This window comes from Hemitrygon akajei, chromosome 17, assembly GCF_048418815.1.
Source record: "Hemitrygon akajei chromosome 17, sHemAka1.3, whole genome shotgun sequence".
In the NCBI taxonomy this organism is placed as follows: domain Eukaryota; kingdom Metazoa; phylum Chordata; class Chondrichthyes; order Myliobatiformes; family Dasyatidae; genus Hemitrygon; species Hemitrygon akajei.
Window position 1 is genome coordinate 45,365,174 of NC_133140.1, and position 288,358 is coordinate 45,653,531.

A 288,358-nucleotide genomic window follows, 5' to 3' on the forward strand; every position below is an offset into this window, starting at 1 on the left:
TTGCCCATATACCTCTACAATCACTGTCACTTTGCCTGCCTCTGCTACTTTCTCTAGCAGCATGTTCCATATTCCCACTGCACACAATATACCAACAGCCCATACAGGTCACATGAAACAATTCTTAAAGTGGTGTCAACCAATATTTTTGTGCCATAAATATTGCAAGTCTTCTCCATTCTTGGAATTCGGTTCCACCACAAGATCATGGCTCAGATTTCTGTTGCATCCACTCTTAAGAGTAAGATAGTAGTGGATTAGAGCCGTAGTTTATTTCTAAACTTTCAATTAGATTTAAAATCCCTGTTAATACTTAAGATACTAAAATACCTCCAAACAGCAGTGAATTTGAGTATTTGGAGATCTTCATTTTGTGATCTTCATTGTCATTACAATGTCACCGCATTACGTAAATAATTAAGCCATGTGTTTCAGCCTTCTCTGAAGTTCAGTGGAATAATTGTAGATTTTGGTATTACAGCCAGTAAATCAACGTCTCCCTCTGTATCACAGCTGACTCTCCTTCATTCCCTCAAAGCCTCGGGGTATTTTGTTCAATCAATAAATGTTTGCTGATGTAGTAATTTGGGCTAAAAGCACCATTAAAATTTATATACAGGAGTGACTCTTTTGCTTTTGAAGGTGAAAGTGGAGACTGAAAAGAATCAAGGACATTTCTTGAAGATGACTTGTTGCTAGTTTAGACTTGAAATTGGCTTTCATTATTTTGAGGCAGCTCCAATTTATGACAGAAACCTGATAAATAAACAAAAGCAGTAGCTGTGGGAGAATGAGCAGGTAGAGGAAGCCTGCCTCACGGGCTCAGTACTCCCAGCTCTGCCCAGCCCATCTGTTGCAGGTAAGGGCGGGGACAGAAGGCTCATGGAGATGCCTCCCGTCAGTCTGCCAAATGCTCATTTGCGTTTACGGGCTGCCCTTTTGTATTCTGTGGACAGCCTGTATAATGCAGACTATATATTTAACAGGACCACGTGCATATTTGGAGATGGGTTAGAGATATTAAAAGTTCTGCAGTCAGCACTAGCTGCACGCCATTCATAAATGACCAATGTAAGGGAAAGCTGTCAAATTTAGACATACAAATTACAAATATATACAACAGTACATCTCCTAACCTTATAGAGGTCATTTTAAGGCAGTACAAAAGTATTAATGTTATAGAAGCAAAACAAATATGTTGGTAAGAGGAAGATGAGAAAAAGTCTGCAACCCTGAAATATGTCTGAATAATTAAAGGATCTAGATTATCATTGTAATTAACCGGCGACCATCTTTAAATTGTTGTATTTCAATCAGTTTAGGCACTAAATACTGACTTAAATTGCTTCACGACAGAGCTCCTGGTCTTTGAAGGCAATGCTTCCCATTAGCACTAAACACATTGGATTGAATCACACCCTGAAGTCGTGATAAACCATCCCTTTATCTCAACTGAATTCGGGACTCATTTGGGTGACAATAAAAGTTTACCTGTCACAATATTACCCAACTTCATACCAATTAAAGTGTCAGTTAGCTGCCCCCATGAATTATGCAGCTAGTAATTCAAATTACCGGTGTTGTCACTCAGATCTACTGAAAGGCAGCTGTTTAGAAGATATGTGGGATTTCTGAGGTAGAGGCCACTCTTTTATCTTTTCTGATATTTAACTTGCTTTCCATGGACGTGAATAATTCTCATTATGTGACAGCAGAACTTAATCACTGCCTTAAATTGAAGGACATAGTTAGAAGGCACTAGTAGTGATGAAGGCAGTTAGTCACAAATAACATTGAAAAAAACATGACTCCAGGAAAGATAAGAATTAGGTGTGATATTACAAGGAATAGGCTCTGCATAAATATATTTACAATATTGACCTGCCTAATATGCAATAGAAATCTCCTAAAGTGATATGCAGCTTTCAACATCGCTGTGTTCATACACAGCAGGAGCTGTACCAATAAATATTGTCATACCTACACATTGAAGATATTCTGAGGGACATCAAAAGCAATGCAGGATTGGGTAGAAGTTAATAATCTTTTTCTCTATGGTGCTGGCACATATGATGAAACATTTCCAAGAGTCCATTGAAGTGTCAATTATTTTTTTTCAAGCTGCGTGACAATGTTAAAAGCATTCTGTACTCTATGGGATTTCTCATACTTCATGAATTGAATCCCTGAGATTTGAGCATCCAAATGACATTTGCACTTGAATTTAAACAGGGGAGGAGGATTTTGTCTTGAATGCTCCTTGTTACTTTGCATAAGAATAATCTCTAACACATCTTTTCAGTTTATTTCCCTGAACATCAGTGAAGCCACAGGATCTCAGCCTGAATAAATAATGAATAATTCCTTCTTTAGTATTCTGTGACATCATTTGAGCTGTGTACTTTAACACAAGGATATTAGAGTTCCTATCCATGAACGGTAATAAGGTTTGGCTCTGAAGTACTATTAGATTAGAATGAAATACGAACCCTATTATACTATGTTGCTGCAATTATTATCAGTAACTTGCAATATAAATATGCAAATTATTTTGCTTGAACTTTAACACCTTCTGTAGAGGCTATTCATCTCCTTAAAGTATTACTTAAATCAGTAAGGAGGATTCATACATCATTGCCTGCCATTTTGAGAACAAATATTAATCAATTTTCACATTGCGTTGAACCTGAGGAGCTGTAATCTGCTCTGTGCCGCAGCAATCCGGCTGTAACTGGGCCAGTTGCAGAAATCATGTGGTGATGCAGGTGGAACATGGGATTTAATAGAGTTCCCAACATATCAGTTGAAGTTCCAGATAACCATCACGCAGGCAGCATTATTATTCAACATTTCGTATCGGAATAAAACGATCACAAAAAGTAATGTCCAAAAGTAAAAGTGGTAAGTAATCATAATAAATGAAGGTTGCTTCAATGGGTATAATGTAATATTTTACATGTTCATCAACTGTAAAGGCTAACATCTATGTTTTTATTTAATCCAGCATTAATGGTTACGTTCTGAAAGGGAAAGCCACAGCATTAACTGTATGCAAGCTCAGTGGCTTCACAAAAGAGGGAGTGCAGGTCAAATGATAAAAAGTGTTTTCTGATGAGCAATCAAAAGAATAAAATAAATAGATCTTTAGTAAACTGTACCTTGTATTCAAATAAAATAGATATCTGATAAGCATTCATTTTATTGGAAAATCAAAAGGGAGCTTTTGATTCACCACAATAGAAAGTCATAACATTTATGATGTTCCTTAGTTCTAAAATGCTAAGACTACGTCACTTTCTGTAGATTTGTGGATATTCAAATTAAGTATACCAATTCTCATCTCCAGCATTTTACTCAATGAAAGGTAGAACCGTTATGTCTATCACAAGTTTTTAAGTGGGCCCAAATTACTGTCATTTTTTTTCAATGCATGACTATTAAAGAAAATAAAACCAAATTGTATCTACCTATCGAGCTTTCAAAGTTGTATTCCAAGGTGATTTAGCTGGGCTTTATCTCCTTTTGCCAAACATATCTTCTTTTTAGGCTATTCCATGGGACCAAGGATGATCTGTTTGCACTTCAGCTTTTGGGGTGCCGAGGTGGCGAATAAAACTGATGTGGGAACCATGGACATATCCACCGATGGGGCAGGAAATGGTGAACGTAGTTTGTGGGGTAATATGCTCCTTCTACTGCTTAAGAAAAGTTTCTGTGTGCTCTCAATGCCTGGACCTGAGTTTCTTAACATCTTCCCAAACGCACTTGGGATGTTGCACTTCTTTGGGAAACCTAGGGGCATATACTTGAACTGCTTTCTTCCAGGTTACAAGTAAATACGAGTAACACGGGATAAAATCAGTAGATAGAATCTGCCTTGAATTTTTCTTGCTGCTGTTCAAAATTCATCTAAATTTAATGGGTGAAAAATGCATCTCTACAAAACAGGATCAGATTTAGGTAAAATGGCATTCATTTTGTATAGCTTATTTATAGAATTTTTTAGGCAAACTATTCAACAAAAATAACATGACACAATTCAATATAGATTTATATCATAGAAGAGGTGAAATGCTTCAGACTATCCAAATAATGTTGGATGGAGCTGTGCAGGTTCCTGGACAGCTGAATACATAATCCTATTTATTATGGGTAGTCTGGCAATAATTATTACATTCGGCATGTCCCAGCCATTCCTGCTTTTGAGGGGAAACCCAGCCATGTTTAGACAGATGCAGCTTATGGAGTTTTGATTATCTGAGCCACATCATCCAGGAGCAGCAATTCATCATTTTACAACAGCAATACTGCCCACTCTGTCAAAAAGAGAATATTCTCACATTCATGATGTTTTTATTTCACAAGTCATTAACATTTTGTTGAAAGAAAGTCAAAGCCAGCTCAGGAATGACTAGGTTTTGAATGAACTCATTTAAAACATGGATAACTTTTAGTGTTTTAATTACTGAGCAATAACCTATCTAGCCACAAGGAAATTACATTCCAAATAGTCAATTCCAACCATATTGTACACAAGGCAAAGATATTTCACAACTTAACTTCTGCGATAGACGGGTTCCAAAGCTAAATTTATGAGAGTTAAACAATTCCTCTTTAAGGACTTGTAAAAATAGAGGGTATTTTTTAACTTTACAGTGTAAAAATGGGTGATAACGAAGCAGCAGCTGGTTTATAATAACTCACCATTTTTTTTTATTAAAGTCATTGAACATTGCAGTGAGATCTCACAGGCATCAGTGGCCAAATAAAGTGTTTCTGAAAGTGTTGATTAAGGGCTAAAGGTTGGCCAGGAGAACTTTATGCTTTCCTTCAAATCGTATCAAAGGACTTTCTAGATCCAGTTGAATACACGGATAAGGCATTAACTAACTGCCCCACCCAAAAGATGACAACAAGAAAACAAAATATTACAGCAGTGTAGTAACAGACTAAATCACACACTTAAATCTTAGAGTGGGTTTTCAACTGAAAGACTTCAGACTTATATTCAAGAAAACTACTATTTGTCCTCGATTAAAATAAACCAAAGGTCTGGTTGAATTATGAATCAGAATCAGAACTCAAAAAATACTATGAAATAACCTGGAAGAATTTTAAAATACGCCTCTTCTAGCCTTTAAGTTCCAAAGGGCTAATGCTTTGAGCAAACACTTAAACTTGATTTAGCATCAAAAGGTTGTACACATATTTACCAGCAGTGGCGAATGCACAGGGAGAACATGTCTTTGCTTTTTGCTTGCCTAGTCATGAGTCAACAAATTTGAAATGGAATCACAGAGTCATAAAACACTACAGCACAGAATCAGTTCATTTGGCCCATCTAGTCTGTGCCAAACCATTAATCTACCTAGTTCCATTGACGAGCCCCCAGCCCATAACCCTCCATACACATGTTCCTATCCAAATTTATCTTAAATGTTGAAATTGACCCCACATACACCACTTGCACTAGCAGGTTGTTCCACAACCTTACCGCCCTCTGACTGAAGTAGTTTCTCCTCATGTTGCCCTTAAGCATTCCACCTTTCATCCATGACCTCTAGTCCTAGTCTCACCCAACCTCAATGGAAAAAGCGTGCTTGCATATACCCTATCTATACCTTTCATAATTTTGTATATCTCCATCAAATCTCCCCTCAGTCTTCTACATTCCAGGGAAGAAAGTCCCAACCTATTAAACCTTTTTTGGTAACTGAAGTCCCGGAACATCCTTGCAAATTTTCTCTGCACTCTATCAATTTTATTTACATCTTTCCTGTACATAGGTGACCAAAACGAGACACAATACCCCAAATTAAGCTTCAACAGTGTCTTATATAATTTCAACATAATATCCCAACACCAGTACTCAATACATTGATTTATAAAGGCCAATGTGCCAAAAGCTTTCTTTATGACCTTAACTACCTGTAACGCCACTTTCAAGGAATTACAGATCTGTATTCCCAGGTCGCTCGATTCTACCACATGTCTCGGTGCCCTACTGCTCACCATGTGAAATCTACCCTGATCAGTCCTCCCAAACCTCACACTTATCTTTATTAATTTCTAACTGCCATTCAGCTAGTCCAGATCCTGCTGCAAGCTGTGATAGCTTTCCTTGCTGCCCACTGCACTCAAAATCTTGGTATCATCTACAAATTTGCTGATCTAGTTTACCACATTATCATCCAGATCATTGATATAAATGACAAACAACAGACCCAGCACAGATCTCTGTGGCACACAGGCCTCCAGTCAGAAAGGCAACTATCTACAACCACTCTTTGGCTTTTTCTGTGAATGTCTAATCCAGGTTACTACCCCATCTTGGATGCCAAGCAACTGAACCTTCTTGGCTGACCTCCCATCCGGGACCTTGTTAAAGTCCATGGAGACAACATCTACTGCCTTGCCTTCATCAATTTTCCTGGTAACGTCCTCAAAAAACTCTATAAGATTGGTTAGACACAACTTATCATGCACAAAGCCATGTTGACCATTCCTATTCTGTCTCTGTTTATCTAAATATTTTTATACCCAGTTCTTTCAATAATTCTCCCATTACTGATGTCAGGTTCGCTGGCATATCATTTCCTGGGAGTGTGGTAGAAGGAAGATTAAGTACTTTGTATATGGTGATAATAAGTGGATACAGACAATTCTCATAATTTATGTGTCAAGATTTGATACTGAGCTTACACAAAGATGAACTGGAATGAAGAAAAATGGGAAGATTTTATTGTGCCTACTTACCATGTTATGGACTCTTCTCCACCATTGGTATCAATGGAAGCTTATGGAACTAAGACATTCTTTGTTCTTGCACACTGTCTCTGGCTGTGTGCCAGGTATTCCCATAGAGAAGTGTAACAAACATGTCCTGTGAAGGACCTTCAGGATAGATGAAGCAAATGGAAGCTAGGGCTAGCGTGGCCAAGATAGGGAATGATTGGAAGGGCAGAAACAGATTTTGCAAACTAAAGGAGATGCAAACAGAAATGTGCAGTAGCTGGAGGTGATGGTTAGCAAGCAGTGGAAGGGGAGAGATCAAATTGTTGGGCAAAAGTAGCATGTTGCAGCATATTGCCGAAGAGTGACATGTAGAAACTGGATTTCAGTCTTTGTTTGGTGTGGACAACATTCACTGCATACGCTGTTAACATGCCTGCAAGAATTTGTGAAACTGGCCAAAAATATATTATAAATATTGTTTGCACCCAAACAATAAAAATTTCTAGTGGGAGATGCAAGAGAGGTTCCCAGCTACCACATCTTCACTCCACTGACCTCAAACATCAAAAGGACCATTCCCCACAGTAGCTACAGTACAGCTGCATAAAAGGTTATCATGGAGGCAAAGAAAATGGGTGGGAAGAGGAAATATGGTGATCCTCTGATCCTCTGTGAGTTGTGTATGTATATATATATATATATATATATATATATATATTTATACACACATGATGCACCATCAATAACTCACGCTGAGACTTAGGAAGCGAGATATCGGCTTTTATTGACTGGAAGAATAAACAACACTACATCCTGGGGAAAATGAGGGAGAGCAGCAGCCCACAGTCGCCTTTATACAGGGGTCTGTGGGAGGAGCCACAGGAGCAGTCAGCAGGGTCTGTGGGAGGAGCCACAGGAGCAGTCAGACAGATATATCTAGTTCACCACAACACACACAACACATGGAAGTGAATTGAACAAAAGTGGTAGGTTTCCATTATCCTGAGAGTTGGAAACTGAAACTGACCTATGAATGTGTAAATCATTAAATCATTGATATCAGAGCGCAGACACTTTGAATGACATCTCACTTGAGCATGAACAATTGTCTTGGACATTGTTATTATGATCACAAGATCCTGATGGACATTGGTAACATAGAAGATTGCAAGTCTGCGCATGACTTGTGACATTAATAGGTAGTCAGATAAGGATATAAAAGGTCTGCGTGCTGAGGTGAATTGTGACCAGAAGTACCTGAGCCAGTTCCTAAAGGATACAAACTCATCTGGAAATGATTGCATACACAATCTAACCTGAGTAAAATTGTTTTTGTGTAAATTGCAGGTAATGGATGGTAAAGAATGCAGTTTAACATCCAGAAACTGCAGGAGTTGTGAACACAGCACAGCACATTGCAGAAACCAGCCTTCCCTCCATGGACTCTTTCTATACTCTCCCTGCATCAGTAAGACAGCCAGCATAATCAAAGACACCACCCACCCTGGACATTCTCTCTTCTCATCTCACCCACTGACAGAAGATACAAAAGCTTGGAAACACTTACCAACAGGCTCAAGGACAGCTTCTGCTCGCTGTTATGAAACTTTTGAATAGTTTCCTAGTATAATAAGATGGACTCTTTAACACACATCTACCTCATTATGATTTATCCTCTTATTGTCTACCTTCACTGTACTCTCTCTGCAGCTGTTGTACTTTATTCTGCATTCTATTAATGTGCACTACTTCAATGCGCTATATAATGTTTTGATCTGTATGAACAGTATGTAAAACCATGGTAACTTGGTACAGGTGACAATAATAACCCAAATCCAATAAGAAACAAATTCCCGTTCTAGACTTTGTAGTGGAATCTTACCTTAGTAGTCTTGAAGGGATCACTAATGCAAAGAATTGTTATTAATACTAATGTTGCTATTAAACTTCTCCAGCTTATAAATGAGCATAATCCTGGTAGCTTTGCTGATGTGGTTCAATCACTAAACTATTTTCTGATATATGAAACACTCTAGTTTCCTCGGCTGCGTAAGCCTAGGGAAGACAATCTCTGGCTCCGCCAAGCGTGTGAGACTGAGGCGCGAGCCCACCCCAAAACTCCTGTTTGTGTGGATGCTGTGTAATTTGTTACCCTGCTACAAATGAGTGCCATGAAATAACAGACAGTACACCACATACATTTAAAACCTTTACCTTTATAATTCTTAATTTGACTAAAGGGTTAATAATAAAAAGAACAAAAAAAGAAAAGGGCCCCGTTTAATGCAACAATCTAACGTGCACAAGTTGGAGCTCACAGTTCCCCCAGGTCACTGATCCTCAATCGATCTCACCCTGAGCTTTGTTGAATCACGGTCCCACTCTGGGGCAAATCCTACAATCTCTTCTCTCTTCATCTCCCTTGAACCACACAAAAACCCCCAAGCCCAACCTTAGTGTCCCTCACCAGAGAAACATCCCCTTCAATTCGACCATCCTGAATGGATGGCAAACAGGTCTCCTCATCCCTTATCTTCAACAATAACCCAAACATAAGCTGAAAACAAGCATAACACAAAATGAAATACATACAGCATAACAGTTAAAAATATGAACCAGGGCATTACATATAATTCTTCTGTAAATAAACTAATATCCTGGCAGGATTGTTTAATATAGCTGTTAGGGAGGGTTTAAACTAAGTTGGCAGGGGGAAGGAAACCAGGATGTTAGGGTCGAGGAAGAGGAAGATAGAAATAAGTCAAAGATACTGTGCAGCAAAGATGGCAAGAAGGACAGGCAGGTGAATAGAGAGGGTAATCTGCTGTGCTATAGAAATATAGCAAAATCGGTAACAGATACCAATCTAAATGTACTGTACGCGGCACTAGAAATAAAGTGGATGACCTTGTTGTACAGCTGCAGGTTAAAAGATATAACATTGTGGCCATCACCAAGTCATGGCTAAATGATGGATGTGATTGGGAGCTGAATGTCCAAGGATACACAGTGTATAGGAAAGATAGGAAGGTAGATAAAGGGGGTGGCGTGGCCCTGATGGTAAGCAATGATATCAAATCACTAGAAAGAAGGGACATAGGATCAGAAGAGGTAGAATCCTTATGGGTCGAGTTAAGAAATGGCAAGGGTAAAAAGACACTAATAGCAGTTATATACAGGCCTCCAAACAGCAGCCGGGATGTGGACTACAAGTTACAGCTGGAAATAGAAAAATCGTGTCAGAAGGAAAATGTCAAGATAATTAAGGGGGATTTTAATATGAATGTGGATCGGGAAAGTCAGGAAGGTACTGGATCTCAGGAGAGGGAGTTTGTAAATGCCTATGGGATGGTTTTTTCGAGCAGCTTGTCCATAAGCCCACCAGGAGATCAGCTGTTTTGGATTGGGTGCTGTGAAATGAACCTGAGGCGATTAGGGAGCAAGAGGTGATGGAACCCCTTGGAAGTAGTGATCATAATATGATTGAGTTCAATTTCAAATTTGAAAAGGAGAAGCTGGTATCAGGTGTATGGATATTTCAGTGGAACAAAGGAAGTTACAGTGGTATGAGAGAGGAGCTGATTGGAAAAGTAAGCTAGATGGAGGGATGGTAGAGCAGAATTGGGTAAAATTCCTACAAGAAATAAGGAAGGTGCAGAAAAAATATATTCCAAGAAAAAAAAATCATGAATGGAAAAATGGCACGAATGTGGCTAACGAGAGAGGTTAAGGCTAAAATAAAAGCAAAAGAGACAGCATACAAGGTAGCAAAAATTAGAGGGAAAACTGAGGTCTGGATGACTTTTAAAAACTTACAGAAGGAAACTAAGAAAGTCATTAGAAAAGAAAAGATGAATTATGAAAGGAAGTTGGCAATTAACATAAAAAAGGATGCTAAGAGTTTTTAAAAAAACATATGAAGAGTAAAAGAGTGACACGGGTAGATGTAGGACCGATTGAAAATGATGATGGAGAAATTATAATGGTAACAAAGAGATGGCAGAGGAACTAAATGAGTATTTAGCATCAGTCTTCACAGAGGAAGACATTAGCAGCATACCTGATAGCCAGAGGTCTCGGGGAATAGAATTAGGTACAGTCAAGATTACTAGAGAGAAAGTGCTTGGGAAGCTAAATGGACTAAGGATAGATAAGTCTCCCGGACTGGATGAGGTGCACACATGGGTTCTGAAGGAGGTGGCTTTGGTGATTATGGAGGCATTGGAAATGACCTTCCAGGAATCAATAGACTCTGGCATGGTTCGCAAAAGTAGTTCCACTGTTTAAGAAAGGAGGGAGGCAGCAAAAAGAAAATTACAGACCTATTAGTCTGACATCGGTAGTTGGAAAGTTATTGGAGTCGAACCTCAAGGACGAGGTTATAAAATACCTCGAGTTGCATGACAAGATAGGCCCAAGCCAGCATGGTTTCATGAAGGGAAGATCCTGCCTCACTAACCTATTGGAATTTTTTGAGGTAAACTCAAATAAGATTGACAAGGGAGAGGCTGTGGATGTTGTGTATTTGGATTTTCAAAAGGCCTTCGATAAGGTGCCGCATAAGAGGCTGCTTAATAAGATGAGAGCCCATGGAATTACAGGAAAGATATTGGAATGGGTGGAGCATTGGCTGATAGGCAGAAAGTAAAGGTTGGGAATAAAGGGATCCTATTCTGGTTGGTTGCCGGTTACTAGTGGTGTTCTGCCGGGGTCGGTGTTGGGGTCGCTTCTTTTTACACTGTATATCAATGATTTAGATTATGGGTTAAATGGTTTTGTGGCTAAGTTTGTGGATGACACCAAGATAGGTGGAGGAGCAGGAAGTGTTGAAGAAATGGAAAGGTTGCAGAGAGACTTGGTCAGTTTAGGAGAGTGGACAAAGAAATGGTAGATGAGATACAATGTTGATAAATGTACGCTTGTACATTTTGGAAGAAGAAATAATTGGGCAGATTATTATTTAGATGGGGAAAAAATTCAAAAATCGGAAGTGCAAAGGGACTTGGGGGTCCTTGAGCAGGATACCCTAAATGTTAACCACCAGGTTGGATGGGCAGTAAGGAAAGCGAATGCTATGTTGGCATTCATTTCAAGAGGAATTGTGTTGAAGAGTAAGGAGGTGTGGATGAGGCTCTATCAGGCATTGGTGAGACCCCATTTGGAATACTGTGTGCAGTTTTGGGCCCCCTATCTTAGAAGGGATGTATTGATGTTGGAGAGAGTTCAGATAAGATTTACGAGGATGATTCCTGGAATGCAGGGGTTAACATATGAGGAGTGTTTGTTGGCTCTTGCACTGTATTCATTAGAGTATAGAAGAATGAGAGGGAATCTCATAGAAACATTTTGAATGTTGAAAGGGTTGGACAGAGTAGATGTGGAAAGGCTGTTTCCCTTGGTGGGTGAGTCCAGGACAAGGGGCCACAGTCTTAGAATTAGAGGGTACCCATTTAAAACAGAGATGAGAAGAAATTTTTCTAGCCAGAGAGTTGTGGATTTATGGAATTCGTTGCCACATACAGCTGTGGAGGCCAGATCATTGAGGGTGTTTAAGGAGGAGATTGATAGGTATCTAATTAGTCAGGGTATCAAAGGATATGGGGAAAAAGCCAGAAATTGGAACTAGATGGGAGAATAATTTAGCTCATGGTGGAGTGGCGGAGCAGACTCGATGGGCCAAATGGCCTACTTCTGCTCCTTTGTCTTGTGATCTTGTAAATGGAAGTGTTTCCTTATTGCAGGTTATGTCACTTTCAGAATCTTCCCAAAGTATTACACATGTGCATTTGCTTACATAGGTATCACTTCTGTTAGATAGAATTAGGTCAAAATGAGTCATAAACTATGGCGAAGCTCTGAACACGAACGAACACACACACACACACACACACACACACACACACACACACACACACACACACACACACACACACACACACACACACACACACACACACACACACACACACACACACACACACTCCACTCCCTTTACAACTTTTTGCTCATTTCTTTCTCAATTCCTGCTAAAACATTGTTTACATTTACATCATTTATTATTATATTGTAATTTGCCCTTTACTGTGCCTATTGTCTTGCATATTAATTATTGTACTGTCTTGCACTGTTTTGTACACTTTATGTAGTCCCGTGTAGGTCTGAAGTCTAATGTAGTTTTGTGTTGTTTCACGTGATCTAGTGTAGTTTTGTGTTGTTTCATGTAGTACCACGGTCCTGGAGGAACGTTGTTTTGTTTTTACTGTGTACTGTACCAGCAGTTATGGTTGAAATGACAATAAAAAGCAACTTGACTTGACTTGAAAGCTACAGGTGTTTTGATGGTGCATATTTGGCTTTAAATATATGACTGAATATAAATTGATCATGAACTCAAATTATTAAATAGTAAAAGCTTCCAATAAATCTCATATGTGTTGGCTTGTAAAGAATTAATAATAATGTCTGTGCCATATATAGAGAATATTTGAAATATCTGAGTTCATCCAAAATTATTGAACATTTGTCTTTAAATCACCATAATTTCCTTCAAGACATGATCCAGGACAAGATAAGCAACAAGCTATTAGTTACACCAATATAACTAAAGATGCAGATGGGAAAATACTGTATATTAATCACTGGACTCTGCAGAGAGTGACGTGGACAGCCCAGCACCACTGTAGTTGTAAACTACCCATGATCCAGGACATTTACAAGGACAGGTTTGTAAAAAGGGCCTGTAAGATCATTGGGAACCCAAGTCATCCCAACCACAATCTATTCCAACTGCTACCATCCAGGAAGGGGTACCGCAGTATAAAAGCCAAGACCAACAGGCTCTGGGACAGCTTCTTCCACTAGGCCATCAGTTGACTGTTCTATTTATTATAAATTATGATTGCACATTGCACATTTAGACAGAGACGTAATGTAACAATTTTTACTCCTCATGTATGTGAAGGATGTAAGAAATAAAGTCAATTCAATTCAATTTTTATATTACTGTCATATCCATAGCTGTATTTAGAATTCTCCAGCTACAATGAGTTTTATGTTGTGTGTATTCAAATATGAAATGGAATATTTTCTTTTATACAGATGCTTGAAAGGACAGAAATATAAAGTTTATGCAGACATTTAAATACATGAGGTCAATATGCCTGATTTGTTTTGCTTGGTTTTTGTGCAGGAAGAGGGATTTGGGGGTTGATGTACCTGGTCTGTTTTTTGTTGTTTTTTTTGGCAGGGAGGTGGGATTTGGGGGCTGGTTTCATGGCTACCCAGAGAAATGAAGAATTTCAGAGTTGTATACTTTGATAACAAATGAACTTCTGAGCATCAGCAATACCGATTTTATGGTGAAATCAAGGAAAAGTATGAGCTATTCTCTGCAAGCTGGTTGTAGTTTAGTTGCCTCTCATGATACCTGACTTTATTGGCTGTGACCCAAGTACAAGTAGACCAATAAGGTACAAACTTCAAGTGGTTGATGTGCCCTGCATTTCTGGTCTCTCCATAGATGGTGCACTCCACATTAAGAATTAAAGCAACATCCATCATGCACAATATCCCAACTGAAACTAACACAACTTGCTAATCCAGGCTCCATAGGAAAGGATAATGGCCCAGAATCCCCAGCAATATTAGTGATGAAACTGACAGCACTTATTACTGTTATCATAATTATTGTTGTTTAAAATTAATAGCAACATTTGGCATCAAAAATTTAGATAAATTCTTAATTTCAGAATTACTATCATAACATCAGTCCTCTAGAGTATACTGTAACAAATTTTACAGATAAGAACAGACATTTTTTGAATTACCAGCTATTTACAAATTAATCCTCCACCAAAAAAGTCAATGAAAATTTAAGCCCTGTTTGATCATGAATAACTTAGTTTTAATCAAAATTGTACCCAGGTCTGGATGCCCAGCAACATGAGAGAGAGAGTGGGAGTGAGAGTGAGAGTGAGAGTGGGAGTGGGAGTGGGAGTGTGAGAGAGTGAGAGAGAGAGAGAGTGCGACTGCTGGAGGAACTCAGCAGAAAAGGCAGCATCTATGGAAAAGAGTAAAGTGTCGACGTTTCAGGTGAGACCCTTCTTCAGGACTAAGAAGGAAGGGGGAAGATGCCAGGATAAAAAGGCAGAAGGGAGGGGAAAGAGATTAGCTGGAAGGTGATAGGTCAAGTCAGGTGGGAAAGCTCAAGGGCTAGAGAAGAAGGAATCTGATAGGAGAGGAGAGTGGATAATAGGAGAAAGGGAAGGAGAAGGGGACCTGGAAGTAATACGCAGGTAAGAAGAAGTGAAAGGTCAGATTGGGGAATGGGGGTGGGGGGGGGGGAAGGATTTGTTCACCAAAAGGAGAAATCGATATTCATACCACCAGGTTGGAGAGTACTCAGGCAGAATATAAGGTGTTGCTCCTCCACCCTGTCTAGGTTTTGTGACGGGCAGGAATAGATCATTTCATTTGCTGAGAAGTTGCTAATGTAATTAAAAAATGTGCAATCATGAGCAGTCATTAGGAAACCTGCCCACTTCTGATGGATAGCACAGCAAATTATCCTGTCTATTCACAAAAATACAACTGCTGATGCTGTGGATCAAGAATACGTACACAACACTGGAAGAACTCAGCAGGTCAGGCAGCATCCGTGAGAAAAGAGTAGCCAATGTTTCGGGCCGAGACCCTTCATCAGGAATGGGGGGGAAAGGGGGTACCCCCTCCCCGATCTCTATCACTGGGCTTCGGCCCTCTCTTCCACCCCGCCCCCCATTCCTGATGAAGAGTCTCGGCCCGAAACGTTGGCTACTCTTTTCTCACGGATGCTGCCTGACCTGCTGAGTTCTTCCAGCGTTGTGTATGTATCCTGTCTATTCTCCTGCCTGTCCCTCTTGCCATCTTTGCTGCACAGTATCCTTGACTTATTTCTATCTTCCTCTTCCTCGACCCTAACACCCTGGTTTCCTTCCCCCTGCCAACTTAGTTTAAACCCTTCCATCAGAGCCCTTCCTTCTGATGGAAGGGTGTTCTGGGACTATAATGGTGATCTCTAACAAGTATTACTATTATTCCTGTGGAGAATTCTATTGCTTTATTAGTAGCCCTTTCCCTTTGTTCTAACATTGTAAACTATACTTTCAGCTGCCCAGAAAGATAAGGAATTAGTTTCCTTAGTCCTCCCACCTCCCTCACCACTTGACATTAGTCCCGCACATGATTATAAAATCTCCATTAATTTATTTTGCTATGTTGCAGTCTCCATTTGAGATGTTGAAGATAATGATATCCACTCTACGCACCTACAGTATTCGTCATCAACACATTTACATACACTACTGATTTGGGACCTATTGGTTCCCATTTGTATCCTGCTCAGTTTGTCCAAAGCTGCAAAGGGCCATTTCTCCACATGCATACTGCAATTTCAACTCAGTTATTTGAACATGAAAATGCTCTATTTCTGTCTCACCCCTCAGGAAAGAATGTCATTAAAGGTCCATTAGATTAATCACATTTATCATGCACCTTCTGCCAAAGAGGGTTATTTAACTGTTTTTGACCAGCAACCTTTGCTTTGTGTGACTTTCTATTATTTCCCACTGATATTCTGGTTAGAAAAATATAGAAATTTGAAATAAATATTTAAATAAATTAACTTAAAATCCCAGAAGTTACTATATACCTAACCAATTTCTGGAGCAGCAATCAAGCTTTTAATTCACACTATGAAAGCAGATTAGGACATGAACCTAATGCCGGCAAATGTGATCATGGAGCTGGGCAAAAAGGTTGGCAAGGCATTGGTAACTGCCTGATTCTGTGCCATGTCAGCTATGATTTCTCACCCACTGAAAACCAGGAGAGCTTTAATCAGATTGGTGCATTTCCAAAACACTAGCTTAGATCTGCCTTGGGTCAAGCACTGCGCAGCTAAACCATGTATTCATTATAAAACAAATGAGTCTTTGAGGGTATTACATATTTATTTTTATTTTGAGATACAGCATGGCAACAGGCCCTCCTAACCTAACCAGCCCAGGCCCCACCCCATTTACACCATGTGACCAATTAATCTACTGATGTGGGAGGAAACTGAAGGACCTGGCGTAAACCCAGACAGTAATGGGGGGAATGTACAAACTCCATGGGAAATGAATGCGGGTTGCTGGCGCGGTAATAATGTTACAGCTACCATGCCATCCCATGTATTTCTTATAACAGAGTGACACCCATGTGACCAATTAACATACTGACCTGTACGTCTCTGGAATGTGGTAGGAAACTGGAGAAAGCATACAAACTCCTTACAGACAGCAGTGGAATTGAACCCGGGTCGCTGTCGCTGTAAAGTGTTATGCTGACTGCTACACTACCATGTCACACAGCAAAAAAAGAGATTCCAGAATTTTCTACCTGGTTTCCTACGTGAGGTAAATGTGATAGCCACTACACCATAGAAACACTACCCAAAGTCCTGACTGCACTTCCATAACTAGAGTACCCATAGTGTCAGTCACCATTGACATGACTTAACAGTGTGAATACACTGCAGTATGCCGCAGCTCTAAGATGCACCTGTCACTTTCAAAGTGCAAAGTGCCACAAAGGCTGATTGGATCATTAAATAAAGCTGACTCTCCACAGTCATGAATAAGACTTTTTGACCGTTTTGAAAAGCAGCACGGCACAGACAAATCACAGCTTTAACTCATTCTTCTTTTACAAACACTGATAGAAAGGAACAATCTCAATTAACTGTGGCACATCCTCTCTATATGATGACACATGTTGCTAATAATACTGATCTCTAATTTCTCGCATAATGCACTATGCTTGTGTTGATACCATGCAAAAAGCTCTATAACAAATTTCAGTGCTATTAGGCTGAATGAGTTATGACAGCTGTAACCCAAGAGGGATCAGAGACAGAATAAAAACAGTCTGCACCACAGACAAATGATGATAAAGTGATCCGTTTAATCAACCGTCAAAAGAAAATTGACAAAGGACAAAACCTTTTGTAATGAACAGTGTGGTCTAACCTGCCAATGAGATAGATTGAAAAGTCACATCTCAATGAAAATCAAAATTATTTTTGAAAACAAAAGGTGTGTGTTTCACTAAGGAGACACCCAGGGGAAAGCCCAAGATACACCATTTGTCATTTGATCATCCCAAGTGGACTAAATCAATTTAATCTGATACAAAGTCTTATTTTTGCCTTGAAATTGAGATTCAATGGCACCTGGCTGTTCTTTGGGCACAGTGCACAAACTATTGACAAAAGGAGCACTCCAGAGAACTAAATTACAGCCACATTATTTTCTACTGGAAGATCTAGTATGCTGGCAGTCTAACTGATAAATTGGCTCAAATTTACAAGTCACTACAAACACTAATTTGGCTCAAGGACTCTTGAAAAACATTTGATAGTTTGTAATGATTCACCAAAAGTACCTTTGTTTTAGAGATGTTCCTGCAAATCCCAGGTCTCTCTTGCCCTTTTGTCACTGTTTTTTATTCCTGGCGGCTGTCACATTGCCTGTTTTAAGTTTTAACAGGCAGTAATTTAGCTGCTACTCAGCCAGGACCTTGAACATGCAATAAGCAGTAAGGAGGGAGGCTTGAAATGTTTTGACCTTATGGGTTTGGCATTCTTATTCTCTAAATACACTGGACAGCAAATATTTTTGGAAGTGTTGCTTCCTCAGAAATATTTTATGGTTATGATAGACCACTTGAAGCGGAACAGAAATATGATTTCATACTACTTGTATCACGTAAGAATTTGGAGAAACAAAAATTTAACTTTTATTGAATATATTGCATTTAATTACATGATGGTGCTGATGCTTTGCAATAGTTCAACTAAGCTATGAAAAGTTTTGTTGATGATTTTCATTTGTACTCAGTGTCTGAGGCTTCTTACTTAAGTGTCCAACAATATTCAACCAGCATTGATGGATTCCAGTTGCCCTGATACCATTTCTCTATGACCACAACATCCTGGTGAAACCTTTCCCCATGCTCATCACTGACAGCACCAAGATCTGCAGGGGAAGAAATCTAAACGGGAATACAGAAAATCAATCTTTAGTGACATGCTGTACTTCATGGTCTTGTATGCTTGAAACACGCTGTCAAACTGTTGCACATAGTTTGGTGCTCTGTAGTTGCCAAGAAAATTTTCAACAACTTCCTTGAATGCCTTCCTTGTGATTTTCTCCGGTCCCACTAGAAGTTCTTCTAATTGCCTATCATTGATGACCTGTTTGATTTGTGAACCAACAAAATTACTTTCCTTAATCTTGGCAGCAGTTATTTTAGGAAGTATCCGTCATAAATCCTGAAATCTTTCACGGAAATGTTTGTGGCTGGTGACAGCAGATTCCATCCTTGCAGTCTTGAACCCAATAATTCTGCTTTTGTCTTTGACCAGGTCATTTAGCTCAGATTGAGTTATCAGACTCAACATAAAGGGTTAAAAATCTTTATCGGTATCAGTATTGGCTCTTTTCTTGTTAAACAGCCTCAGGTGTGGCTCCTTGTTAAAGGCATTTTAAAAATCCATGTAAGCAACACCCACTGGCTTTCCTTTCTCTACCCCACCACTTACTTCCTCAAAGAATTCCAAGAGAGTTGTCCAGCAAGATTTCCTCTAAAGGAAACTATGCTGACTTTGGCCTACATTATAATGCACCTCCAAGTATCCTGAAACCTTATCCTTAAAAGTGGATTCCAACATCTTCACAAACACTAAAGTCAGGCTAACTGTAATTTTCTTTCTCCTGCCTCCCTCTCTTCTTAAAGAGCATAGTGACATTTGTAAATTTCCAGTCCTCTGGAACCATTCCAAGATCTAGTGATTCTTGAAAGATCATTACTAATGCCTCTACAATCTCTTCAGGTAATTCCGAACCATAGGGTGTAGTCCATCTGATCCAGGTGACTTATTTACTTTCAAACTTTACAGCTTCCCAAGTACCTTCTTAGTAATAGCAACCACATTCACTTCTTCCCCTGACACTTTCAAATTTCTGTAAAAACTTCTAGTGTCTTCCACAGTGAAAACTGATGCAAAATACTTACAAACGTATTAAGTTTGTCTGTTATTTCTTGGTCCCCTATTATTACCTCTCCAGAGTCATTTTCCAGCTGTTCACTATCCACTCTTGCCTCTCATATACCAGTTATATATCTGAAAAAATCTTCTTTTGTAATTTTTCTAGCTTACCTTCATATTTCAACTTTTCCCTTCCGTTTTTTTTTATTTGCCTTCTGTTGGTTTTTAAAAGCTTCCCCATTCTCCAAATCCCATTATTTTTTGTTAAATTATACACCCTCTCTTTTGCTTTTATGCTATATTTGACTTCCCTTGTTGGTCATGGTTGCATCATCTTCCCTTTAGAATACTACTTCATCTTTTGGGATTATCTATACTGCGCCTTTTGAATCGCCCCGAGATAATAATAATGGAGATAATCTCAATGCTTCTAATAGCCATTGTTGATCTGCTATTATCCCTGCTAGCATCCCCTTCCAATCAACTTTGGCCAGCTCCTCTCTCATGCATCTGTAATTCCCTTTACTCCACTGTCACACTGATGCATCTGACTTTATTGTCTCCTCCTCAAACTGCAGGGTGAATTCTATCATATAATGTTCTTTCCTCCTAATGGTTCCTTTAGCTTAAGCTCCCTAATCAGATCTAGACCATTGCACATCACCCAATCCAGAATTGCTTTTCCCCTAGTGGGCTCAACCACAAGCTGTCATACAATTTGCACTGCTAGCTGAGCAACAACACTTTATGATCAAATTAAACAGATTTATTATCTTCTGGATCATTATACAGAAAGTTGAAGATAGACCTTGAAAGAAAATACTTTAAAGAGAGTAAAAAACACCAGCAAGTGCTGTAAATCTGAAATGAAGACACAAGATATCTGAAATAAACAATCAGAATGGCTGCATCTGAAAGCAGAAGTCAAAGTAAAGATTCAGTTCATGACCTTCTGGCAGTGCTGAATTCAATATATGGATTAAATAAACATTAGGTTAAGGTTGCTGAATGAAATCATTCTGTTCATCAATGCTGATTCTGCCCATACAGTCATGAAATCCTTTCTGTTCACAGCGCTAGATTGTCTAAAGACATTTCCTGCACACAAGTTTGAGGAGAATGAAATAATTGTTACTCCAGATCTGATGCAGCACAAGAAAACCCAAAAGATAAAGAACACCATAACAAGAATTTTTAAAAATACACGATAAATATAAATACAGAAGATAGTTTATATACATAAATTGATTGTATGTCCATAAACTGATGCTGGGCTGTATGTAAGGTGACCAATGGGAAATAATAAAGTAGTGGTGGAGTTAATGGGTGGAGGTGTTGATTAGCCTTACTGCTTGAGGAAAGTAACTGTTTTTGAGTCTGGTGGTTCTGTCGAGGATGCTACAACAGGAGAAAGGTACAGGAGACTGAGGACTCACACCACCAGGTTTAAGAACTTATTACCCCTCAACTCAGTCTCTTGAACCAGAGTGGAAAACTTTACTTAACCTCACTTGTCCATCACTGAACTGTTCCCACATACTACGGTACTCACTTTCCAAAGACTCATTATCGCATATTCTTGATATTTATTGCTTATTTATTATTATTATCATTATTATTTCTTTTTTGCTTTTTCTTGTTGTATTTGCAGTTTGTTGTCTTTTGCACATCGACACTGTTTGTGTGGTCTTTCATTGAGTCTGTTATGGTTATTGGAATTATTGAACATGCCCTAACTTTAAACTTTGAATGCAGCCTCCTCTTTAATGGGAGTGGGATAATCAGTCCATGAGCAGCTTGCATGGGATCCTTCATGATGTCACTGGCTTTTTTCTGACACCTTTCTGTACATATGTCCTTGATGATGGGTAGGCTTGTGTCAGTGTTGCATTGGGCAGTTATGACTACCCATTGCAGAGCTTTCCTGTCTGCTGCAGTGCAGTTTCTGTACCAAGCAGTGATGCAGCTTGTCAGAATGTTCTCTAGTACACAGATGTAGAATGACGTGAGTCCAGTGTACTTATAATTTTCAATTCTATAATTGCTAATATGGTAAGATGACAGAACACACTAGTATTCTTCAGATCAGAAGTGGAAAGGGTGAATAAGTTCAAGTTCCTGGATGTCAACATCTCTAAGGATCTATCCTGGGCCCAACATACTGCTGCAGTAATGAAGAAGGCATGACAACAGTTATATTTCGTTCAGAGTCTGAGGAAATCTGGCATGTCATCAAAGGCACTCACAAATTTCTACGGATGTACCATGGAGAGCATTTTAATTGGTTGCATCACTGACTGGTATAGCGGGGCACTGCACAGGATCAAAATAAGCTGCAGAAATTTGAAAACTCAGTCAGCTCCATCATGGGCACTAGCCTACCTAGCATACAGGACACCTTCAAGGAGCAATACCTCAAAAAGGCGGCATCCATCATTAAGGACCTACATCACCCAGGACATGCTCTCTTCTCATTAGCACCATCAGGAAGAGGGCACAGGAGCCTGAAGACACACGCTCTCTGATTCAACGATAGCTTCTTCTCCTCTGCTATCAAATTTCAGAAAGGACATTGAAGCCATGAACACTACCTCACCATTTTTTCTTCTCTTTTTGCACTACATATTTAATTCAACCTTTTTAATAAGTACTTACTTACTGTAATTTACAGTTTTTTAATTATGTATTGCAATGCACTGTTGCTGAATAACAACACTTTTGGTGATAGTAAATCAGATTCTGATTAACTGCTGTCTGAAATTGAAATTTATTGCAAAATACAAGTCGAGAAATGTCCATTAATGGGTATTCGGTGTTAATATCTATTTTCAGATTTCCTACTCCAGACAGGTTTGTTAAGGGAACTAATGGGAGAGATTCCATTAGAAGCATTGAGATCCAGCTTCAGTGTGGGGAAGGGCACTTTGACTGCTTGGGACTGAATCTCACACAAAGAACTAGTTGATCAAGTAAAGACTGAAGTTAGGTATTGCCGCCTGTGGGAGGCACAGACCGAGGCTCAGCATCTTGGACCTCTCCAAAGAACAGTATTCGCAAAACCAAAGGTTGCCATGGTGAATGGTGGCAGCTTACAAGAAAAAAAATCTGGATTTCCTTGCTAGGGAGAAGCAGGAGGTTATAGTGTAGAATTTATTAGTACAAATGAGAAACAGTCTTCAGACTGTTATAAGACGTAATCTAGAAGCGTTTTCTTTTAATCACAAGGACAGCTGCATGAACAATGTACCTCTGAAGAGAGCAGGTGATCAGTTTATAGCAAGAGACCACTTAAGAAAGATTTTTTGGAAAGAACCATCCATATCCATGAAACGTTCCTGTATGCACAAGACTATATTAATTAGGCAACAACAACCTACCCCAAATGAGATCGAGATGCAGAATATTTTGCCGTTTAGTACATCAAACATGCTTGTGGCCATATTTGTTCTGTCAAGTAATACTTGAGGTATTTGTGTATCCACCTCTCATGATACTGCGGTTAGTAAAAGAATGTTTTGGAAATCTGGATTTTGTCTCAGAGGCTTTTAGAATATCATTTGGAACTACCTTCTCTAATAAATGGTGGAGAAGATGGAAGAATACTTGGATGTGGCCTTGTCAGTTAAGACGTGCTCCCATTGTCACACATTGGGGCCAAAGCCACAGACAATGAAGTGGCCCTAAATTGTGTAAAGCAATATAGGAGAATTCTACAGTTTTTCACACCTATCCTTGATTCAGTTCTTCAATCTCATCCTTGTTTCAGTTTTTTCAATCAGTCAGGCTGGCATGTCATTTGTAGAGTTAAGTGCACAGGCTGCCTTCTTACTTGCTAACCATCTGGTATATACCTGAAGAACTGGAAGGAGAGAAGAGAGGCAGGAAAACAATATTAAAGGAGAATATTTCCTACAAAATTAAAGGACATGTGAGTTAACACTGAATCTTTAAAAGACTAAAGTCATAGAAGTTGTAATTAAGGCACATCTACATGAAACACTGTCGTAGGAAAGCAGCATCCATCATCAAAGATCCTCACCACCCAGGCCGTGCTCTTTTCTCACTGCTGCCGTCAGGTAGAGGGCACAAGTGCCTCCAGACTTGCGTCACCAAGTTCTTTATCTTGTTCTTTCATGCTGTTTGTTATGTATTGAGTATTTTGTGTGAGTAAACTTTGTAATAGCATTGGCTGAAGAAATCAGCAGTCCATCTTGTCAGATCTTAAATTCAGAATCAGAATCAGGTTTATTATCACTGATGTATGATGTGAAATATGCTGTTTTGCAGCAGCAGTGCAATGCAAGACATAAAAATTTCTATAAGTTACAAAACAGGTATACAGTGCAAAAGACGAATAAAGAGGCTCAAAGGTTTATGGACCATTCAGAAATCTTCGACAATACCACTCCTGTAGTGATACTCCCAACACCACTATGCTGAGGGAGCCTCACAAGAGAAATCTGGTCATTTCTTTGTAAATCAATATAACATTTCTTTTTGGTAATTATGTTTATATTGTAAGTTGATGTAAAGTGTTTTTTTTAAAGCAGGCCTTTATTCCTTTTTGACTTCAACCGATATGCTGTCAGAAGACCTTTAATTTGCTGGCTTCATATTGTGTTGATCAAAGTGACCTTTTGCTTAAGAGCAAACACAAATCAATTTACTCTTGCAAAACATTTGACAGGTAGCAGTGCAACGTATAATAAATGACAAAACTGAACTAGCATTGTGAGAATATAACTGCCAGCTGCTTTTCATGCCAGCAGTTTTCAGACAAAGCAATGATTTTGTCACCAGCATTTATCTGTTCGTCTAATAATACAGATAATAAATACATATAACTTCTTATGTGCAAAAAAACCCATTTCATTTCTCTAGTCAATAATGGGTGAAGTTTTGATCCTTCTCCCAAATGATGGAAGAAAATGATTATTTTCTTTGAGCGAGGGAGATTTGGTCAATGGAACCAAAAAGTTTAAAATAGGAAGCTTTTGGTGTACACATACTGAGAGAGTGGATTAGGCAGAGATTAACGATACTGTATAATTAGTGAAATGGAAGTATTGATTTCTGGAAATAGTTAGCAGGTCATGCAACATCCATGGAAAGAGAAAAACAGTGGACTTAACTGATGACCTTTCATCAGAATTGTCAAATTCTGAAACAAACGGAAATTGCAGATTACCAGAAATTGTGGAATTCTACTCAGCTCCACTTTCAGAATTCTAGTGTGACCTTCCCCGCACCAGACCCCAAAATGATGCTCTAATTCACGCTTCCAGCTAGACCAATATCCCAATATACACTTCCCTTTGCACTACATTTTCCCATGCAGCCATAACAAGCAGAACATCTACAGCTTTACCTATTCCATTCCAGCCCAGAATCCTGAACACTCCAAGGAAAAGCAGCGATTCATTTGTGCCTCGTCCAATTCAGCGTATTGCATTCATAGTCTTCACAATATGGAGTCCTCTACAATGGAGAAACCAAATGTTTACTGGGTTATTATTTGTGTTCAGCCTGCTAGGGTGACCTAAAATTCCAGGTTTCCATCCCTCTCCGACCTCTTATCCATTTGCAGCCAAATCCAAGATCAACCCATGTAATAGCTTTTCATTTTCTGACACAACACATTGCAGTTCTCAGGTTTCAAAACTGAATTCAACAACCAAGATTATTGGCATTAGCAATCAAGGACACGACCCAACCAGCCAACACACTTTTTGTCCCTCTTCCCTCCGGGAGAAGGTTCAGGAGTTTGAAGACTCATACGGCCAGATTTGGGAACAGCTTCTTTGCAACCGTGATAAGACTGCTGAACGGATCCTGACCCGGATCTGGGCTGTACCTTCCAAATATCCGGACCTGTCTCTCGATTTATTACTCTCCCTTTTCTATTTTCTATTTATGATTTATAATTTAAATTTTTATTATATTTACTATTGATTTGTACTCCAGGGAGCACAAAGTGCAGAATCAAATATCGCTGTGATGATCGTACGGTCTAGTATCAATTGTTTGGTGACAATAAAGTAATAATAATAATAATAATTCTGTGTCACCATTGGCAATTCAGATAGGAAAATATCTGCTTCCCTCTCCACACTTGCTGCCTGCCTAGCTAAGTATTTTCAGCAGTTTCATTATTCATTTCAGATTTCCAGCATCTATTGTCTGCTGTCCGTTATGGTGTCAGCATTGTTTCTCTCTTTCTCTACTTTTGATTTTATTTCCCGTTTGCAGTTCCACCAGAGATTAATAAACCTTCAGCACATTCTTTCATACAAGACCACCACCGTCTTTGATGTCACTTAATCTGCCTTGGTCTCCAACACATCACAGACGTTCTTTTCGTTCTCTCAATTCAACTGTCCTTCAGCATCCACCCCTTCCACAACTTAAAACTTATGAAACAACTATATATGCTGTTACGATGAAAACATTAATTTTTTTCTCTTTCCTTATGTATTTCTTGCTCTGTCACGCATATCCAGATTTTTATTTCAAGTTTCCTGTACCTGCAACTTTTCCTCTTCAGTAATTGTAATTAGTGAAATTAAATTAAGTTTTCTATTAATTGGTCCCCAGTGTGTAAGATCTGATCAGAAACTTGTGATATTTCAATCTAGGATTTTCTTTTAAACATTGCAGTTTACGGCAGGAATTTAAACATATTTAGTTCATGGTTTTCATGCTTTAGAAGGCAAGCAGGCTTTACTCAAGGCCTCAGCAAATATTGATCTTGATATGACATAGCAATCCATTGGACTGGGTTGTGAGCTGTTCAAATGGTCCTTTTAGGTGAGAAGTCCACAATGACCAAACTCGGATGCTATGATACAGAGGTGCTAAATGTCAGTTCACTGAATTGCCATAATATTGGGTTGCTCAGAGGGCAGAGTCAGTTTTAGAATAAATGGCTTTTGGTTTAATTAATGTTGAAACAAAATATCAATATTGTTGTTAATTATTTGTTCACAGGATCTAGATATTATCTATGGGCCAGCATTTATTGCCATTATTATGTGCTCTTGAGAGAATGATGGTACCTTGAACAATTGCCATTCTTTTGGTGAAGATACTCCCAGAGAGTTTTAGGATTCAGAATTGGGGTCACTGAAGGACCAGACATTATAAGATCATAAGATGATAAGACATAGGAAAAGAATTAGGCCATCTGGCCCATCGAGTCTGCTCCATCATTCAATCATGGCTGATCCTTTTTTTCTCTCCTCCTCAATCCCAGTTCCTGGCCTTCTCCCCGTAACCATTGATGGCATGCTCAATCAAACCTATCAATTTCTGCCTTAAATACACCCAACAACCTAGCCTCCAGAGCTGCACATGGCAACAAATTCCACAAATTCACCACCCTTTGGCTGAAGAAATTTCTCTACATCTCTGTTTTGAAAGGGCACTCCTCTATCCTGAGGCTGTGCCCTCTTGCGCTGGACTTCCCACCAGTGGAAACATCCTTTTCACATCTACTCTATCTAGGTCTTTCAACATTCAAAAGGTTTCAATGAGATCCCCCCTCATCCTTTTGAATTCCAGCGAGTACAAACCCAGAGCTATCAAATGTTCCTCGTATAATAACCCTTTCATTCCCAAAATCATCTTTGTGAACCTCCTCTGAAACCTCTCTAATGCCAGCACATCGTTTCTAAGAAGAGGGGCCCAAAACTGTTCACAATACTCAAGGAGAGGCCTCACCAGTGCCTTATAAAGCCTCAGCATCACATCCTTGCTGTTATGCTCTGGACCTCTTGAAATGAATGCTAACATGGCATTTGCCTTCCTCACTGATTTGCCCTGCAAGTTAACCTTCAGGGTGCTCTGCAACAATTCCTTGTGATGCTGTGTGACTTGGAGGGGAGACTGGAGGTGGTGTTGTTCCCATGCACAAGCTACCGTTGACTTTCTTGGCAATAGGTGAGTAATTACAGTGTGGTTTGTAAATGGAATACACTGTGGCTGTTGTGACTGTGATCAGAGTCATCAGAGAGACACTGAAACTTGATACAGAAGTACTTATTCAACACAACAACAGGCATTCTCATGGAGACACTCTCAGTAGAGGCTCACAAACCCAAAGGTACATCACATTTTTATACCCATTTTTTATAAGAGTAAAGGTGCAGTAGCTGATACAATACAATTTCAATAACTACAATGCCATAGTTTTTTCCAATATTATGGATTGATGGTGCTTCCTTTGATACACATCTACAGTGATAGATACCGCTGAATGAACTATTGATTGCCTATACTTGTGACCATGTTTGATATGCTAAGTGACAATATCTGTTGTACCAGCTTGCACTCAAGCTACAATGGCGCAAATAACTTAGCCATGTTGCCTGGTTTGATGCAAGCCAATTAATAGAACCCCATTGTCTTAACGCTTGGCTCCTGCAAACGCAATCTGTGGAACGTCCTCTGCTTGAAATTTACAAAAACACTGAAGGCTAATTGCAAGCTTCCTGAACTTAATTACACTCACAGAACTGAAGCCCGTTTCTTGTTTGAATTAATACCTACTATCTTCACACAACTCCAGAATACTCCCAAACAGCGGCCACAAATCTTTGTCCTGAACGGTGTCAGAGTTTGAGTGTTTTTGGAGCTGTACTCATCCTGGCAAATGGGTAGTGCTCCATCACAATCCTGATTTGTGTCATATAGGGATCAGTAAGAGGGATCATTTGTACCACTCGCCCAGCCTTGGACCTGCTTCTGTTCTGTTTCTGGTCAATGAAAATGGCTTCATTATTGTAAAAAGTCCCAAGGAGTTACAAAGAACATTAAGAACCAAATATGATATCAAGCAGCATAAGAATATACTTGAGAAATATCCCAGCTCAACTCACCCCATCTCATCTGAGATCTCACATTCCAGCTGGGAGATGGGATGATACATATTGTTCACCAGGTACAAGATTGATTTTAGATTATAAGGATAAGAGAAACAAAGGGAGTTAGGGAGGGAACTTTGGAGTGCAAGGTTCAGGTAGCTGAAGGCACAGTTAGTGATGGTGAAGTGATGAAAACTGGGGGAACAGAAACTTAACTTTGTCTACTGGTACAACAGCAAGATCGTGGGGAGGTTCAAAGGCGTGAGCATATGATCATTAGAAAAGAGTCTATGGGAGACAGCTTCAGCAAGAACGATAGTGGGGAAAGTATGTGACTTGGTGAGATGTGATATGCAATTCATTTTCATGGAATTTGTGAAAATATAACTTAATAAGCACATGTACGGGGATATTTGCAGATGCTGGAAATTCAAGCAACACACACAAAATGCTGGTGGTTTGGCCTGCTGCGTTCCACCAGCATTTTGTGTGTGTTGCTTAAATAAACACATGATCTTTTTCAATGTGTGTTTCTTGACTCTTGCAGATGATGCAGTGTCACATTACAGAAGACCACAACCTGGGAGTTGCCTGTATAGGCAATGATATGGATTCTCTTCATTACTATTCATGAATAACCTTAAGGGATCTTAATTTCTGCTTATTTTATTTGCTGATTTACCTCTCAACGTGTACAAATTTATGAGTTTATGAAAAAATTATTCATATTTTTCTACTCCATACCCACATACACAACCTCTTTCTTTACATTGAAGGAGAAAGTTATTTATTAGTATATATTTTTAAAAATCAGCATACCCAAGAAATGCAGAGATCAGGAGCTGAGCTGGGTGAATCTGATGTGAATATGAGAAGGGCTACAGCGGGAAAGAACTTAGATCACTGATTTAACCACAACCAGAAGCCCCAAAATCATGGAGCAGACCACTCATTTCTCCTTTTCTGTTTGCAGAAACCTGGCACTGATTGACATGATTTAAACCATGCCTCCCTCATAACCTTGTTCAACTTATCCCTCCATCTTGGCCAATGAGTTGCAATCTCTTCCAGTATTGGGCAGCTTGGGTCACAGATTACTGAAGCACATTAAATAATTTAATAAGTTTATTTTGTTAAAGCTAAGGTCAACTCCATTCAAAAGAAAATCTAAAATCATTCTTGTATCTGGTGAAATTAATATATACCATCCCACCTGTAATTATAGAAAATAAATACCCAAATAATTGTGATGAGAGTAGTAATGCAATTATCATTGCACACTGTGTTAGTGGATGATATTCGACCAGCTTTTGATGTTCACACAAATAACTCAAAACTCAAATCTAGAAGTTGCTGTCAGAGATTATCAAGCCTCTAGAGGGTACAATGTTACCATGATCAATGGTACCATCAATGAATTGCCAAGAACCTCAAATATTTATGTTATTTTCTGCTTTTAACATAAAAGGCTGAAATTGATATACTTTGCTCTGTGATATTTAAGTGGCAATCCAAATCTAAACCTCTTCAGACTTAAAGCATGAAGATAATCATTCTCAACTATTTCAACATAGTGTTCAAAACGAGAACTATATAACCTAATATTTTATTTTTAAATACAGATGACATTTCAGCATCTAATTTTAATCTCAGAATGTACTGTAACTGCTTAAAAACTCGTGTTTTGAGTCAAGATGAAGGGTGTTAGCTCCAAGATTCATCTGGCAATTCCCCTCCATAGATGTTGCATGACCTGCTGAGTTCCTCCAGCATTTTGTGTGTGATTCTCTGGATTTTCAGCATCTGCAGGATCTCTTGTGTTAATGTCTTTTACCTTCCTGGTTTGCTGTTTGATGGAGTTCTTCGATGTGATTGGCTGCTCAGCCTGCAAAGACTAGTGGATGCCCGAGGACAACTGTGTGCAAGGTAAAGGGAATCACTATTTCAACGATAACTGAATCTTTATGGGAGCTTCCTCATAAAGATCCAGTTATGCTTGTTCCATTTTTATAGCAGTTTCTTCCTAATAAAGAACAGCATATTCCCAACTGGCTATGATACAAAGTTTCAGCTTCAAAAAATAATTCTGTTGAATAATTGCTCAGCACAAGATTTAAATACATTGTAGGCCAGAATTTGTTTGGTCCCACCATATGAAGATAGAAATATAACTTGCTTAAAATTCCTTATTCAGTAAAACTATTTTATCATATGGCAAAGAGGCATACAGAGAGAAATAATTACTCAATAGTGATATTTGATATTCTGCAGACAGTGATGAATTGCTTGTACAGCCACTCTTCTTCTCATTCACTATAATCGGTTGATAAATATGTTTATTCAGTGTTGCTCCAGCCTCATCCATTAGAAATATTGTTTTTCTAAACATTACATTGATTTAATTTAACACTAATCAATTTAAAATGGTTCTGACAATTAACAAAGCTTCAAATATGACCTTAAAGCAATAAGATTCATTAACTATGATTAGGATTAAACTTTTCCTAATGGGACCATTTTTCTTCTGAGTGTATTTTTTGCAGGGGTACTGTTGGTCAGTCAAAACGTAATCAATTATTATAAATTATACATGCTCAATCTGATTCCCCAGTACACACTAATTTGTGTAATTAATAGCCTTTTACAAGAGCAACAATTTATTCATAACTCTCCAACTCCTGCCTGCATACATATCTCTGTCTTTCTGTTGCAGGAGCAGGGTCATCTGTTTGGTATGTAATATCATAATCAGTGGTGCCAAACAAGTATGCTAATGAATCCTCAAATTAAATGAACCAGTTATAATTAAAATCAACATTCTGTCAACCCCCTCATCCTATTAATCATGACAATCTACAGGTTCAAAAGGCAGCTCTAATTAACAATTCATATGCTAGCTTATGGTTGATATTCTAACCAAGTGGCTGTTAACAGCTGGCATCCAGGCCCAACCTGGTACATGAAGGAACTCCACTTTCAACCTCTTTGGCTTAATTAAGCTTTGTCATTCTCTTTATGGCTTGAATAGGATAACCTATTAAAAGGGGATTTTATTTCACTATGTCATTTCCCTCTTGAATACTGTTAAAAGTATGTTTTTGGCTTGCATTATCAGCTACTGTTTTGTTAACAAGCTCCTCCTAGAATTTCTACAAAATATTCATTAACTGTTACATTATAAGAATTATTATTACAACTATTGATGGAAGAATGCAATTCTTCTAATCATAATTTTGACACAACAATTTAGAAATTTTACTTTAAATGAATAAATTTATTTATGTGAAGGTGGGAATTTCATATTGATATGGAAAGTGTTAGTTTGCAATACTAACAGTTATTTCTTGGTTAAGAATGTTTTGCCCTCATCCAAATGATTAGCCACAAAAAAGCAATAAACGTTGATTTAGCCAATAGCTAATGTTAATGCTAATTCCAATTTCCATCTGCATTAAGTTAATTAGGACATAAAACTGTTGGTAATTTATTTGAAATCAATGTTACTTTTAAAAATAGTTTTAACTTGATGCCATAGTAATATGGTACATAAAATGAACAGCATAGTCGAAGCTTTAAATTCAAATCCCTTAATGGAGAAAAAGATAGTGAGATCAATCAAATTAAATAATCTAATCATTATCTGATAACACAAGGTTCATTTCCCACACACTCCATGCAGCTGCTTTTTAATAGCAGAGTATTTTTTTAAAATGGAAAAATATACATTTAGAAGAAGGGATGGTGAGGGAATGTCTACACTGCCTTCTTATTGCAGGAGGGAATAATCATTTTTGTGTGGACAATGAAGCTAATCCCATCACATTCTCAGACAAAACATCAACTTGGACAACTTTGAGTTGGATTGATTTACAAAATAAAGCTAAACACTGCCTTTAATCCCAAAATGCTTTCAGGGCAGAGCTTACAGCCCCTGGTGATCCACCAATGCTTGCTGCTTATCTGCACGCTGAACGGGTGCTTATCTTTATTAGACACCTCTTGCCCACACTACCTTCCTTTGGTCAAGTTATTGATAGGTGCCATCCCGTTCCTGAGTGGCGAGGCCAGTGTTGGAAGAGAAGGCAGGGGATGACGTTATGCTGTCATGTGGGCTGAAACTTTGGGGAAATGGAAGGGACAATGGCAGGACAAGTCTGTTCAAGAATCAGCTGATAAACTATTTGATTCCCAGAAATGCAATGTCGTCTGGTTTGGCCAGCTCTCTAAAACATCCAAACTAATAAAATAAATGAATAAACATAAAAACCCTTAAAGCACTTAATTAAACACAATTAAAATGTAAACTGCTTGTTCCTTACTACCACCACTCCCATAACAGTGAATGGACTCTGTGCCTATGTCAGGTATAAACTGCAGGAGCTTCACAAGAAGATTCTTCACTTAATTACTGGAGAATTTCAGCATTTTCACACTCTAACACTGATCTCCATGAATAAGTGAACACTGGACCATAGTTGTTAAACCATTGGCAAAACATAGGCTGACAAATCCAAGACTTCTATCTTTGTGGAAGAATCCCAAAATTGGAAGCATTTCTGCTGAGAAATGTTTCCAGTTCGCATGGACTGCTCAGATTTCTTAAACAATTCTGCCTTCTGTTACCCAAACTTGATGATACATTAACAATGAAATGTCATCCTTGATGCTTTTTTTTAACTAGTCATTAAATATCTTCATCGGACATTACAAGAGAAGATGTGTGAAGTTGAATCTATAATACCTTCCTCAAGATAAAGTGTCACATGTTAAATGAGGTAAAAGCGCAAGAGAATAGGAGCAGGAGTTTACCACCAAGCCCCTCAAGCCTGCGCCGCCATTCGGTATGTTTATGACTAACCTAAATTAGCTTCCATGTCTCTTCTGTGCCAATTCCCTATAACCCTAAATTCCTCAATCTTTCAATTAGATCTTTATTCAACTCAGGTATATCTAATACTCTAGCCTCCACATCTCATGGGCAGATAATTCCAGAAATCCACCACCTCTGAAAGACTTCTAACTACCTCAGTTTTAAATTTATTTTGCAGCCATGTCCTCTTGTTTGTAACACTCACTAGTGAGAATATCTGATCCTCTAACCTGTCAAGCCTTCTGAGATCTTATGTGGTGAAATAAGGCCACCCCTCAATATTCCAACCTTACAAACTCAAACTGCTCTTAAACTCCAGTCACTTTGCAATCAAAAGATAAAATACTGTTTGCCTTTTTAACAGCTGGTCCTGCCTACTTTCTGTGACTCATGCACAAGAACTCTGAGATCCCTATGAACTTCACATGTTTGCAGTCTCTTTCCATTTAGAGAATAAATGTGTTTTTTAAACCAAGTTATGGCGTTGAAATTGCAAATTAAACAAGGAAGTGAACAGAGACGGCATCAGGTTGAGGAGTGTCTTCATTAATTGATCCATTATGCTGCCTATAATACAGTAGAAAATGTAATATCCTTTTCTAAACATTTGCATGTTATTTTGATTTGTTTTTGATATCAATTCGGAATTTTAAAAAAAGTAATGCTTCTTCCTAGAATAATGGAGATTAAATTTTATTTTGGGAAAATTTTAAAACTGCACTTTAACAAAATCTAATATTGCTAATATAATTTAAAATAACACGTCTATTAAAGCTAAACAACAATGCATAATTATATAGATCATAATTATTTAGTAGGACTCTGATGTTGTTAAAACTTATAATCCCTTTCCACGTATGACTTGAAGGATTAACTTTTAGCAGTTAAACTGCTGTACTGGAATATAATAATAAAAGACATCAGACTGGTAGTGAAAGCAAGGCAGTGTAGCATGTCTGTAAGAAAATGCTGGTAACTTCTAAATGTATTAGCAATATGACTGTCCAGGTAAGAAATTTAAGTTATTTTCATTCATGTACTTTATACAATCTGACAATATTATATTTTAAAATTCTATGCCTAAGAAAAGAATAGAGAATTGATCACTTATTTATTTATTGAGATACAGTGCGGAATAGGCCCTCCCGGCCCTTTGAGCCTCACCCAGCAACCCTCAATTTAACCCGAGCCTAATCACAGGATGATTTACAATGACTGATCAACCTATCAACCAGAATGTCTTTGGACTGTTGGAGGAAACCAGAGCACCCAGAGGAAACCTATGCGGTCACTGGGAGAATGTACAAACTCCTTACTGAAAGTGGCGGGAAACGAACCCAGGCCACTGGTACTGTAAAGTGATGTGCTAACCATGATGCTACCATGCTGAAATCTCGTATTAACCCAACTGTGAGGATTTTTCTTCAACAGGTACTTTCAACTAATCAATTAATTACACATTTATTTAACTAGCAACCAATGGTCAATTGTGTTATTCACAAATTAACAGGCTTTTACTTCAACTAAAAAACAGATTAAAAAAAAAACACAATATTCTTCCTGCACAAAATGATGTAAAGTGCCTGGGATTTAAAAGTTTAATAAATAGTACTTGTGGATGAAACTTGTTTGTCTGAGAAACATACCATTTCGCACAACGCTGCATTTTGCACCTGTAATATCAGCAGACTGCATGTCCCATGTGAAAAAAAACTTTAAAATATTTGACATACATTTTGCTCATGTAGTTTGTAAATATTTAGTTTAAGAGGGATCTATACAGACACTGATTTCCAATATAGTATTACAGATGTTCTGTAGCTCTGCTTGTAACAATTACTTAGAAGAATTATTTTATTAACAATACATGCTGCTTCATAATTGGCTATTGATGTCTGTTTCCAACTTGAATGATGGAGCTGAGTTAACATTCATGATGCTTATTGGCAGTTTATTCTATGAGCTTGTAGCATTTCATATGACAAAATCCCCCGTTATGTCCAAAATAATTTATGACCTAAACAAGTTAATAATCATAAGTTCTTTACAGAAATTTTCATTTCCTCAGATTAAAACTTCTAAATCCTTTCTCCTTCATTGATCCCAATCATATCCTATCCATTCCCCAGATCAGCCCCATCTAAGTTATGCTCCCACTTCACCAATGCTCTCAAAATTACCATGACCCTGGTCTTCTGTTGAATTCTCCTTTATTGCCAGTTTTCAGTAAGTATACAGAGCAATATCAACACAATAACCTTTACTGCTTTAAGGAAATTCTGCTGTGTCTTTTCCATTCAAGATGAATCTATGCGCCAACAGATATGCAACAATCCCAAGTCTAATGCTTACTCCTTCCCACCACAGATACTATTATCCTTATTCAAAAAGAATTGAGTGTACTCACCACCAGTTCAAGAGTTTTTCCTTTCTCAGCTAGAATGCAGTTTACACCCATATGATCTAGTACTAGTATCATGAACTGAAGGCAGTATTCCAGGAGAATTTCCAAAAATATTTTCCAATCCATCAATAAAACTTTCTGGGAAGTGATTTAATACAACATAAAATTCAACTCTGGTTTTATATTATCTTGGCAACTCAACTCAATATTTTATTCCCTTTTTTCAGAAATATTTTATTTTCTATGTTACAGATTGAAAATATGGAATCCTTTATTAGGTGAGTAGCAGGCTTTTCAGCAAAAAAATTCATTGGGCTTAATTGCATTATGACAGGGAAATTGTTTAACAAACTTATGATTTGAGTAATGCATTTTCATAAGACTTTCTATAAGGTGTCACATGAAAAGTCTATGGCACAAAATAAGAGGGGAATTTATCAACAGATAGAACACTAACCAGTTGTCTGGAAAAAGAGTGATTTTCAGGTCGACTAGTTGCAGCTAATGGATTGATAAAGACTTAAAAGCAGGTTACAAAAAGAACCGACTACAAAGGAATACAGATAGCTGGGGGAAAACTAGCAGATAAAGTATAATATTGGAAAATATAAGGTAGATAGTATAGAATAGCAGAATGTTAAAGTGAGATTATGCATTATATAGGGATCTGGATGTTATCATACACAAAACACCAAGTTAGCATGTAGGTACAACAAGTAATTAGGAAGATAAGTAGACTGTTGGCCTTCATTGCAAAAGATAGACTAGTGAATTCTTCTTACAACTGTACAGTGTTTTTCTTGAGACCACACCTGGAACACTGCACTGAAATTTGATCCCTTATTTATGAAAGGATACAATTACATTGGCAGCATTTCCAAGAATGATCCCTGGGAATAAATGGGGTGTTTTATGAGGAATAGTTGAGCAAGATTGGTCCATAATTATTGGAGATTAAAATAAGAGAAGATTTTATTGAAAAAAAATCCTGCAAGGTATTGAATGTGTTAATGCTGAGAAAATATTGCCCCTCACCATGGGAAAACCCAGCGTAAAGTACATAGTTTCAAAATGAGTCAAAGCAGAGATGAGGAACAATTAATTCTCTTTATCTAATAGAGCTATGTGGGCCTAGTTAGTGAATATATCCAAAGATGAGATGGACACATGTTTGAGTCACAAGGGAAGTGAGGTCTACGGGGATTGAGCAGAAAAATAATTGAGGCCAAGAATTTACTGAATTTTCGAGCAGGATCAAAGAGCTGTGCTGTCTTCCCCTTCTCCCATTTCTTAAGAAACAGATATTAACAAACATGTAAAAATGTGGTGGTTTATTGAAAAAGGGTTTGTTGTTCTGTTACACCAGTAGCTTTGGGAAAATCAAGAGTTTTGTGGACAAAAACATGAGGAAGTTAGGTAAGGGACCTGGCTGTAGGCCACATAATTCCTGGTCATCTTCTCACACCTCTAATGTTTCAGAACATCTGGCAACTCTTCATACCTTGTTTTTTCAATGTCAACAACGATCCATTATACAAGTTAACATTCATCAGCTTTGAACTGTGATTCAAGTTTCTAGCACAGTTCTATACATAGCTAGATCAGGATTACTCCCAGGTAGAGTGCAAGAATTCTAATTGTTATTTGAGATTGTAAGTTCCAGTGTGTTACTTCATAGATAATGTTGAAGTTGTTCTCTTTTACAGAATGAGCAAGAGGCCAAAATTGTCCTGGTCTTCAAAGCATTTACTTACCAACGTACATTTTAAATGTTGTGCGTCTTGTACATTGGAAGCAGACTAAAATCCAATCAAAAAGTCATACAAGATGTTTTTATTTTTTCTGAATTCACTAAATGTATTCTAAATTATGTTATATTCTGGTTTATTATACTAGACCTTGCCATTTAGCCTCTCAGCTCCATCAGCCTTGTGGCTCCTGTTTCAGTAATTTCACATTCATTGTAGTGTCTTTCCAAATTAAGGCATCTCAGAATCACTCATTGCAATGGAATTTGTTTTGGAATCCTGTAACTTGTTATATAGGAAATCCTGTGAATCATTTGCAAGCAATTTAAATATTAGCTTGGACTAATAAATCAAGACTGAAAAAAGTCACCATGACTATTTTCTCTTTGTTGACTGCTCCTGCAACCCTGTTATACAACAGAATCCAGGCAAGTACAACACGTCGTCCCAGTATTCGAAATAACCTTTAGATGATGACTTTGTTTATCTGGTGTTACCTTCTTTGATTTTTTTACCCGCCAGTCCATGCGCAAAGCACTTCAGTTCTTAGCCTATTGAAATGGAAGGGAATTGGAAACGTTGCAGTCAGATTAGAAAGTGCTGCGATGTGTTCTCAGGCTTGCCACAGCCCGATAATGACATTGGAACATAATGCTGAAACAGTTCCAACGCGTGCATGTGAAGACATTCCCTGAAGGAGAACAGAGCTGAGAACAGAACACAACTGAAGACATTTCCTGTGAAAATTTTCAAGAATCGTCTCATGTGAGAGGGAGACCAGACACTGGATAGTACCAAGGGTTCATCTAACCCTACACTCTCCTTCCCCACGTGCACCCACCCCCAGCACCTCATCTCAAGCTCACTCCATCATAGGGGAAAATCATTTTAGATAAAGTATTTCCTGATCAGTGTGAGAAAGTTAATGACTAGCTGAAAAGTATTTGTTGACACAGCAGCTGGCTGATAGCACTTTTTTTAACATCTTTATGCCGCAACATATGCCAGCTACTCAGAGCATGTGAGAATTTAAGCAGGGCTGATAATGCACCAGCAGATGGGCTGACGCATTGTTATTTCACTCGAGCTTTAAACCCTTGAGGGATCGTCCAATAAAAATCAAAGCATATGGACTATTACAAGCTCATTTATGTTTGTGGCAAGCACCTTTCTCTACAATTTTAATAAACTGCAACACCTTTCTATCAAATAAAATGGATGGTAACATGACCCCTTGAAAACATTGTGTCCAGTATCAGGCAATCTGGCAAGCCATAGCAATATTTCACTTACAGGAGACATTTCTTCTGGCTCCTAAAAGTGATACTGTTGATTTTTTAATCACAATTAACAAAACAAACTAGTTGTAGATTTCACAGGCATCGTCAGCTCTCCGAGCCTGTGTTGGATTTTACATTCAAGTCTGATATTAGGCTCATTTCCATTCAGTGCCGAGAACGATTTTTAAAGTGGCAGACACACTGGATGTGTGGAAATCGAGTGTATTTCCAATCAAGTCTAACAAAATTTGTTTGCATCGACTTTGTTATTAATAGCCAAGAAATGAGGGAATTTTTATTTTGCTGCATTTCACACAGTACTTCTGATTTCACAAATGATTAAACTGAGAGTGCGCAAATATATGGAAACAAATGCTGCGGTTGGTTTGGAGCTCAAAATCAATTCAAGCATGTAGGGGTAACAGTTTTCACTTTGCAAGCATTACTAATTCTTGTGGAAAATAATACCATTTTGCAAGTGTATCACAGTGTTGTACGTTGTATTCACAGAATGAAGTTTGTAACTAAAACAATACATGTCTCCATTTTCCAGGGTTTCTTGATTGAGAACGCAGCAGGTTAAAGACAATAAAATCTGCAGATGCTGGAAATGCAAGCAATACACACAAAATGCTGGAGGAACTCAGCAGGCCAGGCAGCATCTGTGGAGAAGAGTATACAGTCAACATATCGGGTCGAGACCCTTCATCAGGACTGGAGAAAAAAAAGAGAGAAGTTAGAGCAGGAAGTGTGGGGAGGGGAGGAAGAATTACAAGGTGACAGGTGAGAGGTGAAATCAGGAGTGGGGGAGTGGTGAAGTAAAGAGCTGGGAAGCTGATAGGTGAAAGTGATAAAGGGCTGGAGAAGGGGGAATCTGATAGGAGAGGGAAGAAAGGGAAGGGGGAGCAGCACCAGAAGATGATGGGGCAGGTAAGGAAACTCAAGCTTCTACCCCGCCCTTCATCATTCCCATTTCCCTCTGTCATTTTATCTCCCTATTCCCACTTGATAGGTTTCAAAGAGGTCACCCTTCATTACTCTGAAGTTCGGCGAGTACAGGCCCAGAGCTATCAAATGCTCTTCATATGACAAGCTGTTCAATACTGGAATAATTTTTGTGAACCTCCTCCCCAATGTCAGCATATCCTTTCCTAGATAAAGTGCCCAAAGCAGCTCACAATGCTCCAAGTGAGGCCTCACCAATGCTTTATAAAGCCTCACCATTACATCCTTGTTTAATATACCAGTCCTCTTGAAATGAATACAAATGTTGCATTGACCTTCCTCACCACAGACTCACTCTGCAAATTAGCCTTTTGGGAACCCTGCACAAGGACTCCCAAGTCTCTTTCCACCTCAGATTTCTGTATTTTCTCTCCATTTAGAAAACAGTCTATCCTTTTATTTCTTCTATCAAGGTGCATGACCGTACACTTTACACTTCCCAACACAGTATTCCATCTGCCACTTCTTTGACCATTCTCCGAATCTGTTGAAGTCCTTCTGTAGCCTCTCTATTTCCTCAACATTACCTTCCCCTCCTCCTATCTTCATATCATCTGCAAACTTTGTCACAAAGCCATCAATTCCATCATCCAAATCATTGACATATAATGTAAAAAGAATACAGACCCCTGAGGAACACCATTAGTCACTGGCAGTCAGCCAGAAAAGGCTCCTTTTATTCCCACTCTTTGTCTCCTGCCAATCAGCCATTGCTTTGTCCATGCTAGAATCTTTCCTGTAATACCATGAGCTCTTAATTTGTTAAGCAGTCTCATGCGTGGCACCTTGTTAAAGGCCTTCTGAAAATCCAAATCCACAATATCAACCAATTCTCCTTTGTCTATCTTGTTTGTTAATTCTTCAACAAATTCTAACAGATTTGTTAGGCAAAATTTTCCCTAGAGGAAACCATGCTGACTATGGCCTATTTTATCATGTGCCTCCAAGTACCCCAAGACCTCATCCTCAATAATGAACTCCAACATCATCCCAACCACTGAGGTCAGATTAACTGGCCTATAGTTTCCTTTATTCTGCCTCTCTCCCTTCTTGAAGAGTAGGATTTTCCAGTCTTCCAGAACTATTCCAGAACCTAGTGATTCTTGAAAGATCATTACTAATACTGTACCTCGATGATCTCTTCAGCCACCTCTTTCAGAACACTGGGGTGTACACCATCTGGTCCAGGTGACTTATCTACCTTCAGACCTTTCAGTTCCTCAAGAACCTTTTCTTTAATTACGGTAACCTCACACACTTCATGACCCCTGACACTTGGAATTTCCACCATACTGATAGTGTCTGCCACCGTGATGCAAAATATTTATTCAGTTCATTCAGTATTTCGCTGTTTCCCATTACAACCTCTCCAGCATAATTATCCGGTGGTCTGATATCCACTCTTTTCTCTCTTTTACACTTTATCTGTCTGAAGAAACTCTTTAATATTATTGGCCAGCTTTCTTTTGCTTTCCATCTTTACCTTCTTAATGACTTACTTAGTTGCCTTCTGTTGGCTTTTAAAAGCTTCCCAATCCTCTAACTTCCCACTAATTTTTGCTCTATTCTATGCCCTCTCTGTGGCTTTTACGTTGGCTTTGTCAAAAACTGGTGGATGACGCTAGCAGTTTAGAAATCCTAATTAGGTATTTGTTGTTGTTTTTCCTTTTCATGCCTTGTGGTGCATCACGTGGCATTTATGCTGTTTCCATAGCATTTGTCTGTTTTCTCACAAGGCTGAGTTGTTAGGTCGACGTTCAACCCCGCACAGATGGAAAGCACGCATGGAGCTCAAGACCATTCAATACAAAGTCCAGTGCTGATGCCACTAAACCACCAGGTGGAGTGAAAAGATCAATTGTCTCCTAGAGCCGCTCTGGAAAATCTTCCAAAATGATGTAACAGATTAATGTTTGTTTTTGGAAATTTTGATTCATCCAAGTCTGAATGAGACATAGACAGAGGATGGGTTTATGGTGAGAGTGTTGAAGTGAAATTCAGCATCATCAGCAAGCATTTGCAAACTGCCACTACAGGTGACGCCAAGGGGTAGCCCAAGAGAAATTGAACCAAAGAATGAATCCTTAAGGAACCCCAGAAATAATAGCGTATGCACAGGAAGGAAAGCTCTCTTGTAGGCAGGAGTGAGAGAGTTGTTCGGGATGGAGGAGGTGCATTCAGAGAATGTCAGCAGCAATATTGATTCGGAAGAAATCTAATTGAAGTGTTTCAAAAATCTGGAGGTTTTGCATTTGGAGGAAACTGCAGAATGAGACAGTTGGAAATGTCTGACAGATTACAAAGATAGGACAAGCATGGATTTAGAAGAGGAATATAATGATTGGTTTTCCAACTATGGGAACCATAGTTGCTAAGACAACTATGACAAGTTGTTTTTTTTGCTAAGACAAAAAAATGGTAATCACCAATAATTCATATAAAACACTGAAGACTTATAAAGTACAAAGTCATTAGCAGCAGGTAATAGTTGGCAGCCCTTGATTTTTGGAGCCTCTCAAAAATGGGTGACATCTTCAGTCTACTTTGCTTTTGTCTTCCATGTGGTCCTTAACAAGTACTTAGTTTTCTCTCTCAATTGTTAGACAAATAACATTTTATCTCTACCCATGTCAGCATGACATAGTTTATCAGCATTACCTCGCTCACATACAAGTACTTTACCTTCTTGACTATAAAGTGAGCAATGTGTTGATTACATAAAAGCAACCGATTAAAGAAACCCTAATGAAGAAGTACTTGTATATCATCTCGGTTCTGCAGCATCTCTTCAGGTAACTGATAAATAAGCATCCTTATTACACATAGGCTGGCATGGTATGTAGCGGTTAGTGTAATGCTAATCTTGCCATAGCAACCTGGGTTCAATTTTGCTGCTGTCCATAAGGAGTTTACACATTCTCCATCTCCTCTGGGTGCTCCAGCTTCCTGTTGTAGGGGTTAGAAGGTTAATTTGTCACATTGGTATATTTGGACGGATTGGTATATTTGGACTCCTTGGGCCAGAAGAGCCTGTTACTGCACTGTATATCTAAATAAAAGTAAAAAATAACTTCAATGTATTAGCTATACAGTTCTTTTCTCATCCTTTACTTAGCAAAGGTTCTCATCATGGTTATAATATACAGATCTTCACCAATAAAAGCTAAAAGATACCACAGCTAGTTATGAAATCATCTTGTGAGGTTTTGGAAAGAAACTTCAAAGTGAATTTATTATTATACAGTGTTACTCTATACTACCTTGAGATTCATTTTCTTGGAGCCATTTGCAAGTAAACAGGACATACAACAGAGTTAATGAAAATCTATGCAAAAACAGAATAAGATTGACAAGCAACCAATGTGCAAAAGAAGAAAATGTGTGCAAATAAAAAAAACTGAGAATGTGAATTGTAAAGAGTCCTTGAAAGAGAGTCTGCGAAGTCGTAGAATCAATTCAGAATTGTAGTGATTGAAGTTACCCATGCTGGTTCAGGAGCTTGGTGGTTGTAGGGTAATAACTGTCCCGAACTTGGTGGCCTAGGACCCAAGTTTTCTGTGCCACCTGCCTGCTGGTAGTAATGGGAAGACCACATGGCCTGGGTGGTGGAGTGTCTTTGATGATGGATGCTGCTTTTTTCTGGCAGTGCTCCATGTAAGTGTATTCAGTGGTGGTTAGGGCTTTGCCTGTGAATGGACTGGGCAGTGTCCATCATTTCTTGTAGCCGTTTCCATTTCTGGGCATTGGTGCAACTAGTTAGGATACTCTCAATTGTTAATCTATATAAGTTTGTTAAAAATTTAGATAATAATTAAGTGATTTAATGGGAATTTCAGTTAAAGGAGCTGAGGACAAGAGGGGAGAATGTATAGAAGTAGGCAGCTGTCGATCCCAGTGGATCATGGGTTTGTGCCTCTGGTGGACTGTGTCCTCTCCAGGGCGCAAGCCTGGGTGGGAAGATTCCAAGAACTGGCTGTTGTCCATGTAGCGGGTTCCCCCTCTCCACGTCACTGATGTAGTCCAAGGGAAGGGCAAGCACTGATACAGCTTGGCACCAGTGTCGTGGCAGAGGTTGCCAGAGTGAAGTTGTAAACAACATCAAACTGCCCTAGGGACCCCGGCTCCAGATTTCTGCCTCGGGGTTTACTCCCAAAGCCTCTCCCATGGGTGGGTATGGCCTCAGGGTTTAAAATCAGAGTTTTCCTTCTCCTAGGTGGGCTGGCGTCCAAGGCTGACGAGCCCTACCTGCCCGAAGCAACTGGTTTTGAGGCACCAGTGGTCTGCTTTTGCCCCTTCTCTTGTCAGAAGGAGCAGTTCCGCCGGGCCTAGGAGGTAAGCCACACATGAAGGCAAAGAGTTGGACTTAGATGTCAGAGGCTGTTAAGAGTCGTGTGCCATTTGGAGCACTTTATAGGTACTGGGAGCTTATCCCCACTATCATCCTGGCTCTGACAGCCTTAGGGGAGAATGTAAAGATGAGGAATCACAGCTAGATTACCATGGGAGTAGATTTGTGGAAGAGGTATGGTAGAAGGAGGATTTATCCAGAATGGATGGGCTTGGCATCAAAGACAAATGTAAATTCCTTGAGCAAACACAAGGAAAGCTGCAGATGCTGGAAATTCAAACAACAACACACACAAAATGCTGGTAGAACACAGCAGGCTAGGCAGCATCTATAGGGAGAAGCGATGTCGACTTTTCGGGCCAAGAGACCGGTCATTGCTTCTCCCTATAGATGCTGCCTAGCCTGCTGTGTTCTACCAGCATTTTGTGTGTGTTGTTGTGTAAATTCCTTGCACTTATTGTAGGTGGTGACGGTGGAGGCAGAAGATGAATGAGATTTGAAGTGACATTTGTCACTGATGAAGAAAAGTATCAATTACTTGTTTTCCAGGATGAACTTAGTGGTTTATTTACACATGAGTAAATGTGAAAATAAGGTCTGATAATTTCTACAATGTACAGTCAGATATTTTGATTAATAAGTACATTTGCTATGATATAGTGTGGTCATCACGCTTACTGCGCCCTAAATTATTTCAGCAATTGAGAAGTCAACACATGAACGCTGCAAAATCTTGTTAATAAATACAAAACTACAAGTCGATGAGCAATTAGTATAAAATAACAACATAATTTTTATTTCTGATAGTAACTTAAAACCAAGTTGCTCAACTTCTGAAGCTGCTACAGTGAATTTTACATCTGATTTCCTGTCACCAAGAAGCAAGCCTTTCAAGGACGACTAAGAGTTCTTAAAGTAATTTTGATCAACTCGTGCTTGAATTGCAAATCAGTATTAATGAATTAAGTGGGAAATTAATCCTAATAAAATCAATCTTTGGGTAACAATTGAATATTGATACAGATTCAACAAGTGTCATTTGTATAACAAATGATGCTCATTAAGTGACACAGAGGCACAGCCAGAAGAGCCATTGCCTCACTGCTCCAGTGACCCGGTAAATTCCGGACCTCCACTGTTATCTGTGTGAAGTTGGGACATTCTCTCTGTGATTGTGTTGGTTTTCTCTGATCCAGTTCCCTCCCACATCCCAAAGATGTGAGTTGAAGGGTTTCTAATTCTAATAGTCACAGAATCTGGATGTTGTTTTTGGGAATGTGCGGACAATAAAAAGGGGATTAGTGAACTGGATTGTCAGCATGAATTTGGTGGGCCAAAGAGCCTGTTTCTATGCCTTACGACTCAATAAACAAAGGCCTATTTATGTTGTACTTTAAAGTGAGTCTCCAGTAATTCCCATGCTGTTTGTTTATCTTTAATCCCTTCACCAATTACCATATCTTCAATTATGGAGGCCTTAGTTATTCAAATGCCTTATCTAGACCTCCCTCTTACCTATCCTTGTCTAAGATGCTCCTCCACACTTACCTCTACGTATGAAACTCTGTTTACATTCATTCAAATTTTCCTGTAAAGAGTCTTTGAATATTTCACATTAATGAAATCCAAGTTGTTTTTGTTGTTCTCTGACTCTTCATTTTTCATCTTTTAATCAGTGATAGTGCAGAGATAATATTGTGGAAAATAGTAGTCCCACAACTCTACAGCTAACGTTTAAAAACAAACATATGAGAACTCTAATAAATCACATTGTCATTGTAACAACAAACTTGCAAACATGTGACAAGAACTATGAATGTCTTTTTCATATTTGCTATTGGCATTTTGTAGGGACCATGCAAATAACAGTAATATGAACAATGGGTTCTGGTCTGTCAGACTGAAGATTTCGGTGAATTTCATTGATACCTGATTTGCTGAGAAGTGGATTCCAAGATATGGAAAGTGGGTCACGTTTTTCATGGTCTCATTACAGAATGGTAAGTGTAGGCTTCTCTCCCTCGTGTTTCAGTAAATAAGTCAGCAGTGATTTGGAGCTCAAGGTCTGAATCTACACGTGTAAATGTTGCTTTCCTCTGACAGGAAAGTGAGATGCAGCACTAGGACAGGAAAAACAAACGTGTTGGCATGATGACAAAGCTGTTAGGCCCCAGTGCAAATTAACAGTGTCTGTGGTGAATCTATCAATTAGAATTTTGGCTCATGGTACTTGTAGGAATGAGATGAATTTCTGAGGGCAGCTAAATTTGAGAAATACTCTTCCTCTCAATGGGTGGATAAAGATAAAAGTAAAAAGTACAAAGTGGTTGGTGATGACCCCACACTTGGAGCTGTCACATGCTGAAGTTCATGTCGAGTATGTCTCGATTGATAGAATTTAGGGTTCGTCTCTTCACCACGGAGGTGATGGATGAAGAGGAACCATTTGTAAACTTTCCCTTCAACAGATATTGTGGGCCCATTATGCAGTTCCACAGTCAGGTTTCCTCCTTTCTTGAAGAAGGTCATGATTGCAATGATTCTGAGATACCCTGACATGGTGTCTTCCCAAATCTGTGAGCTGAGGTTGTGAATTTGTAACTAAAACTCCTTCTGTGCCAGGTTTTAGCTCTTCGTGATGGTATTCTATCTGTACTTCAGGTTTTTTATTATTATTGAATATTGTCTTTCAGTAGCTTTTTGATATATAGTATTGAGGAGACTGGACCAGATAGATTCCTCTGGGATAAAGGACACCGGTGTCAAGAATAGAACTCATGGCTGAGGTGTTCTTTTTCCAGAGGGTGGTGATTGCCCCTTTGATTTGTTAAGTTCTCCCCTGTTTCTGCTTATAGTGGGGTAGGCACTTGTGGTTATGGGCCACAAATGACTTTGCACTAGTAAGGAATGTGCATGTCATTATTGTCGAAAAATGGCTAGGTCCCTTGTGCTCTGTCCATTTATTCTGTGTTATCAGTCTTTTTTTGTTGGACCTTGTCCTTCAGGTTCCTGTGAAACCACTTCTTCTCACTTGAATTCTGATAGAGTTTCTGATCCAAGTACACTTTACACTAGAGTAAAGGGAGTTGAGGTGATTTGAGCATCTTTCCCTGTCCACAAATACTATCCATTGGATAGAAAGGTGTGCCCCTTCATCCTTTGGGGGTTGGAACATTTCTTAGAATGTATGAAATTGCAGACTGTATTCTATCCTGAGTACTTAAATGAAAGGCTGAATATAGGGTTCCCTTCCACATGATGAACCACACCCCATGAAATTTCTTCTCAACCAAGCTGGCAGGTCAAATTCAGAATAACGATAAAGACTTGGTGTGAACCCAAGGGGGACCAATATCCTTGCGGGCCAGTTTGCTCGAGTTGTTTCGGAGGGTTTAAACTAATTTGGCAGGAGGATGGGAACTGGCGTGATTGTACTGAGGATGAGGTAGTTGACTTACAGAGGCAGTGTGTCGTGACACTGCTACCAAGGAGAGGCTGATGATAGGGCAAAATTCCAGTCAACAGGATCAGTTGCAATGTAAAAGGCGGCCAAAATGGAAAAGGGTGAACACAGGAAGGTGTTATATTTGAATGTGTAAATTATATGGAATAAGATAAATGAACTTGTAGCACAGTTACACATTGGCACGCATGATGTTGCGGGCATCACTGAATCGTGGCTGAAAGAAGATTATAGCTGGGAGCTTGACTCCCAAGGATACACATTGTATTGAAAATGCAGGCAGTGTGGCTCCAATGTGAAAATTAAACCAAATCATTAGAAAGAGGTGACATAAGGTCAAAAGGTGTTGAATCATTTTGGATAGAACTAAAGAACTGCAAGGATAAAAAAAAATACACTGATGGGAGTTATATACAAACCCCCCCCCCCCAAATAGTAGTAAGGATGTGGTCTACAAGTTACAACGGGGGGATAGAAAACGCATGCCAAAAGGGCAATGTTACAATAGTCATGAGGGATTTCAATGTGCAGGTAGTTTGGGAAAATCAGGATCCCAAGAGGGAACATTTCTAGAATGACTACGAGATGTCTTTTTAGCGACCTTAGTGGTTGAGCCTATTAGAGGATCAGCTATTCTGGATTGGGTGTTGTGCAATTAACCAGCATTGATTAGAGAGCTTAAGGTAAAGGAACCCTAAGGGGAGGTGATCATAATATGCTAGATTCACTCTGCAATTTGAGAAGGAAAAGCTAAAGTCGGATGTATCAGTATTACAGTGATGTAAAGGAAATTACAGAGGCATGAGATAGGAGCTGGCCAAAATTGATTATAAAAGAACATTGACAGAGATGATGCCAGAGCAGCAATGGCTAGAATTTCTGGAAGCAATTTGAAAGGTTCAAGAAATATGCATCACAAAGAGGAAGAAGTATTCTAAAGGCGATGTGACACAACTATGGCTGACAAGAGAAGTCAAAGCCAACATAAGAGACAAAGTGAGGGCATATGATAGAGCAAAAATGGATGGAAAGCTTTAAAACACAGAAGGCAACTAAAAAAGTCATTCAGAAGGAAATGATGGAATGCAAAGATAAGGTAGCCAATAATATTAAAGAGGATACCAAAATTTTCTTCAGACACAAAATGTAAAATGGAGGTGAGAGTGGATTTGGACCACTGGAAAATGATACTGGGGAGGTAGTAATGGGGGATAAGGATGTGGTAGATGAACTGAATAAGTATTTTGCTTAATTCTTTAATGTGGAAGACACTAGCAGTATACCAGAAGTTTGAGAATGTCAGGGGGCAGAAGGGTGCGAAGTTGTCATAACTAGAGAGAAAGTTCTTAAGAAATTGAAAGATCTGAAGATAAATAAGTCACCTGAAACAGATGGCGTACACCTCAGTGTTCTGAAAGAGATGGCTGAACAAATTGTGGAGGCATTAGTAATGATCTTTCAAGAATCAATTGATTCTGGAATGTTTCCAGAAGACTGGAAAATTGCAAAAGTCACTCCACTCTTCAAGAAGGGAGAGAGGCAGAAGAAAGGAAATTATAGGCCAGCTAGTCTGACTTCTGTGTTTGGCAAGATGTTGGAGTCAATTGTTAAGGATATGGTTTTGAGGTTCCCACTTACCAAGCATCACTTTGCCAGAAAACAACCTGTCCCAACGTACACCTGCCAGATCCTTTCTGGTGCCATCACATCTGGCTTTTCTCCAATTTGGAATCTCAGCCCAAGGACCAGTCTTACTTTGTCCTTAATTATCTTGAAACTAATGGCATTATGACCATGAGATTTAAAGTGTTTACCTACACACACTTCTGTCACTGGCCCTGTGTCATACCCTAAAAAGATATCCAGTATTGTACCCTCTCTAGGTGGGACTTAAATATATTGATTAAGGAAACTTTCTGAACTGGAGGACTTTAAAAAAAAAGAATTAAGGTTAACATGTAGATATGAACTTCAGAATGTTTGCCAGACTAGCATGTTACGGAAAACTGCATAACAGTATCACACATTTAACTTTTTTTTTGTCTTTCAACTTTTTTTAAAAATTGAGATATTAGACAGCAAAATATAAACATTTCCAAGGAACATGAAACTTTAAAGGGAGGGCAGGAAACCAGGCTTGGGTGTGTGGAAAGGAGCACAGAAACCAGATGCAGTTGAGCATTGGGATTTCCAAATAGTTGGGACAGCAGATAGTCGGAGTTTAACTGTAAAGAAGTTCAGCACACCCTTTGCGGAAAAGCAGCACCAATACTCCTTTTACAAACTGAAGAACGTTTAGGGGCATTAGGGAAAACCTTTGCTTTAGATATGATGCTAAAAGCAAATCAGTCTCATTTTCTGAACTTATACCATTATTAGAGAATTTCTGAATATTAATATTTGAAGTAGTCAGTCACTGATTTACATCAGAGTACCCAAGCAGAGTGAACATGTGGTTTGAAGCTTTATGGAAGAGCAATTAAACAACAACTACAATTTCTTCTGAATGATGATTAAAAATATAATCAAAGTAAATTAGAAAATAGGCAATGTTATTATAGTTAACATGATAAAAGGCTATAGAAGATGAAAGGATGTAATGATGTATTTATCCCAATTAAGGCAAGAGGAAAGTATTAAGTGCTCCTAGATTATAAAACTGATGTTTCAAACTCATCTCTGATTCAATTCCCCTCATAGATATATTTCTCTCACATTTCTTAACCATTGAGATAAGCTACTTTAAAAGTAATGTTGTCTTTGATTAAAGAGAGATAGATTTATGTTTACAATGATCTTAAACCAGCTGTAACAGCCCAAGAGAGCAATATTTATATCAAATAGGTTCTAGTGCCAGTGGAAACAGGGAACCCTTATTACCCACTGCATCCAACATACAGGTCAACAGGCTTTGAGAAGAACATTTGGCTCACAACCAAAGCAATAATCCTTTCCTTTCAGTTGTTGATGAATAAATTTTGTCACGTCACATTTGTAAAGGGCTGCTCAAAATTACAAAATACTTGATGGTGCCTCAACAAAGTAGAGTTCACTATTAAAGACCCTCACCATCTAGGACATGCCTTATTTGTGGGAGGAAGTATGGGAACATGAAGACCCACACTCAGCATTTTAAGAACAGCTTCTCCCCCTCAACTATCAGATTTTTGAATGGTCTATGAACCCAAGAACACTACCATTTATTCAACTTTCAAACTTTTTTTTGCAAACTCCAATAATTTGAATGTCTTCTACTGTCGCAAAACAACCAGTGACACATGTCAGTGATAATAAACCTGATTCTGAAATTTATGCCATGGGAACACATTCAGTCCAATCTTTCTATCCCAGCAAAATGTTGATTGAAGATTAATTTCACTTTTCAGCTCTTAGTTTCTAGTCCTGCAGATCATACCTTCAAGAGCTCTTCCAGATACATTAAGTTTATGGTGAAGGTTTCTGCCTTCAATTCCTGCACAGGCAGGGAGTTGTATTTACTCACCACTTAAATTAAATCATTTCTCTTCTGCTTCCAGCCTCACAAATTAACTTCAAAATATTTTTCCTGGTTATTCACCTTCTACAAAGGGAACTAGAGCCATTAAAGCTGCCTTAGGCATCTCAGTTAAGTATCTCTTTAGACTCTTTTGTCGCAAAGAAAGCAAGGTCATCCTGGAGAGTCTCACCTCATAACTATCGTGTCCAGCACCAACAGCTTTGTAGTTCGCCTATGCCACATCCTTCCTGCGGTAACCAGGACAAGCTGTACCCCAAGTAATATTATGCATAATTCCACCATTGAGCCTCTGCTCTTGAATTTTTTGCTTTGTCCAATCAAGGTATGTTCCAAAAAGCATTCTTAACTACCTTATCCAACTCGTGCTGTCACATTCATGAATTTGCAAGCATGGTCTCTCAAGGTACCTCTATTCCTCTAAGTTTGTCGGCACTATAAGCATTCATTACCTTGCCTGGCTTGTCCTCTGCAAGTGCATTACATCACCTTTTTCCAAACCAAATTCTATTCTGTGATTGATCCCTAATTCCAACAGCATTGGATTTCTTCACTATCAACCACAATCTAATTTTGATGTTAATGACAAACTTCTTCATCATAACCCCTTCACAAATATACAATTAAATCAGGATATTAATTTAAATGACAAAAGGTCAAAGGGCCTCACTTTTCTTCCTGTTCACTCAGACATCTACTACGCCAAATCCTTCATTGCCTCATTATTGACATTTACTCACACAATATTTGAGTAAACAATATCTGTCATCAGCATTAAACAAAATAAGCCTACAGCAAAATTAAAATAACATTGTCATTTTCCATTGCTTCCTACATGCACAGAAAGTGGTAGATTGGATTATTCTCAATTTATTAAGAAAGAAAAATTAGATACGTTAGGAAATACAACATTTAACTGGCAAGCCCAAAGATTAATCTTCCCACTGCATCCATCCAAAAAATTTCATTTAAAAGTAATTTGCTGAGTGGAGACTTGCGTAGGATTTCTACAGGAATTAGAAGTGAATTAATATTTAAATTAAGCTAACTTTATGTGAACAAGGGTGTAAAATTATCACCTAATTTATTGGTGCATGCCACCTTTAGCAAATGCAACATACCACAAAGAACCAAGACAAAAATTCTTCACTTAGTGGGAAATTAGGGTGTACCAGGAATAAAAGGAGTTTTGCCTACCTTAAGTGCATCTAGCAGTGGTCAGGGATCCCAGAGTCTGTATCCTAGATTCCATTAATCAAAATTCTGGGATGCCCAGGTTACAGTAGATCGACATGTTTTCAAGAGCAAGGAAGATCTGCTAGTCCAATGCACTGAGAACTGGGGTGGTACAGCAGTTTATTTGGGAATGAAGGATCGAAGAGGAAAAGCTAGCACAGATGTACCAAATCAAACAACAAGGTACAAGATGACAATGGAGCTAACCATGCTCCTTGACAAATAGGTTGTCAGTTTTGTAAATAATACAAAATATATTGTACTTTAATCATTTCATTAAACTGACTGCCAAATGCTGCTGTTTAGTCATTTAGTCAAGGAATTTAATGTGTTGGATTCAATACAAAGCATTTAAAGGCAAAACTAAACCAGCCATTGTTCCTAAATGCAATAACACTGGAAATTTCAATGCCATATTCAAGTTTGCTGACAACGCCACTGTTGTAAGCCAAATCAAAGGTGGCGATGTATCGTCATTTAGAAGGGAGACTGAAAATTTGGCTGAATGGTGCCACAGCAACAACCTTTCACTCAATATCAGCAAGACTAAGAAGCTGATTATTGACTTCAGGAGGAGGAATCCAGAGGTCCATGAGCCAGCCCTCATCAGGGGATTAAAGGTGGAGAGGGTCAGCAACTTTAAATTCCTCAATGTTATCATTTTGGAGGACCTGTCCTGGGTCCAGCATGTAATTGCAATTATGAAGAAAGAACAGCAGTAACTCTATTTTCTTAGAAGTTTCTGAAGATTTGGTATCAAATGTAAAACTTTGACAAACTTCTATAGATATGTGGTGGAGAGTATATTGACTGGCTGCATCACAGCCTGGTATGGAAACACCAGAGCCTATGAAGAGAAAATCTTACAGAAAGTAATGCATATGGCCCAGTCAATCATGGGGTAAAGCCCTCCCCACCATTGAGCACATCTACATAAAGCATTGTCACAGGAAAGATGCACCCACCATTCATAAACCCCTTCCCCCCATCATCCAGTCCATGTCCTCATCTCACCACTGCCATCAGGAAGGTGGTATAGGAGCCTCAGGACTCACACTACCAGGCTCTGGAACAGTTATTACCCCTCAACCATTAGGCTCTTGAAGCAAAGGACTTCACAGTGCAAGTCAAGAACATGTTGGGACGTCAGGCTTCTCTCCTGTACCGAACAGTGGATTCATCTTTGCCCCCAGTACAAACCAACCAGTAAACATTGTCAAACAGTTTGCTTGATAAGTGTTATATTTTACAATGTCTTTTTCATTTATAGCACTTAATGCTTAATTCTTAAAATACAGTAATACTTTTAGTTCATTAACAGCTGTTTGAAGGTTTGTAACAGCTATCAAAAGGTCACCTGGTGGTCCAGTGCCTCGGGATCAGATATGCAAGTCCTAGTTGTCTCTTATGCATCACTGTATCTCATGGGACTACAACAGTGGCAAGATCTCCAGGACAACTGGATTTCTGTACTGCAGAAGATTCACGTGCAAAATGTAGGAGTGGTCAGTGTGACATGGCCCAGCACCACGTCAGTGACATAACTGAAACACATCTGACCTTCTCTTAACCATACCCAAATATGGAACTGTTAGGATGCTAAAAAGTATTTGCTTATCTCTAATTTTACCAAAAATATTTATTTGTCTACACAGTATCTTCTATGGATAGTGAGGAGGCTTTGTACAGAAATTTATACTGCCCATTATGCTGCTGGCGTTTAGGGCAGCAATGAAGGTCCTTCATCTCTGGTGGTGTGCAGAGCTTCCTTCATCATGTCAGTAGCTTCCTCTTAGTTTACAGGAATATATATAGTACAATTAAAATCAAAGGCAAATTTAGAGGTAATTTACACATGATTTGATGGTATGCTCAATGTCCGAGTAATCACAGTCAAATTCACCTATGACATGACAGTGGTCTGAATCATCACCTACAACGATGAGACATATACAGAAAGGAAGTGGAAGGAGGCCTGGTGTCAGCATAGCGTCTTCCTCAATGTCAACAATACAAAGGAGGGGATTATCGACTTCAGGAGGACTCGTATCACTCATACCACCAACATCAGTGGCACAGAGTGTAAACTGTCAGCAGTTTCAAACTCCTAGTTTACATCCCGCACAACCTCTTGTGATCCCATATCACATTTTCACAATCAGGAAAGCTCACCCAATGCCTCTATGCTTGAGGAGGCTGAGGAAAGCTGGACTATGCACATCCATAATCATGTCATTCTACAGTTGAGCAGTAGAGAGCATCCTAACAAGCTGCATCAGAGCTCGGTACACAAACTGCACTGTAGGATACAGGAAGGCTCTACGATTAGTCTGAACTGCCCAACTCATCTCCAGCACTAGCCCACCCACCATCAAGTACGTAAAAACAGAAAGGTACCGGAAAAGGGCCAGTTACATCATGAATTATCCCACCCACCCTGCTAATGGACTGTTTATCCCATTCCCATCAGAGAGGAAGCTATGCGACATCCACACCAGAACCACCACACACAACTACTTTCCCCAAGTAGTAAGGCTGATCAACACCTCCACACTCCAAACCACTTCATTTCCTGTCAGTCACTTTATGTAGACACTCCTGTGCCTCACTTAATACAGTAGTCTAGCTATACAAATTGTTTTAATATTTATTGTGTTTTTTTTCATTATCGTTATTGTGTTCTTTATCTTGCGTTTTTTTTGGTGATGCATCAGATCCGGAGTGACAATTGTTTCATTCTCCTTTACACCTCTGTACAAGGAACGACATTAAACTGAAGTATCTTGACATGGTCATTAGGGAGACACCTAATATCAAACAGTGAAAGGTTAAGATTTGCATTTGATGAAGATTTTCACCAGCATGTTGTTTTTCAATATATTACAAGTAACATCTTGCCATATGCAATTTGACAATTATATATTTATGAACAAATAATTTATTGAGCCCAAATGAAAAGTCATATTTCTAGCAATAAAAAACCCAGAAAATGCTGGAAACTTAAGCCAGGTAGCATCTGTGGGAAGCGAAACTGTTATCACAGTCTCATCCACCTTTCCCACAACTTTAACTAAATTGTTACTCTCTCCCAATCCTGATAAAGTGAGGGGGGGGGGGGGAGAGAGGGATCTCATAGTGTTAAAAGGCCTGCATAGATTAGAGATGGTAAAGTTATTTCCCATGGCAGGGAAGTCTAGGACAAGAGGGCATAACTTCAGGATTGAAGGACGTCCATTTAGAACAGAGATGCTGAGAAATTAGTCAGTGGGTGGTACATCTGTGTAATTTGTTGCCATGAGCAGCTGTGGAGGTTAGGTCATTGGGTGCACTTAAGGCAGAGATAGATAGGTTCTTGATTAGCCAGGGCATAAAAGGGTATGGGGAGAAGGCAGGGGAGTGGGGGTGACTGGAAGAATTGGATCAGCCCATGATCGATAGGCCGAATGGCCTACTTTTGCTCCTATATGTTATGGTTTTATGGTCTTAAATGCTTTTGGCCTAAAACATGACCAGTGTTTTGCTTTTCACAGATGCTGCCTACTCTGACATGCATTTCCAGAATTTCTGTTTTTATCTTACTGATCAGTAGTAAATATCTGATTCTGATAAAATGTTTTAAATTGTGGCAAAATCCAATTCTCAAAATAAAAACAGTGCAATTCAGCTAAAAACCCTGAAGATGGAGCTATAGGCCAAACAACTGCAATTAAATGATTACAAAATCTGATAGATCCATTCCTTCAGGATGCCGTTTCCTAAGGGCATCTATTCTCTCTAAGACCTACTTCTATAGTTCCATTATAATGACAAACAATGTTTTAGAAGCAGCTGTAGAATTTGCAAACTTCACTCCTTTGATTTGAAATATATTGAATTTGCACATTTGCGCAACATTATTACAGCTCAGGGCGTCGGAGATTGACGTTCATTTCCGACATCATCTGTAAGGAGTCTGTACATCCTCCCTGTGGAATGTGTGGGTTTTCTCCGGTTTCCTCCCCCAGTCCAAAGGTGTATTAGTTAGTAGGCTAATTGGTCAATGTAAATTGTCCCATGATTAGGCTAGGGTTAAATCAGGGGTTGCTGGGCGGAGTGGCTTGAAGGGCCTATTCCTTGCTGTATCTCCAAATTTAAAAGAAATAATAAAATTATAGATTCAAGGTAGGTGACTGCAAATCAAATGCATCATATTCAATGCAAGTAAAAAAAAGGACACTTCCGAAAACACACACTCCATTTCTCTGCAATTCAGTATTTTAATTTTTAATCTGAGCACAGTACAGAAGCATCTAAGTAAATAAAACCCTCATTTGCTCTAAACGGACTCCACAATCAATCTGACAATAATGTACAAAACAAACGAGGACTTCTTAAAGTTTGTCTGTTAAACTTTGGTTGCAAAATGCTAAGCATCAAAATTCAGATTGCCCACTATAAAATCTGCTCCCATTCCAGACTTCTGCACACTCTGATGTTTATTCTGTTCTATGTCCATAAATATTTACCAATAGCCAGTTTGCCCAGCAAAATTATCTTATTGAAACTCATGTGTCCAAAACAATTCAAAACAAATCAAGTCAAATTCAGTAGCTCAGTTTAAATAGAAGTCATCTTGCTACCCTAATACCTGGCTTCTTGGTGGAAGGGATAGAAAATTCCAAGTAGACCTCAATTTGTTAATGGTACACAGTGCTGAAAGTTCAGTACAGGTAATGCTCATTGGACTAGTTTACAGCATATGTCAGCAAGGACACAAGGGTCGAAGTGCCTTTTTCTATCTTTTAGGACTCCACCTCAAGCTAAATTTAATGTTTATTAACTTAAGGCATAGAGACGGTGGAAAACTCCAGATGATTCAAAAACAAAAAGGCATGCTGAAATACTAATCTTCAAATAAACCTAAACCAGGCCAGCAGTCATAACGTTTGGGCAGTGCACCAATTGAAAACAAAGGGTGGACTTCAGAAAAGAGAATAACTGATAGATCAATATTGAAAAATAACACCATGCTCTGTATTTGTGCATTTGATACATATCCTACATGTGCACTCAAATTGACAATGCATGCCACCTGCATCAACATAATTTTATCATAGTTTATGCAAAATTAAACAATTTACAACACAAATGTAAATTTTAGAATGTGTATAAATACAGCCAAATGGTTAGAAGAAATGATGAAGCAAAATACAATTTCATCTCACAAAAGGTACGTGACATTTTTCAATAGTCTAGCAGTCCTGCTTTGTCAGCAACCTGAACCTTGTGTGTTAAACAGAATTACAAGACGAGTGGAGTCTGAGGCCAACAATGCTGTGTTACCAATTTGAGTTTGGAAGTTACAAAATCAATTCCAAGTCAGCAACACCTCATTTAATACTGACTAACTGGAAAAGGTTTCATGCACTGTACACGGAAACCCTATCAATTTATACAGTGCCCATGAGATCATATTTTATTGGCACCACACTGCAACTACATGTCACAAGGTGTCACGGCCAAGTGATACAAGGAAGCCCCTCCAAGGGTTCTTGCAGATCTTCGGCTGAGTATGACTGATACCAAGTGTGAATTTTACTGTCAGTTCTATGCCATTGGAAAAATAAATTACACCACCGCCAAGAAAACAGCATTTTCATTACTTTTGCAGTTTGTATTCTATTGTGCATATAAAATTGCATCTTACATGAAGGAACCTATTAAAGGAATTGATCATTTTAACTGTTCATCATCCATTCTCACTAACGGGCATCAATCTATGCAAGGATCTGTTAAATTTGTCTCAATTGCCCCGCAAACTACCCCTTACAACGTCGAGAGAGCTCTGTTTTCTGTCCATCTGCTTACAGCTGCCTTTGAAATAGCAGCTGTGTGTTATGAGCACACATCCAGACTGAAGTAGTCTATCTTACATAACTAGCAAAGGACACTCCAGGGCAAACATCACCGAATAAGATACTTACTGTACAGGTAATGAATTAATGTTCCACTGTGTAAGCTTGAATCTCACTACACCATCAGGAAAATTGAAATTCTATTAATTAATTAAATCTGGAAAAACATCTCAGTGGAGTCTTCCATGAAATCAGCAAACTGCCTTAAAACTAGAGTTGCTAATACACTCCATCCCCATGGAATCAGTTGCCTTTATACAGGCCAGCCTATGTGCATCTTCAGCCCCACTGAAAAATTTCCAGTAAGCATTCAATTGCATCAGACCGCTATTGCAAAGCACACCAAGTCTGAAACCTAAATCCAGATTTGGACATGTAGAGGATTTCATTTGAACTAAAACCTGAGGGTATGCCCAAACTGGTCATGAAACACCCAGATCCAGCAACTCACAGACCCCCTTCATTATGATTCAGGGATACACTGGCAGGAGTGTTCCAATAGATGTAGTGGTGGCATTCTCAGTACTGTAACCAAACTGCCGTTTACATCGTCTAATCATCTCAGTGTATTGGAATTGGTTTGTACCTCGCAGGATGCATGGGAAATAGGAGCACAGAATGGACTCCTCTCTACAATTTCTTAACATAGAACACATGATGTAACCCTATCACTGCATCATATGGGATAAATTCACAGCAGGTCCACCAGCTCCAACAGGTCAATCTTGGCCTCAGCACCTCCTCAGGGCAGTGTCTTAGCCCATAATCTCCTGCTCCATCAAAGACCTTTGCTCTATCCTAAAGCCAAGAATGTTAATGGTGTCTGAACAAAGTTCAAATTCATTCACAACTCTGAAGATGCTTTATATAGTTAGTGCGTACATGTAGCAAAACCTACAACATATTCAGGGTTAGATTTTTAAAGTGGTCAGCAACACTAAACTGAAGTGGATTCAATGAGCACAATCAATAATTGAACTAAATGCATCCTCTTTGCAATCAACAACCTTGCCATCACTGGAAACATCCATCGCTAACACTCACTAAGGACTAAAATGAGAGTCAACATTGACTAACTCATCTGTACCAGCCTATTAAATATTTGTGTACAAAGGCAGATGAGAAGTTGTATATCCTATAACAAGGAACTTCCTCAAAGCCTTTCTTCCACCAAGGCAATAAATAAATGCAGCTTCAGCAACTATGAGTATTTTAGACATCTGATTGACATCTCCACTGCCATTGCTCAATATTCCCAACTTACAATGTCAGCAATATCGATCATCTACAGATTGCATTCCTGCAAATTGACCTCCAACCACTCATAAGGTCAAGGCAGCAACTGCATGGGACTATCGTCATCTAGCTGTGCCTACGAGTCTATGGGCATTTGCACGTTTCTCTTTAGACATTATTCAGCCTCGGAAATATAACTGAAACTGCTTTAGCGCACATCGAGGGAGAATTTTTATCACTTATACTTAGCTCTTCATAAGGGCTGATTGTTACTGTCGCCTTGACAAGGTGCAACTAGGGAAGCAGAACTAATGCTGAGCTTCACAGAGACACACACGTCATGTAAACTAATTTAAAAGGACAATACATTAAATTACCACACAACCAAATTTTCAAGAACTTCAAAAAATAACGTTATTAGTGCAATAATAAGGGACTTTTATTCAAACTGGGATCAACTTTAAAGGAGTTGATATAAATTAATAGTGCAGGTAGGGACTGCTGGAGTATCAAATGACAGGTGCAAAAGTGTCAGATTCAAGGAAGGACCCTAGATACATGATGTCTTTGCACTTCCTGCAGTGTGAGTATTTTTTTAAAAAAGCTCCTGTTAATTTGTCACAAGTTGTCAGAATGCTGATTGTGCATCCAGTTTGATCAAAATCTCTGAGTATCGCTTATTTTTACATGTCCTGAATTGAGAAAAGGTATATTTACTTTTGAGAGCTTTGCCCGAACATGACATGAAAGTAACAAGTCTTCTTCAGTATACCATGCAGCACACAGTGACAGAGACATTAACAGGAAACTACTCGAAGTTCCAGAAATAAACTTCACTCTGGCCACAGAAGAGCATGCAGATGTGTCAGAGATTCAACAACAAAAAATCTGTACACCAGAAGGATGTGCTGTGTTAAGCAGTTAGAACTCAGACACGAGTAGGCCTGAATGAACTAGTCTCACCTACGTGTGACGAGACACCCACCGATTTGGTTGACTCTCAAATGGCCTATGAAGCCACTCGGCTCAAGAGAAAATGAGTTTTGACAATAAATGGTGACCTTATCAATGATGAACACACCATCAAATGTTTTTAGAAGTCCATTGAAAAGATTGTAATTTTAAACATGATCAATAGCTCTTGCCACAATAGCTCAAACTTGGTGTTCTCCATGGATCCCCGCATCATGTTCTAAAATGCTTAACACACAATATGCAGATCTGGATCAGCAAAACAATCAAAGAGTGCAAAATCATGGTTAGGAAAACACAGAATCCCCAAAGAAATTTCCAGCGCCCATTCTCTTTGGACAAGAAACAATGTCTTTTTTTTTCTTTCCTGATGTTCCTGCAGTACCTTTGGTAGATAAACCAAACATGACTAAACACCAATTATGGGCTGGTTCTTGTATTCCATCTTAAAAAAATTATTACACTAATCCAAGATTGTACTTTGTCAATTCCAGTTACTTCTTTTCAAGTACTATATCAATACAAAAGTATGCTGATAAAAATACTAATTAAACATAATTCAGTCAAGCTGAAAGCCTTTTAGAATAATGATTCCATACATATAACTTCCAGTTACAGTTATGACTGAATGCAAATTGATTTTCAAAGTTAATGCATCACAGCACAATGATGATTCTAATATACATATTTAAATAATGATGCCTCATTTACTTTGCTTTTCTAAATTCACATATCAGCAATTATCCTGTGGACAAGTCCTTATGCAAATGTAAATCTTTAATTAGGTGCAAAAGAGATTATTCAGGCCTAGTCAATCTTACTTTTCCTTAGCATTTGTTCTATCAATTTCTCCTTCAGATGATACTGACATAAGGTAATTGTACATAAAATTGTACATAAAAACAAAAGTGCTTTTTGTACAATAAAGATTAATATGATTATATTTTAAAAATCCAAATTAGCCTTATCACAGAAATTTACTGTATTATCCAATTTATGGATCTGACTGATTAAACCTTAAATACAAATATCCAGACAAAAATATAAAATTATACCAAAAATATACACTTGGGTCAGTGCTGATGTGGGCCCTGATTTTCACACAACTTCTTTTCTTTCAAGGCTCCAAATTACAAAAATATGAGCAACTTTCAAGCAAAACAAAGCACAATTCCTGCTTTATCAAATTTTCTAGACATTACTAGAAAGTTACAATAATGCTGTTCATTGCAAAACAAAAATTCATAATACAACAGGAAACACCAAGAAATAAATTAGAAGGATCCAGTGAAAAGAATCAAGCTCCTCAAAGGTTGTGTCAGCATATTGGGACTGGCAGTAAAAAACTTAAATTGCTGAAATACAAGACTGACACTGAGCAATTCATGCCAAAGGAGACAACAGGCAAATTCAGCATTTACATAACACAATTTGTTAACACTAATCCAAATGATGTGTGGGTGATGAAAGAGTTTCCAGTGGTAGATCTTACAGAGCAATAAAGGTGTGGGATTCATTAACAGTTTAGTACTTATACACATTTTCGAAATTAATTGAAATAAAATTACTTACACACTGACTGTAAAATGAATCCTACTTTTATATTCAATCAGTGGACATTTAAGAAACAGCAGACACAGTCTACAGTGAGAAGTTATTGCCATGCTCCCACTTCATTTTATGCAATACGGATATTCTTTAAGTGAGATAAAATAGTTGGTTGCCTCCAAACCTTAAGATGTTTGCAGACTATTTGTACAAACTCATTGTTGGACTCTGGTACATGCACATATAGGCATCACATAGTAGCCTTCTTGCAAAGCCTTGAATGTTTTTAGGATCCAATCCATGTAATTTTTCTGGTGACATTTTCAAGTATTCTCCTATCTCAGGGCACTGAATCACCTGAGGGATGTTGTAGCCATTCTGTCCACCTAGAAGAAGGAAAACATACAAAGTAAACATACAAACAAGAGCTTAGTAGCTATAGTTTCTGTTTTGTAAAATTCATTTCATGTAAACTATTGTACAGATGAGGTTTAATGCTTTAAAAATGTTTAGTACTCAAATATGAAAATATGCCCCAATTTCACTTTATACTCATGATACTTCCTTGCCAATAAATCATATTTTGTAAAGTAATATTTTTTTTTACAAGAAGCGACTGAAGTATGAAAGCGCATGCATGAGTTATTTTTGTAATGAATCTTAAGTTCAAAGAACATTTATTATCAAAGAATGTACAGTATAAATCATACAACCTTGAGCTTTGTGGTTTGAAAGATCCCAAGAAACTCTAAATAACCCAATTTAAAATAAATAAATAAAGACCAACAGCTGATGCACAGAGAAAGAAGGGAATAAAACATAAATCATGCAAACAATTAAAGTGAGCAATAACAATCCCAACCAAAATGACTCGCTTGATCTGAACCTTGGAGCAGCCTGGAGTAGGCCCAAACCTTGGTATCAGTCCACCATATTAATGGGCACAGAGCACAGCATCCAGAGACAGTGCTCATTGCCTCAGCACCATGGAGAGAGGAGTGAACACTGCAGGAGAGCAAGCAAAATCAGCTCTTGCCTCTGATCCTGATGCCCTGTCTTGCTAGTGCATCATTTAAACTGTACAAACAGCAGAGTGTATGCCGCACTAGGACCCAGGCAATGCTGCAGCGGAAGGTTCCGGGCCTAGAAACCGCCACCCAGCAACTCGCTGGGGGCCCAGATTTCACCATCCAGACTGACACTGACTGCTCTTAACGTCTCCAAATCGGCTCAGCGCCCAGATTGATCCAACCACACCTGGGCCAGTTGTATGGCGTCAGACATCCTCTACCTTGACTTCTGAGTGGCTCACTTCACCTGCGTCAATTCTACATGGTTCATCCCTGAAATGTGCTCTGCCTCTGCTTGCCTCTTCATTGTTTGCAGTGATAATTTATTACAATTTACTTCAGAAAAGGCTGTTATTAATAACGTCTTTAGTTGAATTTCTTGCCTTTTGAACTACCAGTGAGCTGTCGCATGCGTTCAGTAGCGCTGTATTAAAGAAGACATCTTAAACCCCAAATGTGACCATTTAAAGTTGTTGCACCATTTAAGGTTGCCTTGCAGTTCAGTTCTATGCAGAATCAATGAAATTCTGAAAAAAGAATTGCTTAAATTTTTTTTTTTTAAAAAAGTAGGTGTACTGTTTGCACTTCAGGTTATCGCAATTCTACAAGTTTGAAAGACCACTGTGTAGTACGTGAAGCTATAAATAAAAAAAAATCCTGCTTAATAATATCTTTAATGTTTGTTGGTAAATTAATGAAATTACAAATCAATTAGAGGACTAGTGTCTGAATCCAAATTGACTGACACTGTAAAGTACCCTTTTCATATTGCACCGGAAGCACTATCATTCGGATGATCTGTTAAACCTGGACTCCCGACTATACGCGTATGCTTCCAACATAAAATATCACAAGGAATTTTCAGATGACGTGTTCCCTAAGACCAATGAACAGCTAGCCTTCATCCAGCGCAATGGAAAAGATTAAGGAGTGATTTAAAGGGGATTTAAAGTGATTTAAGGGCACACTTAGGACCTCTAAGTACAGACTGAATGTCATGTTTTTCCCCATAACAGACTTGAAGCATCTTGAGGATCCGGAGGTGCCACACACAAACACACTTTCTCCATCACTCTTTCAGAATAGCAGAAAAAGGATTATACTTGAGTATTCTTAAGTTTTCCATTCAAACAAATACACATGGTTATAAGCATTTTAAAATGTATTAAAGATATAGAATGTGACCTTGTAGTCGTAAACTGTAAAATTATCAAAATGTTCTACTGTTTAATAATGAAAAGAAACTTTCTGAGTAGAGATGCATAGCTAAATAAAAATCTACACACAAGCTGCTATCAGTGAATCTACATTCCTCCATGGGATGTAATATTTTACAAACTTCTCCAGCATAATCGTCAAAAAAAGACTAACAACAACTTAGCTATTAAGCCTTTAATGGAATTTAAAACAATAATTAATGCTTTAAAAAGTTGTGAGATATCATGTCCACAATCTGCTCAAAATTCTGTGCTAAAATTAGTAGTTTATATTTGAAATGATTAGCATATTACAACTTCTACCCTAAGTGTGTTTGTACATTCCTACCTTTACTTTGAAACTATATTAGCTGTCAATTTTAAACTATATATAAAATAAATTTCTTGTTTGCTCTGAGAGAATTCTTCACTGGAGCTGCTCAACCTGATCTGATGACATTCCAGATGCTGGACCCCAGAGACTTCATGGAGTCAGAATTTAACAGCAATTGATATTGGAAAAGACAAAATATGTAGCAAGAAAGAACCACATAACCGTAACTCAAGTGATGCTTAAGGTTGTTTTTGTAAATCTTAGGATTTATACATTAAAAAACCTATTCAGGACACTTTATACCAACAACATCCTGGATTCAGCTGCTGTGATTAAGCACTTAGTGTGCAAGATTTCAAGTGCATACAGTCTGTCTGAACTTTGTGACAATTACTAGTGAGGCCAGGCCCTTGCCTACAGTTATATAATGCATTTTTTCCAATTCATTTCTGCACTATCAAGTCACTCAGATACAAGGAACTTTATATTGGGATGGTTAATAATTTTAGTGATTCCCTCACCTCTGCACTCTAGCTATTTGCTAACTAAATTTAAAAGAGCACAACCAAACAGATGATGTATTAATAGAAGGAAATTAATTTGCAGATTGCCCTTAACTCATCTCATTTCCTGATATATTGCCCATTTATGTAGCTTATGATATATACAGCTTTGAGCATAGCAAAAGCAAACAGAGTGAAAGACTAAATGGGATAAAAGAGGTGGAAATCATGAAAGCTTCACTGTACCGTCTCGGTCCGCCATGCTGTCAAAAAATAACCAGGCCGAGTCATCTGGACCATATTTGACAAAAGCCACGTAGTGGCTAGTTTCGATGCATAGCACAGCAAATAATTTCATCTTCTGCCTGGGTACACAGCACTGCCTCCAGGCAAAGTCAGCCATCTGTTCTGGTAAAGTCATTTTCCTTTGCTCATGTCCATGTCTCTTCAGATGGAGATGTACCTAGCACAAAACAAACTGCATTATTGTTTGCACACAGGATACTACTGCACTGAGAGTCAGGAAGTTCAAATGCTCATTCATTTTTCCATACTTTAATTTGAACATCACTGGCAGGAAAGTTAATGCCCAACTTTCATCTCAGTACAAACTTATCAGTCCTCTACGGAGCACCATTTGGGCTAAACCATAAAAAATTAGTTTTCTAAAAATATATATATATATATCCACACACAATATACATATATAAAATCAATTATATTACTGAAAAGAAAAACAGAAAATATTGCAAACACTCAGAAGGTCAAGAAGCATCTTTGGAGAGAGAAACTACCCTTCTAAGTATTTCCATCTTTTTCAGTTTATTTCCAGATTTTCATTCTTCGTAGTTGATCACTTTGAGTGAAATTACTCGAATTCTATGACTATTTTTGTTTAGTATTTAGCAATTATTTTATGAGAATGTGCTACAGGCAGTCCTCTATATAAGAGTTCTGTGGCTGAGTCACATTTCTGCAAGGCAGTCATCCATAACTGAAAAGCTCCTATATTTATTTCCAAATTGTTAATACTACTTCAAAGATTTACAAGCTTCTGTGCTGTAACACTAGTCCAACTACAAGACATGACCATTCTATAGTAGCTTTATAAATCAAGTTGAACATATTAGTCACCATCTCTCTAAGTTCTTTCTCCTAAAGCTTTTAGATTACATTGAATCAGCTTGCAACCTGAAATAGCCTGCTTTTCTTGTTTCATGTCATAGGAGGAGCCCATTCAGACCGTTAGGCCAGCTCTCAGAACATTTCCATCATTTCTTGCCTTTCAGTTATTTACCTATAACCTATTCTCTCAACATGCCTATCAACAGCCCCTTCCCAGAGAGGATGGGGAGGCGTATTTGACTGAGATAGAACATCTAGTTAAGTGGTGTGCAACAACAACCTTGCACTGAATGTCAGTAAGACCCAAGGAATTGATTGTGGACATCAGGAAGGGGAAGCTGGGAGAACACACACCAGTTCTTATTGAGGGTCAACAACAGAAAGGGTGAGCAGCTTGAAACTCCAAGGCATCAACATCTCAGAAGATCTATCCTTGGCTCAACATACTGATACAATCACAAAGAATGCAGGCCAGCAACTAAGCTTCACTGGAGTTTGAGGAGATTTGGTTTGTCACCAAAGTAAATTTCAACAGATGTTCCATGGAGAGTATTCTGACTGGTTGCATCAGCACCTGGCATGAAGGCTCCAATGTACAGGATCGCAAGAGGCTGCAGAGGACTGTAGACTCAGCCAGCTCCATCACGGGTACAAGGACATCTTCAAAAGGACATGTCTCAAGATGGCACCATCCATTATTAAGTATCCTCAGTGTCAAAGATATGCCCTCTTCTCAGTACACTGGACAACAAAGATTTTGCTTCCTGAATACTTTTAAGTGTATTTTACAGATTTTGGACTGCTGATCATGAAATTTCTTATCGCACATTATTTTGTTGAAATTGCCTACATTTGTTATTTTAATGCATCATTCAAGTCAATTACAATGTTGCCCACAATATAAGCTTAAAAGTTTTCTATCTTGTCCAGGCGTGCCTGGGCAGGATTAGGCAGGGTAGAAGCTATATGGCAGGACAGGTTTTAGAAAGGTTATAAAATTCCATGAATGATTTTGACACTTGAGATAGATGTTTCTTGGAATAACTGATGCCAAGATTAAGGAAGGCATTTTTGTTGGTCCTCAAATCAAACAGGTCATCAATAACAGTCAATTCGAAGAACTTTGAGTAGGACTGGAAAAATTGCATGGAAGGCATTCAAGGATGTTGCTGAAACTTTTCTTGGCAACTACAGAGCACCAAGCTACGTGCAGTTAGTTAACAACATGCTTCAAGCATATAAAACCATTAAATGCAACATTTCAGAATCAGAATCAGGTTTATTATCACCAGCATGGGACGCGAAATTTGTTAACTTAGTATCAGCAGTTTAATGCAATAAAGATTAATTTTCTGCATCCCCATTTAGACTTCTTCCCTGCAAATCTTGGTGCTGTCAGTGACAAGCATGGTGAAAAGATTTACTAGGATATTGGGGTAATGGAGGACCGGCATCGGGGCAACTGGAATCCATCAATGCTGGTTGATTAATGTTCAATGCTGTTGAACATTTAAGCAAGAAGCCTCAGAACTGAGTACAGAAGAAAATCATCAACAAAACATTTTCAGCTTAGTTGAACTATTGTAAAGCATCAGCACCACTAGTTTCTTTTTCTCCAAATTCCTATGTGATACAAGTAAAATTATATTTCAGTTCAGCTTCAAGCACTCTATCAAAAACAAAAGAAAAATTCTGAGGAAGCAACACTTTAAAAAAAAAATGGTGACAAGTTTTATTATCATCATCAGCGAAGAAGTACACATTTTAAGAACAGCTTTCTCCTCTCCACTATCAGTTTTCTAAAGGGTCCATGAATATCATTAGACAATAGACAATAGGTGCAGGAGTAGGCCATTCAGCCCTTCTAGCCAGCACCGCCATTCACTGTGATCATGGCTGATCATACACAATCAGTACCCCGTTCCTACCCTCTCCCCATATCCCTTGACCCCGCTATCTATAAGAGCTCTATCTAACTCTCTCACTATTCTCACTATCATCTCACTATTCCTCTTTTGTACTATTTATTTATTAAGATTTTTTAAAAAATGTCTTGCACTGAGTATTGTAGGCCCCCATTAGTCTCGTGAGACCATGGATTTGCACCTTGGAAAGTTTCCAGGGTGCAAGCCTGGGCAAGGTTTTTTTTAATATATGGAAGACCGGCAGTTGCCCAAGCTGCAAGTCTCCCCTCTCCACGCCACCGATGTCGTCCAAGGGAAGGGCATTAGGACCCATACAGCTTGGCACCGGTGTCGTCGCAGAGCAATGTGTTGTTAAGTGCCTTGCTCAAGGACACACACGCAGTCTCAGCCAAGGCTCAAACTAGTGACCTTCAGCTCACTATACGAACGCCTTAACCACTTGGCCACACGCCAACACGCACTGTACTGCTGCCACAAAACATTAAATTTCATGACATATTGTATGCCAGTGACAATAAACCTAGTTCTGAGTCAGTCATCTAGACTGAATTTAATTTACAGTAGCCAATTTAATTACAAACTAGCTCATCTTGGGACTGCTATAGAAGGAACCAGAGAAACCATGGGAAGCTTTTATATTCACAGAGAAATTGCAAACCGTACAGGATCAGAATCAAAACTGGTCTCTGGAACAGGAGGATTAACTTCCGCACCTCAGTGCTGCCCACGTCTCTGACCATCCTGTCCAGTGCCTTCAGCATTGCACAGCTTTGTGCCAATCACAAACTTCAAAATCTAACTCTTTATCCCTACATCTGCTTCAGTTATGAAGAGGAAAAGAAACAGGAACAAATTCAACCCTATGAAAACATTGATCAAAATTGCTGTGTTCAGATTTCTTTCAACTAGAGTACTTATAGTTTCCCCAGTATCATCAACCTCTACTTGAAAAAAAGCATTGTTTCAACTTTTGTAGTTTCTCATTAATTTTGTTGTCCCTTCAAGTCTGTAGGAGCTAATATATATTAAACCAAGGTCACCTAGTCCAGCTTCAGTAGTAAGCTAGACAATGTCACTAATATTGACCTGCTCCACCTCCTACAATACCACACTGTTGCAACATGCCTTTGGCCCCAAAACCGGTCAACAACTTTCATGTAAATGCCAGTAACTGGCTCCCAGCAATTACCATTGTGAGGCATCTTGATTGTCAATCTCTAGAATTCATTTTATTAACTGCTTTACCATATGTGCTTTCAAACAGCTGTTTAAAGGTGCCTCAAAGGCAGGAGGGTTGAAAGGGGATACAGCACTGGTCCATTGCTTGGATAAATGTTGGTGTGTTTGGCAGAGAGTATACTAGTGCCACAAGAAGGCAAGTTGGAAGATTATCAGGGCCCTCTGTCTAGTTTAAAGCACTGTCAAGCAAAAACGAGGAAATCTGCAGATGCTGGAAATTCAAACAGCAGAACAAGTGCTACACCTGCCCTTACACTTCCTCCCTCACCACCATTCAGGGCCCCAGACAGTCCTTCCAGGTGAGGCGACACTTCACCTGTGAGTCGGCTGCTGTGGTATACTGCGTCCAGTGCTCTCGGTGTGGCCTTTTATATATTCTTGAGACGCAACGCAGACTGGGAGACCGTTTCGCTGAACACCTATGCTCGGTCCGCCAGAAAAAGCAGGATCTCCCAGTGGCCACACATTTTAATTCCACGTCCCAATCCCATTCTGATATGTCTATCCATGGCCTCCTCTACTGTCAAAATGAATCCAAACTCAGGTTGGAGGAACAACACCTTATATACCGGCTGGGTAGCCTCCAACCTGATGGCATGAACATTAACTTCTCTAACTTCCGTTAATGCCCCTCCTCCCCTTCTTACCCCATCCCTGACATATTTAGTTGTTTGCCTGTTCTCCATCTCCTTCTGGTGGTTCCCCCCCCCCTCCTTTCTTTCTCCCGAGGCCTCTCGTCTCATGATCCTTTCCCTTCTCCAGCTCGGTATCACTTTCACCAATCACCTTTCCAGCTCTTAGCTTCATCCCACCCCCTCCGGTCTTCTCCTATCATTTTGCATTTCCCCCTCCCCCCATTACTTTCAAATCTCTTACTATCTTTCTTTTCTGTTAGTGCTGACAAAGGGTCTTGGCCCGAAACGTCAACAGTGCTTCTCCTACACATGCTGCCTGGCCTGCTGTGTTGTCAAGCAAAAACATTGTTTTAAGCAAAAGATCTTAAGATGGCTGTGGATCAAAGGAGGGAAGCCATGGAGCTATAAGTAGTTAGCCATCTGAACACAAGCTGGAGTCTGATCAGCCCTGGCTGGGTTACCTGGAGGAGGGTGTATAATGTTGAAAGACCCAAAATACCCGATGATTCCAGGAACATCACTGAGGATGTGTCCTGAGGCATCAGTATATGTATGCACACAGTCAAGGTTGTTTTTGTCTCAGAAATGGCACTGCTGGGCAAAGCAGCTGCAAAGGGTTATGACTGTTGCCCAAGTCACACTATTTGCCTTCCAGATTATAGGCATGAGGTCTACGGAAAACCCCTTCATTATTTATTGACTTATTGCAATAAATGCTAATATTGGGAGACAAACTGAAACTGATATTAGTGTAGGAGCTATGTACCTATTTTCTGTTTTTTCTGTATGGTATTTTGTGTTGTGGGTTTAATTTGGGCAATTTGTCACATGGGTTGCGGCAAGGTAGAAGCAAATGAGTATAGTTAGGTATCCACACTTTGAAACAACACACACAAAATGCTGGTGGAACACAGCAGGCCAGGCAGCATCTATAAGGAGAAGCACTGTCGACGTTTCGGGCCGAGACCCTTTGTCAGGACTTTGTCTTAGTCCACACTTTGTCTTAGTTCAGTATAATCTAGTTGAGAGCAGGTGAGCCACAGGCTGTTTTTTTTTGTTGTCCACAAACTTCATTAATTATGCTAGTTATTCTTACTTCACTACATCACTAATTTAGTCTTGTTAGGATCAAACATACATTTTTCAACTTGGAACTTAATTATTCTGGAAGTGTGTCATACAATGTCAACTCCCATACTCAATCTCTCAGCGGTTTTGTTTGTTTTCAAGTAAATGCAACATTGTGTCAACAAAAGTAGTTACACCAAGTTCACTCCAGTCTACGGCAAAGGATTGCTTAGACCCATAGATGAAACGGGAACAGCTTCTGGCAAGTAAACGGCCTCTTGTTGATTCATGCTATGTATCTGTGGGCTAGATACAGTTCTGAATGGTCAGCACTTCTTGCGTATTGGGGGCCGTTGCTCGATCATGTGACATTTGCCTGAGAGTTCGTCACTTTGTTTTATTGAAGTACTGAAATTTTGTCACAGTTGCCAACATTTGAATTGAACACTGTTTGTTTGGTTTGGTTTAAATGCTGCGGATGCACGAACAACTTGTTGCCTACGTTTATTGAACGGAATATCACCAGAGCAATTTTCAAATGTGTTGTGGGTGAACAAAGAGTTAACTGCAAGTTGCACAATAAGGAGAAAGTAACATGAGTAAATCAAAACATGAAACAGTCATCAGTGACCTTGAAGTTGGGACAAGAGAAATTAAACTTACTTCAAAATTTTTTTGGCAGGTAGTATCAGGAGTCTTCAAAATAAGTATAAAACAAATATGAACAAAATTAAAGGTTTAACACCACCAATTAAGGATCTTGTGGAAATAAGGAAAATGCCTTACAAGTGCAATCTCGTCTTGAGGACTTGACTAATCTCTGTGCAGCTGTTGCTAAGCAACATCACATTAATCTCATACTTCCCAAGGTCGAACAGCAAAAACACAAGGAATGTTTTTCAAGTATTGCTAGCATTAGTAGTGTGTTCCTAGAGGATATGAAACAATCACTGATCCAAACATGTTACACTGAAGGTCATGTTACTGCAACAAGTGAATACATGTCTCACCTTCAACCAGACAATGTTTTTCAAATTCCAAGGCATGTTTTGACTAGGCCTATAGCAGAAGACCCACAAGACAGTGTGTCAATTGTCAGAGCTCAAAGTTCCGCTGCAGGAAGAACAACTTTTGAATCTTATATCTCCTCTGCGCGCATTAAAATAAGAGGCTGATTTACCTGCATTAAATTGCATGGCAATGATTATTGAAAGATAAACTCAAGCTGGAAGAACAAGAAGGACAGCTACAGAAAAGGAAGGAGCAGCTTAAGTTGCAGGAGCAAATTGTCACACAGGTGGCCAAAGTTAACGTGTTAAGGGTTCCAAGTCTGGCTATTTCAAAAAGTGCTCCAACAGGACAGTCCTATGGTACAAGTTCCTATATTGAAAAGGCACAGCGAAAAGCAAAAAATGTTCAATGACAATGTTGATTCATTTGTTCCTCAAGTGTATGGAATGAATGAACAAGTCCCCCAGGGTGTTTACTCACAGTCTGTACTAATAAGGCACTCTGAGCCTACGTGATATCCCACAGCTCTAAAGTGCTCATGGGGATATTCACTTACAACATGGAAACACTCTGGTTTCAGATGATAGATGTCAAAATAGTATTATTGATATGATGAGAAAGCAAAATGAAGTATCAACCTTATTGGTACAACAGCAACACATTTCATCTTTGCCTAAAAGAGATTCAGATCTTTGATGGATTATCATGCATTTATGAGGACTTTTGAAAACAGTATCGAAGGCAAGACTGACAGCTACAGTGACTGCTCTATTCTCTTGAACATTACACTATGAGTCGCCCTAGAGAACCTGTCAAAAGTTGCTATATGTTGAAGGGCTCACAGTGAGAAGATTGCCTTCCAAAAGTAAAATGGTGCCTGCTTTGCCTGTTTGTGTACAGACACATCAGCAAGGATTGCAGCAAGTATCTTTCATGCAAGGTACGCAGTGGCAAACATCCCAGCATACCTCATATTCACTCTGACAAAACAGCTACAGAATCAAAAGAAGGCATGAAAGAATCCGATACAGCAGTGAGTAGTGCCCTGATATCTAATGGTCTTACAGGGACTAGCCATCATGATTGTAATCTTCCCATAATTCCAGTACAAGTGAAGTCTCAGAAGGATAACAAGACAATAGTTACTTATGCTTTCCCAGATCAAGGTAATACAGTGGTTTTCTGCACAGAGGACCTCATGAACAAGCTCAACCTCACAGGTAAGAGGACACATATTCTCTTATGCACCGGGGCTGAAGAGAAGGTCGTGAGTAGCTACATTGTTTCAGGATTGGAAGTGACTGGTTGAGATGGTGAGAACTATTGTGAATTACTCAACATCTATACAAAGGAAAGTATGCCTGCCCACGAAGATACATTCCATGTCAGAGAGATCTCCAGGCATGGTCTTAAATCTAAATCTAAAACTTGAAATATCCATTTCCCAGAGATCGGCTCTGAAATTGAGCTGCTGATAGGGACAAATGTGCCTAAGCATTGGAGTCGTTGAAGTGATTCGCAGTGGCAATGATGGACACTATGCAATTAGAATAACGTTGGGTTGGACTGTACACATGCCACTGAAAGGAGACAATGGTGATAGAAAAGACTGTGCACAGCCTAAGCTGACAGTTAACAGGATCTCAGCTTCGAACTTGGAAAAGCCTTGGCAGCAGCAGTTCAAGACAGACTTGCCTGAATACAGTCAGGATGAACAATCTGTTTTATTTAAAGAGAAGATCACGAGTGCACAGAACTGGTTATGAATTCTGCAAAACTGGTGAATAACCACTAGAAGATTAGTTTAACTTTGAGAAAGGAGGAGGTTGGCCGAAGTTTGAAGAACAGCATGCTCTAAATCTAAGGAAGAGGTTCAAGAAAAATTTGTCATTTCACACTGACTACATAGCATTCATAAAGGACGTCATCTCCAAAGGTTATGCTGGAAGAGTGCCAGCAGAGGATCTAGAACATATATGTCAAACTCAAGGCCCGCGGGCCAAATCCGGCCCGCGGTGGAATTATCTTTGGCCCGCGAGATAATATCTAATTACTATTTAAGCTGGCCCCAGTAATCGAAGCGCCTATGGCGTATGATATGGCTAATGCTGAGTTTATTCGGGTACCAGGTTTTCCGGGTTTTTAGTGTTTATTCGGCAGTCTTGCTCGGCAGTCTTCTTCATAAGAAACGGAATTTGTAAAGTGAAACACTTTGTAGTTATAGCAGAGACTGAGACACGAGAGCAGGCTGAAAAAACGGAGGCAACGAAAGCTGCGTTCGCACGCGTCCGACTGCCCGCATGAAGCTGCATTTTGCTCAATCTGGCCCGTGACCTAAAATGAGTTTGACACCCCTGATCTAGAACATAGTGATGGGAAAGTCTGGTATATTCCATGTCACAGTGTTTACCACCCCAGAAAAGGAAACTTTGTTTTGTGTTTGACTGTGGAGCAATTTTTCAGGGAATATAACTTAATGTTCAGCTTTCACTGCTCACTGACTGGAGTCATAACCAGATCAAGGTAAGAACCAGTAGTGATCATGTCAGATATTGAATCAATGTTTCATCATGTTAAGGTACTGGCAGAAGATGCAAATATGCTGAAATTTCTCTGATAGACTGATAGTGAACTCAGTCAAGATGTGGCGAGTTTTAGAATGGTGGCGCATCTCTTTGGAGCAACTTCATCACCGAGCCGTGCCAACTTCACCCTTGGGAAATGTGCAGAAGATAATGAAGAACAATTCAGCTGTGAGATGGTGCATAAGGTTTTGCATTGCTTCTTTGTTGATAACTGCCTTGTGTCAGTGTCCTCTGAGGAAAAAGAGGTGTCTTCCTATCATGACCTTGTATCCATCGGTCCTAGACGCAACCTTCAACTCTCAAAGTGGATAAGCAACAGACATAGTGTGTCTGCAAAGACAAGAAGAGTTTGGATTTGGATCAAGATACACCTTCAGTGGAGAGAATATGTACGGGGTATGCAATGGTGCATTCAGTCTGATACATACAAGTTTAAGATCACAATCCAAGATAAACCATTCACCAGAAGGGGGATCCTCTCCACAGTTAATTCCATCTATGATTCTTTAGGAATCTGAGTTCAGTGGTGCTACCTGCTAAGAAGATCCTACGAGAACTATGTAAGAAAGAGCATGGCTGGGATAACACCATACCAACATCAGTTGCTCTAGATGCTTGAAACCCCGATATTTTGGAGAAGATACTGCTGCATAGCTACACCATTTTGCAGATGCAAGTGAAGATTGTTATGGATCAGTGACCAAGCTATTGTTGCACAACATGCATGCTTAGGTGCAGAATGCTTTTATCATGGGAAAATCTAGAGTAGCTCCATTGAAGTCAGTTTCCACCCTCGTATGAAGCTCATGCTGATATGATGGGAAGCCAGATAGACACATTGTGGTGGAAAAGGTTGCATATGCAGCTTCATGACAAGTTTCTTGGAACTGATAGTACTTCTGTGCTGAAGTATACCAAGAATGAAACTTCCAGGTTCCAAACTTTGTTGTAAACAGAGCTTCAGAAATTCTTAAGGTCTCATAGGCAATTCAATGGAGGTATGTAAACACCTCAAGCAACCCAACAGATGTAGCCTCTGGAGGGTTGAAGGTGAAAGCATTCCTGAAGGTTGTGACATGGGTGTCAGGGCCCCAGTAGCTTCTTCAGCCTGACAGGGAATGGCCTGTGAATCCCAATTGTTCTGGAGAACTCTTGCTAGATGATCTGGAAGACAACAGGAGTGTTACAATTGAGTGCCATGCAGATTGAAGAAGAAGTGGATATGGTAACACATATAATCATAAGGTTGTCACACCGAGGAATGGTAGTAGGGACAAGCTCCCAGTACCTAAAAGTGCTCCTCACAGCATGCACCTCAAATAGCCTCTGACAACCAAGTCCAACTCCTGGCCTTCTCGTGTGGCTTAGCCTCTAAGCCCAGCGGAACTGTTTCTGCTGACAGGATAAGGGGCGAAGGTGGATCCTTAAAACCAATGCTTTGGGTAGATGGAGCTCGTCAGCCTGGGAAGGCAGTCCATCTCAAAGAGGGAAAACTCTGATTTCAAACCTTTGCTGCCTTGCAGCCATACCCACTCATGGGAAAGGCTTCAGGAGTAAACCCTGAGGACAAATCCGGAGCTGGAGTCCCTAAGACAGTCCGACGTTGCCTTCAACCTCGCTCTGGCAACTCCTGCGATGACACTGGTGCCAAGCTGTATCGGCCCTTGCCCTTCCCTTGGACAACATCGGTGGCAAGGGGCGTGAAGAGGGGAGACTTGCTGCATGGGCAACTGCCGGTCTTCCATACAATCTTCCTCAGGCCTACGCCCTGGAGAGGGTACTGCAAGCAAGACTTCCCAGGCACAGACCAATGGTCTCGTGAGACTAACAGATGCCACACACACACAATCCATCGCTTCTCATCTTGGACCCATTTGATAAACAGTGGCCTGGATTCTTAGATTTAAGAACCTGTTCTTGTTTCTTAGTTGGAAGCAGCAGCAAATGAATATCGTTTTTGCTCAGTCTCCTTAGATGAACAAGGATATTCTTTGGAGAGACTGAAAAGACCAAAGGTGAGATTGGCTGAGGTTGTCTCTCAGTGGAGGAGGTCAGAGAGGGTGAAATAGAGATCATTGCGTTTTGCCAAAGGAAGAGATTTCCAAATGAATTCTCAAATTTGCAAAGGAGAGAAAGTGTGAAAAGGAATAGTCATATTTTAAAACTCAATGCAGTACTTAAAAATGGTGTCTTAAGACCTGGTAGTTGGCTTAGTAGGGCAACTGTGCTTGAAGAGACTAAACATCCTGTTATACTAGCAAAGGACCTTCATATCTCAGACCCCATTCAGAGGTATGTATGTCAAGAGGTGGGACATGGTGGCTGTAATCACATTATCCAGGTTGCACCAAAATACTGGATTCCCAGTGCTAGTACAGCTATAAGAAGAATCCTGTACAAGTGTGCTGTTTGTCAACAGTGACACACAGCTATGGCCACTGTGAATGCAGTGATCTGCTTCTGCCAATTTCTCCAATGGACAATGGATTAATACCATCCACAAATCTGTAAGGAAGCTCAAGTCACAGCTTATGCATGCCAAAAATGATCTGGGACTTGGGTCAGTTGGCGTTTACAGGATTCCTTGTAAATGTGGAGCAGCATATATCAGCCAGCATGGTGGGATCCCACATCAAGGAGCACAGGAGGTGTATCTGTTCCGGTAACCCAAATGATCGGTGGTATCAGAACACAGCATCCGCAACGGCTATTGGATTTACTTTGACAGAATTCGATTCAAAGTAAGAATTGGAATTGACTACTGGAGTATAAATACCACTGGACTAGACTTACCCAGGTGTTATCCCTGAAGAAGATCGCAGAGTTTGTCATCAAAACGTCAGATACAAACAATACTTGTACCCGGCTTGAAGCCTCAGAAGAGTTTATTCCTCATATATGCTGGGAAAGCAGTAGATCCTTATTTAATATATTATTAATGACATTTTAGTGTTTTTTAATTAATTTCCTTCCTCCCAGGAAGTAGCAGAGTAAAGAATCAGCACTCTTAGGGGCAGCTGAATGTAGGGTACCAGGCTATGATGAGCTGCAGAGCAAAACAGAGGGCTCTTTAATAGCTTGGGAGATCGTACAAGAGTGATATGAGTTATCACATGTTTTCAAAGCTTAGACTAACTGTAACAGCTTTATTACCAATTTATTAGGATCTACAGGATGGCACATCATTGGCACTAGAATACTACAGCGCAGTACCGTCCCTTCGGCCCTCGGTGTTGTGCCGACCCATATATTCCTTAAAAAAAAAGTACTAAACCTACACTACCCCGTAACCCTTTATTTTTCTTTCATCCATGTGCCTGTCCAAGAGGCTCTTAAATACCCCTAATGTTTTAGCCTCCACAACCATCCCTGGCACGTCATTCCAGGCACAACCCTCTGTGTCAAAAGCTTACCCCTGATGTCTCCCCTAAACTTCCCTCCCTTAACTTTGTACATATGCCCCCTGGTGTTTGCTATTTGTGCCCTGGGAAACAGGTATTGGCTATCCACCCTATCTATGCCTCTCATAATCTTGTAGACCTCTATCAAGTCCGCACTCATCCTTCTACAATCCAAAGAGAAAAGTCTCAGCTCTGCTAACCTTGCCTTATAAGTCTTGTTTTCCAATCCAGGCAACACCCTTGTAAATCTCCTCTCCATAGCTTCTACATCCTTCCTATAATGAGGTGACCAGAACTGAACACGATACTCTAAGTGTGGTCTCACCAGAGATTTGTAGAGTTGCAACATGACCTCTCTATTCTTAAACTCAATCCTCCTAGCATCCCATAGGCCTTCTTAACTATCCTATCATCCTGTGCAACGACCTTGAGGGATGTATGGATTTGAACCCCAAGGTCCCTCTGTTCATCCACACTCTTAAGTAACTGATCATTAACCCTGTACTCAGCCTTCTGGTTTGTCCTTCCAAAATGCATCACCTCATACTTATCCGGATTGAACTCCATCTGCCACTTTTCAGCACAACTCTGCATTCTGTCTATATCCTCTTGTAACCTTCATCAACCTACAGCTTCATCCACAACTCCTCCAATCTTCACGTCATCCACAAACTTACTCACCCATCCTTCCGCCTCTTCATCCAGGTCATTTATAAAAATCACAAAGAGCAGGGGTCCCAGGACAGATCCTTGTGGCACTCCACTAGTCACCGACCTCCAGGCAGAATACTTTCCTTCCACTACTACCCTCTACTTTCTTCCTGCAAGTCAATTTTTTATCCAAACAGCCAAGGTTCCACTGAGCGCATGCCTCATGACTTTCTGGATGAGTCTCTCGTGGGGGACCTTGTCAAATGCCTTGCTAAAATCCATGTAGACCACATCTACCGCTCTACCCTCATCAATTTCTTTTGTTACCTCTTCAAAAAAACTCTATTAGGCTCGTGAGGCACAATCTTCCCTTCACAAAGCCATGTTGACTATCCTTGAGGTAGACTGTACTTCTCCAAATGCTCGTAGATCCTATCCTCAAGAATCCCTTCCAGTAGTTTGCATACCACCGACGTAAGACTCACCGGTCTATAGTTCCCAGGATTCTCCCTATTACCTTTTTTAAACAAGGGAACTACATTTGCCATTCTCCAATCCTCCGGCACCTCCCCTGAAGCCAAAGAGGATTCAAAGATCATAGCTACTGCTCCAGCAACCTCTTCTCTCACTTCTCACAGCAACCTGGGGTATATCACATCCAGCCTTGGGGACTTATTAATTTTGATGTTTTTAGAAGATCCAACACTACTTCTTCCTTAATCTCCACATTGTCCAGCACACAGGCTTGTTCTATTCGACCTCACCCTGATGAAGATCCTTTTCACTTGTGAATACTGAAGCAAAGTATTCATTTAGGACCTCCCCAACCTCCTCCACCTCCAGGCACATGTTGCCTTCTTTATCCTTTAGCGGCCCTACCTTCATTCTTGTCATCCTTCTGTTCTTTACATACGCATAGAACGCCTTGGGGTTCTCCTTAAGCCTACATGCCAAGGCTTTCTCATGCCCCCTTCAAGCTCTCCTAAGTCCTTTCTTAAGCTCCTTCCTGACTACCCTATATTTCTCATAAGCCCCTCCTACTTCCTGCTTCTTCTATCTAACATATGCTTCCTTCTTCCTCTTGACGAGTTGTCTCACGTGTTCCCTCAGCCACGGTTCCCTTTTCCTTCCATTTTTTTTCCTTGTCTCAGTGGGACAAACCTATCCTGAACCCAGCACAAGTGGTCCCTAAACTTCCTCCACATTACTTCTGTGCTTTCACCCTTGAACATCTGTTTCCAATTTACTCTCGCTAGTTCCTGCCTCATCCCTTCATAGTTAGCCCTTCCCCAGTTAAGCACTTTCCCATTTTGTCTGTTTTTATCCTTTTCCATAGCTATGCTGAAGCTAAGGGAGTTGTGGTCACTCTCACCTAAACTGAAGATTTCTAAAAATAACAAGACAAAACTCCTGATCTCATGAATTATCATTTACCAAAATTATGATTTTGTTAAGTGTATTACCAAAAAAGTAACCAATGCTTCAAAGAGAAGTGTGCATCTTAACATCAACTTAAAGTTAACATTATTTATATTTTAGTCAATAGTTACCAATTCCACAAAATCTAAATAAACACCTACCTGGGTATTGCAAATTTTGCAGAATTGTTTGATTTTTCCAGCAGTTATATCATTGTCATTATAACATTCTTTACATTCATAAAGTGCAAGACCTCCACAGATTCGACAGTCTCTTGGTGCTAAAATATAAATAGCAAGATTATCAACACTGTTCTATATTTTAAATCATTTTTATTATAAATCAGTAACAAATGTGGCTACTCAGATTAAATTAACTAAGTAGTGCATAAAAATACTAGGTCGTGTTCATGGGTTTATATTTCATTCAGAAATGTGACGGTAGAGGGGAAGAAGCTGTTCCTGAAATGGTGAGTATGTGTCTTTAGGTTCCTGTATCTCTTCCTTGATGATAGCAATGAGAAGAGGGCATGCCCTGGGTGATTGGGGTCCTCAATGATGGATGTCACAATTCTGAGGTATCACCTTTTGAAGGTGTCCTTGATGCTGGGAGGCTCGTGCCCATGATAGATTTGGCTGAGTTTACATCTTTTTGCAGCTTTTCTTGATCCTGTGCAGTGGCCTCTTCATACCAGACTGTGATGCAACCAGTTACAATAAAGAAAAGCTGCGCATCTGTAGAAATTTGCAAGTGTCACACGTGACATGCCAATTCTCCTCAAACTCTTAAATGAAATATAGCCACTGTTGTGCCTTCTTTGCAATTGTATAAAAATGTTGGGCCCAGGATAGATCCTCAGAGATGTTGATACCCAGGAAGTTGAAACTGCTCAACCTTTGCACTTCTGATCCCTCGATGAAGGACTGGTGTGTGCTCCATTGACTTCCCCTTCCTGAAGTCCACAAACAATTGTTTGGACTTAGTGAAGCTGAGTGCAAGGTTGTTGCTTGCACTCAACACCAGTAAGACCATGAAATAAGACCTTTATTGCAAGAGGATTTCAGCACAAGAGCAATAATACCCTACTCCATTTACACAAGAATTTGATGGAACTGTATCTAGAATTTAGTGCACAGGTCAAATTTCTCTTTCGAAGGAAAGCACTTAGAACTGAGCATGTGCAGCAAACCTTCACCAGACTAATTCCTTGCTTAGTGGGTTTGTATAGATTTAAGTATTAAGATATTTTAAACTGCAGAGAGCACAAGAGGTGAATTTATTAAAAAGTACAAAATTCTTACAGGACTTGACAATGTAAATAATGGGATGGTGTCTCTCCTGATAAGGACATCCAGAACCCGGCATCAATTGTGATTAAAAAGAGAAAATTCTCACTAGAATGGTGAATCTTGAAAATTGTCCATTCAAGAGAACTATGGAGTCTCAGGGGCCCAGTATATTCAAAACAGATGAATAGCTTACAGGTCATTAAGGGAATTGAAGGATGGGGTTAGCTAGAAAATATCAATGAGGGAAAAGGTCAGCCAAAACCTTGTTGAACAGCGAATCTGAACATTTTTTTTTCCTAATTCTAATTTTCTGATCTACTATTTCCTTAATATCTTAAAAGTGCAAATAAAGTACCTGTTCAATTTCTACATTCCAAGAATTACAGATGCTAAAACCTCTTTGTAACTCAAGCCTTCAAATCCTGATATCACTTCAATAAATCTTTGCCAGATTCCATCCACGGTCAGTATATCACAACCAAGAAGTGGTGTTCTGAATTTATCATAGTATTCCAGGCATATAAGCTACATAACCTATATTTAGTTCCTGCCCCTTGTACAAAGGCTTGCATTTCATTAATCTTGATTGTTTTTATTCTGTAACCTGCCATCTGTGTGGTGTGCTGAGTGAACTGGCCTGACAGTGAAAACATTACAAGTTTCTTACTGTACACAAGTTTAATGTTCAACTACAATAAACTGTGTCAAGAAAATCATCTACTGCTTTGTGCAAGTAATTGCTCTTCACTGGTTCCAACAGCATCAACAACTCAGGCCAAATCTGTTGCAAAACCTTCGTTATACTGAATTAGAATGGTTGTCTTCAAATATGCACCCCTTTCATTCTTGTCTCTCTAGATTACTTGTACAATGCATTTTGTTTTACCAACAGAGATGGATCCTTTAGTTCTTTCAGGATTTTCTTTCTTTTCAATATTCCCAAAACCCTCTAAACCAGGGGTTCCCAACCTTTTTTATGCCATGGACCCCTACCGTTAACCGAGGGGTCCGTGGACCCCAGGTTGGGAACCTCCGCTAAAGCTAGAATTTAGTGTGCATGTTTAAATGCTCTTGAGAAGGTGGTGTTGAACTGCCTTTTTTGGGCACTGCAGCTGTTAGTGGTGAAAAATTTCTTAAATTTGGAGCTTCCATGACCCAGTGCACATGAAGGTAAACCTCTATTCCATATCAAGATAGTGAGAGACTAGGAGAGGAACAGAGAACGTGTTAGTGTTGCCATGCAATTGCTCACTGGAGCGGCTGATAATACAGAATCTGAGGCCACAAACCAGGCACGCCCAGGATCCTCTTCAGTTTGCATATAAGGAGAAGGTGGGAGTGGAGGATGCTATCACGTATTTGCTGCACAAATCACTCTCTCACCTAGAGGGGGTCAGTTGTGCTGTGAGGATTACATTCCTTGACTTCTCTAGTGCCTTTAACACCATCCAGCCCAAGATCTTAAGGCACAAACTAACGGAGATGGGAGTAGACTCTCACATGGTGGATTGGATAGTGGACTACTTGACAGATAGACCTCAGTATGTGCGGTTGGGAGACTGTAGGTCTGACACGGTGGTCAGCAGCACAGGGGCGCCGCAGGGAACCGTACTCTCTCCGGTCCTGTTCACCCTGTACACATCAGACTTCCAATATAACTCAGAGTCCTGCCATGTGCAGAAGTTCACTGATGACACGGCCATAGTGGGGTGTGTCAGGAATGGACAGGAGGAGGAGTATAGGAAACTGATACAGGACTTTGTGATACGGTGCAACTCAAACTACCTGCGTCTCAATATCACCAAGACCAAGGAGATGGTGGTGGACTTTAGGAGATCTAGGCCTCATATGGAGCCAGTGATCATTAATGGAGAATGTGTGGAGCAGGTTAAGACCTACAAGTACCTGGGAGTACAGTTAGACGAGAAGCTTGACTGGACTGCCAACACAGATGCCTTGTGCAGAAAGGCACAGAGTCGAATGTACTTCCTAAGAAGGTTGGCGTCATTCAATGTCTGTAGTGAGATGCTGAAGATGTTCTATAGGTCAGTTGTGGAGAGCGCCCTCTTCTTTGTGGTGGCGTGTTGGGGAGGAAGCATTAAGAAGAGGGACGCCTCACATCTTAATAAGCTGGTAAGGAAGGCGGGCTCTGTCGTGGGCAAAGTACTGGAGAGTTTAACATCGGTAGCTGAGCGAAGGGCGCTGAGTAGGCTACGGTCAATTATGGATAACTCTGAACATCCTCTACATAGCACTATCCAGAGACAGAGAAGCAGTTTCAGTGACAGGTTACTATCGATGCAATGCTCCTCAGACAGGATGAAGAGGTCAATACTCCCCAATGCCATTAGGCTTTACAATTCTACCGTCAGGACTTAAGAACTTTTTAAAAGCTATTATTAATGCTTTTTGAGATGGTGATTTAGATGCATATCATATTTTTTTACTGAGTTAAGTATTGTATGTAATTAGTTTTGCTACAACAAGTGTATGGGACATTGGAAAAAAAGTTGAATTTCCCCATGGGGATGAATAAAGTATCTATCTATCTATCTGTCTTTCCTGATGGCAGTGGTTTGAGGCAAATAGCACGTTATCACCTTGTACAGTATATGGTATCCAGTGTAGCCGTAGTGCATTGTGAATGCCTAAAGTGGTGGATAGGTGCCAGCTATGGATACACTTTATCCTGGGTGTCGCTGAGCTACGCTCATCCAAATAAGCAGACTGTATTCCATCACGCTCATGATGTGTGTCTTGCAGGTAGTAGGAAAACTTCACAAAGCGAATTGATGTGCCATTTCCTACAGAAACCAGCATGTGCACCTGATCTTGCAGCCGTATTAGCTGTGTGACTCATGTAATTGAGTTTCTCTTCACTGATAAAACCTCTTCCCCGAGCCCAGCACTTACTGGAAGCAAATCAGTCATCTCTTCCAGCCATGTCTTTCTCATGCCCAAAATGCAACTCAAAAGCAGATGTTCTATTCTGAACTCAGTCATAGCAATAGTTTAGAAGATAAAAGGATGTGTTCAAAGACTCCTTGAAGAATTGTCATTTAAAAAAAATTGGATAGGTATATGGACAGGAAAGGAATGGAGGGTTATGGGCTGAGTGCGGGCCGGTGGGACTAGGTGAGAGTAAGCATTCTGCACGGACTAGAAGGGCCGAGATGGCCTGTTTCTGTGCTGTATTTGTTATATGTTATAAGAAATGTAACATCCACATCAATGCTTAGAAACTTACAGCCCTTGACCACTGAATGGAGAAAGAGCATTTGGGACAGTTTTTAATATACGTATGGGGAGTATACAGAGGTCCTGCATTAGGGATGGGAAGAGAGCATCAAGTATCAAACTATCTTTTTATCTACCACACCCAACAGGTACTCAAAGTTCAAAGTAAAATTCATCAGAGTACATAGATGTCACCACATAGAACCCTGAGATTCTTTTTCCTGCAGACGCACTCAGCAAATCTATAGAACGGTAACTGTAAACGGGATCAATGAAAGAGCAGGAGCATTGAAGACAACAAATCGTGACAAATGCAAATATAAATAAATAACAAGAGAATGAAATAAGCTAAAGAGTCCTTAAAGTGAGATCACTGGTTGTGGGAATATCTCAATAGATGAGTGTTGTTATCCCCTTTTGTTCAAGTGCCTGATGATTGAGGGGTAGAAACTGTTCTTAAATCTGGTGGTGTGAGTCCTGCGGTATGTGTACCTTCTACCTGGTGACAGCAGGGAGAAAAGAGCATTCCCTAGGTGGCGAGGATCTCTGATGATGGATGCTGCTTTTCTTTGACAGCGTTTTATATAAATGTGCTCAACAGTTGGGAGGGCTTTACCCATGATGTACTTTCTGACAAGGTAAACTGGTCCTCCCACAGATGCTAAATCAATGCAGTTCTTTTTTTTTTACATATTACTATTTAATAAGGATGGATTCAAATTATTATGGATCATAGGATTGTTGCTTTAAGAGATGGCAGCAGAGTGTGATGGTCAGATGTTCAGCAGAAGCTTACCAGTAAAACAATCTAAAAAAAAATAACTGAGGAAATAATATTCTAAATCAAGATGTTTGTAACCACAGAGCAGTCATAGAAATGACTGAAAAAGGTCACACACTGATAGAGTAGTTAGTGCTCTTGCCACACAGCTGCAGAATCTGGGGACTTGATTCTGACCTTAGATGCTCACATGCTGAGGGCACATTCTTTCTGTGACTGCCTTTCGTCTGGGTGCTCTGATTTGCTCCCACACCCCAAAGGTGTGCTGGCAGATGAGCTCACTGTTGCAAATTGTCCCTCGTACAGGTGGATGGCAGGAGAATTGCGGGGGGGGGGGGGGGAGTGTTGATGGGCATATGAGAAAGAATAGATTACAGTGAAATATGTGGGGCATTGGGACAAATGGGATCGCTACATGAGCAGACGTCAATGTGACGAGTTGATTGGTCTCCCCCTGGGAAACTATAAGAATTTTCACAGATCATTCTATGATAAAGGAATGTCTAATTGGGCTTCGTGTAAAGCTTTACTCCCTCAAGTGGCTTTTAATAATACTGCAGCTGCAACCAGTAACGAGGAGACAAAAATTCTCATCTTTGTCTCCAAGGGGTCTCTAAAGTTTTTGTGAACTTGATCTCAAACCTGTTAGACAACAGGTAAGCAGGCATCAATGCATCTTGATCATACTGGAAATGCCAGTCACAAAATCAACTTTAAAATATAGTAATTGGCTCAAGAAGGAATAAATTGAAAGTTTGGGGGACATTCTCAGCATTTTAGTGAAAACGTAACTTTCTGACGTACACTCAGTAGCCAATTTATTAGGTACACATGCTTGTGAATACAAATATCTAATCAGTCGATTATGTGGCAGCAACTCAATGCATAAAAGCATGCAGATGTGGTTAAGATATTGTTGTTCAGACCAAATATCAGAATGGGGAAGAAATGTGATCTAAGTGACATTCAAAATTATATTCAAAGAGTCCCAACTGACAAATAGACAGCAAAGAGGGCAGGCAGTCCCAAGTTTAAACATGAACAAGAATAGCTAAAACAGCTCTTCATAGTTCTTATTAACAGAAGAAAATACGAGTTCTAAAAGCAAACAGAAATATGATGTTACTTACTATCTTCTAATAAATCAGTGATATCCAATTCCAAAGTTGGAAAAATCTTCTTAAACATTTTGAAATCTTTTCCAAACCGTGGCATCTGAACTATGAGACATGAAGGCGCCTTAAAGAAAATACAACCTTGTCAAGGATTTTAATTATTCATAGTGAATTAAAATCTGTCAAATGTTCAAAATAAACTTTAATTTTATTAAATTGTAATCATGACATTCAAATAAAATTTCACACCCTCTAGTAAGATAAGGTAGTGTGGTATAGCACTCCCCCAAGATATTCAATTTCTTCATTTTGGTTACTGTACAGTCTTTTCACTCACTGAAAAATTTCATAATTCAAATTTCACCCAAGTGTAGACCATTGCTCTAATTTTGCTTACAATTCACAAAGAAAATAAAACAAGATTTTCCACATAATACATTCTATTTCAAACAGGTACTACATAACAAGTTTCATAAAGAAGTTAAGTCTTGACCACATTAGAACACAGAACAGTACAGGCTCTTTGGTCCTTGATGTAGCACCATAACCAGCTGGGGAACTATAGGCCGGTCAGTCTGACATCAACAGTAAGGAGATTACTGGAGGGAATTCTGAGGGAAAGGATATACCAGCATTTGAATAGACAGTCTAATAAAGAGGTATCTGCATGACTTTGGAAGTCATATGCTTGGTGAGCCTCTTACAGTTTGTTTTTGAAAAGGTAACCAAAGAGTAGGGCAGTAGTTGTTGTCTAATTGAACTTCAGCTAAGCCTTTGACAAGTTCCTGCATGTTAGGCTGGTCGGCAAGGTTAGGTCCCATGGAATCCAGGTGAATTAGTTAAATGGATTCAAAATTAGCTCAAAGGTAGGAAGCAGTGGGTGGTGGTTGAAGATTGTTCTCAGAAATGGAAGCCAGGGAGCAGTGATGTGTCAGAAAGGCCAATATTGGGATCCTTATTATTCATTATTTAAATTATTTGGATTTGAAAGTACAAAGCTTGATCACTAAGTTTGAAGATGACACAAAATTAGAAGGCGCAGTTGATAATGAGGAAGGTTATCCTAAGTTACAGGAAGACCTTCATCAGTAAGGGAAGCGGGACAAGGAGTGGCAAATGGATTTCAATACTGATATGTACGAGTAATGCATAGGAATGCCAAACCAGTGTAGGAGTTACACTGTGAATGGCAGAGCACCAGGGAGTGGAGTGGAACTGGAGGACTAAAGAGCACAAGCATATAGTTCACTGAAAGTAGTGTCACAGGTGCACAGGGTGGTGAAAGGCTTTCAACATTCAGGGCATTGAGTACAGGAGTTGGGCATTATGTTGCAGTTGTACAAGTCATTGGCAAGGCTGCACTGGAATATGTACAGTTTGGTCACTTTGTAATAGGAAAGATGGGATTAAACTAGAAGAGTGCAAAAAAGATTTACAGGACTTGAGGGCCTGAGTTATGGGGAGATGTTGGCCAGACTAAGTCTTTATTCAATGGAATGTAGGAAAATGAGGGGCGACTTAAAGAAATGTTTGAAATTAAGAGAGCCATAGGTAAGGTGGATGGTGACAGTCTTTGATTCCCAAACGTAGGGGAGACCAAAACTAAAGGGCCTGGATTTAGGGTGAGAAGGGAAAAATTTAAAAAGGGACTGAGGGGCAACTTTTTCCACACAGAAGGTGGTGAGTATATGGAACAAGCTGCCAGAGGAAGTGGTTGAGGCAGATCCAAGAATGGCACTTAAGAAGCACTCGGATAGGTACATGGAGGTGCAGGGCTTTAAGAGGGATATTGGTTGAATGTAACTAGCTGCACATGCCCTGTGGTCAGCACAGACGTGTTGCGCCTAAGTGCCTGTATCCATGCTGTACTGCTCTGTGACTCTCTTAACTGTAAGGCAATCAATTTAGAGAGCTGCAACAAAGCAGAAGTGCAAAGATATTGTTGGAATAGAGGAACAAAGGATATTGGAATCCGCAGATCCTTAAAAGATAGCAGGACAGTTTAATAATGAGGGCAAAAACATGCACACTTGTCTTGGCTAAGCACATGAGGATAACATGTGGATAGGGATAGATTAGGATAGAACTGTAGATAGTACTAGTTAAAATTGAGTACTGCACAAAGTTCTGGTCACGTTACGACTGCATTGTAGAAGATGAAGACAAGGTTATCGGGACAGTGTGCTTTAATAATGATGGAAGTCTGAATAAGCTTTGCCTTCCAAATATAAACACAGGAAATGAAGACAATGAATGAAAAGTACATATTTCTCAGGAAAATGGTCAAAAACAGAAGGGTCTTATAAGTTGGGTTATGTGGTAGGATAACCAGCTGAGATGAAGAACCATTTTCATCCAGAAGCTGGAAGGAATTTGAAACTCAAAGCCTGAAAGTACAGTTGAGGCAGACTGTACGTATCTGTAGGGTTACAGACCTAAAACTGAAAGATGGAAATGGCTGATGTCATGATAGACCCCATGATGAAATTCCTCTGATGAATATTTTGACTTCCATGTGTGGAAGCTGCAGTAAGGCAAGTGTTAAAGTCAGCATCCAGGCAAGGATAGCGTGGGGCAGTTGTGGTCAAATGAGATTACTGGAGACACCTCAAAGCAGGAGTGACTGCAGTAGTCTGTATTCAAGTCAGATAAGTGAGGCTTCTGTTGTGAGACTTTTATAGAAAGGTGTTGCTAAAACATAGCGTTCTTTTATACAAAAGGGGTGTGGAGACAGTCAAGGTAGGAATAACAGGATATGAAACACACCCAACAACTAAGGGACAAAAGCTTTACTAACCAGTGTCATCGATTGTCATCTTGCAGTTCCTATTGATTTTTAATTTATTGTGAATGGCGATTGATTTTACTAGTAAACAATTCAAACATAGGCAACTTACCAAGTGGTCAATTTCCATAACAAATAAGCCAATTCTGCATAAGAATAGCAGCTTTCTGTCCTGGCTACAGAACAGTGTGGGTGACAAGGGCCACACTGTTCTCCTTGTGCACAAGTAAAATAAAAATTTGTTTGAGTCGTAAGGGTGTGTGTGTGCGTGCGTGCGTGCGTGCGTGCGTGCGTTCCGAGCCCAGTTATTTTATTTTACTACCAGCAATGCCATATGCATCTTAAATTACAACTGAACTTTTACATTCAGGCAGTTTAGTCTAATATTTTTTACCTCAGCAAACTTAAGATCACTGTTAATAAATGACCATTCAAGCAACTGCTGAATTGTTGGAACACCAACATCTTCATTTTTATCCATGAATATTTGGTAGAAGAAACAATCTTGTACTTTTTGCCCTGCTGACCTATTAGGAAACAAATAGAGAAAGAAAGTGATCACTACAAAAAAAGAAATGCTTTTTTGCATACCCTACCATTTAAATCATAAAATAAACTATGATGACTGCTGCTCTAAATAGCAATTGCTGCTGAGTTAAACTAATCTGAATGCCACAGGAGCATAACTGTTAGTTTGTACTATATCTGCAGGTTTAGTGGTCTGGTCACAGTAACTGTGAGTCTCAAGTGAAGATACAATTCAACTGCATTATGTATGAAGTTAGACAGAGCAACAGTTACTCAACTGACTTCTACAATGCCTGTACAATGTCATCAGCAGAAGAGGGATGCAAGATAGCTATAAAACCATTAACTGGTTATGCTCAGCCCAGGGAGGAGTTATCAATTTTAACCGACGTTTCAATGACAAACTCCGCCATCTTCATCAGAGATGATGCCTAGGCACATATGCTCCCGTCATCCACCCCTCTTGATTGGCTAGCCCTCAACCAATCAGCTTTCTGCTGTCCCACCTTGTTTACAATCAAATTCCAGTTCTTACTTAGAGCAAGTCTTTCATCTAGACTGGACTAGACATGCTAGGCATCATCCCTGATGAAGATGATGGAGTTGGTCATCGAAACATCGGTTAAAATCGACACCTGTACCCAGCTGGAAGCACAAGAAGAGTTTATTTGTAATCTAACCAGTGTTTTGTACAACTACAACATGACATCTTATACTCAACGACTCAGCCTATGAAGGCAAGCATTTCAAATGCCATTTTCACTATCTTATTAACCTGTATCTCCATTTTTAGGAAGCTATTGACTTACACCCCCAGGTTTCTCTTATTTCAATTGCTAGACCAAGTCTTGAGGTTAGCACATGTAGCAAGTAACTTCAACTGTCTTCATCATCCACTGGCCTTCAGATTCAAATATGCATTTTAGTTTAAATTTAAAATGCAGCTCAGAACAGTAGAATGCAGACCAGACAGACCAGGAGACAGGCACTTAACTAATTGTCTACATTTGCATGAACCCAATTAATATCTCATTGCATTAATACAACAGTAGTTATCACTTATTTTGGTTGTACTGGTGGGAAGATCCATGAAATTTGAAACTGTTACATGTTGTTCAAAGGAAGCATTGTAAATATGTAAATATGGATTTGTTTGAATTGTCCTGACTTTTTCTTTGATTGTCAGCAAATAGTAGTGTAGTATTGGGTGAAGCAGACCCCCTGGGTGTTCTCTCTCTCCCTCCCTCTTCCTCTCATATTTTGTCAAATAGAGACTGCTGCATGTCTACCAGTACTTCTCTCCAGTGAATTCATGCAACTGTAGCGATGTGCTACACACAGCGCTGAAACAATGACACGCAGTCGGTAAGTCGTTTGGGGACTAGTTTATTCAAACTTCGCGGCGCTGGCATTTAATCCTTAGCGCCCACCCTCTCCAGGCGGAAATGACGTCAGAGGTGCATTACCAAAGTCTCCCCCCGCGTGCTGGCTATTTGTGAGCCGGTTCGCCTGCGCAGAAAGTGGGTCGCCACACAACAACAATAAAATCAAAGTCCCTAATAAGTTGTTACAAAATTTGACCTGCATTTTCTCATACTTGTCTGCATTAAATTCCATCTTCCATTACTCCATCCCACTTGGCATCTGTCCTAACGTATTTTCAGAAATAATATGTGATCATAGTTGGAATAAAAAAAACGCTGACAGAGAAGTTGCATGAATTTCCAGATTACTGTTACACTACTGATTGATCCTACTGCAATCAGGTGGGAAAATTCTAGCTTAATTGTCATTTTGAATTTCAAGTATCAGTGGTTCCTGAATAAAAGGACTGAACACAGGTATAAGGCGCCATATTGTCCCTGGATATCAATAATAACACTTAATGAAATAACCAGAATGTGTGGTCCTTTTCTGGTGAAATTTTTGACTTTCAGATTTATTGCTACATTTGCCTATTGATTAATGGTGTTTACTTCATCAGATTCCTTTAGAAATTTTAAAATACTACAAACAAGATCATATTTACTTGTCATAAAATGTATCTGTATATAAGAACTGGATGAGAAAAATTCAGTCAATATGATGATATCTTTAAGTGAGCATAACCAAGATTTTCCACTACACTTACTTTCACAAAGCACAGAAAATTTCTGCCCTTAGCAAATTGACATTATTCTCTTTAGGCCTGAACAGTACTGCTCAAACTTTTGTATCAAATGCAGCTTAAACCTTAAACAGAGTGAATGAGTGTCAAAGCAGACAACTCTAATGTGATAAAAATTTGCATACCTGATTTTTAACAAAGGTTCCACCTTTAATATATGATGAAACAAAATGTTGAGAAACTCTTCTGGATCTACAAGATACATGTTGCAACATAGGTTAGGTAGTCAAACATATGAAGACATAGAAATTGGAATTTAACTAAGTTAGATTCAGATGTTCAGTAGGTATGTATCAGCATTTACCCAAACAGCCATCACTCAAATGTTCTAAACACTCCGAAAACACTTGCACATGTAAACTTCCATATTTCCTTTCTACAGAGGAGAGAACCATTAATGATGGGTCACAGAGTAATCCCATTTCCTCACTAATTTTCCCTCTGACCTATTCTTCATGTGTTCCTATTCCACTTACACTAGGACCAATTTACAATGGACAATTAACCTAGCAAGCCACACATCTCTGGCACAGGGGAAGAAGTCAGAGCATCTGAAAACAAATCCACACCATCACAGGAAGGCTCCACACAGGCAGCACCAGAGATCATGATTCAATGCAGTTTACTGCAGCAATCAGGCAGCAGTTCAATTAGCTGCACTATGATCTTTCACAGCTGGCTAAATGTAGGAGTCTGCATATTTCTATGGCAACTGAAAATAAGACCATCCAAGTCAAGATTAGACTTAAGTTTCGAGTGTCTCAACGTAGTTCCTGGTAAATAAATTCAAAGCACAAAGCTGTAAAATTACATTCACATTACAAGGAACTCAGAGTGAGGCTAAGCAGTTAGTTTGCAGATAAATCATGAGAACTTTGCTGTAGGTCTGACTACCGTGACTGGAACATGGCAGATGTAAAATTATTTTTGGTTCAGAAAGGAATCTGAAATAAGTACAATTGCCTGTGAATGATGAACAGATAAAGAAATATTTTCAGTGATAATTGAAGATACAAGGAAATATTTTCAAAGCTATAGTAGAATCATAATGTATTGTATTAAATATTACACAGTAGTTTTAAAACCCTAAATATTATGAAACTTTAATGGATTCCACTGAAATCCCTCTTCCTCAATTTTAAACTGAAACCATACACACACCAAAACACAAAGGCGGCACACCTTTCTCTTCTGAGGTAAATCCTGAAGCTGCCTCAACCTTTTCAAGAATTCTTCTAAGTTTCATTATTTTAGTAGCAGATACGTAGCCATGACTAGAAGAAAGAAGGACAGTTTTCTAGTATCAATGAATGACAGCAGCATACCAGACATCACAGTCACAAGTTTTCAAGTAATCCAAATGCTGCTTCTATATGGTTTTCAACAATGAAGTTTAATTTACTTTTAAGTTTCCCTGATAAAAACTTACACTCCACTGAATATTTTGTATTTTTTGAAAACACAAAAACAGATTTCCATGTTAACATTCCTCAGAAATTTCCATTTTCTTTTGACTGTATGTCAATTCAAGACTTTGATTTTTCCAAGACATCTGTTTTAAACTTCAATTATTTCTGAAATTCAAAATCATTCGACTATGCTTCTATAAATATTGAAATTATACAAAACCTCATTGTACTTACTTTCTCAAAGGATTGACTATTTCTGTCCTTAATAAATCTTGTGTTTCAGTATAAAATTCAACATCATCCTTTTCTTTAGGCCTAAGTAATACAGTATCCAACACAGAGCTAAAAGCGAACATACTGTGAAGAAAATGTTAAATCGTAAGGAAATACTTAATTACAGCATCATTAAATATAAATTTGGTTAACTACTTCAGCTATAAATGTGTCAACATGTGTACTAAGATTTATCTTTTCCCACATCAAACCTGTAACATACAATAATCAGCATCTATGTCTCTGTCTCCTCCCTCCCAGTGTTCTTTGGTTAATGCCCTTCCAATCCTAGGATCATGACAGATCCTAGGAGAATGAGTCACATTTTATTTATTGATACAACGTGCAGTAGGCCCCTCTGGCCCTTTGAGACACGATGCCCCAGCAACCTCCAGCAAACCCAATTAACCCTAACCTAATCACGGGACAACTTACATGACCAATTAACCTACCCAGTAGGTGTTTAGACTGTGGGAGGAAATCACACATTCCACAAGGAGGGCGTAGACTCCTTACAGAACGGCACTGGAATTGAACTCCAAACTCCAGAAAGCCCAAATTGCTACACTAATGTGTTAGACTATACAGACTCAGAATGAGAAACGGGGCAAGGAGAAAGTCATTGCTCAAGTTCAGAGCCACACATAGCAAGGCAATTATACACGCTTACCAGAATAATGTGGAGTCCAAATAACAGGAATTGTAATGCCCTTGAATGCCTTTTTTCTTTCCAACCATTATGGCTAGGCCTTCCTTCTCCATCTTGGGAGGGGTGTTTTCTTTAACTATTTCACTTCGGTATCCTCCAAATGCTAAAATAAAAACAAACTAAGCTATGTTTTTGCATTACTGTTTATGAAGAAATGCACAGTACGGAGCCTAGTGTTTTTGAATATCAATTCAGTATGTAGTTACATCAAATGATCATAAAGTTGCACCTAATTACAAACATCATTCACACAAAAAGAAAGTTAAACTATTTCTATACAAACACATTAAGTGCTAGGGATGAAAATATTACTTGATGTAATGTTAATTAAGTTGAGCAGGCTTTTCTCAGTGCTACAGGATGAATGAAGACTCAGATAAAACAGCAAAAATTTTTTAAATTGACTATTTGCTGCAATGTAGCTGTACTATCATGATTACAAATCATAGGAAGGAGAAATCAGACAGGCAAAACAATATCTACATTTTAATGTAAGAAAACATCTGAATACTGAGGTATAGGGGAAAAACAGGAAAGAGGACAGTGATTTTGTTTTGATAGTCACCCGAGATGGTACTGTATTTTGGAAAATACAAATGAGACATGAGTAGTTTTCTAAAGTTCAAACTGCTAAGGAGATCAGCAAACCCAAAGATTATGAGCTCCAAGTGTTCAGGAGTCCAATCCAATTGAACTGCATTTTGACAGGGTAAAATACAAGCAAGACACCTATTTGTCTATCCACTCTGCAGAGCAGAGATAAAAAGTCATTAATATGAAATGGTAACTGTTTCTATCACCATGATGCTCCCTGACCAGCTGCGTACAGTACTCCAGCATTTCTGCTTGTTATTTCATTCCAGACACGGTAGCAAGTGGCCTCGAATTTTCTGCAAGTGATTACATCGTGCAGACTGGCCGCCTTCCAACACAAGATTCAAAATTGCTTAGTGTTATTTTCAGTACACAAGTTTAAATGAGAACAAAATATTTGTTACTCCAGATCCAATGCAGCACATAAAAACAATCAAAAGAAACACAATAAATATAAATACATAAGATAGCTTTGAGAATGTAACAAGCACAGCAGTGGATAGATGGACGTTATTTACTTGGATTTCCAGAAGGCGTTTGATAAGGTGCCACATAAAAGATTTATCCATAAGATAAGGATGCATAGAGTTGGGGATTATGTATTAGCATGGATAGAGAATTGGTTAACCAAATAGAACACAGTGTTGGGATGCATGGCTGGCAATCAGTGGTGAGCAGTGTGCCGCAAAGGTTGGAAGAGGGGACTGAGTGCAGTGTATCCAAGTTTGTTGATGACACTAAATTGAGTGGAAAAGCAAACTGTACAGAGGATATGGAGAGTCTGCAGGGAGATATAGATAGGTTAAGAAAGTGGGCAAGGGTCTGGCAGATGGGAGTACAGTGTTGGTAAATGCAAGGTCATCCACTTTGGAAGGGAAAATGGAAGATCAGATTATTATTTAACTGGCAAAAGACTGCAGCATGCTGTTGTGCAGATGGATTTGGGAGTGCTTGTGCATGAATTGCAAAAGATTGGTTTGCAAGTGCAGCAGACTTTCAAAAAGGCAAAAGGAATGTTGGCCTTCAGTGCTACAGGGATTGAATTTAACAGCAGGGAGGTTGAGCTGCAACAGTATTGGGTACTGGTGAGGCCGCACCTGGAGTACTGTGTGCAGTTCTAGTCTCCTTACTTGAGGAAGGATATACTGGGTTTAGAAGCAATGCAGAGGAGGTTCATCAGGTTGATTCCAGAGATGAAGCGGTTAGACTGAGGAGAGATTGAGTCACCTGTGACTGTACTCGCTGGAATTCAGCAGAACAAGAGATCTTATAGAAACATAAGATTATGAAAGGGACAGATAAGATAGAGGCAATAAAGTAGTTCCCACTGGTAGGTGAGACTAGAACTAGGGGACATAGCCTCCAGATTTGGGGGAGTAAATTTAGGATGGAGTTAAGGAGAAACTGCTTTTCCCCAAAGAGTGGTAAATCTGTGGAATTTACTGCCCAATGAAACAGTGGAGGCTACCTCAGAAAATAGACTTAAGACAAGGTTGCTTAGGTTTTTGCATAGTAGGGGAATTAAAGTTTATAGGGAAAAGGCAGGTAGGCAGAGATGAGTCCATGGTCAGAGAGCCATGATCATATTGAATGGTGGAGCAGGCTCGACGGGCTGGATGGCCTTTTCCTGCTCCTATTTCTCATGTCCGCCACAGTGCTGTTTCCATACCATGAAGTGATGGTGCATGTTCACATGCTTTCCACTGTGCATCTGTGGAAGGACGTGAGTATAGATGTGCAAAGTCCAGCTGTCTTCAGCCTCCTCAGAAAGCAGAAGCATTGGTGAGCTTTCCTGATTGTGAAGGACGCATTCTGAGACTATGAGAGGTTGTACGAGATGTGGACTCCCAGGAGCTTGAGACTGCTCAGTTTTCATTGCTGTAGTGCTGATGTAAAGAGGGGTGTGAGTGGTGCAAATTCTTCTGATGTCCATAACTATCACCTTTGTCTTGTTGACAATGAAGAAGAGGTTATCTGCCTGGCACCAGGCCTTGGGCTCTTTCATCTCCTCTCTGTAGGCTGTCTCATTGTTGTTGGCAATGAGCCCCACCACTGTCATGTCATTGGTGAACTTGACAATGTGATTTCTTGGGTGCTTGGCCGTGCAGTCATATGTGAAGAGAGCATACAGCAATGGGCTCATTGCACAGCCCTGGGGTGTGGGGAGGCACCTGTGTTGAGGCCAATGGAGAGGAAGGAGCAGTTGTACATCCTGTCTGAGGTCTGTTGGTTGGGAAGTCCAACACAGTGGCACATTGAGACCAAGGAGTAGGAGTACGTTCACTGAGATCTGTGGGACAGTAGTGTCCAGGACCAAGACAAAGTCTGGAGCATATCCAGCAACAACATTGCCCAGAAGAGGGCACTTAGCTGCTCAGTAAACCTTGTAATGACAAGCACCCCTGCAAGAATAATTTGACAGCCAACCAACCAACTCCCTCTCCTCACTGCTCTTCTAGTTTACTATCAAAAATATCAAGCACCTTGAATGTATGAAGCACACAGAAACATGTAGAGTTAAAACGGAAAAAAAAACAACTTTAATACTTCAGGAACATTTAAAAGCTGAATTTAGTTAATGGAGACATTGAGTACATTAACTTGATGTGGGTTCATTGTGTAGACTTATGATATGCTGTTTACATATCATCAGCAGCTGACTACAATCAAGTGCTCGTGATCCTGCATAATGCCATCTCCACACAAGAAACAGTCCATCCCAACACATTTCAAATCAGTCAGAGACTTCGACCAACTTGTTGAGAAAAACCCTGTCCAATTACCATCAGCATATAATCAGGAGCACCAGAGGTCTCGATATACTGGACCACTGTTATACTAAGTTAAGGAATGCCTACCATTCCTTGCCCAGACTGCATTTTGGTAAATCGGATTGCTTGGCTGTCCTTCTCTGACCTGCAGAGAGGTATAGGCTAAAGAGCAAAACTCCAGAGATTAAGACAACAAAGAGGTGGCCATGGAAAACAGAGGAGCTGCTACAGGATTGCTTCGAGTCAGTGGACTGGGCCATGTTCAAGCACTCAAAGGGTCTGAGTGAATACAGTATGGTTGTAACAGATTTAGTTAAAACAGCTGTAGATTCAAAGTACATTTATTATCAAAGAATGTATAAATTGTACAACCTTGAAATATATTTGCTTACACACAGCCGCAAAGCAAGATAGTGCCCCCACTAAATCATTCAGAGTCTTCCACAGTCAAAATCTCTGGATGAACCACGAATCCAAAATATACTAAGAGCCAGATCAGAGGCATTCAAGTGTGGTGACCAAGAGTGTTACAAGAGGTCCATGTACGATCTCTGGAAAGCTATCTCACAGGTAAATTAGAAATTCCACACCAAACGTGAACCAATGATGGATGCTCGACAGTTATGGCAGGGCTGGAATACTATCGCCTCTTAAAAAGAGAAATCAAGCAACAGAGGCGACAGTAGGGCTTCACTTCCAGATGAGTTCAATGCTTGCTTCGACAGTCAAAACATGGAGGAATCATCATGAACTCCTGCATCCCTCAATGATCCTATGATTTTAGTCTCTGAGGCCAACATGCAAGTTGCCTTCAGAAGGGTGAACCCACAAAACACATCCAGCCCAGACAGAAGCTGGCCAAGTACTGATCAACTGGCTGGAGAGTTCACTGATATCTTTAACCACTTGCTTTGACAGCGTGTGGTACCCACCTGCTTCAAGCAGGCTTCAATTACACCGGTGACGAAGAAGAGCGTGGTGACCTGACTATCACCCAGTTGCACTTACATTCACAGTGACAAAGTGTCTAGAAAGGCTGGTGATGGAACATATCAAGTCCTGCCTGAGAAGCCACTCCAATATGCCTACAGGTGCCACAGGCCCACAGCAGATGTCATCTCATTGGCTCTTCACTCAACCCTATAACATCTGAACAGCAAAGATGCTTACAGCAGCAGGCTGCTCTTCATCAACTACAGCTCAACACTCACCATCCCCTCAAAGCTAGTCAATAAGCACCAAGACCTTGGCCTCAAAATCTCGCTGTGCAATTGGATCCTGTATTACCTCACCTGCAGACCAGTCAGTTCGAATTGGCAATGACAGCTCCTCCAAAATCTCCATCAGCATAGGTGCATCACAAGGCTGTGTGCTTAGCCTCCTGCTCTACTTGCTTTACGCTTATGACTGTGTGGCTAAGCACAGATCCAATGTCATATTTAAGTTTGCTGATAACACCACTGTCATTGCCCAATTGAAGGTAGACAAATCAGCATGCAAGAGGGAGACTGAAAATCTGGCTGAGTGGTGTCATAACAGCCACCTCTCACTCAATGTCAGCAAGACCAAGGAACTGATTAGAGACTTCAGGAGAGGGAAACCAGCGGTCAATGCGCCAGTCCTTTTTGGGGGAATCTGAAGTGGAGAGGGTTAGCGACTTTAGGTTCCAAGGTATTATTTCAAAGGACATGCTCCGGGCCCAGCACATACGAAGTGCAACTTCGAAGACAGTGCAGCAGTGCCTCTATTTCCTTAGATTCGGCGTAACATCTAAAACTTTGACAAACCTCTATAGATGTGTAGTGGAGAGTTTATTGACTGGTTGCATCACAGTCTGGTATGGAAGCCCCAATGCCCTTGAACAGAAAATTCTACAAAAAGTCATGCATATGGCCCAGTCCATCACGGGTAAAGCACTCCCTGCCATTGAGCACATCTACATAAAACACTGTCGCAGGAAAGTAGCATCCATCATCAGGGACCCAACCATCCAGTACATACTCTCTTCTCACCACTCCCATCAGAAAGAAGGTACAAGAGCCTTAGAACTCGCACCACCAGATTTAGCAACGGTTACTATCCCTCAGGTATCAGAGTCTTGAACCAAGGGGGATAACTTCACTCGGCTTCATTTGCCCCATCATTGAAATGTTCCCACAACCAATAGACTTCCTTTCAAGGACTCTTTTCTCATGTTCTCTGTATTTATTGCTTATTTATTTATATCATTGTTTCTTCTTTTTGCATTTGAGCAGTTTGTTGTCTTCTGCACTCTGGTTGAACGCCCTAGTGGGCAGTCTTTCATTGATTCTGTTATAGTTATTATTCTAAAGGTTTGTACAGTACGCCCACAAGAAAATTAATCTCAGGGTTGCATATGATGACATATGTACTTTGATAATAAAATTTACTTTGAACTTTGATTTCCATATGGAACTGCTGAGAAATAGCTGGAAGCTGGCACTCTGCTGAATTCCATAGCAAGTCAAAAAGAACAATACAGAGAATGATAGCAGTGAGAACTTCTCAGGAGGTTCTGCCACACATCCTGTAGTGTTCAATTTCCTTACAGTTATTAATATCCAACTCTATTGACATAATATATTATCTTAATTAAATGCAAAGTGGTAGTCTTAGTTCAGGGTGTGTCAAAGGACTACTACCACCTGGCAAGTGATACAGAAACGTCAGGTCCCACATCACTAGTTCAGAAACAGTTATGAGTGGTGTGGATAACTTCAATCGCTACTACTCTGAACTGATTCTATGACATACAGACACACTTTCAAGAACTCTTTGCAACTCATTCTCAGTATTGTTTTTTTATTTGCACAATATGTCTTTTGCACAATGGTTGCTTGCCACTCTGTCTAAGCATAGCTTTTCATTAATTCTATTGTATTTCCTTTTTTCCCCCAATAAATGCCTACAAAAACAAATCTCAAGATAGCAAATGGTAACATATACATTATTTTGAACTTGAACTTTGTTAACAGATTTCTTAGCCAGCTGCTTTTGTGAATAATATATTCAAACTTAACTTTAGACAAGCTACTCTGCCATTCATCCACCATCAACAAGCATGTAGTGGAGGTACAGTCAACAACTGTCAAACAGAAGGTTACATCAGTCAAGCTGCATAAGATACGCACCCGCAAGCAATGCGGCACTGTCAAATTACCATATAGGCCCTTTTCTGTAAGTAGTATTGCACAATGGGACACAACTTGCAAAGCGTCTGGCCCAGACGGTGTACCTGATGAGGCAACTAACTGGTATGACTGTTCATGGACATCTTCAAATCCCTCACTGCTGCATTCGACAGTTCCCACCTGTTTCAAAAGACTGGCAATCATACCAGTATCCAAGAAGAGCAGCTACGTTGCCTCAATGACCATCGATCGCCCAGTTGCACTTACTTCTACTGTAATAAATTGCTTTGAGAGATTGGTCATGGCTGGAATCAACTCCTGCTTAAGCAAGGACTTGGACCTGCTGCAATTTGCCTCACGGCCACAATGGGTCTACAGCAGATGCAATACCACTGGCCCTCCACTCAGCCTTGGGTTACCTGGAAAATAGTAATACCTACATCAGGCTACTGTTCAACACAATCATACCCTCAGTACTAATTAACAAGCTCCAAATCCTGGGCCTTTGTACTTCCCTCTACAACTGGAACACTGACTTCCTCAAAGGAGGTCATAGTTAGTGCGGAACAGAAATAACATTTCCTCCTCGCTGACTGTCAACAATAGTACACCTCAAGAATGTGCGCTTAGCCCACTGCTCCACTCTCTCTACACCCATGACTGGGTGGCTAGGCACAGATCAAATGACATCTATAAAATATGCCGATGACACAACTGTAGTTGGCAGAATTTTCAGACGGTGATGAGGAGGCATACAATTGTGAGATAGATCGGCTGGTTGAGTGGTGTCATAACTATAACCTTGCACTCAATGTCAGTAAGACCAAGTAATTGAAAGTAGACTTCAATAAAAGAACGTCAAGGGATGAGCAGTGGAAAGGGTGAGCAGTTTCAAGTGCCCTCATGTCAATATTTCTGAAGATCTATCCTGGGCCCAACATACTGAAGCAATTACAAAGAAGGCATGACAATGGCTATATTTCATCAGGGGTCTGAGGAGACTTGTTATGACACCAAAGACTCTTGCAGATTTCTACAGATGTACCGTGGAGAACACTGACTGGTTGTGTCAACATCTGGCATGATGGAGCAACAGCACAGGATGGGAAAAAGCTGCAGGAAGTTGTAAACTCAGCCACGAGCACTAACCTCCACAGCATCGAGAACATTTTCAAAGGACGATGCCTCAAAAAGGCAGCATCTGTCATCAAGGACCCCCAAACCAAGGACGTGCCTTCTTTTATTGCTACCATCAAGGATGAGGTACAGAAGCCTGAAGACACACTCAACAGCTTCTTCCCCTCCACCATCAGATTTCCGAATGGGCAATGAACACATGTACGCTACTTTAACAATTTTTTGCACTCTTTTGTTAATTATTTAATTTAGTTTTAAAAATATATTCCTTATTGCAATTTAGTTTTTTAATTATGTATTGCAATGCACTGCTGCTGCAAAACAACAAATTTCACAACATGTGCTAGTAATATTAAACCTGATTTTCATTCTGACAATCCAAAAGGAACAAAAGCCCAGGGGTGATACAGAGAGCTACTTTCCTCTGCGTATAAAGTTCTTCCAGTGGGTTATGTCAATTTAGCTTTGCAGAACAAATACTTTCATTCCTTCTAGCCTCCCATAGTACATGGTTCAGTAATGCCCACACAAGTTACCAACTCCTGGTATGAATTTGATCAATAATTTTTCCTTGAAGCTTTCATCTACAAATAGCAACTTTAAAAATGTAGGCACTTTTGTCATTCTTTAAAACACAATATTTGCAGCAATTTTAGCCACCATTTTAAGTCACTCCCTACCCCCCAGCACTTAAAAAATATATGAACACAAAACACAGTGGACGCTTGATATCTGAAATAAAAATAAAGCACTAATAATACCCAAAAAGGTCATGGAGCATCAATGGTAACAAAGGCAGGGTTAACATTTCAGGTTATTGATTTCTAAACAGAATTTATAACATCCATCTTATTTTCAGTGAAGATCATTTTAATTTCTTGTATCTTCTCAATTTTGCTACACCAATTAAAATTTCTGTTTCTGACAGGTAACTGATTTAATTCTAAATATTTATCACATCTTAATCTGTTGTAAATTTCATCAATACACAAAAGCAGGAATGAGGAAGAGGAAAAAAAAACATTAACATCCTGCTGTGAAAATTTTAATTCAAACTGACACTTGTGACAAACAGCTGCATGAAAAATAATGGAGTAGCCAGAAAAACTGACTTGAATCAGTAAGAGAACAAACAGCATTGTCAAAAAACACATGGTAAAGAAACCTTGACCAGAAATGACTAAAGAAATATGAAAGACTCATACAATGGAAAGGCAAAACTATATAAAAAAAATACCAATTGAATTGCATCTTTCAATTTGATTGGAGTGATGAGGCAATGATGCAAATCTTGAGTCAGGCCGGCAGCTTTTAAGCTTTACAAATAATGCCTTCTTTGATGCACATACAAAGTAACGCACTCCCTTGAAAGTACCATCCGTACAGCCTGCACTTTCTTCTTCCTGAATGAAAATAAGAATCTAGAACTATCATTCTAAAACTAAAAAAGTCAACATCTCTATGCTTACAAGTGTGAGAAATGTACTTAATAACTGCCCGCAATCCATATTTAGTGTCCAATAGAATTCTCATCGATAAGGTTTAAGGTCTCACCTCTCAGCCGAGTGGTTGTGGATTTATGTTCCTTTAAAGAGGCTGAAGGGAAAACATTTGATTTTACAGTATTTTGGAGTATTATGCTGATAAAGAAGCTATTTTCTAGGTGCAAAATGAAGCCAGAAGTTCTCGATGCAAATTCCATGTAGACATAAAAGACCACATGGTAGCCCTCCTCCATCTCAGCGATATGTTTAATCCATTGGACAGTTCAGAAATAACAAACTGACTATTACACTTCCCTACAATGCAACAGTTACTATACTTTTTTTTAAAAAGGGACTTAATTAGCTGTATAGTAGATGGTGACATCTTGAGATAGTTGATGCACAAATTAAACTCACTCTCTTTAAAAGGGTGATAGTTAAACAAAATACCCCTTTATCCACTACAATTGTGCACAAAATAAATTTCAATGGTCAATTCAATATCCAACTGAAAATCAATTTTGTTGTAATGGGTAGCATCACTGGCAGACCCCAGTATGACTATTGCAAGGTTAAAGGAAAATACCATCTCATTTGGAGATGTCAGGCAGATGAGATACAACAACATAATCAACCAAGATTTATAATACATCCACGCTTGTTATACAGTATTGAACAGTAGATTATTAGAAGGCACTGAAGCTCATAACAAAACTGAAACTGTATTTTATAAATATTGGGTTACGATATCCAACGTACTAAACATGGCTTAGAAGCAGGAATTTAATAAGGAAAATGAATTATATGCACAGATGCTCTTTTTGTATAAAATCACCACTCCTCACTCAAGCTTGAAACAAATTTCATCTGCCAACAAATCAATTTTCTAAAGCAAGCCAAGCAAAGTTTTCCAAAATATGCTTGAAGGAAAAAAATACAACTGGACCAATTTGAATTGGCTTGACAACCAGTGAGCACCTGTATTTCGTGGTTTTCCGAATGTGCTCAAACAAATGAGCAGATCTGAGACAAGATAGAAAATGTATACCATTGGATTAGTGCTCCCATTTCACCCCTGAACTCATTGGGTTCAACAAGAGTGTATGTTCATGCTAAGGAGAGGGGCAAGATGTATTTTGCATTCATCATGAGCTTTAAGCCAAGGATCAACAGAGTCACTGACACTCTGGAAAAAGCAAGCACTAGTCATTTTATACTTTTAATTATATTCTAATACTTCCAAAAAAAATACAATGGATTCCAGTTATCAGGGCAGCAGCTTATTTGGGACAACTCTTAAAAAACAAAAACTAATTGAGAATATAGCCAGGATTCTCTTTGTTTATTTGGGATACTATGCTATTTAATTGGGGCAGGATACTGTTGCTGAACAGTTTCTTAATAGTGTCAGTCATGGACACTTGTGTCATTGTTAGACCCTACACCACGCTTAGAGCAAACAGTTTAAAGAGCGTCCGTTGCATGCGTTGGGTGTTCAAAAAGCAGTGGTTCTTGTCACTGATAGTTGGCAAGAAATAAGTAGTAAGACAAATCAGAACTGGTTTGCTCACAGTGGTTTCAATAATTCAGGCTTCAAGATGCCAGAAGAGGCCAGAAGTGAAAATGAAACAATTTCATTACTTCAATAAGTTAGGAACTACAAATTAAGGTATTGACAATCATCTTGAACATTACAATAATAATTTAAAAAAGATTTGGAGGAGACGAGCATTGAAAGGATTGCATTAAGGCAGTCCATTATCTGCATGAGGTGCCTGCAGTGATTTTGTTCATTTACAGTCAATCAAAAGAACAGTGTATACTGGATTAATTCCTCCATTGATAACTATTATGAACAAAAACACATTTTATAGTATTGTAGCAGTATTGATAGTGTTACAATTTGTTTTGTTGCTCATTTAAATGCACAATTTGTTCCTCAGTTAAATAATAGTTTTTTAAAATTACTTTTAATTATTTCCACGAAACATCAGCTAATTGGGACAGCTACTTAATTGGGCCAAAATGTACAGGTCCTGATGTGTATCAGAATCCACTGCATCTTATTTTTGAAGGGGTTTAAATGTCCACGATCATTGGAAAAACTGAAAAAAATATAGCTCAAAGCAATTTGACAATGCTGAGCTGTCAAGAGCCATCACATCAAAATGCAATGCCTGAAATTTTCACTACTGAGAACCCATTTTGGCTTGCAGGGTGCCTCTTGGATGCAGAGGGTCACTTGGTTCAATCATTGCAAGGTAGCACGTCCAGACAGTGCGCTAGCTGCCTTACAGATTTTACTTTGAGCATCATTTCCACACTACTTACAAGTTCAAGTCCAGCGATCTGCTCGTTAACTCCAAGAGGCTGGCCAATCCACCGAATTACTCCATAGAGAGGAGGATTTTCCTTCACTTGTACCAATGAGCCCTCTTCCAGACTGGGTTTCTCTTTGGGTGGCACTCTAACCACTTCAGTGTCTTCATTTGTACTGGTATTCACATCCATCATTACTGATTGAACAGACAAAGAAAGGGGATGGCCAATGCTTCCATTTACACTTGACTTTTTGGTGAGGCTAAAGGGTAATGAATGGAATTTGTTTTCATTTGAAAGTGTGGCTTGAAGTGATGAGGGTGGTGACTGACTCAAGTCTGACTGTGTATCTACTAGTGATTTTGCTGCATCTTCGCTTCCTAAAAAGATAAAAAGTACATTATAACTGTCTAATTTTGTTTTCAATTGTGAAATATGATTTTAATATTAAATCAATATTAAACTCACCTGTTGTAGTGAAGGATATATCAATAATTAAATTATATACAACTATATAAATTATATGTACAGCAGTGCCTCCAATTGCCCAAATACAACCCAGAGATACAGAGAGGTCAGTAATTTAAGGTGACAGTACAAAAGAACAAGAGGGAGCACCAAAAATATAATTAATCATTATGACCTAGAATGCACAGCTCAACAGATGACAAAAGTAGATTTATTAACAGCCTTTATAAAAGTGAATATGAAAGTACTCAGAAAAAGGGAACTGAAAGTTGTGATTCAGTTAGAATGACTGTCAAGTTTAGAAGAAAATCCTGCCAAATTTTGGCAGTTGCCCTGATTGTAAATAGCTATGCAAGGGGTGACTAGACCTTGTGTATTTCTGTCAGGTAATACCTGATTATTCACCTGTATTTTTAATCAACATTGTTCTTTATAGCATCTGGACTCCAGTAGCTTGCTTGGACAGATCAGACTCAATTGCTAAGGTGTGAATGTAGAAACAGATAAACTATATCACAGCTGCTACTAACAGACTTCGTCCCTAGAGGACATTAGGGAAACAGCTGAGTTTTTCAAACAGGCCTATATGATCCTTACTGAAAAGGCACTCTATTTCAGTTTTATTTACTAAATAACTTTAAACCTCCCAGTTGGTTCAACGGGATTAGATTAATCTCCAGAACACTGGATTAGACCTTTAGGCTCCTAGTCTAGTAACATGAAAATGCTGGAAACACTCAAGAGTTGAGTAATATCTGTGAAAAGAGACACAGTTAATAGTTCATTCTCATGAAGAATCATATACTTGAAATGTTAGATGTTATGCTTCCACAGATGCTGCCTGACCTGCTGAGAGTTTGCAACATTTTTTTTCCACTTCAAATTTCTAGCTTCTGCAGTCATTTTGAGTTACAATATAAAATTAATGCTATAGTGTTACATTGCAAGACCAACAAATTTTACACATGTGAATGACATGTTGTTACCAGCACCAACAGTTGTGCTACTGTAAAGATAAAATCTGGTGATTCCTTTGTTTATTACCTTCATTAATATACCATGTACTTTTGGATTTTGTTTGTGGATCAACCAATGTGCCATTTAATGTACAACGCAATTCTGATCGGCTCCGGTTATGACCTGGAGATTTTCCAGACTGTGAAACAAGCCCTGTAGATGACAAAGTCAAATTCTGCATTAAAGAACAGAATATTTACGATCCTGGGCCATATGTAGAACAATAAATAAAATCAATAAAGATTTGTTTAAAATGCCACCTTGCTTTAGAAAACAAAGTAGAAAACTGACAATGTGGATAAAGTTTTTAAAATATACTGAAGCAATTCATTATAACTCCAGTGAACAAAACTAAGATAATTTTGCATCCTTAATATATAAAAGGTGAAAATTATTATATGCTAAGCAAATGTTATGTTAATACAACTGATCTGATATGCTAATTTTATATGGCTGCTGAGCATAGATCTATTAATTCTCTTTTATTAAAATAACAGAGGCATTGATTAACTTACTATTCATTCTTGCACCAGTAATCTTTTTCTGCTCCTGAATCCTGTTTTATTGGCTTGCCTGTAATGTCTGGAAAACTACCTGTCAAGGTTCATGTATGGCACATAGATTAAAAAAGGACCAGAGGATTCTTATCAGCATTGGATTGCCCTCTAGCAAGGGACCAATACCATCAAAGCTAATATAAACTTGGTATGGAAAAAAAAAGATAAAACTCCATTCCTCGCAAATTCCCCATTCAATATACAAGCATGAATTTGCAGTAGGTCAACTCTTAAGCCTACTCTGCCAGTCTTGGTCAATCCGACTGTCATTTTAGCTCTACGCCCCATCTACCTGTATTACCTTTCATACTTGCTTATCTAGACCATCTACCTTAGCCTTAAAAATATTCGAAGAATGCTTTCATCACCCTTTGAGGAAAATAGTTCATAATCTCTACAACCCACTGAAAAATAAAAATTTCACCTTGTGTGACTTAAATTATTATTTTTAAGTGACTCCCTATTCTAGACCTTCTCACACATGGAAACATCCTCACCATATCCACCCTGTCAAAAAACCCTTAGGATCTTAAGCATTCCTTATCAAGTCTCCTCTCACTTTTCTAAATTTCAGTGGAAACAAACTTAAGCTAACCAACCAGTCCTCCAGAGACAATCCACCCATTCCACTTATTAGTCTAGCAGAACTTCTCTGAACTGCTTCCAATGTATTTATATCTTTCCTTCAGCAAGGAGACCAGTAGTGTACACAATAAAGGAAACTGGATCTCATCAATACTCTATACAATCAAAACCGAACCACTTTACATTTTAGCTTTAGCTGAATTGCCTTCCGGAGAAATAGTAACAATCAGTTAGTTACATTTTCACAGTAATACAATGTAACTTCAATAATCCAGCACACACAGGACTTTATGATACTGTAACAGCAGATTTTCCAGTCAATGTGATGTTATTCCCTATTAATACCAAATATTTTTAATTAGTTTTGTTCTGGATATTACACACTTATTTTGGAGTGAACCCACTAATTTTGAAGGGTGCATGCCCAGCAAATCAAATGCAACATAAATTATTGCTGAAGCATCAAGACTTCCAGATGATTGGACAGTGGATTATTACAGTTCTAAAGTAATATTAATTTTTGCTTGAGAGCCCTAACTATCGTAAAATCAAGACCCAGAAAGGTAGAGTCATTGATATTCAGACATAAGAGCTTTTTCATCCATCATGTGCAGGCCAGATAAAAAGCAGCTGATTAAAATCAGCCAAACCTGCAGCACTGCATGTTTGAGTACATGCCATCCAATGTATGTGATAGTGGGTTTTAAGGAAGAGTTTCAAATCTCTACTACTGTACATGGAAAAAAATATCTTCCCTCTACATTTACTAACTATCTACAACATATGCCATTTATTGAGTTTAAAGGAAAATAAGTCCTTCCTATCTGCTACTTCATTTCAACAAAATCCTTTTTTTAAAAAAAAGGAGAATCATGGTGTGAAATAGAACAGAAAACTATTCCTACCTTTATTCTTCGATCTGTTAGTTATACTTGAAGAGATTTTTTCATTACATGCACATGATTCAAAGCTTTGTTTCAGTGGTCTTGAGTCTGAAGTATCTGCAAATTTGCAGAGAACAGCAAGCACTTTCAATGCAGGCTTTTTTTAATTTCAAAATACTTGCAGTTGCACATTTACTTTCCCTGCTGCAAGCTTAGATCATAGCAGAAACTCAGCTCTCTCCTCTAACAGCAATAACGTGCTTGCATAATGTGGACCTCCAACTTAAATCACCAAATTCTGCATAGAAATAATGCATACACATTTAAAAATTCCTGCTACAAGTACACAATTGTCAGGAACGGGGGCCAGATGGACCCAATCGCAGGACGCAGACACTGAAGTACTAGGGGAAGGACAGGATGGGGATGCTATGGCATGTAAGGGTTAATGCAGGCGGGGCTGGACCCAAGAGTTCAGACGAGGCAGGCAGGCAGGAGGATCCCAGAGTTCAGACGAGGCAGGCAGGCAGATCTCACGGTTCGGGGCAGGCAGGCAGATCCCACCGTTCGGGGCGGGCAGGCAGATCCCACCGTTCGGGGAGGGCAGGCAGATCCCACCGTTCGGGGAGGGCAGGCAGATCCCACCGTTCGGGGAGGGCAGGCAGATCCCACCGTTCGGGGAGGGCAGGCAGGCAGGCAGATCCCACCGTTCGGGGAGGGCAGGCAGGCAGATCCCACCGTTCGGGGAGGGCAGGCAGGCAGGCAGGCAGATCCCACCGTTCGGGGAGGGCGGGCAGGCAGATCCCACCGTTCGGGGAGGGCGGGCAGGCAGATCCCACCGTTCGGGGAGGGCAGGCAGGCAGATCCCACCGTTCGGGGAGGGCAGGCAGATCCCACCATTCGGGGAGGGCAGGCAGATCCCACCGTTCGGGGAGGGCAGGCAGATCCCACCGTTCGGGGAGGGCAGGCAGATCCCACCGTTCGGGGAGGGCAGGCAGATCCCACCTTTCGGGGCGGGCAGGCAGATCCCACCTTTCGGGGCGGGCAGGCAGGCAGGCAGATCCCACCGTTCGGGGAGGGCAGGCAGGCAGGCAGGCAGATCCCACCGTTCGGGGAGGGCAGGCAGGCAGGCAGATCCCACCGTTCGGGGAGGGCAGGCAGGCAGATCCCACCGTTCGGGGAGGGCAGGCAGGCAGATCCCACCGTTCGGGGCGGGCGGGCAGGCAGGCAGATCCCACCGTTCGGGGAGGGCGGGCAGGCAGGCAGATCCCACCGTTCGGGGAGGGCAGGCAGGCAGATCCCACCGTTCGGGGAGGGCAGGCAGGCAGATCCCACCGTTCGGGGAGGGCAGGCAGGCAGATCCCACCGTTCGGGGCGGGCAGGCAGGCAGATTCCTCATGGCGGGCCGCAGGGATCCCAAGCAGGGCCGCCTCCCAGGCGGGAACACAGAAGCCTGGGCCAGTCGCGGACACCTGAGCAGGTGTGGGGCACAATCCATGGGAAACGAGGGGAGGAAAGGGTAGGAGTCCCTAGGGCGGGCCGCATGGATCCCGGGCAGGGTCGCCTCCCAGGCGGGAACAAAGAAGCCTGGGCCAGTCGCAGACACCTGGACAGGTGCGGGGCACAACCCTTAGGGAGCAATAGGTGGACGGGGCAGAACCCCCACCGGGTAGCGGCAGTCCAGCCAGACCTGCCCGACGGAGGCAACGTGTAAGAAGGGGCAGAACCCCCGCCGGGCAGCGGCAGTCCAGCTGGACCCGCCCAACTGAAGCAACGGGTAGGAATCTGGGTCCAGGGTAAGCAGCAAAACTACAGTGATCCGCCGGGTACATTAGTAAATTGGGAAAGGCAACCGACAGCGTGGCAGCGCAAGCAAGGAGAATAAGGCGGAACAGCAGGACCAGCGCACAGGAGAGAAGCAGGGGAACAAGACCAACCGGACAGAGCATATACAGAACAGTCCAGCAACCAGGGCAGAGTAGGATTCTGAGCAGGGCAGTAACCAGGGTAGGACAGGATTCCAAGCAGGTCGGCAACCAGGGCAGAACAGGATACAGAACAAAACGACCACCCGCCCGGTCTCCGTCCCACGGCCCCTTATAAACACCTGCAGCCAAATTGGCCACAGGTGTGCCTCCTTGATCCAGGCAGATCTTAACAGGCTCAAAGGGGCCACGAGGGACAGCTGCAAGACCCGGAGTCCGGAGCACTCGGACCGGATCGAGACCCGGAATGCGGATTACGGACCGGACCGGACCCTGACAACAATACAATGTTGTAAAAGTATATTTCTGACCTTGCTTTGTACAATTTGTATTCCAATCCTATCCAAGGTTTAAAATAATATAATGTATTTTAAATATTGTCTTACAACAACTCAGGAAGTAAATTTCCAGAATTTAGCCATAGGACCCAGGTCTAAAGTAATTTCCCAACTCAAATTACAATCAGGACTGGCTGGTGGAAGATAGAGAAAATAAACAGTAAGATATTCTGTGGCCATTTATGAAATTAAGTATTTTTATAAAACATTTCATTTCCAGGCCAAAAAGAAAAATGGTTGATCCTGGCACACATCCGTCTCAACATCATATATATTCCCTGACCAAACTGCAATGATAACTATTGGAACAAAACAAGAGTGTAATGGTTCCTAAGAGTCTACTGTGGTGATATTCTTTCCTATTTTTGCTACATCAGCCGGCACTGAAATAGATTGCAAATCATCTAGAAACTTGATAACTTGCTATTAAAACAATTTCTCTGGTTAAGTGTCAGAATCATTTTTTCCCAAAATGGTGTAATTTCATTAAACTTCATGCAATGCACTGTTTTCAACAATGTGCAATTATTTTGATGAAGTTAAATTGCAAAAGAAAATTTTCAGAGAATTTCAGCAATTCAGTTGGCTAATTACATGTGACAGTTGCAGCCTTGAAAGTGAAACCTGAATAATTTGATAGGACAGTCTGAGGCTTCTTCATAGACCAGTGGCAGCTGTCATGAATTGACCAGTTTTCTTTTAGCACCTTCCAAATGTAATCAAGAGGTACCACAAGCAGACAATTATTAATTTAATACATTATAGCTTTCACCAAAATCACGAAATTTGCTTCCAATGGATAAATGCATCAGAAGTGAAATACTTAATAATAAACTTTACAGTGGGCTTTAGGATGAAAGCTATCATATTGGCAGACTTTTAGTAATAATCTAGAAATCATATTTCATCTATATATTGTATGTTCTCCATAATATATCATGACCTTTCTGTTTATATTGTTTGGCTTAAATGGCATTATCAACAGAAACTCTTTCACTGTCAATCAAATTACATTTTGAGCAATGTTACAATCCTAACAACATGACTAGGTTAGTCTTTTCAAGATTCTTCCACCAGTCACTTTGGTCAATTTTTGTCATTAGGTCTATCTACTTCTCTATATCCCATATCCCTCAACATCCAGGTCTATGAATCTCCATTCCTATTAACCACATGGACAATTACAGATTTACCACAACTGCATGCTGATAACACCTCCAAAATACTTATCTTTGTATAGATTTGCCCCCTTATAAAACACTTCTATTAGAGAAAGCAGTTTCTCTTTACCTTCCAAATAATTTTATCATTTACAATCTTTCTCAGTCCTTCTCAATTATTAGGGTCAAAAGGGAAATCACCATTATTTTTTAAACTTTCTTTTCTGTATTTAGTTTTTTCTTTGGAGAAGGTACATACATGAAAGACTCTTTAGCTTCAGATATCAATCACATCATCCACTAAACACATTGTTTACAAATATTGCACTGACATAAACACAGAGTTAAAGGGTTGGAGGTCTATGACATCACAAAGAACATTACTATGCATACTAATACTTCAGCAACAGCAATGTTAAACAATTGCATTCTGCTCTAAACCCATATATATATACTACATGGTAACACTATATTAATGGTTTCAAAAATAAACATGTCAATCAAATAAAAGTAAAATATCAAGAACAAAAGAAAAGCTGAAAGAACAAAGGAGGTTGAGCATCAGGAATAATGCAGGGTTTTAACCCAAAATATCAACTATTACTTTGCCTCCACAGACATCACTCAACAGGCTGAGTTCCTCCAGCAGTTTGTTTTTTGCTCCAAACTACGCATCTGCAGTCACTTCCCTCTACAAAATATTAAGAGCAACACACAAAATGTTGGAGGAACAAACTCAGCAGATCAGGCAGAGTCTATAGAAAGGAACAAAGAGTCGATGTTTTGGGCCGAGATCCTTCATCAGGCCTCGTGTTTGCAAATTAGGAGTTGGTTTTAACATGCTAGCGTGAATAGCCTGTACGTTTATTTGTCTATTTCTAGCATATAGACATGATTAGCATTTATTGCTAATCTTCAATTATACTTGCAAAGATGGTGGTGAGGTAACTTCCTGAATCACTGCTGCCCTTCTGGTGGAAGTATTCCCACAATGTTGGTGGGTAGGAACTTTCAGAATTTATAACCAATCATGAAGTAGGAATAGTTCCAAGTCAGAGTGCCATTCAACCTGTATCTGCTACCCTTACCAACCTTAGTGGCAATTAGGTGGTGTCATTGGAGAAGTGAAGACGAGTACCTGCGTTGCATTCTACAGCCACTGCCTGCATGACATGCTCTGTATTCTATCGATCGAGGGATTGTTAGATTTGGATACAGAATTGTTAATTTTCTGGCAGTTTAACTTTCCTATGTTTGTTTGCAATTTTAGAATAATCACCAAAAAGGTTCATGTAATAATTCAGTGGATTTTCCAGTAAGTACTGTATAGTTGCTTCTGTATTTTTCTGGATGCTTCTTAGTTTTCAGTAGCAGGTGTCACATTGCTTGAATTTGGCTATTTTAGAGGTGAATTGTTATCACTGAAATTCTTGTTATCTGAGACTATCAGACTACAGTTTTCTTTGTTTTTTCTTTGCTCTCTCTGATCTTGAAACACTTAACAAGACTGATAACAAATTTTATGCCTCATTCTTAACTTCCAAAGAACCTTTGCATCGCAAAAGCAAAAGAATCCAACAGGATTGAATGTTTAAGTTGGTGGATGCGATGCTATTCCAGTAAATGACACTCTATCCTCCAACATTTTTGTTGTATCTAGCGCCAACTCAGCACAGCAACTTTCCAATAGCTGTAAACATATGTGGCAAATAAAGCTGATCCTTGATCTTTGAAATGCTTTGCCTTGGATAACACTGAGCCTCTAGTGCTTTGCTGGGGCTCAACACTCCTGGCAAGTGGAACATATTCCATCAATGGCTTTTGCCTTGTACCCATCTCATTTAGATCCAAACTCATGGAATGTTAAAAAAATGTTAAAGTTTTAGATTCGGTCTTCAGTTGATATTAATAACTGCTATTGAGTCCATGAAGAGTAGTGTTCCAACCTGAGAAATGATTTTATGGGGAAAAAACGTTTTGAACCCTCTTGAGGGAAAAAAAACATAGATATTGTATAAAGTTATAAATTTATGTCATGTTATTCTTTAAACACTTTAGGACAGCAAAATACAGAAGAATACTCCATTCCAGTCAAAGTTACACAGCACAGAAACCAGCCCTTCATCCCAACTCATCCATATTGTCCAAACTGCCTTCCTGAGCTAATCACATTTGCCTGCATTTGCCCAAATTCTGCTGAACACTTCCTATCCATACAAGTTTGAAAAATTCATTTTAAATCTGAGGATGTATACCTGGTGTGACATCTTCAATCCAAAGAAGAGCTATGCTTTGTGGATGTCTGCATAGCACTGTTCCATTCCATGTGCCATCCCAATCACTGAAGCCATTGTCCTGGAAACACAAGTTTTAAATTTTAAAAAGTTATTATCATTAGTATCCTTGTTCTGATCATTTAATAAACAATGCATCCTGGCTTTTAATGAGTAATACCTGAGGAAATTACATATATTAAATGTCTTTACTCAATCCACCACTAAACTTCTGTTTCCATCGTTCCCCCAGCTCTTCACAGTAGTTCTTCCTTTAAGGCTGGGCATTTGAAAGTGATGATGGTTATGCTCTGAATGAGTACCTTAGGTTCAGTATTAGATGCAGTATACACTCAGTGGCCACTTTTAGGTACACCTGTACATCTGCTTGTTAATGTAAATATCTATACAGCCAATCATATAGCAGCAACTCAATGTATATAAGCAAGCAGACATAAGGGTCAAGAGGTGCAAGTGACTTTGACAGTGGAATGATTGTTGGTGCCAGGTGGGGTGGTTTGAGGATCAGAAACTGCTGATCTCCTAAGACTTTCATGCACAACAATCTCTCGAGTTTACAGAGAATGGTTCGAAAAAACAAAAAAAAAGTGTGCAGCAGTTCTGTGGGTGAAAACACCTTGTTAATAAGAGAGGTCAGAGAAAGGCTGGACTGGTTCAAGTTGACAAGAAAGCAGCAGTAACTCAAATAACCATATGTTACAACAGTGGTGTGCAAAAGAGCAGTACTGAATACACAACATGTTGAACCTTGATGTGGTTGGGTTACAGCAGCAGAAGACTATGAACACACAGTCAGTGGCCACTTTATTAGGTACAGGAAGTCGCTAATAAAGTGGCCACTGAGTGTAATTTCTAGCTTACATAAATATCTATATACAGCTTTCAAATTTTATGATGACATCAGACTACAAGGGCACAGAATTCAGAACATAAAAATCAGAGAATAATTTGGGCTAAGTACTTTAGAAAGAATAATGGAAGGTAGAATTTAAGCTTATTTGGTTTTATAAAGTGTAAAGAGAGTAAAGAAAAGATAGGAATATACACAATAAAAATTGCTCTGAAATAGAAAATATTCAAGAAATGTCTAGGATTCACGCTGCACTCAATAAAGTTATGAAGAAAATGCAGAGTAACAAGGTCAAAGGAACATTTAGTTACACCGGTATAACCATACAGTACAAGTCAGATGAGGTAATTTTCAAACAAGAGAAAACCTGCAGATGCTGGAAATCATGGAGATGCATGAGATAATATTCAAACTGTTGTGCATGAGTTTGCTGCATCCTACCAACAATAACGAGGTTGATCAGTCAAGGTAGACAACTTTAAGCAAAAGCCCATCAATAGCATCACAGACTAAATGCTTAATCTAATAACTTCTTAATGTAATAGGCTTTGCTGAGATCTTTTTTGGATAAATTAAGATAGGTCAAATATTATTCGCATTAAAATACAGCTTGGAAACAAAATATTCAACTGCATACCCTCTCAATATATGTGATAAATGAAATTAAAACTAAACTCCAGTTTTGTAATCCAAGTTATAATTAATATTTAAGATATGTGTTTTGAAACTTCCTTTAGATCTAAATTGAATCACTGAGATGAATATAAAATCAACTGACATCTTTCAGAATATAACTGGTTGTGTTTGTACACACAAAAAAAAGGAACCATGGGAAAAATCTACTGCAGAGACTAAATGGTTCCCCAGCAGCATTGGAAAGCAGATAGTATGAATATTGGCTAATACTCCGGGTCAACAGTATATCTCTGGGAGAAGCTGCTGCCATAATCCACAACTTGGAGTTAGTGCTTAACATGAAAACAATTCTTATTTGGGGGAAAAGAAACTGATTCAAGCCTTTCCATTACTATTTTTTCCCCAATCAAGGAGCATTACATGCAACCTTCTTTAATATAAACAACTTCTCAGTAAAAGTTTAAATACACAGTGGTGAGACGGGCTAGAAAATACAGATTTTCAGCCAACCATTCCGAGTGGAATTATTAATAGAGCGTGGGTCAGTTCAATCCTGACCTCCACACCCACAAGTTACAATGTGAACAACAAGAACAGACTGGAATCCAGATAGGAATCCAGATACTGCCTCACCTGACCTATTACTCCAGCACTAGACTCAGCACCAAGGCCAGCATCAACAGAATACACTGAGTGGATTGGCTGGATGCAGTCCAGGGATGACAGGTATATAGAATGCAAGGCATGTTTCCAATCTTGGTCAAAAAGAACAGGTAAAAGGTTTGTTTTCTTCCCCTTTTTATTCCACTTAAGATTAATATTTTTAATGACATTTCAACAGGTTTTGTTTTAGAAAAGGTACCTTTTAAGTTCAGTTCTAAAGAAAAATGCTTATTTAAAAACAAGTCCTTTAGAACTGTTAATAAATGTCTCTGATCAAAAGACATTTAAAACAATATCTGGAGCAGCAGTGAGCTGGTCTCCAGTGTTGTCTTGTCCTTGGGGCTACTAAAACATACCTGCACTAATAGAGTAACTGACAGACCAAAATTAAGCACAATGTAACCTGTTCTCTCTTCTTCCTAAGATTAATTTGCAAATTCCTTGGAGGCAATCAATCTAGAGTATCTAAGTACACAAATAGGAGCCAGCATAAGCAATAGCGGCAAGTAGTTGTTTTAAACAAGCATCACATAAAAACTGTCTCACCATTGGGTGATGAGCGGAGACATTTAAACAAGAATAAGACCATGAGACATAGGAGTATGATTAGGCCATTTAGCCCATCAAGTTCACTCTGCCATGCAATCATGACTGATTTATTTTCCCTCTCAACCCCATTCTCCTGCTTTCATGTAATCTCTGACTTCCTTACTAATCAAGAACCTATCAACTTCTGCCTTAAATATCCCAAATGACATGGCTTTCACAGACACATGTGCAATGAATTCCGAAGATTCACACCCTCTGCCTAAAGAAATTCCTCCTTATCTTTGTTCGAAAGGAAGGCCCTTGTATTCTGAAGCTGTGCTCTCTGGTCCTACATTCTCCCACTACAGGAGACATCCTCACCACATCAGAGGAAGGCTAATAATGGTTGATAATCAAAGGAGGCTCCACCTGGAGACAAAATTCAGAATGCATTTATAAGAAATCTCACCATTTGGACACCTAAAAAATAGCCATATCGCTCTTTTCCAGGCAGTAGACCACAGAATACGACTGTACCAAACATTACTTCATTTTCAATTGTTGCAGACACCCTTGAGTTAATTGGCAAAGCTGATTTCTCACTGTAGCAAAACCTTTCCATGATTGCAGCTTCGTGTTCCATACCACCTTCCTCTTCAACAAGCTCCAGTTTGTCGAAAGGGACAAATACTCCACAATCTTCATCACACTTAAACAATTGTACATCTTTGTATGAACCATCTGTATAGCCATGACCCCTGCCTTCTTCCTGTTAAATCAGAGACAAACACATTGTTATTCACTGATTGAAGCATATATTGACAATTTCATACAAATGAAACAACTGCTTACATATTTAAACCACAGTGATATTAACACTGGATAGTTGCACTGAACACATGAATTACAAATTAAAAGAATGTCACAGTTGCATAAAAACACAAGATGCTGGCAGAACTCAGCAGGCCAGACAGCATCTATGGGAGGAAGTAGTGACGACATTTCGGGCTGAAACCCTTCATCCAAGCCTCACAGTTGCATAGATGGATTAATGTAATATTAGTGCAAATGGGTGGTTGATGATTAGCATAGATTTGATGGGCCAAAGGGCCTATTTCTGTGCTGCTTCTCCCTCTCATTCCATTTTAATTGGTTGTACACAGCCTACAATATATATATAAAAAAAAACAATTGCTTGTTCATCATGGTCACACTCTGAAGAGCATTATTTTTATATTTGCCTTACAGATAAATTTGAGATTAGGTGCTGCATTTTAAATGAAAGTAAATGTCCAGAGGATAAAAACCAACTAACCAGCACCTGGCGATACATAGTAAAGCAAAATGAATGAGCTATGTCACAAAGCAGTGTGTCCCTTATCATTTTATGTGCTTTTGCGTTTCGCTTGTGGAATGCTCCCTTACTCTATATTTTCAGGTAATCATGTTTTTGTTTGAACCTAGAGGACCTCTCGTAATGCATGATGCTTCAAGGTGTGATTCCACATCTACTTGCAATAGCATTTGAACCTATGGGCATCAATGGCTCTCAAAATGTAAAAAAAAAATTCAACCAGATTCAGAAGAGTTTTTTGGAGGAAATTATTTTAACATTATGTAACATAACTTAGGGAAATTACAAGATTCTTACTTTGATAGTATGAACTGAACAGAACAAATAAAACTACTATTCATCAAGAGGAGGATCCAAGTTCTGTTGAAAATTGTTGAAATTATTAAACCCATATTAATCTCGCACTGCATCCCTAAATTAAATATAGAACTTCAATGAAAACAAATAGAAACAGAAACAAAAGTGGTGAAAGCATATTAAACACCAAAGAGCCTCTATTTTACAAAGGCATAACATAGCAAGGGTAACACTCATGATAGTTAACTGTGTTTAAAACTTGATATAGAAAAAATCCCAGGTTTCCAGAGGATCAGTGAAGTCCACATTCATTTACTACTAGTACCATTTCACATTCCTGGTCGAGATCTGCATTGATGAAACATTTTGCATTATGCAAGCAAGATGGCAGAATACCCTAAAATGTTGGGCCCTCAGAAACTGATACTAAAAACTTTACCTAAAATAGTGCAACAGTGCTTCATTTAGAAGGGAATCTTTCCTTTGCCATCAAACAAGTGCAGAAGGAAAACAGAACCCATGCATTCCAATGAAGCCATGTATCAAAACTTCAGAGAAGCAAAAAAAAACACAAGGAAACAGGCAACAGCGAATTAGCAAATAAATGGCTGGCCATCTAGGACTGAGGCAAAGATTTGTAGAAGTAGGCAATTACAGCAGATTCTGATGTAACGGGGATTGGGCATACACAAGGCAAACACAATTTAAAACAAATAATAAGTAACAGAATTTTAAGGCTATTAAGCATAAGAACTCAAAGATTTATGAATTTTAAACTTAGCAAGGCTGGAGAGCTTTCACAAAAGTAGACTAGTATACTCTAAAAAATAATCTTCATGCAAGACCTTATGCACAATACTTATACCCAATTTCATCCTCCCACACACTATTTTAGGTAAAGTTTTAGTATCAGTCTTGGAAGAAATTTGAAGCTTGACAACTAAATTATATACTGTAAAAGGGCCAAATGCTATGGAAAAGTGTAATTCCACATGGCTGTTAAAAAAAAGTAACAAGAGGATTAGAGTTTATCAGAATGTTCCAGGACATCTACCTATAATATTGATTCAAGGTGTACTCTCTCAATAAGCATATTGTTTCTTGCTCTATAATAACCCCAATTTCAGAAGCGTAATGAACAAGGGGCTGTTTTCTGCTTCCTTGACTGACCGTATTAATTGACTGACTGGATATGCTGGCCTCACCCTAGAGAGAGCTGTTTCTGTGATGAATGCTTCTGGTGTTACATGGGGATCACTTGTTGGGACCCTTGCCATTTTTAATACTGTGGGTTCCGGTTAATTTAACTATCAGTTAATTATAGAAGCCATTTATTTGGCACAATTCAAAGAACAAAAATTAAATCAAGAAAATAGTCGTGATTCCTGTTAGGGTTAATGTTAGGGTTAATTCGAGACTGCCATTACAGGTCAGGAGTGGCTCACGTAATATTAGGAGACCGGAATTCGAGGGAGGGGGGAAGCGAAACTGGGGATTCCGCTACACTGAAACTACTAGTGTCACGCGATTCAGTAAACAAAAGAAACAGGTAACTCGTGAGTGTATGGCATCGGGCCAATAAGATGGACACAAGTGCCCGATATTACCTAATATGTAGCGGGGGGTTGTGCTGGGGGAAAAGGGGTATAAATAAGAGCAGATTGTAAGGGGAAGACGGAACGCGCCTTCTCCAGCGACTCCGGGGATTCGCTGTGCCAGTTACGAATTCTGCAATAAACCCAAGTTTTGTAATAATCAGGTGTCGGTTGTCTCTCTTCCTAAACGAACACAGGGCAGAATTTCAAGCCCAACATTTGGTGACCCCGACGTGGGGAGGGAGAGACAACACAGGCTGGCGGGTCCGACAGCAGACAACTTGCGGCCGCAAGCTCGACTAAGGTCAGGAAGTGCCTGTTATATCGAAGACTTCCACTAGATAGTTAAATCACTGAGTTAGATCTTGTCTGCTGACGGATCCTCACCAACCCCAAATTACCCTCGGAGAGATCATTCCCGGTGCAGAATCGTGACTGGTAAGTACTAACTCTTAACTGTTTTTAGAAGGATCCTCCGCCGGTGCAAAGTCTTCTGAGTGAGGGTACCCGCCGCCCACGAAGGGCATAAAAGTCTCAGGAGTGAGGAGGAGAAAAGTGTCGCGGTACACCGTAGTACACAGGGATACTGACGGCGCCTACCTTAGACTGGTTGTTAAGAGGAGAAATCTCCCACGCGAAGGTCAGGTTTTGAAAGGCGACCGTCCCACATTTGATCCTCTCCGTGTACTAGGGAGCCATGGAGCAGTTCAATTTCGAGTTACCAAAACTCAGACATTTGTGTGTTGAGTAACAGAGTATATGAGAGTTTTTAGAAATATGGTAAAATTGATAACTGTGCGAGTTCAATAATCTAACAGTGAGCAGCCGCAGGGGTCGGACACCATCAAGGTAGGAGTGGAAGTGTTCCTCCGAGACCCGGGGAAGCTCACCTGGAACGAAAAACGGTGGCATGGTCTATACCCTGTCACCAAGGTCTCCAACAGGGCATTAAAAGGTAAGAAGGGAGGGGGACAATAACTGGCATCATTTTCTCACTGCTCCAGATCCGCAAAAGGAAGCCAAATTAATCTAATTGAAACGATTGACGAAGAGGGCACGGGGAAGGAAACGGGCAAGGATGAGTGGCTGGATGTTGGGGTGGGCAAGTATCACCGCTCTCCTGGGACATCTCGTTCAGGGAGCGCCGGACCCCTGTGGGGCCAGAGTGATATTAGACGCCGACCCAAAGAGGGATAAAGTTTTTCAATTTGACCTTTGTGATGTGATTGACTGCTGGGGAGGTTCAGAGGCCGGATGGAAAGGATACGAAGTCTACATGTGTCCCTTTGCGGCACTCGGACTAGGGTATCCACCCATCTTTCCCAATAAACGAACGGCGGGAGGGCAGTGGTGTGCCTCCTGGGATGATGTTTGGTGGGGAACGGGGCGGACCAGACGGAAAGCTGACTAAGAGCCTGATAGAACTCCGGGCGTTGGCCAACGAGCTGAAAGAGCAATCTGGGGTAAACAACCCAGTGGTAGATTGGCTGAATAAGACCTTTGGTAAGTGGGGAGCGTTTCTGGGACAGTCGGCTCTAGGACTGTCTATTTCAATTGCTATCTTTATCACGTGTGGTTGTTGTTGCATACCCTGTATCAGGACCCTAGTCATCCGGACTATAGATCGAGCCTTGACTGGAAAGAATGGACCTCCACCGGCGTACCAGGCACCCTTGTTCCCGGTGGAAGGGGAGGACATGGCCCTCCCGGAAAGCGGACGCGCTATGGGAGGACACGGACTGAAATGGACCATGGCAAGGGGGGGATTGTGAATTTGTTCTTGAATAAGTTTTCTGAAATGTTGCATGCTACTTGTAAAAATTGCGGATGCTTAGGGAACCCCTACCCATATTTTGTGACCCTAGGTCGGACAAATCAGGATAAGCAAATAGGGAGGACACGCCAAAGAGTGCCGGGGGGCGCTCACCTCCCTGCCTGATCCCGGCAGCCGCGGAAAAGATTGTAAGGGATGTGGCCTCTGGGAGGCCAAGGGAGGGAGTGTTAGGGTTAATGTTAGGGTTAATTCGAGACTGCCATTACAGGTCAGGAGTGGCTCACGTAATATTAGGAGACCGGAATTCGAGGGAGGGGGGAAGCGAAACTGGGGATTCCGCTACACCGAAACTACTAGTGTCACGCGATTCAGTAAACAAAAGAAACAGGTAACTCGTGAGTGTATGGCATCGGGCCAATAAGATGGACACAAGTGCCCGATATTACCTAATATGTAGCGGGGGGTTGTGCTGGGGGAAAAGGGGTATAAATAAGAGCAGATTGTAAGGGGAAGACGGAACGCGCCTTCTCCAGCGACTCCGGGGATTCGCTGTGCCAGTTACGAATTCTGCAATAAACCCAAGTTTTGTAATAATCAGGTGTCGGTTGTCTCTCTTCCTAAACGAACACAGGGCAGAATTTCAAGCTCAACATTCCCTAGGTTTACTTGAGACAATATGGCACTTAATTGGGGTAGGCAACTGTTGCCAAATAGTTTCTAACTAGCGTCAGCCATGTGCACTTCTTTGGCCTTTTGACGCTACACCATGTTTAGAGCAATCAGTTTTTAAAATAGCATCAGTCTTGTGTTCGTCTTCAAAAACAGTGACTTTTGTCACTGATAAGCAGTCAAGAAATAAGCAGTAAAACAATTCAAAACTGTTTTGTCCATTACAGTTTCAAGCATTCAGGCTTGGAGATGCCACAAATAACTGGAAGTGAAAATGAAACGATTTTACTACTTCAACAAGTTAGGAGTTGCAAAGAATTTGAAAGTATTGACAATGATCTGGAATGTTACAATGAAAATGAAGATTTGGAGGATGCAATCATCTAAGGAGGTCCATTATCTGCACCAGGTGTCTGTGCTGATCTTGTTCACTCACAGTCAAATAAAAGAACACAGCAGATAAGTTCATCTGTCATTAACTATTAGGAACTAATACACAATTGTTTAGTACTGTAGAGATATTGATAGTATTCTAAATGTTCTGTATTACATTTAAATACATAAATTGTTACTCAATTAAACAATAGTTTGAGTTTTTTTTAATACCTTTTAACAATTTCATTGAAACTTCAGCTAATAGGGGCAGATACTTAATTGGGCCAAAATGCACCAATCCTGAAATGTCTCAATTAACCGAATCTGCTTTACAATATATGCAAATATTTCAGGAGTGGATGGAGGAGGCATTATCAGCAAGCTTGCAAAAAACTGGTGGAGCTGTTTCCAGTGTGGAGATTAGTCTTGACTTATGGGGAAATATAGATGAGAATGTGAAGGAGTTTGGGAAATAGACAAAATTTAATCCTGATAAATTTGAGGTAATTCATTTTGCGAGTACAAATGGTAATGCTGTAGGAGGTAGTCTAGAAAAGTGTGCAAATCCAAAAATCTTGGAAGAGACAGGTAGAAAATGTGGACAAGGCAGCATATGGGATACTAGCCCTCATTAGTAGGGTAATTGAATACTCAAGCAGGGAGGTTATAGCACCAGAGAGAGGTGATCTTTTGTGTGCAGCTCTTAAGGGGATCATCAAATTGTGAAGCCACAGAGACTGTCGTAATATTGTTTAAAGCCGTTTAAATGAGCAAGCGATCTTTAGAACTAACAGACTCAGGGCTCCAGAACATGTAGCGAGCAAGTAGGCTGCAAAGGAGGACTCCAGATAAAACTGAGGCACAGGGACCAAAGGCTTCCCACCCCACCATCTGCCTGGCTAATGTAATGTCTCCGGAAAATACCACAGGCGGGCTTACAACAAGACTGCAGTCCAAGAGGGACATCAGGAGCTGTTGTGTACCCTGCTTCACAGAGACATGGCTCAGCCCCAGCCCTCCAAACACAATGCTGTAGCCCGAAGGCTTCACCATCCAACTTACGGACCAGACAGCAGCATCAGGTAAAGACAGAGAGGCAGTGATAGCTTCATGAGTAATACATATTGTGCACAGACATGGTGGTTCTGTCTTAGTTCTGCTGCCCTGACCTGGAACATCTGGCAGTCAAGCATCGTCCATTCTATTTGACGAGGAAGTTCTCCGCCATCATCCCGGAGGCAGTGTACATTCCTCCCTTGTCAAGTGTCAGGCTGACATGAAGGAGCTGAGCACCGTGAGACAGTGCAGCCTGACCCCTTCCAGATCGGTGTGGGGGACTTCAATCAGGTCAGCTCGAGGAAGTCTCTGACACACTGCCAAGGTGTAACCTGCAGAACTGAAGGAGCCAACACACTCCAACACTGTTACACCACCGACTGTGCCATCCCCAGCTGCACTTCAACAAGTCCGATCACTTGGCTGTACTTCTCCAAGCATACAGGCAGTATCAGTGGTGAGGACCACGAAAATATGGTCAAGGGAGGCAAAGTCATTTATAGCTCTGTTTTGTATTGGTACACTAGACCATATTCGGGGATTCATTTTCAGCTCTGAATAAAATACCATGGCTGTCAACTACTTCATCTAGGCCTGCATGGGTGAGTATGTACCTTTGAAAACATGATGATCCCCAAACCAGAAGCCCTAGATGAACTAGGAAATTTGCAGTCTGCTGAGGGCTAGATTTAAGAGTGTTAATCAGTGTCCTACTAGAGATCAAGGTACAACCTACAGAAGGCCTTGTGAGACCTGGACATATGGCAATTCATCTTCAACCGCAACAGGTCTACGGCAGAAGTAATATCACTGGGTTTCCACTATGCTTTGGAGCACCGAGACAACTTTAGTATCACCAGGGAGGCACTAAAGGAGCCTGAAGACCCACACTCAACAATTTAGAAACAGCTTCTTTCCCTCCATCATCTACCCATGTTTGCTGCATTTGCTATTTTAATTTCTAGCACCTTTAATAATAGATTAGATTTTGTCTTGTAGATGGGCATGAGACTAGGAAGAATACCATAGCTAAAGAATGGATGGGTTGTTTTAAACATCTTAATCTCTTTTCAGAAACCTGTTAACATAGAACATAACAGCAGAGTGCAGGCCTTTCAGCCCACAATGCCATGCCAAACTTTCAACCTACTCCAATATTAATTTAACCTTTCCCTCCCACATAACTCTCCATTTTTCTTTCATCCCTGTATCTATCCAAGAGCCACTTAAATGTCCCCAATGTATCTGACTCTACCACCACACCCAGCATTTACCACTCTCTGTAAAACAATTCTACCTCTGACATCCTCACTATACTTTCCTCCAAACACCTTAAAAATAAGCCCTTGGATTAGCCATTTCTGCCAAGAAAAAGTCTCTTACTGTCCACTCTTTCTATGCCTCATTATCTTATATATCTCTATCAAATCACGTCTCACCAACTTAGATCCAAACAGAAAAGCCCAAGCTCGCTCATCCTGTTCTCATTAAAGACACTCTCTAATCCAGGTAAATCTCCTCCGCACCCTCTTGAAAGCTTCCACATCCTTCCAACTAGGACTGAATACAATATTCCCCAGGACTGAACACAATATTCCATGTGTGGTCTGGCCAGAGTTAGAGTGGCAACATTATTTCACAGCTCAATCCTCCAAATAATGAAGGCCAATGAATCATGTGCCTTCTTAATGTGTGTGGCAATTTTGAGAGATCCATGGATATGGACCCCAAGATCACACTGTTCCTCTTCCCTAACCTACAGAGAAGTACCAAGAAGCTTCCAATTAACTACAATGGTTGAGGGAAATCTGAAATATAAAGAGAAAATACTGGAAATATTCATGACTGAAAATTGTTGAACTCATTGAATACTTCCAACTATTTATTAAGATACAGTGCCGAATAGGCCCTTCCATGAAAAGCTATAAAACAGTGACCAGTTAGTATTTTATAGTTACTACTTTTTTAAAAACTTGTATTGAGATTCCCACATCAGCAGAGGAAGCAGGGGAAAGAGACCCATAGTGAAGAGGAGTAACCTGGCTGTCCTATTCATGTACATGAAGAACTAATTAGGCAAATATAAAATTAACATGAATGAAAAGCTTGAAAGCTACTACCTTCAATCAGTGTTTCAAAAATTATGAAATATTTGTTTGTGAATTCAGCATCCTAAGATGGACTACCAAAGAATCCACAATGTCATTGTCTACAACAGGCATAAAGTGTACTGCATGCAAAACAACTGAAATCCTGTGCATTTTGTTGTTCTCCATTTGATTATCCATAATTTTATTACTGACAATGATAATGACCACTATCAGCGTGAGTCAGAAAGGCAACATTGAAAAACAGAACAAAATGCTGTTTGGTGACGGTCTGAGATTGGTGCAACTCATTACAGTATCAAGAGTTACCATTTAGGGCTACAGCATGGGGCATCATCAATGCAACACATTTAGATTATAATTCATTACAAGCAACATTATTTTATAAACTATGACAATCCATTCAAGGTTCAAATCCCAGCAGGTAGAATTTGGGGACGAAGACAAAATATTTTTTATTAATCATTGAGAAACATCCAACACCTGATTGTATAAGAAAAACTAATTTATAAATGATTAAACAGTATACAGGAATTAAAAGAATAAAAATCTTGCTAACTTGTCCATTTCATTAATAATCACAGAAAAAAAAGTGCAAAGGTGGCCCAATGTAGACGTGGGGGATTACCCTTCACAAAAGTTAATTTAGTCTTTTTGTTTCCATCATAGCTTCTAAGACTGTAGCAGCACATTATAACACTTTGTAGCTTTTGCCTATGACCATTATTTCCTGACACAGGCACTGGATCCCGTAAAGTCTACAATCTTAGAAGTCTTTTCACCAATTAATTTGCTATGTTAAAAGAAAAAGCAGGCAAAATGAAAAGGAACAAACACTTACAATGAACACTTCAAAGAATAGACTGTTCCTATTAATACAAATTACACAATCACTAAGTTGTCACGTGCACAAGCAGAAGTTTCTTAGTAAATGTCATGACCCAAAAAACCTGAGTGATATTCGGTAGAAGTCTGAAGTCAAAAAATAGTTTGAACATGTACAATTCAGTTGTAATTAAAAATTCCTCCAGATCAAAAAAGGTCAGAAAATAATAGTTAATAAAGTAGTAATTATCAAATACTCAAAAATACAACTGCAGATACTGTGGATCAAAGGATACATACACAATGCTGGAAGAACTCAGCAGGTCAGGCAGCATCCGTGAGAAAAGAGTAGCCAACGTTTCGGGCCGAGACCCTTCATCAGGAATCGGCCTGAAACATTGGCTACTCTTTTCTCATGGATGCTGCCTGACCTGCTGAGTTCTTCCAGCGTTGTGTACATATTCTCTAATTATCAAATACTAACAGGCTATTTTATAGCCTTTCACAAAGAAATTGTTGGAAATATTCAATGAGTTCAACAATTTACAGTCATGAAAATGTCTAGTATTTTCTCTTTATATTTTAGATTTCCTGCAACCACTGTGGTTTACTGGAAGCTTCCTAGTATTTCTCTGTATGTTAGTGTGAGAAACAGAGGGATCTCAGGGCCACATCCAAAGATTTGATTATGGACCAGGAATGGGAAGGGAAGATAACGCACCAGCCCTCATCGAAAGATCTGCAGTAGAAAGGTTTTGAAGTAGTTTCAAATTCCTCGGTGTGACCCTTTCTATCCTGGACCCAACATATTGATGCAATTACAAAGAAGGCACGACAGCATCTATATTTGATTAGGAGTTTGAGGAGATTCTGTCACCAAAGTTTCTATCAAATTTTTATAATTTTACTGTGGAGAGGATTCCAACTGGTATGGAATTGGAAAAAGCTACTGAAAGTTGCAAACTCAGCAGCTCCATCATTGGCATCAGCCTCCCCAGCATCAAAGACATCTTCAAAAGGCAATGCCATGAAAAGGCAGCACCCATTATTAAGGGCCCCATCACCCACTACACGGGTTTTTCACATTGCTACCATTAAAAAGGAGGCGCAGGAACCTTCTAAAGGCACACACTCAACACTTTAGGAACAGCTTCTTCCCCTCCATCTTCAGATTTCTGAACGGACAATGAACTCATGTACACTACCTCAATTTTTTTTTGCTCTCCTTTTGCTATATATTTCTTATTGCAATTTATAGTTTTTTTTATGTATTGCAGTATATTGCTACCACAAAACAACACATTTTATGATATATGCCTGTGATGTTAAACCTGATTCTGGTGTTCCCTTAAAACTTAACGTGTCCTTGTTTCCTGTATTCCTTTTAAAATGTCAAGGTCCACAGTGTGTCAGATTAAGGAAATTCTACTGGATACTTTAAAATATTTTTTTTCCCCCTTTGGAGGCATTTCATTCTTTTCTATTCAATTCCAAGTATTGTTTATTCTGAAAACAACAATTCGGATTTATAACGACACACAAAAAGCTGGAGGAACTCAGTACGTCAGGCAGCACATGTGGATGGAAATGTATAGTCAACGTTTCACATCGTGACCCTTCATTAAGATCAGAACGAAATGGGACAGATAGCCAGCATAAAAAGTTTGGGAAAGTTGGGGCTCTTTGAAGGGTGGAGGATGGATACAGGTGAGGGGATAATTGACAGGTAAGGGAAGAGTAGGAGTGATGTAAGAAGCTGGAAGGTGATAGGTGGAAATGACAAAAGGCTAAAGAAGATGGAATCTGATAGGAAAGGATGGTGAACCATACAGCAGAGGGAAGGGGGTGATGAGGGGAACTGGTCAGCAGATCAGTCCTTCCAATGTGTGTGCATTGGGCAGATCACAAGGAAGGGGGGAAATGAGGTAAAGAGTGAGGTGTTGGGGGTGCTAGTGGAAAAGACAAAACAAAGACAGACGGGGTGGTTACCAGGATTTACACACAGGATAACAAAACACAAAACACTTTAGAAAACTTGGGCAAACTGTTGCACTTTGTGCTACTAAATAAATAATTCCTATGTTATTATAACAATAATGTGGTCACTTGACTTTGCACAAATACTGGAGTTAAATAAAGCAAATGTAAATCATCAATTGGCTGTTCTAATTTTGAACTTCCCAAACCTTTGTTAAATTTTGCCATATTAATAATCTGTAAAAGGTAGCCAAGATAGCAAGATAAATGAACTGAAAGTCAGAGAGATCAATAACTATCAACAGCTAAAATACTTCACAACCCAGCAAAAGAATAGCTTTTAGTAGAGAAGACTTGCATAATAACTGGAGGCGGGGTCATCAATGGACAGAAGAATTGCTGTTTTCCATTATTCAATGCCCAAGTTAGAAAGCAAAGAGACATTTAATAGCTGCACTCCGCCAATATCCCCTTAACAATTTTACACTATGTAAAAGGAGACTTACCAGTAATTCCACTCCAAAACACATTTCACACAGCACTGTACTCTGCAGCAGTGGCCCCTTAAATTTTACTATACCAGGTAGCTTTTCTCCACCAAGTCTCAGCTGAACATTAACCTTTGATCCACAATCAATTTGGAGTGCTTTCTGCAGTCTTTGTTTGTTTTTGGATAATGTGTACCTCTCATCACAGGCTGAAACTGCCAAAAGCAGTTCAGCTACTTGAGGTTCGACTTCTTGTAAATCCTTTTCATCAACCAACATGATGGCGTACGGGCTTTCTAAGCACTGCACGGTAATAAGTCCTCTTTTGCTCTTGGTACTGTGAACATTTGGCAGTTGAGAGACTCTATCAATTAGCATCAACATGGTCCCCTTTATAAGTCTTATTAACGCTTTGCTGTGTTTTTCACCTGCAGTACAGTCTTGTGAAACTAGGTAATATCTGGGCTCTTCATGACATTCATCATAACCCACAGTGGATTTGTCCTTATTCCATGTCGCTGTACTCATCATGACGCAAACTTTTGTTGTTAGTCAAGACTGTATCTTAAAGTCAATCTGTTGCTATGATTGAAAGGGTCTTGAGAAGTGTCCCATACTTCATTTTTGACGTATTAAATAGATTTCATAGAAAAAAAAGCCAAACTCTTGAAGAAACAAAATCAGGGATTCACCTGTTTGAGGAAACAGAAACAATAATGTCAATAGCATTCAAACCATTTAATTGCTAGTGCATGTGTACATTAGTTTGTCGTTAATACAAGGAAAGCATGTGTTATAAATTATTCAAAGATAAAATCATCAGTGAACCAAGCAGGAATTAAGTTTCCAAAATACAATTCAAGTCACATTTGTTATTAAATTATACAGTCATAAAGAATTTACAAATGTCAGCGCAAGGTTTTGAGATGGAATCCACTAGTATTAGGAACAGAAAATGTTTGGTTTTGTCCTAATGTAACTGAATAGAACCAGTTCAGCAGAGCAGCACACACACAAAAAACCCTGGACGAACTCAGCATGCCAGGCAGCATCTGTGGAAATGAATAAACAGTCAATATTTCAGCCTGAAACCCTTCATCGAGTGGAAAGGAATGAGAAAGAGACCAGAATAAGGAGAGGGAGGGAAAGGAGTACAAACTAGAAAGTGACAGATGAAGCCTTCATCTATCAGGTGGGGTGGGGGGAGAAGGGGAATGAAGTAAGAATCTGGGAGGTGATAGGTGTAAAAGATAAAGGGATGGAGAAGAAAGAATGTGATAGGAGAGGAGAGTGGACCAAGGGAGAAAGAGAAGGAGGCAAGGCATCATGGGAAGGTGATATGCAAGTGAGCAGAAGAGGCAAGAGTGGGGAATTGAAGAAGAGGGAAGAGAAAGGGAGAAAAATTACCAGAAGTTGGAGAAATTGATGTTTATACTATCAGTCTGGCAGCTACCCAGACCAAATATGAAGTGTTGCTCCTCCAAGCTGAGAGTGCTCACCATGAGGATAGAGGTGGTCAGGGATCAACATGTCAGAATGGGAGCGAGAACTGTAATTAAAATAGTTGACACTGGGAAATCCTGCTTTTTGCAGATGGAGCGAGAGTGCTCGACAAAGCGGCCTTTTACTCTAATCATGTCTCATCAAGACTGCAACAGGAGCACCGGATACAGTCGGTGGCCCCCACAGATTCACAGGTGAATTGCTGCCTCACCTGCAAGCACTTATTGGGATCCTGAATGGAACTGAAGGAGGATGTGAATGGGCAGGGAGTGTAACACTTCTTCCACTTGTAGGGATAAGCACCAGGAAAGAGGTTAGTGGGCAGGGGCGAATGGACAAGGAAATCAAAGTAATTCCCGTGTAGAGCAAAGGTGGGGAGGGGAAAGGTAAAGATGTGGGTTGTTGGGATGTGGGGAAAGGTTGGTGGTAGGGTCCCATTGAAGATGGCAGAGGCTGCGGAGAGTGATATGCTGGATGAGAGGACTCGTGGGGTGGTAGGTGAGAAGAGGAACTCTATCCCTGTTAAGAAATTGGGAAGATGGGATAAGGGCAAATGTTCAGGAAATGGAAGAGATTCAGTTGAGGGCAGCATCTATGGTGGAGGAAGGGTAACACTGTTCTTTGAAGGAGGAGGACCTCTCTGCTATGAATCCAACTCAGCAGAGCTCTCCTTTAAATTCTACTCATAAAGAGGACCTGGAAGTAATCTGCACCCAGTGATCAAGTGTGAATTGTTTTAATTTCAATTTTCAGGGACACATTTTACTTTCTGCTGGCCTAACACATTCAGTTTATCACATCTTTCTTGCTAAAGGGTTAAAAATTATGAACTGAAACAAAAATTGGTTGGAACTATTTTTGTGCTGAGGAAAGTTGGTGCCTCTGCTAGCTAGGTCAATGAAATTTTTAATCAACATCTGATGGAAGTGTGTTAACCATTAAATTTTGGATAATGCCAGGTAATGATCCATCTAAGATGTTGAGTATTATAGTTTTGACCTTGCAACAAGTTTCCTAAGGCTTGAGAAACGGATATATTAAAAATGCTCCACCAAATTTGCTGTCACATTGCATGTTTTTCCATCTTAGCCCCATTTCTATCAACATGTCAACCTACTTGGGTAAAATCTCCACTACAGGAAATATCAACAATAGCCCAAACTTAATAACAGAATTTAAACCGCCCACCCAGCCAAACCCAGAACACTGCTGAAATCCATTATGTACAACCGAGTCCAAAACCAAAATTCAAGAAATAAAATTTGCTCAGAACTAACCGAACGACGTTTGTTCAAAAGGAAACGTACTTTCCATACAAGCGATAGAATGGCTCACTCTCCACTCCTATCAGATTCCTTCTTCTTCAGCCCTCTGCCTTCTCCAATGATCACCTCAGAGCTTCTTACTTTATTCCCCTCCCCCACCTACCTGGCTTCACCTGTCACCTTCTAGAAGCTCGTTCTCCTTCCCCTCCCTTCTTATTCTCGCATCTTCCCTCTTCCTTTCCAGTCCTGAAGAAGGGTCTCGGCCCAAAAGGCCCACTGTTGATTAACTTCCATAGATTTTGCCTGACCTGCTGAGTTCCCCCCAGCGGTTTGCGTGTGTTGCTCTGAATTTCCAGCATCTGCAGAATCTCTAATATTTATACTTCCCTTATCCATCAGACAGTTACACATACATTCTTGAAACAGGTCTATCATCACATAAAATGGAACGCGGATTTAAAAGGTTAGAAAATGCCAATGCGTCGCTTTAAATTTAATACACAACCAAATTTAACCCTGTGTGATAGACTGCCAAGTTATCCTCTACAAACATAAGCTGAAGTATTGACCAGAGAAGGAACTTTTGAAGGGCAGTACGAATACAATACTGCCCATCCAAGTCAGCCAGCACCCGGGCGCAAATGTAGTTCAGCCAAGGCTGCACGTAATGTTGCAAACGTGAGCAGCTTCCACCACAACGCCTACTGCCAGCAGACAGGGAGCAGCATCTTCATCTCAGGAAGAGCAGATGCAGAAACAGGGAAAATAAAAGTAAAGCGCAGTCGCTGCCGACCAGGATCAGCTCGGCCCTGGCGAGGCTGCAATCGACACCGCTGGTTCTGCGTTCCAGACACCGGGAACACCCTCACACGCACAGGCACACAAGACTCTCACTTACTCCGGCTCCGCCCGCTACCTCCGAAATTTATGGAGCAAAGCTGACAGAGGTCGGTAAGATCAAACAGCCAGCGAGCAACTGTAAATAGAAGAACGTCCCCACCGGAAGGAAACCCACCACCGGCACCGAGCCGTATCGTCGACAAGCCCCGCCTCCCCAGCCCTTCGCTTCTGCCCCTTTTCGAATGGTGCATCCCGCTGTCAATCTTAGCGTCACGCTGCATCCGCTGTCAAATTGAGGGACCAGCGACCAACGGACATGCGCATATCGCTCTGCGGCTTCGGGGCGGAGCCTGCGTGACAGGTGTCACGCCTCCAGACCATGTGGCTGGAATTTCCCCAGCAATGTTATTACCGCAGCTTCGCAACTTCTTGTTCGCACAATGGAAATAACAATTGTTTAATTACAAACTTACGTGAATTTATACATGCGGACAGAAATTAAATTAGACCCTCATATGAGAAAGGTTATATTTTATTGACTCCTGTATTTAAATATAGCTGCATAGCTGTACTTTAAAGGTTATTGCCAAAATAATTTCACTCCGCCCTTTTTGATGTTAAACTTTCCATTGGATTATTGTTTCCAAGCAAAATATGCCGAAGGCCTATTGTCATTGACACCAAGGTGACACATCAAATTGGACAGAATATGAAAGATTTACCCTGGGTAATCTTCGATATGTTACTGCAAGTCAGGAAATTTATACGTACTACTGAAGGAAAAGTTTAAAATGAGAAAGTGAACCAAGAGGTTCTTTCAGACTAAAGTAATTTTGTGAACTGGTGAAAGGTCAACAACTTGAAAAGCAACACCCCTTTCTCTGTCAGACCTTCTAGATACTGTATTACGGACATTTTGAAAGCTTTATTTCAGTAATACAGTTTTGTTTATTCATGATTCAGTAAACAAAATATGAAAACAAATACCTGTGTTACCTCATATCTTGAGTATTCCATCCTCTATCCTCTATAAATTAATGGCCATTCAGATATCTGCTGCCTAGATCTAATCTTACATGGTTCCATTCCCCTTTTCTCAGATATCTCAACAATATCAACAAGGTTTAAAAACTCAACATTTGTTCAGATCCCTCAACCCGCACCCCATCTCATTCCATATCTCTTTAATAAGATGTAACTCTGCACCCACTGAGACTGCTGTGTTCTTCTTATCCTAGTATATCGAGTCATCAAACCTGATTCTTCTACAGTACTGGGCAAAAGTCCTAGGGTTTATGTATTGCATTGTACTACTGTCACAAAAGAATTCATGACATATCTGAGTGATGATAAAGCTGATTTTGATATGGGCCTCTATTGTGGACTGAGAGTGGGAAGGAGCAGAGAGATGGTTGGGGAAAGGGGAAAGGAGAAGGGAGGGAGTGGGAAGCACCCGAGAGACATTCTGTAATGATCAATAAACCAATTGTTTGGAGCCAAATGACCTTGCTTGGTGTCTCAGGCTGGGTGTGTCTGCACCCACACCAAGCCCACACCTGGCACTCGTTCTCTGCCAGTTGTGCCAATCCATCCTAACCAATGCCAGCGTCCTCTTCTCCTGCCAGATTTACAAGCTCCTTTTCCACTCCATGTTGAAAAATACAGTGCCATGCAAAGTCTAAGTTGCTTTTCTGTTGTTTAATTTTTTTTAAAAATTGCTGTTCCATTTCTGATGAAGGCTCTCTGATCTGAATGTTAACAGTTGAAAGATTCAAAGTACATTTATTTCCAAAAAATGTACAGGTCATAGAACCTTGAGATTTATCTGCTTACAGGCAGCCACAAAACAAGAAACTGGAAGGAGCCCAATTAAAAAAAAAGACCAACCCCCAATGTGCAGAGAAAGAGAAAAAAACACAAATCTTGCAAACAATAGAAGTGAGCAACAGCATTCCAAAACAAATTGAGTCCTGAGATCCATATTCCCAGAGCAGCCTGGAGTAGGCCCAAAGCCTCAGCATCAGTTCAACATATTAGCGGGGCAAATCACCATGAAACTCGCTGTCGCACAGCAACAGGGGGCAGTCTCACAGTGTCAGCTCCACAGAGATAGAAGTGAACATTGCGGGAGAGCAAGCGAAATTGGTATGGAATGTGTCTCTTTCCACAAATTGGCTGACTATTTCCACCATTTTCCCATCCAAGTGCAGCTTTCTACTGTCCCTTGTAATTTATTAAAATGTGAGACTCATTGCCCTATAATTACCTGGCTTATTCTTGTAGCTCTTCTTGACATGGTTGCTAAAAGTACCACATTTGCTGTCCTCTAACCGTCTGGCACTGCTTCTGGGGCCAGAAAAGATGTAGAAACCAAGCAATCAACTCCTATTGCAGCCTGGGATAAATTCACCTTTAAGCTGACTAAGACATCTTATGCATGCTCCTTATAGTTGGCAGTTAGTTCCACTGTCAAATAACTTAATTTTCCAGTGTGTCGGGAATAATGGAGCAACAGATGAAGTGTGCTTTTGAGTCAAGCTGCAGTGATGCAATCATTGCTAATATATGTACTTCGGTATGAGTGGGTGGAAGCTCACTTGTGTTGGGGGTGAGAGGGAGAAATAGCCGATTAAAAGCACAGAAAGGAAGAGCGAGAGAGAGAGAGGTGGAGAGAGAGAGGGAGAGGAAGAGATTAAGAGAGTTTCTTGAAGGACATTTTGAAATCAACGCTGTCATAAAGTCTCAACGTTTGAAATTTACCCTCTGAAACTATGCCTTGATCCTTTTGCAACCCTGTCTGACTGACTGAAACTCTGTTTCTTGAGTTAACCCCAAGTTCAGTGCAGTGAAACCAAGAAAACTGCATCATCCACTCTCTATCCACTTTTAGGTTTCTGATCATACATATGGAGGGGACAGTTCCTGAAACTTCTGTGGCAAGTCAAATTAAAATAAAATATATAGCTCTACCTCTTCCCACCCTGTCCCCTGTGGAAATGCCATTTCCTTTTCTCACTTCCTTCATCTCCACCACATCTGTTCCCAGGATGAGAACTTCCTCTCCTTTCCAAGACATAAGAGATATCTCTCTTCTTCAACGTATGGGATTTCCCATCCTCTGTCTGCCCTCACCTCATCTTCCTCTTATCGTCACCTACCACCCCTGAGCCTCCAAATCCAGCGCATCATTCTCTGCAACTTCTGCCGTATTCAATGGATCCTACCACCAAACACATCTTTACCCCACCCTAACTCTCCGTCTTCCACAGGGATCCCTTGCCCATTCATCTCTTCCCACTAATCTCCCACCTGGCACATCCTTGCAAGAAGAAGTGCTACACTAGCCATTCACTTCCTCCATTCAGGGCCCCAATCAATCCTTTCAGGTGAGGCAACGCTTCACCTGCAAATTTGTTGGAGTTGTTTGTTGTATCCGGTGCTCCCAATGCACCTCTTCTACATTGATGAGACCCAACGTAGATCGGTCAAGAACCTTCACTCCATCCACAAAAAGCAAGATCTCCCAGTAGCCAACCATTTCACTTCCAATCTCCATTCCCATTCTGACGTGTCGGTCCATGACCATGATGAGGAGCAACACTTCGTATTCTGTCTAAGTAGCCTCCAAACTGATGGCATGAACATCGATTTTTCAAACTTCCGTATTTTCCCCCATCCCCTTCTCTCTTCTGCCATTCCTCACTCAGGCTCCCCTCTTCTCATCTGCCGATCACCTCCCATCGGTCCTCCTCCTCCTTCCCTCTCTCCCACGGACCACCCACCTCTCCTATCAGATTCCGTCTTCTCCAACACTTTACCTTGTCCACCTATCATTTCTCTGCTTCTTATTTCCTCCCCAAACTACCCGTTTCACCTATCATCTTCCAGCTTGTACTCCTTCCCCTTCTTATTTTTGCCTCTTCCCCTTCCTTTCCAGTCCTGATAAAGGGTCTCATCCTGTAAAGTCAACTGTTTATTCATTTCTATAGATGCTGCCTGATCTGCTGAGCTCCCCCAGCATTTTGTGTGTTTACCTCTAAGCAGGTGGGGGGAAAGACACAGGAAGACCAAGACAGGAAGATTGATGGATACTGAGTGGTATATAAGGAGAGAGGGGTAGAGGAAAGGAGGGAGCTGCAGAACAACAGGGACAGAGAAAGGAATAAATGTGCTTGTTATGGTAGCTTCTGACAGAAGAAGAAAGGGAGGACAATGCTCATCAGGTAAAAAGAGTGAGAGGCAGGCAGAGGGAGAAACAAGGGATCAGCAGGAATACAGAGCAATGCAAGAAGGAACACAAGGAGTTGCAGGGATGGGAAATTAGTATGGAGAAAGATGAGTTAAGGAAGATAGAAGAAAGAGTGTGGTAGAAAGGTGTTAGGAAAGTATGAATGGTTTAGAGCTATACAGTAGATACAATGGAAAAAGTTTTAAGTTCTGAGAAATTTTGTGAAACCTTACAAGATCATGATATTTCTCAACTGGTGAGAACTCTGGAAATTGTTATTCTATTAGAGATCTCCCTATTAATCTCCCACCAGCAATGCCCACAGGTGGTCCTGTTTCCAAATGGGGCAACTCACAAATATCCTCTTTGTGGGCATTGTTATCTATTGGCCTTTCCATGTCCTTCTCAGTAAAGTTAAAAACATGTTTCCTATCCTCTGGAAAACTTGTGCAGCTATGTGGACATAATTAACTCTCCCAGTACCTGGAAGAAAACTGTTAATGTCTATATCACCACCAATAGTATCTTGTTTCAAGGTCCAATGATATAAACTGCCCCTATTCTGACCAACAAATCAGCTGTCCAAATTCTCATCTCCATAATTGTTAGCAACATACTTGGCCGACCATTATGTTCCACTCTGCATTAAGCCAAGAACATCCAAAATAGTGTTGTCTAGTTCCTAATTAAACTTGGTTTACATCATCATCCCATGTAATGCAACATTTGAACCTTCTGGTTAATCAATACCTTGATTTAAAGTTCTTATCCTTGTTTTCAAACCTTGAGTAGCTTCGTCCTTCTATTTCACTCCTCCATCCTAATAACTCTGAGGTTTAGCACGTCTCCAGTTCTCTCTTCTGACACATGTTCATTCTCTCTTCATTGTTCCATTATTGCTATTTTTGGCTTCATTGGAATGATCTCACTAAATCTGTTTCTTGTCCTTCCTTTACTTTGCTTAAACCCTACCTTTTCCTGGATATTTTGGTTATTTGATCTAGGAGTCCTCTTAAAGCTAAACCTCCTGTGGAGCTCATTACATTATAAGGGCATGAGGTGAACCTGATTCACCTTATGCACTTGTATAGGCCCTAAGTACAGCAACAGCTAGCTATCACCAGGATAGTAAAGAAATGGTCTCCAGAGGCCATTGAGGGCTTGAAGGGCTGCTTTGAGGTTACTGACTGGAATGTGCTTTGTGAACCATATGGGGAAGACATTAATGGACTTACTGATTGCATCACTGGCTACATCAACTTCTGTGTAGGTACTGTAATACCATCAAGGACTGTTCACTGCTTCCCTAACAGCAATCCATGGGTCTCCAGTGTTCTAAAGGCTTTTCTCAACCACAAAAGAGAGTCTTTAGATCAGGAGACAGGGAGGAATTGAAACATGTGCAGAGGGAACTAAAGGAGAAGATCAAGGTGGCTAAAGAGGAATACAGGAGAGAGCTGGAGAACAAGCTTGGGCAGAGTAGCACACGGGAGGTGTGGCGAGGCTAGAAGAAAATTACTAGCTTCAATCAACCTAGCTGTAGAGCCCGGGAATGCAGCCATGAATGGGATAATGAGTTAAACCAATTCTTCAATAGGTTTGACAATTGCCCTCCTGTTCACACCTTCTCAGCACACCAGTCCAGGTGCTGAGGCACCCAATGCTCCCTCAGCACCAATGCCTTCCCTCCTCCTGCTCAGCACATGGATGAACAACACAGGCTACAACAGTCTACCATCCACACCTCCACATGATAACTCCTATCGTCCTGATCTTCACCTCTCCCAGCCCCCACCAACTCCCCAGTCGTCATGGACTCACCTTCACTACTGAACAAGTGAGAAGGGCTCTGGGGAAACTCAGACACCCCCAAGGATTGGGACTGGATGCTGTGAACCCCACGGTCCTGAAGGAGTGTGCTGAGCAGGTGTGTGGAGTTCTCCAGTGCATTTTCAATCTGAGTCTCAGCCTGGAAAGGGTCCCAACCATGTAGAAAACATCACGTGTGGTCCCAGTACACAAGTAGTGCCGAACGGAAGTCCTGAATGACTATTGTCCAGTGACCTGACCTCACACATCATGAAGACCCGAGAGAGGCTGGTCCTGGCTCACCTCCAACCCAACCCTCGACCCTCTGGAGTTTGCCTACCAGGAGCACAATGGATGCTGTCATCTACCTGCTGAACAGAGCCTACTCCCATATGCATAAGCAGGGCAGCACTGTGAGGATCATGTTGTTTTGATTTCTCAAGTGTCTTCAGTACTATACAGTCCTCATTGCTGGGATAAAAAGCTCCATTGAATGCATATTGGCACTTCCATTGTATCCTGGATAATGGACTTCCTGAATGGCAGACTACAGTTTGTGTGGCTACAGAGCTGTCTGTCAGACACGGCTATAAGCAGCACTGGGGCCCCACAGGGGAATGTACTGGCTTCTTTCCTTCCTACTTACCCTGTACACTTCAGACTTTAGATACCACACTGAGTCATGTCATCTGCAGGAATACTCTGATGACTCAATAGTTGGGTGTATAAAGGGAGGATGGGAGGATGAATACACAGCCCTGGTGGAGGACTTTGTCAAATGGTGCAAGCTGAATCGTCTGCAACTCAATGTCAGTAAGACAAAAGAGATGGTGATGGACTTTAGGAAGACTAAGTCTGCACTACTCCCTGTTACTATTGGTGGAGAGGACGTGGATATGGTGAGGGCCTACAAGTACCTGGGGTTGAAATGGATGAGAGATTTGAGTGGAGCACCAACACAGAGTCACCTCTACCTTTAGTCCTTTGGAGTACGGAGGCCTCTCCTTCGCTTGTTCTACTAGTCTGTTGTCGCCAGTACAATCTTCTATGCAGTGGTGTGCTGGGGCAACGGCATTAACATGGGTGATGCCAACAGGCTCAATAAACTGATTAGAAAGGCTGGCTCTGTTATAGGAGTCAAACTGGACCCACTGGAGGCTGTAATAGAACAAAGGTCCCTACGGAAAATCCTGGCATTTCTGGACAATGTTTCTCACCCTCTGCATGCTAACTTGGCTGAACAGAGGAGCACTTTTAATAATAGACTAAGACAACTGTGCTTCTCCAAAGAGTGCCATATGAGGTTATTCTTACCCTTGGCCAGTAGGCTCTATAATGAGTCAACCTATTAATGGGGAAGTGATGATCCCCTCCTGTTAGACTCTTGGTGGTAACTTATTTTTTATTCTTTCTTACTTCTCTTCTAATATTTGTATATCTGTGCACTTGTGATGATACTGTGACACTGTAACTTCCTTTGGGATCAATAAAGTATCTATGTATGTATCTAATAATATTGTATAAATCCAGGTTGTTGTTGTTGGTTCCCTGCTTATTAATGTTCATTTTAAAGTTCATAGATGCCAGTTTGATACACTACAGAGGCAGGCATTTCTGGATCTGAATCAGAATCAGAATCGGGTTTATTATCACCAGCTTGTGTCATGAAGTTTATTAACTCAACAGCAGCAGTACAATGCAATACATGATAATATAGAAGAAAATAATAAATATATAAATAAATAACAGCAACTATATATGCATATTAAATAGTTAGATTAAATATAGTGCAAAAATTTTTTTAAAAATGAGGTGGTGTTCATGGGTTCAATGTCTATTTAGGAATTGGATGGCAGAGGGGAAGAAGCTGTTCCTGAATTGCTGAGTGTGTGTCTTCAGGCTTCTGTACCTCCTTCCTGATGGTAACAGTGAGACGAGGGCATGTTCCTGGGTGATGGTGGCCCTTAATATTGGATGCCACCTTTCTGAGGCACCACTCTTTGAAGATGTCTTGGATACTTCGCAGGCTAGTAACCAAGATGTAGATGACTAATTTTACAACTTCCTGTAACTTCTGTCAGTCCTGTGCAGTAGGCCCCAATGCCAGACAGCGATGCAGTCTGTCAGAATGCCGTCCAGAGTTTTTTGAGTCTTTTGGGTGAGAGTCAAATTTCTTCAAACTCCTAATGAAATATAGCCGCTGTCTTGTCTTATTTATAGCTGCATCGATATGTTGGGACCAGGTGAGATTCTCAGAGATCTTGACACCCAGGAACTTGAAACTGCTCACTTTCTCCATTTCTGATCCCTCTATGAGGATTGGTTCATGTTCCCTCATCTTACCCTTCTGAAGTCCACAATTGGCTCTTGCATCTTACTGACTTTGAGTGCAAGGTTGCTGCTGCGACACCGCTCAACTTGCTGGTATATCTCACTCCTGTACGCCCTCGCTTCTCCATCTGAGATTCTACCAACAATGGTTGTATCATCAGCAAATTTATAGATGATATTTGACCTATACCTAGTCAGACAGCCATGGGTATAGGGGAACTAGAACGGTGGACTAAGCACACACCCCTGAGATGCACCAGTGTCAATCATGGGCGAGGAGAAAATATTGCTGTCAATCTGCACAAATTGTGGTCTTCCAGTTAGGAAGTTGAGGATCCAATTGTAGAAGGAGGTACAGAAGCCCAGATTCTGTAGATTATTGATCAAGACTGTGGAAATGATGGTATTAAACTCTGAGCTATAGTCAACGAACAGTGTCTTGACATAGGTGTTTTTTCCATTGTCCAGGTGACCTAAGGCCGTGTGGAGAGCCATTGAGATTGTGTTTCCTGTAGACCTATTGTGGTGATAGGCAAATTGCAGTGGGTCCAGGTCCTTGCTGAGGCAGGAATGGACTCTAGCTGTGACCAACCTCTCAAAGCTTCTCATCACCGTAGATGCGAGTGCTACGAGACAATAGCCATTAAGGCAGCTCACACTATTCTTCTTAGACACTGGTGGGAACTCTGACCATAGCAGTGAAAGGTTGAGAATGTGAGCGAGGCATTTGGCACCTTTGTGCATTTACCAGCTCTTCTTTCAATTAAGCTCTTCCAACTAAATTTCTGAGGCAGTGATACATACACAGTGAACAACAGTGTGTATTCCTAGTATTGGTGGTGTTTTTGCTTCAAATGAAACAGAAGTTTGAGAAAAAAGATATCAGATTCATTAGAATTTGAGTTCCTTTTTCTCTTTAATGTGGAAATTCTATAATAATTCAAGAATTGAAAGATCTCAGGACAAGATTGTTTTAGTCCTACCAGGGGCTCAGTCCTCTATCACTGGAACATAGAGCCACCAGTGATCCACAAATCATGTACATCCAAGCAAACGAGGAGATGGAAAATAATTTGGACGATGGACCACATAATTACAGTGCAAGACGTAGAAAGCTGGATGTACTTATAACAGAGGAAAGAAAGGCAAATCAGATTTAAAGATTTTAGCTAGGAAAGATCAATGGAAAGCTAATTTGACAAAACCACAAACTCCAAATGGAAGTTCATTCAAGTTCAGATGAAGGTTTAATGAAAAGTCAAGTTCAAGGCAATATGAAGTAATACACTTAATAGCAACGATCTAAGCCAGGCAAAGAGGGAGAAACGTGAATTCAGGAAGATCAATATTAACCTTTACACATCAGTGGAAGCTATGGACAACAATAGGGTATTGCATGACCAAAATCTATTTAACTATCCTGACCAATATTAAGTAAACTATTGGTAACCTGAAACCATGCTTTATGCATCTGGACACACAGTTACATTTTGTAACATCAAAACGTAATTCAAAACTAATTCAAAAGAAGGCTCGAGTCCAAAATGTGAGTCTATCTTCATGTTTAGTTTAAGAGAGGCATGCACATATTATGTGGTAGTATATGTATGTAATTAGCATATTAAACATATAACCTGTAATGAATTATTTAAATGAGCAAGAATATGTAATCAAACAATACATACACAGGCTAACTCAAATATTATTGTAATATTAAACACTCCTTCTTGCTTAGCTATAAACTCCAACTCAATACAGAACTCATCTCACTATACTCCCAATATACCATATACTACAACTACTGCATGCAGACACCCACAGCAGAGTAAATTTTTAAATTGTCCCATTCAGGCCTAAAGATTTAATCATTGTGGAGGATTTTTTACTCTTATGTGACAACATCTTTCCTGATAAGGGGTATCATTCTGCGAGGCAGGTGGGACTTGTGAAAACAATCTGAGGATCTGGGGCCTCTTCAGTGGTGGTTGTAAAACACAGACACTGCAAGAAGTTCTGACGACAGATTTGAACACATTTCTTCTCCTTCCTTTTTCTTCTAGGCTGTGCATCTTGATCTTGGGAATGTGCATTTAGTTCACTAGAGCATTCTCTAATTAATCCTTCTATTGGTCCTCTTATGATCTGATCAGCTTTCTCAGATTTATTGCCTACTGTTGCATGTTGTAGTTGGACCACTGCTTTTGTCACCTTCATGCTTCCTCTGAGAAGCATGCTCTTTCCTTGGTCCAATATGCTTTCCAACCAGAGGCAAAGATGTCGGCATCAATATCTGTTTATCCTCTGTTGGGCAACAGTTCATGTTGTAAAGCATGGAGACAGCTGTGGCATCATCCAATACCTTTTTAATTCATTTTCAGTTGGCTTTATTGGAGGGTATATGGCATGCAATGGTGGATGGATCTCCAATCAAGTTGTAATTGTTTCAGCTAATCATGTCTCCATAAAGCTGATCCTCATGGTTTTACAATGTGGATTGTTGGTTGTTATATTTCACTGTAATTCCCACAGTGGTTAATTTTCCCAGAGTGTAAGTTCTTTGTTGGATATCTGCAGGCTTCATATCTTTGAAATGCCTCTCACACTTATTTTGTGGAAACACTTAAAGACCAAACCAGTGTCTAATTCTATTTTAATTAACTTGCCATTCTATTCTGGTGCAAGCCATATTACTTGTCTATTGTTAACTTTCATGTTATACCCAGTCCTACACCAGTCATCGTTATCAGATTTTTCATGCACGTTAGTGCTCTTTTTTGAAACTGCAGCTAGATCTATCTTTTTCTCTTCCCGTACAGTCCATCTATTTTCATCTGTCTGACTCCTCTTTGTATGTGTCCTACTTTGTTACATTTGCTGCAAGTTTCACCTTTAAACTGCACTTACTTGGTGTATGTGAGCTCCTGCCACAATGGAAACACAATTTGTTTGTCCAGGCTGGTTTCTGTTTAGACTTTGTTATTTTGTTCACAGTCACTTTCATCCCTGACTGCAGCTCAATTGTGTCTCGGTCTGATGTTTCCATTGAAACAGCAACTTCAACTGCTCTTTTAAATATAAGCTGTGCTTCAGTTAGGAGCTGTTTTTGAATGTTTTCCTGGAAGCTTCCACAAACTAAGTGATCTCTCAGTGCATCATTAAGTTTATTACCAAACTGACAATGCTCATACAATCTCCTTAATTCAGCCACATCCACTGAAATGGACACCCCTTCTTTTTGATTCCACTGCATTCAACAATATCTTCAGTTCTAACTGTTCCTGCATTACTTTCACAATATCAGCAAAACACACTTCTGTTTATTTGGTTGGAGCAGTTAAACTTTGAAGCAAACTGTATGCCTTTAATCCCAATGTGCTCAGCAAAATTGGTACCAGTTCTTATTGGCTATTTCATTTATTTAATATACTGTTGAACTTTCTCAGTTATCTGTTGTGTAATCAAACTTGTGCTTCTTTCCAATATAACCAGCCACTTCCACACTTGTTTAATGATAATCATCACCCAGTACTCACTCTTTATGAACCCGTGAATGCTTCTGTTTTCTAACATTTTGTTTTAACACTCATTTGTGTCTTCCCAACAGATCACGTGCAGCACTACCTTTTTTAAAACTTGACCATCTCTGTACACGTTGGAGTGCATTTCTTTTACTCTCTGTTCCTCTTGCTGCATTTTTTTTAAGTTTAAGTGTGTCTTTGCACTTCAACAGGTTGATAGCTGTCTTGGGTTCATTTTAAAAATCCCATCCCCATCGCTAATGTTATGTTATGTAACTCCAAAACATTAAACTAATTCAAAGGAAGATACAGAAGTCTGAAATCGGAGTCTACATCAGTGTTTACTTTAAGTGAAGCACACATGTATCACATGGTAGCAATGCACATATTTATATATACAACCTGTAATGAATTATTTAAACAAGGAAACATAATAAAAAAATATATAAATAACATACACAAACATAAAATTCCTCAAATATTACTGAAACAACACAACGCGCACTTCTTAGAATAGAGCACCTCTTTTAATCCTTACATCTCCCACATTACGTCTGTGGAAATAGTGCCAAAAGGAAGGCTGATATTACTGTACCAGAACAGCCAGGAATTGTAGGTCATAATTTACCTCCATTCAATTAAGTGTTTTAGCAACATCCTGCTTTCAATTACCAACCATTCTGCACCTCCATTTTTCTCATCAGAAGCAATCAAAAGTCTCTTCAGAAGAAATTACAAGTATTGCCAACAGCGTACTTCCTTTCTTCCGGAAGCCACGGCTACAAATCATTTTTAAAATTTTCCAAGTTAGTTCGGATGAAAGTTATGTGAATGCTTGAAAAAAAGACATTCAGATATGGTAAAATATCAGTACAAATTTGAAGGACTAGCTAACTTATTTTTGTTCAGTGATATTGGCTTTCAAAGCTGTTCCAAAGTGCTCCACAGCAGTTGGTGTCCAAGTCATGGCAGAGTTCAGTTCCTTGGTATTCATCTTGAACAGCTGTGTGACACAATGGTCTGTGTTCCCTGCCTTGTTCTCAGAAACACAAACTGAGACAATTATATAGTGCAGTGGGAAGATCATAAACCCTGTGAAGACATGTTTTGTTTTCCCAGTATTCCAGTGCTGAAGACTACCTGAAGAGGGACACACATAATTTAGAGCATCTATTACAAATACTCTACGGAGGAATTCTATTGAGGATTCGATAGGAAACTAAGGGATTGAGCCCTGTGTAACCTTCCAAACTTATTGTTGATGGAATGTTTGGGAATGAAATATTAATGTTGATATTGATGCACTAATACGTTTGGCTAAATGGACATTAGCATCAGAATAGAAGCTTTCAACCTTAAAAAACAAAACGTTATCAGGTCCCTAACATGTACTGTATTCTAATCAGTGCACTGGCTGGAGGTGGTTGCAAGCTGTGTCTTTCGTGTTCACATGAATATTCACAGAACCACTCTCAACATGTGGCAAGGTAATGCCTCACCAACATTTATAATTAGATACGGCTGAACTTTTAAGTTTTAAGCTGGTATACTTAATCCATAAAATTTACATTTATAGAATACACTTCTTTTGTCATTATTCACTGTACCCACTCCATCATTACAACCTGACAGTGAAGTGGACAAATAATGGTCTGATCAGTTTCCAAAGGATCTAGCCTCACTTTTACTTTAATTTTCTCTGAGCCCCAAGGCTATCTCAACATTAACACAGGAACACATAAATCTATGTGGGTCTGGGCAGAAGACAGGAACATTGCCATTGAAATGTACATTGAATTAAGTCCTTCCAGTGCCTGGAATCATCATTCCTCTTATACTCTTGACACACTTGATGAATTTAGCACAATATATACTCAATACCAACACAATATAGAAGACAGCAACTTTGCCTGACTTTGGATTAGATTAGGAAGCTTTTTCTGGTAAAATAGTTCTGAGGATGGTTAGCTCTAAGCCACACTATTTAGCATGTATTCACCTAGCTGATAGTACATTGTTGGTGCATTTGTTGCTGTCCTTGATGGGGTCTCCTGCATTTATCATAAAACTAGTTTGTTCCACAGATGATGAAATTAGAGAAAAGGATAGAGCAGTCCAGAAGATTATACATTGCATTGAAATAAAATAAAATTCTACTGTTGCAGGCAATCCTTTAAACGTTTACAATGCAAACAGCTATGTTTGAAATGAATGTACCAAGAATATGATTTTTGTAGAAACCTTCCTGGAACAATGGACAATGAAAAGATAGACATAAAAAAGGTTTTCTTACTAATATAGTGGATGACAATGGCCGTCAGAAATCAGTAATGCTGAAAATGGAAACCACTCTTAATCATATACACATCACAATAAGTGAGGTATTCAGCTGATGGATAAAGTAAAACATGTTCAGTAAAGTAATTCATCATCATTGTGTGCTGTGTCAAATGACCTGGGCAATCATGCATGGTCTTATCCATGACCATGATTATTCTTGGTAAATTTTTCTACACAAGTGGTTTGCCATTGCCTTCTTTGAGCCAGTGTCTTTACAAGACAGATTATCCCAGCCATTATGAATACTTTTCAGATATTGTCTGCCTGACGACAGTGGTCACATAACCAGGACTTTTGATATATACCAGCTGCTCATGTGACCATCCACCTGCTGCTCTCATGGCTTCACATGACCCTGATCGGGATGGGGGTGGGCTAAGCAGATGCTACACCTTGCCCAAGGATGATCTGTAGGCTGGCAGAAGGAAATAGTGCCTCACATACGCCTCTTTTAGTAGAGACGCATCTCCTTTCCACCCAGCTGAGTAAAGTAATTAGATCCATAAATAAGACACCCTCACATCTATAATTGGTTCCTTAAGGTTGTTATAGCCAAGGCTGGTAATGGGGATAAGCTCACACTACCTATTAGATGCTCCCAATGCTCCTCAAATAGCCTCTGACAACCAAGCCCTTAACAACAGAAAATTCGCCAATGCTGGAAATCCAAGCAACACACAAAGTACTAGAGGAACTCAGCATCTATGGAAAAAAGTACAGTCGACGTTTCAGGCTGAAACCCTTTGGCAGGACTGGAGAAAAAAGCTGAGGAGTAGATTTGAAAGGTGTGGGGAGGGGAGCGAGAAACAGCAGGTGATAGGTGAAATTTGGAGGGGGAGGAATGAAGCAAAGAGCTAGGAAGTTGATTGGTGAAAGAGAGAGGAGGGGGGAGCACCAGAGGGAGGCGATGGGCGGGTAAGGGGATAACAGGAGAGAGGAAAGGGGATTGGTAACTATGAAGGGGCGAAGGGAGGCATTACTGGAAGTTTGAGAAATCAATGTTCATGCCATCAGGTTGGAGCTGCCCAAACAGAATACAAGGTCTTGTTCCTCTAACCCAACTGTGGCCTTATCCTGATGGAGTTGGTCATGGATGGACATATCAGAATGGGAATGGGTGGCCACTGGGAGATCCTGCTTGTTTTGGCGGATGGAACATAGATGCTCAGCAAAGCGGTCTCCCAATCTATGTCGGGTCTCCCTGATATACAAGAGGCCACACCAGGAGCACCGAACACAGTATATGACCCCAACAGATTCACAGGTGAAGTGTCGCCTCACCTGGAAGGACTGTTTGGGACCCTGAATGGTAGTGAGGGAGGAGGTGTAAGGTCAGATGAAGCACTTGTTCTGCTTGCAAAGATAAGTGCCAGGAGGGAGATCAGTGGGGAGGGACGAATGGACAAGTTTCAGAGAATTATGTGCTGAACGCAGAGGCTGGTGGGGTGGTAGGTGAGGGCAAGAGGAACCCTATCTCTGGTAGGATGGCGGGAGAATAGAATAAGAGCAGACGTGTGAAATGGAAGAGATGCGGTTGAGGGCAGCATTGATGGTGGAGGAAGGGAAGCCCCTTTCTTTGAAAAAGGAGGACATCTGGCCTCATCCTGAGAGCAGATGCAGCGGAGACAGAGGAATTGAGAGGCGGGGATAGTGTTTTTACAAGTAGCAGGGTGGGACGAGGTATAGTCCAGGTAGCTGTGAGAGTCCGTTGGTTTATAATACACATCAGTGGATAAGCTGTCTCTGGAGATGGAGACAGTGAGACTGAGAAAGGGAAGGGAAGTGTCCAAAATGGACCAGGTGAATTTGTGGGCCAGGTGGAAGTTGGAGGCAAAGTGGATGAAATCGACAAGTTCAGCATGGCTGTAGGAAGCAGCACCAGTGCAGTTGTCGATGTAGTGTAGGAAAAGTGCAGGATGGTCACCAGTGAAGGCTTAGAACATAGACTGTTCCACGTAGCCAACAAACAGGCAGGGATAGTTGGGACCCATGTGAGTGCCCATGGCTACCCACTTTGTTTGAAGGAAGTGGGAGGAACCAAAGGAGATATTATTTAGAGTGAGGACAAGTTCCACTAGATGGAGGAGAGTGATGGTGGAGGGGAACTGGTTGGGTCTGGTGTTCAGAAAGAAACGGGGAGCTTTGAGGCCCTCCTGGTGAGGGATGGAGGTGTATAGGGACTGGACATCCATAGGAAAAATAAGATGATGGGGTCCAGGGAACCTGAAATCCTGAAAAGTTCAAGAGCATGTGAAGTGTTGCAGATGTAGGTGGGAAGGGACTGAACCAGTGTGGCTAAAACAAAGTCAAGGTGTGCAGATATGAGTTCAGTGGGGCAGGAGCAAGCTGAAACAATGGGTCTAACTGGACAGGCAGGTTTGTGGATTTTGGGTAGGAGGTAGCAACAGGAGGTGCAGGGTGTGGGAACTATGAGGTTGGTGGCAGTAGATGGGAGATCCTCAGAGCCAATAAGGTTGGTGATGGTGTGGGAGACAATGGCCTGGTGTTTCTTAGTGAAGTCCTGTTCGAGGGGCAAGTAAGAGGAGCTGTCTGAGAGTTGTCACTGGGCCTCAGCAATATAGAGGTCAGTTCGCCAGACTACTACAGCACCTCCGTCTGCAGGTTTGATGGTGAAGTTAGGATTAGTGTTGAGGGAGTGGAGAGCCGAGCATTCGGAAGGAGTGAGGTTGGAATAGGAGAGAGGAGTGTTAAAGTCTAGGCGGTTAATGTCCTGTCAGGAATTGTCAATGAAAAGGCCCAGATCAGGCAGAAGACCAGAGCGGGGTATCCAGGAGGAGGAGGAGGGTTGAAGATGCCACACTTATGACTTGGCTACCAAGCCAGGCAGAACCATTTCTGCTGACAGGAGAAGTGGCAAGGGTGGGCTACTGGCACCTTAAAACCAATCACTTCATGCAGATGGGGCTCGTCAGCCATGGTTGGCAGCTCATCTAGGAGAAGAAAACTCTGATCTCAAACCTCTGCTGCCTTACAGCTATACTTACTGACGGGGAAGGCTTTGGGAGTAAATCCTGAGGGAAAAAAATCCAAAGCAGAGTCCCTAAGGCAGTCCTACATTGAGTTCAATGCTAACTGGCAACTCCTGCAATGCTGCAGGTGCCAAACTGTATCAGTCTCTGCCATTCCTTTAGATTCACCAGATGCCTGGGAAGGGAGGAGCTTGCTACATGGGCAACAACTTGCTCTCCATATTGTACTGCCCTGGCTCGCGTATCTAGACAGCTGGAACGTAGCATCCATGGTTGATCCTGACTGACAGAGACCTCAGAGATTTCTATTTAAGTGGGACAATACAGTTGTTTGTGAGATCAGTGATATATAGACAACATTTTCGATCAAAATGTCAGTCTCCTTTCTGCACTGGTCATCTCCTCAATCTCCTCATCAGTCATTTGACTTCTTCCTAACCTGAAAACCAAAAATAAAATGATTCAATACATTTCATGCTAATAATTTCTGTATAATAACTAGCTTGGAATATACAAAAATTGTGCTGTGATTAGAATGTGGCACAGTAAAGTGTACAACAGCTGTTTCAGAGAGTGCTCCTTTACCCTGCTTTTTTGAAAGCTTAATTCGTATTTCAACATCTTTCCGTGGACATTTGTAATCCTAGAGTATGTGACAAGAGAGTATTGAAAGTTCATTTTACCAGTGTGTTCATTGCAAAGAAAGCCAATCTTTAAAAAAGGGGAAATCAAACATAATCAGCCAAGGTTTTCCCAGAAGTAATGGCCAATGTATTCCATTCCTGGGTGTGGGAAAAGTTGACTAAAGCACCAAATATGCAGTGTGGAATTTGCAGCACGGGTTAAAATGTGTGCCATCTGAACAGAGTGCAGGCACTTTGTAAAGCCTCGCTCCGCAGACAACAAATCAATAGGATAAGCTGACAGAGACACTGTGCAGACCTGGTGCAGTCACTTAGGCCAAACATGGACCTTGAAAGCCTAGCCCTTTTACCGCCTTTCTGTTCAAAGCCTGGGAAACCAAGGTCAACAAGCACACCAAAACAAGATAAAAATGCAAACAAAGGATTCTAAGGCAACGCTTACTATTGGACAGTTATTTTACTAATTCTTTAGCACATAGAATTAGTTAGGTATTAATACCTGAAATAGTATTATGATTGGCACTTATATATGCAAATGATGTGTTTCAGAAGTGCACAGAATTTCTTTTGGATCATTATTTATATATGTAACGGGGTTACTTATTGGTGTAAGGGGATTTCTTCTTTTTCTTTGTTACTGCGTATGTTAATCAAAATGGCTTCTTTGTTTTGTTAAAAGTAGGAATGCTTCTTTGTTATGTTAAGTGCTTTCTCTCGCAGTTTATTTGGGTTTAGAGTTGCTGATAACGGAGATTGTATTCATTTGTTAATCAATTGGGATTAATGTTATTCTCTCGTCTGGGTCTGTAAACTATTGTTGATGGGGAGTTGGAGAGTCGGCGCTAGGGGTTGAGAGACAGAGGACGCGATGCTGTAAACTGGGCGACGGAACGGACCCCGAGCGGGGGGTCCGAGGCCACGATTTTCAGCGTGGAGAGGAGACGAAGACAGACGTGCCGGGGGTGCGTGGTTGATCACTTCGGGTGGTCCTGAGCTACGAGTCGAGGAGGTCTGAGGGGATCGAATGGTGGCCAGAAGACTTTGTTAATTGAGCTCCAATGGTTGTGCACAAAGTGGTTTGGACTTTGATAAGTTTTGGCACCTTTTCTTTATTTTCTTTTCCTTCATATATACTGTATCGTTATTAATCACTTAGTTCTAGTAAGATCTATAAAGTGTAATCATTTAATCGCATACGGTGTACTGTCTGTTATTTGGCGAGGTGGGGACATCACACAGCATCCACACAAGCTGATTATCCAGTTTGGCGGGGCCGAAGGCTGCTCCCCCTAGTCAGAAGTGAACTGAGCGAGCCTGAGGCTAGCCAGGGGGCTACATGTACAATGGGTCGATTTCTGTATAAAAATGGTATTTCTTTGTTCAAACTTCAGAGCAGTGTGGTGAGAGGAGACAGCTGTTTGCTTTGTGCACTAGTAAATAAAGTGTGATTGAGGAAGGAGATCTATATGTTTTGTAGTAATCAATGAATCACATTTAAAACATGCTGATTTGAATAATGGGTATCTTAATTTCTCACCAGTCATTTGTAATTTGATTGCCTGCTTTAATAAACAGAATAATATAACTAAGTTTATTTGATAGCCAACATGTGCAAGATCATATTTATTTGAGTCACCATCATGCCTCCCAACATTGAATGGTTCTTTCCACTTTGATTAAACGTGCAAATACTATTTTGGACCTGGAGAATCTCCATGAGGAAATAAGACAATTACGCATAACATTCCTACAGAATGGTCACAATGAGAAGGAAATCAACCAGGCCCTTAAAAGGACTGACAGGGAAAAAAAAACAGGAAACCTAAGAATGAGGATGAATCCATCAGTACTCCCTGTCTTCCCTATATTTCCATGGTTTCCAGAAGGATTGCCGAGATCCTGAAGAAATACTGGATTAATACAAACCCGTAAGGAAGCTCAAATCAGTTTATGCAGGTCAAAGATGCCCTGGGACTCCAGGCGGCTGGTGTTTACAGGATTCCCTGTGAATGCAGACATTGGCCAGAGGGGATGCATGGTGGAAACCCACAACAAGGAGCACAGGAGGTGTATCTGACTGGGCTGCCTGGATTTTAATATTACGATACACAGGGAAACTATGAACCAAGATGATCAGCCCAAGGACAGCTTTATAAGTGACAAGAAGAGACTGCATATTAAAGACTTACCAAATTGATGTAATGGTAGTATTGTGCTTTAGAGCAGTAATAATAAATTCTATTCCCTTTTTTGTTATCTTATTATTAGACAACCTGTAGAGAGGATGAAATAAGAAGTCATAGCAATAGGCATTCTCTTCATATGCAATGAAGTTAACCTTGCAACTCAAGTACCTCCCGACATTATTCACCCAAATAATTCATACAAAGTTTACTGTTTAACGCAGAATAATATCAGAGTGAATGGAATTGTACCTGAAGTTGAATAATTACCATTGCTGCGATTGGATATAGATTTCACAACTCCTTTAAACACTAGTAGCAAATTACCTTGGTCAGTTAATATAACAAACCGCACACTCTGGGATGTAGGGGGAAAAGGAAACACCCAGAGGAAACCTACACCATCATGGGAAGGAAATGCAAACTCCACACAGAGAGCAGTGGAAGTCAGGACTGAACTGGAGCTTTGAGACAACATCTTTATAGCTATACACCGTGCCATCCTTTTACCTTTTTCACATTTTTATATTATATTAAAAGATTTATCTGCTGTAATAAAATTCTTTCTTAATTGGAGTGTTTGCTGGTTCACTCTTGATTTGCTGGTCCTCTGGTCCCAACATGTTGTTCAGCTTGGATACAGTCTGTCCCAGCTGTACAACTCTTTCTCGTCACCCCACAAATCAAAACACATTTTGTATCAACAGTCTTTGAAACATGCATTCATCTCCCTGACGCCAACAATATTTGTTCTTGGCTAAAGTACTGTTGCAGAAATTACCATTAAGAGTTCTGCTCCAACTCTGTCAGCAGAAACCTTTCCTTAACCCTTCCTGTGTCATTAAGAACAGGACAACTGTATCCTGCTCCTTCAACTTTAAATTCCTCTACAGTCTAGATGAGATATCCTTGGCTATGACAATGGGTAAATAATTTAGCCTTGAGGTCTAAACTTTGTGATTTTAAATGACAATATCAATTCCTACCAGCTATTCAACCCTTAATTATAATCTCTTTCCATTCCCCCCTCCCATCTTGTACCACAGAGCCACAGCCAGTTTGATTGCTCTCCCCCAGATCTACTGAACAAATGTAGGGATATTTTGCGATTCTACTGCATCTCCTAAATTCCCATTCCCACCTTACTTACTGCATAGGCAGTTCTTAAGTACTAAGGGGTGACACTGCTACCTTAAGCTAAGGTTCCTAGTAACTTTCTCCCTTACTTTTTTTTATAAAAAGATTTTTTATTGTGTTTTCAAGAAATTACAGAATAAAAGTGTATGAAAAAAATGTATATTACCCATCCCCCCTCCCCTTAACCCCTCCCCCCTAACATCCCTATAGAAAAAAAAGAAGAAAGAAAGAAAAAGAAAGAATGCCTGGATATTGGAAGATCCCCACATGCTCCATGGAGTTCATAATAACTTTAGTATATATACTTATTTCTTTCCCCAAATAACCAATTATTTCATCTTCGGAGCACCTATATATTTAATCCTATCTTTTGTAAATAAGGGCGCCAAATTTTCAAAAATGTTTCATATTTATCTCTTAAATTATAAGTAATTTTTTCAAGTGGAATACAGCCATAAATTTCTTTCTTCCAATGATCTATACTTAAATATGTATCTGATTTCCAAGTAACTGCAATAGCCTTTTTGGCTACTGCCAATGCAATTTTTATAAATTCTTTCTGATATTTATTCAATTTGGGTATCGGTTTTATCCCTTCAATATCACCTAGTAAAAGTAATATTGGATTATGTGGAAGTTGTATTCCAATAATTTGTTCCAATAAAACTCTTAAATTTGTCCAAAAAGGTTGAATTTTAGAACAAGACCAAGTAGAATGTAAAAAAGTACCAATTTCTTGGTTACATCGGAAACATTGATCAGATAAATTTGGGTTTAATTTATTTATTTTTTGTGGTGTAATATATAACTGATGTAAAAAATTATATTGCACTAATCTTAATCGGACATTTATTGTATTTGTCATACTCTCAAGACATAGTCTTGACCAATTTTTTTCTTCAGTTTTAATATTCAAGTCACTTTCCCATTTTTGTCTTGACTTATGGACTCCTTGTTTAATTGCCTGTTTTTGAATCAAATTATACATGCAAGAGATAAATTTTTTAATCTTTCCTTTTTGAATTAAAGTTTCTATTTCATTAGATATCAGCAATAACATTGTTTGACCTAATTTTTCTCTTAAATAAGCCCTTAGTTGAAAGTAACAAAAAAGAGTGGTTTGATACTTTATATTTATTCTTTAATTGATCAAATGACATTAATATACCTCCTTCAAAACAATCTCCTATATATCTAATCCCAAATTTGCCAAAAAAAGATAGAGATCTTTTAAAACCAACATCATATAGACCTATTTCTTTATTAAACACTGATTATAAAATAATAGCAAAAATTTTATCTAACAGATTATCTAAATGCTTACCAAAATTGGTACATATGGATCAAACAGGATTTATTAAAAATAGACAATCGGCAGATAATGTAACACGGTTATTTAGTATAATTTATTTAGCGCAAAAGAGGGAGGAAATGAGCGTGGCAGTTGCTTTAGATGCAGAAAAAGCATTTGATAGATTGGAATGGGATTTTTTATTTAAGGTATTGGAAAAATATGGATTAGGAGTATCTTTTATAAAATGGATTAAAACCTTAAATACTAATCCCGAAGCCAAAGTAGTGACAAATGGTCAAATTTCAACACCATTTCAGTTAACAAGGTCAACTAGGCAAGGTTTCTTTCTCCCTTGCTGATGTCTCACAACCTATTTCAGTTCAGAGTTCAACTCCTTAGCCGAATTCCTCAACATGCAGACATTTTGCACAGATGTAGGTACCCCAAACAAAGATATCCACAAGCCCCCCTGTTTTACAACAGCATCTCATCTCCTGCCCTAATTAATTAATTAGCTTAATACTAATCAAATAAGCACTTAATTTTAATTAAATCACTACTAAAATGAATGTTCAAATTACTTTAAATGTTGTACATTAAGTTAAACTTAGCCCATAGGAATACAACCATATTCTTACTCATTCACTGCTGTAGATTTCTCTTGATGTAGCTTTCAAACCATGCCATTGTAAACTATGAAATGCCAGTGTGGAGTTGCTCCTATTGACAATCACTTTACAGCCACCTTCCTCATAAAACCCTGCATTCTGTGGACCACCTCTTCCAAATCAGACCGTACTTACAGGGATTCACTTTTTAAACACCAGGAGGCATAAGATGATGGTCAAGGGTTGATTCAGTTTGCGAACAGCAAAGACCCGCAGGGACTGGTGCTGGCACTCTTGTGATTTGTTTGATATGTGAAATTAAGGGGCAAGATTAAGAACTTTGAAGATAACATAAAAATTGGCAGTCGTGATGACATTGAAAAGGGAAAGAATGATATTGATCGTCTACGGAGATGGGCAGAAAAACGGCACATGGAAACAGAGGATATAGACAATAGACAATAGGTGCAGAAGTAGACCATTCGGCCCTTCGAGCCAGCACCGCCATTTTGAGATCATGGCTGATCATCTACTATCAATACCCGGTTCCTGCCTTGTCCCTATATCCCTTGATTCCCCTATCCATAAGATACCTATCTAGCTCCTTCTTGAAAGCATCCAGAGAATTGGCCTCCACTACCTTCCGAGGCAGTGCATTCCAGACACCCACAACTCTCTGGGAGAAGTAGTTTTTCCTTAACTCTGTCCTAAATGACCTACCCCTTATTCTCAAACCATGCCCTCTGGTACTGGACTCTCCCAGCATCTGGAACATATTTCCTGCCTCTATCTTGTCCAATCCCTTAATAATCTTATATGTTTCAAACAGATCCCCTCTCAATCTCCTTAATTCCAGCGTGTACAAGCCCAGTCTCTCTAACCTCTCTGCGTAAGACAGTCCAGACATCCCAGGAATTAACCTCGTGAATCTACACTGCACTTCCTCTACAACCAGGATGTCCTTCCTTAACCCTGGAGACCAAAACTGTACACAATACTCCAGGTGTGATCTCACCAGGGCTCTGTACAAATGCAAGAGGATTTCCTTTCTCTTATACTCAATTCCCTTTGTAATAAAGGCCAACATTCCATTAGCCTTCTTCACTGCCTGCTGCACTTGCTCATTCACCTTCAGTGACTGATGAACAAGGACTCCTAGATCTCTTTGTATTTCTCCCTTACCTAACTCTGCACCGTTCAGATAATAATCTGCCTTCCTGTTCTTACTCCCAAAGTGGATAACCTCACACTTATTCACATTAAACGTCATCTGCCAAGTATCTGCCCACTCACCCAGCCAAGTCATCTGCCAAGTCACCCTGAATTCTCTTAACATCTTCATCACATGTCACACTGCCACCCAGCTTAGTATCATCAGCAAATTTGCTGATGTTATTCTCAATGCCTTTATCTAAATTGTTGACGTAAATTGTAAACAGCTGTGGTCCCAATACCGAGCCCTGTGGCACCCCACTAGTCACCACCTGCCATTCCGAGAAACACCCATTCACTGCTACCCTTTGCTTTCTATCTGCCAACCAGTTTTCTATCCATGTCAATGTCTTCCCCCCGATGCCCTGAGCTTTGATTTTACCCACCAATCTCCTATGTGGGACCTTATCAAATGAACAATAAAAAGTGTTACACATTACAGGGACTGGTAGGGATAGGGTATACTCAGTGAATGGTTTGACTCCTTCCATTTATCATCATTCACATGAAATGATGATAAATAGAGGGAGCATGGTGTACATGTCCAAAGTTTCCTGAAGCAGCAACACAGAACAGGAGGTTAAGAAGAGATAGAGCTGCAAAATGGAGGCTGAGGTTAAGGGTCATTAGGTTTAGCATGCGACCTTCCTATTGGGTCACTACTACTTGGGCTTTGGGCGAGAGGGGTGGAGCTATTAGAATAGTTTTTTTTTCCTCGACTGGGCAATTCTGAGAGGTTACATTTTCTATCAATTATGTCGTCACTTTTGGTCAAGTCAGTGCTGTTTTTTTCCCTTTGGATCGAGTTTGCACTTGCGCAATAGCTTTCTTTATAAAACTTTAAATTAAATTTTAAACATGGATGGTAATAAAATTAATATAGTTTTTTGGAATTTGAACGGCACGAATCATCCTATTAAGCGTAAAAAGATTTTAAAGAAATTAAAAACACTTCATGCGGATATTATTTTTGCACAAGAGACTCATGTACGAAGACAGGATGAAGATTGCTTTTTTAAATTCTGGAAGGAACCTTTATATCACTCTTTATCAACAAATAAAGTTAGAGGGGTATCTATTTTTGTTAACTCTAAAATCCCTTTTATACATTTTAGTACTGTTACTGATTTGATTGGAAGATATTTAATTGTCACTGGTCTATTATGTGGTCAAAAGGTAGCTTTGGTGTGTGTTTATGCACCTAATTCAGACAGTCCTGAATTTTTTAAGAAGCTTTATTCTGAGCTCCCGAATCTAAATGAATATAAATTGATTATGGGCGGTGACTTTAAAAGTTGTCTTAATCTGGCGATTGACAGGTCATCAACCAATCTGTTGCTTCCTAATAAAGCGGTGACCTGTATTATTTCTTTTCTATTAGAATATGGCCTGGTCGATATCTGGAGATATAAACATCTTAATGACAAAGACTTTTCTTTCCTTTCACACGTTCATCATAAATACTCAAGAATTGATTATTTTTTTCTAGATACACGGTTGTTGAATTCCATTGCCAAGTGTGTGTATGATGTAATTGCGCTGTCGGATCATGTGCCTATGAGATTAACTCTGAAGTGTGATAATATTTTGAAAATGTCACAGTGGAGATTGAATCCTATATTGTTACAGGGTCCAGCTTTTGTTAGTTTTATCAAAGAGCAAATTTTTTTATTTTTTGAACTTAATACAACTGAAGGTATGTCAAATTTGGTTATATGCGATACAATGAAATCCTTTCTTAAGGGACAGATGATTTCATATTCAGCAGTTTAAGAAGGAAAACCAAAGCAGAACTTTTAGTGATTATTAATAAAATTAAAGTGATAGATAAAGTGTATTCAGTAAGACCTAGTGAAGATCTATATAAGGAAAGGGTTGAACTCCAAACACAGCATGATCTGCTTTTGACTTTCCCCACTGATCAGCAATTTTTTTAATCTAAAAGTCAGTTTTATATTGATGGTGATATATCAGGTAAACTGCTGGCTGGTCAGTTAAAGGCAAATATGTTCAGAAGACAGATTTTGAAAATACATAGACCAGATAGAACTGAAACATTAGACCCTTATGAAATTAGTAAGATATTTATGGATTTCTATTCTAAATTTTATAAATCTGAATCCTCTGATAATATTATTATGAATAGATTTTTGCAAAAATTAAATATACCTAAAATTTTTATTCAATATATTAATACACTAGATGCACCTATTAAACAAGAGGAAATAGCTAAGGCTATATCCTCTATGCAATTAGGGAAAACTCCGGACCAGATGGATTTACAGTGGGATTTTATAAGACCTTTAATGAAATGCTTACATTACATCTTTGTCAAGCTTTTACTGATTCCATATCCTCTAGGAATCTTCCAAAAACTTTTTATGAGGCATCAATTTCACTGATTCCTAAAAAAGGAAAAGATCTATCTGAATGTGCCTCCTATAGACCAATCTCCTTATTGAATGTGGATTTTAAAATTCTCTCTAAGATTTTAGCCAATAGGCTTGAGAATTTTTTGTCTACTGTTATCTCAAATGATCAAACTGGATTTATTAAAAATAGGTATTCACATTTTAATATTTAAAGATTGTTAAATATTATTTATTCTCCCTTAGTTAAAGCATCTGAATGTATTGTTTCTCTCGATGCAGAGAAAGCTTTTGACAGGGTGGAATGGCCCTATTTATTTCAAGTTTTGGAGAGGTTTAATTTTGGTCCAGGATTTATTTCCTGGAACAAACTGATCTGTCAAGCCCCAATGGCTGTGGTTATAATTAACAATCAAAAATCACCCTTAGGGATTCCAATTCTGTTCAGGGTATTAAGAGAGGGGATAAAGTACAAAAGGTTTTGTTATACTGTTATGAGTGATGGACCGACCTGATGGACAATGGGGTGCAGAGTTAACCATTCCCCCCCCCCCCCCCGAGAACTACGAACAATTGCTGTTGTTATGCTACTATTGAGAGAGAGATAAAGCCCAGGCAAGAACATTTGCTACAGATAAGAGGGGGAGAGAGACTGTTGATTTACTGTATTATGACTTCTACAAGGATTATTTACCTTCTACTACTTTGCTCATTAACATTCCTCAGGAGATAGCAGGAGTGGCCTGATTTGATGGACACAGTCATTCAGAGTTGATGGGACAGCTGAGACCCCGTGAGTGGGGATAAAAAGACAGGTCTGGAGAGACACTCTTCAGACATGCCAGTGGACACTGATTGAGTGTTGGAACCCACAGAAAGGTGGGGGCTTCAGAGACCGAACCAGGAGATCGGTCAGTAAAGCTCACAGTGTTACAGCAGGGCCGGTGGGGACTTGTATGTGTGTCCACTCATGCCAGAGTGACGAGTCCACCACAGAAGAACGGTCTAGCTGAAGGATGGAGGGGTCATAGCTGAATGACCACCATAACAATGGTGCAATGGAATCAAAAGGCAACAGGAAGGTTTGCTGACTGCAGCTGCTTAATCTCTCTCTCTCTCTCTCTCTCTCTCTCTCGCTCTCTCTCTCTTTCCCCAATGATTTCAACACAACAACCATAACTACTTCAGCATTTATGAACTGAACTTTATACTTTTCTATGACAATTCATTTACCCCTAGACAGACATCGATAGAGCTTGTTTATTATTGATTATTATTATTCCTACACTTTTAGGTTTATTACTGCTAATTTGTTTTATATGTATATTTGCATTTTTGATATTGTATTGTGTAGTTTACTAATAAACACATTTAGTTTGGTACCACCAGATTCCAACGGATTCTTCTTTCTCTGCTGGTCTGACACCCAGTTACGGGGTACGTAACAATATGCAGATGATTTATTAGTTTACATTTCAGACACTAGGAAATCTACCCCCTCTATGATATCCATATTTACTGAATTTAGTACTTCCTCTGGATATAAATTAAATTTACATAAAAGTGAAATATTTCCTATTAATAACTATTCTGATTATTATGATCAAATACCTTTTAATATTGCTAAATTTATTTCACCTATCTTGGTATTAAAATTATTAAAAATTTTAAAGATTTATGTAAATATAATTTTCTTCCTCTAATTGAATATACATGTAAAGGGGGTTTCTTCTTTTTCTTTGTTACTGCGTATGTTAATCAAAATGGCTTCTTTGTTTTGTTAAAAGTAGGAATGCTTCTTTGTTGCGAGAGAGTGCTGGAAGCTTGTTTGGGTTAAAATTTACTGATAACGAGAATTGTATTCCTTTGTAAACCAATTGGGATTAATGTTGTTCTTTCTTCTGAGTCTGTAAGCTATTGTTGGCGGGCTTTTGGGGAGATCAGGGCGAGGGGGAGAGAGAGAGGACGAGATGCGGTAAACTGGGCGAGGAACGGACCCCAAGCGGGGGTCCGAGGCCAGGAGGTACCCCGAGGAGAGGAGACGAAGATAGATGTGCTTGGTTGACCACTTCGGGTGGTCCTGAGCTGTGAGTCGAGGAGTTTGGAGGGGATCAAATGGTGGCCAGAAGACTTCGTTAATTGAGCTCCAACGGTTGTGCACAAAGTGGTTTGGACTTTGATAAGTTTTGGTGCCTTTTCTTTATTTTCTTTTCCTTCATATATACTGTATCGTTATTAATCACTTAGTTCTAGTAAGATCTATAAAGTGTAATCATTTAATCGCATATGGTGTCCTGTCTGTTTTTTGGCGAGGCGGGGACATCACACAGCATCCACACAAGCTGATTACCCAGTTTGGCGGGGCTGAAGGCTGCTCCCCCTAAACGAGAATGAGCTGACCGAGCCTGAGGCGACCCAGGGAGGTGAATACACAACCAACGCTTACCAAATGGTCACCTATGATGATGTCGTTAATTGGTCGAATAAATGGCAAATTTAAAGATGGCAATTTTACCGAAACTTTTATATACGTTTCAAGCTGTCCATCCTTCGTCCCAAAATCATCTTTTGATAGAACAGATTCTATGATCCTGTCATATATCTGGAATAATAAGACTTCTAGACTGAGTAAACCTTTATTGCATAAATTAAAAAAAGATGGAGGCTTGGCGTTACCAAACTTTAGATTTTATTTTCTGGGCAATTAATATTCATTATATTACTTTTTGGATTCATGGTATAGATAATCAGGACTGTCCTTCATGGTTGGACTTGGAGGAGAACTCAGTATGAGGGTTTTCTTTGGCTTCTTTACTGGGAGCTCCTCTTCCTTTTTTGTTTTCTAGGATTGGTAGACAAGATCTTAGTCCCATTTTTAGACGTTCATTAAAAATTTGGTTTCAGTTTTGCAGATTTTTTGACTTAAATAACTTTGTTCTTTCTAGTAATATCCATCTTAACTTTTTTTAAACCATCAATTTTGGATAAGGCCTTTTTAACATGGAAAACTAAGGGAATAAAAACTTTTTTAGATTTGTTTGTAAGAGGATTGTTTAATGTTTTTTTTCGCAGCTGGTGGATAAATATGATATATCTAATGCACAATTTTTTTTAGATATTTACAAGTTCGGAATTTTTTTAAAAACGCGATTTGTTACTGAATTATCCATTTACCCATTTACCAAATATGATTGATGCTATCTTTTAGCTTAAACCATTTCAAAAAGGATTGATAGCCATTATATATAAACGGCTAATGAATTTACCAATGATATCTGATGATAAGGTTAAACGTGCTTGGGAATTGGAACTTCAGGAGTCACTTTCAGATGATCAATGGAATAAAATTTATCATTTAGTTAACAATTCATCTATCTGCACCCATCACTCCTTGATTCAGTTCAAGGTAGTGCCCGGGGGGCATATGTCAAAAGATAAACTAGCACATTTTTTAAAAATATAAATCCCACCTGTGACAGACGTAACACTGAGGTGAATACCTTAACTCATATATTTTGGTCCTGTATAAAGATAAATAATTTTTGGAGAGATGTTTTTAGAACGTTATCAAAAGTCATAGGTGTGGACCTACAACCTAATTCATTTACGGCAATCTTTGGGATTATTCCAAAGGAAGCAGGAAATGTTCCTGCTTCCACTCAACACATGATAGCTTTTTCAACTTTATTGGCTAGGAGAACTATTTTGTTGTATTGGAAGGATCCCAATCCACCAGTTTTTTCTGGCTCTCTTCCATTATGTCGTGTTTAAGTTTGGAGAAAATTAGAAGTCGGATGTTTGATACATCTTTTAAATTTGAGCAAACCTGGCGACCTTTTATTCAATATTTTCATATGATCTAATTTTTCTTTTTTTTTTGAAAAAGGTTTTTTTTTCTTTTCCGCAAAGTTTTAGATTTGACCAGAAGGATTTTTATTTCTTCTTTAATTATATCCTCAGAATGGACTGCCCAGTCCCCTTTTCATTGTTTGTTTTAGGTTAGTTTAGTGGGGCTTTGTTTTTCTCTTTCTCCATAATAGAAATCTTGAGTCTTTTTTTTCTATGAATTGTTAAGAGGAGTTGTGGTTCTTTTTTATATATTAGCTCAATATTATACTACACATAATTTTGATGGTGTATATTCTTTTTTTGGTTTGTACTTTTATTGAAATATGTATTTGAGATAACTTCTCCTCTTACTTGTATTTACCCTTATTCTTTTAAATCAAAAAAAAAGATTGAAGATGAAATGAGATAGAGAACATTTGCATTCATTAATTGGAACTTGGAATACAAGAACAGAGAAGTTATCTTAAAACTGTATAATGGGCCATAGCTCGAATGCTTTCCCCAAGACCATGGAAAGCATGTGATTACACTGGAGAAGGTGTAGAAGAGATTTCTTAGAATACCAGGAATGGGGCATTTAAGAGAGGCATACAGTAGATAACGAGAAATTCTCTCCCTTGGCTAAGGTGTCTTTGACCCGAGTGAGAGGTTTTTAAAGTAAGGGTAGGAAGTTAAGGGGGGGGGGGGGAGGGGATTTTGAATTTTGTTGCACTGCCTGATGGAGCAATTAAGGATCTTGGCCTGAAACGTTGACTGTTTATTCTTTTCCATAAATACTGCTTGACCTGCTGAGTTTCTCCAACATTTTGTGCATGTGTTACTCTGGATTTCCAATATCTGCAGAATCTCTTGTGTCTATGAATCACCAAAACTATGCTTTCATTGCTCATAGAAAAACCATTGTGTGTTTCTCGGAAACCAACTAACCAGAATTAAAACTTCCAGTTATACAATCATCCACAAAAAGAACCAATAGAGCACCATTTCAGCAATGAAATTCATCATGCTTAACTGTAGTCAACTGCATTTCTCAAAGCATTTGGGGGATTCCAGCTACACAGGATCCATAATTTTCCCTGAACTGTAATTTCATAATAACTTCTTGCACATTCTTGAACATAGATTGATTCAGCTTTCCATTAAAAGTTTTCATTAAGTTGTGCAAAAAGAGCGCAAAACAACATGTTCGTTGTCCATTCAGTAATCAGAAGCGGGTGTCTCCAAGCTCCTGGAGCTCCTTCCTTGATGATTGCTCATGAGACAAGGCATGTCCTGGAGGCTGGTGATGCTTCCTCATGATCAAGTGGCTGAGCTGACAACTTTCTGCATATTTTCCGATCCCGTGCAGTGTCCCCTCCACACCAGAGGGCGACACAACCAGTTAGAATGCTCTCCGTGATTCATCGTCAGAAATTTGCGTGACATACCAAGTCTGCTCAAACTCCGAACGAAACATAGCTGCTGTTGTGCTTTCTTGGTCATTGCATCTATATGTTGGGCCCTAGATAGACCTTCAGAGACACTGACACAAAGGAACTTGAATCTGCTCACCCTTACCAGAGCTAATGCCTCAAAGAGGACTGGTGTATGTCCCTTCGACTTCTCCTTCCTGAAGTCCACAAGCAATTCCATGGCCTTACTGATATTGAGTGCAAGGTTGTTATTGTGACACCACTCCACCAGCTGATCAATCTTGCTCTTGTACGCCACCTCTTCACCATCTGAAATTCTGCTGATAGTTGTGTCTTCAGCAAATTTACAGATGCCATTTGAGCCATGCCAGCCACAGTCATGGATGTAAAGTGAGTAGGGCATTGGGCTAAGCACCTTGAGGTGCACCAGTGTTAACTGTCAGTGAGAAGGAGATGTCCAATATGATCCAAAGCTGAGTGAAGAGCCAGCAAGATTACATCTGTTGTAACCCCATTTCTTCCTTTATGATCCACCTTTAAAAATAACACCCTGGCTTCACTGGATTTATTCATTTGGAGTTGTATCCTCCACTTCTGCAAGAAGAAGGCAGATCAATTGATCTCTTATCTGCCTTTCTTTTAATGAAATCATGTTCGATTCTCCAAACTCTTCTCTTTGCTACCTCAAGGAGGTGGTACAGAAGCCGGAAGACACACACTGTCTTTTATTGCTCGCATTTTGCACAATGCATTTAATTTAATTATATATATTCTTATTGTAATTTAGATAGATAGATAGATAATTTATTCATCCCCATGGGGAAATTCAACTTTTTTTCCAATGTCCCATACACTTGTTGTAGCAAAACTAATTACATACAATACTTAACTCAGTAAAAAAATATGATATGCATCTAAATCACCGTCTCAAAAAGCATTAATAATAGCTTTTAAAAAGTTCTTAAGTCCTGGCGGTAGAATTGTAAAGCCTAATGGCATTGGGGAGTATTGACCTCTTCATCCTGTCTGAGGAGCATTGCATCGATAGTAACCTGTCACTGATAGTTTATAGTATAAACTGATAGTATACCGTAGATTCCGGATTTTAAGCCGCTACTTTTTTCCCACATTTTGAACAGCTTTGAACTTTGCGGCCAATAATCCGAAGCGGCTAATGCATGGTTTTTTTTCGTGCCGCCTCGTAAACATTTTGCCTCGTAATTGTACGATAAATCAAGCGCACTTTCACAATTAAATTATTGTAAATCAGTCATTTGTACTCACCCTCATCAACATGGAAAACACTCGAAGCATTGTGCTGACTATTTAGTTTAAACTATATTTGTTTTCTGTACTACATCGCGGGATGCTATGACGTCACACCCGGTTTCGCGGTGTCTTGTGGGAAAATGCCGGTTTGCGATGAAACGGAAAGGAGGGGGGAGCGCATTACGCGAGCGGCTTTGGATCCGAGCGAACGCTGCTTTTAAATGCCGTTTGCGATGAAACGGAAAGGAGGGGGGAGCGCATTACGCGAGCGGCTTTGGATCTGAGCGAACTCTGCTTTTAAGTTAAAGGTATCAATAACTTTTCCTGGTAGGCTGCAATATATATATTTTTTTACCAGTCGTTAGGAGATATTGGAATGTTGTTCAGTAAAGAAGTATACGCAACGTATATTTAAAAGTAGCCGCGTACGGGCACGGTTCGAAAAAAAGCATTTGCAATATGTATTTGTTTTTGTTACCATATGGATTTAATTAAAAGTTAAAAAAATCCTCACGTGTAATATCTTTCTGTGTAAATATCTCATATTACAACGTGGGACACCTGCGGCCTAAAATCCGGTGCGGCCTTTACAATTAAAAAAATGATTTTATTTCTAAAATTAGAGCCAGCGGCTTAAAATCCGGTGCGCTCTGTAGTCCGGAATCTACGGTAATTTATAGCATTCATTTTACTGCTGCTTCACTAGAACAAATTTCACGACATACGCCAGTGATATTAAACCTGATTCTGAAACCGGTCGTGTCAATTGGATCAAGGTCTTTTAAAGGTACATTTGCGTTCTTTTCCTAAACATGCAAAGTCAGTCCAAACACAGCTTGAAATCTTGAACCACGCTGAATCAGGGTGCAGCAATAAAAATGAACAAAGAAGACTGGTTGAAATGAAGGAGACATTTTAGGTCCAATAAACAAAAGGGCAGCAATATTCATAGCTGGGATAAGTGGGAGCAAGTTATTTACAACTATCGCATGACTTTTAAATTGATAACACTAAATTAATAATCAAATCATATTTCTTCAGTGTAAGCAACCACATACTAGATCTTTTCTTAATATAATCAAGTATCAAGCTTAAAATAGTTCTTGTCAAGTTACTAAACAAAGATAAGTGTGCTGAGCTATTGAAGGAGAGAAGGGAAATGAAGTACTTGCATAGCTTCTTCAAAACACACACACACACACACACACACACACACACACACACACACACACACACACACACACACACACACACACACACACACACACACACACACACACACACTCTCCCTCCTCCCCACCACCCCCCACACTCTATTATTCTAGGTGCATAATTATAGCTGACACCATGAGTTCTTGATAAATATCATATTTAACAACATTTCTTTACCTACTTGAGAACCTTTAAGCTTGAGTTGTTCTGCAGTCCTTCTATGAAGTGCTGTATATCCTCATCAATTAAATTGTTTTCCTGAAGACTGCAACAACAAAAGAAAGTTTGTTATAAAATTTTCTACAGGAGAATCCCCTGCCAGGTTTGAAGACAGAACAAACCATCTTTGTTAATGGTCAGCAGAATTATTGACTTACGCTTAGTCTTCAATATATTCTGAAATTATTGTTTGGTTACTAGGGGCTGAAAGCTGCTTAATCAAAATCACAAAGAGCAATGGCAAAGCACACTCATTTCCTATTATGATTGCCTTTAATTTGTCCAAGAGCTCAAAAGTTCTGTGAGTGATGGTGGTGCCATCTTAGTCACCTTAATTTTGCCGCCATTCACCTCTATCCATGGGCCTTTCAGTTTCTCTTCCATTTATGTAAATATCTTTGTTTAATTCTGTTCTGTTCCCAAACACTGTACATCTCCAGTCTTAACCATACAACTTCTCGCTGATTTCAGTGTTTGTTTCTACTTCTTTATCCTGACAATTCACATTTTAATTCTCCTGCTCTCAAACTGTGCCTTTCAGACAATTGCAGCATTCCCATTGTATATGCTGATGTAATCACATGTAGTAAAATGCTCATCCCACAGCCAAGCCAACTGAAGAATATCTGTGCCAACTTTAGCCCTTTTTGACAACATTGCTTTCAATTTCCCACTGAACCACATTAGGAAATACATTTTTCTTTATCCACAAGATACACATGGGACCAAAACCACTACCTTTACTGCAGACGTAAAACATTATTTTATGTTTTATTGCTAAATTGACTCTTTTTTACATAACTGTTGAATTCCTGCCTTTCTTTGGTGACTGTGTTCTTGTTAAGTAGTGCAAAGTAGTAACAGACATCCCACTGTTTTAGCAGAACTGCGTTCCCCACCCCCCACCATGTAATTAACGTAGATGTCGGATTATAAGCTGCTACTTTTTTCCCACATTTTGAACAGCTTTGAACACTGCGGCCTTTACTACGGTGCGGCTAATGCATGATTTTTTTTCATGCCGCCAAAAACATTTTGCCTCGTAACAGTAGACCAATAAAATTGATGAGTAGTTCACAGAGGTCCAATGAAATTGTACGATAAATCAAGCGTACTTTCACAATTAAATTATTGTAAATCAGTCATTTGTACTCACCCTCATCAACATGGAAAACACTCGAAGAAAAGCATTGTGCTGCCTTTATGGCAGTTATTTAGTTTATAATATTTTCGCTTAGTAATTCATTTGTTAGTAATTTCTAGTTAAAGTTAGAAGTGTTTTAACTATATTTGTTTTCTGTACTACATCGCGGGATGCTATGACGTCACACCCGGTTTTGCCGCGTCTTGTGGGAAATACCGGTTTGCGATAAACGGGAAGAAGGGGGGGGGGGAGCGGCATCAGACCCGCGCGAAAACGCTGCTTTTAAGTTAAAGGCGATCAATAACTTTTCCTGGTAGGCTGCAGTATATATATTTTTTACCAGTCGTTAGGAGATATTGGAATGTTGTTCAGTAAAAAAGTATACGCAACGTATATTTAAAAGTAGCCGCGTTACAGGCACGGTTCGAAAAAAAGCATTTGCAATATGTATTTGTTTATGTTACCATATGGATTTAATTAAAAGTTAAAAAATCCTCACATGTAATATCTTTCTGTGTAAATATCTCATATTACAACGTGGGACACCTGCGGCCAAAAATCCGGTGCGGCCTAAAATCCGGTGCGGCTTGTACAAGTACAAAATTGATTTTCTTTCTAAAATTAGAGCCAGCGGCTTTTAATCAGGTGCGCTCTGTAGTGCGAAATCTACGGTAGGTCCCAATCCCTTGTGATTCCTTGAGTATAAATACCAGGATGTAATTTATCATAGAAAATGCTGCACAGATGACACAATGAACCAACCGATTCCTTTGCTACTCTATGCAGTGGATCTGAATTCTCCAACAAGCATTTAATTATCCACTTGCCAGTATTATCTACATGATTTGAAAATGTAATGATAAACATCAACCACTGATTATTCAATTCTTTAAGTCTCCATGCACCTTGGATGATGTACATGATTTTCTCTTACTCATTCAGAGAATGTGAGAAGTTCCAGGACTCAACTAGTAATAATGAAGAGGCAACAATACATTTCCAAAGATCTAATAAAGAGTCTTTGATCTGAAATGTTACCGATTGTTTTCTGCGTCTTTTGTTTTTATTTTGGATTTCCAGCATCTGCAGCTCTTTCACCTTGACATAGAGTTACACAAATTGGAAGCAGGTCCTTCCTCTTCATCCTAATAAAACCCATGCTGACCACATTGCCTATCTAAGCTAATCTCATTTGCCTGCATTTGGTCCTTATCCTTTGAATCCTTTACTAGCCATGTACCTGTCTAAGTGTATTTCAAACCTGTGCCTGCAACTGCTTTTATCACTTCCATTGGCAGTTCTTTCCATGCATATACTACCCTCCATATTTAAAAAGTTATCCTTCAGGATCCTCTCATTGTAAATCTATACCTTTTAGTTTTAGGATCCCCTACCCTTTGGATCTTTAATCTTATCTTGTCAATCCATGGCGTCTTCTCGTGCCAAGATGAGGCCATCCTCAGGGTGGAAGAGCACCCTGATGTCATGCATATCAAATTCAATTCCAAACATTTGTGGAAAGATTTTGCATTGATAACTTTTCACTGAAACTGGGAAAAATGGGAGATGGAGCTTTAAGATGCAGAGACATTGGGAATGGGAGAACCAAGAGTTCTTTGAGAAGATGGAAGACAGAAAATTCAGTTACAAAAGGGATAATCATACAAGGTAAGAGTGCTGCATGGACAAATAAATTGCTAAGATACCATTTTGGTGGATTTCTAAATTAGGGCAATAGGATCATCATCTGAAATTGTCAAAAGAAGGTAGCTTTTAGATCATTTGAAGTCTTCAGCTCTTCATTTTCACACTGCACAATTCAATCAAAGCCTAGGTTACTGCAGAATTTTCATCTACGTACTGAACATCTCTGTGCACAGGCAAGTCTGATGACAGTATCAATTTCAAACTTTGAGTATAGTTAATAAAAAATGCACAAATACCAGAAACCCAAATTAAAAATAATAATTGAATCTAGAGGTGCGTTATTAATCTCGCTCCAGAACCACGGAAATACATGAACTTCATTAACTAATCTCACCACAACTCTTCCAGGATGGTGTTCTTCTTCAACATTAAGGCCAATGCCCTAGCACCTTGACTTCCAATGTTATTATCGACAAGGCTATTGGTCAGAAGACAGAAAACAGAATCAATTAGCTATATGCAACAGGTTTTTAAAACTGAATTGGAATAAAAAAAATATCAACATGAGGCATAAATGTGCAAGCATTGTTACCTCAGCCACAAGAGACTAGTGTTATTTTCAAGGGCTGCTGCAATAGCAGAGGCACCAGCATCTCCAACTTTGTTTCCCCAAAGCCTGAACAAATGTCAAAGAAAAAGCTTATATTTAAAATTTTAATATGAATGCTGTAAACTATGTTCCAATATAATGCATCACTGAGTTATTTTATGTATGAAACAGAAGTCACTTTAACCTAATCTATCGAGTCAGAATATACTGTACCCGTTTAAGCCTCCTGTTTGCTCAATCCTGTGCCTGGTTTTACAAACCCATTTCCAGAAAAGTTGGGATATTTTCCAAAATGCAATAAAAACAAAAATCTGTGATATGTTAATTCACGTGAACCCTTATTCAACTGACAAAAGTACAAAGAAAAGATTTTCAATAGTTTTACTGACCAACTTAATTGTATTTTGTAAATATACACAAATTTAGAATTTGATGGCTGCAACACACTCAACAAAAGTTGGGACAGAGTTAAAATAAGATTGAAAATTGCACAGAATATTCAAGTAACACCAGTTTGGAAGACTCCACATTAAGCAGGCTAATTGGTAGCAGGTGAGGTATCATGACTGGGTATAAAAGTAGCGTCCATCAAAGGCTCAGTCTTTGCAAGCAAGGATAGGTCGTGGCTCACCCCTTTGTGCTAAAATTCATGAGAGAATTGTTAGTCAGTTCAAAAGGAACATTTCCAAACGCAAGATTGCAGAGAATTTAGGTCTTTCAACATCTACAGTACATAATATTGTGAAAAGATTCAGAGAATTCAGAGACATCTCAGTGTGTAAAGGGCAAGGTCAGAAACCACTGTTGAATGCGTGTGATCTTCAAGCCCTCAGGTGGCACTGCCTAAGAAACCGACATGCTACTGTGACAATTATAGCCACCTGGGCTCGGGAGTACTTCGGAAAACCATTGTCACTTAACACAGTCTGTCGCTGCTTCCAGAAATGCAACTTGAAACTGTATTACACAAGGAGGAAGCCATACATCAACTCTATGCAGAAACGTCAGTGAGTTCTCTGGGCCTGAGCTCATTTCAGATGGATTGAAAAACTGTGGAACCGTGTGCTGTGGTCAGATGAGTCCACATTTCAGCTAGTTTTCAGAAAAAACGGGCGTCGAGTTCTCTGTGCCAAAGATGAAAACGACCATCCTGATTGTTATCAGCGAAAGGTGCAAAAGCCAGCATCTGTGATGGTATGGGAGTGCATCAGTGCCCATGGCATGGGTGAGTTGCATGTATGTGAAGGTACCATTGACTCTGAGGCGTATATTAGGATTTTAGAGAGACATATGTTGCCATCAAGGCGACGTCTCTTCCCGGGACATCCATGCTTATTTCAGCAGGACAATGCCAGACCACATTCTGCACGGGATACAACAGCGTGGCTTTGTAGACAGAGTGTGTGTGCTTGACTGGCCTGCTGCCAGTCCAGATCTATCTCCTATTGAAAATGTATGGCGCACCATGAAGAGGAGAATCAGACAACGGAGACCACGGACTGTTGAGCAGCTGAAGTCTTATGTCAAGCAAGAATGGACAAAATTTCCAATTGCAAATCTACTACAATTAGTATCCTCAGTTACAAAACAATTAAAAAGTGTTATTAAAAGGAAAGGTGATGTAACACAATGGTAAACATGCCTCTGTCCCAACTTTTGTTGAGTGTGTTGCAGCCATCAAATTCTAAATTTGTGTATATTTACAAAATACAAATAAGCTGGTCAGTAAAACTATTGAAAACCTTTTCTTTGTACTTTTGTCAGTTGAATAAAGGTTCACGTGAATTAACATATCACAGATTTTTGTTTTTATTGCATTTTGGAAAATATCCCAACTTTTCTGGAAATGGGGTTTGTATTTTGCAATGATTTCAGAAATTATCCACTAAAACCTATTAAATGATATGATTTAGATTTGCCAACTTTATGACTTAACTTTGATGTTTGTATCCATTGAAATGTAAATTTATAGTAGCATAGTGAAAGAGTATCATATGCAATAAAAAATTAAAGTAGTTTGATTCATTTGCAGATGATATAAGATGTCTGCCAGGAACATGCAAAAGCAGTGCAAAGAAATTAACAGCTGATGACATACCCCAAGAACTGGATAGAGTTGTTTTGTTTTAAACCTTCTGCCAGTACTTCTGCCCCAGCAGCTGTTAAATGATTGTTGCCCAGCCTGGAATTATTCAAAAAATTCTGTAAAGATTAAGTCAACACCAGTGTAATTGCCATAAAAAAAAAAGTGGAATCTCCATTTGGTACAGTTTGCAGCACAAGCAGATCCTGTTGCCACTCAAATTCACGGCCAAAGCCAAATCACAGGGACCAACTAACCGTTTTGCATGGAAATACTCCCAGCATTTAAAAGGAGAGGGCAGTTGGCTTAATCCACCATTTTCTATGGCCCCTCTTTCTTTTTTTGATTGTGCTGTGAATGCCACTGACAACACAAGCAATTATTGTGCACGTTAGCTTGCCTCGGAACGGAGGAGTCTCTTGAGAGTCAATCACATCAGTGGGCCGGACAAGACAAGGACAACATGTTTTTGAGAGTGAAGAACATGATTTAATGATGATATAGTACTATTATGTCTTCAATAGAGATAGTAGCTTTTAATTCCAAATTTATTTTAATTATTTCATCATTAAATCCTAACTGCCATGATGGCATTCAAATTCAACTACCCTGACCTGTAATTCTGGCCTGATTAAACTCCAACATCCCTGTGCATGGTATAACTCCAAATCACAGACAGCTTCCCCTGAATTCCATGAACTTACAGATCTTCAAGCTTTATGCTGACATGCTCAAATGTTGCCCCGACGTTGCAGATGGGTACTCACACCTCTGATGGCTTTTCAAAAAACTATTTTGGTAGCTTATAATAGGTGACAGTTTTGTTGTGGTCTTGCAAGGAAACAGTGAGTGAAATTCCTTGGTTAATACAGGAAACATCCCAGTCATACCCATGGCAGAGAAGAGAGTAGCGAAAAGTGCACTTACCTGATGCAAGTTACTGGAACTTAAAACCAAGCTTAATTATGGACTAAATCCCGGTGAATCTTGGCTAGACCGAAATTTAAATCCTTTTCAGAAGTAATGCACAATTTACAATCACGTCTTTACCTGCAATTTCAGGCTTTCATAATCTGGTTATTTATTTTATTAAGTACTGTTGGAATTCTGATCTTACCTTAGTGCTAAAAAGTTTTTCTTGTGTTTCAGAAGCTTTGCAAAATTCTGGGCACATGCATCAGTGATATTATTATGAAACAATCTAAAAAAAAATAAAAGTTTGAATAGTAACTGCACATCTCCTAAATTTAAATACTAGTTTCATAAAGAATATATTCTATGTTGTCAAATCATTTTATAGAACAAAATCTGCAAATGGTTATGGCTCAGATGTGACATCAGAACTATAATTAATCAAATGTATAAGTACACCTCTACATCAAATTCTGCTTCCCTTATTGAATTTAAACAACCAAAGGTGGCAACTCCACTTTAAAAATACCAGTTCTTACGCAATCTTTTGTAAATTGTGGCCCCCAAGAGCTTGATCAACCAGCTTGGAGGCTCCTTGATCAGAAATATTATTTCCTCGGAGGCTGCAAATATAAAAATGAAAATGATTACATAATTACCAAAATGAAGGAAGTGTGCAAAATCAATTTTCAATGTCCTATATCTTTGTGATTGGCAGGTTTGCTATCATAGTAATTACTTGCAATTTACTTGTTAAATGAGACAGATGTTTCACCGTATCTGCTGCATCTGCTCTCAGGATGATGCTTTCATTCCAAAAATAATGAGATGCCCTCCTTCCTCAAAGAAAGCGGCTTTCCTTCCTCCACATCAATGCTGCCCTCACCCACATCTCTCCCATTTTGCACGTCTGCCCTCACCCCATCATCCTACTGGCACACCAAGGGTAGGGTTCCTCTTGTCCTCACCTACCACCACACTAGCCTCCATGTCCAGCACATAATTCTCCATAAATTCCACCTTCTCCAACAGGATCCTACCACCAAGCACATTTTTCCCTCCCCCCACTTTCTGCTTTCCTCAGGGATCACTCCCTACCCGACTCCCTTGTCCACTCATCCGTCTCTACTGATTCCATCCTGGCACTTATCCTTGCAAGTGGAACAAGTGCCACACCTGCCCCTACACCTCCACCCTCACTACAATGCAGGGCCCTAAACAGTTCTTCCAGGTAAGGAGACACTTCACGTGAGAGTCCGTTGGGGTCATCTACTGTTTCCAGTGTGGTCTCCTGTATATTGGTGAGACCCAACGTAGATTGGGAAACTGCTTTATTGAGCACCTATGCTCCGTCTGCCAGAGAATGCAGGATCTCCTGATGGCCACCCATTTCAATTCTACTTCCCATTCCCATTCCAACATACCAGTCCATGGCCTTCTCTACTTCCACAATGAATCCACACTCAGGTAGGAGGAGCAACACTTTATATTCCATCTGGGTAGCCTCCAATCAAACTCCTGGGAATTGCCCACCCCCACTCCCTTCCACAATTCCCCATTCCCTGTTCCCTCTCTCACCTTTTCTCCTTGCCTGCCCATCACCTCCCTCTGGTGCTCCTCCCCCTTCCCTTTCTTCCATGGTCTTCTCCAGCCCTTTATCTCTTTCAGTAATCAATTTCATAGCTCTTTACTTCACCCCATCCCCCAGTTTCACAAATCACCTACTAACTTGTACTTCTTCCTCCCCTCTCTCCACTTTCTTACTCTCACTTCTCATCCTTTAAAAAAAAAAGTCCTGATGAAGGGTTTCAGCCCAAGATGCCGACTCTTTACTCTTTCCCATAGATGCTGCCTGGCCTGCTGAATTCTTCCAGCATTTTGTGTATGTTGCTTTAGATTTCCAGCATCTACAGATTTTGAGTTTGTGCTATTTTTTCTTCTCTAAGATGATGTAATACTAATTTAATGCTGAATTGCCAGCAAGTGAGCACATCTAGGTTACGGGTTATATTTCACTCAGTCAGGGACAACCATCCCTATGCCTATTGTCTGACTAGAACTATTGCCTAAACATGTTGTTCAACTCCACTTAAATATGAAGTTAATTTGTGTGTTATGTGATGAACATCTAAAAAAAAGTAGACAATGTGATGCTAATTCAATGAAGCAAATGTTAAGTAGTGCTATGACTCATTAAATGTGTAACATGGACACAGTGTTCACTTTATTAGGTACCCCTGCATATTTGCAGTCTTCTGCTGTACCCCATCCACTTCCAGGTTCAACATTGTGTTCAGAGATGCTCTTCTGCACACCACTGTTGTGATACATGATCATTTGAGTTACTGTCAGCTTGAACTAGTCTAGCTATTCTTCTCTGATTTCTCTCATCAGTAAGGCATTTTCACTCACAGGACACTTGCTTAAGGGATTTTTTTTATTGCTCCATTCTCTGTGAAGTCTAGAGTCAGTTGTGGTTGAAGCCCCCAGGAGATCAGCAGTTTCTGAGATATTCAAACCACCCCATCTGGCACAAGTAATTATTCCTCGGTCTAAGTCACTTAGACCATGTTTCTTCCCATTTCTTTGTTTGATCTGAACTACAACTCTTGGCCAGATCTGCATGTTGAAATGCTTTGAGTTGCTGCTACATGATTGGCTGATTAGATATTAGCATAAGCAGGTGTACAGGTGTACCTAGTAAACTGGCTCTTGAATGCATGTCATTGGTACCATTATGTACCACAATTTCTGACTGTTCACCCTCCCCCTTAAGAAAGCTGTGGATCTAATCTGAGTCATCTCTAACCCTGGCATCCGGAAGGCATACACCACTCAGGAGCCTCTTTCATGTCCTCAAAAATCTCTTATCTGCTCCCCTGACTTTTGAATATCCAAACACCTTCGCTGTCTGCTTCAACCACCACCCCCCCCCCCCCACCGCCTTGACTTCTGAGCCACAGAGCCAGATTCAGCACCATTGACCTGGTCACTGTTGCTTTCCCCTGACAGATCATGCCACCACCCCCCAACATTATTGAAGGCAGTAACTTGCTATTGAAAGGGACAGCCAGAGGGTACTCTGCACTGTCTGCCTATATGCCCTTTCTTTCTCCTGACTAGATGCTGGTCTGCAGGCACAATTGAAATTCAGAGCCCTTAGATCCCCCCTCTCCATTCTACTATCGTGCTACAGAGTGTACAGTCTCTAGGGAAAAACAAAGTGAAGGCCGCAGAGCAAAATTGTAGTATGAGGGACATCAAGGATTGCTGTGTACTTTGCTTCAGAGAAACATGGCTCACTCCCACCATTTCAGATGCAGTGCTGCAGCTCAAAGGCTTCACCATCCATCATAAAGACAGGGCAGCTATGTCTTTTAAAGGTAGAGCAGGTGAGTGCATTTCATGATTAACTCATCGTGGTGCACAGGCATGGTGGTTCTGTCTTAGTCCTGCTCACCCTACCTGAAACATCTAGCGGTTCATGTATTGTCCATTTTATCTGATGAGTTTTCCCCATCATGCTGATAGTGGTGAACATCCCACTCTGGCTGGCACTGGTGAACATCGGGCAGGCACTGGCTGAGCTGGGCACCATGATCCACAATCACAAATCAGCCCACCCGAATGCCTTCCTCATCATTGAGGGGGATTTCAACCATGCCAGCTTGAAGAAGCCTCTGACCAACTACCATCAACACATCAACTATGGAACCCGAGAAGCCACCACACTTGACCACTGTTAGACCATCATCAAGAATGCTTTGCATGCAATCCAATGCCTGCAGCTTGGAAACTCTGATCCATTGGCTGTACTTCCTTCCCGACGTACAGGCAGATACCAAAGACCATAGCACCAGTGGTGAGGTCCTAGTGAAATGGTCAAGGGAGCACTTAGAGAATTTCTTTTGAGTTGGGGTACTGTATAATATTCAGGGATTCATCTTCGACTCTGAATGAATATGCCACAGTTAGCAGCGACTTCACAACCTGTGAGGATGAGTTTGTGCATTCAAGAACAAATCAAAAATTAATGGATGAATCAGGAGATTCGTAGTCTGTTCAGGGCTAGATCTGCAGCATTCAAGACCAGTAATCCAGAACAATTCAAGAACTCCAAGTGTGAAATCTATCATCATGAATGGCTGTGATGCTTCACTTAGAGATGATCTCAATGTCTTTTACGCATGCTTTGAGGGGGAGAATTAAACTACACCTGTGTGAAATCCTGCTTCATCTGATGAATCGCTGTCTCAAAGGCCAATGTCAGAACATCTAGTAACAGGGTGTACCCTCACAAGGATGGTGTACCTGGTAGGCCACTGGAAACCTTGGCCAACCAACTGGCAGGAGTGTTTGAGGATATCTTTATTCTCTCACTGCTGCAGTCAGGGGTTCCCATCTGCTTCAAAAGGACGACAATCATGCTAGTATGCAAGAGAGCAGGGTGGGCCCACTCAATGACTATCACCCAGTGGCACTCTCCTCTACTGTGATGAAGTGCTTTCAGAGGTTGGTCTTGGCCAGAAGAAACCTCAGCCTAAGCAAGTATCCAGACTGGCTGCAATTTGCCTATCGCTACAATAGGTCTACAGTGGATGAAATCTCACTGGCTCTTCATTCGGCCATGGAATACCTTGGTAGTAGCCATACCCATGTCCAGCTGATGTTTATTAATTACAGCTCAACATTCAACACCATCATACCCATCCTAATAATCAAAAAGCTCCAAATTCTGGGCCTAGGTACCTCCCTCTGCAATAAGATCCTTGATTTCCTCATCACTGACAGTCAACATTGGTTCTCACCAAGGATGCGTGCTTAGCCCTCTGCTCTAGTCTTTCTATACCTATGACCGTGTGGCCAGACACAGCTCAAATACCATCTATAAATTTGCGAATAACACAACTATTGTTGGTAAAATTTCAGATCATGACGAGGAGGCATACAAGAGTGAGATGGATCAGCTGGTTGACTTGTGTCACAACAACAACCTTGCACTCAACGTCAGTAAGACCAAGGAATTGACTGTGGACTTCAGGAAGTCGAGGGAAAGCACACCAGTCCTCATCGAGAGATCAGCTGTGAAAAGGATGAGCAGTTTCAAGTTCTTGGCTGTCAACATCTCTGAAGATGTGTCCCGAGTCCAACATATTGATGCAATGACCAAGAAGACATGACAGCAGTTATGTTTCATTAGGAGTTTGAGCAAACTTGGCATGTCACCAAATGCTCTGGCAAATTTCTACACATGTACTGTGTAGAGCATTCTAACTGGTTGGATCACCGTCTGGTATGGAGAGACCACTGCACAGGATTGGAAAACGCTGCAGAAAGCTGCAAACTCAATCATCTCCGTCATGGGTGTTACCCTCCCAGCATGGAGGACATCTTCAAAAGATGATGCATCAAAAAAAATTGGCATCCATCATTAAGGACCCCTGTCACTCAGGACATGCTCTCTTCTCATTGTCACCATCAAGGAGGTGGTACAGGAGCCTAAAGGCACACACTCAATGTTTCAGGAAAAACAACCCACCCATCCCACCCTGCCATCAGGTTTCTCAATGAACGATGAACTCATGTACACCACCTCACTATTTATTTTCTTCTTTTTTCACTCTTTTTGCACTACTTATTTAAATTATATTTCTAATATATATTTCTTATTGTAATTTATATTTTTATTATACATTGCACAGTTCTGCTGCAGAACAAATTTTACTATATATTCAAAATTCAAAGGTGTATAAATTATACACCTTGAAATTTGTCTGATTACAGGCAGCCACAAAGCAAGAAACGCGAATAACCCAATTTAAAAACAAGACAGACCAAAATACACTGCACAGAGAAAAAGAGAGGGAAAAAAAGACACACAAATTATGCCAAATTACACAACAGAAACAAGCCAACAGCATTCTGAACCAGACTGAGTCTCAAATCCACTCCTAAAGCAGCTGGAGTAGGCCCAAGCTTGTCCCAGATTATCACACCAGCAGGGTAAAAATGCAGAGCTGCCTGATCAGTTTACAGCCTTGGCACCACAGAGAAAGGAATTAATATTCTCGGGAGAGCGAGCAAAATAAGTCTGAACCTTACCTCCATTCCTATCACTTGGGTTTCCAGTCTACTTGTGCCATGAATCGCTTGGGCTGCCCAGCCCAAAATCATTCTCAATTTTACCAAATTGACTCAGTGCTTGGAGCAATCCACCCTCACACCCGAGTTAGTGGACAGGCATCAAATCTCTTCTGCATCAACCCCTCTCCATTGTTCAGTGCAACAGTGACAGCGATACCAACTCCATCTGCTGCTGTGGCTCAAACACATTGCGCCTTGCAATGCCCCCCAGCATGGCTCATTCCCCGAATCAGCATCGCCTCCGCCTGCCTCCTCACTGTCTGTGGCGATAATTCACCACAATTTGTTTCAGAAAAGATGGTATAAGTAATGTTTTCAGTCAAATCTATTGCCTTTCTATCTACCACAAAGCTGTTGCATGCCTTCAGAGCACCACCTTAAACCAGAACATATCCCTGTGATCCTAAACCTCATTCTGATAGTGACAGTCACCCAGCTAACCACCTCCTGCAGCTTAGGGGTGGCTACCTCTCATTCTCACCAATGACCCGTAGGTTATCCAGCTCCAGCTCCACTTCCAGTTCCCTAATGTGGACTGTAATAATACTAACAATATTACTTTATTGATCCTGAGTGGAAAATTCTTTCATTACAGCAGCAACATTTAAAAGCACAGTTAGTGTGCAGACTTAACTAATAATAATGTACAGAATACTAATATACATAATAATGTACCAATGAAGTGTGGTCTCCTGTTGCACAGAGAGGAACTGTTGTATATGTTGATTGCATTTGGTAGGAAAGATTTTCTGTAATGATCCTTATGACAGTGGAGCTGAATGAGTCTGTTCGAAAAGGAGGTGTAGCACTTCTTACAGGTGTAGTCATGGGAGACACTGGAAATCTCCTGTTTTTCCACATCGTGCAAGAAGAGCTCACCACTGCCCTGGGATCCATTCTCTGGGCTCCATTTATGCAATAATAATGAAGGAAAAACTTACCACAAACCTCATTCTAGCCTCTGACCGTCTTGCTCAAGCCTCAGTTCCTCACTCTAACCCTGCCCATTCTAACAATGGCAGTTCTGCATAAACCTAAATTCTTTGGATCTTGCAAATTGCCTAATCAATTTACCAACATACAGAAAGCCTGAAAGTGCACTTTCTGTTTAGTACTACATTACAGGCTGTCATGAAGGAAAAAGAACTGTTGTATGAAATGTTTCTTCTCCATTTTTTGGATGCAGTGATTGTATTCACTGCTACAATGTTGGAACAGACACAACTCATCCACAGCCTGAAATGTTCCTAAGATAAATGACCCAGTAATCCATTTTGATGGTATGGTTACATTGCAAGCACACTGAAAGAGCCCCTATTTTCAAACAATTTCATTGAACGATTTACATTTAACATGAAAGGCGGACGGTTCAGCATCCAATCTGAAGACAATGGGCGAATAATTCTATTGTGTGTGTAAATGCTCCTAAAGTCTGAATGCGGGGTTGTTGGCCTAAGTGTGTAGGGAAGTGTTGTTCTACAGAACATGGTTTGCAACTCAACATGGGTGTTAAGATAATAAAATTTGCAGGTAACCCATCCATAAATCAGGCTTTACCATTAAAGTTGAGTGCAAAGTAACAAGATTTCCTGGATGATGTTCTACCCTGAGGAGCTGTATTTAACTTTGTATTTTTTGCTATTTCCAAGTTGCAATCTAATTAGTAGGCTTGGTCATCATGCTCATCTGACACACCATGCAAAATCAAACTGATAGTGGGGCATCAGGTCAGGAACAGGAAGCATAGTCACAGAGCTTAAAAGAGTAATAGATTCATTCAATTGACTGAAAGTGTCAGTAAGAAAATAATCTACAGATGCTGGAAGACTAAAACAAAAGCAGAAAATACTGAAGGTACTCAGCAGGCCAGGCTACATCAGTAGAAAAAGAACCAGAGTCAACATTTCAGATCGGAGAATTTAAAATTAAGAATTGAAGGTGTTATTGCTCTGGCTAACTCAAGGACTTTGGGCTAAATAAGAACTGGCCCTTTAAGTAACATTCAGCCCTTCAGTAAAGGTCAACTTAATGTTCACTGCATATGCTGATAATGGCCAAAATATGCAAGGAATTATTTGCCAAAGTGACATGATTCTTGTATTGCACACAGGTTGATGTAATTGTGCACATCCTGTGGCTTTGTACGTAGCACATCATATGCAGAAAGGACTATGCTATAATTTTAATGCTAATTGCATTTAGTAGTTGCCTTCAAGATCACATTTCATTGTGCAGTATGTAGCATATATGATAGAGATTTCAGGAAGAATTTCTAAGTGTGGATCATTCCCTAAGTAACAAACTGAGATACAGAGACATGTAGTCAAATTTCTGGAACAGTATTCAGAATTATAACCACTTGATTCAGGGCCAGGAATACTAGACACTAAGGTAAAGTCCAGGTCAAAAATAGAAAACAAAATTCAGGACTTTTTTCCTTTTTTTTCTTGAAAGAGTTACAAGTTGAGTAAGGAAATAGTCTTTTTTACTAACATCATAACTGTCTATTTTTTAGGGATGCTTGCTTTTAGAGAAGATATTGCACTAATTGTGTTAATTTTCTCCATCACTCATGATGGTATGCTCTGAATCGAATATGTTGAAATCTGATTTTCAATATATGCAGAAAATTTTCAGCAATGTTCTGCAAAATTCTAGTCTTTTACTATAGCAATGACAATGAACAAGGGACTCAACCTTAGATGTCAAAGCCATAGTTTACTTGCCTATGCTGTTGTCAATTATTGTAAAAGACTACTGGAATATACTGACATTTAAATTTAAAGCCATTCGCAAAATAAGAGACAAAACAATGACAAAGGAACATAATTACTTACTAATATTGGCAACTGCAATTTTCAGCTAAAAGCACTTACTAAATAGACTGGCAATTGCTCAAGCAGGGAAGTAGCTGTTCAATTCCTATATCTCCAACCAAGTTGTAATCCAACTGTAATCCCACAGGATTTTTCAAGTGTTTGAGGACGTAAGCAAGGGCAGTGCATTCAATCGGCCCTATTCCACAATAGGTCAGCTTCAAGTGATCCACCTCCAGATTGCTAACAGAGTGTTTGGCTAAATCATTGTCCTGCATTTCATAAATGCATTTGATCCACCACACAAACTCGGGCAAGGCGTGCATGCTTTTCTTCTCCTCACCCACAGCTGGTGGTATGGATAAGAAGTGTTTCTCTATGCCCTTTGCCAAGTAACTCTTAACCAGTTTGCACTTCTTCGATTGCTTTGGGATGCCTGAGAACTTCTGTATCAGATTCCTGTGTTTACCTGACAAAAGCCCAGAAACAAAGTTTGCTGTTATTTGAAGATTTGATTTCTCTGCTTCCAGTAACATGGTTTCGCATCTCCTTGCCGATTGCCCGTGAGACTGGAGACAACTGAATGGGAATCTCTCAATGCAAGCTGCTGATGTCATGCAGGGCAACTTCTCCTTCTCTCTAGATTTGAACAGCAAGTAAAGGGTAGATTCTCCCATATTATCACTTAACGTGATATAGAGTGCAGCAAAGAAACATTGGATAGTAATGTGAAGAAACTCGTAATTCCTCTTCTTAGTGGCAGTGCCTGTTTGGGAAAAACTATGACTGTCAACAAGAAATCCCAAAGAAATGTCTTCTTTAGAAATCTGAGCCTCTTGTAGTTGTGCAGCTGAAAACACATAGTTACAGGAGATTAAACCATCCATCGCCAATTTGCTAAGACGGAAGATGGTCACAATTTGGCTCGGTAGAATTTCATTTACTCCATGGCTGTTGTGTGCAAAATGCAATAGAATATGATCCAAGATCAGAAGATAGATGTCAGTCATAGTCTGAGTGAAGTCACCAGCGTTCTGCATTAGCTGCCGATGGCAATTCGATACAATCCAACAGAAGAAGGGAACGTGACAGAGCCCATGAAGAACGGAGTTTGCCTCAACAAAATACAAAATATGCTCTGCATTTGAGGAGTTGCCATGATATTTCTTTATAAATTCTTCAATTTCCTTGTGTGAGAAGCCTTTTAAAGTAATTTCTTTCCGTAGGTATTTCCTTAACATGGCAGTTACAGCACTTGGCCGACTGGTCATAACTTTTTTAGAGTTTTTCATCAAGTTTCCCTGGAGGAGATTAAAGATTAGATTCAATGCAGAGGTAGTCTTGGTGGGTGAACAGTGCCTTTCCTCATCTGTAAACTGGAATTTAAATTCATCAAATCCATCGAGCATGAACAGGATTTCTTCAGGGTGATCCAGAATGTATTGGAAAACCACATCTTGATGATCACCTGGCCAGCAGCAATGTTCGAACAGTAGCATTTTGAGTGAAACTTCTGTATCAATGAAGTTTAACCCTCGACAGCTGAATGCAAATACAAATGTGAATTCCTGGAATGCTTGTTTTGTTGCCCATAGTTGTTGCACTTGCTGCAGTGAAGTGCTTTTCCCACTTCCTGCTTCCCCAATGATCAACACCATATCTGCATCTTTATTTAATATGCCGGCTGCTCCAAAAATATCTTCCAGCCCAATAAGAGACCGCAATGAGCCACTTTCTGAAGTAGCATTGGTTACTTCCAGTATACAATCCACATATACATTCTCCAGACACATATTTTCTGTTCCTGCATAATTAGTTAGAAATCGGGACTGGGCAGCCAGAGTTGAACGCAACTTATCCTGATACTTTATGCATGCATTATCTGAAAAAAATAATAAAATATAAATGGAAGGATGTTGACTGCCACTCTTTAAATTATTTTTGGTACATTACTTTGCCAAACTGCAATTAGCATTAACCATAGTTAAATGAGTCTCACTTCATCTTTTAGTATGCAATTTCCAGTAGATCGGAAAAGACTGAGACTAATACTGAAACCATTCAAAAAATTAAAGAAATGGCTGAGATTTACAAATGTGCACTTTTTAAAAAGATTTTCAAGCTTTCTGAATAGGATAATCAACCATGTGTTAAATGTAGTGTAATGTTTTGCCAACAACATAGGTCACAATTGCCATGTTTTAAAATAAAGCAACGCTGCTAATTGACTCTCACCACTTATGGCAGAAGCATAACCTGCACAAAATGTTTCTTATTTCTCTGCTCAGGATTTAAGGTTAAGTAATTAACTGATTTACTCTTTAGCCTACCGATAATGTAATCTGTCCAGCCCTTCCTTTCCAGGCTGAGTGATCCACATTCCACCCCCCCCCCCCCACCTATTTTCTTATGAAATGAGCATAAATCACTTAGGCCAGAAAGGCCTTTTACATGATGTCTAAACACATGCGCATCTGTGCAATCTCCATGTCACTGAATTTTCGAACAAACTATAGTGTGCTGAAATATATGATGGGCTCGTAATTATAGATCATGTTTAATCATCTGGGGCATTAGGTTGGTTTCATGCTTTGCTACTTAGATCTTGAAGCCCTCCCTTGGTCAGGTCAGCCATGGATATTGTTTTGCTGCTGTCTACCTGTGAAACACAAGCCAAGGCATTACAATATGGAGAGCAAACCGTTGCCTATGTAAGTGGCTCTCCCTCTCCAAGCAGCTGACGAATCCAAAGGAACGGCAGAAACCGACACTGCTGGGCACCAGCGACGTGCGTCACAGGGGTTGCCAGTCAGCATTGAACTCAATGTAGGACTGCCTTAGGGACTCCCGGTGAGGCTTTTTCCCTCAAAGTTTACTCTCAAAGCCGTCTTCATGACCGAGTAAGGCCGCAAAGCAGCAGGGGTTTGAGGTCAGAGCTTTCCTTCTCCTGATTAGCCTCATCTGCCTGAAGCTACTGGTTTTAACATGCCAGTAGCCTGCCATAACCCCTTCTCTTGCCAATAGAAACAGTTTTGCCAGGCCACACTTAAAGGCCAGGCACTGGACTTGGTTGTCAAAGTTATCGGTGTTGCTCAGAATGTTATATTGCATTAAACTTCTTCTTTAACAAAGACATATAGTTTTAATTGCACTTGTGAATTTTGGTAGAATTGTTTACTTTTGTCTTTGAAGCTGTAGCATTTCCCCCCCTCATAACTTAATGAACTAAATCTATATTGCCCAGTAATTCTGGTGCACCATATTGTCTCACATAGTAAATGACCAACCACTGTAAACTTCAATGATTCTAAAGGTTAAGGCTATGGCTGGGCATGGAGGACATTCAGAGCACAGCATGAAATGATACGAGTGGCAGAATGGGGCAGAATCAGGATAGCATGGCTGAAGTGATGGAGAAGAATTACTTAGAATCATGGGATACAAGATGAAGCTAAGCCATTGGATTGATGTGGCAAATATCTCAGTCCACGGCTGTGCTAGGGAGGCTATGATGGCAGGACTGTTGCCATGCCATCATCCCATGCACCCATGATGGAAATCCTGTTAAAGCCTTCATGGTCAGAAATGCCCAGCTGATTTTCCAGAATGATAATATGAAATATCTCATAATAGTTGCAGTTGCCTTTTTACTTCACGGGGAGGGGGGGGGGATGCTTCTCAATTTCAAAAAAAAATTAAAGCAACATTATGCAATTAATATATCAGCCATTCATGCTTAAAATGAATTTTTAAAGTGCAAATGCATTATGAAATATTAATCAATATGCAATAACAATGTTATCTCCAATAAGCTGTTAATATTTTACAAGTGGATCTCATGGCCCTCTATTCTTTTAAAGTCCATGGAAGATCTGGCTCTTTGGATCTGACTCCAGCAAATTAATAATACAAGTGTAATGAAATGAACCCAGGCACTTGGGACTAAATTAACTTGTATGTGCTTAGGCTGCAATATGGCAGAAGAAAAAGTGATCAGCGACTTGGAAATTTGGAAAATGTCACCTTCATTACCCAACACAATTCATACTTCTATCTCAATTACTCACTTCTCTTTCTTTACAACTATTAGATAAGGTCACAATAGTTAGGAAACATGCAAATATTTGTCAAGACAAATCAATAAGGATCTAGAGCAGTGGTGTCAAACTCATTTTAGGTCACGGGCCGGATTGAGCAAAATGCAGCTTCATGCGGGCCGGATCAGTCGGACGCGTGCGAACGCAGCTTTCGTTGCCTCCGTTTTTTCAGCCTGCTCTCATGTGTCTCAGTCTCTGCTATAATTACAAAGTGTTTCACTTTACAAATTCCGTTTCTTATGAAGAAGACTGCCGAGCAAGACTGCCGAATAAACACTAAAAACCTTGAAAACCTGGTACCTGAATAAACTCAGCATTAGCCATATCATACGCCATAGGCGCTTCGATTACTGGGGCCAGCTTTAATAGTAATTAGATATTATCTCGCGGGCCAAAGATAATTCCACCGCGGGCCGGATTTGGCCCGCGGGCCTTGAGTTTGACATATATGATCTAGAGGCATCTTTTAGGGAAAGATATTTGATCTTCATTTGAAAAGAAATGATGATACTGATACAAATGCTTGCTATTAAAAACCAACAGCATAATGATCAGACCTGACGGACTGGAACATTGCATCCAAATTGGCACCTTAGCATCACACTATGAGAAGAATAAAAGCACCATTGATTATGGAAATACTAAGGGTTTTGTTGTTAAGAGATATCAGAAGGAGGAGAAACACTTTGCAATGAAACAAAGCAAAACTTGAAAAACATTTGCCAAAGTTGTGAACACAGGAGCAGGAGAAAAATCCACAGGGGAATTAGTGACGTGACTGAGAAATGGAGCTAATGAAATCTGGGCTGGAAATTTCTTTGCTTGCAAAGGTGTGCATTGATGGAGCCCCAGAGGGGTTGGGAATGCCAGTTTGCTACGAGGCACAGAGAAACATTTTTTCCATGGTTTGCAATGCATCACCTGCAGCAGATTGTGAAACCTAGGACTATAAATCAATTCTGGGAATGAAAACCATTAGTGTTGAAGGGAAACCAAATCTGAAAAGTACATAATGCTATCTCCAAAACCACACCTTCACTTAAACATGCCATTTTGCAGCAGAAATCCTTTCATTCCTGGGATCATTCTTATTAACCTCCTCTAGACCCTTTCTAATGCCAGAACATCCTTTCTTAGATACGGGGTCCAAAACTACTCCTGGGGTTATGGTTATCACATTCAGGACTTTCTAGATGGAAGGCCTTGTGATAATGCTGCTTTAATAGGGACAAAGTATACTGGCATCTAGGACAGAAAAATGACTGAAATGATGAAGGTTCAGTGTGTCCACTTCCCTGCCCTGGATCCCACGTGGAACAAGTCGGAAGAACAGGGTTATCTTCGGAACAATGCAGTAGAGCAGGAAGATTTGATTGAATCCATCACTTAAAACGGTTTAAAAAGAATAAAAAGTTATATTACCTTCACAGAAATACCTTCCAAAACAACTAGCCTCTAATTTTGGTATTTGCTGTCTACAGATTCCTAATCATAGCACTGCTGTACAGGGTAGCAACAAGCATGCTGTACTCAAACTGCCCACGTGCGTGCCCAAGAAGAGGAGTTTCATACCAAATAGTTAAGATTATGCATGTCACACCATCACAATCTGTATGTCTACATAACTAGGATGGAATAGGTTGTTCCTTAACTATAAGAATATGTACTTGTGATTGAAAAGAGCTCAGGCTTCCAGGGATGGTGGGCTTGCATTACTCAACACTGAAGAGAATATATTGCTTCTGCCATTTCCAGAGTTTAGAAGCACAGAGAGCTCATTAAGACTACATTTTTTCCTTCAAGGCTTGACAGACAAGATGCAAGGATGAAATCTTCCCAGTCCGAGGAGTCCAAAAAGAGGGACCATTACCTCAGAACAAGGAGTATACTGCTTAGCACTGAGAAGAGCACAAATCAGTAACTGATGACTCTTGGAATTTCCCTACCCTCAAGGTCAATGAACGCTTAATTGTAGAGCTCATTGTAAACAGAAATCAATGGATTTCTGTCCAGTTAGGATACCCTAACTGGACAGAGGGGGGGAATGAGTGTAGAATGCAAATGAGAGCCCTGTTAATCAAGGTGGAAGGAAAGCAATAATTAAGGAGATCTAGGAAAGCACAACTGCAACAAGACCATAACACATCGCTGTGGAAGGAGAGATATCTGTCTCTCCCTTGTTAGTGAGAGAGTGAGCCTGTGGGATGTTGAAATGTTGGAGCAAACAGTTAGTTTTTGACGGACTGTAGACCATAGTCTCTCTTTGGGGGCTTTGCTTTTGCTTGCATGGTGGGTGGTGGGAATGCTAGAATAAGTGGGGGGATGGGGGAAGGGTTGATGCTGCTTGCATGTGGAAGGGTGGTAAGGGGCTTTGGGGTTCTTGCCTATTTTTTCTGTCATTCATTCTCTGGGTTTTTTCTTCTGTTTTGAGGATGTCTGCGGAGAGCAAGAATTTCACATTGAATATTGCGTCCATTCTCTGATATTACAGGGACCTACTGAAACTGGAAAAATGCAGTTAAACACAGGAAGCAGGGCAAGAGTTAGTGTAGTCAAGTGAGCATAAACTAAACCAAAAGCTATGGAATTATTACGTGGAAAACCCTTTAAACAATATTCCCATGTATCTGCAGTACAGATAGTAAATCAATTTGAAGAAGCTGGCAATATTTCTTACCGAGCACAGGCTTGATATGTCCAGGTTCAGATTCAATATACTCTAATAGGACATGAGCTGCATCATCCCCTTTTCCTCTAGTAAGATCTAGAAGCTTTCGTGCCTGACATTGAAATATTGAACACAGCAAAAAAATGAAATGACAGGAACGGCAGAACACACAAAAATTAACAACTCACATTCGAATGAATACATTGCAGCAGAGAGGATAGCATGTAATTTAACAATACAAAAGAAAATAATTTGCTAAGAGCTCTGACAAACACGAGTGCCTGAATCTTTCAGAAGTTATTGTCTTTAGTCAGAGCACTGAACATTCACACATTGATTGTCAGTCTTCATGTACATATCTTTTTATACATTATATTGTATGTCTTTATTTTCCCTTAAATGTCTGCAAGAAAATGAATGTCAGGGTGGTATATAACAACATTTATGTACTTTGACTTTGAAACAAAAACAATCAACTACAGACAAAAAAAAATCATACAAAGAAATCCTGACTTTTTGGTATTCTTACTCAGAAGTAACCCTTTACTTGTAGAGCATAAGAAAGAGTTGATGGGAGAGGGCGAAGGAAACAGAAATGAAGGATGGATGAAAAAGATGTGCCAGAAAGACAAGGATCAAAAGCCAGCCGTGGAACTTGAGGAGGAACACAAGATTCAAGTGCTGAGGAGAAAGTCACAGATCATGCTTACTGTCAGTGAATTAGAAGTGGAGAGGGTGCAGCAGGCAGGTAGCAGAGAAGTGGCAGCAAATGCACAGATGTACAGAGTATTAAGTCACGTGGCAATTTGAAAGCATGGGTCTTAAAAGTCAATTCTACTATGGTATGAAGCAGAGGGGTAGGGACTTAAAAAAAAGTCTGGTAACAGAACACAAGGCAAGAAAGACGAGTTAAGCAAAATACCATATATCTGTCTGAAGAGGCAGCCTTGAAAGCTGATGCAATAGAATTTAGGGGTGGAAAGTTAGTTGTGGAAGCCAGGCAGAATAGCAAAATAGTAATTAGGCGCCTTTACTAGCCCATTCACCTTAAAAATAAAACTTCTGCTCAGTATCTGCGCTCTCACTCACTTTTAGAAAATCCTTTATTGAAGGAACTTGATTTATCCTCATGCTAATTAATAATTATTTTCTTAAATTCTGTATTAAAATGTGGAATTATTTGACCTTTAAACAATTTTCAGACTGTTTCTACCCAACCACCTGTAATGACTATCTGACAGTTAATACTGTAATAAAGATCATGCTGGACCAAAAAATCTCTACACCCAAAGGTGGAAGGAAAATTGAGGCAGATACGAGACTTGAAGAAACTCAGCTTTATAGAAAGTCTGTTAGACAAGTGGAGTGAAGCTAAAAGATAGGATCTTTGTTAATTATGGAGCTCTCCAAACTGCTGTGAATTTTAAATATGTGAATTTTAATTCTATATTGCACAGCTCCTCTTACTGAGTCATGGTCTGATATTGCAGTGAAATATATTATGTTTTTAAAAAATTCCTTCTCATTATAATCTACTTTCATGAACATTACTGTAGATTCTTCCAAAAATCACAAAATCAATCTCAGATGTCTTTGATCCTTCCCTTTCACTAAACTGTTGTAGGAAGTGACATAGCTCATTCTTCCAGTTCATGTACCTGCTGCGAAGGTGTGTATATTGGCAACTGAACCTCGTCGCATTCATACTTGGAAAAGTGGCCACAGTCACGCAGAAATGCTAATAGAGCTGCTGTCCGCCCATGCAACTTTCTCACTATGTCTGGTCTGTGTTGTTGAAGAGTCTGGGAAGCTAATGACACAGTTGTAGATTGATCAGTCTCTTCTGGAGGATTATAGTTCAGCAGCAGCAAATCACTCAGCTGCGAGCTACGAAACACTTTTTTCAAAACAATGACAAAAAGTTCACAGGCTCTTGTCCCTTTACAAATTATGATGTCAAGGAGTTTGCGACTGGAACTGGGCATATGTTGTGGTAACTTCACAGATTCATATTCTTCCCAGTTTAGAAGATCCCATGCTAATAAATGATCAAGGACTGTCTCAAAGTTTTCTACTGAGCTTCTTCCAAGAACAGTGATGAATTTATATCTTTGTGCCTGAAGAAGCCGATCGGCGCACATTCCACTTACCGCCCCAAAGTTAGGGCATTTTAGCATGGACAGATCACCTACTGAGGCAAAGAAAATAAACTCATTAAGTTTTACACACTGTTCCAATATCTTTAAAAGAAACTGCCATAAATGCTAATGCAGTTACTCTTTAACCATAAGAATTCACACAAAATTTGGTATTACAAATGCTGCCTTGTATCACTGAACAGGTATTTTGAAAATAGTTGTTGCAACATTTACTTTTCAGTGGCAAGTGAGTGATGAAATCCACCCCAGTAGGTGTGGGTAGGCAAGTCATCTGTTATTTTGAGCTCTTCAAATCTGACAAAAGAATGGGTAATTGTTAACATGAGCTTGACACAAAAAAGGATACAATTCTAGTAACTGATGAAAACACTCAGTTTAAGAATCAAATAAAGTTAAGTAGAAACTTTTGTCAATTACAAAGCTTTCCTTTGCTGCAGTGATTAAAATCAGTTAGTGAAGTGCTACTGGACGGAAGGTTGAGAAGCCCTTGTTAGCTGGAAGAACTTGGGCCAGAGACATTGAAAAAGGGTTCAAATTGATGGAAAACAATTTGAAAATTATATATGTGTGTTTGCATATTCATAACCAGAAAATGATGGGTAAGAATTAAGCATATAAATACAAGAATGCACCTGCAAATAAAGTCAAAAGGGAAAATTGTAAGATAGGCAAAATTGATGGCTCTTTATATGAATGCATATAGCATTCATAACAAAATAGAACATTTCACCAAAGGCAGTTTAGTGAAGGTTTTCTAGATTAATTCCTGCAAAGTTGTCATAGGAGAAAGATTGAAATTCAGAAAAATGAAAAGGTGATCTTATTGTAAGTTGAATGATTCAGTGAATGTTTCGAGGGTGGAAGCTGAGAGAATGCTTCTCTCCATGAATAACTCTACAGTAGCCACTTAAAATGGAGGTGAGAGCAATCTTTCCTCAAAGGGGTGTGAACCCTCAAAATTCTCAAACCAAGGTTTTTGTGGGGACTGAGTTATTGAGTATTATCAAAAGCCAGACCAATGTGTTTTTGGATTATGAGGAATAGTTAGCAGAGTGGAGCTAAAACCAAGTATGGACCAGCCTTGATTTTTGTTGGATTTGTGCAGTACTCTCGAGAGTTTAAATGACTCATTCCCCTTTATGTTCCCTATACTCTATGCAAGACCTAAGTTGGCTTGTGGTATTGAAAGGGGAAATATGGCAGTCAGGAGAATTAACTCTTTGTAGTCGAGGTCGATATAGACAGAGTACACTGACAATTGTTCAATTTAGACAGGGTAGGACATACCCTGATTATAAACTTGATTGATTGTAAACTTATGTTTTGTAGCTAAAATGTACTGCTATTGTACAATCATGACCAATGCTCTTATCAATAACACTTTTCCTCAAATCAATTAAACATACCACAGCCTACATCAGTTTGGCAAACTTAGGCCACTGCCGTTGCCACTACATGGGTCTAGGACCCATGACTGCCTTGATCAGCTATTCCAATGGTTGCAGTTTCAGCCAGAAAGACAAGGGAGAAACATGCCCCCAAGAACAAAACAGGAATTTAGCGATGGTTATTAATGTGTTTTTCAGCAATACCCACTTATCTGGTTGGCTGCAAGCACTATGCAATTAAAAAGCAAAGACTTTGTAGTTAATTACCTTAATTTAAGAATTAGCAATAATATACCATAAGAATCAATATAAATCAATTTGATAGGGACTTGACAGAGATGTACAAGATTATGAGAGGCATAGATAGGGTGAATAGCCAGTACCTGTTTCCCAGGCCACAAATAGCAAACACCAGAGGGCATATGTACAAAGTTAAGGGAGGGAAGTTTAGGGGAGACATCAGGGGTAATTTTTTAAAAAAAACACAGAGGGTTGTGGTTGCCTGGAATGACTTGCCAGGGATGGTGGTGGAAACTAAAACATTAGGGGTATTTAAGAGCCTCTTGGACAGGCACACTGATGAAAGAAAAATAAAGGGTTACGGGGTGGTGTGGGTTTAGTACTTTTTTAAAGGAATATATGGGTCGGCACAACATCGAGTGCTGAAGGGCCTGTACTATGCTGTAGTATTCTAGTGTCTAGTGATCCTCCTACACTAATCAAATATGCAATTTAAACTATCCTTCAGTGTAAATGTACAATTAAAGCAACTTCTTAGCTTCAAATTGATTTAGCATTTTCTTTGGGGGCTAGTGTTAATGATGATCTATTTTCCTCATTGATGCTTATATAGAGTTCCTGATAACACCTGCTAAAATATCAATAACAGGACACGATGGATATGATTGCAGTTCCTCCTCAGTGACCTCCAAAAGTAGCCAGTTTGAATTACCATGACAGTCGAGTCTCAAGTTATCAGAGCAATTACAATCGTTGAACACATCCAAATTCAACAGCGGAAAGAACTGTGATCTGTACCTGGGTTTTGCTAGAAAGTCAAACGAGATATACCCTTCTGAACAGCTCAAAATAAGGTAGTAGAGAGCCTCCTACTTAAATAGTAAAACTGAATCATGCAGATACTCCCACAGTGATAATAGACAGGGAGTATAGGGATTTTAACATCAGCAATAACAAAGGAAAGAGCTCTGTCTGTCACAAGAGGCAGGATCGTCCAGTGACTACCCATTTCAATTCAACTTCCCAATCATAGTCTGTCACGTCTGCACATGGTCTCCTCTACGGTCATGATGAGGCCAAACTCTGATTAGAGGAGCAACACCTCATATTCCAAATCAGAATCACTGCCACCAATACACGTCATGAAATCTGTTAAGTTTGCGGCAGCAGAAGAATGCAATACATGATAACAGAGAGAGAAAAGAATTAAATAAGTAGTGCAAAAAAATAGCAAATACAATAAAAAGTAGCGAGGCAGTGTTCATGGGTTTAATGTCCATTCAGAAATCAGATAGCAGCGGGGAAGAAGCTGTTCCTGAACCGTTGTGTGTGTACCCTCAGGCTTCTGTACCTCCTTCCTGATTATAGTAATGAGAAGAGGGCATATCCTAGATGGTGGGGGTCTTTACCGATGGACAGCACCTTTTTGAGGCACCGCTCCTTGAAGAAAACCTGGATACTACAGAGGTTAGTGCCCATGGTGGAGTTGATTAATTTTACAATTGCTTGCAGCTTACTTCGATCCTGTGCAGTAGCCCCCCAGCCCTTCTCAGACAGTGAAGCAGCCAGCTAGATTGCTCTCCATGGTAAATCTATAGAAATTTGAGAGAGTCTTTGGTGACATAACAAATCTCCTCAAACTCCGAATCAAATATAGCCGCTGTTTCGCCTTTGTTATAGTTGCTTCGATATGTTGGGTCCAGGTTAGGTCCTCAGAGATAATGACATCCAGGAACACGAAATTGCTCACTCTCTCCATTTCTGACCCCCTCTGTGAGGACTGGTGTGTGTTCCCTTGTCTCACCCTTTCTGAAGTCCATTATCAGTTCTTTGGTCTTACTGACACTGAGTGCAAGGTTGTTGCTGCAACATCACCCAATGAGCTGGTATATTTCACCCCTGTACGCCCTCTCATAACTATCTGAGATTCTGCTAACAATGATTGTATTGTCAGCAAATTTACAGATGGCAATTGAGCTGTGCCAAGCCATGTAGTTATGGGAGTAGACAGAGTAGAGCAGTGGCCAAGCACACATCTCTAAGGTGTGCTAGTGTTAATTGTCAGCGAGGTGGAGATGTTATTCCCAATCTGCACTGATTGTGGTCTTCCGGTTAGGAAGCTGATGGTCTGGTTGCAGAGGGAGATACAGAGACCCAGGTTCTGAAGCTTTCTGATCAGAACTGTAGGAATGATGGTGTTAAGCACTGAGCCTCTGAGGAGGGACTCCAGGTTCCTGACGATTGAGGCCAACTCCAGCTTCTCTAGCCTCATCCTTTCTCTTGCCACTCCAGAGAAACACGTTCTGTGATTTTAAAAATGCAAACACAAGGAAATCTGCAGATGCTGGAAATTCAAGCAACACACACAAAATGCTGGGGGAACACAGCAGGCCAGGCAGCATCTATAGGAAGTACAGTCGACGTTTCGGGCCGAGACCCTTCGTCAGAGCTAACTGAAAGGAAAGATAGTAAGAGATTTGGAAGTAGGAGGGGGAGGGGAAAATGCAAAATGATAGAAGACAGGAGGGGGTGGGGTGAAGTTAAGAGCTGGACAGGTGATTGGCAAAAGGGATACAGAGCTAGAGAAGGGAAAGGATCATGGGACGGAGGCCTAGGGAGAAAGAAAGGGGGAGGGGAGAACCAGAGGGAGATGGAGAACAGGCAAGGAGTGATTGAGAGAGGGGCAGAGAGAGGAAAAAAAAGGGAGAGATAAAGAAAAAAGAGGGAACAAATGAATGAATGAATGAATGAATGAATAAGGGATGGGGTAAGAAAGAGAGGAGGAGCATTAACAGAAGTTAGAGAAATCAATGTTCATGCCATCAGGTTGGAGGCTACTCAGATGGAATACAAGATGTTGTTCCTCCAACCTGAGTGTGGCTTCACCTTGACAGTAGAGGCGGCCATGGATAGACATATCAGAATGGGAATGGGACGTGGAATTAAAATGTGTGGCCACTGGGAGATCCTGCTTTCTCTGGCAGACCAAGCATAAGTGTTCAGCGAAACAGTCTCCCAGTCTGCGTCGGGTCTCACCAATATATAGAGGGCCACACCGGGAGCACCGGACGCAGTATATCACACCAGCCGACTCACAGGTGAAGTGTTGCCTCACCTGGAAGGACTGTCTGGGGCCCTGAATGGTGGTGAGGGAGGAAGTGTAAGGGCAGGTGTAGCACTTGTTCCCCTTACAAGGGTAAGTGCCAGGAGGGAGATCGGTGGGAAGGGATGGGGGGGGATGAATGGACAAGGGTGTTGCGTAGGGAGCAATCCCTGCGGAAAGCAGAAAGAATGGGGGAGGGAAAGATGCGCTTGGTAGTGGAATCCCGATGGTGGTGGCAGAAGTTACGGAGAATTATATGTTGGACCCGGAGGCTGGTGGGGTGGTAGGTGAGGACAAGGGGAACCCTATCCCGAGTGGGGTGGCGGGAGGATGGGGTGAGAGCAGATGTGCATGAAATGGGAGAGATGCATTTGAGAGCAGAGTTGATAGTGGAGGAAGGGAAGCCCATTTCTTTAAAAAAGGAAGACACCTCCTTCATCCTGAAATGAAAAGCCTCATCCTGAGAGCAGATGCGGTGGAGATAGAGGAATTGTGAGAAGGGGATGGCATTTTTGTAAGAGACGGGGGGGGGGGGGGGGAAGAGGAATAATCCAGGTAGCTGTGAGAGTCAGTAGGCTTATAGTAGATATCAGTAGAGAAGCCGTCTCCAGAGATGGAGACAGAAAGATCAAGAAAGGGGAGGGAGGTGTCAGAAATGGACCAGGTAAATTTGAGGGCAGGGTGAAAGTTGGAGGCAAAGTTAATGAAGTCAACGAGCTCAGCATGCATGCAGGAGGCAGCGCCATTGCAGTCGTTGATGTAGCAAAGGAAAAGTGGGGGACTGATACCTGTATAGGCTTAGAACATGGACTGTTTCACCAAGCCAACAAAAAGGCAGGCATAGCTGCAACCCATATGAGTGCCCATGGCTACACCTTTGGTTTGGAGGAAGTGGGAGGAGGCAAAGGAGAAATTATTGAGAGTAAGGACTAATTCCGCTAGACGGAGGCGAGTGGTGGTAGAGGGGAACTGGTTAGGTCAGGAATCCAAAAAGAAGCAGAGAGCTTTGAGACATTCCTGGTGGGGGATGGAGGTATATAGGGACTGGATATCCATGGTGAAAATAAGGTGGGGGGGGGGCAGGTAACTTAATATCATTGAAAAAATTCAAAGTGTGAGAAGTGTCACTAACATAGGTGGGAAGGGATTGAACAAGGGGGGAATAAATACCAGTCTCAATTAGGAGTGTCTCACCAAGTGCTGCAATGTCGACATTGTACTTCTGAAGCACATGTCCTACAAGTGTAATTCACCTCTCTGGTCTGTTGCTGGTCTTGTGGTCCATGAGGGTCCGGAAGTTCCAGGTTCCAACACAGAGTTTGCTTGGCTTTCTGGTGGTTCTTCTCTCTTTTGTGGTTTTTGAGGTACAGTAGTTCGAGCGCAAACCAGATGTCCAGTTAGCTGTGGTATGCTGACAAGATAAGTGAGGTAAGCATTCTTAAGGTCACCTCTTCCAGACCCTTTCCTGTGAGGGGGAAGCAATGCAGTCCTTGAAGAGGGCTGCCCCATTGCCAAGGTGCCCTTACCTCATGAGAAGAGAGTGACCATCCTGTCTTGGCTTTGAGTGTAGGTCTGTGACTGGTGGCTCCTAGCCTGCCACCATCAGCACTCGCCCATCGCCCCAGGTCTTGAGTCGCTTGTGGAGACTGGCGTCACCAAATCCTGTGCAGGAGATGTACGAAGACCACGAGTTGCCCGAGCTTCACGATCCCCCTCTCTGTCCAGATGCTGACGTCAAAAGAGATGGCAGGCCTAATGTTTTGATGACAGCTGAACTGCAGGAGCTGCCAGCACGATGTTTAATCAACATCAGGCTGCCTTAGGGAATCTGACTCCAGATTTCTTCCTCAGGGTTTACTCCCGAAGCCTTTTCCATGAGTGAGTGTAGCCACAAGGCAGTGGAGGTTTAAAATCAGTTTTCCTTCTTCTAGGTGTGCTGCCTTCCCAGGCTAATGAGCCCCACCTGCCCAAACATCTACGTTCACTAAGATTAATGAATTATGTTCTTTAATAGGTTCACTGATGTATAACCAGGAAGCTGGGAGCTTTGACAAATGTGTGACAAGTGATGAGACAGGAATTTCCAGAGCCCTTGGCTAATCACAAACTTCAGTAATTTCATCATGTGGATAGTTACTCAAACAAGTGAAGCAACTTCCACACTCACAAAACTTTCCAAAATGATTCTCAGGAGTGCAATTAATGAAATGAAAGTTGGCACTGAGTAATGTTCAGGAGATAATAGGGCAGAAGGCCATAGGCTTCACCGGAGCAACACACTTTAAGGAGTATAATAAAGAAAGAAAAGGAGATTTTGGGACGGAATTGCACAGCTCAGACCTTTAGTGGTGGCTGTATATGGTGGAGCAAGTTAACTCAGGTATATGAAGGTGAGGAAATTAATATGCCCACTGATAACCAAAGGACTGCAGGTAGTGGAAATCTGAAATATACACAGAAAATGGTGACAACAGCAGGCCAGGTAGCATCTGTGGAAAGAGAAAGATAGTTGCCTTTTCAGGATAAAGGCCCTTAGAAGCAGGTCCAAAGACCCCTTTCTTAATGCTATTGGTCCAGGGCATTAAAAAAAGGGTGTGAGCCCCTGCTTTACAATGATGAAAGAGGGAGAGAAGGAGCATTTGATGATGCAATCTTGATGAAAGATGGAATGTGTGAAGGATGTTTCAATGAATGAGGAGGCAGGTGGGGCACAAGTTGTGAACCACGGGGACTCTACTCTTGCATTGTCTGGGAGTAGAACAGGTGAAAATGGGGGATCAACCACAGCAGAAGGAAATTGATGGTTAAGGGAAAAGGATGGGCTCTATGAGGACCCAGGTGGAAAGATGGAATTTGAATGATCTGATGGTGAAGGAGGAACTGTGAACTGGGAAATTTAAAGGGGTAGAGTAATAGGTGGCAAAGGAGGAGAGAAAATAAAAGGCAAATGGAACCAGGGAGGGCAAAGATGGAGACAGTTGGGATGGTGATTAAAACCTACAAGTATTGAAATCAGCCAGTAAAAATATTTTCAACTTCTATGAGTGCAGGAAACAATATCAATATAATATTGCCTATCCCTACAATTTAAGACTGACTAACTTGCTCTTCCACTTTCCCACTGTTAGTGCAGGGGTTTTGACTTGAAAAATTAACTACTTCTCTTCCCACAAACACTTCCTGATCAGCTGAGTGAATCAAGGAATGTGTCCAGAATGGGGCTAGGAGGGTCAGATTTCAGTCCCCACCCTCCAGTCCCGCATCCATTAAAGACACACAAACACAGCACACAATTACCTAATAACACAAAGAATGAAAATGCAGCCCCCACCCTCCGATAAAAAACTGCACGCTTATAGTCTTTCATTGCATTCAGAAGTGTATTGCTATATCAGAAGATTATAATAGGGCACGAGAAAATTACAGATTCAGTGATGATAAAGACTGAGCGATTAGAAAAGAAAGTTAAACATTGTCAACAAGGAACCAGTGTGGGTCAGCAAGTAGAGGTCATAGGTTAGTTATTGCACGAGACTTCAGAATAGGAAGTTTACAGCAAGAAAAACGATGGCAGCTGCTCGGAACTTCTTTTTAAACATTATGCCTGCAGCATGTCACCGATGTACCATTCTTCAGTAAAAGATAAATGTGGGAACTTACCTTAATGCGACATACGCACTTTTAGGTGTTGTCCTTAAACGGCAGGCTCAAACTTCCCCATTCTGACGGTTAGTTTCGACAACCCCAGTCTCATTAATCTGGCGGCAACGCCCCGCAGCGGAAGCTTGAATGTTTAGCGGAGGAATCGACGGGCTGGGTACAAGTAGGCTGTCGCCAGCTCTCGTACAGCGCGCGTTCTCCTCTCACAGCCGCTGGACATGGCTTTATCCTGGCACACCACCAAGCACTTAGGTCATTGGGGAATTTATCTGTCTGTGTCAGACTTGCGGATAGGGTGGCCATTTCCAAATTTCCAAAAAGGATATATACATTGCGTTTCAAAAAAAATTTAAACCGTATTGCAAAAACAACAAATGCAAACAGATGATCACTTCCATTTATTTTATTAAACAAGAATTCTAACATGATACTTTTTTTTTGCCTATATAAATCAGTGATTTTCTGCCAGAGCCCTTTTTCCTATTCAAGATTCATTCGGCCCTTCGAGCCTGCACCGACATTCAGTATGATCATGGCTGATCATCCAACTCAAAACCCTGTACCTGCTTTCTCTCCATACCCCCTGATCACTTTAGCCACAAGGGCCATATCTAACTTCCTCTTAAATATAGCCAATGAACCAGCCTCAACTGTCTCCTGTGGCAGAGAATTCCACATATTCACCACTCTCTGTGTGAAGAAGTTTTTCCTCATCTCGGTCCTAAAAGGCTTCCCCTTTATCCTTAAACTCGTTCTGGACTTCCCCAACATTGGAAACAATCTTCCTGCATCTAGCCTGTCCAATCCTTTTAGAATTTTATATGTTTCAATAAGATCCCCCCTCATCATTCTGAACATCACATTAATGCATTCATACAGTATAAGTAAAGAACTGAAAGAAATGTCTATCCATGGCCTCCTCTATTGTCAAAATGAATCCAAACTCAGGTTGGAGGAACAACACCTTATATACCGGCTGGGTAGCCTCCAACCTGACGACATGAACATTGACTTCTCTAACTTCCATTAATGCCCCTCCTCCCCTTCTTACCCCATCCCTGACATATTTAGTTGTTTGCTTGTTCTCCATCTCCCTCTGGTGCTCCCCCTCCTTTCTTTCTCCTGAGGCCTCCCGTCCCATGATCCTTTCCCTTCTCCAGCTCTGTATCACTTTCGCCAATCACCTTTCCAGCTCTTAGCTTCACCCCACCCCCTCTGGTCTTCTCCTATCATTTTGCATTTCCCCCTCCCCCCACTACTTTCAAATCTCTTACTATCTTTCCTTTCAGTTAGTCCTGACGAAGGGTCTCGGCCCGAAACGTCGACAGCGCTTCTCCCTATAGATGCTGCCTGGCCTGCTGTGTTCCACCAGCAGTTTGTGTGTGTTGTTTGAATTTCCAGCATCTGCAGATTTCCTCGTGTTTGAACTGAAAGAAATGAATGTTCATTTTTACTCCCTCTGAAGCAGATATGCCAACCAAATTAACTTCACAAACTAAAGGAAGTAGCCTACTTAGGCCTTCCATGGACTGCCAGGTATGGATGTCTATTTTTGGTATTTTTGCCCTTTCCTTGCCAGCTCCGGGAGTTTTCTGTTGGCCAGGAGTTTTTTTGTACATGGCTGGGCACTCTTCTGAGAAGTTGTTACATATTTGGAGCTCTGCTTTGACTGAGTCCACTTGCAGATGGTTTCTCTCGTTTCTCCAAGCTGAGGTCGTCATTGAAAAAACTCGTTCTGTGTGAGCATTGCTGCATGGAATAGAGAGGATATAAGCACTCACCTTCTTCAGGTTTGTAAAAGAGACCTCAGATTTGCTGAACAGCTTGAGATAACATTCTTCACTATGGCTATCTACCATCTCAGGAGTATTGATAATTGCCTCCACAGTCCCAAACTCTTCATATAATTATATCAATATCTTAAAGGTTACAGGCCTTGACTGCATCACAGAATTCTCCAAAAGGTATGGCACTTGTTCGGCTCAATTTTGACACTTTGTTATGAAAGCTGTTTTCAGAGAAGTCATACCTGTCACTTAAGTACTTTATGACTCTTTCATGGAAAACAATGAAGTCTGCTTCACGTTTCTTAGACACATCAGGAGTAGGCTGGCTAAGCTTGGTGTTCACTGCAAAGCCAAAAGAACAGTCCTTTATAATAGACAATAGACAGTAGGTGCAGGAGTAGGCCATTCAGCCCTTCTAGCCAGCACCGCCATTCACTGTGGCTGATCATACACAATCGGTACCCCGTTCCTGCCCTCTCCCCATATCCCTTGACCCCGCTGTCTATAAGAGCTCTATCTAACTCTCTCTTGAATGCATCCAGAGACTTGGCCTCCACTGCCTTCTGGGGCAGAGCATTCCACATATCCACCACTCTCTGGGTGAAAAAGTTTTTCCGCATCTCTGTTCTAAATGGCCTAGCCCTTATTCTTAAACTGTGGCCTCTAGTTCTGGACTCACCCATCAGCGGGAACATGCTTCCTGCCTCCAGCGTGTCCAATCCCTTAATAATCTTATATGTTCAATCAGATCCCCTCTCATCCTTCTAAATTCCAGTGTATACAAGCCCAGTCGTTCCAATCTTTTAACATATGACAGTCCCACCATTCCGGGAATTAACCTTGTGAACCCACACTGCACTCCCTCAATAGCAAGAATGTCCTTCCTCAAATTTGGAGACCAAAACTGCACACAATACTCCAGGTGGGGTCTCACCAGGGCCCTGTACAGCTGCAGAAGGACCTCTTTACTCCTATACTCAATTCCCCTTGTTATAAAAGCCAGCATGCCGTTAGCTTTCTTCACTGCCTGCTGTACCTGCATGCTTGCTTTCATTGACTGATGTACTTCCCCTTTTCCTAACTTGACTCCATTTAGATAGTAATCTGCCTTCCTGTTCTTGCCACCAAAGTAGATAACCTCACATTTATCCACATTAAACTGCATCTGCCATACATTTGCCCACTCACCCAACCTGTCCATCCGTCCAACCTGTCCCTTCATCTAAATCATTAATGTATATTGTAAACAGCTGCAGTCCCAGCACCGAACCTTGCGGTACCCCACTGATCACAGCCTGCCATTCCGAAAGGGACCCGTTAATCACTACTCTTTGTTTCCTGTCAGTCAGCCAATTTTCAATCCATGTCAGTACTCTGCCCCCAATACCATGTGCCCTAATTTTGCCCACTAATCTCCTATGTGGGACTTTATCAAAAGCTTTCTGGAAGTCCAGGTACACTACATCCACTGGCTCTCCCTTGTCCATTTTCATAGTTACATCTTTACATAGTTACTCTTCTCTCAAGTTTGCTTTAGCTTAAATACTGAAATTATGCTGAATGACTTGGCTTCTAGTGCTCCAATAATGTCTGAGAACAATTTAAAAGTGTGACTAAGGACAAATAAATAGATCTCTGACGATTCACAGTCATTTCCTTCATCTCCAAAGCACTTCCACGGTAACTTGGGGCACTCCTCCTCACCTAGACTCTGAAAATAACTTTTTAGGACTTCCCAGCACTTAAGTATTTGGTCAATAGATGGCAAAAGAGAGAGCCATCTCGTCACAACATGCTGTAACAGATTACAATTATCAACATCCACGAATACTGTGCTGTTCTTTTAGCTGAGATGCTGAAACGGTTGTACACTTTGAGCACAATATTTTCAACATCAATTTCCAGTTTTCCTGTAGCAAATCTTGTTGCATTGTACAAAATCTGGGCCAGACAATTTGCAGCAATAATGTTCTTTTGAGCCATTTTCAGTTTTTGATAAATGCTGTTGTGTTTTCCGTAGTTTACACTTGCATCGTCAGCAGTGTATGCAGACAGTTTATTCAGATCCAGACCTGACAACTCTAGTTTAACCAGCAGCTGATTTGTTATGTCCTCAGATGATTCATTGTTATCGCTGTAAAAGTCAAGTAACATATGTTGCACTCCCTTCTCAAAATGAAAGTATCTCAGAAGTATTGGGAACACTTTGTTGCACTTTTGTTTGAAGCATCTGTTGCTACTGAAAAGGGCAAGCCATGTTCTTTGATATAACTCCATGTGCTTTTGTACAGAATACGGTGCTAGAATATTTTCACACAGAGTTAGTTTTCCTACATGTTACACCTTTCACTATCAATGAGTCACTGTATATTTCTTTGTCAACTTTTACTCCACTATCAACACTTCTGTATGACTGATGATGCTTCACAGCATGATACACTTTACACAGTTCTGCGGCCAAGATTTTGTCATCTTGAGTTGATCGAGCTGGGGAGAAAAATGATAACAATGATGACGTACCAGCAGTACGAGTGTTAACTTTATGTTTATCTGTGGTAGCGTGTCGTTCAACTGCACTTTTTCCCCAAGTTACTGCCAATCTCCACATCACAACAGCATAGTGTACAAAAAACATGAAAGTCACCTTCTCTGCTTTTAGCAATAAATCCAAATTCTTTGGCCCATTCATGGTTAAATATAGTCTTTCTTTTTGGCATTTCTTTAGGTGCTTGTAACAAGAACAAAAAAGTCAACCACTCTCCACAGCGGTGGCGGCCTTGGGCAGACTGACCTTCTCGGACACACGGACGTGTCTCGTACACTGCGTCATCAGCAGTGTTGACAACGACAACTACATATAACAAAAATACGTTAATGGTTGTTATAGCTTTCAGTTCCCACTGTTTTAAGTATATATCTGAGGTAATTTATATAAGATTTTTAGTCAGACCCTAAAAAGAAAGACAAATTAACGTCTGGCTCGAGCTGGCACCAGACGGAGGACAGAGTGTTCAAAAGCTGGACTGTCTGTCCCAAAGCCGGACATCTGGCCTCCCTACTTGTGGGGCTGTGCGCCTCTCCACAGGGGAGTATTGGCTAGATACCTTTGGCTCAATCAGCAACTGTGCAGAGATAAGACTTCCCTACATATCTGGGGGAAAGCACCGTGCCCAAAACTACTGCCGATGCTGACTGACTTCCCGTGCTCCAGAATTTCCTGTTTTTTTTATTTCAAAGCCCAGCATATGCAGTGTTTTGATTTTTATTTGTGTTCATTTATGCCAGTTAGCAGCAGAAGGTATTTGAAAACAGGAACATATATGTTTAATTCCATTCATGTCAACTTCTGCTCTGCCCTTAAATTCACTTGGGAGCTCGTCAACTTAATCAACTTCGTCTCCAACTTCCACCCTGCCCTTAACTTCACTTGATCTTCCTCCGCTACATGACAACTGCATTGGTCTGCATCATACATCCAGGCTGAGCTTGTCAATTTCACCAACTTTGCCTCCAAATTCCACCCTGCCCTTAAATTCACCTGGGAGCTTGTCAATTTCACCAACTCTGCCTACACCAGTCTTCATCTCTGGAGACAAACTGTCAACCAACATCTTTTATACATTTACTGACTCCCACCGTTACCTCGATTTTACCTTACCCACCCTACCTTCTAAAAAACACTATTCCCTTTTCTCAGTTCCTTCGTCTCCACCGCATCTGTTCCCAGGGTGTAGCTTTCCTATCCAGAACATCAGAGTTTTCCACCCTTTTCAAATAATGGGGTTTCCCTTCCTCCACCACTGAAGCTGCCTTCACCCACATCTCCTCCATTTCTCAAACATCCACGCTCACCCCATCTTCCTGCTGCCTTAACAGTGATAGAGTTCCTCTTGTGCTTGCCTACCGCCCGATGAGCCACCGCATTCCACTCATATTTCTCTGCAACTTCCTTCATCTCCAAAGGGGTCCTACCTTCCTCCCTCCCCCAATTCACTTTCCGCAGGGATCGCTCTCTCCATGATTCCCTTGTCCATTCATCCCTACCAACACTTATCAACACTTACCAACACAATCCCTCCCAGCACTTATCACTGCAAGTGGCCAAAGTGCTACACCTGCCCATTCACCTGCTCCCTCACCTTTGTTCAGGGCCCAAAACAGTCCTTCCTACAGATTTTAGCAAGGCATTTGATAAGGTACCCCATGCAAGGCTTATTGAGAAAGTAAGGACACATGGAATCCAAGGGGACATTACTTTGTGGATCCAGAACTGGCTTGCCCACAGAAGGCAAAAAGTGGTTGTAGACGGGTCATATTCTACATGGAGGCCGGTGACCAATGGTGTATCTCAGGGATCTTTTCTGGGACCCCCTACTGTTTGTGATTTTTATAAATGACCTGGATGAGGAAGTGGAGGGATGGGTTAGTAAATTTGCTGATGACACAAAGGTTGGAGTGTTGTGGATAGTGTGGAGGGCTGTCAGAGGTTACAACGAGACATTGACAGGATGCAAAACTGGGCTGAGAAGTGGCAGATAGAGTTCAACCCAGATAAGTATGAGGTATTTCACTTTGGTAGGTCAAATATAATGGCAGAATATAGCATTAATGGTAAGACTCTTGGCAGTGTGGAGGATCAGAGGGATCTTGGGGTCCGAGTCCATAGGACACTCAAAGCTGCTACGCAGGTTGACTCTGTGGTTAAGAAGGCATACGGTGCATTGGCCTTCATCAATTGTGGGATTGATTTTAAGAGCTGTGAAGTAATGTTGCAGCTATATAGGACCCTAGTCGGACCTCACTTGGAGTACTGTGTTCAATTCTGGTCATCTCACTTCATGAAAGGACATGGAAACCATAGAAAGGGTGCAGAGGAGATTTACAAGGATGTTGCCTGGATTGGGGAACGTGCCTTGTGAGAATAGGTTGAGTGAACTCGGCCTTTTCTCCTTGGAGCGACGGAGGATGTGAGATGACCTGATAGAGGTGTATAAGATGATGAGAGGCATTGATTGTGTGGATAGTCAGAGGCTTTTCCCCAGAAAAAGCTAACACAAGAGTGCATAGTTTTAAGGTGCTTTGAAGTAGGTACAGAGGAGATGTCAGGGGTAAGTTTTTTACGCAGAGAGTGGTGAGTGCATGGAATGGGCTGCTGGCAGCTGTGGTGGAGGCGGATACAATAGGGTCTTTTAAGGGACTCCTGGATGCCTACATGGAGCTTATAAAATTAGAGGGCTATGAGTAACGCCTAGATAATTCTAAGGTACAGCTTAAATTCGGCACAGCTTGTGGGCTGAAGAGCCTGTATTGTAGGTTTTCTATGTTTCTAGATCCAGCAATCCTTGAGGAAACTCCCTACAAATCTGCTGGGGTCATCTATTCTGTCTGCTGCTCCCAATGCAACCTCCTCTACATTGGTGACACCCACCACAGTTGGGGACAGCTTCATTGATCACCTCTGCTCCCTCCACCAAGAGCGGAACTTCCCGGCAGGCAGTCATTTTAATTCCAATTCCCATTCCCTTTCTGACATGTCCACATGCACCACAAAGGAGGAGCAATACCTTATATTCTGTCTGGGTAGCCTCCAACCTGATGGCATGAATATCAATTTCTTCTTCCAGCAAAAAAACTCCCTTCCCTTCCCCTCTTGTATTCCTCATTCTGTCCCCTTACCTCTTCTTACCTGCCTATCATCTCCCCATGGGTCCCCTTCTCCTGCTCTTTCTCCCACGGTCCACTCTCCACTGCAGCCCACCTTTTCTACCCACCTGGCTTCACCCATCACTTCCTAGCTATCCTCTTTCCCCACCTTTTCATTCCATCATTTTCCCACTTCATTTTCAGTCCTGAAGAAGGGTTTTGGCCTAAAGTGTTTTCTGCTTATTCATTTTTATTGATGCTGCCTGACTTACTGAGTTCTTCCAGCATTTTGTGTGTGTTCGTTTGGATTTCCAGCATCTACAGAAATTCTTGTTCATGTTTAATTTTTGCCTTTAAGAGTGCTGTAGCTCTTACGCTGTATAGGAAGAATCTCCATTTCTTTAAAGTTTATTTTTCAATTGCATTGGTACCTTCGGAGAATTTGTCCCCTTGTAGATTACATGACCATATCTGGTTGGAGCTGCAGGAGTTCTTTTTTTGTGGCTATTTCGGGTGAGTTTTCACTGCAGAGAAAATAATAGATGCACATGAAATGGGGGAATGAGTGATGATGTCTTGGACACAATACAAACGACCAGGGAGGAGGTATTGGCAGCCTTGAAGTGAACTGAGTTGGATAAATTCCCAGCACATGACTTAGAGCATCCATGGACCTTGTGGGAAGTAGGTAGAAATAGGGAAGGGGCTTGCAAAGATACTTGCTTCATCTATAGCCACAGGTGAAGTTCTGGAAGACTGGTGGATGGCTAATGATGTAACATTAGTCTAGAAGGCCTGCAAAGACAAGTCAGAGAATTACAGGCCAGTGAGTCTGGCATCAGTGGTGGGAAGTTACTGAAGGGGATTCTGAAAGACGGGATCTATGAACATTTGTAGTGGTGAGGTCTAGTTAGAGCTAGCGTGGTTGTGTGCATGGGAAATCAGGAAAGGCCAATCTCTTAGAGATTTTCAAGGAGTTAACCAAGAGGATAGATGAGGGGAATGGATGTTGTCTTTATAGACTTTAACAAGGCCTCTGATGTGGTCCCATGGAAGGTTGGATCACATGGGATCCAGGGAGGGTAGCTAATAAGATTTGTAATAGGCTGAATACTGGGAAGCAAAGGTACTGGTTAATGGTTATTTCTTGGACTGGAGGCCTATGACTAGTGGTGTGCCACAAGGGTTGGTATTGGAACCTCTGTTGTTCATTATTTATAAAAACAACTTAGATGTGAATATACAAGGCGCAATTAATGTTTGTGGGTGCGACTAAAATAGGTGGTGTTGTAGACACTGGAGAAGGGTCAAATGATCGAGGTGAGTACAGAAGGTGAGCGGATGTTCAGTGCTGTCTACCAGCCACTAGCTCGGTGCTGCCAGAAGAAGGTCTCTGCGTTTGATGGTCTCTATCTTACCCTAGCTTACTGCTCCTGAAGGAAGGCCCCGGCATTCGAATGGTCTCTCTTCCCCGATGTTGTCAGAGGATGGTGCTGGATTTCTGGGTCCTGGGCAAGGTTGAAGCAATAAAGTTTGTAGATAGAACTTTATGATGTGTTGCTGGTTTTAGTTGCTCCTTTTTTGTTGCAATTTTGTTTGATCTTGATCGAGACAGCCTGTAGATAATGAACTGAGCTGAACAGAATATGCCTGTACTCTTTTAATTCTGTGTTTTATATTCTGTCTTTTTCACTTGTTTTTTTATTGCTGTTTTCACTTTTTTTTGCACATGGGAAGCTGTCAGCCAAATGTTGACTACTTTCAATAAAGGATGTGGAACTTTGTCATTGTTATTTGCCTGGATGAAGAGCATCACAAAAGACACTTCCTAGTTTTAAACATCAATATCCAATCTTGTATGGAAAATTTCTCAATTTTTCAAGTGTTTAGCCCAAAGATATGGTAAAAACTGGGACTCCTACTGGGAGAGGTCTGGTCAGGGGAAATTTAGAAGGTTAAAGAGAAAGAACAAAATAATAGTGCAAGGTGGTGACTTAAGCAATGATAACTTGAGAGAGTCAGGAGGCACAGAGCATACAAAAAGACTGGAGATAAATGCTTAGGAAAAGACAACATTGAAGGCTTTTATGTGAATGCCTTCAGCACTTATTTCTTTCTTGTAAAATTGTTCATGTTTAATTTATGTTTTCCTTGTGAATGCTGCTTTTATGATGCTATGTGGTTGTGATGCTGCTTGAAGTAATCTTTTTCATTGCATTTTGTAGATACATGTACTCGTACAAACTCCAATATGGAAATGGGCAAATTAATAGCACAAGTAGAAATAAATGGGTATGATCTGATAGTCAGTACTGAAATATCTTTGTGAAGTGACCAGATTCAGTATTAAATATTTCAGCATTTCAGAAGATTGTGGCAAAATGGGAAAACAGAGGGGCATTCCCAATAATAAATGCAATAAAGGGAAAGGATATTAACTTAGAAAATCAATATTCAATCCCAGCCCATTCTGAACTTTTGTAGTGAAGAGAAACATTCGTTCTACAATGCTCAGTAGAAGAATGAGAGGTAATCTTATTGAACCATACAAAATTCTTATGTGGTTTGATTGGAGAGATTCAGGAATGATGATTCATTTGACAGTGCTGTCTAGGACTGCAGTGCCAGAATAAGAGACCAGCCATTCAAGTCTGAAGGAATATCTTCATCTGGATTGCATTTAGAACTCTCTGTCGAGGAAAGCCATGGATGTCCTGTTTGTATGTATAATATATACATAGCTTGACAGATTTTTAGATATAAAAAGGAATCAAGAATATGAGATTAGTGGTGAGGTAACTGCCAGAATAGGGGCAGTGGACAGAATGGTTTCCCTCTGCTTCTACTTCAGTATGTTCTTATATATTTATCTTTACAAAAGTATAGTAGTTCACCCTAGAACCATATGCAGTTCTCTGATTATAATCTTACTAATATTTATGTACAAATTCACCGTTCCATTGAGACATCAATATTTCAACTTTTATCATGGAAAACATACTTTTAACCTTTAAATTTAATGCTTTGTTGTCTTATGAACCTGGTATCACAAATGTTCCTGATAATTCTTATTACCCAAAGTATAGCTATTCTTTTTATTTAGTTTGGGCCGGTGGGGGTTGTCAGCCTAGGAAAATGGAAAACTCTGATTTTAAACCTCCGCTGCCTTGCAGCCAAACCCACCCATGGAAAAGGCTTCAGGTGTAAGCTCCGAGGAAGAAATCCGGTGCTGGGGTCCCTAAGGCAGTTCGATGTTGCTTACAACTTCACTCTGGCAACCTCTGCGACGACACTGGTGCCAAGCTATATCGGCGCTTGCCCTTCCCTTGGACTACATCAGTGACATGGAGAGGGGGATCCCGCTACCTGCGCAACAGCCGGTTCCATATAACAATTACAGCACGGAAACAGGCCATCTCGGCCCTTCTAGTCTGTGCTGAATGCTCACACTCACCTAGTCCCACTGGCCCGCACTCAGCCCATAACCCTCCACTCCTTTCCTGTCCATATACCTATCCAATTTTGCTTTCAATGACAATACTGAACCTGCCTCTACCACTTCTACTGGAAGCTCATTCCACACAGCTACCACTCTTTGAGTAAAGAAACTCCCCCTCGTGTTACCCTTAAACTTTTGCCCCCTAACTCTCAACTCATGTCCTCTTGTTTGAATCTCCCCTACTCTCAATGGAAAAAGCCTATCCATGTCAACTCTATCTATCCCCCTCATAATTTTAAATACCTCTATCAAGTACCCCCTCAACCTTCTACGCTCCGAAGAATAAAGACCTAACTTGTTCAATCTTTCCCTGTAACTTAGGTGCTGAAACCCAGGTAACATTCTAGTAAATCTTCTCTGTATTCTCTCTATTTTGTTGACATCTTTCCTATAATTCGGTGACCAGAACTGTACACAATACTCCAAATTTGGCCTTACCAATGCCTTGTACAATTTTAACATTACATCCCAACTCCTATACTCAAGGTTCTTCAAATCTTCCCACCCAGGTTTGCACCCTGGAGAAGAACAGTCCACCAGAAAGATCAACGGCTGCCAACTAGTTTGGCAAAGGATACCTCCTTATTTCTACCAGCTTGCAATTATATTTGATATGTTGTTTATCCATTATTGTATGTTATCAATATTGCCCCTCTTTGGTCCTCTCTCTTATTTACATTGAGAGCCATTAATTTATTTCTGGCAACATTGGTCCTCTCTTTCTCCAGTTCCTGACCCAAGGCACTGATGCGTACAGGACTCAGCAGGTATTCCAGTGCAGAACCTTGTGGGATATTATTATTCATAAAATGAGCACTTGCTGCATTGAAGGTGAATTTGAGGAGTTAATAATAAGCTGGTAAGGAAGGCGGGCTCTGTCGTGGGCAAAGTACTGGAGAGTTTAACATCGGTAGCTGAGCGAAGGGCGCTGAGTAGGCTACGGTCAATTATGGAAAACCCTGAACATCCTCTACATAGCACCATCCAGAGACAGAGAAGCAGTTTCAGCGACAGGTTACTATCGATGCAATGCTCCTCAGACAGGATGAAGAGGTCAATACTCCCCAATGCCATTAGGTTTTACAATTCTACCGCCAGGACTTAAGAACTTTTTAAAAGCTATTATTAATGCTTTCTGAGATGGTGATTTAGATGCATATCATATTTTTTACTGAGTTAAGTATTGTATGTAATTAGTTTTGCTACAACAAGTGTATGGGACATTGGAAAAAAGTTGAATTTCCCCATGGGGATGAATAAAGTATCTATCTATCTATCTATCTATCTATCTATCTATCTAATGAAAAACAAGGTACAGCAGATGAATTAAACAGGTTTTTGCATGAGCCTTCACAGTAGAGGAAACAAAAAGGCATTTCAGAAAATAGTTGTAGCTGTGAATTGGAAAGGAAGGGAAGAATTCAGAAACATTATTATCACCAAAGAAGAAGATCTGAAATTTTGTTGAAGCTATGGGCTGACAAGCTTTCGGTCCCAAAGAACTCCATCACCAGGATATAAGTAGTTTTTGAAAGAGGTGAGATATTGACTTAAAGTTTCAAAAATCTCCCCGATTTGTGGAAGGCTCCATTTGATTGAAAAATAGCAATTGTCATCTTTAAATGTGAAATACCCTTGGAGAGTAAGACCATATATTTTGGATATATACCTCAAGAATGGCTGAAAAGAGATAAATATTTAATGAATATACTGTTGGTGGCTGGTAAAAAGACTCTTACTAGGAAATGGTTATCACAGGAGAGCCCAACTTTAAATACATGGATGGAAATTACAATGGACATTTACAAAATGGAGAAGATAACAGCATCTGTTAATCATAAGCTGGAACAATTTGATTCATACTGGGAAAAATGGTTTAACTACATAATGCCTCATAGGCCTGATTTTATTCTCACCAATCAATGAATCTTTTGTAAAAAAGTAAGATCACTCCCTACTTGTACATAGTTCTTTCCTTTTGCTTGTTTTTTTTCTTTCCACTCTTTTCTATAAGTGTATACCCCAGATAAATACTTTGTGGAGATTTTGTGATATATATGATTATATGATATATATGCACAATGTCTGAAATACATCTTATGGAAATGTTTGTTTGATGAACAATAAAAAAATAAATTACAAAAAAAAAGAAAAATACCAACTGTAATTCCTTTATGCAAAAAATGCAGAGACACAATAGAGCCCCTAGAAGATGAAACGCATACAATGAATGGAAGGGAGATCTAGGACAGCTAGAGTGGCAGCAGTAGAGTACAATGACATAAAAATTAATATAAATTACATAATAAATAAGTACAAAACAAAGGACGAACAAAGCGATGTTCATGAACTCATGAACCATTCAGAAATCTGATGACAGAGGAGAAGAAGCTGTTCCTGAATCATTGATGTGTGGGGTCACCAGGTTCTTATACCTCAATCCCAAGGGGTCATGTCCCTGATGGTGAGGATCCTTAAGGATGGATGTAATCAGTCAAAATGCTTTCCACCCTACATCTGCCCCCTATATCTACTCTTTGGTGACATACCAAATCTCTTCAATCTCCTAACAAAGTAAGACCACTGGCATGAGAGTTTATGATTGCATCAATTTGTGGAGCCCAGTATCGATCCTTTGAGTTGTTGATGCCCAGGAACTTGAAGTTGCTCACCCTTTCCACTGCTGGCCCCTCAATGAGGACTGACATGCTTTCTCCTGATTTCTCCTTCCTGAAATCCGCAATCAGCTCCTTGGTCTTGTTGCCTGTGAGGTTGCTGTTGAGACTCCGCTCCACCAGCCAAATTATTTCACTTCTGTACAACTCATTGTCACCACGTGAGATTTTATCAACAAGTGGTGGTGTCTGTCATCTGCTTATTTATAGATGCCATTTGAGCTGTACTTAGCAATCTAGTCATGAATGGCGAGAGAATCGAGCAGTGGGTTGAGCACACATCCCTTCTCCTTGTCAGCAAGGAGAAGGAGAAGTTATTACCAATCCACACTGACTGTGGTCTCCTGATGAGGAAGGCAAGGATCAGGTTGTAGAGGAGGTAAATGAGCTCCAGAGGCTCAGGTTTTGAAACTTGGTGATTAACACTGAGGGGTGAAGATACAGAACACAGAGCTGTAATTGATAAATGGCTAAACAGTACAGTGCAGGAACAGGCCTTTCGACCCATGATATTGTGCCAAACTAATTAAATTAGTAACTAAGTGCCTAAATAAGCTAATACCTCTGCCTACACAAAGTTTATTTCCTGCATATTAATTGCCTAAGAACCTCAACTTTCTCTATCATATTTGCCTCCACTACTAGCCCTTGCAGAGCAGTCCAGCATCCAACATTCCCTGTGTAAAAAAAACTTGCACACCTTCCTTGAACTTAACCCCTTTCACCTTAAATGCATGACCTCTGTTAATAGACAACTGTCATGGGTAAAATGTTAAAATCTATTACAGGTGTCCCCTGTATTATCGGGTGGGGTGGGGGGGGGGGGAGTTGTATTTCTAGAGACTGCCAATATCACAATTTTCCATAACATCATTTGCAGATGCGTCAAGTTGAGACAATATAGGTCTTGTGTTTTTTTAAAAAAAACATTTTTACTTAAGTTTTGCGAGAGAGAAATTTATTTCGTATCACAGATTTCTGATAGTTATTTATGAATTCTTTAAGGGTGAATTTCTGTTTCTTCTTGTGGGAGAATCTAGAACGTTTAACTACTTTTCAGAGATTGCTCAGTCAAGACAGAAATTACCGTAGATTCCGGATTTTAAGCCGCTACTTTTTTCCCACATTTTGAACAGCTTTGAACTTTGCGGCCTTTAATACGGAGCGGCTAATGCATTATTTTTTTCATGCCGCCTCGTAAACATTTTGCCTCGTAACAGTAGACCAATAAAATTGATGAGTAGTTAGAGGTCCAATGAAATTGTACGATAAATCAAGAGCACTTTCACAATTAAATTATTGTAAATCAGTCATTTGTACTCACCCTCATCAACATGGAAAACACTCGAAGAAAAGCATTGTGCTGCCTTTATGGCAGTTATTTAGTTTATAATATTTTCACTTAGTAATTCATTTTCTAGTTAAAGTTAGAAGTGTTTTAACTATATTTGTTTTCTGTACTACATCGCGGGATGCTATGACATCACACCCGGTTTCGCCACGTCTTGTGGGATACCAATTTGCGATAAACGGAAAGGAGGGGGGGAGCGGCGGAGCGAAAACGCTGCTTTTAAGTTAAAGGCGATCAATAACTTTTCCTGGTAGGCTGCAGTATATATATTTTTTACCAGTCGTTAGGAGATATTGGAATGTTGTTCAGTAAAGAAGTATACGCAACGTATATTTAAAAGTAGCCGTGTTACGGGCACGGTTCGAAAAAAAGCATTTGCAATATGTATTTGTTTTTGTTACCATATGGATTTAATTAAAAGTTAAAAAATCCTCACGTGTAATATCTTTCTGTGTAAATATCTCATATTACAACGTGGGACACCTGCGGCCGAAAATCCGGTGCGGCCTAAAATCCGGTGCGGCCTTTACAAGTAAAAAATTGATTTTATTTCTAAAATTAGAGCCAGCGGCTTTTAATCAGGTGCGCTCTGTAGTCCGGAATCTACGGTAGATAAATTTATTCTCCTTGCAGGACTGTGTATCTGTATAATTCTCTTTGTCAAAAGATGGTAAAACAAGTCTATGAGTATTTTTAAGACACAGGTAGATGTATACTTGATAGGACAGAAGGTGAAAGCAGGAATAGAGCATAAATGTTACAATGAGATCAGTCTTTAGAGCTGGAGGCTTGAAGCCTGTTGCTTAGATTACCAGCCTCTGCAGATTTTTTGTTTTTGATTTCTATTTACCAGTCTAAGAATCACAATAATCATTCCCATTGTTTTCTAATTTCTATCCTGTTTTGAAGTTACTTTGCTGTTCTTCCACAGTTCCATATCCTATAGTGTTTAAGTAGTCCCCTGTGACACCAGGTAATTGATGTCGTGAAATGAATACCACATTTCCTGTATTTCCCACATTCACCAAGTTTTTCAACCTCGAAGGACTCGGTTGCATTTGTCAAGCAAAATTTTCAATTTTGAATTTAAGTGCTGACTGCTTCTAATATTTATTTTTCTTCAAACCATTTAACAATATCAACTAATGGTGCTACAGCGAAGCACTTCAGTGAAATTAATTTTTGAAACTTTTGGAGAGGCAAGTGTGAAGCAAAATTCCTTTTCAGTAGGATTCATAATATGTCAGTGCTGAAACGAAAAAGATGAATGCTTTAGTTGCATGAAAGATGAAGGTTTAAACCATGGTGTCTACTGAATTTTTCATCTGTTGGAATATATTTATGGCTTACATTTAACAATATCTCCCATATGGGACATAGTCAACAAGTAAAATCTGTAAGGTTTGTTGACTTTGACAATTGCTGAAAATAGAGTAATATAAGATCTATTTCAGAATCAGAATCAGGTTTATTATCACTGGAATGTGACGTGAAATTTGCTAACTTAGCAGCAGCAGTTCAATGCAATACATAATGTAGCAGAGGAAAAAGAAATAATAATAAAAAAGCAAGTAAATCGATTACATATATTGAATAGATTTTTTAAAAACGTGTAAAAACAGAAATATTGTGTAAGTGAGGTAGTGTCCAAAGATTCAATGTCCTTTTAGGAATCGGATGGCAGAGGGGAAAAAGCATTCCTGAATCGCTGAGTGTGTGCCTTCAGGCTTCTGTATCTCCTACCTGATGGTAACAGTGAGAAAAGGGCATGCCCTGGGTGCTGGAGATCCTTAATAATGGGTGCTGCCTTTCTGAGTCACCGCTCCCTAAAGATGTCCTGGGTACTTTGTAGGCTAGTGCCCAAGATGGACCTAACTGGATTTACAACTTTCTGCAGTTTCTTTCGATCTTGTGCAGTAGCCCCTCCATACCAGACAGTGATGCAGCCTGTCAGAATGCTCTCCACGGTACAACTATAGAAGTCCTTGAGTGTATTTGTTGACATGCCAAATCTCCTCAAACTCCTAATAAAGTATAGCCACTGCCTTGCCTTCTTTATGACTACATTGATATGTGGGGACCAGATTAGATCCTCAGAGATCTTGACACCCAGGAACTTGAAGCTGCTCACTCTCTCCACTTCTGATCCCTCTATGAGGATTGGTATGTGTTCCTTCGTCTTACCCTTCCTGAAGTCCACAATCAGCTCTTTTGTCTTACTGACATTGAGTGCCAGGTTGTTACTGCAGCACCATTCCATTAGTTGGCATATCTCACTTCTGTACGCCCTCTTGTCACCATCTGAGTTTTTACCAACAATGGTGGTATCGTCAGCAAATTTATACGTTTGCAGATGGTATTTGAGCTATGCCTAGCCACACAGTCATGTGTATACAGGGAGTGGGCTAAGCACACACCCCTGAGGTGCGGCAGTGTTGATTGTCAGCGAGGATACTATCACCAATCCACACAGATTGTGGTCTTCCAGTTAGGAAGTCGAGGATCCAATTGCAGAGGCCCAGGCTCTGCAACTTCTCAATTGTGGGAATGATGCTATTAAATGCTGAGCTATAGACTATGAACAGCATCTTGACATAGGTGTTTGTGTTGTCCAGGTGGTCTAAAACCGTGTGGCGAGCCATTGAGATTGCGCCTGCTATTGACCTATTGTGGTGATAGGCAAATTGCAATGGGTCCAGGTCCTTGGTGAGGCAGGAGTTCAATCTAGTCATAACCAACCTCTCAAAGCATTTCATCACTGTTGGTGTGAGTGCTACTGGGTGATAGTCATTAAGGCAGCCCACATTATTCTTCTTAGGCACTGGTATAATTTTTGCCATTTGAAGCAAGCAGGAACTTCTGCCCCTAGCAGTGAGAAGTTGAAAATGTCCTTGAATACTCCCGCCAGTTGGTTGGCACAGGTTTTCAGACCCTTACCAGGTACTCCATCGGGACCTTCCACCTTGCAAGGGAGTTCACTCTCTTTAAAGACAGCTTAACATCGGCCTCTGAGATGGAGATCACAGGATCATTTGTGCTGAAATTAATGGTGCATAACTTCATTTTGCCTCTTCTAAACTTTTGCCCATTTGAACAATTGTCCACTATCTTGCTCAGTTTCTTGTTTGGTCAATAGTCATGCTGTGCAGCATATCGTTGAGGGCTTGGCAATGTTCACAACGAGGTAACTAAAAACATGGCCAACCTTTGCTGTATCCTACCAAGTTACTTTGAATATCTTGTCTCTGTGATGTTCATCCAATATAATCAGGTCCTTGCAGTGCACTTGGAATTTATCACCTTCTGACACTGCTAATATTAATTCTGACAACAACATGCAACAAATATTAATCATAAATTATTGCTCAGGTATGATGTTAAATTGTACATAAAACTCAAATTGAATTGGTTCAGATAGATTCATTGCCTTTATTAATTGCACGGTTGCTCCTTCTCTCTGCTCTCGTTCCTCCTCTTCTGCCTCTGGCTTTCCTCACTCATTTGTACATCTGAGAAAACAGACCCTTTGGCCTAACTTTCCCATGCTAACTAAGTTGCCTAATTGCATAGTCCTATTTGCCTCTCTAAACTTATATAAATGAACTCAGATTTGTCATCGTTTGGAGGGGCATGTCCATAAGTCCTTAACAAAATGAATGTGCGCTTTCTGCTTTGGTTTAGATCGAGGGCTTCCAACCTGGGGTCCGCTGACCCTTTGCTTAATGGTATTGGTCCATGGCAAAGGTTGGGAACCCCTGCTTTAGATGACTATTGGTTGCCAATTATCATTGTCTCCTTGTGAACACTCTAACATTGAGATGCTTTTAAATGATATCCCATGAATGGGCGATGGGAAACAAAGTATGCAGCTTTTCAATCTTCTATTTGAAGTATTTTGTATGAATAAGTCTAAATTTGAGCTTCATATTTCTCCTTAACTGAAAAGTCTTGCTCGGCTTTTTAGAATGTTATGGATTTTGTAACCATTTCTCAACATGATTTGATGGCAAATGTTATCAGCAAGTCATTGAATATTGCTGTTGGGCAAGGGGCAGCTTTCTCTCAAGATTTTAAATACACTATTTATTTATTAGTGAGAGCACCAAATGGACACTCGCTGACTGAAAATTAACTGGAAGTACTACTAATAGTTTTGCTCTAAGAAATACTTCAATAGTTTTGCTCTAAGTAGTATTTCAAAGCATGAGGATACATTTAAATGAGATTACAACATCCTAAAGAAGCATATAATAACATAAAGCTTCCCATGATACATTGTTACACCACTTGTCGATGATGGCAATGTAACAAAAATGATATAATTGCTCCAGGTTTGTCACTGCCAACATAAATCTAAATCGGGTTGTAAACATTCTGAATAGGTTCAATATCTCTTTAAAATAACTGTCAAAGAACACTTTTACTTTGCATAAGCTCCTCCTTTACAGGAGGTCAGAGGAACTGGACACTATTTTTGTATTTCCTGCAAACGTGTAAACGCCTTGTCTTTATCAAAACTGCCAGCATCTACAGAAATGTGTTTCAGTTATATAAAGCTGGAATCGTACTTTGTTTGTTTACATCTATTATCGCAACGATTTCCAGGTACGGGTCTGTTCTGAACTTCCAGGAAGACATTAAAGGTTAGTTTAAGCTTTGAATTCAGTGCTTCCTATTTTGGAGATTACAGTAAAGAAAATATATTGCAACAACATAGTTAAAGGCTAAAATTTTTCTTAACATCCTTAGTATTTAACAAGTACTTTTTTGATCTTACTTGTCTTGATTTAACACATTTTGGGTTCTTCATTACTGTATATTTTAAGGAAAATTTACTGAACAATTGAGATACATAGTTTTATCATGAGTGAGAGGAACCCATAGTTTTGAACAATATAGAAATGACTCAGTTATTGCCGTGACAAGGTAGCTGGAATTCACAGTTACAGTAGAAATCTTAGCTTAAGTTACATGTTTCTTATCTCTTAATAACACTTAAAAAGAATTTCAAACAATCATTTTCATGCATGTAATAATTTTATATGTATTAAGATTAGTAATAACTATTTTTACAATAGACAATAGGTGCAGAAGTAGACCATTCGGCCCTTTGAGCCTGCACCGCCGTTCTGAGATCATGGCTGATCATCTACTATCAATACCCGGTTCCTGCCTTGTCCCCATATCCCTTGATTCCCCTATCCAAAAGATACCTATCTAGCTCCTTCTTGAAAGCATCCGGAGAATTGGCCTCCACTGCCTTCTGAGGCAGTGCATTCCAGACCCCCCACAACTCTCTGGGAGAAGAAGTTTTTCCTTAACTCTGTCCTAAATGACCTACCCCTTATTCTCAAATCATGCCCTCTGGCCCTCTGGTATTTTTCAGAAACTAAGGAAAGAGAATTTACATTTATACTTTGCATAAGCTCTTGTTTCCTTGCAAGGTATGATAAGAATTTCTACAATTAAAAGGCACAAGATTTTTTTTTGTATTTCTTCCAAAATTATAGTCTTTTTATCATAATTGCATCCACATAAATATGAAGGGAAGAGACAGTACCGGCAGTACATCATGAGGTCTTCACACCTGTTCCATCATTTACTAAGATTTTGACTGATCTGATCTTGGTCTCCACTCTACTTGCTCCTGTTTTTTTTTTTGAAAGCATTGACTTCCTTGTAAATCTGGACATTTAAAAAATCTGTCTGAGCTTAAGTTAAATGACTCACAATCCACAGCTCCCTCACGCAGAGATTTCCAAAGACTTGCGATCCTTCGGGAGAAGAAATTACTCCTCCTGTGCATCTTTGATTGGCAACCACTTACTTAGGAATCCAAGCCCCCTTGTTCCAAGTAGTGGTACTTGAGGAAACATACACTAAGCATCTATCTTGTAAGGCCCCCTCATAACACATTCTGTGGCCATTATATTAGGTACCACCTGTTCGCTGACTTCAGCTGCTTTAACTCAATTCACTTCAAGGTTCAAAGGGTTCCTGTGTTCAGAGATGTTCTTCTGCACACTATTGTTGCAACAAGTGGTTTTTTGAGCTACAATCACCTTCCAGTCAGCTTGAACCAGTCCGACTATTCTCCTCTGACCTCTCTCATCAACAAGGCATTTTCAAACACTGAACTGCCAATCACTGGATTTTTTTTTGTTTCTCGCACAATTCTCAGTCTCAGACTCTAGAGACTGTTGTGCATGAAAATACCGGGACATCAGCATTTTCAGAGATACTCAAACCAACCCGTCTGGCACCAACAATCATCCGCAGTCGAAATCACTTAGATCACATTCCTTCCCCATTCTGATGTTTGGTCTGAACAACAACTGAACCCCTTGACCATGTCTGCACGCTTTTTTTGCATTGAGTTGCTGCTACATAATGAGCTGATTAGAAATTTGCATTAATAAGCAGGTTTTACAGGTGTCCCTAATAAAGTGGCCACTGAGTTATTGTATGCTTCAACATGATCAGCTCTTTTTCCTCTAAACTCCAATGGTATAGACCCAGAATATTTAGTAAACAAACCCTTCATCCAGGAATCAAACTAGCTAAGCTTCCCTAAGCTACTTCCAATGCACATTTATTGTTCCCTAAATAGATAGACCAAAACTGTACACAATGCTTCAGGTGCAGTTTTATCTAAACTTTAGTTGGAGCAAAACTTCCCCGTTTTTATATTTTATTTCCTTAACTTTAAATCTTAGCCTTTACCTTTCTGCAACTTTTACTGCACAATCATTCTAACCTTCTGTAGTTCATATACTTATTTTCTCTGCATTTAAATAACTTTTGACTACTCATTTTTATGACAAAATGAACAACTTTCTGCAGTATTTTGTCTTATTATGTTCCATCAGCCAAATCCTATCGCAATTCCCTTAATATGTCCATATCTCTGTTCAGGATCTTTATTCTCCTCCCCACAACTTGCTTTCCTGCCCAGTTTTGCACAACCAGTAAATTTGGTTCAGTATACTCAATCCCTTCATATCTGTCATTAATTAAGATTGTAAGTAGTACTTACCCCTAGACTAACCCTTGTAATATGAAACTAGTTATAGTTTGTCCACCTGAAAATGACCTTTTATATCTGGATTTTCTGTTTTGTATTATTTAGTCAATGCTCCAGTCATGTTAATTTATTAGCAACAATGCCACAAATTCTTGCCCTTCTCCAGTAACCTTTCATATGACATTTTTGGAGTGATGTCGGAATATCTTTGAAGCCCTGAAGCACAATTCACTTGTTTATAGCTAAAATCTCGGTGGTTGCAAAGTAAAATCTGAAACAGTGTGCATTTTAAAATTGTTCCAGAAGCCAGTGTCAATCAGGTGAAAGTGGCACATGCTTAGGTGAAAGAGAAATTCTTGCAGAAGTATTGAGTTTTTGCGTGCATCCTGACTATTTTTTTCTAAAAGCATCTTCCCTTTAAATGGATCCGGTTGCACCTGAAAGCTTATTGTTTCCCCTTTTCTAGCTTGCTTTTGGCAGCACAGCCTCAGACCTGTGTGCTTTTGTGAGTGCTGGTGACAAATAGCCACTTTTAATGCAAGTTTCAAAGAGCTTTTTGAATGTCAACTGAGCTCACACCCACCATTAGCAGATGGCCACACAAGCATGTTTACTTCTAAGTCTGAATAGCAAAAATATCATTAGTGGGATTTGTGGTAGCTGTTTTCTTTTAATAGATCAATTAATTGAGTACTATTATGACTCCCTGCCTCATAGAATATAGCACAGGCAGGTGTTTAATCAAGATGGTTCAGTACATCAGAAATAAAAGGCACTGGCAATATGCCATACATTTCTGAGCCACTTTGGAATGTGTATTCCAAAGATAGATAAGAACAAGTTTTTTTTCCCCGTTGTTGAAACAGTGTCTGGAAGTACTGTGACAAGTACTGTGCAAAACAAAAAGCTGATAGGATTGATTTCTCTGTGTGGACCATAGAAGTGACTGGAAAGCTTGACCTTTATCCCAGAGAAGACGTCATCTTAGACAGATACATATGATTATTTGAGGAAAAATGTTAATCCAAACCATACCAAAAGATACGGGTTTAAACTACAGCAGGTGCAGTTAAAGTTCATGAATTATTTGTTTGAATAACCGCTGGATAACACATGAAATAAAATTCTGGATAGCAGAGGCAAAAATCTTGAAATTAATTTATAATGACTGATTGTGCCAAAGAATGGGGTGGATCAGTTTTATTCCTAAAGAATGAAGCCAGTGGTTCAAACCTTTTACAGTCATGATTCAATTCATTAACTCTGAATATGAGAAATCACTGCACTTCACTACTAGCTTCTACCATTGGATGGTGGTCTTTCCCTGTACTTCAGTATTAGCTTCTACCATTGGACGGTGGTCTTTCCTGTAGAAAACTGGAAGATTGACAGTTAAGGGTCTGTGAAATGTTAAAGGAATTTGATAGGGTAGGTGCAGATAGTGACTTCAAAGCATGGGCACCATAAGTATAACTTAAATCCAATGAGACATTCAGCAGAGACTCTTTAGTCAGTGAGTGGTTGGAATGCAAAATAAACTGCTGTACAGCACAGGTGAAGTAGATAGAATAGATGCTTTTATGAGAAATCTAGATGAGAACATGGGAGAGAAAAGGATGGAAGAGCATGTTGATAGGGTGCATTGTAGTAAAGTGTGAGGATGGATGGGAAAACTAGATTGGATCAGTATAGTCAAATGGACCATGTCATGGCATTCCACGTAATAATACAGTCAACTCTGATGACGTGAGCTTACTTACTTGCATCAAGTTTGATACAAATGTCATCAAATATTTTTACCCCCCTGTAGCACATTAGCTCAAAATTCCAACTTCAACATTCAAAGTAAATTTATAATGAAGTACGTATACTTTACCATATACTACTTTGAGATTCATTTTCTTGCAAGCATTTACAGGGAAGAAAAGAAATACAATAGAATTTATGAAAAGCTAAACAGAAACAGGCAAGGACTGACAAACAACCAATGTGCAAAAGAAGACATACTGTGCAAATAAAAAATAATACTGAGGACACGAGTTCTAAAGAGTCCTTGGAAGTGAGTCTATATGTCATTGAAATGATTGGTGATTGAAGTTATCCACACCTGTTCAGGAGCTGGATGGGAGGGTAATAACTGTTCCTAAACATGCTATGCTGGCGCCAAAATGCATGGCAACAATTGCAGCTTCCCCCAGCACATCCCTAAATGTGTTGGTTGTTGATGCAAAATAATGCATTTCATTGTATGTTCTGACACTTGGATGTTCTCGGAATCTGATCGGAATCAGCATCAGAATCTGGTGGTGTGGGACCTAAGCTTCTGTATCTTCTGCCCAATGGTAGTAATAAGAAGAGGGCATGGCCTGGATTGTTTGATGATGTTGCACATCAAAGAGATTTGTGGCCTTTGAATGAAGTTTAATGAACCTTCTCTTCATGTGTACAGATTTCAAGTTGTGGTATGTTACTTGTACTCAGTGAATTGATTCATCCACCCTTAAAGCAGCCCATCGATGATGGTTTTTAAGAAACAATCCATTTTCGCCCACGTCAAAACACAAGCTGCTGGAGGAAGGGCAGGCAGCATCTGTAGTGAGAAATAGACAGTTGGCTTTCCAAGTCAAGAGCCTTCAATGAATATCCAACATTTCAGGTCAAGTTCCTTCAGTGTTTCATTTTTTGCTCTAGTTTCCACCATCTGCAACTCTCATATTTTTATTTAGGTCAAACTGCCTTCTTATTCAGCAAGAAGTACTTTGTAGGCTGGATCATAAGTGCAAGAGATTCTGCAGATACTGGAAATCCAGAGCACACAGACATAATGCTGGAGGAACTCAGCAGGTCAGGCTGCATCTACAGAGAGGAATAAACAGTTGACATTCTGGCCAAGTCCAAGGGGCTCAGTCCGAATTGTTGACTGTTCATCCCCCTCCATAGATGCTGCCTGACCTTGTGAGTTCCTCCAGCATTTTGTGTGTGTTGCTGTGGGCTGGATAATAAGTACTCACAGATCTAACTTGGTTTTGTGATAGTGGCTAAGCTTGGATATGGTTAATATAAGACTCACAATATTTCTGTTTCCCTCAGCCTGTTGATGTGGAAAGATTCTGTGTCTACTCAACTGATTATAGAAGGTAGCATTAGTACTTTTTAAATCCACTTTTATAGAACACTCACAAGATTATTAACAGTATTTACACAAAATGCATAAAGACTAATAAATGTGCTTTTGTGTGGACATACTCATACAGGAAGTGTATGAGTGCATGCGAAACAAGGCCATCTGGATTTGTATGTCCCTTCCACCTAATGCACAAATAAGTCTGCACTATCAGAAATCTGGAACTGTTGATAAAGGTTCTCATTTGGCAGACTCACTTCCCATTTTCACGTATATTTTTATATATATTTGATTGATGCATTCAAGTCATTGTAATTACCATGTTCATCAGAAGGCCTAGACTTCCTGGTTAGCTGAAGAGTTGGTTATTATGGGTTTCTTACAACCAAAGAAAATCAGTATTTGAAAATTATGGCCAACAGAGGGAAAAGGTTAGGAGAATGTAACTAAAAGATTTTCTCCTTAATTTTAAAGTTAATGGGGACCGAAGAGGAATGTTCACATTAGAGAGGAGAGATCTTTTCAGCAATTCAGGACAACAAAGTTTGTCAGATCTCTCCAAGTGATTGATCAGATGATTGCATCTACAGTAGAAGATCAGAGCTATCACCAGATATGTACTCCTGACTCTCTAGTGACTCTGCAACACAGTGGCTGGTCATTTAGGAAAATTCAAGGCTGCTGAATATTTACAATAAAATATCTCAGAATAGGATTGTTGTAGAGGAACTGCGAATGAAATGCTTAATAGCTCATTAAGTCAATGGATGACGATGTAAAGAGGAAAAGTGTGAGTCGGTGTCAAAGATCAAGACCCTCACTTCCTTTTGGCTTCATAATCAATGCTTAAATACTCTTAAAATATGTTCCCAGTATAGACAGTATTTACTTGTCATTATTTTGATAGATATCAATGTTTCTCTACAAATCTATGTTGAGCATATTTGCTAAGACTAACTTTAAGGATGTAACAATGCTTATACAATTCACGTCTTACATATCAGAAGATCTCTTGAGAGGGAGAATGGGTTGGGGATAAGGTGTGAAGGCTAGTAAAATATAAGGGTGGTGATCAGTATGACTTAGCAGGATGGGCTCTCAAGTTCAGTGGCATGAGAAAAATGTCATGCAATCACGCACACGCACACATCAGTTGGACCTGCTGCAAGATGTGCCTGAAAACAGCACATGTACCGCACATTCATAATTGATTCATCCAGCAGTACACCGATGATATTTAGAGCAACAGTATTTAAGGATTATAGTGGATGCTTTCACCATGCCCCTTCTTGGCCTGTGGATTTCATTACAAGACTGTCCAGCAGCGTTCGCTGGACCCACTAGCTGAAGTGAAGTATCTGGGATTCAGGTGCCCCTTATGCCCTAGTGACAACCCTTAACTCAACTTGGCAGATGAAGAATGGCAGGGCAGTGTACAGCTTGGGAAAATGTCTTTAGTGATCGTTGTTGATTTTATGTCAGTCTTTTAATCCTGGGGAGAATTATTCCAAACAACAATCTGCAAGGAATGAAGACTAGATATATCTAAGACACAAGGGTAATTCTGAAGGATGGTTGTGTGTTGTAATGAGCTCTTTCGGCTTGTTTTGGGAGCCAGAGAGCATTGAGCTCCAAGGTTTTTAAGAGAACCTCAAATGCTTAATTGTTGTTTAATGAGAGTCGTTAATCATTTAGTGTTCCCTGTGTCTTTTCTCAAGTGACTCACTCTTTGTAATGTTGTCTCCTGGTGCGTTCTTGTTGAGTTTATTTTTCTAGGCTCGATGATTCCATGTTACTTGTATTATTTAAGTTTCAAGCCTGATTAGCACTAATCCCGGGGTCCTAATTTTGAGAATGTTATGTCTCGTGGTGTTGCTCAGCCAAGTCACCGATGATCCATTGGAATTCTTATGAATAACGTCTGCTTGCTGTATCTACGTTGGAGTCTGTCTTTCCTCTGCACTGGGATTCTGAGATTGCTATCACAGATGACATGTTTTACCTTTGTTCAGGCTATGGTTCCTTGTTTTTGTCTGCTGTTTTAACACTGTACAACTTGGCACAAATATATCAAATCAACAAAAAGCAGTGACTGATGTTGGTAGCTACCTATTTTCAATACCACTGGTATGCATCTGTAATGCAAACAGAACAGCTTATCATAACTTAATAAGTTGTATGAGGCATACTGCTGAGGCATGATTAAATTTTGGAACCAAATTTATATTTCTGATTGCACATGATAAACTATTTCATGATGCATATATTATATATATCTCATCCTCACATTAACTTGTTGAATTGGGATTTTCATTCAGATAAAATGAATCTCTCACAAGACTTCCTCTCACAAGAACAGAAACCTGAGTAGACCATTTGGCTCACTGTGCCTGCCCTGGCATTTAATAAGAGCATGCCATAGGAATAAAGGAAAGTGGTCACGCCCTCTTCTCATTGCTACCATCAGGGAGGAGGTACAGGAGGCTGAAGACAGACTCTCAATGTTTTAGAAACTGCTTCTTCCCCTCAGCCATCAGATTTCTGAATGGCCCATACACCCATGAACTCAGGAGATTAAACAGAATGATTTATAAAAGCAATGTGAATATAGTAATAAACCACTGGAATTGTTATTGAGAGAAATCAATCTCCATATAAACTTAGGGCCCTCTGCACTCAAAGAATATTTGAAGATGCCAATATCATTTGCACACTAAGCCAGTTGTAATGCAGGCAGACCCTGCCAGAAGAACAATGCTTGGAGTTTCATGCTGCCTTTAAGCCTCACTATCGCTACAGTGGCAATCTGTGAACATTAATGTGCTGCTTGCTGCTCTGGAGCTTCTGAATTTTGACTATATTCCAGAAGATTGCAAGGATCTGCCTTATTTGCCACAGCCCAATTCTAAGGAATTCTCTACAGTATGTCAAGTATACTGAATTCCATTCTGACCTCCCATGTCTGGGCTCTGGGGCTACAGAGGTTTCCTCTGCGTTCTCTGTTTTCCTCCCACATTTCAGATAGGTATTGATGTTAATTTCTAGTGCAGATGGGTAGAAGGAGAGTCTAAGTTATGTAAGCGGAGTATTGGTACTGAAGGAACTGTTCTGAGAGCTTGGCAGAGACTCAGTGAACCAAATAAACTTCTTCTATGTCCCAAGTAAATATCTGAGAGAAAAAATGTTTTCTCATAGTTTTAAAATTACCCAATTATCAGATGCTGAATATTAATTTCAATGAATTAGTGATCATAAAATCTCTGAGTTAAATTAAACAATACAATCTTGTGTTTTTACATGTTGCAGGTTATTACAAGAATGGAACACAACAACATTGATCACATCAGCAAGCTAGAGAAATTGTCATTGAGCAATGAACATTCAGCGACAATTTGTGGTGACAAGGACAAGAGTGTTACTGTTGCTGGAGGCACGGATACCCAAGTGCAAAGACACAATCCAATGGAGAGAGTCTCACCACCGAACAAAGCAGGTAAAAAATATGATGTCAGGCCAGAAGATATTTTCACTGCTGAAGTTAATGCCAAGTTGTGCAATATAAAACTATTGAACAATTTGAGAGCATCCCTACTTTATACGTATGTCATCTATGGGGCCTAAACGACTTAGGTTGAATATCACCTTGGCAGACTATCAGTGCAATTAACTGGTCGGTTATTTCTGTCTTTGGATTGAAGAGTATCTGGCTCCCATCCTTTTATTTTAGTAGATGGAAAATCATGGACTCCTGATCTCCAGGAGTTGGAAATCCTAACAGATAAGGGAAAAACTTGAATAAAATAATTTCAGGTTAGAGCAAAGTTAAAAATGGCTATTAAAATGTAAAAGCTATTCCAAGACTCATTCATAGGCATTGTAGAAGTAAGGAACATAGTTGCAAATTATAGGTTTTGTCAGGGCTGCACAGGCAGGCTCATCCCAGTCACTAGTCACATGCCACTCCCTTCCAGCTCATCACATGCAGCCTATTTAAACCCAGCTCTCATCCACAGCCACAATGAACAACCCGCCTCAACCAGTTGTTCCTAGCTTTCAGTTACCTTGAAGTTTAGTATTTGTTCTCTTGTTTTGTGGGCCCTCAAGGCTTGTAATTTTACAGATCATCATCAGAGTCATTGTTCACCACTGAATTGCCTCGGCTGCTCTGTGTTTGGGTCAAGTCTCTTCATACACAGACAGGATGGGTGAACTCGTAGAGTCTGCTGGCCTGCAGGAAGTCACCCACTGACACGAGCACACAATCCAGAAGCAGCAGGAAACCACTGACCATCTGCTCACCACTCTCAGCCAACTCCGCAACCCATTACAACAGCCCTGTGCCAGTCAACCCCATCCCTTGGAGCCGCAGGTTCTGGTGCCCGGACATGTTGACGGATCCCAAACCCAATGCCACAATGTGGCAGTGAGTTTTTCACTTCGAGTAGCAGCCATCTCAGTATTCTACGGACTGAGCCAAAATTCCCATTGACTGGGAGAGCTCTGACCTGGGCCGCCACTTACTGGGGCAACAAAACCACCATCTACAGTAAATATGAGGAGTTCACTGCCAGGAGGTGGAAGGGAGGCAGTGGGTTGGATATTTCACCTGTGCTAAGTCTCGTGCTTGGTGCTGGGTTCCCGGAATTCAGGAACCTTGTGGTGAAGAGCAGCGGCAATGCTGAAGCACTGCTGGCCCATTACCAACACAGCCTCTCAGAGCGCTCGGAAGTTGAGTTGTCTACCTGGAAGATGCCCACCAACCGTGAAAGCCTCATCACACTGGCCTTTCATGTTGAGAAGCATCTTATGGAACGGCACTCTGAATCACCGACCAAAACCCCAGCTCCACTCCCGGAACCATTTCAGGCTGTAGAACCCCCATCAGCAACGCCTCCATAAGCTGTGCAGTAAGGAGAGCTTCTTTAATCGCCCAAGAGCGTGTGCATCGGTGGAGCACAACTTGTGCACTTATTGTGAAGCAACCGATCACACATGCATCAGATGCCCACTGCATTCTGAAAAATGACATTACCAGGCAGAGATGAGGGGCCTTCTATCTGGTCAGCTTCCCCACCCCTTCCCTGGCCCCTCTATCCAGCGCCATAGCCCAACTCACTCTCTCCATCCTCCTCCACACCCCGACGGCTCTATATGTACAGGAGGTTCTGGTAGATTTCAGCACAGCAGGTAGCTTTCTGGACTGGACTCTGTGTGCAGTACAGCTTGGACTCCCTACCCAGCTTACCTCTCACCCCTTCTGCACCGCGGCCATTGGCAGACATCCCTTGGGGTCTGGGATGGTCAGAGTGTACATACGAGCATTGGACAGCACCGCGAGTCTATCCAGTTCCTTGCCCAACGTTCCTCTCATCTTGGGCTTTCCACTCATGACTCTCCCCTTGCCTGGTCATCTGGTTCACTGCTGAACTGGGGAACCACCTGCCTGCCCCCTCATTCGACTTCACCCCGAAAATCTGTCGAGACAGGGGAACGCTCGACCTCACCAAACTCCCACTGGAATACCATGACTTAGCCATTGATTTCTGTGGAGGTGAGGCCAGCACCATGCTGTCTCACAGACCACACAACTGCGTGATCGACCTCCTTCCAGGCACCATTCCCCTTCAGTTCATTTGTTCTCCCTCTCCTCTCCTGAGAGCCAGCCATGAATAACTACATTACAGCAGTGCTACAGAACAACTTCATTCACCTGTCCCAGTCACCATCCATTGCAGGATTCTCCTTTGTCAAGAAGAAAGATGGGTGTCTTGGTCCCTGCACTGACTACCATGGACTCAACAAAGTTACTATTAAGAACCTCTACCCTCTACTCGATGGATAGTGCATTCAAAACACTCCATAGAGCCCAGAACTTCGCCAAACAGGACCAACGGAGCACATACAACTTGATCTTCATCCACCAGAGGGATGAGTAGAAGATGGCATTCATAACAACTGCTGGCCACTATGAAGTACGGCCACTATACTTGATGTCTTTTGGGCTTTCCAACAATTTAGGCATTTTCAAAGCCTGCATCTCTCAGACCTGCACAGTCCAGCTCCTCCCAGACTCCACCCAGCTAACAAAAGTCACTTGCCACTCTTTCCAACTCATCACCTGCAGCCTATTTAAACCCAGCTCACATCCACAGCCCTTGTTCACTCATCCGAGCCAGCCAGCCTCAACAAGTTGCTGCTAGTCTTCAACTATTTTGTTGCTTGTGAGTTTAGTGTTTGTTCTCTCTTGTTTTGTGGCCCCTTATGAGTTATTATTTTGCACGTGATTATTGAAATCATCGTACACTGCTGAATTGTCTCCACTGCTCTCCATTTGGATCAAGCCTCCAGTACGTTCGCTAACAGATTCTATATTATGTGTACCTTTGACAGCTCTATTGCATAAATGATATTTGGCATCAGAATGTGTGGCAGTACTACAGGTTGCTCCAGTACTTGGCTTTAGTGTGTTGGTTGTTAATGCAGACAACATTTCACTGCATGTTTCGATCTGCATGTGATAACTAAGTCTGAAAATAAGTAATAGTAAAATCATGAAATGCTCATTTGTTACTCATGACAAAGAAACGAAAGTCAAATATTTTTTAACTGTCACAGGGAAGTTCAAGAGAGCAAACTCATAAATAATAAGCTGAGTAATTTTACATTGTGGCAATTTAGTCACATGGGGCCTGGATTCTAGTTTAGCAAAGTAAAGTCAGACGTTCTTTGAACAATTTTTTTCAAACCAATACATAGAGCAAGTATCTGTAGAGGGACTATCTCCAGCATTTAAGGGATACTTTGATAATTATTTCATAAGTAATTTAAGATAATGCGAAGAAATGGGATTAGAATCTACGTGTTCATTTGAAGGGGATGTACTGGTTTTGACCTAGAAGGCCAAATGCACTTCTGTGCTGAAATTTCTATAACGAAAAGGAGTGATAGTAATTGGAAAATGTAATCTTTATAATAAATGTTCCATCAAAATCCACCATTATGAAGAATTGAGATGTTATTCCTAAATTGTTTCTAAGAAAAGTGATACAAGTGTCTTTTTTGATGGGTACTTCAGCTGAAATCAATCTGGTTTTCCCTTCTTATCCCCCTTCACCACTGCAGTGCCAGAAACTATGCTGACCACAAAGCAGCTATTTCAGTACTGGAACGCTGTGAATAAAAAGGTGAAACCAATCCGCCTACTCTTCGATATACCAGAAACCAGAACGGTGAAAGATCAGTGGTCCAAACACGTGGTGAGTTTGATTCAAAAGACTGCGTAGCTATTGTTTATACAGAAGGTAATGGTCAAAGAGGCACTAGATAAGAACTCAATGCACACAAAACGCTGGAGGAAGTCAACAGACCAGGCAGCATCTATGGAAAAGAATAAACAGTCAACGTTACAGCCTGAGACCCTTCATCAGGACTGAAAAGGAAGGGGGCAAATCAGAGTACGAAGGTCAGGGGAGGGGATGAATAAGTACAAGGTGGCAGGTGATAGGTGAAACTGGGAGGGGGTGAAGGAAAGAGCTGGGAAGTTGATTGGTGAAAGAGATAAAGGGCTGGAGAAGGGGGAATCTGACAGGAGAGGACAGAAGACCATGGGAGAAAGGGAAGGGGGAAGAGCGCCAGTGGGAGGTGATAGGCAGGTAAGAGAGATCAGCTGAGAGACGGAAACAGGAATGAGGAATGGTGAGTGAGGGGGGCAATTACAGAAAGTTTGGGAAATTGATGTTTATGTCATCAGAATCCCAGACTGAATATAAGGTGTCCTCCCCACTCCCACCTTCTTACAATGACTTCTCCCCTTATTTTCCAGTCCTGATGAAGGATCCCTGGCTGAACCATTGAGTGTTTACTATATTTCCATGGCTGCCGCCAGGCATGCTGAGTTTCTCCAGCATTTTGTGTGTGTTGCTTTGGATGTCCAGCACCTGCAGATTTTCTTGTGTTTGAGATAAAAATTCAAGTTGTTTTCAAATGTCACCTCAAACCTCAGACAACTAGTATACTCTTGGATGTACTGTTTCTATTTTGAGTAGCCTGGGATTTGGATGTAGATTATAATGTTTTGTTGAACTGAATGGGCTTATCACTATGGGTATTTTAATTTTAAATATCTATTTATCTGTTATCTCTGAGTAATCTGGCACTAAGTCTTTAAGTCAGCATTAAAAACTAAATGTAGTCATTTGCTAATTTTGTTGGTTTATGTTAGTCAGATTTGTAATCAATTAAATATTAGTTCCGGATTTGTTGAGAGATGGTAATATACCTGCCAATATTTCCTTGTCATTTTCATTAGCTTGGACATTTTTGTTTGTGAATTTGGAAGATTTAAAAGTGCAGCTACCTGTTTCCAATAGTTTTTTCCTAAACCTGCTCCAAGATCAAACTTTTCATTGGAATCCAGCATCGGTGTGCAGTTACGACAATTATCCAGCACTGGCAATAAGGAATCTACTTGAATGTTCGGCTGCAGGAAGGACCCGTTGCCGTGACAAATTACTCATTTGTTTCAATAGTTTAGTTCTTTGAGCATATTCAAATACCTTTAATTGACATTGTAAAGTCTTTGATTTTTCCATGTTTAACAAGTCTTCATAATTTAAATAATTTTAGTTGTTTCTGAATATTTCAGAATCCAGGAGTCATTCCAAATTCTGATACATTTCTCAGCCTACAAAGCCAAGAGGCATCAGCTGTCAAAATTATTTTCACCCTTTTTTGTTTGTTCGGGGCTTCCCATGCCCTAACTTCCCTCTTTCTGATATTATGTCGTAAAATCCCTGTTGACATATGGGGATGCAGTCGATTCCTGTTTGGGAATATCAGTGCAAATTAAATGTTTGTAACTTCCTTTGACCTTATGCACACCTGTGTGTGTTTGAACAGTGACCATAGTTTCCAGATCATGGAATGATAGATAGTTGGAGGATGGAATCAGGCCTTTGGCTCACCATTAACCATCCATTTGCACTAATCCCACATGTAGTGCCCTGGTTCATATTTTTACTGTTATGCTGTATGTATTTCATTTTGGCAGTTGTAAGAGCAGCTTGCTTGGGTTACTATTGAAGGTAAGGGATGATGTGGAATGTGTGGCATCCAATTAGCAGGAGGTTTTCTTGGTGAGGGACAATAAGGTTGGGTTTGGGTTTATTTCTGCGTTTGGTGGGAGATGAAGCGAGAAGACACTGGGGAGAACCGGTCGTAGCGTACGATCCAGTGGGAGACCCGTTTGTTCGATAAGGATTGTGAGCGGCGTTCGGGAGGTGGTGTGGGTATTCACGTTGATAGGGGCCCAGCGCGTGAGTAACAGAGAAGTTCAATATAAGCTCCAACTTGTGCACATTTGACTGTTTAATTAGAATGAGCCCTTTTCTTTTTGTTATTCTTTATTATCCCTGCAGTTAAGATTCATAAATATAATTCCTTTAATAGTATGTAGTGTACTATCTGTTATTTTGTGGCACCAGTTTGTAACAGGGTAGCAAATTACCCAGCAGCCACACAAAGTGGGGGTGTGGGGTGGGAGAGTGCCTCACCCTCACTAGTTTAGCAGGGCTTGAGGTTGTCTTCCCTACATTTATACAGCATGGAGACCAGGGTGTTTCATACATGTATCCCATCTTATTCTCTTTACGTTCTCACAACTCCTCTCAGATTCTTGACTGAACACTAGCAGTAATTTACTATGACCAGTTAACCTACCAGTCTACGCATCTTTGGATCTTTGTCATGAGAAAACCCAAGAACCCAGAGAAAACCCATGCAGTCACAGGAAGCGAGTTCAAACTCCGCACAGTCAGAGGTCATGATTGAACCGGGGTCTCTGGTGCCAGGAAGCCATGTCTCCGTCCAGCTGCACCACTGCGCCAGCCAGTATATTTAAAGTTATGCATGTATGAGTAAAAGATAAATTCATTTTCAAGAGCTGTGTAAAAATGGCGTAACAGCTGAAAACACCATGCTTATCAACGTAAGAAATACAAAATGCTGAAGGAACTTAACAAAGCCAGGTAGCATCTATGGAGAGGAATAAAGAACTGACGTTTCAGGCTGAGACCCTTCATCTAGACTGGAAAAGAAGAGAGAAGAAGCCAGAATAAGAATGTGGGTGGGGGAGAGGAAGGAGTATAAGCTATAGTTGAAACCATTTGAGGGGGAAGGTAGGTAGGCGAGTGGGGAGAGGAGATGAAGTGAGAAGCTGGGAAGTGATAGGTAGAAAAGGTAAAGGGCTCAAATCCTACAGGTAATCATCTTCAAGAGAGAAGTGTTACAGTAATCCGAAACAACCAACTACTTTTGGTCAGCTGACAACCAGTTCCAGGCTAACTTTCACTGATTGCTCATTGTTCCAATCAATGTCTTGAATGTTCTTGGGTAAACCGTCTATATAGCCGTGCTTTGGGATGTACTGCTAAGTTTTGAGATAGTAGTTGTGTGGCTTTACTGAATAAATATTTATTTTGAGTTCCGGCTTTGTTCTATCCCCTGGCTTCACGTCTGATCAGTAGTTATACGTGAGTGAACACAACAAATTGGCGAAGGGGTCTTGTATTACATCGACACGGCAATTTCAGCAGAAGCTTGTGCACAATTCTACAACAGCAGCAAGCTCAATCTGAGACAGCACAGCAGTTAATCAAAACCTTAACCAACAGGTTATCTGTGAGGTCAACGATGGCGGCGTCAAACACTGAACAAAAAATGTGTCAGTCGAGTCAGTTGTTGCGTCTATTACTAACTTGCAGTTCGATACTGCTTTGGGAGTTACTTTTGAATTATGGTTCAAATGTTACAAAGATACATTCCTGGTCAAGTTCGCCAGCAAAGACAACTTGTAGAAGACATGCACTTAGCTCCAAAAATTGGATACTGCTGAATGTGAGTGTTATTTCAGCTTACTCTACCTAAGAGCCCAGGTGTCCAATCGATTGACAAAACTGTCCAACAGCCTAACAAGCACTTTTGGAAAGCAGTCATCTCGCTTCAGTGTTCGCTACCACTGCCTAAAACCCATTAAACACAACGCCGATGACTTCACTGTATATGCTGGTGTCATCAGTAATGTATGTGAGAAGTTCCAGAGGGGTAACATTGCAGTTCAAATATCTGATTTTTATTTGCAGACATTGGGCACCTGGCAACGCAGACATTCGCAAACAGCTCCTGGCCAGACTGCAGCAAGACCCTAATATGTCTGTACAGGCTGTCACTCGAGAATGTCAGCGTTTGATCAGCCTGAAACACGATTCCAACCTGGTCGAACAGAACCATGTCAATGCAGATTCCAATGGCCCAGACATCATCACTCAGCAGGTCTCCAAGTGGCCAAACACAGATTGTAGGAACGGTGGTGCATAGCATTATGCAAGGAACTGCCAGTACAGGAAGCACATTTGCAGCAAATGCCAGTGCCATGGTCACAAAGGAGACCTTTGTCACCGTTCACTGGCTTCTAGGCCAGGGAAACAGAAGGACAAACATAGAAACATAGAAAACCTACAGCACAATACAGGCCCTTCAGTCCACAAAGTTGTGCCGAACATGTCCCTGCCTTAGAAATTACTAGGCTTACCCTTAGCCCTCTACTTTTCTAAGCTCCATGTACTTAACTAAAAGTCTCTTAAAAGACCCTATCGTATCCACATCCACAACCATTGCTGGCAGCCCATTCCATGCACTCACCACTCTCTGAGTAAAAAACTTACCCCTGACATCTCCTCTGTACTTACTCCCCAGCACATTAAACCTGTGTCCTCTTGTGGCAACCATTTCAGCTTTGGGAAAAAGCTTCTGACTATCCACACAATCAATGCCTCTCATCATTTTATACACCTCATCAGGTCACCTCTCATACTCACCACACTCCAAGAAGAAAAGGCTGAGTTCACTCAACCTGTTTTCATAAGGCATGCTCCCCAATCCAGGCAACATCCTTATAAATCTCCTCTGCACCCTTTCTATGGCTTCCACATCCTTCCTGTAGCAAGGTGACCAGAACTGAGCACAGTACTCCAAGTGGGGTCTGATCAAGGTCCTATATAGCTGCAACATTACTTGTAGGCTCTCAAATTCAATTCCACGATTGATGAAGGCCAATACACTGTACGCCTTCTGAACCACAGAATCAACCTGCGCAACTGCTTTGAGCTGCTATGGACTCGGACCCCAAGACCCCTCTGATCCTCCACACTGCCAGGAGTCTTACCATTAATATTACATTCTGCCATCGTACTTGACCTATCAAAATGAACCAGTTCACACTTATCTGGGTTGAACTCCATCTGCCACCTCTCAGCCCAGTTTTGCATCCTATCAATGTCCCGCTGTATCCTCTGACAGCCCTCCACACTATCCTTAACACCCCCAACCTTTGTGTCATCAAGATGTCCCAAAAGCCATCAAAATCTACAAGGGGTTTAATGGTCACTTTCAAAATTCACTTTGCCCCGGAGAGACGATACTTCATTGTATTTATCGTCAATCAGTTGGTCAAGCTACAACGCAATATGGTTATCTCCAAATGCACATGGTGCGCACCGATGTCCCCACGAGTCAAATCAACTCATTACTCTGCCTGTAGTGCATCAGGTGGAAACTTCCAGCTGATCAGCAAACCGTGCTGCATGGTGAAGCAGAACAGTAACCGAGTCAATAGTGTGTGTTACATAACAGACCAGCCAGATCTGAACATCCTTGACATTGATTGGATGGACAAGCTTGATCTCTGGATGAGGTGTGCATGAAGACACTGGCCATTCAAATCATGCCAGTGACACTGTACCACCATCAGTACGTGAGTCTATACAACAGCAACTGCAGCAGTGTTTCAAGAAGGGTTAGGTTGCTGCACCAAACGGCAAACAGAACTCCATCTGTGTCCAGACTCAAAGCCAGTCTTCTGTCCCAAAAGTCCAGTACCATACATAGTCGTGGAGCAAGAGCTCGGTCTCCTGCAACAAGCCAGGGATATTAGAGCTGTCAACTACTCATATTGGGCAGCTCCAAGTCATTACCAAGAAAGCCAACGGTACAGTGAGTGTGTGTACGCAGACTTGTCAACTGTCCTCGTTGCACCTCTGGAGATGTAACAATATCAGCAGATCTCTTTGCAGAACTGAACGGTAGTCATACTTTGCAAAGTTGGACTTGGCTGAAGCCTACCTTCTGGTAGAGGCAAAAAAATTGAAAGAATCTTATCACTTTTATAACACATAAGAAGTTGTTTTCCTCCCTCCATCTGCCTTCTGGGTAAAGGCAGCTCCTTCAATTTTCCAACAGCTTATGGACATGATGCTGGGTGGTACTGATGGGGTAGCTTCTTACTTTGATGACATCATTGCATGAATAGACAGAACTATGCCAACAGCTGCACCAGGTATTGAACAGACTACAAGTCTTCAGATTGCAACTTTGGGCAGAAAAATGCATCCTGATGTCTTCAATCAAGTATCTTGGATTCATCGTAAATGTGCATGGTCATCACCCAGATACTAAAGACATCACTGCTATCTTAGAAATGGTTCCACCATCAGCTGCCAGCATTTTACGATCATTTTTGGGCATGATCAGTTATTATTCAGCATTTCTCCCAGCAGTGCCCTGCTCAATGGTCCAAACAATGCCAAGAGGTTTTTGATCAGGTGTATGTGCTGTCATCCAAGCCTCTCTTGACACATTTCAACCGAGAATTACCGATTGTCATTGTGACAGATGTGTCCAACTGCGGGGTGGGAGCTGTCATAGCCCATATCATCTGTGATGGCTCTGAAAAAGCTGTCATGCATGCAGACAGATCACTGACCACAGCAGACAGGAACTATGGACAAATCAAGAAAGAAGCCTTGAGAATCATCTTTGCTGTGAAGAAATTCCACAATATGGCAGATGCTTCACTCTCTTCACAAGCCAGTTGTCTATCTTCGGGTCCAAGCGAGGAATCCCAGTGTGTACAGATAACAGTCTAGAAAGGTGGGCAACAAAGATATTAGCCTACGAATCTGAAATCAAGTACACATCAACCCAAGAACTTGGTCAGGTACCCTCTCCAGACTTAAGATCGGGTTGCTGAAAATGAAGATGCAGTTGTGGCTGTGATTTCAATCGACTGCAAAGTCTATTGGGTTGTTCGGCAGCTGCTGAAACTGTTCCAGTCACTGTCAACAAAAATCAGTTAAGAAACGTCTGCAGATCCTCATGTTCAGCATATCTGAACATCTTTGTTGACAGATGGCTAGTCAAGGTTGCGGAAGGTGTTGCACCCCTCTACTGACATCACTCATTGGTCTCAACTGTAGACCCTTGCCTAATGTTTGGAGGCAGAACAGTGATTCCATGAACATTTCGACCAAAAGTGCTGAAACAATTCCACTGTTGTCATGCAGGCATCAATAAAATGAAAGCCCTGACAAGAAGCTTTGCGTACTGGCCAGACATAGACAAAGATTTCACATCGGTATGCAAGTAGGCACCCTGCTTTATGGCAGCAACTGATCCACATCGAGCCAATCCACAACCATGGGCTCAGGCTAACAGACCTTGGAGCTGAGTATATATTGACTTCGCTGACCCAATCAATGGGTGTACCTACCTGGTCCTGGTTGACCCCTACTCCAAATGGCCAGAGGTATTATCTATGAAGTCAATGACAGAGCTTTCCGTTCAGCAACTGCTACAGATCTTCAGCCACTTTGGGATGCCAGAAATGCTTTTTTTCTGACAACTGCATTCAATTCAATTCACTGCAGTTTGATGCATCCCGCAAGAACAGCAGAATTATCCGCATCCACTCACCCCCATATCATCCAGGGTCCAATGGCAAATCAGAGAGGTTTGTGAATACTTTCAAACAGCTGCTTTCAAATTCAAGAGGGGAAGGAGAATCAGCCAAAGGTCTCAACACATTTCTGCTGACATCAAATTACACCGCATCCAGGCCTCAAGGGGAAGTCTCCAGCTGAAGCACTTTTGGGAAGAGAACTGCACACAATTTTGGATGCAATGTCGCCACTGCGTTCAGCATTCAGGACAGCAGATGTCAGGTGCACAAAGGCAGCCACAGAGACATTGGTCAATGGGTGAAATCATTCAACCCTGGAACTGCAGTGTGGGCCAGAAAGAATCGCAAAAGGCAAGACCATTGGGTACTGGGTCAGATTGTAGAGCACTAGCCCCGTTCATTTGACAAAGTTGTAGTAGACAGAGACCGCTGGCACCACCACATCAACCACATGCGGCCATGTGCTTCCAAAGACACCACAAGTTTGTCTGGCAGATCTTCAAACCCAGAGCTGGACCTTTATCTCCTCCAGGAGGAGCTCAATTTACACCGACCAAATCAACCACCATCAGAAGCAACATCACAATGCGAAAGTGAGAGCCAGCAACTACTAAGAGAAATGATCGCCAGCATCAGCCAATTGCTCCAATCCAAATCCACCCTCAGCTCAAATCCTGCAGGTAGTCATCTTCAAGAGGGAGGTGTTACGGCAAGCCAAAACAACCTGTGCCTACTGATCAGCTGACAGCCAGGTTGATGTTCCTGTCAGCGTCTCAAATATTCTTGGGTAAAACTTTTAAACAGTCATGTTTTGTGTTGTACTGTTGAGATTTGAGATTCTTGTACTTGAACGGTTTTATTGAATAAAGGTTTATTTTGATTCCCAGCTTTAATTCTATCTCCTGGATTCTGGTCTCACTAGTTGTTATAGGTGAGTGAGCATCCCTGTTGCAGCTGGTTCCCCTTTGTGAATATCAATGCAAATTAAAATTCTGTACCGTGTGTGTTTTAACAGTGACCATAGTCTCCAAATTGGGCGCTATTGTAGTGTAGTGGATAGTGTGACGTTATTACAGCTCAGGGCATTCTGGAGTTTGGAGTTCAATTCCGGCACTGTTCTGTAAGGAGTCTTCACATCCTCCCCATGGAATGCACAAGTTTTCCCTGTGTGTTACGGTTTCCTCCTACAATCCAAAGATGTACTGGGTAGGATTATTGGTTATTGTAAATTGTCCCATGATTTGGTTAGGGTTAATCGGGATTGTGGAATTGTGGGGTGGTGTAGCTTGAAGGGCCTAGTCCGTGCTGTGTCATTAAATAAATAAATAATCATAGTCATAGATAGTTGGAGCATGGAAGCAGGCTTTAGCCCACCAGTTATCTCATTTTATTCTCTCCACATTGTCACCACTCCACTCAGATTCTCAAGTGAACACTAGACGCAATTAACAGTGGCCAATTAACCCACCAGACTACACACCTTTGAATCCTTGACAGGAGAAAACCCGAGGACGCAGAGAAAACCCTTGCAGTCACCGGAGAAGTGTTCAGACTGTGCACTCTGAGGTCAGGAGTGAACCCAGGTTTCGGGTGCCGTGAAGCAGTGTCTCTCCACTGTGCCAGCCAGTATATCTAAAGTTATGCATGTATGATCAAAAGACAAATTCATTTTCAAGGGCAGTGTAAAAATGGCATAATGCTGAAAATGCCATGCTTATCAATGTAACACATACAAAATGCTGAAGGAACTCAGCAGAGTCAGGCAGCATCTATGGGGAGGAATAAAGAACTGACATTTCTACTTGTAGCATTCTTGAGAAAGAATACAAGCTAATTACCTTCTTCAATGTCTTTTCAACATCAATTTATTTCATGTTGTGCATTTAATATTTCAATTCTATTTGAGGGATGTTGTAAATATATTGTTTGGTTAAACGTTCTTTGTTTACATAATTCATTATGGGTTATACGTAAGTGTATGTGAATGGCATACAGTACTTCATTATGCCACCATGTCATATGCAGAAACACTGATAAAGTAAAAATGTGGTACACACGTTTATCCCTGGGCTCTTCATGTTTTTCTTTTGATTAGGTTTGGAGTTATAAAAACATGCCATTTCCCAATACATAATGTTTATTAATCATATTACTGCTTGAAATATGTTTTCCCCAAAACAAACCCTAGGCCATATTTGAAAATTACAGAGGAAAAAGCTGATTGTAATTCAAATAGATCAACCTGGTTATTCTGATGCTTAGCTCCTGCTTACGCCACTGAAAATGACCTACAAAAGCATAAAGTGCCTCATTTCTATCTCCAAGAATCACTCTCTTTAGATCTAGTTCAAAATAATTCAACTAAAAGTAAGCTTTAGCTGGTATGGTACCACTTTACACTCACTTCCCCAATTAATAAGGGAAATGAGCTTTCTGCAATATAAACTTAGCAGTAAAAAGAGGAATGTGATCATTTCAGGAGATGTGATACCGCATGAATTACTGAAAGTCTTGTTCATTTGAAGTTTAATAAATCAGCCAGAGATGTCAATTAAAAGAGAATTATAACAGGGACAACTATGCAGAATGTTGTGTATTTACATTTCTGAAATCCAAAAGCAAATTGAGATGTTTGGGAGGGAATGGGTCAATTTCAGAGGATTCTCAAAATAATTGTTGAGTTTCACAAACTTAATTGATTTACATTTATTTTGGATGTTAACCTCAACAGAAAAAGCCTCAAGACTCTGGCCTTGGGACTACACTGCACTAGGGGATATTGTGACAAAAGGTTGGCCAATATACATATTTCAATGAACATGTTAATTGAAGTTAGGTCAACTGATGAGAATGTCCATGAGGAGAGGAATAGAAAGAAAACATGCAGAAATTGCTCTGGAATATTAATGAGTTTGGTGCAGATCCCACATTGATATAAACAATTGCTCCCAGACTGAAAACAGTGTCAAATATTACAGGAGGTCCATGCGACTTTAAGAATGAGGTAACTTAGAAAGTTTATTATAAAAAGTAAGTAAATAAATAATGCATCAACATGCAAGAATGCTGGCTGTGGGCATCCCTGATGTGTCTGGAAACCCCCAAGACAGTCCATCTTCTTAAAATTGGTATCCCACTGCATCATTAGGGGTTAAGGGGATTTGGGCATTTAACCAAGTGTGAAAAAATGGGACTTTTATTCAAACGGATTATGTAATATTTTTTGTACAATCCTCCTGATCCAACATATGATGTCCAACGTCAGATTTCACTTCTGTGTCAAACATTTATCCTGGAAATACCATGGAGGCTTTGCCGGTGACAGTTGTAGCTTTTTGCCGAAGTGAAAATATTGCATTGACTTTGGTAGCAGACTGAAAACAAGAAATTGGTGTACAAAGTCTGTTTTAGTCAGCAATTTTTAGACCAAGTTACGGGAAATGCAAAAATATGAACTCACAGACTTCATACCGAAACACTGATCACTAGCAATTTCCAATGGCTGATGAGACTTCTAACAAGATGTCCAGGAACTCGGTACTCCATTTTTCTGGCAACATATCCTATAATTTAATTGCGTTCATAATCTGAGGTTTAAAATGAATTTGCAGAATGCTTTGCAGAAAGAGCACAAATAGTTACATAGCTTCACTGGTGAGCATGACTTTTGATTTCTCTCTAGTTATGTTTCATTTTCTTCAGCACTGGAAGTACTGGGCAATTTTCGGGTTTGCAAGTTTTGCTTCTTTTTCTTTTTCATGCAGGTGCAGAGGTGGTGGGGAGGAAGTTAATGACTTTTCTTTCAACAACTCCTGTGGTTTTTCCTGTATTTCTTGACTATCTGGAGAAGATAATTATTAGAGTTGTATTGTACATGCATAATTTGACCAAAAAAATTAACCTTTGAACCTTTTGATATCCAGCCAAAACTATGAATTCAAAAAGGATTACATTTATTGTGTGTGTATATATATAATATACAATAATATACTATATATATATATACAATACACTGCAACTACAATGCATCTTAGCAACCACCTTGCAAGAAGTTAGAATCTCACATTGAAGCATATCAACTGGATTCTTTCTCTTTAATTTTTACCTTCTGTTTTCAGTGCTTTCTCTTGTATTACTTCTGCAAAACACGAACTTCAAACCTTCCTAAGTCATCCAGAATTTTTGCCATGCTATTTTCCTTTAATTTCTTTCTACCATTCTTTTGGTAGAAAATCTGTTCCCTTCATTTGTCCAGAGCTGCATTTCTATGAACGCTAACCTTGGAAACTTTGGATATTAATAGCACACTTAAAAATGAACCTGTTCAAAAATGTGTTTGAATATACAACAGCTTTGGTAGAAGAAGTCTTACTGTGAAAATTGTCTCTTGTTGGGACTCTTCAGACAGCTGTGGTGTAGCCTTGGCCACCAAATGTATTCTAGTTGCAAGTCATTCATCCATCAAATCTATATTGTATCCCCACCATGGAAACTTGGCAGCTGGAATCTTAACTTGACTCAAACCACCATGTGTAACAACCTCAGGCTTAAAACCCAGCTGCTCTGAATTTCGAAAAACTGGTTTATTCAAGAAAGTACTTGGAGGGCCTCCTATGTGTGACTGATTATTCCCAGGTTGTTTGGTGAGCCAGCTGCATTAAAGCCCTCATGTTTGAAATATTGCTGCAGGAGGATTCAAAGGGAAATACACGTGTGACCTTAATAGGTGTTTCTATGACTCATACCCACATTTTGTCACACAAGACTGGTTACTGACAGATATTATTAGATGAGGGTTACCTGTGACAAACAGGAAATTTATCCCTCTCTTTGATACTGCAATATGCTTCAGTTCAAAAGAAACTAACTTTTCTCTTCAATGTCAATGTCAATATAACTCCATATTCCATTTTAAAATTGCTACAGGTTTGCTGATACCACTGTTTCAGAAGGTACAGACATTTACAGACTTTCCTCATAGCAACATTGAATGTGTAGGTGATATAACCCATCAATATGATAGGATGACTATATTCTTCTCACTGACAGCCTACTAAAGGCTCCCAAAATTATCAAGATATAAAAAACTTAGTTTTATGTTTTGTGTATCATGTCCACTTTGCGTCTACTCACAGATTCATGGGGAAAGGAGCTGTTTCATTTGCTGTTGAAAAATGACGCTTGCAGAAGAGAATTTAACTCAACTCTTAGGACTGTGATATCAGAAACTTGTAATTTTGTATATAAATCCTGAGCAGCAGTTTAAACATGATTAATTTTGAACGTCCATAATTACATTAGCAACATCTTCCCACTTGTCTGAAATAAAAACAGAAAATGCTAAAATAAAACTCAGCAGGTCAGTCAGCATCTGTGGAGAAATAAACATTTAACATTTTACTTTGCAGATATTTCATTAGAATTTATTGGCCACCATCTTTGCTTTAGAGTTTAACCGTTTTTATAAATATCCGAGCCCCTCAATATTCTTTGCTGTGCCCCTCTTCAGAGAATGTTTTTGTTATTTATTTTTGAAAGCTGGGCATCTCTAGCCAACATATATTTCCACTGCCCTTGATGATAACCTGCAGCAGTCCTTCTGGCGGAAGTACTTCCACCGTGCTATGATCAGGGAGTTCAAAGAGTTAGATCTAGTGACAATGAAAGAATGGCAATATATTTCCAAATCAGGGCAGCATGCAGATTGGTGGAGTTCCCATGTGCCTAGATAGAATAGATATTGAGAAGATGTTTCCAATAACAAGTTGGAAATAACAACATGAGTGAATCTGCAGATGCTGGAAATAAAAAAATCACAAAATGCTGGCAGAACTCAGCAGGCCAGACAGCATCTATGGGAGGAGGTAGTGAGGACGTTTTGGGCCGAAACCCTTCATCAGGAGTGAAGTAACATGGGATGGTCGGGGGGGGGGGGGGGGGATAAGAAGTGGGGGGAGGGATGAAGTAGAGAGCTGGGAAGTGATAGGCTGGAGGGAAATGGGCTAGGGGGAAGGTGGAGAATTATGGGAAATAGAAGAGAAAGAAAGGTAGGGCTGGGGGGAGATTATAGTGAGGGGGAAAAAGAGAGAGAAAGAGAACCAGACTAAAATTATAGATAGGGATGGGGTAAGGGGGGGCAGGGGTATCAACGGAGGTCTGTGAGTTGAATGTTCATGCCGGCAGGTAGGAGGCTACCTAGGCGGGAGATAAGGTATTGCTCCATCGACCTGCGTGTGGCCTCATCCATGGCCTCCTCTACCGTCAAGATGAGGCCACACCCAGGTCGATGGAGCAATACCTTATCTCCCGCCTAGGTAGCCTCCTACCTGCCGGCATGAACATTCAACTCACAGACCTCCGTTGATACCCCTGCCCCCCCTTACCCCATCCCTATCTATAATTTTAGTCTGGTTCTCTTTCTCTCTCTTTTTCCCCCTCACTATAATCTCCCCCCAGCCCTACCTTTCTTTCTCTTTTATTTCCCATAATTCTCCACCTTCCCCCAGCCCATCACTTCCCAGCTCTCTACTTCATCCCTCCCCCCACTTCTTATCCCCCCCTCGACCATCCCATGTTACTTCACTCCTGATGAAGGGTTTCGGCCCGAAACGTCTTCACTACCTCCTCCCATAGATGCTGTCTGGCCTGCTGAGTTCTGCCAGCATTTTGTGTTTTTTTTGGAAATATCAAGTAGGACCAAAAGACACAGTCTTAGAATACAAGGACGTCCCATTAGAACAGAGATAAGGAGAAAATTCTTCAGCCAGAGGGTGGTGAATCTGAGGAAATTCATCGCCACAGATGGCAGTGGAGACTTCTGAGTCATTGGGTATATTTAAGGCAGAGGTTGATAGGTTCTTGATTTAGTAAGTGTGTCAAAGGTTCTGGGGAAAACACAGGAGAATGGAGTTGTGAGGGATAACAAATCAGTCATGACTGAATAGTGGGGCAGGCTCAATGGGCTGAATAGCTTAATTCTGCTCCTATGTCTTATGGTTTATTGCTCTTATTCTACTTCATAGGTTTGAGAATTGCTGTCTGTGTTACACAAGTAAGCACGTGCAGTGTATTTTGTAGATAATACACACTGTAGACACTATGAGAGCAAATGAATGCAAGTGTAGTAGATGGAGGTGCCAGTCAAACAGGTACTTTGTCCTGGAAAATGTCCAACGTCTTGAAAGTTATTGGCACTACACTAAAGGCCAATATTCTATCATACTTCTGTAAGTGGTGGAAAGAACTTGGTTTTTTTGGAGGTAAGTCACTTGCAACAGGATATTCTACTCTTGTATTCTTCAGGATATTATTAGGAGGAACACAATAATGGCAATATCACTGAATGTCAAGAGTAAGTCATTAGATACTTTCTTGTTGGAGATTCATTGCCCAGCAGTTTCATGATGCAACTTCTATTTGCCGCCAATCTGATCAGCCCTAAATATTATCTAAATCTCATTGGATTCAGTCATATGCAATTTCACTTGTCAAGGTCCAGTGAATGGAATTGAATGCTGTGCTGTTTTTTATGGACTTCCCTACTTCTGATCTTATGAGGGAAGGCAGGTTATTGTTGAAATGCTGAAGATATTGCTTTCTATAGCATTGCCTATACTTCAGTCTGATCACAAACAATAAGTAAAATATTTTCATATTTAAAACGGAGTCCCTTTCAACTTTATAATACAATGCCCCAATCCCTTCCTTGATAACAGAAAGTCCAAACCAATATCATATATTGACAATTTCCAGGAATCAAGCTTGAGTTTTGTATTTTCCATTCTAAATATTTCTAACTTGATTGTTATATTTATATTCTATTTATATTCTTCTCAAAATTGGAAACACAACATTTGCAATAATTCATTATTGTTCACGTGGAAGTGTAAGAAATATGCTTTAAAGGATTATCTTTGATCAAAATCAGGTTTATTATCACAGACAAATATCATTAAGTTTGTTGTATTGTTGCAGCAGCATAGTGCAATACATAAAAATACTATAAGATCCTTTAAGAAATATATTAAAAATAAATAAGTATTGCAAAAACAGAGCAAAAAGGAAGGTAGTGTTCATGGGTTCGTGGTCCATTTAGAAGTCTGATGATGGAGGAGAAGAAGCTGTTCCTTAAATACTCAGTGTGTGTCTTTAGGCTCCCAACCTCTTCCCTGATGGTTGCAATGAGAAGAGATCATATCCTGGATGGTGATGGTTCTTATTGATGGATACTGCCTTCTTGAGGTATCGCCTATTGAACAACAGATTGTAGAGTGAAATGGGGCCCCTCAAGGAAGCATTTCCTCTGTCTTAGTAATTTTATTTTCTGATATATTTTCATATTCATTTTTATGTTATGTTTCATGAAGGAGAAATTAATAAAAATGCAATGCTTATATGTGCTGTAGAGGCAGTAAGTTTCATTCATGTAAAAATGATTGGAATACAATCCCAACTTTGCTTTGTTTTTGTTAGTGCAGTCAAATTAAGAAATCTTCAATTGTACCAACTAGGCTGATATTTTTAAATTAATTTTACAGTGTTGTAAGGATATTCATTGCATCTTTTGAATTTTATTATCAGTTATTTATCAGTTGTTGAAATTACCCACAACTATTCTGATACATATTTTCTTCTTATCAGGTGTACAAAGTGGTGGTGATAAAGTCTGGCACTTACGATGGCAGCCAATCGTATATCGAACGACGATACTCAGACTTTGAAAAATTGCATAAAAACATATTGAAGAATTTTAAAGAAGAGGTTGAAGAAATTACTTTTCCAAAGAAAATTGTGTCTGGAAATTTCCAGCCTGAGAAAATCACTGAACGAAAATTGGCATTCAGGGACTATTTAGCCCAGTTATATGCAATCAAAGACATTCGGTTTTCTGATGAATTTATTGAATTCTTCTTCCTGCATGAGGTACAGGAAGGCTATGGGTTCCTTAGAAGTGGACAGTACACCAGAGCTTTGAATAGTCTTATGAATGTACTTAGTTTGCAGGAAAAGCTATGCATGCATCACCATGATCGACTTGTCCTTACACTCAGTGCTATTGGTGTGTGTTGCAGAGATCTGAATGATATAGATGGTGCTTATGAATTCTGTGAGAAAGCGGGGCTTATTTTACATAAAAACTATTGCCACAAGTACTACTTCCCTTTGATAAAGGTTCAGATTATGTTGGGAAATGAATTAGGTAAGAATATGCAACACTTACAAAACAGCCTGATTAAACTAGAGGAACTACATGGGAGCCAAAATAACCTGCCTTCGCTGAAAGAGCTGGTGGTACAAGAATTTATACAATGAAGCTGAAGGACTCATCTCCCTGCGAAGTCTTTATGACCAGTTAATTAAATTGACAAAAAAGTTATTGCTGGCGCGGTGTCCTCTTACTTTTAAGATAATTTACATTCTAAATTCTATGCTAAATATTTTTTTTAAAAAACTCATCTGAGTTCTCATCCATGGAGAAAAGAGATAATTTCAGTTTCTGTTTTGCAAGCAGGTGAAAGGCATCAAAAGCTTGTACTATCCAGTTCAATGTAGCTTCCTTATCTTGGAATGGCCACCTCAATATTTATACATTGTGCTACTAATCAATTAAGCCATTCAGCATGTTAAACAATAGATTATGTAGTTCAAAGTTAAAGATTAAATCTAGAAACAGTTGTCCAATAGTCAAGAAGATCATTTAGATCACTTTTGCTTTTGATTTTGCAGCTTAACATATTTCTTTATGATCCTTTTATGATGCTTGAGAAAGTGTCAGAGAAATGAGATTAAATGCTTCTTCCAGTAAAGAGATGTGAAAAACCTCAAAGAAGGACCTTGGCAAAGATAATGCTTAAACAATAACACATGTCTGAGAACAGCACTGGAAATGTTGGGAGGAATACTGCAGAACAGGCAATTTTATCCAATGATAGACGATCATTTGGAAAAAAATAGTCTTTAGGCATACTGAACTACTGAATTAAGTGACTAAAATGATAGCCATGGGTAGGCTTTTATCCCCCTTTTCTCATTAGGGGACAGGGGAACGCAATTTGACTTAAAAGACTTAATTCTTATCAACCATTGGATATTAAAAAATAAACCTACACTGTGTGCTCAGAGCAAAGAAACAGTGTAAAAAATTTCAGAATACTTCTCCATGCCTGGGCACGAAATAAATGAGTTTATTCTTTGTGTCATATTTAGTTTGCTGTTTGGTATGCTCTGTAACACTTGTTTATCCCAATATAAAGGAAATCAACGGTTACCATGTAATTCACCCTGGAATTTCCCCATCTCATTTTGTGGCCAAATAAAGGAAACATTCTGCATTGTGCTGAATTTTAGGTTGTACTCTTATGTGGTCTCTGTAGGGGAAGTAAGTTTACACTGTGAACATTTTCTAAAACACAAGCTTGAAATAATTTGCATGAGGTAAGTTCCCTTTTGGTGATACAACAAACAAATTACTGGATGAACTCAGTGTGCCGGTTGACTTTTTGGATTCAGATGAAGGGTTTCAACCCAAAACATCAACTGTCCATTTCCCTCCACAGATGTTGCCTGACCTTCTGAGTTTCTTTATCATTTTGGTTGCTCCAGATTCTAGCATCTGCAGTCTTTTGTGTCTTCTTTTTAGTCATAAAGTCATAGAAAACTACAGCACAGAAACAGGCCCTTTGACTCATCTAGTCCATGCTGAACCATTTAAACTTCCTAGACCCATCAACATGCATAGACCAAAGCTCTCCATACCCATCCCATCCATGTACCTATCCAAACTTCTCAAATGTTGAAAACAAAATTGCATCCATCACTTGCACTGGCAATTCATTCCGCACCCTCACCACCCTCTGAGTGAAGAAGTTTTCCCCTCATGTTCTCCTTAAAATATTTCACCTTTCACCCTTAACCCATGACCGCTAGTTGTAGTCTCAGCCAACCTCAGTGGAAAAAGCCTGCTTGCATTTACCCTGTCTATACCTCTCTTAATTGTGTATACCTCTATCAAATCTCCCCTCACTCTCCTACATTCAAGGGAATAAAGTTCTAACCTATTCAATCTTTCCTTATAACTCAGGTCCACCAGCCCCAGCAACATCTTTGTAAATTTTCTCTGTACTCTTTCAATATTATTTACATCTTTCCTGTAGGTAGGTGACCAAAATTTCACACAATACTCCAAATTAGGCCTCACTAACAACTTCAACATAACTTCCCAACTCTGGTACTCCGTACTTTGATTTATGAGAGGCAATATATCAAAAGCTTTCTTTACAACCCTATCTACACTGCTTTCAATGAATTATGGACTTGTATTTCCAGATCCCTTTGTTCTACTGCGCTCCTTGGTGCCCTATTGCTCATCGTGTAAGACCTACCCTGGTTGGTCCTCCCAAAGTGCAACACCTCACATTTGACTGCATTAAATTCCATCTGCCATTTTTCAGCCCATTTTTCCATTTAGTCCAGATCCCGCTGCAAGCTTTGATAGTCCTCCTTGCTGTCCATTGCACCCCCAATCTGTGTGTCATCCACAAATTTGATGACTTTGCCTGACCTATTGACTCCTGACTTTGGCTGAGATTTTAACAACATCTGTCTCTACAATCACTCCACTATCTGTTCTTGCAGTCTGATTCCCATCCTCCCGCAACTCTCCTTTAACTCCCCCCCCCCCCCCATGCAGTACTAGCAAATATTCCCACTAGGGTATTAGTCCCCCTCCAGTTCAAGGGCAAACTGTCTCCTCTATAGGTCCCAGCTTCCCTGGAAGAGATCCCAATGATCCAAAAATCTGAAGTCTTCCCTCTTACACCAACTCCTTAGCCACATGTTAGATCCAATGATCTTCCTATACCTGGTCTGACTACCATGTGGTATGGATAGCAATCTTGAGATCACAACCCTGGACATCCTGTCCTATAACTTAGCACCTAACTCCCTGAATACACTTTGCAGAACTTCATCCTTCTTCTTATTTATGTCATTGGTACCTATATGGACCATAACCTCTGGCTGCTCACTTTCCCACTTAAGAATGCTGAAGACTCGAGCCTCCCTGGCACCTGGGAAGCAACATACCATCTAGGAGTCTTGTTCTCGTCCACAGAACCTTCTTCCTCTTTCGCTAACTAACAAATCCCCTGTCACACAGCTCACCTCTTCTCCCCTCTTCTCTTCTGAGCCACAGGACTAGACCTGGTGCCAGAGACCCGACCACTGAAATTTTTGCTAGGTTATTGCTCCCAACAGTATCTAAAGTGGTCTATATGTTGTTGAGGATGGCCACAGAGGTACTCTGCACTGACTCTTTAACCCCTCTCACCCTCCTGACTGTCACCCAGTTTCCTGTGTTCTATTCCTTGATGTAACTAAGTCTCTCTATGCCCTGACCTCACTAACTGTCCTTTTGGTGATGTTTATTGCCTCTGAGTATAATGTAGGGCCATACTGTGTGAATCCAGTGATCTAAAACACTATGAGGTGCCAACAGTTACACCCAAAATTGATACTAGTCTGACCCTCGGTTCGACTAGCAGCTTAATCTAGGGGATGATAGTCCCTGGCCTGGCCAAACTTAAGAAATCTTGTTTGGGTGGATGCTGTGCGATGTGTCCCCTGTTACAAATCAGTACCATGAAATAACAATAGCACACAATATGCGATTAAACAATTGAGCTTTATAATCCTTAATATGACTATATGGTTAGAAAAGAAACAACAATAAAGAAAAGGGCCCATTAGAAACATAGAAAACCTACAGCACAATACAGGCCCTTCAGCCCATAAAGCTGTGCCGAACATGTCCTTACCTTAGAGCTACCTAGGCTTACCCATAACCCACTAAGCTCTATGTATCCATCCAGGAGTCTCTTAAAAGACACTATCGGTTCCGCTTCCACCATTGCCACCAGCAGCCCATTCCACACTCTCACCACTCTCTGCATAAAAAACTTACCCCTGACATCTGTACCTACTTCCAAGCACCTTAAAAATATACCCTCTTGTGCTAGCCATTTCAGCCCTGGGGAAAAGCCTCTGACTATCCACATGATCAATGCCTCTCACTATCTTGTACACCTCTATCAGGTCACCTCTCATCCTCCATCGCTCCAAGGAGAAAAGGCCGAGTTCACTCAACTTATTCTCATAAGGCATGCTCCCTCATCCAGGCAACATCCTTGTAAATCTCTTCTGCACCCTTTCTATGGTTTCCACATCCTTTGTATAGTGAGGCGACCAGAATTAAGCACAGTACTCTAAGTGGGGTCTGACCAGGGTCCTACATAGCTGCAACATTACCTCTCGGTTCTTAAACTCAGTCCCACAATTGATGAAGGTCAATGCACTGTATGCGTTCTTAACCACAGAGTCAACTTGTGCAGCAGCTTTGAGTGTCCTATGGACTTGGGCCCCAAGATCCTTCTGATTCTCCACACTGCCAAGAGTCTTGCCATTAATGCTATATTCTGCCATCATATTTGACCTACCAAAATAAACCACCTCACACTTATCTGGATTGAACTCCATCTGCCACTTCACAGCCCAGTTTTACATCCTATCAATGTCCCATTGTAACCTGTGACAGCCCTCCACACTATCCACAACAGCCCCAACCTTTGTGTCATCAGCAAATTTACTAATCCATCCCTCTCTCCCTCATCCTGGTCATTTATAAAAATTCTCGAAGAGTAAGGGTCCCAGAACAGATCCCTGAGGCACACCACTGGTCACCAGCCTCCACACAGAATATTACCTGTCTACAACCACTCTTTGCTTCTGTGAGCAAGCCATTTCTGGATCCGCAAAGCAATGTCCCCTTGGATCCCATGCCCCCTTACTTTCTCAATAAGCCTTGCATGGGGTATCTTATCAAATGCCTTGCTAAAATCCATATACACTACATCTACTACTCTACCTTCATCAATGTGTTTAGTCACATCCTCAAAAGAATCAATCAGGCTCGTAAGGCACGAACTGCCTTTGCCAAAACCATGCTGACTATCCTAATCATATTATGCCTCTCCAAATGTTCATAAATCCTGTCTCTCAGGATCTTCTCCATCAACTTATCAACCTTGAAGTAAGACTCACTTGTCTATAATTTCCTTGGCTAACTCTGCTCCCTTTCTTGAATATGGAAACAACATCCTCCAATCCTCTGGAACCTCTCCCATCCTCATTGATGATGCAAAGATCATTGCCAGAGGCTCAGCAATCCCCTCCCTTGCTTCCCACAGTAGCCTGGGGTACATCACATCTGGTCCCAGCAACTTATCCAACTTGATGCTTTCCAAAAGCTCCAGCACATCCTCTTCCTTAATATCTACATGCTCAAGCTTTTCAGTCTGCTGCAAGTCATTCCTACAATCGCCAAGATCCTTTTCTGTAGCGAATACTGAAGCAAAGTATTCATTAAGTACCTTTGCTATCTCCTCCGGTTCCATACAGACTTTTTCACTGTCACACTTGAAACAGTCTAATGCGCAAATGTTGGAGCTCACAGTGTTGTCCATTTGTTCCCGTCATCCTCCTCGGAGCGTAGCTGACCCTCGAACCCTCCATCCACTCCATCCAGCAGTCAACCAACTCTCTCCATTCACGTCCTCTCTCCTCATCGCTCCCCGACAAAAGACCGTGAAATCCCTCTCCCAGACACAGAGGAAAGAACAACATCCTGCTCTTTGGCTAACATGCCCCATTACCTCTAGTCATAACCCAAACATTGCTGCTACAGAGAAACCATTACCTTAGCCTTAGCAGTGAAACATGACAGAGAGGCCATTACATTAGTAGTGAAACCTTACAGCATGTTACAATAGTCAAATAAGTTATTTCAATGCTTTGACAAATTCCAATTTGCAATTTTATCCTCATGAAGTTCCAATATAGCTCTAATTTGTTGCAAAGCATGATTTTTTAAGTCCCAAACATGAGAAAATCTGTAGATTTTGGAAATTCAAAGCAACATACACAAATTGTATACAGCATACACAGCAAGGCCTTTGACAAAGTTCCACATGGAAGGTTAGTTAAGAAGGTTCAGTCGTTAGGTATTAATGCTGGAGTAATAAAATGGATTCAACAGTGGCTAGATGGGAGATGCCAGAGAGTAGTGGTGGATAATCGTTTATCGGGATGGAGGCCGGTGACTAGCGGGGCGCCTCAGGGATCTGTTTTGGGCCCAATGTTGTTTGTAATATACATAAATGATCTGGATGATGGAGTGGTAAATTGGATTAGTAAGTATGCTGATGATACTAAGATAGGAGGTGTTGTGGATAATGAGGTGGGTTTTCAAAGCTTGCAGGGAGATTTATGCCGGTTAGAAGAATGGGCTGAACGTTGGCAGATGGAGTTTAATGCTGAGAAGTGTGAGGTTCTACATTTTGGCAGGAATAATCCAAATAGAACATACAGGGTAAATGGTAGGGCATTGAGGAATGCAGTGGAACAGAGAGATCTAGGAATAACAGTGCATAGTTCCCTGAAGGTGGAGTCTCATGTAGATAGGGTGGTGAAGAAGGCTTTTGGAACACTGGCCTTTATAAATCAGAGCATTGAGTACAGAAGTTGGGATGTAATGTTAAAATTGTACAAGGCATTGGTAAGGCCAAATTTGGAATATTGTGTACAGTTCTGGTCACCGAATTATAGGAAAGATATCAATAAATTAGAGAGAGTGCAGAGACGATTTACTAGGATGCTACCTGGGTTTCAGCACTTAAGTTACAGAGAAAGGTTGAACAAGTTAGGTCTCTATTCATTGGAGCGTAGAAGGTTGAGGGGGGATTTGATTGAGGTATTTAAAATTTTGAGAGGGATAGATAGAGTTGACGTGAATAGGCTGTTTCCATTGAGAGTAGGGGAGATTCAAACGAGAGGACATGATTTGAGAGTTAGGGGGCAAAAGTTTAAGGGAAACACGAGGGGGTATTTCTTTACTCAGGGAGTGATAGCTGTGTGGAACGAGCTTCCTGTAGAAGTAGTAGAGGCCAGTTCAGTTGTGTCATTTAAGGTAAAATTGGATAGGTATATGGACAGGAAAGGAGTGGAGGGTTATGGGCTGAGTGCGGGTAGGTGGGACTAGGTGAGATTAAGAGTTCGGCACGGACTAGGAGGACCGAGATGGCCTGTTTCTGTGCTGTGATTGTTATATGGTTATATGGTTATAATTGCTGGAGGAACTCAACAGGCCAGGCAGCATCAATGGAAAAGATGAGTTAGACATGATTTTGCTTACAGGGACAGTTAGTGTGACAACAAATGCTATGTGACAACAACTTCCTATTTTAAAAAGGATTGTCACTCTTACTATTCAGGATCAATACCTCCAAAGTAAACCAAGATCATTAGAAGTTCATAAACATGAGTAAGTCTGCAGATGCTGGAAATCCAAGGCAACACACACAAAATGCTGGAGAAACTCAGCAGGTCTATGGAAATGAATACACAATTGACATTTCAAGATGAGATCCTTCTTCAGAACTGGAAACGAAGACACCAGAATAAAAAAAGTTGGGGCAAGGGCAGGAGGATAGCTAGAAGATGATAGGTAAAGCTAGGTGGGTAGGAATGATAAAGGACTGGAGAGGAAGGAATCTGACAGGAGAGAAGAGTGAACCATAGGAGAAAGGAAAGGAGGAGGGGACCCGGTGGTGGTGATAAGCAAGTGAAAAGAGGTAAGAGGCCAGGGTGGAGAATAGAAGGAGGGGTAGGGATTTTTCTTACCGGAAGGAGAAACCAATATTCATGCCACCGGGTTGGAAGCTACCCAGATCAAATATAAGGCGCTGCTCCCCATCCTGAGGGTGGCCTCATCTTGGAAGAAGAGGAGGGCATGAACTGATATGTCAGAATGGGAATGGGAATTGAAATTAAAATGTTTGGCCACCAGGAAGTTCCACTTTCCAGGTGCTCGTGGAAGCAGTTCCGCAATCATCAGAAGTTGCTCTGACTGCCCTAATCATGGTTAAAAACGTTTGTCTGGAAAATGAATAACAGCTGCTGGGGTGTAATGCACCACAGGTCAACACGCGTTTTGTTCAGTGGCAAGGGTTTGATAGCTTTCCTTTGCCAGTGATCTTGCCAGCCTGTGAGGCCCAAAGCATCTGCTTTGTCATAAACAATGAATTTGATCAGAGCAAATGCTTTCAGAATATTTATCACAAACTAATATGAAAACTTTGCAGTTTGGTCTTCATTTTCATTTTCTGAACTTAGGAATTATAACAATTAAAACCCAACTTATTAGAACAAACTAGCAGCTTCTGTAGAAGTGAGGCGGTTCCCACAGTCCATATCATTGACCCTGTAGAAGAACAATCTACTCACATGCATCTCCCCGTTTATGCAGCTGAGCAATTCACTGATAAGTAGTACTTTGCTGTTGGCCTTGTATGACATTTTTTAAACCTTCGAAGAACTACAGCATGTGTATTGGCCACTTCTCCATGAACACCAAGAGCAATATGGTATGTTGCTATTCAATGGGAGCATCAGTCTGCTAATGAGTGGCTTCCTTTTGCACCAATGACAATAAGCTGTTCCCTGGTGGCAGGGCACTGTCTTTTGGAGCTTCAGGTTGCTGGTGAGCTGGATTTTAGTCATAGGGTCATACAGAATGGAAATGAGCTCTTTGACTCAACCAATCCAAGACAACCACATCCCCATCCAAGTTAGTCCCAGTTGCCCATATCCTTCTAAACCTTTCCAATCCACGTACCTGTCTAATTAGCTTTTAAATGTGAATGTACTTCGTCTGGCAGTCCATTCCATATATTGACCACCCGCTGAGTGAACCAGTTGCCCCTCAGGTTCCTATAAAGTATCTCCCCTCTCACCTTAAACCTATGCACCCTATTTGTGCATTGACACTATCTATTCCCCTTATGATTTTATACACCTCAATAAGATCACCTATGCTTCAATAAGAGAAGTCCAAACCTGTTTAACCTCTCTCCATAACTCAGCTCCTCAATACCTGGTAACATCCTCATAAATCTTCTCAGCACTCTCTCTAATTTAATGACATCTTTCTTATAGCAGAGTGATCAAAACTATACATGATATTCCTCACCAACGTTTTGTATAGCTTCATCATTGAGTCCTAGCTTCTATATTCATTGCTTTGACTGTTGACAGCCAGCATGCCAGAGGCTTTCTTCACCAACCTCTCTACCTGTATTGCCACTTCCAGGAACCATGTACTGTATGTGTATAGTCAAGTCAAATCAAGTTGAGTTTATTGCCATATGCAGATTTGATGAAAAACTTGCTTGCAGTAGCATTACAGGCATATAGATTTACATAACAAACCCTTGACTTTCCCCATGAACTCTTGCATATTCGTCCTCTTGACATGCTAAAACACACTTGTTTTCCCACTTTTTCCTCATCTACTGGAGAGCCATTAACCTAAAATATAGCTGCCTAACATGCTGAGTATTTCTAAAAATTTTAATTCAGAGTTTGTACACCCTCTATTTTTGCCTCCACGTGTATCATCATCTGAAGCAAAGGTGTTTGGCGATCAAAGAGTGCACTTGGTCGCTAGAGAAGACACCATGATAGCCTGGCTCCACAAAACTTAGATATGGAGCTCCTCGTGCTCCTTGCCATCTCCAATATTCAGCAGGACCGGCCTGACAAAGTGCTCACCATCTCACTTTGCATCCATATTGAAGCATCTAATTGTGGGCCTCATCTGAGTATGCTGAGGCAAAATGTACCACTTTTATGGTGAGATCCCATACTACATCATTTGCTATTGTGGCAGACTTCAGCTTGCTAGTTTCCAAAGGTATCCTTTGACTCTGTATTCTCTGTCTTCTCATCTGCCCATTCTTCAGGGTATCAGTTTTTGATACTGTTCTGTCAGGCGCCAGTCACAATGACATGCCAAGCTCTTCATCATTGTCATCACTGTCCTCCTGCTCCTCTCCCATCGCACTTATTTTGCCCGTCAGCTCTGTCTCCTTGTTTTTTTTTAAAGTCAGGGAGGAACCAGAGGATTTATCCCAATTACATGGAAAGATAAAACAGAAAACAGTTGCATTTGCAGGTTGTGGCAAAACATTTTTAAGGTGATGCAATAACACAGGAGGGAATGAAGGGATCAAAGCAAAGGGAATTGGGTGATCACAATGAAACTTTGTTATTGAACCTATTTGCTCTAGAGTTGTAATGGGGGTACAGTGTCTTCTCTGCTGTTGAGCTACAACATAGTTTCCACCACCATGGGCTAGCATTTCTCTCATAATACAGGTCTTCCCACTGTTCTTCACTACCATTCTCCTTGTGGAGGAAATGAAAGACACTGAGTGATCTTTTCATTATTGTCTTTTTGAATGCTTGACTTCATGTTTGTTCAAGTGTGTGTAGATGCAAGTTCCATGGATGATCTCTCTCGACCCAAAGTGGCCTGAACTGAACTCTTCCCAATTATCGATAAGTACAATACCTGAATTTTTCAAAACTTGGAACAAATATTTCCATAAGGACTTACATATTATTAAATTTTAAGTCACACTACTGCCAATGACACAAAGCAAGATGAGAACTTGGGAAGATCTAGACAGTCTTAGACTGGTAGGAATTTTTTGGGGTTAATTGGTTTTGGAAACATGAGCATTGCATCACACAGTTCACAGAATTTGGAGACATAGACTAGAACAGGCTAAAACCAAATACATCCCCAGAGATAGATGGGGACTGAACCATAAGACCATAAGACATTGGAGCCGAAATAGACCATTTGCCCTTTAAGTCTGTTCCATCATTCAATCATGGATGATCCATATTTCCCCTTCTCAGCTTCACATCCAGCCTTCTCCCCATGATGCGGTGGTCAATCAAGAACCTATCTATCTCCACCTTACTTACACCCAATGAACCGGCCTCCACAGCTGCCTGTAGTACCAAATTCCACAAATTCACCACCCTTTGGCTAAAGACATTTCTCCACATCTCTTTTTTAAATGGATACTCTGCACCCCACCCCCTCATCCTGAGGCGGTGCTCTCTAGTTCTGGATTCCCCTACTGTGGGAAACATTCTTTCCACATCCACTCTGTCTAGACCTTTCAACATTCGAAAGGTTTCAGTGAGATCCCCCATCCTTCTAAATTCCAGTGAGTATAGGCTTAGAGCAATCAAACATTCCTCATATGATAACCCTTTCATTCCCAGAATAATCCTTGTGAACCTCTTCAATACCTTCTCCAATGCCAGCTCATCTTTTCTGAGATAAGGAACACCTCAGTACAGATGTTCTCAGGGAAACATACAGAAGAAATGTGGCAAATGTTTAGAGATATTTCCATGGGGTTCTGAGTAGGTACGTTCCAATGAGACATGGAAAGGATAGTAGGGTACAAGATCCATGGTGCACAAAGGCTGTTGTAAATCTAGTCAAGAAGAAAGGAACAGCTTACAAAAGGTTCAAAAAACTAGTTAATGATAGGAATCTAGCAAATTATAAGGCTAGCAGGAAGGAGCTAAAAAATGACATTAGGAGAGCCAGAAGGGGCCATGAGAAGGCCTTGGCGGACAGGATTAAGGAAAATCTCAAGGCATTTTACAAGTATGTGAAGAGCAAGAGGATAAGACATGAGAGAATAGGTCCAATCAAGTGTGACAGTGGAAAAGTGTGTGTGGAACCAGAGAAAATAGCAGAGGTACTTAATGAATACTTTGCTTCAGTATTCACTATGGAAAAAGATCTTGGCAATTGTAGGGATGACTTGCAGTGGACTGAAAAGTTTGAGTATGTAGATATCAAGGAAAAGGATGTGCTGGAGCTTTTGGAAAGCATCAAGTTTGGATAAGTCACCGGGACCAGACGGGATGTACCCCAAGCTACTGTAGGAAGCAAGGGAGGAGATTGCTGAGCCTCTGGCAATGATCATCAATGAGGATGGGAAAGGTTTTGGAGGATTGGAGGGTAGCGGATGTTGTTCCCTTATTCAAGAAAGGGAGCAGGGATAGCCCAGGAAATTATAGGCCAGTGAGTCTTACTTCAGTGATTTGTAAGTTGATGAGAGGCAAGATTTATGAACATTTATTTGGAGAGGCATAATATGATTAGGAATAGTCACCATGGCCTTGTCAAAGGTATGTCATGCCTTAAGAGCCTGATTGACTTTTTTTAAGGATGTGACTAAACACATTGATGAAGGTAGAGCTGTAGATGTAGTGTATATGGATTTCAGCAAGGCATTTGATAAGGTACCCCATGCAAGGCTTATTGAGAAAGTAAAGAGGTATGGGATCCAAGAGGACATTGTTTTGTGGATCTAGAATTGGCTCGCCCACAGAAGGCAAAGAGTGGTTGTAGACAGGTCATATTCTGCATGGAGGTTGGTGACCAATGGTGTGCCTCAGGGATCTGTTCTGGGACCCCTACACTTTGTGATTTTTATAAATGACCTGGATGAGGAAGTGGAGGGATGGGTTAGTAAATTTACTGATGACTCAAAGGTTGGGGGGTGTTGTGGATAGTGTGGAGGGCTGTCAGAGGTTACAGTGGGTCATTGATAGGATGCAAAACTGGGCTGAGAAGTGGCAGATGGAGTTCAACCCAGATAAGTGTGAGGTGGTTCATTTTGGTAGGTCAAATATAATGGCAGAATACAGCATTAATGGTAAAACTCGTGGCAGAGTGGAGGATCAGAGGGATCTTGGAGTCCAAGTCCATAGGGCACTCAAAGCTGCTATGCAGGTTGACTCTATGGTTAAGAAGGCATACGGTGCATTGGCCTTCATCAATCGTGGGATTGAGTTTATGAGCCAAGAAGTAATATTGCAGCTATATAGGACCCTGGTCAGACCCCACTTGGAGTACTGTGCTCATTTCTGGTTGCCTCACTACAGGAAGGATGTGGAAGCCATAGAAAGGGTGCAGAGGAGATTTACAAGGATGATGCCTGGATTGGGAAGCATGCCTTATGAGGATATGTTGCGTGAACTCTGCCTTTTTTCCTTGGAGCGACGGGAAGATGAGAGGTGACCTGATAGAGGTGTACAAGATAATGAGAGGCATTGATCGTATGGATAGTCAGAGGCTTTTCGCCGGGGCTGAAATGGCTAGCACGAGAGGGCATAGTCTTAAGGTGCTTGGAAGTAGGTACAGAGGAGATGCCAGGAGTAAGATTTTACGCAGAGAGTGGTGAGTGTGTGGAATGGGCTGCTGGCAGCGGTGGTGGAGGCGGAAATGATAGGGTCTTTTAAGAGACTCCTGGATAGGTACATGGAGCTTAGAAAAATAGAGGGCTATGGGTAAAGCCTAGATAGTTCTAAGGTAGGGACATATTCAGCACAGCTTTGTGGGCTGAAGGGCCTATATTGTGCTGTAGGTTTTCTATGTTTCTAAATCTTGTCATAATACTCAAGGTGAGGCTTTACCAGTACCTTATAAAGCCTCAGCATCACATCCCTGCTCTTATATTCTAGACCTCTTGATATGAATGCTAACATTGTATTTGCCTTCCTCACCACTGACTCAACCTGTAAGTTAACCTTTCGGGTGTTCTGCACAAGGACTCTCAAGTCCCTTTGCATGTCATTTTTTTTTGTAATTTCTCCTCATTTAGAAAATAGTCTGCACATTTATTTCTTCTACCAAAGTGCATGACCATGCATTTTCCAACATTGTATTTCATTTACGACTTTCTTGCTCACATTCTTCTAATCTCTCTAAGTCCTTCTGCAGCCTACCTGTTTCCTGAACACTACCTGCCTTTCACCAATCTTCATCCGCAAACTTGGCAAGTAAGCCATCTATTCCATGATCTAAATAATGGATATACAGCATAAAAAGAAGTGGCCCCAACACCAACCCCTGCTGAACACCACTAGTCACTGGCGACCAACCAGAAAAGGATCCTTTTATTCCCATTTGCTACCTCCTACCAATCAGACAATGCTCTAAACATATTAATAACTTTCCTGTAATACCATGGGCTCTTAACCTCATGTGTGGCACCTTGTCATGGGCCTTCTGAAAATTCAAATACACAACATCCACTATATCCCCTTTATCTATCCTACTTGTGAATTCCAATAGGTTCCCTGAAGGAAACCATGCTGACTTTGACCTATCTTGTCCTGTGTGACCAAGTATTCCAAGCTTCATCTTTAACAATTGACTGCAACATCTTCCCAACCACAGAGGTCAGGCCAACTGGTCTATAATTTCCTTTCTGCTGCCTCCCTCCTTTCTTGAAGAGTGGAGTGACGTTTGCAATTTTCCAGTCCTCTGGAATGGAGGACACAATGAAAATGTTTTGTAAGTCATTGATGTTAACTAGGAGGAAGTAGTGAATGCTGGAGACATCTTTCTAGATAGGAAATGGACAAATATAGTGGCAAGGCATCATAGATCAATTAACTTCACATACATACAAGGTAAAATAGAATTGTCAAGAGTAAATATGAAGTTTATCTCCACAATAATACGTACTGTACAATGTCCTGTGTATGTTACTAAAAAGGGCTTCTTTGGTTTGTTACGAGTAGGAATGCTTCTTTGTCTGTTAAAAGTTTCTCTCGCCGTTGTTTCACTTTAGAATGGCTGATATGGTAATTGTATTCACTTGTTAATCAATGGGGAATGTTATTGTGTTTTGTGAGGCTGGGACCTTGGGGGAGGGGTTGCGCGGGCTTGAGGAGTCCGGAGGGAGACGCCGAGGAAGCAGGACGTGCGCTCGGGAGACCACCGGGGAGTCCGAAGTGGGAGTTTCGGGAGGACGACCACCTAGGAGTCGAATGGTTCGCTGGATGAGCTCCACCGATGTGCACTAAACTGACTGAACTTTGATAAGTTGGCGCCTTTTGTTTTTTTCTTGTATATATATATATTGTACTGCCTAATACTCTTTTAATTTTAGTAAACTCTTTAAAGTGTATGTCATACTGGTATTTGTTGTGAGTTTGATACTGCCGGCGGGGGCGCGAGGCATAAACTCGATTCTCACAGCACCTGCGTGTACGGGAGGTGGGGTTGGATCTCTTTTTCCCCTAGACATATACCAGCCTGTTGGGTAAGTGTTACAGTACACTAATGGCAGTAACTGTAATAATTTTGTCATTTCTGAACAAGTAAATGTCTGCATACTTATGATGTAGTAATCTTTAAAAGACAAAGATTGACAATGATTCCCATTAAATCTTTAGGTTAAACTGCAGACTCGTAACTAAAGTCAATTTATTTTCTAAACATACTAAAGATGCTGAAGAAACAATATTAATGCAAGGAGTTGAGAAACAGAAGTATGAAGCTTTATAACATTTATTGCATGGATTACTGATAATGCATTTTTAATCAATTCAGTCTAAAAAATAAGCATATTATCTCATGTGCATCAATTTGTTCCCAGGATTGGGTATTCCATCACTGACTGCAGGTAGCATTTTTTTGACTGATATATGTCTTATTCACCATTAGATGGCACTGATATATTGTAAGATGTGTTGGAGGTTTGACAAACTAGTTATGTAGTAATTGTGTCTAATCAACAATAAAGTCTGGCCCATATCTTCTATAATTGCACACAATAGGATGAATCTGTCAAGTTAATGTATCAGGTCAGAGAATCATTTAATAGTTTCTAATTTTTCATGACACTTAAAAGAATAAGATAAAATTCCATAACCTTGGGTATTACTGGTCTTATCTGTTCAAGAAGGAAAATGGTTTAAAGATCTTTTTCTCATTTAATGTGAGATATTACTTCTTTATTAGTCTCCACATTAATATCAACTCCTTTCACCAGTGTTGGCTATTTCCTGGACATCCCGAGGGCAGGGTTTAATTTATAATCTTGGAAAGATTGCAAAGTATGCAGTTGGTCAAATCATCTCTCTTTCAGATCCAGTGACTGCTTGGCAGGTTGACAGCATTCTTAATAACACCTTTAAGAACGGAGGCACTGTGAAATTACCTTTGCACTAAGTGACATGGCTAGAAGTTTTACATTATAATGGATATGAAATAAAAATACTCTTATTTTTGGCCAAACTGCACTTAGAGTATGGTGAGCAGTTTTGGGCCCCTTATTTAAGAACAGATGTGCTGGCTCTGGAGATGATCCACAGGAGGATCACAAGAATTGTCGTGGAAATGAAAGGGTTAACTCATGAGGAGTGTTCGATAGCTCTGGGCCTATAGTCAATTGAGCTTAGAAGAATGAGAGGGGATCATATCGAAAGGCCTTGATAGAGAAAATGTTCCCTACAGTAGGGGAGTCTAGGACCAGAGTGCACAGACTCAGAATATAAGGATATCCCATTAGAAAGAGATGAAGAGAAATTTCTTTAGCTAGAGGATGGGGAATCTGTGGAATTCATTGCCATAGATGGCAAAAGAGACCACGCCGTTTGATATACTTGAAGCAGAAATTGATGGCTCTTGATTAGTAAATACATCAAAAGTTACAAGAAGGCAAGAAAATGGGATGGAGAGGAATAATAAATCAGCCATGATGGAATGGCAGAGCAGACTCAATGGGCCAAATGTTTAATTCTGTTCTTATGTCTTAATTGCTTATCAAGATTAGATAAAAAAACAAAGGACAATTCAGAAGAAGGTGAAGTTGAAGCCTTTGGGCACACTAAATTACTGGACTTTTTGATATTAGAGGAATCAAGGGAAGAGGTTATAAGGTATGGAAATTATATTGAGTTTGAGGAACAGTGTTAATTGAGGTGCTGAATGTCCCATTTGTGCTCCCATTTACATCTCGTGTTTCTAAGAAGGTTTTAGGAAAGCACCTACTAATAAGTTTTGGCTGTCTGACGAAGGAAACATTGCTCTAAGTAATCCAGAAAAAATAAATATTTCAATGTTCAAACTCAAATACAATTTTTTTTCAAGCCAGTTCGTCTGAACATAATTGTTATTTACATGTAGTTTATGTTGCCGGTGATTAATTCAATAGTCATATTAAGATTAGTCTCTTAGGTGTACCATAACTCAGTTCGATATGTAATCTCATTCAAGAGGTTAAATAGATTCAAGATGTCCACCTCCACCCTCACATGTGAGTTCATACAAACATTATTTCCAGTCTGGAAGTGCTGTGCACCTCATGGCCTGGCATTGCTGGCATTCCTATCAGCAGTGGCTGATAGATCAGGTGTCCGCTTCTATAGAGGCCCTTTATACCTCAGGGCATTCTTAAGCTGCTCACATTCAAAGTCAGCTTGTGTAGCCTGGGCACAGCATGCTTTTATGGAAGAGAGATGGTCCACATGGATTTGTTTTAAATTGTTTCAGGGACAGATTAATGTGCAAATACAGATTCAACATCTCTTTCCGCAGCTGAGAGAAAAGTGAGGAGCAAATACAAAATGCACAATTGACTGATGGTGATGATATTAAAAATTCAATTGTCAAAGCTGGCATGATGCCAAAGTAGCAAAACATATTATTGACTGTGACGGTTATTGAAAATTAACTACCATTCCTAGGAAAACGGGCATCTACAATTAGATGTAAATGGCATTCCCTGACAAAGTATAATTCAGAAAACAATTTTGGGGCAACCTTTAACATTTGAGCAGCTAAACCAGTTAGAGGATTAATTCAAATGTCAAAAGTATTCCAATAATTCTCCGGAGAATGTTAAATGCTCAGAGGGTAATGTGTATCTGCAGCTGCTAGTTCCACTGGAGATATTCTGTTTCTTTCCTGCTCCACCAATTGCATCAAGGATCAAAGATCAACTTTATTCACCATATACATTTACATATATTAGGAATTTGCCATGGTGTGCTGGTGTGACATGAAACAAAGAACAACAACATTCAACAATTATAAGGATAAAGAATTATATATAAAATAAACTTAGAAGTTGAAATATGGATATGGAATAAAATATGCATAAATACATAAATACCAGAATGTATTTACAAAGTAGACAGCATTATAAAATATGGTTTGAAGTGTTTCCAGTGCAGTACAGTGACTGAGGTAATAGAGGGGATGGGGTGGCAAACTAGGATTATTGATCAGATTAACTGCCCGAGAGAAGAAACTTTTAAGATGGTGTGATTTTTTTTTGTTTTAATAGCCCTGTAAGGGTTTCCAGAAGGGATCTTTTGGAAAAGGCAGTTTGATGGGTGGGTGGTGTCCGCAATGATTTTCCTGCCCTCTTCTTTGTCCTCGACACACATGAGCTCCGTAGTGAATTGAACTGAATTGACTTTATTACTTATATCCTTCATATACATGAGGAGTAAAGGTCTTTACGTCACATCTCCATCTAAATGTGCAATGTGCAATTTATAGTAATTTATAATAAATGGTATGTACAACAGAATAGTCAATATGACATAGAAATACAGTTGTGTCAACATGAGTTAATCAGTCTGATGGCCTGGTGGAAGAAGCTGTCCCGGAGCCTGTTGATCCTGGCTTTTATGCTGTGGTACCATTTCCTGGATGGTAACAGCTGGAACAGTTTGTGGCTGGGGTGACTCGGGTCTCCAATGATCCTGCAGGACCTTTTTACACACCTGTCTTTGTAGATGTCCTGACTGGTGGGAAGTTCACATCTACAGATACACTGAACTGTCCGCACCACTCTCTGCAGAGTCCTGTGATTGAGAGAAGTACAGTTCCCATACCAGGCAGTGATGCAGCCAGTCAGGATATTCTCAATTGTGTCCCTATAGAAAGTTCTTAGGATTTGGGGCCCACACCAAACTTCTTACCATCTACCGGCGATCTGACAGGAAGTCCAGGATCCAGCTACACAAGGCACGGTGAAGGCCAAGGTCTCTGAGCTTCTTGTGGAGCCTAGACGGAATTATGGTGTTGAATGCTGAACTGTAGTCCGATAACAGCATTCCCACACAAGCATCCCTCTTCTCCAGATGTGTAAGGACTGAGTGATAGTAGAATGCAGTCAATTACCTTTTCTGCTGACCGAACAGTTTGCTGTCGTTTTCATACATCGTGCAAGGACACTGCAACAAACCAAACAGCACTGGCTGATATGACGATGCTCTCCATGATAATAATGTAGAATTGTACCAACATAGAACAGTACAGCACAGTACAGGCCCTTCGGCCCACAATGTTGTGCCGACTCTTAAACCCTGCCTCCCATATAACCCCCCACCTTAAATTCCTCCATATACCTGTCTAGTAGTCTCTTAAACTTCACTAGTGTATGTGCCTCCACCACTGACTCAGGCAGTGCAGTCCAGGCACCAACTACTCTGAGTAAAAAATCCTCTCTCTAATATCCCCCTGCAACTTCCCACCCCTTACCTTAAAGCCATGCCCTCTTGTATTGAGCAGAGGTGTTCTGGGGAGGAGGCATTGGCTGTCCACTCTATTCCTCTTAATATCTTGTATACCTCTATCATGTCTCCTCTCATCTTCCTTCTCTCCAAAGAGTAAAGCCCTAGTTCCCTTAATCTCCGAAATATGTTTCGGGGAAGATGGAATTTTCCTCGAGAAGTACATCCCCTGCTGAACCTTCTTGTTAATGTAGAAGATATGGTTCTTCTACATGAGGTCCTAGGAAATAATGATGCCCTGGAACCTGAATGTTGAAATGGTGCTAGCTGTAGAGTTATTGATGAGTGACTGGAGAGGAGACATACTTCTCCTGAAGTCAACATACATCTCTGAGGTTTCGAGGGCATTTGCCTCCAAGTTCCTAAGATTGCACCAGGACAAACAGCTGGCATATAAAAGTCCCAGCTATTTAAGCAATATGAACATTTTCTTTCAACATTGAAATCCAAAAGGGAAATATCTTTGTGTTCTGCAGTACTTAGATCTGTTAAGTACCATCTGTGCATTGAGTTTAGTGTTAAAGTGCCAGAAACTAAAATTATATTAAATTTTGCAAACAAGGCATAAGTGTTTCAATGACAATAACAAAAAGCTAAAATAATTGTATATTTTAATTACATATCTCTTATATATTCATATCTCTTCCAATTCAAATCTAACCTGACAATTTCTTACAGTGTTTAAGTCAGAGTATTGCAGGTTTAGTCCTGAGATTTTGGTGCCTAATTGTTCAACATAGCCTCTCTATAAAAATCCTTCCTATGGCTTCTGTTGTTTGCCACCAAGATAGTTGTAGTCAAGCACAATATCCTCTGTGGCAGCAAGTAATTCTTCTTGCCCCCAATGACTTCCCAGAAGCATTTGAAATAGGGAACCATTCCATCTTTCTCCATTACATCCTTCATAATTGAATCCCACAGTATTTATCTTGGATCAATGCAAACACACCTCCAAACATAGCCTCCCTTCCTGCCCATGTCATCTCACCTGGATTCCATTAAGGAAAAGTTGGCCTTCCTTTTAACATTATCCCTTGCATTTAAACATCACAGAGTAAGGACATTGATATCTAATATTAAAAAAATTCTGTAAAGTAAAGTTGCTTTCAAAAATAATGAAATTAGAAATTTCTAAATATCAAAGTATGTATTAAAAAGAGTAGTAAACATTTAAAAAAACAGAATCAAATCGATATTTGGTGTGACTACTGTTTGTCTTTAAAACTGCATCAGTCCTCCTAGGAACACTATTGTGCAGTTTTATAAGAAAATTGGCTAATAGGTTGTTTCAAACATCTTGGAGAATTTGCCACAGATCTTCAGGAGACATTAGCTTTGGCTGTCTCGATTGCTTCTTTATAAGACAATTGGCTGGTAGGTTGTTCCAAGTATCTAGGAGAACCTGCCACAGTTCATCTGCAGACTTTGGCTGTCTCGCTTGCTTCTGCCTCTCCAGGTAATCCCAGGCAGCCTCGATGATGCTGAGATCAGGACTCTTTGGAGGCCTTACCATCTGTTTCAGAACTCTTTGTTCTTCTTTTTGCTGAAGATAGTTCTTTATAACCTTGGCTTTGCGTTTAGGGTCATTGTCTTGCTGCAGAATGAAGTTGGGACCGATCAGACTCCTCCCTGATGATATTGTGTGATGGATGAGAATCTGCTCGTACTTCTCAGCATTGAGGATTCCATTCATTCTTACCAGCTCACCAACTCCATTTGCAGAAATGCAGCCCAAACCTGGAGGGAACCCCTGCTGTGCTCCACTGTTGGTTGCAGACACTCATCCATGTAGCATTCTCCAGTTCTTCTATGGATAACCTGCCTCTTGTTTGAGGCAAAAATTTCAGATTTTGACTCATTAGTTCAAAGCACGCGGTCATTGTTCAGTACCCCAGTCCTCGTGTTTTTGTAGTGAGTGAGTCTCTTGGCTTTGCTTCCACTTCGGAGGAATGGCTTTTTGGCAGCAACTCTTCCATGAAGATCACTTGTGATAAGACTTCTCCAGACTGAAGAGGAGTGTACTTGGGTTCCAGTAGTTTCTGTGAGTTCAGAGAAGATAGCAGTACTGTACATCTTCCAATTTAGAAGGGACATCAGTTTGAAGTATCTGTCATCTACTGCACTCAGCTTCCACATCTGATCACTGTGTTTCTGGTCCTCAACCTTGCCTGTTCATTTGTGCTTCTTCAGAAGAACTTAGCTCACCTTGAAATTTCTGTCTGCCATGAAATGTCTGCTTCAGATAAAACTTGCAGATGCAGGATGACCACCTTGTGTCCTATTGTTATGCTCACTCTTGCCATGGTGTTAGAATTGATGATTTGAAGGTTAAACTGTCACATCTGCCACACCCTCACCTTTTAATTTGGGTGGAGTTTAATTCCTTCCACACTCATTTCTGTTTCATTTAATCAGTTTAGTTCTCTTAATTCATTATGTCACTGATCATTAGCACCTGTTTGTTAACCGGGTTTAATTATGCACTGGGCTGCAATAAATACCTACAAAATAAACAAGTTTTTAGTTGAAAAGTGTTCTGTTACTTAATATGTTACTTTCTTTAATGAATACAAAAATATCTTTAATATTTAATTTTTTGGAAAATGAACGTTTGAAAATCTAAAATGTGTTCGTTTCTACTGACACACCAATGTAGAAGGCAAAAAAACAAACACCTAAAATAAAATTTATGTAAAATATCTAGTGTGCCCTAGATCTTTTGTACAGCACTGTCTATTTAATGTACTCATGACCTCATCTTTCACTATTTGAGTAGCTTAATACAGCCCTACAATACAGAACTCTCTTCTTCCATCCTTAACCTGTGATAAATCTCTTCTCCCTTTGGCCCCCTACTGACAATTGTGCCTTGGGAGTGCCTAGATGAACAAATGAAAACTCCCTGCTGCAGACTATCCACCTTTCTTTCACTTTTTCCTCCTTCACAACTTTCCATAAGGCCCACCTCTTTAACATCAAAGTTCAAAGTTCAACATAATTTTATTATCAAGGTACATATATGTCACCATATACAATCCTGAGATTTGTTTTCTTTCAGGCATACTCAGTAAATTCAAAAAACACAATGGAATCAATGAAAGACTGCAGCCAAAAGGATGGACAAACAACTAATGTCCAAAAGACAACAAACTGTGCAAATACAAAAGAAGATAATAATAAGAAGAAGAAGAAGAGGAAAAGAAATAAATACCAAGAACGAGATATGATGAGTCCTTGAAAGAGAATCCATAGGTTGTGGGTAAAGTTCAGTGATGGGACAAGTGAAGTTGAGTGAAGTTATCCCCAGTTGTTCAAAAGCCTGATGGTTGAGGGGTAATAATTGTTCCAGAACTTGGTGGTGTGGTCCTGAGGCTCTTGTACCTTCTTCATGATGAGAAGAGAGCATGCCCTGGGCGGTGGCAGTCCTTGATGATGGATGCTGCTCTCCTGCAGCATCACTCCATGTAGATGTGCTCAACGGTGGGGAGGGCTTTACTCATGATGTACTGGACCGTGTTCACTACAGTTGGTAGGATTTTCTTTTCACGGGCATTGGTGTTTCCATACCAGGCTGTGATGCAGCCAGTCAATATACTCTTCATCACACATCTGTAGACATTTGTCAAAATTTTAGATGCCATACCGAATCTTCGCCAACTCACAAGGAAGTAGAGGTGCTGCCATGCTTTCTTCATAATTGCACTTACGTACTTTGCCCAGGACAGGTCCTCTGGAATAACAACACCAAGGAACTTAAACCTGCTGACAATTCCCACCCCTGATCCCCCAGTGAGGACTGGTTCATGGACCTCTGGTTTCCTCCTCCTGAAGAGCCAAACCTGAGAGTACCTCTGGGTTAATTTTGACTACATTTCCACAAAGCATTATGTGACATTATTTCATGCATTAAATAATGCAGAAATCATCTGTGATGTGTTAGTATGCCTGCATGAACATGTTGAATAGATTAGTTTCTAAGCATTCTTCCAGCTCTGCTGACCAAGCTGCAGATCAAATATAGAGGGACAGATGTTTTATCAGTAAACAGTGATCAAGCAGTTATCAATAAATCAGGCATGCAAAATTGGTCATGATCACTAATTGCCTACATCTTCAAAAGAATAACTGCTTCCAATGGGAGGGAAAAGATCCAGACCAATTGATCTGGAAATGAACCAGAAGGGTAGAGTGGAGGGGGATGGGAGCACCAAGTCCTGATCCAGCTATCAAAGAAATCATTAAGTAAGCGTGTTTCCTGCTCGGAGGCAGCTTCACCAAAAAAAAACTTTCTTGGTTAAGAAATAATTTTCATCTTAGGGTTTGAAGAACCGTTTGCAAAGCATTCATTCGAACAAACTCAATTACTCAGTAAGAACAGGCAAAGCCTTTTTAAAAAGTGTACTTCAAAGCTCTTGGAAATCTGTTACGTTTGTTATTTAATCAGTAAGAACGATAGGCTGGGGAGCAGAAATCCCATTCTGTTAGATCCATTGCTGGATTCGGGTAGGGTTTATGCAACCAATATTCTGGCATTGACCCTCACACTAAGTTCAGTAGAAAATTGCCCAAACTCTGGAAAACAATGGAAATGGTGGCTTACTTTGCTAATCTAGAGTCTGCCAAAGATGTCGGAATGCATTTAGTGTAAGGTCTACCTCCTAGTATTTTTCAGGAGTACATTGTTATCTTGAACACAATGGCTCAGATTTTCTGGGTGCACGCTACTGCAGAGTACAGCTGGTAAGCACAGTAACTGGCTTAGAAATTCAGTCACCTGTGAAAATGTGCTAAAGTGATGCTGCATAGGGTTGCATTCTGGCTTGCATTAGTGTCAGGATTGTGCACACGCGTCATGCAAGTAGAAAAGTGCTTAAAGGCTTAGTGATATTTTTCTCTTTTGCACAAGAAACTTCAAGATCAGTCTGATCAACAACTCTACTCATTAACCCACCCCATCATCACCTCATCCACTCCCCAGCCTCTCAGCTCCGTTCAATCCCCCCCCCATGCACTGCCATTTGATCCTACACTTCACACCCCATACCTACACTGACACAGTCAGTTCCGCAGTCTGCTGCTACCTAGAAGGGTTCCTCTTGCCATTGGTCACTTTATTATTTCCCGTCAGGGTCACCTTATGTTCAGATACTGTTCAAATTGTATGTACATAATCAATCTATGTATACAAGTTAATATTCTGTACATTATAGGATTGCATTATTTATTGTGTTGCTATGCCAATTCTCCTTTTTCTCTGCTGCATCGGAGTACCAATTACTTTGTTCTCCTTTATATTCATCTACTGAAGAATGACAATGAACAATCTTGCAAAGCCTTGTCAGAATCCAGCACATTGACTAAATCTAAACTTTGCTACTTTTTACTTACAATGAGATAAATTCTGAATCCAACTTTTGCTGGAAGCTACAGGATCACTCTCATGGAATGAAGGTAATAGCTTCAAATGGAACTATTAACATTTAGAGGTTTAAATCTTAGTAAGTCTCAGGGTTCTGAGATTCAATGCGGAACGCAGAGAGTTAGTGAAAATATGATACAGGAACATCTAAGATGATGCTCCTCCCAGCTGTGGAATCTCATTTTGCCTAGATTCCTCGGTGTGGTGAACTACACATACCTGTCTGGACTGCTCCTGTGGCTCCTCCCACAGACCCCTGCTGACTGCTCCTGTGGCTCCTCCCACAGACCCCTGTATAAAGACGATTGAGGACTGAGCCCGGCCTCATTCTCCAGGATGTAGTGTTGTTCATTCTTCCAGTCAATAAAAGCCGATATCTCGCTTCTTACGTCTCAGAGTGAGTTATTGATGGTGCATCACTTGGCCTAGGAAATCAGACAGAAAAGGGTAAGGTACTTATTTTAATTTTGCAATTCCGTTACAGTAGTAAGTAGTCTCAGAGTGATCAAGATCTCAGACTAGAGCCAAGAACCCCAGTGCTCTCAGTGTATATATTCCAAAGAAATGCTGGTGGCTTAATTAACTATAGTAAAAGACTCATTAATGTAGATAATTAGCAAAAGAATCAAACAGGAGTTAGTGGGCATGTAAGGGACAAAAGGCTACAGGGAAATAAAATTGGGATATGACTCTTAGGATTGCTTTGGCAGGAGCCAGTATGCACTTGAAAGGAACAAATAGCCTCCTAAAGACATTTTATTTTACTTATTGAGACATAGCACAGAATAGGGCCTTCCAGCCCTTCACGCGCCGTCCAGCAGCCCTCTGATTTAACCCTAGACTGATCACAAGACAACTTACAATGACCAATTAACCTACCAACCAGTAGGTTTTTGCTCCGTGGAAGGGAACTGAAGCTCCTGGAGAAAACCCATGCGGTCAGGGGGAGAACGTACAAATTCTTCACAGGCAGTGGCGGGAATTGAACCCTGGTTGCCTGTACCGTAAAGCGATGTGCCGGCCACTAAGCTACCGTTGCCAGTGACAACCTGTCGGAGCTCTGGATCTTCATTTAGATTGCAGAGGGCCAAGTGGATGAACCCTATCACACCAATGTCCCTATTGTTCAGAATCTGTGTGTATAGGCCATACTGCGTAGCAATAAGCAGCTCCACAGGAAGAACATCTAAAAGTATTTTGGAGTAATTCATTTCTTCCATTTTCTACAGGATGTGCTAATTTCTGTTAACACAATTTGAAGACTGACTCCCTTTTCAGAGCCTGCTAAAGTAACACAAGTGTGGGTGCTGTGGCAGATTGTTCCCATGGGGAAAGGCTAAACATTCATGTTAATACAATCAATCTGATTGTGGCACATCGACAAAACATTTATTTTCCCCAAGTCATTTTACTATTCAGAAGCTATCAAATTTTTTGTTATATTTGTATTTGGGGAACTACACTGGGCAATGTTTGTATCTTTAAACAAGACTAGATGCGTAACTAATTCTTGGGTACCCGAGGAATTGTTTTAATGAAGATACCCTTTGCACTAAAATCTGGGTCTGAACATGAGAGAGAGAGAAAATCAACCCAATTAACTCATTCTGAGACTGGATGCAGATGCAGTGGCAGAAGGCAGCAAGTAATGTTGCAAGGTTTAAGGTTCAGACACTGCATGCCAGGGAAACTGTCTTGGAAAGGAGTAAGTCCTGGGCAGAGGGAAGTGGAAGATAGTGGCAAGTCAAGCCTGAAAAGCAAGATACTTGGATGCTATAAATCAAAAATTAAAATCCACAATTTGCTGGGAATTGTCAGCAAATCAGGCAGCAACTATGGAGTGTGAAACATAATAAACCTTTCAGGTCAACTCCGCTGGAAAAATGAGAAAGCAAGTGTGTTTTATGTTGCAGCAGAGTGGAAAGGAGGGGGTTGATTGTATATTTGCAGTGGCATGTTAGCAAAGTGATTAGCATAAAACTATTACAGTACTAGCGATCTGGATTCAATTCCTGCCATTGTCTGTATGGAAAAACACAATACCAGAAAATCTGTAGATGCTGGAAATCCGAGTAACACACATAAAAAGCTGGAGGAACGCAGCAGGCCAGGCAGCATCTATGGAAAAAAATACAGTTGATGTTTCGGGCTGAAATCCTGAGGAGTAGATTTAAAAGGTGGGGGGGGGGGGGGAGATTGGTGAGATAGTATTTTTGCAAGAGACAGGATGGGAAGAGGAATAGTCCAGGTAGCTGTAAGAGTCTGTAGGCTTAAAGTAGATATCAGTAGGTAAGCCATCTCCAGAGATGGAGACAGAAAGATCAAGAAAGGGGAGGGAGGTGTCAGAAATGGACCAGGTAAATTTGAGGGCAGGGTGAAAGTTGGAGGCAAAGTTAATGAAGTCAACGAGCTCAGCATGCGTGCAGGAGGCAGCGCCAATGCAGTCGTCGATGTAGCGAAGGAAAAGAGGGGGATGGATACCCGTAGAGACTTGGAAAGTGGACTGTTCCACAAAGCCAACAAAAAGGCAGGCATAACTGGGACCCATATGAGTGCCCATGGCTACACCTTTGGTTTGGAGGAAGTGGGAGGAGCCAAAGGAGAAATTATTGAGAGTAAGAACTAATTCCGCTAGACGGAGGAGAGTGGTGGTAGAGGGGAATTGGTTAGGTCTGGAATCCAAAAAGAAGCGAAGTGCTTCGAGACCATCTCGGTGGGGGATGGAGGTATATAGGGACTGGACGTCCATGGTGAAAATAAGGCAGTATGGGCCAGGGAACTTAAAATCATTGAAAAATTTCAAAGCATGAGAAGTGTCACAAACATAGATGGGAAGAGATTGAACAACGGGGGATAAGACAGTGTCAAGGTATGCAGAAATGAGTTCAGTGGGGCAGGAGCAAGCTGAGACAATAGGTCTACCTGGACAGGCAGGTTTGTGGATCTTGGGTAGGAGGTAGAAACGGGAAGTGCGGGGTGTGGGAACTATGAGGTTGGTGGCAGTGGATGGGAGATCCCCAGAGCTGATAAGGTTGGTGATGGTATAGGAGACAATGGCCTGGTGCTCCTTAGTGGGGTCATGATCAAGGGGTAAATAAGAGGAGGTATCAGAGAGTTGTCACAGTGCCTCGGCCAGGTAGAGGTCAGTACGCCAGACAACAACAGCTCCCCCCTTATCAGCAGGTTTTATAGTGAGGTTGGGATTAGTGCGGAGGGAGTGGAGAGCAGAGCGTTCGGAAGGAGTTAGGTTGGAATTGGAACAGGGTGTGGTGAAGTCGAGATGGTTGATGTCTTGTCGGCAATTAGCAATAAAGAGATCCAGAGCAGGCAGAAGACCAGAGTGGGGTGTCCATAAAGAGGAGGAGGGTTGAAGATGGGAGAAGGGGTCATCGGTGGGTGTAGGAGAGTCCTTGTCAAAGAAGTAAGCTCGGAGACGGAGCCGGCAAAAGAAGAGTCCAGCATCATGGCATACGCGGAACTCACTGAGGTGTGGGCGAAGGGGGACAAAGCTGAGGCCCTTACTGAGGACAGACCGCTCTGCCTCAGAGAGTTGAAGGTCGGAGGGAATGGTAAAGACCCGGCACGGATGAGAGATGGGATCGGAGGGGGGAGGGAGGCTGGTTGTGTCAGTGGAGAGGAAAGGGTTGGGGTGAGAGGAAGATGGAGCCTCTGAGGGCCCAGGAGCTGACGATGGGATCTGAGGGAGAGAGGATTGCAGAGTGGTGGTGGGGGAAGGGGAGACGGGAGTCACAATCGCAGGATGTGAAGACCCGGCCTGGAGTTCAAGGCTGGAGTCAAAATCGGTGGTTGCGCAATCGCTTTGAAGCTGTCCATGGCCGTTGGAACCCGCGTTGATGGTGCTGGAGTCTGGATTTTCAAAATCCCCTGAGTCGCTGGAGCAGCCGAGATCAACGGCCGGCGTGAATCCATGGCCGTTGGAACCCGCGTTGATGGTGCTGGAATCCAGATTTTCAATATGCCCTGGGTTGCTGGGGCAGCCGAGATCAACTACCGGGGCCGGGGACGCGATACGAAGACCATGCTCTGGGGTCTGCAGACGGAAGATCTTGCGATCCTTGCAGGACGTGAGAAAGTCAAAGAAACGGCGATTGCACGCATGGATCCGACGGAGGATGAAATAACGGACAGGTCCATTGCAAACGGCGAAAAAGGTGTCCCGGAGGCGTGGAAGGGATTGTGATAGGGACGCCAGGTACCTTCTCATGGCGGAGAGTGTCGCCCTCAGAGCTCGACGGGAGAAACAACGGGAGGCAGAGTCAATTAAATGAGAGTACCTGAGATCCTCAGAAGGTCCAAATTGAGAAGCTCGAAAACGGATCCTGAAGCCAACTGGAGTCAGTTGGCGGCGGAGACACGTTCCAAGGAAGGATATATGGCTGTAATAGTGGGTCTGGGTCAAAATATGATCGAAAAGTTGTTCAGCACTTTAGTGCAAGGGTGGTTATTAGATGCTTCAAGAATCAAATTTACAGTAATTAGCAAAAATAATGAAAAGGAAACTGCCAATATTTTGAAAAAGGTATCTACCAGAAACACAATAGTAGCTCCATACTTTGTCCAGTGTGAATTCCTGGCAGCCCCGATCTCTCTCTCCTTCTGAGAGCCAAGAGTCCTGTTTATTAGGCACCAGGACATACCATCTTTAATTACCCATGAAGTTAGCTTAACACTACACATGAATTAGAATATGATGTACCCTAAAATTATATTACAGAATAAACAGAAGTATCTACCTTAACTACAGTGTACAAAAACCATATACACATTTACACATCCCCATTACTAAGGAAATGGACTATTCTGCCATCTATAGTGGGAAAAGCACCATAAAGCCAAGCCGAGCTCATCAGCTCAGCTTCATTGTGAGAATATACCGGGGAAGATATTAAAGTGCATATTAGATTTGATTAGATTAGATTCAACTTTATTGTCATTGTGCTGAGTGCAGATACAAAGCCAATGAAATGCAGTTAGCATCTAACCAGAAATGCAAAGAATAGTGTTATTTACAAAACTGCAAATAAAAAGTAAGTGCTGCAGCACACAAATATAACAGTACTGAGACAGTACAATATGGGTGCAATACCGCTTAGCACTGTGATGTGAGGTGCAGCAGGGTCACAGCCTCAGGGAAGAAGCTCTTCCTGCGCCTGCTGGTGCGGGAGCGGAGGCTCCTGTAGCACCTACTGGATGGGAGGAGAGTAAAAAGTCCATGGTTAGGGTGAGATACATCCTTGTTAATGCTTTTCAGCCTGCCCAGGCAGCGTTTGTGGTAGATGCTCTCAATGGTAGGCAATTGGGTACCAATAATCCGCTGGGTAGTTTTCACCACACACTGGAGAGCTTTGCGGTTCGATAAGGGACAATTGCCATACCACACTAAGATACAGTTCATGAATATGCTCTCAATGGTACAGCGGTAAAAGTCCATCAGTATCCTGGGACAGAGGTGAGCTTTCTTGATGCTCCACAGGTAATAAAGGCGCTGTTGTGCCTTCTTTTATCAGGATGAAGGAGTTCAGGGACCAGTTGAGATCCTCGGAGAAATGCTCAGTGCAACGACAGTAGAATGACAAGGCAATGTGTGTGTTGTTACGAATGAGGAGCAACTCTGATGGGCAGAAGGGTACAGAATCGCCAATGCCCGCCGCCCCCCCCCTTTTTGAGAATCGCAAGATCGCTACTATTTCGGGTCTGATACCCAGGAAATGAGAGAGAGACAACGCCAGAATACACAAGGTGGAATGTCTCTTATTGACAAAGAGAGAGATTACTGCTATTGTCTCTTGAAGGAGGAATTGTGTATTGAGTACTGTACTATTCATTGAAACCCCTCAGGGGGCAGCCAGAGTGGTCTGGTTGAGGGATTGCATCATCCCAACCTGATTGACACCTGAGACCCCGTGAGTGAGGATAAAAGTAGGGTCTGGGGAACACCCCTCAGACGCACCAGGAGAAACGCTACAAGACCGGTGGGGGCTTGTGTGTGTGTCCACCCTTGCCTGGGTGACAAGTCCTCCACGGAACGGTCTAGCTAAAGGACGCGGAGGGGTCATACGTGAATGGCCACAACAACAACGAATCGAAGGATCCAGATCGTAAAAGGAAAGTCGGCAAGTTAATAGCTGTTACTGCTTTTTCTCTCTTTCTCTCTCTCCAGCAATTGCAACACAGTGATCAACAACGACTGCAGCCTGTATGAACTGAACTGAACTTTATATTTCCATCGGACAATTCATTATCCCCTAGACAACAATAAAGCTTATTTCTTATTGATTATTATTATACTAGTATTGATGTTTAGTATTGATGACGTATATTATCTGTATATTTGCATTTATATTATTTTTGTGTATTTTTACTAATAAATACTGTTAAACATAGTATCATCAGACTTCAACGGATACTCCTATCTTTGCTGGTAAGACACCCAGTTACAGGGTTCGTAACAGTGTTTGTAAATGCACATGTGTAAAGAGTGTGTTTACTGAGTGCTCTCCATCACAAGACCACATTGTGTACCACGTGCACAGGCAGAGTTCTGCGTGCAGTTCTGGTCACCCTGTTACAGGAAAGATGTGGAAATTGTGGAGAAGGTGCAGAAGGGGTTTACCAGAATGTTGCCTGGATTAGGGGGTATAATCCATAGGAAGAGGTTGGACAAACTAGGGTTGGTCTCTCTAGAATGTTGGAGGCTGAGGAGGAGATCTGAAAGAGGTCTTTAAAATTATTAAAAAGGAGTATGATGAATAAAGTGGATGAGCTTAGAGTGTGGATCAGCACTTGGAGCTATGATGTTGTGGCCATTACAGAGACTTGGATGGTGCAGGGGCAGGAATGGTTACTTCAAGTGCCAGGCTTTAGATGTTTCAAAAAGGATAGGGAGGGAGGCAAAAGAGGTGGGGGCATGGCACCATTCATCAGAGATAGTGTCACAGCTGCAGAAAAGGAAGAAGTCATGGAGGGGTTGTTGTGGGTGGGAGATTTTAATTTCCAAAATATTGATTGGCATCTCCTTTGAGTGAGAGGTTTAGATGGGGTAGAGTTTGTTAGGTGTGTTCTTGACACAATATGTAGATAAGCCTACAAGAGAAGATGCTGTACTTGATCTGGTATTGGGAAATGAACCTGGTCAGGTGTCAGGTCTCTCAATGGGAGAGCATTTTGGAGATAGTGATCACAATTCTATCTCCTTTACCATAGCATTGGAGAGAGATAGGAACAGACAAGTTAGGGAAATGTTTAATTGGAGTAAGGGGAAATACAAGAATATCAGGCTGAAAGTTGGAAGCAGAAATTGGAAACAGATGTTCTCAGGGAAACGTACAGAAAAATGTGGCAAATGTTCAGGGGATATTTGCGTTGGGTTCTGAGTAAGTACATTCCAATGAGACATGGAAAGGATGGTAGGGTACAAGATCCGTGGTGTACAAAGGCTGTTGTAAATCTAGTCAAGAAAAAAGGAAGAGCTTACAAGAGGTTCAAAAAACTACGGTAGGTAATGATAGGAAGCTAGAAGATTATAAGGCTAGCAGGAAGGATCTTAAGAATTAAATTAGGAGAGCCAGAAGGGTCATGAGAAGGCCTTGGCAGACAGGATTAAGGAAAACCCCAAGGCATTCTACAAGTATGTGAAGAGCAAGAGGATAAGATGTGAGAGAATAGAACCAATCAAGTGTGACAATGGAAAAGTGTGCATAGAACTGGAGGAAATAGCAGAGGTACTTAATGAATACTTTGCTTCAGTATTCACTGCAGAAAAGGATCTTGGCGATTGTAGGGATGACTTGCAGTAGACTGAAAAGCTTGAGAATATAGATATTAAGAAAGGGGATGTGTTGGAGCTTTTAGAAAGCATCAAGTTAGATAAGTGACCGGGACCGGACAGGATGTATCCCAGGCTACTGTGGGAAGTGAGGGAGGAGATTGCTGAGCCTCTGGCAATGATCTTTGCATCATCAATGAAGATGGCAGAGGTTCCGGAGGATTGGAGGGTTGCAGATGTTGTTCCCTTATTCAAGAAAGGGAGTAGGGATAGCGCAAGAAATTTTAGGGCAATGAGTCTTACTTCAGTGGTTTATAAGTTGATGGAGAAGAACCTGAGAGGCAGGATTTATGAACATTTGGAGAGGTACAATATGATTAGGAATAATCAGCATGGCTTTATCAAAGGCAATTCGTGCCTTACGAGCCTGATTGAATTTTTTGAGGATGTGACTAAGCACATTGATGAAGGTAGAGTCGTAGATGTAGTGTATATGGATTTCAGCAAGGCATTTGATAAGGTACCCCATGCAAGACTTACTGAGAAAGTAAGGAGGCATGGGATCCAAGGGAACATTGCTTTGTGGATCCAGAACTGGCTTGCTCACAGAAAGCAAAGAGTGGTTGTAGATGGGTCATATTCTGCATGGAGGCCGGTGACCAGTGGTGTGCCTCAGGGATCTGTTCTGGGACTCCTACTCTTTGTGATTTTTATAAATGACCTGGATGAGGAAGTGGAGGAATGGGTTAGTAAATTTTCTGATGACACAAAGGTTTGGGGTGTTGTGGATAGTGTGCAGGGCTGTCAGAGGTTCCAAAAGGACATTGATAGGATGCAAAACTGGACTGAGAAGTGGCAGATGGAGTTCAATCCAGTTAAGTGTGAGGTGGTTCAGTTTGGTAGGTCAAATATGATGGCAGAATATATCATTAATGATAAGACTCTTGGCAGTGTGAAGGATCAGAGGGATCTTGGGGTCTGAGCCCATAGGACACTCAAAGCTGCTACGCAGGTTGTCTCTGTGGTTAAGAAGGCATACAGTGTATTGGCCTTCATCAGTCGTGGGATTGATTTTAAGAGCCGAAAGGTAATGTTGCAGCTATATAGGACCTTGGTCAGACCCCACTTGGAGAACTGTGTTCAATTCTGGTCGCCTCACTATAGGAAGGACATGGAAACCACAGAAAGGGTGCAGAGGAGACTTACAAGGATGTTGTCTGTTGGGGAGCATGCCTTAAGAGAATATGTTGAATGAACTCGGCCTTTTCTCCTTTCAGCAACGGAGGATAAGAGGTGACCTGATAGAGGTGTACAAGATAATGAGAGGCATTGATTGTATGGATAGTCAGAGGCTTTTCCCCAGGGCTGAAATGGCTAGCATGAGTGGGCACAGTTTTGAGGTGCTTGGAAGTAGGTACAGAGGAAATGTCAGGGGTAAGTTTTTTACGCAGAGTGGTGAGTGATTGGAATGAGCTGCTGGCAGCAGTGGTGGAGGTGGAAACAATAGGGTCTTTTAAGAGACTCCTGGATGGTTACATGGAGGTTAGGAAAATAGAGGGCTAAGGATAAAGCCTAGGTAGTTCTAAGGTAGGGACATGTTCCTCACAGTTTTGTGGGCCGAAGGGCCTGTATTGTATGTTTTCTATGTTTCTGAATTTAACGTAATAAAATAATTAAAATTAGAAGAGGAATCATATGGTAGACTACCAGAAATGTTAAATACGAGAGGACACGCTTTCAAGGTTGGGGGGCAGATTTTTTATATAGCGAGTGGTAGGTGTTTGGAATAGGTTACCGGGGTAGTAGTGGAGGCTGGCAGTTTGATAGCAATTAAAGAGGTTTTTTGATAGACAATTGATTATGAAAGCAATGGAAGGATATCGAATATACACAGGAGGAGGGCATATAGTGCCATTAGCATTACAATTAGCACAGCATTGTGGGCTGAGTGGCCAGTCCCATGCTATAATGTACTATGTTCAATGATTCATTGCAAAATCCTTCATAAAAGAATGGTGCCGCTTAACATTCGACTTCTACAACAATTTGCCATTGTCACACATGGGCAGTTAACGGTGATGATTTGACCTCAAATGATCAAAATTAATGATGTACTTCAACAAGAGTCTGAGAATGCCCACCTTAACGGCAATCAAAATATAAAATGATCAGCTGCACCGCGGATACATCCAGTCACAAAAGTGAAAGATTTATTCCCCCCAGCAATCAAATAGCTGTCATCTCAAGCTGTACAAAGTGCAGCTCAGTATCTTTTGTCATCTTGAATGAAATTGGGAAGCAGGCCACAATGCTCTGGATCATGTTTCTTCTAATTGCTCCACATATCTTCTCCTCCACTTTCATCAAATCAGCTCTACACAGAAGATATTTCCCTACCATCTGTGTAATCTCCTTGTCGTGATCAACAAGAGTCCATTCCTTTCACTCGTCCTCTACTAAGCAATAAAAGATGTCAGAATGACTAATGAGAATTGGCTCCAGCTTTCTTGAATTCCTTTAGAAAGGCATCTCATTAATCCAATCAATCGTAGGATGTCTCGGAGGACCTTATAGTCAATGAAGTACTTTAGATGTGTAGTCAATGTTATATTATAGGAAATGCAGCAGTCAATTTGAGAAAAGCAAAGTCCCATAGATCCTAAAACAAATGACAAAACCTATGAAGTATGAAATAAGAGTAAACTTTAGTGGAGTATTTGTAATTAATTTGCTGATCAAAGCTAGGTAAAATATATGTTTTTTGGCGAAGAATTGCTGCTGCATACACAACAGGGAGACCCCCATGCTAACTAAAACTGAGCTTCAGATCTCATTTTGAAATGTGATGAGACGGCTAGTAGTCATCTTCATGTGGACCTTTGGTTTGCAGAATGTCAACACAATGGAATTGGGGGCTCCTGGCTCTATTATAATAATTAATAGTTTCAAAAAGAATTAGATCAAGCCAAGACAGTGTCATGTACACAAGTACAGTGAGGTAGAGGTGCAATGAAACACTTATTTGCAAAAGGATCATAGGCATATAGTTACAGACAACACACAGAATATAAATTATATTAAAAGCTATGTAAGAACAAGACAGAGTTAAGTCCATGGTAGTGCACAAGACAATCCACAGTGTTCTTTTGCTGAGGTTGGGATATGTTTGTGCAGTTTGGTTTAAGAACCTGATGGCTGCAGAAAAGTGGTTATTCCTGAACCTGATGGTGTGAGAATTACGGCATGTACTTGAGAGTGATCCTCTGGAGCAGTCTTGCCATGTATAATTTGAAGACCAACCAATATCAAAAGGGGTTATCAGCACCTCCTTATGTATGGACTGGTAATGTATGAATCTATTCCTTTTAGAAAATGACCCCCACCCCTCAGCAGTACATATGGATCCATTGTCTGCACATTGATCTGTTGTCTACACATGCGCATTGCTCTCTCTCTCTCACTGCAATGAGAATACACCATCAAAGCCATCTCCCACATGCGTGCTTTTATTGAATCGATATGTTGTTATGCACAGACACAACAAATTGACGACAAGTACGAAACTGAATGTCAGAACTCGAATGTCAGAAAATATCATGAACTGCACTGACAGCTACGACATGATTATGAGATGAAACAGCAAGAGTTAAACAGTATAGAGAAGGCCATCACGGATGCTAGCTAACACGTCAGTAATAGTGAAAGACATGCTAAAGTGAAAATAACACGGTGATAACTTTAGTCAGGAAAGTTGACAAATTTGATAGCGCTAATGAAGGCTGGGAGTCATATATCGAGAGGGTTGAACTGTATTGTAACACAAACAACGTGGAGGAGCAAAAGAAAGCCCCTGAACTTCTTAGCTTAATGGGCCCAAGAACGTTTAGTCTCTTCTGCAACTTAGTAACCCCTGCAAAGCCAGCAAGAAAGACATTTGATGAAATTATTATAATTTAAAAAATCACTTGAGCCCTAAGCCACTGGTAATAGCTGAGAGATTCAGATTTCACAAAAGGAACCAGTCAAAAGTTGAAAACCTTTCTGAATACATTGCAGAACTGCATAAACTTTCCCAGTACCGTGACTTTAGAGATGGACTTTCTGATGCATTAGTGATAGGCTTGTATGTGGCATGCATAGTCAAAGCACTCAAGCAAGGCTATTGGCAGAAAGAGACTTACCCTTAAAATGGCATTGACCATTGCAAAATCATGCAATGGATGCAGAACTACAGAAAAGCAGGTTAGAATGTGAAATGCATAAAATGTCCCTGAATGGTGCAAAAAGCCAAAGAAGTTATCGATGTGGCAAAACCTCCCAGGATGCAAATGACTGTTGGTTCAAAGAAAAAGTCTGCGGGAAGTGTCACAAAGGTCACACAGAGAGAATGTGCAAGGCAGTCAAAAAGAACAACTGAGTGAAAAGTTTCAAACACAAGACGAAGCAAATGCATGAAGTTACTGACTGTAAAACAGAATCAGACAACAAAGAGTCTGACAAAGGTGAACTATCATGCCTAGAACTGCACAGAATATCTGAAGCAGATCATAAGATCATTTTGATCACAATAGATGTATCTGGTGTAAAACTGTAAATGGAGCTGGATACAGGGTCAGCTTTGTTCATAATTCTAGAGGCAAACTACAGACTGTTTTCTAAGATACCATTAGAAAAGACAAGAGAGTAAGACCATATATTTTGGATATATACCTCAAGAATGGTTGAAAAGAGATAAATATTTAATGAATATACTGTTGGTGGCTGGTAAAAAGACTCTTACTAGGAAATGGTTATCACAGGAGAGCCCAACTTTAAAATACATGGATGGAAATTACAATGGACATTTACAAAATGGAGAAGATAACAGCATCTGTTAACCACAAGCTGGAACAATTCGATTCATACTGGAAAAAATGGTTTAACTACATAATGCCTCATAGGCCTGATTTTATTCTCACCAATCAATGAATCTGTTGTAAAAAGATTACTCCCTACTTGTACATAGTTCTTTCATTTTGCTTGTTTTTTCTTTTCACTCTTTTCTATAAATGTATACTTCAGATAAATACCTTGTGGAGATTTGTGATATATATGATTATATGATATATATGTACAATGTCTGAAATACATCTTATGGAAATGTTTGTTTGATGATGAACTTCAATAAAAAAATAAATTACAAAGAAAAGACATTAGTGATGCTAAAACTGTAAAAGGCAAAAGATTGTCTCCCAAAGGCAAACTGAAAGTAAAGGTGATGTATGGAGCCCATTCACAACAGTTAGAGCTTTACGTATTGGAAAGTGGAGGGCCAGCACTTTCTAGATGTGAATGGTTGAGAAAAATCCAACTCGACTGGCACTCAATCAAAGCTCTCAGTGTGACATCAACAGGCAACAAGAGCCCATATGGTAGCACTAACCAGAGGCTGGCACAGCTGCTTAGTGCTAATAAGAAGGTATTTGAG

At 40.5% G+C, this 288,358-nt stretch overlaps 3 protein-coding genes across 5 annotated transcripts; 1 reads left to right on the forward strand and 2 right to left on the reverse strand.

Moving 5' to 3' along the window:
- Positions 1-56,769: 56,769 nt before the first annotated feature.
- Positions 56,770-134,396, reverse strand: cyld (cylindromatosis (turban tumor syndrome)). The gene is made up of 17 exons (XM_073070031.1): positions 134,245-134,396; positions 130,597-131,270; positions 118,530-118,829; positions 115,345-115,444; positions 109,628-109,723; positions 107,608-107,733; positions 106,108-106,475; positions 103,530-103,695; positions 94,600-94,741; positions 93,891-94,013; positions 93,430-93,521; positions 92,373-92,439; positions 89,947-90,079; positions 86,783-86,891; positions 80,507-80,625; positions 65,533-65,749; positions 56,770-62,569 (listed from the first exon to the last, which is right to left on the reverse strand). The coding sequence occupies exons 2-17, from the start codon at positions 131,107-131,109 to the stop codon at positions 62,385-62,387; spliced, it is 2,856 nt and encodes a 951-aa protein (XP_072926132.1). The 5' UTR covers positions 131,110-131,270; positions 134,245-134,396; the 3' UTR covers positions 56,770-62,384.
- A 12,009-nt stretch (positions 134,397-146,405) lies between these two features.
- Positions 146,406-201,596, reverse strand: nod2 (nucleotide-binding oligomerization domain containing 2). Of its 3 annotated transcripts, none has more exons than XM_073070032.1 (12): positions 201,482-201,596; positions 192,590-193,122; positions 190,941-191,043; positions 184,227-186,048; positions 175,746-175,829; positions 175,412-175,495; positions 174,310-174,393; positions 172,194-172,277; positions 171,996-172,079; positions 168,773-168,856; positions 154,236-154,319; positions 146,406-151,841 (listed from the first exon to the last, which is right to left on the reverse strand). In XM_073070032.1, the coding sequence occupies exons 2-12, from the start codon at positions 193,106-193,108 to the stop codon at positions 151,769-151,771; spliced, it is 3,105 nt and encodes a 1,034-aa protein (XP_072926133.1). In that variant the 5' UTR covers positions 193,109-193,122; positions 201,482-201,596; the 3' UTR covers positions 146,406-151,768. The 3 variants fall into 3 exon arrangements, with proteins under 3 accessions (XP_072926133.1, XP_072926135.1, XP_072926136.1); XM_073070034.1 differs by having other exon boundaries at positions 192,590-193,119; positions 201,482-201,571; XM_073070035.1 differs by lacking the exons at positions 190,941-191,043; positions 201,482-201,596 and having other exon boundaries at positions 192,590-192,769.
- Positions 201,597-220,930: 19,334 nt separating this feature from the next.
- Positions 220,931-251,681, forward strand: snx20 (sorting nexin 20). The gene is made up of 4 exons (XM_073070622.1): positions 220,931-221,079; positions 229,891-230,077; positions 233,707-233,840; positions 250,016-251,681. The coding sequence occupies exons 2-4, from the start codon at positions 229,903-229,905 to the stop codon at positions 250,685-250,687; spliced, it is 981 nt and encodes a 326-aa protein (XP_072926723.1). The 5' UTR covers positions 220,931-221,079; positions 229,891-229,902; the 3' UTR covers positions 250,688-251,681.
- Positions 251,682-288,358: the final 36,677 nt, after the last annotated feature.

What these genes read in the sequence shown, in the direction of transcription:
- nod2 (XM_073070032.1), bottom strand. Translation starts at nt 193,108, where the DNA reads ATGCTAAAATGCCCTAACTTTGGGGCGGTAAGTGGAATGTGCGCCGAT. An exon ending in ACTAGTCTCTTGTGGCTGAG is followed by an intron (nt 172,080 to 172,193) that starts GTAACAATGCTT and finishes TCTGACCAATAG; the next exon opens with CCTTGTCGATAATAACATTG. An exon ending in ACCATCCTGGAAGAGTTGTG is followed by an intron (nt 168,857 to 171,995) that starts GTGAGATTAGTT and finishes TTGTTGTTGCAG; the next exon opens with TCTTCAGGAAAACAATTTAA.
- snx20 (XM_073070622.1), top strand. Translation starts at nt 229,903, where the DNA reads ATGGAACACAACAACATTGATCACATCAGCAAGCTAGAGAAATTGTCA. An exon ending in CTCACCACCGAACAAAGCAG is followed by an intron (nt 230,078 to 233,706) that starts GTAAAAAATATG and finishes TCACCACTGCAG; the next exon opens with TGCCAGAAACTATGCTGACC. An exon ending in ATCAGTGGTCCAAACACGTG is followed by an intron (nt 233,841 to 250,015) that starts GTGAGTTTGATT and finishes TCTTCTTATCAG; the next exon opens with GTGTACAAAGTGGTGGTGAT.
- cyld (XM_073070031.1), bottom strand. Translation starts at nt 131,109, where the DNA reads ATGATGAGTACAGCGACATGGAATAAGGACAAATCCACTGTGGGTTAT. An exon ending in TGAAAGATGCAATTCAATTG is followed by an intron (nt 94,742 to 103,529) that starts GTATTTTTTTTA and finishes TTTTTATTTTAG; the next exon opens with CATTTGGAGGATACCGAAGT. An exon ending in GAACCTTTGTTAAAAATCAG is followed by an intron (nt 90,080 to 92,372) that starts GTATGCAAATTT and finishes GTTTCCTAATAG; the next exon opens with GTCAGCAGGGCAAAAAGTAC.